This window comes from Paramisgurnus dabryanus, chromosome 15 (assembly GCF_030506205.2).
Source record: "Paramisgurnus dabryanus chromosome 15, PD_genome_1.1, whole genome shotgun sequence".
NCBI lineage: Eukaryota > Metazoa > Chordata > Actinopteri > Cypriniformes > Cobitidae > Paramisgurnus > Paramisgurnus dabryanus.
Window position 1 is genome coordinate 22,016,636 of NC_133351.1, and position 237,338 is coordinate 22,253,973.

Consider the following 237,338-nt stretch of genomic DNA (forward strand, 5'->3'; position numbering starts at 1 on the left):
TTATTTATTTCATGCATTCACATAAACTCCTCCAGATTTAACAGTATAATAATGTACTGTAATATAATAAGTCGTGACAGTTGTGTGGATTTATTAAGTGGTTTCAAACTGGTTTCATCTCAAAAAATGTGTCTGTTCTCTTAAGATCTGGTAGAAACTAAGCATATAAGCACAGTTATGATATAAAAAGAAACTTATCAACTTGTTAAAAAATGCATAAAAATGCATTTTCTTGTCTTTGAAGTCAACTTGTCAACAGTATTTTGGCAAAAAAAGAATCTGTCATATGGCAAGAGATGCCAACATGGACAGGTTGTGTACAAAGAAAAAAAATCCAGTTTACTTTAAAGGGGACATTTCACAAGAGTTTTTAAAGATCTCAAATAATATTTGGTGTCTCCAGAGTACATTTGAGAAGTTTTAGCTCAAAATATCATATATTTAATTTATTATAGCATGTTATAACATGACACTTTGAAGGTTTGAGCAAAAATGTGGCATTTTGGGGGTGTGCTTTTAAATGCAGATGAGCTGATCTCTGCACTAAATGGCAGTGTCGTGGTTGGATAGTGCAGATTAAGGGGCGATATTATCCTCTTCTGACATCACAAGGGGAGACAAATTTCAATGACTTATTTTTCACATGCTTGCAGAGCATGGTTTACCAAAACTAAGTTACTGTTGTTCTTTTTCACATTTTCTAGGTTGATAGGAGCACTGGGGACCCAATAATAGCACTTAAACATGGAAAAAGTCAGATTTTCATGATATGTCTTTAAATACAGGTTCACTTGGACAACATGTCAAGTCACGTTGTGACAAATGTAGAAATGTATTGCTGAAACACGTTACCAAGATTGTGGACTATAGTACTGGATTGTGGAGTTACACCGTTAAACTGATTATTCTCATTTCTGAGTTCAAGATTATTTGGGCGGGGTTAAAAGGGTTCTTATTGATGCACCAAAGCCACCAAGCATGTCCCTACCCCTAACACAATTGCAAGCATCCATTCAGGTTGTAGCAATATTTGAAAGTTGAGAGAGACGGTAGCTGTCCCGTGCAGCCCAGTCACACAAATGATGTACCTATATGTCATTTTTTATTCTTTTTCGTGATACTGTCACACATTTTTCGTGTTTCTTCCCAAATCTAACACTAAACTGAAACGAAAATGGTTTAAAAATAGGAAAAAGCAGTTGAGTTACCAATACTTGACAATGACACATTCGTCACGAAAAAACGCAGAAATTCATGACAGTATCACAAAAAAGAATCAAAAAATCATGTGACTATAGGTAAATAATTTTGTGAGACTGGTTAGTCCTGGGAGTGGGCATGTTTTCAGCCTGACAGCGGATGTTTTTCATCATTGAAATTTGGCTGGGCGGTTAATAACACATTTTTCTGTGGTGTGACAACCTGAAAACACATTTAATATTTGACTTTACAGTATGTGTAAAGCCAGATATTAAACGTGTTTAAACATTATAAAAACATTGTTGTCTTTGTTAATGCAAATTTGGTTAAATATGGTGTTGGTAACCGTTTTGGTTGCCTGTTTACAGGTTGTGGCAAATATACTGAAGCAAAACATTTGTGAAGTGGAAGTGAGTAGGATTACAGTACAAGCTGACTCTACACTGCTAGCATTAGTATAAGAAATCAGTCATGATATAATGAGGTCAAAGCTCTGAGGTTTGTCACCTGCTCACATAATCTACAGTACTGTGTGTGTGTGTGTGGGGGGGGGGGGTGGTATACTGTATGTGGTGAACGGGGACATGAATAGTGTATAATGACATGTTTATAATGCAAAAAACATGGTTTACAGGGACACTTTGAAATAAGCACACACACGTGCACGCACGCATGCACGCCGGCACACACACATATGCACGCACGCACGCGCGCACACACACACACACACACACACACACACACACACACACACACACACACACACACACACATTAAGTAAACAAAGAGCTCATTTCTCAAGGCTCATAAATCTGCTGCTTTGATTTATCACATGGGTCCTTGTACTATGGCAGTGTTGTTGAAATGACAACTATTTTGTCATTTTTTTTCTATCAGAAAACAACAGAAAAAGGGCTCTGTGGCTGATATGCATGTCTGTGATGAAAAATGTATAAAGTGTCATAGAACAGCATGTGCACACTACCTGCATTTGATTTATTTATTGATCTATTTCATCTTCCGCAGCACCTTTGTGTTCAGCCATACGTATGTTCCAGACCTCACGGAAAGTTGTGTTATTGTCACGAAAAATTTGATGATTTTCTTTGTGTCCATGCCACGAAATTCAGCTTTTTTATGCCTTGAGCACAAATGTCTTTTTTGTGTCAGTCGCACAAATTTCTATAAATAGGTTATTGTGTCCGTTGCATGACTTTCTATTTCATTTCATTTTATGTATTGTTTTCTCATAGTTTTTTTCCTATTTTTTTTACCATTGTCGCTTGGGGTTGGGGTTAGAATCACTTTCTGTTACACTTTTAGACATCCTAACCCAAACCCCAACTCCAGGCGAGAAAAGCATGTAAACCAATACATAAAAGTACATCCAAATCCCAAATTTAAGCCCAGCCCTAAGCGACAATGATTTAAAAATAGAAAAAAAGAGAAAACAATACATAAAATGACATGAAAAAGAAATTCGTGCCACGGACACAAAAAACAATTTATAGATATTTGTGTGGGTGACACGAAAAAGACATTCGTGCTCAAAGCTGAAAAAAGCTGAATTTCATGCCATGGACACATTTTTCATAACTATAATACGACTTTCTGTGAGATCATGTCTGTATGTTCATATTGTTTGGCTATTTTCAAAACACTATAGTACCAAACAACCACTGCACTTTCCTAAAAGCCTGTTTGTTGCTATTCACTGCATTAGCTTGTTTATTTGTTGGCTGTGATTAAATTAACCTAAGACCAAATTAAATAAAGCTTTGTAATCACAGTTGTTTTTGACTTGAAAAGGCTATCCAAAATGGAGGCGGTTGCATGTGCTGACAAATTTAGTGGTTTAATTTTTGTCCTTTCTGCACTCACAAGGTTGAGTTTTTGGAATTGGCTCGATTGAGTAAATTGTGTACAGGTTTGCCTGGAGTGACATGATTGTTGACCAGGCCAATGCATTATGGATGAGCTACAGCCACTTATTTCTCCCCGAGCAGCCTCCACCTCCCTCTGTCTGTCTGTTTGTTGCTAAGTGCATTATATGAGCGGTGAGGGAGAACACAAAGAATATGGCACTGTGAGTGAGTGGGAAGGAGCCAGAAGTTTAAGAAGAGACTGTGTCAGTCTTTGTGACAAACACACACAGACACATACACGCGGGCTCTTGGGAGGACACTGGCTCTGTGTGAACTGAAATCTGTACCAAATTAATCTGCCAAGCAACTTTGAAAGTCAATCAAAGTCATTTTAGGCCCACTGGACGGAGCCCAATCTATGTCCAAATTATTGCATCTACCTTTAGAGCTTGTATAGTCAGCTGCACAATAGCCTGCTTTGTTAATTAATGTTAAACATCGATTTAATTGGAATAGACATAGTGCAAACATTTCTGTATCTATATCATTCATCATGTCTTTTCTCTGACGGTAAGCAATGCCAACAAGAACCTCCAAAGTGACACCATGTCTCTCTCATTTCAGGATTTAAGGAAAATCGTCTGATGTTTAACAAATCAGAATGCTGTTTGATTAAATGTCATGTCTATAATTGCTCTAGACTTCAACCCAGTGTTTTAATCTTGAAAGCAAACTGATATAATAATTGTTTTATGAATTGAAAACTATGTTGTATATCTCAATCTTAAAGACATCGGGTGAATGTTGCATTTCCTACTTGGAATGTTTCAGAGATATGCAGTGCAGATGAGCAATCACAAAGACATATGAATAAAAAATTTACTTGACTTTCTCCTCCTACCTTCTACCTGCGTCTCTCTTTCTCATCTCTCTTCAAGTCCCCATTAAATCAAAACCACATTTTTGGACTTTTAGTATGAATATTTTTAGGTTTAAGGAAATCTGTAAACTAACAACACAAACAGAATTTGCATTTAGAAGATATAAGAATGCAAAACTGCTTTTACTTCCACCAATAAGGATCAACTATTTTTATGACCATTCTGCACTTCAGATTTACATCAGACTGTGAGGTAAAATATTTACTATTTTTAAAGGAGAAGTAGCCATTTAATATGTTCCATTTCTTGTAACAGTGCAAAATATGTCAACACATAAAATAAAGCTGTGCAACAAAGTCATGGGGCTCTATCATACATCCGGCACAATGTAGTGCAATTACCATTTCAACCCCGCGCAATTACCATTTTCACGTTAAGCGCCATGTTGTTTAAATAGCAAATGCATTTGCGCCCATTTTTGCGCCCATGGGCGTTCTGATCTGAAAAAAAGGTGTGTTCAGGCGCATTGTTGGCGCGTTGCTATTTTAAGGCAACTAAAATAGACTACGCCATTGATGCCATTCCCACAAAATTACTAAAGGATGTTCTGCCCTCTGTGTTACCAAGTCTATTTTCTATCATCAATAGCTCTCTACAGACGGGCACTGTACCATTCTACCTTAAACAGGCTGTAGTCCATCCTTTACTCAAAAAAGCTAATCTCGATCTTTCTGATTTGCAAAACTATAGGCCCATTTCGAAACTTCCATTTTTGCATAAAGTTCTGGAAAAGTGTGTACTAAATCAAATTTCACCCTATTTAACCTCTAATAACATTTTGGATCCCTTCCAGTCTGGTTTCAGAGCTAAACATAGTACAGAATCTGCACTTCTGAGGGTAGTAAATGATCTCTTACTATCTGCAGATGCTGGAAATTGTACTATTCTTCTATTATTGGACTTAAGCGCAGCTTTTGATACCGTGGATCACCGTATTTTGTTAAAGAGATTGGATCTTGAAATTGGCATTCGTGATTGTGCACTGGATTGGTTTGCATCATATCTTGCAAACAGGAGTTTTCTGGTTGAAATTGGTAAATTTTCTTCAAGTCCAGTTCCCGTCACTTGTGGGGTACCCCAGGGCTCAATTTTAGGTCCCATTTTATTTAGCTTATACTTACTACCTCTTCGTTTCATTTTTGAGACTCATAAAGTGTCATATCACATTTATGCTGATGACACTCAGCTTTATTTACCGTTAAAATCTGGTACTGATTCAGTTTCCTCCCTGCTCGCTTGTTTGGAAGACATAAAGGCTTGGATGGACAAAAATTTCCTTCAATTGAATCAGAAAAAGACTGATGTAATGATGTTTGGTCCTTCACACCTTTTAAATAATATCAGCTCTACCCTAGGCCCCCTCCAAGATAACATTCGTGACAAAGCAAAAAATCTGGGAGTTACTTTTGACCCAGAGTTAAAATTTGACAAACAAATTAACTCTGTAGTTAGAGCCAGTTTTCTGCAGCTTAGGGGACTCCGTAAGCTAAAAAACATTCTGAGTTTCAGTGATTTGGAGACTGTTATTCATGCGTTCATTTCAACCAGGCTGGACTACTGCAATGCTTTATATGCTGGAATAAATCAGTCCTCACTTTCGCGATTGCAACTGGTACAAAATGCTGCGGCTCGATTTTTGACAGAAAAAAAAAAAGAGAACACATTACTCCTATTCTGTCATCACTTCATTGGCTACCTGTTCGGTTTAGAGTTGATTTTAAGGTTTTAATGTTTGTTTTTAAATCACTCCATGGTCTTGCCCCCTCATATATTTCAGACCTTCTCCACTTGCATTCTCCAGTGAGAACGCTCAGATCTTCCACCCAGATGATACTTAACGTTCCAAAATCTAGACTTAAATCCAAAGGTGATAGGGCTTTCTCAGTTCTTGGTCCTAAGCTCTGGAATTCCCTACCTCTGTCTATTAGACTTTCTCCTACTCTTTTTACATTTAAATCTTCTCTTAAAACATATTTTTTCTCTCAGGCTTATGGGTAATTTTGATATTAATTTTGGTCTTAAATATTGTTTTACAGTGTATGACGTCTTTCTGTCTTCATTTTATTACTTGTTTCTAATTAGTGGTATTTTTATGTAAATGTTGTATTTTGCATGTTGTACAGCACTTTGGTCAGCATTTATGCTGTTTTAAAGGGCTATATAAAATAAACTTGACCTTGACCTTGACCTTGACCAACTAAAACCTGGTCTAAAGTCTATGGCGCAATAGTGTTCTTGTTATTTAATGAGCGCGTTAGAAATATGCGCCTATAAACGGGACGCGGGTTTGCTTATCACACAGATGGATGGGCAGCAGCACAAAAACGCTTTTAAATATGAAAAATTTAAAGCATTGAAATGTAAAAGATTATTATTGAGTCTCTTGGACATAAATGAGGACCGATTATGAGACGTTAAAAGGCGTAAAGAGCTGCTTCACCTGCAGCCTGGTAAGTAAATAAATGCTTTGCTTTAAACAAATGCATCTATTTTTAAATGTTTTTAAATGCTATCTTACGGATTTATTGTACGTGATGACACTGTACCTGTGGATATGGTAAGATGAGAAACATTTTTAAGTAATGCTTTAAAAAACTCATGGCGCTGTCCAAGTGCTGAAACATCACTCTGCACGTTTGTAAATTCTTTATCTCCTGTTTGTTACAAATAAAAGTATTTTTAGAGTACAAACCTTTTCTTACATACATGTAAATAATTTTTTGATGACTACCAATTAAAATATTAAGATTATTGAATTCTCATAATTTTATTTCACTATTAGCTCAGAAAAATATCATAATTAACTCTGGTCTGGGGTCAGTGACCCCCTAACCCCCCAAAATCTGCTTATGAACATCAATAGCTGCATTTCCATGGCTGCGCCAAATTGCTCTCATTTAGCAATTCTTTACCATTGAGCCGAAACGTTTTAAGGAAATAAGGAATGGTTACAGTTATTACAGCTTTTCCAGCATTAGGCTGAACTGTTCTATAAACAGTGAGGAACGCTACAGTTATTTTTTCCCTGTGCCTGGATTGTAATGACACGATTACAAACAGTTCTCAGCCAGGATTTCTCAGCATGGTTATCTAAAGCCCAGAGTACAGTCTGTTTTTAATGGGAGCAAAGGCTTGTATGTTTTCAAACTCGTAAGTGTACAAAGACGTTCGACCCATGTCGATTGGGACAAAATGCAATGCATTTCCTTTAGCTGGTAAAGTGTGTTATTTAAGAGAAAAAAACGCAGATCAGGGCAAAGTAGTCCTAAAAACAGAAAAGTAAACGATCATCCATAAGCATATGGAACGGTTGGATCGGCACGGAATGGAACGGTTACACAGTGAGTATGTTTTGGCATGCTCCATCTGAGCCGGTTTGGTTATGGTATCAAATGTAAACAGTGAGCGCATAATGAAGCATGACCATTTATTTTTAGTTATTAATTAAGACTATTTTTTACCTGATCAATGTGCTCAAATAACGCACTTTACCAGCTACGGAGAAAAACTTGTATCCAGGCAACAGACGAGTGACCAATCCTGAGCAGTGATGTCAGTGCATGCATTCTATCAGCATGATTCCAGGCCGAGAACGGTTTTGTAGTTGTGTTGTTCTGAACAATGCAGGCTGAAGTGAAAACATAACTGTAACTGTTCCTCACCGTTTCTAGAAAGATTTGGCCAACAGTGAAAAATGCTAACACCCCTAACAGATGAACGTTTGCAAAGATATGAGATTTTGAGATTTTATGGTGAACTATTACTCCACTGAAGTTCACTCCGTACATTAATCATCAGCACTCAACCATTTGCTTCTCCTGGCACAACTCTTTCCCTTTCATGTTTCTCTTTTGACAATTTTATCGCTCTCTCTCTTCCCCCTCTATTTCTATTCACTATCACTTCACCACCACTGCATGTCCCAAACCAGCCCACTGTTTTCACACCCTCTCAAACTCAAATACAGATTACATAACACACTCCTGCTCAGAGTTTTTGACAATATGCTGAAACTTCCAGCATCGGGCCTGCTGTTGTAGTGATTCAACTTTAGTGTGTTCATCAGCTCGGATGCTGGGATCGTGCCAGTCTGTGTCCGCTCTCACAGCTGCCTGGGATCAGAGGGTGAGGAGTGATTGGTTTTGTGCTCTAAACAGGTGGGCTCGATGTGCAGCTGACTGCCCGTCATCACACCCTACACTTGATGAGCAAAAAGTTAAACATATTGTGACATGCGAACAATGTGACAAGTAAAAATTATTCTTTACCAATTGATTTGATAATGATGATTATGATAGTGATGATAATGTATATGAGTACTTATCATACAGCTGGGATAAGGACAAAAACCTTGACAGTGGTAGAAATAATGATGTTTACTTCAATGAGTGACATTCATTACAAATGAGTCTCAAATGAGTTCCTGTTCTAATGTGTTTTTGATTGCTGAATGATGGTTTAGAAATGTTGAATGAGTTAACTCCTTCACTCCTCGTATCTCTCTGGACCAAAAACATAACTAAGCATTGGAGGTTTAGCCCAGAGACCAAAATAGGAAACTACTGCCAAATTAATAACATAGTTACTAGAGATGTAATAGAAATACCATAGGCATTGACGTTGAATATGCAGCCCAGTTTAAAAGTAAACTGAAATGCAATTATTCAAACACAATACTTTAACCTTATAATATATGATTGGGGCTGAAATGCATTGAAAAAAATTAGGGGAAAATTATGAAAATTCTCTAATAATTTCTAATAATAATGGCATCCCAGATGTATATGCACTGTCAGAAAAAAATGGTTATCACTGGGACAGTACCCTTTAAATGGGTCCTAATTTTTACCATTTGGGTATGTGTATAGGCCTACAATTGGTAGTAAGATGAGCTTTTTGAAAGGGTACTGCCCCAGTGACAACTAGGGACCATTTTTATAAACATTTTCCCAGACAGTGTGACTTCCTTTATTCCAACTTCCAACTATTGAACTATTTTTGGTTGAACTATTCATCATCTTAATCACACTTGACAGCATAGCAGTGGCACTTGTAAAGCATTGCTTGGTATAGTGATGGAGTAAATAAGCTTAAAAAAAAAAAATTCAGATAACACAAACCTTACTTTTACAAAATACATTTCTTTAACAGCAGAGATAAGGTGCTTAGAAGAAAAGTGCCTGCTTAATTCTTAATTATAGTCCATAATCCTGTGTGTGTGGTTCAACAGTTGATGTGAAAAATGAAAACAGTGAATTTATTAAATGGATGTGGAATAAATGTCCACTTTTCATCAGAGAAATTCGCATTCGATGTAATGTTCTGGGGTGCGTTCTCCGATAACGTTATCTCTTAGCGCGATACGAAGACTCAAAAGGTACACCTTAACTACAGGTATACCTTTCCTACGTGTGTTCTCCGAACTATACCTTAGGATGTTGCTTAAGGTAAACCTTCTTAAGTTCGACCTTAGCGGGTGCTGTCCATGGTGGAGGTTCTGAATAGGTTGATATCGATTGCTCGACAATCAATTATTCACGTCATGTAATAGGTTTCGCTGCGTTATGAGATAGCGGTGTTCTTTATTAAAGAAACATTTTAGAAATAGTTCAAGTTAAATTTATTAGGAATATCTGGTAAAAATATTTCAAATTGCAAACAACTAAATTCAACCTTCTAAATTTTATATCAAACCCGTGCAAAACCCGCAACTTTATTTCCAAACGTATCATGCATAAACTGCTCCATTGCATCCGCCATGCCTTCACTTGAAATTAAAATTTATATTAGGGGTTCCCAATAAGTGCGTTGCAAAGGGGAATAAAGTGGGTCGTGCAGGTACTTTGCTGTGCATTACACTTAAAATATCTAAAAACAAACTGTTGTTGTTCATTAGTTGACGCGTTTATTGTGCTTGGACACTGGATGCGCAAGCAGCGTGGTTACAATGCGGATAAAGCTTAATGAACGCATTTCTGGAGCCTGTCTGTCTACTTCAAATATAACATATAAAAATATATATTATATAATAGCCTTTATAAATATATAGTATGATTGCTTTAGATTTTAGCTTGATTAGTTTTAATGTGGAAATTTTGTTGACCTTAGGAGACTATACAAGCCGTAATCAAGTGGAGCAGTTTATTTTGAATGTTTATAAAGAATATGGCATGCAGTTGCCTCAAAGTTATAAAACGTCAAAAAACTTCGATGCAAAGTCGAATTAACATTAATAATCATAATTAATTTTTTTTACCCGATTTATTTATGCAACTAAAATACTAAGATTTAACGGATATGAAATGCACAAATTAAATAGTAGGATTCGCTGTATAGCTGCCATAGTTTCACCAACTCCAACACCCAATATATATTTTTTAAATAGTTTCTTAAGCCTGTAGCATTTAATAGTTCGCAGCTGACGTCCCTTTGGAAAACATAATAAAAAATCTAACAACCATCGTAACACAGTCTCACCCCATTTCGTCAATATTTGACGACACTTGACCATTCGTCAATATGTGACGCGGAGGGTATACCTTTCGCGTCATTTTTTGACGAACTGGGGACTTCAATACTATTACGTCCATTGCATTCTCTTCTCCTATTTTCTTACCAATTTCGTGTCGGTTTAGGGTTAGATTTACATAATGACATCCCTACCCAAACCTAACTCTAACCCCAACGCCAGGTGACAACTGTTTCTAACCCCAACGCCAGGTGACAACTGTTTAATTTCGCGTACACTGTTTAATTTCGCGTACACGGTTTAATTTTGCGTAATCTAACCCTAAACCGACGCGAAATTGGTAAGAAAATAGGAGAAGAGAATGCAACGGACGTAATAGTATTGAAGTCCCCAGTTCGTCAAAAAATGACGCGAAAGGTATACCCTCCGCGTCACATATTGACGAATGGTCAAGTGTCGTCAAATATTGACGAAATGGGGTGATGTCTAATTATGTGAATGTTTTATTCTTTAAATATAAAAATATTTGCCTAATTAAACACGGAGTGTATAAACATTTTTTTTTTTTTTTTTTTTACAAATATTTAGTTATATATGACTGCAATGTAAGCTTTTATGAAAGTGATGGGATGAGTCATGTGGGATAAGGTATAGCTAAGAGTGCTCCAGACCAACCTTATGAACGTATGACTTACAGAAGGTATACGTAACTAAGAACGTTTCGGCAAACACGTATTAGCGATAAGGTACAGCTTAAGGTACAACTTAAGAACGACGTAGCGTTAAGGTAGTTTCGGAGAACGCACCCCTGGGCCCGGTTCCCCAAAACGTTCTTATCGCTAAGTAGTTCTTAACCTATACCTTAACCTCTCTCTTAACTCTATGGCATGATTCCCAAAACGTTCGTACGCGAAGTATATCTTCTGTAAGTCACACTTTCATAAGGTTGGTCTGGACCATTCGTAAGCTCTCTCTTAGCGTTGTTTGAGTGCAAAACGCTATCATCGCAGTCTTTAGAAATCAGCGCAGCGCAGTGCAAGTCAAACTATGGTATGCTGACAATGATTTTATGTTATGGACATTTTTAAGACTTGTAATAAAATATGTTTGCAATGGATACAGGACTATTTATGCAGTTGACTTTATTTGGTATCAGAACTAATGAATCAAAGACGGCGCCGGTGTTTGTTCCTCATTGAAGTCTGTTCCCTCTATGTTTATAGCGTTTTCATCACGTTACATTTATAATTTATTTAGAAAGATTAAAGATTTCAATTGGTTATACTAAAAAGCAATAATATCATGTATTCTATTATACAATTTATTAAATATTTCATATGTGACAGTTTTATGTCTTTTAACATAGCCTGTCTTTTTCTTTTCTTTTCTTTTTTTCTCTACTGTTTGTTTTAAAACTGTTATGTTTCCAAACATAATAAATATATATTATACATATAATATGATTCATACTGTAAAAATAAATGACTTACAATCAAGAACAGTCAAGATACATTACATAAATGCACACATATACATCTCAGTAGCCATTAAAACTTTCAATGTATATAAATAATAAACGTATAATGTGATAAAAATGCTATAAAAATACTACACTAAAGGGAAACATAGGGGAAACAGACTTCCACACAACACCGGCCGCGTAACTGTTAAGTCCATGCCAATTTATTTATTCGTCAACCCTTAAACCTTTTGACATTTTGCCTGACGAGGCTAAATAAAAAAATCGCCTTCCAAGACAACTCATTATGGAGCTGCTAGATCTTCTCAGACCATATTCTCTACCTAGGTTGCTTTTTATTGAAAACATTAATGGTAAGCAATAGCCTACCGCATTAAACAGAAATACTGCAATCAATTCTGATTGTTAAGTACCTTAACAGTCGTATAAAAGTGTATTACATATTTTTTTTAAGTCAAAACCCATGTCAAGAAGCGGCACAAGTGGCACAACGGGATAAGGAGGGTGGATAAAGAGCGAGGGATACCCGGTTCGTCTACCCGTATTTCTGACAATTTGATCATTTAATTAATAGTCTATATTTTACGGATAACTTAAACTATGTTAAAATAAATGTGACTGGAATAATTTGAGTAATGTTCCATTTGTATATAACGTGTTGTCTTTCTTAACGTCGTAATGCACCTTCGCGTGAAGTGGAAAATCGATCCACGTGTGATACGTATCGATTGCAAATAATTCAGCACCTTCACTTGGGACAGCGCCATTGTACGTCGTTCTTAGAGGCAGCGTGTTAAGAAGCTTCTTAAGAGACACTTCGGGGAACACACTTAGGAACATCAACAACTTTGGTAAGATATATCTTTTTGAGTCTTCTTAGCACGCTAAGAGTGAACGTTATCGGGGAACCGGGCCCTGGTGCCTTAAACCAGATGAGTAAAGTCATAGCCCATATTACAGCTTTGTTACCATGACGTTGTTATGCCAGTAAAGTAACATTAAAGGGCTGGTAAACAGGTTGTTTTTGAAAGTTTGATTGTGGTTATGGGGTGCACTGTAACATGTGTTCATGCCTCTTTAAAAAACACATTATCTTTCACATATTTTACCTTCATTCTACACCGCTGTTTCCATTCTTCTAAAAACGGGAAGCTGAGTTCCTGGTTCTAGGAAGCTCCTTCCTCAAAAATTCACAATATGCTGGTAAACCACCTACTGCAAGTCCACGACTTTACTATTATGCAGTTGCATGTGCTCCAGTGTATTGTAAACTGTGACATCAATATTTTCTTATCAATTTGAGCCCAGGGAATATCAGTGAATAGGATTAAGCAGAACCTCTGTGTCACAGTTCTATTATTCATTGTTCATGTCTTTTATTAACAAAACAACAGGAACAAACACAAAACATGGAATGACAAGAAACTCCAGCAGATACAAGTACATTAAACAAAGCTAGACAAAGGACAATGGGAAACAAGGCTTACATACAGACAGGGCACCAATCAGAACATCAGGGAATGGGGAAACATGAGACAACCATGACTATTGACTTTCAAAATAAAAGGGACACATAATTAACGGGATACAAAACTTCATAATAAAAGACATGAAAAATAAACACATAACAGAACTGTGACACTGTGCAAGCATGGATTTTACAGGACATTTCAGGTTTGTAGTTGTCTCATATTTTATAGATGCAAAGTTTTTAGGTAGTAATTTATTTGATTAAAGAATGTGATCTAAAGTAATTATTACTGTAAAGCACTGTTAGTTTTATCTTTATAGAACGAGTGTTGCCAAATATCTGTTGCCAGAACTATGAGCCCATTACGAAAACAAACCATGGTGTTACTACAGGGGCCAAACAACACAGAGCCATGTTTAGCGTGCCTCTAGCTTTAGCGGTGTTTGAGTAAACTACACTACATTAAAGCTCTAATCAAAAAAGAATTTACTAATCACACAAACGCCAGCAAACGCCAACATTATATGTTTGCTGGTGGGATTTAAAAGAAGTTTGCAGGTGTTTGTAGGCATTTTTTCAGATAAGTATCAATTAGCATTTAGCTACTGGCTAGGGAAGACAAACAACGTTGTCCTTTGTTCACATCCTTGCTACAACATAAAAAGCAACCCAACATGGCCTCACCCCATTCACTGCTTGTTCCCAGCGGCAGGGTTTGTCTAAATTTTAGGGTTTGTAATGTCACTAACCCAGGAAGAAGCTCACTTGTAGTCTATCCAAACATTCATTTGTAGTTTATGAGAAGCGATTTCCTTTAAAAAACAACAACTTTCTTTGCATTAAACTTTGTAACTTTGCAGATGTTGTTTATGCTCAAAAACATACTTTTGGCACACTAACTAAAGTTAATAAAGTGAAATCATAATCAAGAACCCCTTTAGTAAGCAATTTTACACTCTGAATTGTGCTGGGTTATTTTTAACCCAATAGGGTAAATATTGGACATAACACATTGTGCATAATTGAAGTGCATAGTGTAAAAGTATGTCACTTGGGACACAGCTTTGGTCTTCTGAACATATGTCTGTGTTTTGACGCTTTCCAATGTTCTATTTTAAAATCTAGGTCAACATACTTTTAAAGTCAGGTCACAGATGCTGTAGTTTGAGCTTAGCTTAAATTGAAACCAACATTTTTATTGACTTACTGCAATGCAGAAAGACAGAAACTTTTCACACCTTCAGCCACCGAACATCTGGCACAAACGATGCACCCAGTACATTGGACAGCGTCAAAACACAGACATATGTTCAGCAGACCAAAGCTGTGTCTCAAATGACATACTATACACTATGCACTTAAATTATGCACAATGTACACACCCATCAAGTGTATGAATTTTACAAGAGTAGTATCGTCCCATGGAACACCCATGGTTTTTACTAACCGAAAGTATAAGCGATTTCCCACACGAAGGTAAAAATGTCAAATTCCTAATACAATGCAAGTCAATAAAAAACAATTGTTACACTGTTCTTTTTAATGTCATTGTTATTTGTTTTGTTTAACATGACTCCAGTAAGCATCACAAGAGATAGAAACCAGCTTGACTTGAACATAATTCTACATCATTTGCAGTTTAAAAGGAGCACAGAAGTTTCAGTCTGGTGATCAGTCAGACAAAGAAGACTTTCCTTATGCTTTGCCCACACATACTTAACCTCTGTCAGGCTTTTCTGTTAAAATAATGATTTTGAGATTGTAGGGCAGCTTATCAAAATAATGATCTTTATTATAGAGTGAGTCACAGATTATCAACAGTGAGGGAAGGTAAGTAGGGGTGATAAATGTAAAGAATAAAGAATGTGTTTGATGATCCTGCTGTGATGAGAAGCAGGTGGGGAAAATTAAAGTGGGAATGAACGCTTATTGAGAAATGAATCATCCAGGATGGCCCTGTGTGCAAAGTTGTGATGCGCTTCCTCAGTGAAAGAACGCAATTGGTAAAAAGCCCTGAAGAGGTTTAGTTGCTTAAATTCTTTTAGAAAACCAAATAGCAGCAAACACCACCCCTGACCTTTCCTATATGCCTGTTTGTTAAGAATGTGCAAAGGGATCCCATGTTGACTGCCCTATAATAATAATCATAATGGAGATTCATTTGCGAGTACTATAAGAATTTATAAAAATACATAGTTGGAGAATATGAAATTAGTGTAACTAATTGATTTATTTTCTTATAGGGGGCCCATATTCTACAGGAATTATTAGAAAGATCAAATCTACTGCATCCATAGCATTATACTCCTAAAAATAAAGGTGTTACTTGATGCCAACTGTTTTAAAAAGATTTTTTATAGGCTATGAAACGGTAACGCCTTTATTTTAAGATTATATGCCGGCGTCAACAGTTCCCATACAATAAGTCTTTACAATATGGTCTCAACTTTAAAAAGCTGCAAACTGGTGATTTGTTGGCACTTAACAGCAAGTGAGGAAATGTACTTTCTTTCTACTTTTAAACAATTTAATTTGTGTCTGCCTAAGAGAGAGAGAAAGAGGAGCAGAAGATGAAAAAAGTAGGCTGAAGAAAGAACATTTTATATTAATACTTCACATTAAAGGTCCCTCTGATGAATAATTGATTTGCTGGAAGATATAGCAATTTGACATCCCTGTGTACTAATGACATCCCAAATCAACTTGCTTTTGTTTTACCCTGCAGTAAGGGTTTTACAACTCTGCAGGGACGACTGCTCCACGTGTGACCATGCAGTGGTAAAAAAATATTGAATTACAAATCCAACTGATTTTTTGTGCATGAGAAGTGTGTACTGTATCTTTAAAAAAAAGTATGCAGGAAACTATGCAATTTTGCATTATGAATTCATCACATTTAAAGAAGTATAGAGGTTATAGTGTAAGTGAAAGAACCAGCCTGATCTCATGAGAATTCGAACATGTTGTACGAGTTGACTAATTCGAACGAATTCATACAAAGTTAATCGTGCAAAAATGTATGATTCTCATGAAAAAAACAACAACGAAACCAAACCCCTACCACTCAAATTCTTATTGGCAAATACGAATTAGCCAACTCATAAAATATATATGAATTCTCTTGCGACAGCGTTGTAAAAACCCACATCTTTATAATCCTACAGCCTCGAAATTATAAGACTTAGAGCATCAAAATTGGTTTCTTAAACATTGATTATAATCTCTGACATTATCTTGCTAAGTCAATATTAAAGATGTCAAAGTTATATTTTGACAAAATGTTCTTTATAATATGTGGGATGATTTTATCAGTTAACAGTAAATCACTTAAAATTACTTTAGTTTGGTTTTCACAGACTTGGTCATTAATGTTCAACACTTAATTCACTCAGACAGAGAGGCTAAACCTGCTAATGCTAGCAGCAATGCATCAAATGTAATTTTTCTTAAAGGTCACATTCTTTCTGATCACATTTTTTAAACCCTAGTTAGTGTGTAATGTTGCTATAATAGCATAAATAATACCTGTAAAATGATAAAGCTCAAAGTTCACTGCCAGGCGATATATTTTCTTTAACAGAATTCTTCTTTCAAAGCCTACAGCGAACGGCTGGTTTGGACCAAAACCCTCTACTTCCTGCTTTAATGACGTCACTAGAACAGTTTTTGACTAAACTCCACCCACAGGAATACGTCAGTCGCCAGCTAAGCTAACGGCAAGCTAAGCTGCTATCAAATCACAACACACTAAACAAGCCACACAATCAGAACTCTTTATGTATTTCTGAAGGAGGGACTTCATAGAACAAGGAAGACATCAGCCTGTTTTTAGGACAGTGAAAACAGCGCTATACAGATAAGTAAATTGTGTGAAAAATACAGTTTTATTACACGTGGAACATGAAAACATGTTATTGCGCACTGTAAACACAATCAAAGCTTCAAAAACACAGAAAGAACGGGACCTTTAATGAGAAATCGCATTTGATTTTTTTAGGAAAAATTAGTTGGTGTTACATTTAAAACAAAACCTTTGGATGACTGCATATCCTACATCATAACACACAAGAAGCCTATAAACTACAGTATTGATTTGTTGTGCGCTAAAACATTAGAGAAATATAACCAACAGCCAGTTTTTCTCATTTAAATCTTATTTGGTCCTAAAAAAATCACTTTAGCCAAATTTTATATTTCTCAAAGATGCTGGTGTTGTCCAAATAAAGTCTAGTTTTGTTGAATGTCCCTGAATCTAAGGCAGTGGGTCTGGTTTAACCTGTCATGCTTTCTTTTGAGAATCTCCCCCTGTTCTCACCAGCTGTCATGAATCATTTTGTTACATCCATTTACACATCAACGCCTTCCAGAGTTGTAATCACGAGTGATATCCTGCTTTCCAGGTTGTATCATCACCAACCTTGGCAGCCTGTGAAACTGAATGAAAGCTGCTGTCCAGGCCAGATATGAGAACGAATTACCTTTCTGTGATCCGATTGTAATTTCAGAATAGACTCATATCCCGTTTCATCGTTGCGCTCTAATTTTAGTAATAAGAGATATGACACTGTCAGGTCCTATTGACCTTGCCATTCTATTGTCAGCATTGCCCTTTTGGAAAAGGGAGGCAGAGATACAAGAATGATACAGAAAAATAATAAAAGCACATTTTTCGCCTTCGTAAAGCTCATTAATAAAAGCTTTTCATCTTTGAAGAGTTATTCCCTCACCAAGCCCTCGAACTGGATGTCATGTTTTATTCAAAAGGCCTCTACACGAGACATGAGTAAAGTTAGCACAAATTAACCAATTTTTTTTTTTGTTTTCCATCTCGCTTGCTCTCTCCTGCAGCCAATAAACCTAATGTGCTTGCTTGTTAACATTTGTCTATGGGTTGGAATTTGCACTTTCCAACCAATCTACATGTTTGTGAAGCCTCATAGAGAGAGTGAAAAGGCCAACAGTGGTTGATGCACAAAAATATGCAAAAAAATATTTTCGCAACATAATTAGCAGCAGCAGCAGGATCCATGGTAGTAAAACAAAAGCATTGAATGACATGAGCCCCAACAGTGAAAATGACATTGTTTCAGATTTAATTATTGTTTTAAATTTGTTTTTGATACAATCTGCTAGAAAAGTGAGCATACAATCATTTAGGCACAAGAAATCTTCCTTCACTTTAATTACTGTGATTATTTTTACTATTTCAGTATAGCTTACAACATTGCTCCCCAAATGTGACCTTCAGTTTTGGTTATATCAAGATCATTACTTAAATGTGCTTAAAAATATACTCTTTTATTTTAAAGAGAACGAAGAAGCTATGAAAGATTGTTGAATATGCAGTGTGAAATGCAGTTACAGTTCATAAAATATAATGTATGCAGTGCTGTAAACCTGGAGAATGGTTCTCAACTGTATGGGTAATGGATCTTTATGACCTAAAAACAGGTTACAGCTCTGATACACTGTTAGAAAATATGGTCAAAATACATACCCCAGCTGTCACAGAGGCAGTAACCTTTATCCTACTATATCATTAGGTACATATACTATACATTTGGTACCAATATGTACCTCTTATGTGCTAAAATGAGCTGCACTTTTTGAAAGGGTCCCCCCCCATTGAGAGCTGCATGCAGTACATATTTATTATAATTTGACAAAAACTGTGAATCTAATAAATGTTTTATTTTAAAACAAAATAATCTGTCACTTGGTCATAGAAAGCTATAGGCGCGTCTCAACACAGAGATATTCAGAAGCAAAACTATCCTATGCAAAAGACTATATGGCTCAGATTACTATAAATAGAATTTCATCAGCAAAAAAGACTTGTTCTTGTGTTGACAACAATGTATTTTTCCTGTAACGTATTGGCTGTCGAGAGCACGAAACCATCAAAATGTAATTACAGAAACAATAAACCAAATACTCAAAAATTTTATTTAAGGCGGAGTAAATATTTATTTATGAATAAAGCCTATGCACTTCGTAACAAAAAAAAGGTAATGTTTGGGGGTATTTTGGTACAGTGTTTCTACTTGTTTACTGTTCATTATTGTCTATATACAGTAAGCCATTTTGTACTCATTTTGTGTTTCTATAATGTTAATGCATTTGCATTTAAGTTTATTTGCATGTGTGCATGTGTGTGTGCGCCGTGCGCACTGAATAAGAGGGGAAAAGAAAAACTCTCACATTTGAGCTCACTATCCCTTATGAGCTCTCAGAAGAGCCCCAGAGACACGGCAAACGGAGGAAATGAATGATTTATTTACATTTTGAATGTGTTGCAAAAATATGCAAACGTCAGATGAAAAGCCTAAGCAAATCTTACTCCCTGAGGCAACAACAGTGTGTTAAGTTGCTGCTTGAAGTCGTCATAAAGCTTTTAAACACTGACCATGAAACCATTTCTCGTTTTCTCATTATGGGACCAAAAACTGTTATGCAGATGCCTCGGTTGTGCATTTAACAAATATGAGTTTTGGGATGCTTTTGTATGGATGGTAATAAAGGTTCCTGGAGGTGCCTTCATATGCCCCAGATAAGTTCATGATTAATTAAGACTGTTGGTGCTGTACATATGTAAACCCATGTATCTGAATTTTTCATACACATGCTGGTACCATGTATCACCACAACTTCAGGTAACTGACGTACAGTATGAATCTTTATAGATCACTTATAATAGATTATTCATGACATTAATCATTACCAGTGAACACACCCAATTTTTGTAACAATAATCATTTTGAGGATTTCTTCCAGTATAATGTCCCTATTTATAAATTAAGATAAGCTATTAATAACGAAACAGACAGATAATTGTACCATGCACTTGATTCAACAATGGCAACTTAAGTACTTTTTTATTTTTTATTATTTATGCTATTGCAAAACGCTTAGCCATCCCTTTTTTTCTATAATGAATGACTGACAGCAATCTTATCTTTGACCTTTATATAAAATTGGATTTAAATTGATTTTGGAAAAAGCCTCATCATTGTGGATGGAGAGGTTAAGTGCTCAGTAGCACATGATAATGAAACAGGACTATCGAAATCTTTTGGAAACTGTATGCTTCATCAGATTCCAGTAAATAAATAAACATATAAATTAAATTACTTCAAGATTTCTGATTTATGCTGCTTCTACAATTTATTGTGACTGCAAAGATAATAATATTTGATAAAAAACATCTATATGCTAGAAAAGGCGGCAACAGAAACAAAATAATATAGACTATATTTAGTATCAAAAGTATCTGATTTTTTTAATGATTTTATGACAAAATAACAGGATTTAAAAAATTACTAGATTTAATAGAAATAGAGATTTTTTACATTATATTATATTAGACAAAATATTATTTAATGCATATTTTTTTATCTTTTGGGGACCATTAGCATTTTCTGAAGAATCCAAATACAGTATCCCTAAAAATCTAAATGAATAAAAACTAAGCTAATATTCATAGAAATAAACCTCAAGCATCTTCAGAGACTTTCTATAGGGGGCAGCTCGTACCTGGTAAAAAGGAGTGGTTTGGTTTGGCGCCCCGCCAAGAGGCGCGTTTATTCACCGGTAGGAGGAGTAATAGTTTGAAAGTGAATCTTAGGACAGCAGGAAATACAATTCAAAATTTCCCAATCGACCTTTACCTGTGGTAGCGTACGTAAACAATAATAACGACAACACAGATTACAGTGATAATTGGTTACAGAGCTCCTTGCGCGCGGATTTCTTTATTAACTTCTTTTATAACCCTCATGACAGCAATATCACAATCACTACTGTACCATTAAATATCTCAATTTCATCTGTGTGCTTTTCAAAGGCGATTTAAGGAAATTGTCAGACATGTATTAAAGGTAACTACGAACTTACGAATTTACATAGGCTATTGTATGGTTATGGAAGGTATATAGGCAGAGTAAAATGAATTTGATCACAAAATAATACGCGCTTCAGAAATTGCACCGTCGCTATTGACCGAATCTAGGCAACGGAGTAATCATAACCAAAGACGTCTTTGATTTGGTAACCATAAGTGAAGCAGTTATTTCACAACTAGTTTAATCATACAGCTAGTTCGGGATCCCTGCCAACAAACATCGACGCGATTGATAGTAGGAATGGGCTGTGCCGCCTAGTGTCGTTCGTGGGAGTCCGTGTCGTGTGACAAAAGAGAAGAGCTGAAGGTGAACGGGGGAGCGGCAGCATCACAGTACCGACTCTTCACGGAACACGAGCACTACAGCTCGCGTAACATTTTGGTCTGAAAAAGATACTGGACGTTGAAGAAGTTTAATTACGACCACGCTTATTTGACACAAACTGGTATCGCTCCTCATCCACGCGTGGGCTCCGCGCAATACAGCGCGCTGCGATCCACTGTGCAACTCTCTCAATATCGGATTGATTCGCCTGCACGGCGGATGTGATTTATCGGAGGACATCAGTCAAAGGCTTTCTTCAACCGCACAAGCGTTTGTAACAAAAGACTTGCTTGAGGCTGGATATTCATCCTTTACCTACTCGAGACACTGGGCAGAGATTCAGCTGTTCTGGGGTCGGTAAATACGCACTTTGACGAGGTCCGAACAGGTGTACGCGCTTACAACTCCTGTCCGGACTGATTATTGAAGATCGAGATCCGCGTGCGGAGTAGGATTTTACCATAAACACATTTGTTATTTTTTTTTCGCAATAACTGGACTTAACCAGGAGAACTATGGATATCAAATGGCTTTATATAGCCTTTGCTGTTTTTGGTAAGTTTCCTTTTACAACATATTACATCATTCTGACATCCCACTGTTTAATTGGAAACCCAGAGCTGATGGTTGTACAGTTTTTGTTGTACATGCACTGTTTAAAATACACTTGCATCTTTTCAGGATCGTTTTAATTAATAGATGCGTATTACTTGTATTGCCTATTAAAGCTTGATTTTATACGTAGTCATCTACGTAGATTCAATGTAAAGTTTGTGTTTGTAATAGCCAGTGAGTTGTAGTAGACGTAGACGTAGTATAGTAATTGGTCTTTGATGTGGTCAAATGACTCAGCTGACAGCACTTAAACAGTGACAATAAATAGACTTTTTATATTGTCAAGTATACTTAAGACCGTTTCAGTATTTTTATTATACTAAGCTATATTGTCACAGGGCTCCCTGAGTTGTATCTTCCTGTGTATATGCATCTTAAAGCTGTCATGTTGGTTGCATGTAATGCTTTACAGATTCGTATTGCAATGGTGCTGAAGTAAGCATGCATTTTAAAGCAATATGTCTCAGTGTACAATATCCAAATCCATTTCCTTAAAATGGCAAAGTTGATTCTGACCCAAGATGCATTCTCTGCCATGTGTATCACAGCCACTTTAAAAAACACACACAAGCTGGGTCTTAAAAGCTCTGGTCAGATGAGTGGGGTTTGGTCTGGGGTTAATGTCGTTTTAGAGAGCCCAGCAGGAGATTGATGTTCCTTTATGGGGGGCATTAAATCAAGTAAACGTTGGACACATTGATTGATGTGAGCACGCTACACACTTCACTCTTCAGCCTGCCTAGATAACTTTCGAAACATGAAAAGACGTTTTAAATGTTCACCTACAGCTTAGGGCTATGTTGTCTAAACATATGACAAAGAAACACACCCTCTTGTACCTACACACCTGTATGATGTCATAGGGTTGAGTCATTTGGAGTGATTGACAGTGCGGTTACTGAAGAGCAGATTATTCACACATGTATCAGATGCATGCACCCTTTTTTTCTCGTAATGTTTGTGTATTTAAGAAGATTATGTAGTCCAGGTTTTTGCGTTTGCAAAAAACATGTTTTGCTCCTGAACTGGGTTAATATGACAATGAGTTTGGATTAAGCCGTCCACTGTTGCCCCCATACATACAGATAAGTATGATTTAGGATAAAACAGGCCATTATTTCATTAATCAACAACATGCTGTTCTGCATGCAAAACACTTTTTTACTGCTGTCAGTAGGAGAGTTCTAGTGTCTCAGGCGACACAATTACGGTCTCCATGTATATTTTATGCACCCCTCCTTTCCTCTCACATTTTCTTTCGTCCCCATTCTTTTCCTCGCCATACAAACAAACACTGTCAAACTCATTTAAACTCTCTATTTTTTGACGACACAACAGATGGCTGTATGCTCCTGGACAGGAGGCATGTTAGTTCTGCTGGGAGGGTACTGGGTAGCACTGGCTAACTGTTTCATAAGATTTCTCATCTTCTCCTGCGTTTATATTTTAGCTGAGAGTGCCTTCTGTGGGCTTGCATGCCAACTACTGCACTGCAAGCTTTTAAGTCTGAGGATTACTTGCAGAAATGGATCATTTGGAGCAGTTTGTGTGGTTGTAATATTGTTGCATGTTAATGCGTTATTGTGGGATTTAATTAGTTAATTGGTGAAAGTTTAATGGAGACTCTTCCTGGACATCATTGTATTAAAATGCAAATGGTTTATATCAGAGGCACATTTACCGGCCTTTCAGCAAAGACTGCTGAGTGAGTGTTACATCATCTAATTAATATTCATGATATGTTAAGGCTTACAAAAGGTTTCCCCCCTAAATTTTAAGATCACTCTTTTTTTTTCACTGGTTCAATCATAGCAAATGATCATATTTCAGTAATGAACATCATGAAACCTCACAGTTGGGTTTAAAAGAAAAGCTCTGTCTTCTACAGACATTTACATGTATTGGTTAATTTCCATATGGATGTAAGCAGGTGTGTAAGTGACAAGACAGAGCTTTTCACAGATGGGGGGACAATGTTTCTGTTTCTCATTTGAGTAAACTGCTCCATAGTTCACCATCCCCCTCACTCATCTGTGTTATCCTGTATCTGCTAAACAAAACAGCAGGAGAGGCCGTAAAGACCTTCCTTATTCACACAAAGTTAATAGGCCCTCAAACTGGTACACGCAACTGTGAAAAGCTTTTTTAATGTAGCTGTTGTGTTTATTATTAGCTTTTCTTACTCGTGGATGGGTAATACAATTTACAGGACCTGTTGTGAATTCTAACGTCAGGGTGATATGCATAGGCCTGCGTTTAGGGTCGCCATGTGTGGTAGATAATGGGCTTTTGCCGCACGTCATATGAACAAACAGGAAAACAGGTCTCCGCTTCCGATTGTCAAGTAAATGTTAACAACAGCATGAACTGCATTTTCATTTGGTTACATAGTCTTGTACTGTCACAGGCACCTGTGTGATTCATTTATGTGCTTTCAGTCAGGTAGTAGAGATGCGTAACAGTTTATAAACTACATTACATCCATATCCTTCTTGAACGTTTATGTTAAAGGGGACATTTAACAAGACTTTTTTAAGATGTAAAATAAATCTTTGCTGTCCCCAAAGTACATATCTGAAGTTCGAGTTTATAATAACACATAGATAATTTATTTTTGCAAGTTAAAATTGCCACCTTGTAGGTGTGAGCAAAAATTTTCTAAAATATCTGAAAATGTGTTTTTCTGAAAAACGATGGACATATGCTACTCGGACAGCTTGGGGGTGAGTAAATCATGGGTTTAATATCATTTTTGGCCGAACTATCCCTTTAAACATTTATGTTAACATTTTTTGACAGAAATAGGGAGCTGCTCCTCATTTGGTAGCTTTTGGCTAAATATTGAGACATGAAGTTTGCTCACATTTAGACACAGAAGTAGACCACTGATGTTGTGTGATAGGGCCTGGACTCACAGTTGGTGTTACAATCCGGATTTGTTTAGTGCGGTGTAGGTATGTGAATTGCGCAGGCTTGTACCTCAACACCAAACATTTCTTTATAAAACTTGCTTTGCAGGAATAGTTTACCAAATAATGAAAATTCATGCCGTCCCAGATGCATATGATTTGAATGAAAAAATATCTGTCACAGTAAACAAATACATCCAAAATTTTAAAGCCACATACATTCATCATAAAAGCCATCAGTGGGTTAATATATTTATAATCATGCATGACAAATCTCAAGAACCAACTTAGTATGTGTTGAAGAAAGCAAGTAGTATATTTTAGGACAACATAAGGGCGAGTAAATGGAGAGACTTTTCATTTTTTGGGTGAACTGTTCCTTTAAGGCATTAGTCTGTGTTATTATTTTGGAAAGATTGGTTTGGTCAGAGGAGGCTGCACAGGCTGGTTGCTAATTCTAAAACATTACCATTTTGGAGCTACACCCCACATTCAGCTTCTGCACAATAGAGTTAAGAAGCCCACCGTTGTCGTGCAAGGCACACACACTGCACACATTGAACAAATGGTATGTTCATAGGTCCTTGATCGTCCCTCTCCTTCAGAAGAACCTACTTAAACTTCCCACTCAATGCTGTGGTATATCTCTCAGTTCTTCTCTACAACTCTTCAGTCATCTGAGTGTTAAGTTAGTGCTACCCAGTAGTTGTAAGAACATTGCTGAAGTGGAGGAACTTTCAGCTGTCTGACTCTTAAGTGACCTCTTAGCCCCAAAAACTGACCCGTGCCTGTTTTGTATGTTTGCCTATAGGAGTGTCTATACCCAATGTCCTATTTGCCATCGGTCTAATAGGACTTGTGCATGTTGAGAACAGTCTACAAGTTGAGAAGGCCACATGTTTATACATCCAAAACTAGGGCTGCACGATTAATCGTTTTTGAACCGAAATCGCGATTCGGATGGATGCGATTTTCGAATCGCAAAAACTGCGATTATTTCGATTCAGAACTATCAAAAATAACAATCATCTAGTACGCAGTTTTTGACAGTTCGCTTCATGCGCATTTTACGTTTGATGCAGTTTAAACCAATAGAGTGCATTAACACTGAGGTGCTGACTGAACGTCAGATAACGCCATTGCGCAAGCAGCAGTTCAACTCCCCAACAAAGTGTACGGCCATATGATTTCCGCGATGCGAAAAACACGGACAGAATCGCGAAATGCATACAAATGGAATTAACTGCACAATGCGGAATGTCATGGAAGTTGGCAGATTTTGGATTCAGTCATTTTTAAAACCCATTATAACTCATTAACCGGCAAATGAAAGGACAGAAATGCGCGAAAACATTTCCCTTTTGTGTAATGTTGGACTTAAAGAAAGGTATATACGTCCGTTTCTCGTCATGCATCGCAAACAATGACAAGCGCCTCATCAGACTATAAGCAGGTTTCATTAAAGCCCGGAACACAGCAGACAAAAGAGGTACAGTATAGTTTCTTGCACGCGCACATCTGCATCGCTTTGAATATTTACAGGCACGAGGGTTCATGAAGCGCGCACACAGAGAGCAGTCAGCACACGCGTGATCACTAAACTTAAGTTTTCTTTCTTGTCTAAGTGAACATAAACAGCTGGATGTTTATCAGTACATTAAAGCAGAGCAGTTTTAAAGCTGTCTTGTGTCTTAAAGTGACAGACGGTAACCTGGTGCTTTCTGTGTCAGAAATGTTTATTACACACCAAAAATTAAAATCACTCCTTACTCTTAACTGAACAAGCTTCTGCAGCTCCACATTTAAAATCGTATAGTGAGGACTGTGCAGTGTTTTATTTGTATTTTTTGCTTATGTTAAATCATAGATTCTAATAACTAATATATTAACATTTATTACAGATGCCTGAAAAGTAAAACAAGATGATTATAGTCTTATGATTAAAAGAAAAAACTAAACATTTGCTTGTCAGAAGCATTGTTGTAGTGACAGCCAAAATACATTGGCCTATATGTTATTTTAAATAAAACTTTCAATAAATTTTTGTTAAACTGTATTTTCTTAATGTTCTTAGATTAAAAAAGGTGTGTCTGCAGAAGAGCAAAGTCCTGCAGACACCTTGGTACAATGTTTAAGAGGTCTTAAATAAACAGTAGCACAGCATCTTTCTTTGGTGCTATTAAAACCACCACAACAATCCTGGATGTAGCTTTTTTATTATATACCAATGAATCGCACTTTAAATCGCGAATCGCAATTTTGTTCAGAAAAATCGCAATTAGATTTTTTCTCCGAATCGTGCAGCCCTATCCAAAACATAATAATCATTTCTTATGGTTCAGAGGGTTTTTAGTTACTATAGAGAGAGGATCTCTCTCTATATTCACAGATAATTAGCCTATGTGTCCTGGTAATTCTGCTTCATTTATTCTAGCAAGACAGTTTAGATGGAGTTAGATGTGTTTACATTTGTTTCACTTTTGACAGCAAGTTGTACTGTAGTTTAGGTTAAGGAAGGGATGTTATCTAAATAGTAATCCATATAGTAATTGCCAAAACAATCTGCTTTCACACTGGTCCACTAAAACAACTATAGACCCTTTTACTGTTTGTACACAATGATGACAATGTTTGTATGCACGCACAGTTTGGCAAACGAAAGTATGGCAAGAATGGCAACGGAAGTATGGCAAGAATCAGCAGTGAAGCAACACAGACAGAGAAAGTTATTTTAAACTATTTAGTATATTATATATTAGTGCAACCAAACGCAATAACCAGATGCTGGGAAACTGTTTTAATAAACTAACATGTTAAAACCAATGGGGAACAACACCACTTCCGTAGCCAAAATGCGCACGCAGGCTATTTGATCATGTGGGCCGTAAAAGGGTCTATAAACAGTTTATTTTGCATTTCAGGCCAGTAGTTTGTGAATGGTGATGTCACTTGGCTAAAGTTTTGTCGTGTGTAAATAATGCGTCTCTGCTGGTGGTTGTAGTATTGGTGGAGTTAATCTACACTTTGCTCTTTTGCTTTGTTGTTGCGTTTTGTTGTCCGTGAGAATGCCTCTAGACTGAACACATAATGCATGCTTTTTGTTTTGTTTTGTTTACTAAAATGATAATGATGTGGTATTCAAAACTTGCACTTTGAAACCGGTTCTCAAAAGGACTGTCATTTATTTTAGCAAGACAGTTTAGATGGCGTTAGGTATGTTTACTTTTGTTTCACTTTTGACGGCAGGTTGTAGTTTAAGGTAAGCAAGGCAAGGCAGGTTATCTAAATAGTAATCCAGGTAGGAAATTTTCAGCAAACGTGCTCATTTAATTTAAGTGTTTGGTGCAGGTTATGTATTCACTGATTCCGGACAAAGATGATCTGTCATTATTTGTATGGAATAGTAATTGAGATTGGGATCAATGACAGATTTCTTTTCAATCGCAAAGAGCCATTTGCCCCACGGCATGCAGGCTAACTGAACACTTGACTGGCAGGCAAGCCCTATGAACACTGTAATTTCTTCTCCTGACATCCTAATGGTAATCAATACCTGACCCAAAGTTTTTACCTGTCATTCTTGTTCAGATGTTTATGTAATTTTCAGATGTAAGCTTTCAGTTTTGCCTACAATTTTTGCTATTTGTGTAGATTAGCCTGGAAAAATTGTAAAAAGATATCGTTGATGGTTTTGATTTACAAGGGGGTAGAAGTTCTTGGACGGAACCCATTGTACTCTCTAACCTCAGTTTATGCTGGCAATTTTATTTATTGACTTTACATTTTACAGTGTTGTTAAAACATGAGGAACATGTTTTTCTTTTTCAAGCTTAAACTGAAAAAAAAAAAACAACCTGAATGCACTTGCGTATCAGCATTTGATGTTCTGCTCAGTGTTCCAGGGAAATATGCAGCAAAACTGATTTTCGAACCACAAATCTGCAGCTCTGCATGTATTATAGTTTACTTTTCATCCCTGAAGGGGGTGTTAATTTTCTTGATCTGCTACTGTGAGATTTTATAGGTTTAAAACTATGTGTGATTGTGCTTTGATGAACCAATGTTGTATATGTTTGTGTGTGCAGGTAATGTAGGTGTGCGCTTGCCTGAGGTGGCTCAGATTAGATCTAAACAAAATGGAAACATGCAGCAGGGGGTTGGGGTTGGTAAACTCATTTCTGCCCCCTTGGCTATTACATAAGAGCTTGGCGCAGGGGCTTCTGATCCACGTCTGGTCCCCGCCTCTGGTAGTTCCTTCCACAAGTAACATGGAAGACCCAGGCCCACTTTAAAGATCTGACCAGAAAACTCATTTTTCTGCTTCCAAGCTTTAAATGGAGCTGTGACTTCTTTGAATTTCCCTTTGAGTAAGACAACTCCTACTGCCCCCACCTCCAAACAGCTGAGCACCATTGTATCTGCCATCACACACACAGTAAACCCACACAACCCAGCAGAAGCACTTTCACCCACTCACACAGTATAAGACATTCAGGTCACGTTTACATGACAACAACGTAGTAAGGAAAAGTTTCATATACACATGACTACATTGTCAAAACCATTTGCATTCACACTGGTACACGAAAACAACTATAAACATACATTGTTTTATGCATGCCAGGCCAGTAGTAGGTGGATGATGATGTCACTTTGGAAGTGGGCTTAGGTTTTTTCATTTGTATATGTGTCTTTGCTGGTGACTGAAGCAAATCTACACTTTGCTCTTTTGTTACAGTATGTCGTTCTGTTTGGTTGTCTTTGCGTATGCCTCTAGACTGAACCAATAACACATGCTTATGTTCACTTTCTTTTATTTACTTTAAAACGATAATGTGTGGTTTTTAAAAGGGATAGGATGATAAATGCCGATATACACTAGGGGTGTAACGGTTCAAATTACTCACTTTTCGGTGCGTATCACGGTTTAAAGGTCATGGTTTTGGTACGTTTCGGTACACTTTGGTCACAACAGGCTTCTTTACAAAAATAAAAACCTAAGCCGTTTTTAACCTCTGTCAAAATCAACATTTTCACTTATGAGCACATCTATTTTTATACTACATGTACCAACTTTACTGTGCACTTCAAAATGAACATAAAATAGCTTAGAACACTAGGGTACTTTTTATTCTATGCCACTATCTTCAAGTTTTTTTCGCAAGAAGATCAGTTTGTTAACATTTAAACACAGAAAACAATGTGTGCTGTTTCTGTCTCACCTGCGATTACATGCTATCAACAACGCCCTGGTGATGAACGCGTAAAGCGACTCGTCATATTAGATGTAACCTTAAGCATACGGCACTCGCGAATTTTACAGTTTTGTCTACGTTTTCTTGAGCATCGCTGCTGCAGTATACTTAAATGAAGCTGGCGGTGCCTCTATTAGCGGCTTTTCTCCTTCGCTTGCCGCTCTAACCGGTTTACGGCTTTGGTCAGAAGTCCTTATTAATTGCATTTGAAATATCAAAACTCGTCAAACATATTCATTATACATATACTTTATTATTATGAAAATACCTGAAAAGGTTTAAAAAAGCAGCAATATAAATATATGCCATTTCCTGGAGCTGCATGTGTAATGGTTCTTTGTCTGCAGAGCGCCCTCTGGCTTTTGGATGTAGCGTAATTTTACCGTAATTCATTGAGAACCATGGCAAGCATCATTGGCCGATTTATTGGTGCACCCCTAGTTTTCAAAACTTGTACTTTGAAACTGGTTTTTCAAAATTTTGCATTTTAAGGACTGTAATACGCTTTTGTTGTGTAAACGAACAGCCAAAACACAATGTTTTCATTTTTTTGGTTAAAATATTGTTTTGTAAACAGTAGGGGTGGGAATCATTTGGACCCAATTTAGTTCAAAATCGATTCTTAGGGTACTGATTGGATTAAGAATCGATTCTAGTCATTATATCGCATTTGCGCTCAAAGTCAGATTTAAGCCTTATTTATAGTCCCGCTTAGGATCTATGCCGTAGGCTGTTTATAGCTCTGCGTAGTCTGCCGCGCATCTCTGCAAAAATTTGACGGGCTTAAGATTAATCCAGGACTAGACCTTAGTTATGTTAGGACATTTAAGGAGTTTTTACGAACAAACCTTACAATATAAAACAATACTTGTGTGCATATTAAAACAAATCCGTGGCACTGATATATGTTAAGAAAATATGTCAGTGCAAGTGGTTTTTAAATGAAGGCAACTCAAACATTCATTTTAGTCTGGGTCTAGGATAAGCCCAGTCCGCGAAACTGTCCCTGGGGTTTTTTCATTTTATTGACAGATTGGGTAGAAAAGGCATAACAACAAAAGTCAGTACAGTCTGCCCTTAAGGATTGTCTTCAGTTTGGTGGATGCAGTTTGAAAGCTCTGGGAGACATTTTCAGTGCAAGCCTATGAAATTTTGTTTGAAGGTGCGCTGCAGGACAGCCGTCCAAGCAGTTAGAAAATGGAGTAAACTGAGACAGAAAAGGCTAAAGGACTGTGCCAAGTTTAGTGCATAATCGTATAAAAAACTGGTAAAACCAGAAGTCTTTACTTCCCTCAGAGGAAGGTCCTGAACAACATGCCAACCCTAATGATTAGTGTCTGTCGAACCTGAAAACTACTTCTGGATGTAGACAAAAAGCTGACTCTCTGAAGAGACTCCTCCATTACTGCTATAGCAGACCCGAGGCATCTGAGTGATCACGCTTAAAACGATAGAATAAAGCAGTCAATCAGGAGCCGCATGCTGGCAGGGATTCATTAAATGTGGTCTGATGGCTGCTGTCTGTTTTCCTCAGAACAAAGAGGCGAGTGGACGGGCCATAATGGCGGGCTCGAAAGGATATATTAGAGAATGAAGGGCTTTGCGATTCTTTCTGGCCACACTGCCATCTAAAAGCTAAGTGTGACTGACAATTACTAAGAAAGCCTGCCAGAAGAGACTAATTAATTGTTAATTAGTTTCCTTTTCAATGTTGAGCTGAATGCACAAACGCACAGATGGAAATTTGGAGTTGAAAACTAAAATCTATCTTTGACAGAAGGTACTCCATTAAGTGCAGTATTTTTGGGAATTCCAGTGTGGCCCATAAATTTAATATTCACAATATATTGAAATAATAATTTGCAATAGAAAAATATGGAACCTAACCAAACAATGGCTGTTTGGTTAATGTTTCTGATTGGAATAAAGAATATATCCCTTAAAAGCCATTAACACATAAATATCAGGCTTATATTTTGTCTTTATTGGGAGGATGAAAGATATTACGCTGTAATGTCAACAACAATGGCCTTGTGTAATGTATTTGCTTTGTGGCGATTGTGTCCACAAGTGTCCACAATCTCTGCTTACCCCTCCATCCTGCTAAACAAACAAAAGGAGCAACGGAGAGGGGGTAGGGAAAGAGAAATGTACCACGTTGGGAGTTTGGGGGTCTCTGTGGGGTCTGGGGGTGGGTAGACAAGACACTTAGCACTGCAGACAGAGTGGATTTGCCATGGATCAGAATGGTGGGGGGGGGGGGGGTGGGTTTAGGCACAGCTGAGAGGACTGGTCACGAACACTTAATTTTTTATCATGTCCACAGTAATGATGGATGAAACAGAGAAATGGGGTGTCTGCAACCAGCTCATACATATTTCATGAGGGGACTCTAGGGATTGTGATAAGGCGGGTCAGTGTTTGGGCGTGGGCTGGCGAGCGAGTAAAGTTTAATATGATTTTAGCCAAGTAGGACATATTCCTGGATCCTTTTTCAGGCCTGAGGCAACATTGTTATCGGATTTTAAGGTTAGGGCTGGATTTTGGGGCTTACATTTATATCAGTCTGTCATTTTTTTTAATTTTAAGGTAATTTTGTGATGAGAGTTGTTCTTGGGTTTGATGTTAAGAATGTTAGACTCAAAAGATTGAACTAGGAATGTTGAACTTTGCTGAACTTGTTTTTTTGGGCAGTTTCCCAGACAGGGTTTAAGTCTAGTCCCAGACTAAACTGTATGTTTGGGCTGTCTTCTTAACTAGAAAGAGCTTGTCCTGGCATATCTTAAATATATTAGTAAGTATTTTTGGAAGGTATGTTTGTAAAAACAACTTAAATGTTTGTATATTACTAAAGCCTATTCCTGGCTTAATTTGAACCCCGTCTGGGAAACTGCCCTAGTATGGGGTGGTTTTCCGGACAGAGATTGGCTTAAGCCAGAACTAGGCCTTAGTTAAATTCGGAAATATATCTAGTTTTAACAAACATGTCTTACTAAAAACATTACTTTTGTGTATTTTAAGGCAAAACAAAGGGCACTGCTGTATTTTAAGATATGTCATTGCAAGTTGTTTTCAGTTTGGATAGCTCGTCTTACATTTATTTTAGTTTAGGACAAGTCTAATCCCTGTCCGGGAAACAGCCCCTATATGTTTTAGCAACAGGACTGATTCTATTCACCACGCAATGAAAAGTGCACCACTCTTTTGCCATGTTCATCGCGCCTGATGAAGATCTGAAGGTCGAAACGTTGCGCTAATAAATTCATTTGGATTTCACGCTGCTTTTTCACCACTGTTATTTTGTTGAGCCCAATTAGGGTATTGGGGATGTGCATAGTATACCACTTTGCATTTTTTTTATTTTACTCCTATGTGCTACAACTATAATGAGCCCCAGGTAAAGTTACATTTAAAGTAGTGCAACAACGGTCATAAATTTAGAGTTGTTAACCTATACAGGGCACACATATAATTTAGGGTTCTTTAGGGAAGACACCTCTATGGGGCCCTATGAGTTCCGCGATGCGGAAAATGCGGACAGAATCACAGAATCCAAGCATAAAAATGGAATTTACTGCATTTATACTCAAATGCTAGTTTTTTTTGTTTCATTATTTACAAAATTACTAAAATCAGATTGTTGACAGACAATATCATAACTAATATATTTACATTTACTACAGATGCCTAAAAAGTATAACAAGATGAGTCTTATTTGGTGGTTGTCAATAGCATTGTTATAGTAAATTGTGGTTACAGTGACAGCAAAATTTCACCGATCTATATGTAATTTTATTTTTAACTTTTAATAATTTATTGTTAAATTGTATTTGTTTAATGTTTTCACTTGATAAGATATGCTTTTTGATTACTGAAATTTAATGTAACTATTAAAACCAGAATACAGAAAAATGAAAAGTCAAACATGGAATTTAAGAATAAATAAAATGGAATTTGGGAAAAATTAATATGGATTTCAAAGGCCCTACATACATACATAGCATTCTGTTGTTTTCTTCCCTCTAATGATACAGGAAAAATAGCAAGTGGAAACTAAGATGATTATTGATCTCAACTGAAATTAACTAGTAAATTAACTAAGTAGATCAATAAGCACTACATCTACATTTAACGCATGCAGTGTCATTGCTGACAGTATAGATTTGTTAAATCTGGCTCTAATGATGTTTACTGCTGTCTCTACTTCAGGATTAAGTAAAAACTGCAAAGATCCCTGTTGTATTGTGAAATATGGCTGCAGTGCTATGGGCTTCCGCAGCCAGTTGTATCTGTTGGTTTTTATGTATTATAATGGAAAAAAATTGACTGTTTGTCTTGTTTTGGTAATATGAACAGCCTCAATAGCAGAAGGGTATCCCGGCAGAATGGTTTTGGCTCGTCTCCCATTATGAGTTTAGCTGTTCAAGCTGGTCTTAGCTGGTCAACTAGCTAACCCACCACTGGGAGGACCAGCTTACCAAAATCACTTTCAGCTTAAATGAGTTAAAACCAGCCAGCCAACATTGAATGTGAAAGATGTCAAACCTGCAGGTTTCTGTGAGAGGTACATATGTTTGTGTCATTGTAATGTCTTTCTTAATCCATTGTAACTGTAATGTATCATAAATATTTTAAATGTGTGTATGAGATGCCTAGATGGTAACTCCCTGTCTGACCTTTTTGTTGCACAGTAAAAGCAAAGTGTTAGATGGGTTGATGGATTATTAATGGAGAGAGAAACACAGCAGTTCGGCAGATGGCTGAATGGGGAGGAAAGGGAATGATCTCTGAGCTCTGTCTGGCGGTGTGCGAATGCATCTTGTTTGTTTGGGTGCAGCTAGTCTCGCATTGCTAGTCTTTTGACCTACAGCGTAAAATCTAAGGGCACGCTCACATTATCCCAACCAAACCGCGCCCAAGGGCACTGGAACCCCAAAGCATGGTTTGTTTGACTAGTGTGAGCTCTCTGTAATGTGCCCAGCTTGCAGAGGTGGATCTGGCGCTATTCACTTGGGCTCAGGCTCGTAACGCGCAGTGGGATCTAGAATCGTGCCAGAACACGACTCAAAAGGAGCGATGTCAACTGCGCTACCACTTACCTTTATCTGCCTTCGTAAAACCTTCTGATGTGAGCAGCAGGGTTACGTGAATGTCTAAGCTGCATGAGGTATGATATGAGTGCGTCCTAATCCAAATAATGGCCAAGAACCACCTACTATCAGTGGCATTGTTTTGTCTCCACCAACCCTGCAAACCATTAAATTGCACCTTTTTCATTGCTAAAAATAATGCTATTTTGTGTATTTGGTATAATACAATGTGTTCACGTGGTTTATGGTTAAAACAATTATTTTCCACCCTACCTTACCAAGAAGTAAACTGTTGCCTTCAATACATGTGTTTGTTGTTGTCCAAGAAAATATATTTATGTTGGAGATGATAACTCGTGTCATTGTTTACTTTGGGGTATGTAGCTTTTGCATATTATTAACATGTACTAATACACACCAAAGGAAATGTAAAAACGTGAATCGGACAATAGGTGCTCTTTAAAGCAATACTCCAGCATAATTTTTTTAATTACCAAATTATTTACTCACCCTTAAGCAATCTTTCAGACGGACACATTTGGAGTTGTTTTTAATAAAGGGAAAACAGGGATCAGGGAACAATCTCTGACATTGAAACAAAAAAGGTCATTAACAGAAGTAATCCACTCGGCTGCTAGGGATTAAAAAGGTTGATTATCGCATATCCATAACTTTATAAACAATAATAACTAGCTTTCGGTAACAACGGCATCTTGATACACGCGATTCATGAGAGTCACTGCGCAACGTATCCATGGCTACAGTACGAATGCTCACTACGCTAAAACTCTCATGTAAATTGCATGAGTCCAAGATGGCGCCACTATCGGAAGCTAGTTATTGCGATAGATTACCAGCAGAATGCTTTTAACCCATTAGAGTAGTGTGGATTACCTCTGTAAATGATGAATGAATTTTTAGGGGTTTAAAGTCAGAAGTTGTTCCCTGAACCCTTGTTTTACCATTATAAAGCTTAAGAGAGCAAGGACATTTGTGACCGATCATGGAAAGTAGGGACACAAGTCGGATCTGGTACATTTGATAACGTTAACGTTGCGTAACGTTACGCAGCTCCGTGTCTCACTCAGAACCTCAAGAATGCGCATTCGCGCAGGAGGATCACATTACACATTGTAGAGATGAGAGATAGAGAGGGAGGTAAGAATGGTGCACATGTCGAAAAAAATTAATAGAAATCTAGAATCAAATTACTAAATTATGTATAGCCATGTCAATCATCTTATTACAATATGTTAACTAGATAACTGGATACAACTTACTGTATAGTTTAATAAAATAATGTATTTTGATTATACAAATCAATTACGACCTAACTATAGTGATTGTTTAACTAACTGCTGACCAGCTTAGGGAATCATGGCTAATTTATAAGACATACCCTATTGCTGAATCAGTATGTTGTTTTTCTTGTTAATTGAGTCTTTTTGGGTAGCCTATCTTATGCCTAAAATTAGTCAAGGAGGTTGAGTCTTACAACTTCCTTCAAAATTTGATCAATTGTGCATACCGGTAATTACATTTGCAACAAATGCATATAGGGTGAAAGACTCTTAAAGACGCATAATTTAAAGTTCAGGTTTTAAAGTTTGGGTCAACCTGTGGCACAGCTTAAAAACTGAAACTTATAAAATCCTGTCAGAGGTCCAAAATGTCTTTGAAACACACCAGTTGCTTTGCTGTCATCAGGATAAAACATGTTACCCCTCGAACCTTCCCTCGTAACAGAGCATCCCCACAAAACAAACCCCAATTTAACCCCTGAACATATATACTATGTTCTCATTATTTTTTTTAACACATCTATAGTTATGCACTGGCACAGAGTTAGACCCTTTTGACTCCACACAGAAACAGCAACGTGTGCGGCATGACATAAGGAACATCCTGGATCTGTTTTTTCGCTCTTCTTTTTTTTTAATGTATTATAGAAGTATCGGATCGGGACTTGGTATCGGCAGATACTCAAAATCAAATGACTCCGACTCGGACTCAAGAGCAAAAAACCCGATTGGGACATCCCTACTTAAAATACATCAGTGCCCTGTGTTTTGCCTCAAAATGGACAAGTAATGTTTTAAGTAAGGCATGTTCGTTAAAACTAGTTATATTTCCTAATTAAACTAAGCTCTAGTCCTAGTTTAAGATAATTCCTGTCCGGGAAACCACCCCTATATATATTTGTAGTAGTAAAGTGCTAGAAATCAATATCCTTTGCTGATAGTTCCTCGTCATTGTGGAGAGTGCAGTTCATGGTTCCATAGCACCCTCACCTGTTTTGACTAATTGATAAATATAGTTTTTTTTAAATGTTACTTTTTTTTAAATTGAGACTTGTAACATTTGGCATCATCATTGTGTCATTTTTATGATGTAAATTGAGTGAGCAAAAGCAGTATCGGCTCCAAATATTGGCTCAAGAAAATCGTCAGCCTGTATCGGTCATTGGCTAAGACTGATGAAACAAAAATTGGTATCTGCTTTGGCACTGAAAATCCATATCGGTCGATCTCTAAAAAAACTTTCTCATTATCTCGAAAGTTGCGCTGCCGACTTGAGTCACTGGTTTCCGTGACGGGTCACATTTACTAATATAACTACAAATGTGTTCGTCTGAAAGATTATGGACATATGTATCTCGGATTGCATGAGGGTGAGTAAATCATAGGGTAATTTTAAAATATGGCTGGAGTATCCCTTTTAATCCATTGATTAGTTCTTCCCTGGACCGTGTAAATGTAATGTTTTCAGGCAGACTGGATCACTCAACTGCTGATTTCTAGCTAATGCTTACACTGGGAATCAGTATGTATCAGACAATGTATAGGCTGTGGACCGTCTGTAGATACTTTATCTAAAGTTCAGGCTTGAGTTGATCCAGTGGACTAGAAAAACATGCAAGACCAGGCCACACATTTATTATTACCAGTTTGCTTTCTCATGGCCTTCAGTACAGAAGCTATATTATAAATAAAGATTCAACATGATCCATGGGATAATAATCGGCAATATGTTTTTTTTTTGGACATCTGACTCCATCTTTTTTTTTAAGTGTGTCATCTGACCCTGTGAAATGTAACAGTTCAGGTCAGCTTGAAAGCCACATGCATGTTCAATTGATGTCCACACATGTTTCACATAAAGGTCTTGTCTGACCTAGATTTTTTATTTGGAAACCATGTAATGTTGAGGCGTGTCATGTGTCCTGACCCCTGGCATGCCTGTGGTTTGTGTTAATGTACACGTGCACTGTGAAGTGGACCGTAGTACCACCTGTTCCCTTGTCCTGAGGTTATTTTTTAATACTGTAGAATCTCATAAAGCCCCAAACACAGAGAAAAACACAAGCACTAAAGTTCATCTAAAACCATGAGCTCCAGAAAAGAATCTGAGCTTGATAGATCTGCAATAAATAGTCAACTGCAATATCCATGAACTGTCTTTATCTTCAGGGTCGATGCTTTTGCTGAAAAGCAGAAAGTACTTTGAATGGATAACTGTAGGTTCACAACAGGCATGTCTCTTAAAAAGAAATGAATCCGCGAGCACGTTACACCTGGTATTAAGATGCGCTTGTTTAGCAACAGGCTTCCTTTGAAGCTAAAGATGAAGTGGCTCTGAAGGGCTAAATGGTTGCCAATTACAAGGACGGTCTACAAAATAGCCTTTACTTTTCTGTTTGTGTGATACGTCCATTAAGAAGCAAGGGGCAAAATGCTCGGTTCTAATGACTGGCTGGTCTGCGTTGGCCTTATAAGTGTTTTTTTGGCCTTTTAATGCATTAACATTTTAAAAGCCAGATCCTAATGTACACTTCAGTGACTAATGCGTGATGCTAGGCTCTCAGCAAGCTGCTTTGTAATCACAGTCATTCACACACACAAAAAAACGAACATTTTGTTTCTGATTTTTCATAGTAAGGCTCTTGTGCACATCATGTTTATTATTTTAAAAGTGCATGTACATGTGTATTTTATCTTAATCTGTTGGGAGTAAATGGTCTATTGCTATTTCACATTGGCCATCTGCTCTATAATGATAAATCCAGAGGCAATATGTAAGGCACATGAAGGTCCGTCCACTTGGTATTTTATTCATCTGGCTTCCCTGCAGCTGTGGCCTGGAGAAAATTGCCTTGTAGGAAATTGAGTGAAAACGAATTCATTTGCCAGGATGTGAGCGTCTCTTTAAGGGAGGGTTGCTGTAAGGAGAGCCCAGCTCAACAGGGCTGACCAGAGCCCCTACTGCCCCATTCACTCAACACCTCACTGGTTGGCCTTATTACCAGCACCTCTATGGCTTGTGTATTCCCTTTCATTTAGATAACTAGGGAAATGTTGCGTACACACAAAATGGCACTGTCATAACACGTATCATTTGAGAGCAATGTTTAGTGCCGTAAAAGCATCAGTATGAATGTAGTCAGATTGTAAATGTCAAACAGGGGCCTTGTAGACAAGGGTACCTGAATACAATATAGCTTACAACAGACAGGGCAATAATTTTCGAGAGAAACCTGAATAGTGCTACTGTATATCAGCATGGGGTTTTAAATGGCTGATTTTTAGGATACTTGGTGAACTATTTCTTTGAAGTTTGTCTGGAAGTAAATCTTCATACATCTCACCTTGGCAAGCACCCGTTCCACGCTACACCTGGGGTCTTTAAAGCATCACTATGTAGTTTTTTTACCTTTAAATAATGTCTCTAAAATTATTTCAGTGATAGAACAACTTTTAACTGGACAAATTGTACTGTTGCTGCAACCTGAGCAGCCTCCTAGCTGCTACAAGCACACTCTGACTGTGCATTCAGACCGCCACCGGCGAGAGCGTCAATAAAAGCTCTGGCTGCCCTGACAACGACGCTAAAGAAAAGTTGTAGTGGACGCTCTGACGCTCAAATGCATTCTCTGAACTCCTCTCAGGCGGAGGTTTCCGCCTTCCGATTGGTTGCCGGTGAACATTTCTGCCTTCCGATTGGTTGCTGCCGAACCGCGTCATATGTCATTACCATAAAGTTGAGCTGATTTCAACTCTCATCGACGCTCACGCTGTACATGACGCGCCGCGCCGCTGCTCGCCGGAGCTCGCCGCCGGCTCTCATTGAAAATGAATAACTTCCGGCCACTTTGACGCTCTCGCCGGTGGCGGTCTGAATGCACAGTTAAAGTGGCGGTGGAGGGGGAGCCCCACCCCTCCCCCTGCCTGCAGAAGAGTGTCTGATACCAGGCACTGTTGCGCTTTTCAACCACATGGGGGAGCTGTAAGTCATTTTTACATGGAAACTACATAGTGTTGCTTTAAGGACCAATTGCAGAAACAAGAAGAACTGAAGCTCATTCATCTGCTGCTTATTAGGTTTGCTGCAGATCATTTAGCAGTTTGGTTATAATGGACAATGGACAGTGTTAATCTGAGGCAATGTAGCTGTGGTTTGAATTTGATCGAACATGTAGATTAAGTATCAGATATGTGCAAACATCACACTCTTCTGCAACCTCCTCCTGGGCCCCTCTAAGTAGACGCTGGTACCAAATTTGAAGCCCTTTCACATGACTCAATGTGCGCTAATGTCAACAGTGTGTTTCTGTGACACCATCTGCAATGCTTTTCACATGTAGGTCAAAAATTACATGACCCTCATGTTTGAAGGTGCAGTAGAGTCTTGATGTCAGGTAAGTCATATGACAGGGCCTTCGCTTTCCCATTTAGTTTGTTTCGTTGTGTCACTTTCACATTATCTGGACCAATGCCAGCTGGATGAGAGATACACCTTTTGTGTTATTATGACCCTCTCTCTCTCTTTCTCTTTCTTCTTTTGTGTACATTCTTGGCTCAGGTTGATTTAAGTGGAGAACGTCCAGTGGATTTTCTGCCCAGTGCTTGTTATCCCCTTTGTCCTATTGTATTTGGCAGCACAGGTGTTTATTCAAGCACAACACTCCACTTTGTGAAAGCTTTGTGTTCAACTTCTGCGTTTGCTGTTTCTTCTGTGTTCTGCGGAGCGTGCTGATAAAACAAAGTTGAAAAAGAGCGAGGGATGCATTCTGAATGTTAGAAGATTTGTTTTGTAGGATCATGATTTGGAGTTCAAAGTTTACATATTTTAAACGTAATGACTTTGGGCACCTAAATGGGTGTTTATGTAATGTTTGACACACAAACTGTGCTTTCTTGGTAACATTTGCGCATATGTTACGACTCTGACACCAAGGTGTGTGTGTGAAGTGGGATTATCCATAGCAGGTTTAAGAAGAGGATGTCACATTATAATAAAGTTGAGATTGTGCCTCTGTGGTGAAAGGCACGGCATGCTTCTTACTGGATTAGCTCTTTATTCCTCTTATCTTTCTTGTGTGCATAATCCTCACAAAACCATCCAGTGTGTACTTTTTCCTGGATCCGGCTCTCTATGGGAAGTCAATGCTAGGAGTCCAGCAGGCACCAGATAGATAGTATGGACTAGCTGGACTCGGTGGGTTAAATAGATTTATATTGGCAGGAGAGATATAGCAAGTAAATTGAGCTCTCTTTTAACCTAACAGGCTGTCCTGCTGCCTGCAAAGGCGGGATCCTAATAGTCATGTGACCTCATAAGCGACTGGGTTGGATCGCTCTATATTGGCAGCTATGCAACACACACATAGCTCTCAAATTGCAGCGTTAGCTTGTTGCTAGCATAACTTAGCAATATTTGTATAAGCATAAACGCTTTATATTAGGGATGTGACGAGATCTCGTGCGACGAGATCTCGCGAGATTAAATGTGTATCGCGAGATTAAGTGTGTCTCGCGAGATTTCTTGTGTAGGTGAAATTCTGGCCGTTTCTCAAAAAAAAAGGCTGCATCCTTCGGAGGTCGCATTTTTAAACTGCATTTACTTCATAAAGACTGTCTTTTGAGAGACTAACAATTATAAAGTTTACTAATAATTTAGTTAATCGCAAATTGTTGTAATATGCTCACGACTTGCGAATGTAATGCTCAGTTAATGATCTGAAATAAACCTTAATGTCGTATGCAGCCTGCATATGCGACCTCCGGAGGAGGCAGTTGCAGGCGCCTTTTTTAAATGATATTCTATGGGCATGGAGCGTTTGCGCGCTGAGCGCCTTGCGGTTTTTGCCGGCGGCCGCAGCACGCGCCTTTGAAGGAACGCTGAGAGCGGAGAAGCGCCCAACGTCATTCGCGTCTTTCCATTGTCCACTCGAATGAGGGGAGATGCGGGCCTTACGTTGTGGTGAGGGAAGTTTACAGTTGCTTTGAAGAACCGGACTCCACTCGCTCACTCTCTCCTGCGTGTTTGTGCACCTCTAACCCTCAAACAAGGTCAGATCAAGCATCCTCTTTTTAAAGTTTCTGCTAATATGACAGTCAACAGCAAAAGAGCGCACGCTTCAATATTTGATTGACAAGACAGCTGACTAGGTGGTTGCCTAGCAATATTAAAAGCCGCGTCGACACGCACTGCTCTTTTTTTTTTTAAAAGGCAGTGCGTCGCGCCTTGCGTTTCCAAGCGTTTAAAGCGTGGTTGGTATAATTAGCCTCTTACTATGCATTATATTCTGTCTTTTACTGCATTTGCTTTTTTGTTTGGGTTTCCAATAATGTTCGTTTGGGAGCTCGTATGAAGTCTGAGACGTGTTGTGTTTTTCTGTAGATCAGTGTCAGATGTGAAGTCTCAGCAGATTAAACCATCACAGAGTTTACATGATTTAATGTCTGCATGTTCATTTCTATTGTAAAGAAATGGACGTATATTAAATATTCAAATGGATTTAAACATTGTTTGGCTAAAAAATAAGCGTTTTTTTTCCGTCTAAAGTGAAAGTGAAAGTGAAGATAGCATCCGAGACGAGTCTACTATCGCCCCCTGCAGGCATTTGTTATAATATATACATAATGCTATTTATTTATAGACCACAAATGTAATGTGTTTGTTAATGTAATGTTGTTTAATGTAACTTGGTTTTAATACTTTATTTGAACCAATTATTATTGCATCTTCGTTATTATGTAATTTTAAAGGCTACTGCTCACTTGGGTCTATTTTTATTACCCAAAAATAACAAATTACTTCATTATCAGTTAGTAAAATAATTGTTAGGGGCAGTCCTTGATTAGTTAAAACATTTAAAAATAACATGATTTCAGTTTCTTATTCATTTATTTTATCATCGAGGGTTTCTTAAAAAGTGTAAAAATATCGTCTCGTCTCGTTCTCGTGAACCCAATCTCGTGTCTCGTCTCGTCTCGTGGATTAAGTGTCTCGTCACACCCCTACTTTATATAAATATCTGATTAAAAAGTTTAAAGTCCCACTGTAGTCAATAATTTTATTAATTAAAACTCATCCATGAACATCATAATAACATATTTAAAAGTTTAAAAGTCATTTTTTCATGCTTCAAAACAGCTGGAATGTAACTGCTCTACATCCTTTCCTCATTTTGTATACACAGATCTATGAATATGCAAACTTGTCTCCGCCTCTACTCAATAGCACAGCTTGGACCATAGAATATGCAAATTTGTCCCCACCTCTACTCTTTCACACCACCTCAGACCATAGATATATATGTAAATAGATGCTACATTTGGCATTTTCAGACACATAGCTAAGTTCAGTTTTACACCATGTATATGTGAACTGCGCGTTTGCAGCACTAATCTTTAAGTGCTGATGTTAACAGGTTACAGGACATAAGCCGAGTTGAATCATTTCAGCGCATTATCTATGCGGTATCTGTACATAATATCTATAACTGGAACCACTAATCCATGCATTCAGTTTAGGGATGCACCGATAGGATTTTTTGGGCCGATACCGATTTAAACAGACAACTTCTGGCCGATACAGATGCCGATATTAAACACTTGTATACAATACTATACAGTTGGTCTATTAGGTAGTTTATTTCTGCATCAAATTATTTTTACTGAACATATATTGGATCTAATTAAAATTCAACCGACCAACATAATAAGAGAGGCACAAATTAAGCTAAAACAAATATAAGAAGATAGCATGATAACCTTCAAAGGTGGTTTTTGCTATTCAGCATTTATTTTATTAACAACATTTACTAATTTTTTTACATATAATGGATTTCTTTATGCAGTTGATTAATACTCAATCGGTATCGGTCTTTCTCGTGCTATTGCTGACATGCCGATGCTTTCAAATTCATCAAAAATTGGCCGATAAATATCGGCGACCGATACATCGGTGCATCAATAATTCAGTTGAGTTGATATGATTGGTTACATGTTTGTGGCGTTGAAAACTTTTGCCGATTTTAAACCGCAGGAATAAGACTGTCTCCTAATGTATGGAGAAAATACTCAGCAATGGTGTTGAATGATGAATTTGCCCATGATTTGTCTTAAAACATATTAAAAACACCACATAGCCATATAAACAACATAAAAACCTGATTTTCCCCACAGTGGACTTTTACTCCTAAAATGCCTAAAACCTATGTTATTCTAGGATAAATACCCTTATCTCCTGAAGGTTTTCAGAAAAAAATACTAAGAATTGTCAACGTCTACCAAAAACTTAATATCTAAGCCTCTGTAGCACTTAGTAACCGGCGGTAGAGGTGATGTTTTGGTGCACAGCATCAGGCACAAATGGGTTAAATGTACATATAACTATGTTTTATTAATGCGTTAATTGAAGTGTATTTGATCTCTTGTTTCATCCACCATGTATGACTTATTTTACCAATCGCAATGCATTCTGGGATCCATGTATCACATGCAGCATGCATTAGAATTGGGCTAAAACAAGGGCAGTGTAATACATTTTGAAACAGCCATCACGTCAGGAACACGACTGTGATGCATTAAAATGCTGCCGTTGTAGACGACGTACTAGGTTTTGAAATGATGAAAAGCTGCTTAGATGTGGATGATGCTTCAACGGTACGGGTTAATGGCGTGTTAGGACGGGCAACTGCGGTCGGAGTGTAGGTAGAACACCTCTGATGAGGGATTTAGGACCTCATTTTCAGCCTACATGAGCCGTCGTTTCACTTTGAAGTCTCTCTGAGCCCGTTAAGCCTTGCTGAAAGGGTTCAAAGATCTGTGAAAGAGACACGAGCAGCAGGAATTCTCTCACATGTGGTCACGGACAAACGCAGCAGAATAGAGAAAAAAGAAAGAGATGATTAGTGAGGAGAGAAACACAAAAGAGAGCCTGTATCTAGTAGAGATGGATTCGAGGTTTTATTGTGTTCATTTCTGGGAGACTTATATAGGTCTGTGTAAGAAGGATAAACTTGTTTGACTTCATTTTAGATTGCATCGGTTTTCTTGAGAATATGTTTAGCAAGTGTTGATGTTTTTGAGTCATTGGGTGCAGACCTCATTTTACTGCAATCCTCTTACTGACTGAAGCGAACCCCTTTGAGCATGAAGAGAACAACTATTACAAGGAGTATAGTATACACGCAGTATGTATTAGGGATGAAAAATGAGTAGGCCATACCTGAATACTCCGATGCGTTAAATACATTTACATTTAAGCATTTGGCAGACACTTTTATCCAAAGCAACTTACAGTACAATACGAGGGATACATTTTTTTCAGTATGTGTGTTCCTGGGTTTGAACCCATGACCCCAAGCATGACTGCCCACTCCGTGATAATGTCATTTATCCGGACATGTCAAATATAAACCAGGTTTCAGAGGCATTGGAGCGCGGTACTTACAAATGAATATACGGTAAATGATAGTTGTAATAGTTCTAATCTGTAATAGTTACAAAGTTGTCGACCATGGTAGTGCTTCATAGAAACAATATTTTGTTATTGTGGTCATTCCTTTTAGCAGCGCTCAGACAGCTAGACGCCATGTTTTTGTCATACAGTGGTACTTAGATGCCCATCCAGAAAGAGACAGTCTGTTTTAACTTGCCTTGGTAGACAGTACTAAAAATGTATTGAATTGTGAAAGCCATCCCACAATGCACCGGGATACGATGAAAATGAGACGGAGGTCTACAACCGCTTGCATCCCTCTAAGGCATCATTTTCAAAATCTTTCTTACATTTAATTCATTTAAATAATATCAACAGGACTGTTTGAGCTTTGAGTTTATGAAGAGATTTCGTCTCATCTTAAGAGCCTTGAGCAGTGATGTTTTTGAAAAGACGTCACATTTAGAATGCAAATCCCATTAAACTGCTTTTTGGCAAAACCCGAGTAAAGAAAACAGGGAAAAATTTCAAGAAATCAAATGGATTCGTGAGCTCAAGCAGAAATGCATCCCGCTACTGAGCGCCTGACAAAACCGCACAATGAAAGTGCCAGGGGGACGTGGGAATAAAGATGGAGCAGCTTTGCATATATTGTAAATATGGCTCCACACACCCAGAAATGAATGTCCTGCATTTCATATAGCTTTTTCGACTGGCTGGGCGCAGCTCAGTCTTTGAGCCAGTTCATTTTTCATCTAAATAGCCTTTCCGGGCATGCACGCTCCTGCTCGGAGGCTGAAGTCCATTGACTGCCGCTGTGATGGAAGTGAATGGTTGGCTGAGTGAAAGAGAACAGTGGCATTAACTTAAAAAATGCTACTTTGGTGATTTATTGATGAAGGGAATTGTGCCTAAAGACACACAGTTTGTCCTAATGACTCACTTGCTCTATCTTGCACTGGGGTTCGGTTTCTTAACGATCCGGTGGCTGCAATAAGGGGTTGCACAAATTACATCCGCAGTCCACTGGCGATGACTTCTTTGCTACTCCAGGGTCCTGCAATCTCCTATTACTGAACCATGGTCAATTTACCCCCTTTGGTGTATTATACAGTACAGCTCTGTGTAACTCTCTTCATTTCCTGCTGCCCTGTTTTGTTCACCCAACAGGAAACCATGTCGCCCATCTTTCCTTTTGGGTTTCCCTACAAGCTACTTTCTCCTAGGAATAGGCAATGATTGATCAACATCTTTAACAACATTTAAGACCCAAAATGTGCACATATCAGGTTATAGTATCCCCACTATCTCAATCTTTGGTACATGATGTGTGCATGTGCATGGCAAAGCCTATGAATAGTGCAACATCTAGATTATGTCCCTGAACACACACATACTCAAGGGTCGTGCACATTGGTGTCGCTGGTCTCGGTGCACGTAGGAGGCTACAAAGTGTGTATGCGAGTGTGAATCGAAGGGTTTTTACACACTGCTAGATCAGTCTCTCAGCTCCTTGAGGCTGTGGCATTTAGTCTCCCCTCCAAAACCTTTGCTGTCTACTGCATGCATAGGCAGCTGCCTGCTAAAGCAGCATGTTTCCTGCAATAAGTGGCCGATTCAAAACGCTTTGCATAGGCAGCAAATCTGCATGCCTTACAAACCTTTCAAAACTTGAACACATTCCTAGGATACCATCTGGCCAACCAACTTAACCAGCTAAGCATCACTGGCCAGACTGGGAGACCAGCTTAAACAAGCAAAAACCAATTAAAGATGCATTTTGACACTGAGCGCATCACAATATATTATGGGATAGCTTTATTGGTGTTTTAGAGTGTCTGAACAAAGTTATCTTCAATAGCCACACTTTTAAGTCTTTGCATCACATGTGTGCCGGTAATGTCCTTAAATGCTGCCTATGAATAGGTTTTGGACCAGAGCCCCAATCTTACCACAACCTATTAAACAGACTGCAACGGGATTCTGCTCTGACATCTCCACAGAGAAAAGATATCATAATGCCTGCTGTGGTCATGTCTCCGCTCATGGAAAGCTTTTATATTGATCTGATGATCACAGACCCAGAGCTTATTGTGTCTTATTCCTCATTTCCTGCCATCCCGTTGAGATGCTCTGTGCTTTTTTCTTTTCTTGCAGTTGAGTAGTTTATACTTAACACAGGCTAATACAGTTAATACTTTTCAGAACGCATACACATTCACGGTCGGCCACACCAGTACAGCTGTGCCTCCAGCTGCTCACACAGACAGGAAGCAGCACGTCACCCCCCGTCTGCCTGCACTAAAAGACCCGTGTTGTTTTGTATGCAGCACAGCTGAGGTACTGACTGGGGTCCCTGTCCTGACCTGGAAGAGAACAGCATACGCACACAAAAAGGACTTATGAGGCTTTCCACTGAGTTTATGGCTTCATACTGAGCTACAGATATTTACACATATCAGGGTTTCCCGCAGAAAATTTGATAGTTAAGGTGGTAGGGTTGGGCGGGTGGGTGTGGGCCGAGGGCGTGGCAATCAAAGGGGCAGGGCGTATACGTCATGATGAAAATTAAAATATTTTTATTTAAAAAACTAAAAAAACTTAGTTTCTTCAAAATTATGACAAAAAATGAACCCATACTAGATTATTAATGAATTAAATGTTTTTACCTCTAAAGGGAATAGCTGCGTGGTGAAGTGAAACTAAAGGGTTAATTAACACAAACTGAAGCAGATGTTGTAGTACGTCTGGCGAACAATGATATAAAGCGCAAAAATTGTAAAAACTGATTTTTTCCCACTATTAATTACATTATCTTAAAGGAGTGTAACTACTGTAGCATGTAAATAACAGCAGGTTGCTCAAACAACAAAATCACCAGCTAACTTACTTTAAAATTGCAAGAACTATAGACTAATACAATAACAGGCTTAAATAACCCCAAAACATAAGTCCACTTACAGTTCTCACGGACACGCGTTTTATCAACTGGCTATCCTCCAGACATGAAGGACCACGTCTTATCTCATTTCGGCCGTGTGGTGCGCGTGCTCGCTCGTGGTGTGAAGCGTGTCCGCGCTATTCTCCGAGATATTTTATCAACTGGCTAGTTATCCTACAGACAGTGACGGTCCGGACCACGTCTTTCTCATTTCGGCCGTGTGGCGCTTGTCCCTCCTCCACCGATATGCCCTTGACGGCCTTTTGTGCAGTGAATGTTTTTTGTTTTTTTTGTTTTTTGGATGACCTAGTTAAGGCGGTAGTGTTTCCAAGCTCAGGCGACCCGCCTTAACTAAAATGTGCTGCGGGAAACCCTGCATATGTACATTTTCATTAAGCTGCTATTTTGTGTACACATTTGAAATAAGAAAATTCTCTCAATTTATTCATAATCATGCCAACCCAGATGCATACGACTTTCTTTCTTTTGTTACATACAAATGTTGTCTTGTTTTCTCATACATTTTGGCCCCTAATAAGCTCTAAATATTAATTGTTTTCATTCACAAACATATTGTTTTACTTCAGTAAACCCATTGGAGTCATTAATGGATGGATGTGCTTTTTGGGACTTTGTCCTGTTGAGCCCCATTTAGACATAAACATAGTTTCAGTGCCAAACCTAACTTCTAGACTTCCGCATGGAATCAATAACAACAGAGTCGCTCTAGAGAAGATTATTTCTGAAATCAGCAGTCAAAGTTCCATGATATGTGAATAATGCAGCTCACTTCAACCTTTTAATGTTGACATAATTACAATCCCAGAGATGCTTCACTGTAAAAAAAGTTTTTTAACTATATTTTATGTTACATCAACTCATCACTTGTTATGATTAAAAATCACACAGTAATGGTACATTCACACAGGGCGTAAGCATTATCGCTTAATGGAAGGCTTGTCTGAAGCGTGACCAACAGCCAATTACAGTGGCCGCCCGCAACACATGCTCCGGTCTTGTATAAACTTAATTGGCTGGCTTGCAATAGGTTATTTGCATAAGATGATCTGATTGGCTGACGCACACATTGACGCTTGAAAAGTTGCGAGCAGAACAGATCCACAATTCGGTTCGGCAATGCATGACGTCACCCATTAAAAGTAAAGGAGAAGCGTAAATGCTTATGCCCCGTGTGAATGTATAAATTGGGTTGCTAATCTTGCACCTCTGCTCAATATGTCCTCCACTGAACATCGTTAGTCCCTCATTGCTCCTTATCTCCAGTTGGGACAGAATTCCTAAATCTGAAGCTCAAAGTTCAGCAAGTTAAACCTTCTATCCGATATACATAATACATCTTAAAATTGTATCAGATTTATCTCAGCTTTAAGATCACAGGGTATCAGATTGAAATCTAGCATCTTTAAAGTTTTACTTTATAGTATTAGAGATAAAGTGGATCCACTCTAAGACTGTATTTACTAGACCGAGCTTTAAGGAATAATATATCTAATCATTAAATATAGGTGATGTACTTACCCTTATATTTATTACCCTCTTCAGTGTAGTCTATTTGAGGCATTTCCTATACGCCAGATCTTCAAAAGTCCCACAATAGCTTAGTTCAGTGTTCTTCACTCCCAGTCCTGGAGAGCCGGTGTCCTGCAGAGTTTAGCTCCAACCTTAATCAAACACACCTGCAAGCTAATCAATGTCTTCATGATCACTAGAAAATGATCTGTTTCAAATGAACAGGTAGGTGTGTTTGATTAAGGTTGGAGCTAAACTCTGCAGGACACCGGCTCTCCAGGATTGGGAGTGAAGAACACTGGCTTAGTTCATAAAAAAGGAGCATTTATTCACTACTGTCTTTTCATGTTGAACACAAAAATTCACATATTTAAAATGATATGAGGGTGAGTAAAAATGACAGACTTTTCATTTATTCCTTTTTTTTACAGATCAATGACAGGTATAAACAGCCTCAACGAAAACCCCAAGTGCACGTTTACAAAACCAGTACAGTCTTGTGCACTGCACATAACAACAATAAAAGTGTTAAAGAAATTGATGATATCCCATCTGATGTGACACTCGGGTCACATGGCTCAGATTGCACGGATGACCACATATGAAAGGGTCCAAATCAGATTAGCAAAGATTGGATTTTAGGTGTTCGCACCACATCGAGAAATGAGATCTGTGCCACACATAGTCAGAAAAAATATTGGATTTGGGGCCGCCAAGTGGCGTTCTTTCTTAAAATGACTTACTCGGGGTCACTGGACCGGCCACAGCCTCCTAATTGGCTAACATTTCCCACCCAAGCTCCTCTGTGCTCTCTACGTGAGTGAGTGCAAGCACTCTGGCTTGCATCAAATGAGCAGAAGATATTTTTGTAATTGCTCCGCTGGGTTTGGAGTTGTGGGGTGTGGTGATGGTGGTAATGGCCTGGGTCAATTTGTTCTGTTTGACTGTGTATTTTTGAGGGGTGTCGAGTTACTCTCCTGATCCTGGAGCTGCAGCATCATGACTTGTGCCTATATACACAGAGGCTCCATTAAAGTGGTTTAGGACTAGACGTGTGAGAGGCAATTAAAGCAAGACAAACGGCAGGCATGGGAGGGAGAATGTGAGAGTCTCTCATGTAGCCCTATTTATCAGAGCCTACAGCCTAGAATTTTGTGCTGACCAAAAACTAGACTGTAGTCTGAGACTAGACTGTTTTGGTTCATGGTTTGACAGTATTAGATTCGGCGTGATCTAGTTTCTTATATGCTGGTATCTTTTATCACTTGTTTTGCTTTGACACATATTGTTGGCATGTTTTTGAAGTGGCTGATGTTACTGTGTTCTCTCGTCGTTCCCGTGAGATTCTCATTGCAGCCATTTGTAGGATAATAATAGGATGGGTATTAGCTCTGTGATTAGTGCATACTGCCCAATTAGCAGGGGTTCAGATTAGTCACATCCGGAGGAAGGTTTAAACCAGAAGCATCATTCCCATTTTAAGATAGGAATTTTGAATGCAAAATAAATAATTCGGTCAGTCCTTTTGAGCCCTGTTGGCACAGCTTGGCATTCATTATCATGTATAATTTTTTCCCCAGACTTTTCATTCTGTATATACATTTTGAATGCATGTTTTTTTTTAATTGACCAAGTGAGCAGGACCTCGCTAATGTTGTGAAATTAAACATTCAGGAAATACCTCACTTCTGTTAGCACCCAGCAGCTGGGAAGGTTCCTGTGGTTTTGTAATAATGTAACACAAACAATACATTTTAATAAACACAGTTTAAAAGTCATTTGTCCCAGCCCATTTCTCAGCATAGAGAGATAACACGTTTTATGTGAAGAGCAGGTTTTATATGTGATTTATATTTAATGCTGCAGAGCTGATGGCAGACCAGCGCTGGTTATTCTGGTAAAGTCTTCTGTGACCCACATGAAAATGCTTTTTTCATCATCAGCTGCTTTAAATTGAGAAACGAGCCTGATGTATACATTTCCAAAATGCTTGTGAATGTAATATCATATGAAATCTTCATTCTGCTTTAATCAGACTTGATGATTTATGGTCACTTTCATCTACTGAATGGCAGGGATTAAACATTGGGCTGTCACTAGGCGTACTTGAACTGCAAAATGGACTTTGATGCTGTTAAAGGTTGTAAACGCTGTTTGATCAAACTCCATAATCATATTTAGAGGCATAATAACTCAACTCAACTTATTTTACAACTATTGGTCATTCTGAGAGTTGTATGAGCAAAAGCTTTAAATACTGTGCATATTGTATGGAACCATAAATCAGTTGTTTTGCGAAAGGCTGTGTTATGTCTCTCATTCCCTGGGGCAAACCCCCCTCTGTGTGTTTTTCCAGTAAATGGCCTTGTTAAACGAGCACTTCCCAGCCCTGTTCCTGGAGGACCCCCAGTGGAGCACATTTTGACTGTTTCTAATCAAACACACCTGAAATCATTTGCAGAAAACGTCTATGATCTGAACTGGGTACATGTTTGTCAGATAAGGAAGACATTAAAAATGTATCTTTGGGGTCCTCCACGGAACAAGCTTGGGAACCTTTGAGTTTAACTACAGGAGATGACACTTTCCCTCTTTCTGCTGTTTTTAGAAAGTTGGTTTTAATCACACATTTTGTCTTTTTTAAATATATACCTATCCTTAAATGGATAGGTTTGGTGATAGGTCAGTTTACACATTGTCGTACGGCCCTACCCCTCTAGCTGGTCAGAATAATATACATGTATGCTGCAGTGTAAACCAGTATGTTTGCCTGGGCCATTCATTTCAGTTTCTGAAAAGCCACATCCCGCAGTGTTTAGCTCTAACTTAACTGAAACGCACCTAAACCAGCTAATCAAGGTCTTCAGGATTATTTGATAACTACAGGCAGGTGTGTTTGGTTAGGGTTGGAACTAAACTGTGTGGAACATAGCCCTCCAGGAACAGAATTAAAAAGCCCTGCTTTATGCCAGTAGTCAATTTAAAAGAGAACAATAAACCATGATATAGTGTGCATGAAAGGTCAGACTAATAAAGAGTAATGTGAATAGTTAGTCACTTATAGCTTGTTATATATTATTAAGAGCGCGAGAGAGGGGCCTAAAAAAGACAAAAATTAGATCACCATTACACGTTGGGAATTTCCAAGAAGAACAGAGTCAAAGTAACCCACCTCTCCATCAGCATCTGAAATCTCTAAAATGCTGCCTTCGAAAGGGAAGGAAGGTAGTAAAGCACAACCAAATCCAATGTTTGGTTTACTTCCTGTCTCCTGAGATACCTTCATTGCCATTCTATGGTGTTGTTGGAAAAATAATATGGCGGCCAAGTAAGCGACTGGAGTACAAATTTTGTAAATAAGGTTATATTTTCACTTTTTACACCCCTTGATTGCATTTCTAGCGAGAAATTAGTATTGTAGTTTTCAAATTTGGGATTAATTATCACAAATGCGCGCTCTGTTTATATTTCAAACAGAATTCCATTATGCTGCATTGCTGCCTATAAAGGCTGTCTGAATGTGTTTCCCGAGATGCCTTCATGCCACCGAAGATTGCCTCATGAGACACAGTCTTAGTTATTTGTATTATGGTTTTCTTTCATTGGTGCCTTGCAGTTTTTGGAGATTCTGGTTGTGGTGGTATGAGGAAATCATAGGCATTTATGTGTGGGAGTGGGACACAAAGAGAGAAGGAAACAGAATGTGAGATAAAGGCCACTTTCAGTCCACCAGTGGAAAATGCACAAACTGTCCCAGAGATGCAGATGCGTACGCATATTTAGGAGTAATTAAATCACTGACGTCTCTTCTGAGCCACAGGGAACGTTCACCCGCACACATTCATTGTCACAGACACGTATCATACGTGACGCGGTAGCAGATGGGCTGCGTCTTTTTCACGTTACAGATTGGACAATGAGATCTGAGGAATGGCTTTCTCGCTGTTCCCTCATTCCAACTGTTCACACTTGTCTTATTCCACATATTATTTAACTCGGACAGACTTGTACTCAGTTTAAATATCAGTCAACACATTTTACTTTGTTCGGCACACTTCTAGTCTGTCTCAATGATGCAGGTGTCGTAAAACTCTTGAAAGCAGAGACAAATGTGCCAGGCACACTTTGAATTAATTTGTTTATTAATTTGTCATAACCATTACTGGGATATAAAAAGGTTTGATTTGTTTATCATTTTTGCATAATAATTTTTTTTTAACTGTATTGTTTTATGTTTTAATGACTGCTACTATTGTTATTTTATTCTGTAGATTTTAGAATATAATAGTAAAGATTCAGTAGGGGTGACCTCATGGTGTTCTTCTACCTCAGTTGGTAGAGCACTGCATTAGCATCGCAAAGGTCATGGGTTTGATCCGCAGGGAATGCACATACTGATAAAGTGTGTAGCTTTAATGTATTGTAAGTAACTTTGATAAAAGCATCTATCAAATGTCAGTGTTGAAATGTCAAATGTATCCAGACTATTGCCTGTACAGTATGGGGCGGTTTCCTAGACAGGGCTTAAATCTACTCCAAAACCAAAATGCGTCTTAACTTGAATCATCATAATGATTATCATTAAAACTGAAAGATTTTTTTTTGTAGTTGACTTTTTTGTCTTTCTTTCCTCTCTCCCTTTCTGCAGTGAGCTCTTGCTTAGCCCAGCGGCAGGTTACTGTGCAGCCCGGGCCCTTGATTCGAACCGAAGGTTCTCACGTCACCATCTGGTGTAACGTAACTGGCCACAAGAATGGAGTGGAGCAGGACTTTGAGTGGTCCTTGTACCTGTACTCCTCTCCTGACCGAGAGATCCGAATTGTGAGCACGTCCCAGCAAAACTATGCCTATGCTTTGTACTCCCAGCGTGTCAACAGCAGGGAGGTCTACATCGAGAGGTTGAGTGGAGACTCAGCGCTGCTGCACATAACCAAGATACAAGCCTCTGATCAGGGCATGTTTGAGTGCTACACCCCCAACACTGACAGCAAATATCTGGGCTCCTATAGCGCTCGTACCAACCTCACTGGTAAGTGTACTCCAATCTTTCAGCTAGGAACGGTTCAACCAAATATTTGTATTCTGCTGTTCACAAACATTTTTTGGCATCTTGAAAAACTTTTTATTTAAGATGAATAAGTGGTGACTGGGAATTAAGATACATTTGTATTATTGCTGCCTTAAAGGGACACTCCACTTTTTAAAAAATATGCTCATTTTCAAGCTCCCCTAGAGTTAAACTCTTGATTTTTACCGTTTTGGAATTCATTCACCTGATCTCCGGGTCTGGCGGTACCACTTTTAGCATAGCTTAGCACAATCCATTGAATCTGATTAGACCATTAGCATCACGCAAAAAAGAGTTTTGATATTTTTCCTATTTTAAATACGTATTTTAATTCCTATTTGACTCTTCTGTAGTTACATCATGTGCTTGGTAACTTTCAATAGCAGGGGGACTATTTTTGGGCACTGCGTAATATCATTGCGCCTCCTGCAGCCATGTTACGGCAGCAATGTCCTTGATTATTACGCCAGAATGAGAGTATAGTTCCTAGCCATATCTGCCTAGAAAATCACAACTTTAGTGTAATTTTCTGTATGTATTAGCACATGATGTAACTACAGAAGAGTCAAGTTTTAAACAGGAAAAATATTGAAACTCTTTGGTTATTTTTTAGCGCGATGCTAATGGTCTAATCAGATTCAATGGATCATGCTAAGCTATGCTAAAAATGGTACCACCAGACCCAGAAATCAGCTGAATGGATTCCAAAATGGTACAAATCAAATGTTTAACTCTAGGGGAGTTAGAAAATGAGCATATTTTCAAAAAATTGTAGTGTCCCTTTAAATTTTAAGTAATTTCAACTTACTATTTTAGATTTTGCCTATTTAATAAAATTTAAATTATAGATCTGCGAAAGACCTATGCTGTATCTTCTACAGTATGCCGTAGGCATACAATGGCACAGTAGTATAAAGCCAACTTAAGTTTAGCATTTTCAAGCAAAACACATATAATTTTGAGAGGAAATGACTTTGCACAGCCAATTCTTTCGAAGCCATGCTGTAGCTTTATTAAGAACAAGACTTAAATTTTGGAGCAAATATTTCTTTTAATTGTGATCTTTATGAACGATTGATTTAGTAAACAACAGTTCTAAATAGTTCTTGATCCACATCCTGGAGTTAAAGTGACTGAGTCAACGATCAATTCAAAGCTTTTGTGGATTTAATTGCTGGCTGCTCATCCAACCGGAAAATTATTAGTGAATAACAAATTTGGCTCTGTTTCATGCCCAAAGCTATTGTATCCGAGTTTCAAAGACACAGAATGTGGCGTATTTGCCATTTGGTTATACAATTTCCATTTTTTTGTCCCTTTTAAAGCTTGAACATTCTGTTTCCTATTCAGTATAATTCCATTGAATGTTGTGACCTGTGCTTTTCTTAATTCCTCAGTTTTTGTTCCAAGTATGAAAGTCACCATCATAGTTTTGATTATAGTACTTTGTACATTATGTCTCGAATGTGTTTGGGAAGTCAAACTTCGGGTGAGATCTGAAACGTAGTTCTATTTTCAGCCAGAAGCCTCTCCAGCTTGTCATCTCTCATGTTAATGGATCTGCGCTAATTGGTGAACTTTTAATGCCTAAGTGGATTTATGTTGCACAAATCAGTCACTGTTCTGGCTGAGTAATGAAGAAGGTACCTGACAGAATGCCAGTCCATCTGTGTGCCAGCACACCCTATTATTAAGTAGGGCACAGGCCTGTAATTCTGCCTTGCCACCTGCCACTATGATATCAGTATCAATAGTCCTCTTAATTATAATTGTAATTAAACTTTATCCTTCCAGCTCCGCTCACGCACACGCTGCTCGCTACCTCATCTATCCACCACGATTTTCTTTTTTGTCATACATGTATATTAGTGATTGTAACTTGAAACGCTCATTATTAACAGTATGACTGTTGATTGTGACTAACTGTGTGGGCTTAGCTGTCACCGGGCAGCGTGATACACGGTGTCACATGCACCTCGTGACGTCTCGTGAAGCTGAATTGTATGCTTGCCTGTGCAAATGGACATGTGGACCAGCAGGAACAGTTTTAATATGGGAGTGGTGAGTCACGAGTCGTGTTGAGTGTGGGCCGTGGACCGTCACACTGAGCGCCACCTGTTTAAGGGCAGGCATGTTGGTCCACACCTCATTCTGAAATCCTTGTTCTCCTTCGAAAACAGCATAAGCCTTTCTTTTGTTATCTCTGCATGCTAACAGATCTCATGGGTTCACACTGGGAGTTATAAATAGGATTTACTGGTTAATTACATGTAAACGCCTTTTTATTTGTTTGAAACATCCTAAAGCTTCCTACAGCCAGTCCATCTCTGTGTGGTGTATTATTATAATTTTTTTTTAAATATTGAAGACATCATCCTTCAAGAAATCTGTAAATCCTATACAGAAATAAGTGATTGATTCAGCAAGATTGGATATTTCTATTAGGGCTGTCAAAAGATGAATTGCTATTAATCGCATACAAAATAAAAGTTTGTGTTTGCATAATATATTTGCGTGTGTATTGTGTATAATATTATGTATATGTATATGTGTATATATATATATATATATATGTGTGTATATGTTATTTATGTATATATTTTTTTATTTATATATAAAATAAAATATATGAAAATTCTAAATGAATATATATAAATGTAAATGTTTTTAAATGCATACATGCATGTGTGCGTATTTATATATACAAAATAATTACACAGATTGCACACGCATATATTATGCAAAAACAAACTTTTATTTTGTACGCCATTAATTGCGATTCATCTTTTGACAGCCCTAATTTCTATGTAATGTAATGTTGATCTAAGTTTAATCCCCTCTTTTGGAACAGGGTAAAGAAGAACTGTGTTTTAAGCGTAGCAGTGGTGATCTTTACAGCTGTTACAGCAGTCCCATCTTTCCTCACATCCTGAAATTCCCACACCAAATCAGAGTCACCTACACAACTGCTCTAAAACCTCTTTCATCCCCTCATATGTTTGCTAGACAGGATTTTGCTCGAACGACAAGCCAAGGTCAAAGGTTAACCCGTGGTAAAGTTCACCAGCTCTGGTACAAACATTAAACAATAACTCTAGCTTTATACCAGAACCTAGTTAGCTGGACTACGGTACTCCTTCAGAAGTGAGTCACTCATGCAGACCAGGCCACACAAATACATTTTAAATAAAAAGTTATTTTTAGTTGCCCAACCTGTCTACTCTTGAACCAACGTCTTGCGTTTAGGGCAGGAATATCTGTTTGGCTTAGCAATGAAAGATGGGTAGAGTTTGATTAGTTCAAACCTTTTTCCAATTTTGGTTGATGATTTGAAATTACCCACCTAAACTTTAATAACATCATGAGTTGTGCACACATCACTGAAATGTATCGATAGGAAACGATTCCTTTCAATAATACCTAGAATCGTCCCTCTGCTCATTTCACTGAGCTCACTGATATGCATTATAGGATGTTTCACCTGCAAATACATTTGATACCCCCTTAGATTGTGGAAAATATTGATATTATGCTTCCTTCATTTTGATAAAGCCTTTGCTTTGAGAGTGCGCCTTTGATGACTAAAAATACAGTCTAGGTAGGCAACTCCGCTAGGGTTTGAACGGGGCCGCTGTCAAGAAGCCACACATGTCAGGAATAACTCGGCTGATCAAAATTGTCAGCTATAAACAAGCTTTGTTAGGTTGTGTGTGTGGATGATGTACCTCATACTGTCATATAGACTGTCAAGGTTGTTTAAGAGTGGGTGTATGTGGGATGCCACAGATTCGGATCCATTAATGTGTGTGCGGGCGTGCGTGTGTGACATTTTAAAGCTAAGCCAACAGCTGAGGCATATTGATGTAATGTTAGTGATTGAAGCTGTAGAAATTTACCGTGGTGAATGTAATGTTGCCCTCTTTAATAATTAGCATATGTATCTGTATGGATTAATGGATGATCTGTGTGCTATATAAGTGGGCTGGGATCGTGTGAGATGAATGTAGGGCATGACTTGGTTTTTCTCAGCTGCACGAAGGAGTAATAGCTGTACTCATTGTAGACTGTATTTTTAGGCAGCGAACGTGAGGTCAGGGAAGAGAGCGCATACACATTGAAGTTTCTGTGTGTCTCTAACCTCTTAACCCACTTCCCCACGGCCTCTCTCGAGTTACGGACTATCCCCCCTGTCCGCTGTTTAATTTTTCACCACTTTAAATTTCTAACTACTGCATGTGTGCTTAGGTCTGCACAATATATTGTCTCAGCATTGACATCGCAATGTGCACAGCATTGACATCGCAATGTGCACAGCTGCAATAGTCACATAGCATAACATGCAGAGCATTTTTCAGATAAACTATTTTGGATGCCTTTTGAATTCAAAGCAGAAGATAATTTCTCTCAAACACAGCTTTTCAAGTCATCCATTTTTTATATCGCAATATGCATTGCAGGAAAACAAAATATTGTGCTGTAACATTTATTATTCATTGTTCTCTATGTGGTCAGGTTCAAACATAGTTTATTTTTATGAATCTCACAAAACCTCTCAGGGACATATTAAGGTCATTCTTCCCATAAAATCATAAAAAAAAAATTTTTTCCAAAGAAATTAAATTGTTTTACTGTATAAGGAATAAAAAGATATGATTATCACGATTGAAAATAATTGGAATAACACATTACATTAATTACAGCTCATTGAAATTACTTAGTTTTAATTGTTATAAAAATATCTTAATGATTTTACCTTAACTTAGATGTATTATTACATACCTATCTTTTTTCAATGTGTGCACTTTTAATCTTTGTACAGCACCTCGTAAATGTGTTAGCATTTAGCCTAGCCCCATTCATTCCAAACACCCGAAAAATCTCGGGCCAGCATCAAATGTCCAAATTTCAATTAAAACCGTTCTATTTCATCATAAACAATCTGAAAACAGGGCTTAAAGTGTAAAATACAGACCTTGTCCTTTAATATCTCCGGGTAAAATACAGATCAGCTTTCTGAAAAATAGCAAGCTCCTCGAGGTGTACTGCGGGCATAGCGAGTCACGAGCATGCAAAACACACAAAAAGTTATCCCACTATCTCCGGTTAACTTATGATTTACTACATGTTTGTGTCGTTTACATTATATGCACTTACGTGCCAATTGCCACCAAAACCCAGATATATGATGCAGTTTTACTTACTGCCTGCGACTCATGACCGGTTGTTTTATCACTGGGACCTCCCCATTTCAAGGAAATCCAACGTTTAACAAATACACTTGCACAACTTCGCTTTACCCCGGATAAAAAAAACTACATTCTTCATTGTTGATATTATTTGTTTTAAACTGAAACGTCCTTGTATCTGTCAGTCTTGGCCAGGACGCTCTTGTAAAAGAGAATTTGAATCTCAATGTGCTTTCTTTCCTGGTAAAATAAAGGTTTAATAATAATAATACATTCCTTGTTCCCATAATGCTGAACTATTGGAAAGCTGAACAAGCTTAAATTTCCCTTACAAACAAAAACACACTTCTTTTGTGACGTTGATTTCGTCTCAGCTCTTGGTTGCATATATAATGCCCATATAAGGACTTCCACTGTACTTTCAGCAATCGTTACGTAACAGAATCGGTAGTCAGAAAAAAACTTTCAGAAACTAATGAAATGCATTCGGGACAGAATTACCCTACCGTCCAAATGTTTTTTATTTTTAAACTTGGCCAATGTATAGCTTTAGAATCCAAGTCTTTAACTGAGTTATTAAGTCAGACATTCCCTTTAAAACTTTTTGCTGTTTATAGTGGTAGTGGATCTGGTCTCTCTGGCTTATGATGAAATATGACAATAGCGTTCAGTTCTCCTCAAAAAACGTCCGTCATTGCATGTTCATTTTGTGGCCGGCTTTTCCTGACACCAGTGGTCTGAGGGGAATCACTTTTCAGAAGTAAAAGGTTCAAGAAACTGGATGAAACATCATCTACTAATCTGTTTCACTCAGCTGCAATGATTTATTAAACAGTTGCTGAGGAAGATTCAGAGTTTTGTAGTTGCATGTTTCAAGTGTTTGTCTTCTCTCTTGTTACATCTTTTTCTCTCTGGTGATGCAATTCTGTTTAAACAAGAGCAATACAATCACTGGGTATTGGGCTTAGTGTTCAGTGTTTGTTTTGCATTTGATTTATTTATGAATTTGTTAGTTAACATTTCATTGCCTTAAGCTTTAAAGCTTAACCGTTAAATCTGGAACTCAGCTGTAATTCTCATCCACATCCACTATAGGAAGAGGAAACCAAACAGTGAATTGGGTCGTGTCTGTTTGCATGTGCTGAACTGACTGTTTTCACCTTTATTTCTTTCTCTCTCTCTCTCTCTCTCTCTCTCTCTCTCTCTCTCTCTCTCTCTCTCTCTTTTCTGGTGTGGTGGTTAATCACAATACACATTTTGCTTAATTCTTCAGTCCAAGTCATCTGTTCTAAACACTTTTTTTATTAAACGAAATTGTAGTTTTGCAATAACTAATATGTGCAGTGATTGTCGGGTATAGTTAGTTACCCATAGTTGAAAACAACCCTTTGCATGAGGGTTGTGAACACAGACATACACACAGAGCAGTGGGTAGCCATTTACTGCGGTGCCCGGGGAGCAATTTGGGATGAATCGCCTTGCTCAAGGGCACTACAATGGATTCCAGCGGGCAGTGAAAATCAAACTGGCGACCTTTGGGTTACAAGTGCGACTGCTAATGATGACACATAGTACAAAATTAATTTCAGTCATTTAAACATACACCTTTAGATAAAAAGGTCAAAAAACATTTCCCTGAAGTGACTCTTAAAGGGAAACTCCACTTTTTTTTTAAATAAAAAGGTTTATTTTCCAGCTCCCCTAGAGTTAAACAATTGAGTTTTACCATTTTGGAATCCGTTCAGCTGATCTCCAGGTCTGGCAATACCACTTTTAGCATAGCTTAGCATAATTCATTGAATATGATTAGATCATTAGCATCGCACTCAAAAATAACCAAAGAGTTTCAATATTTTTCCTATACAAGACATTAATTGTTTATTTCATGAACATTTCTTGCTTAAGAACATACCTGAATGATAACATTGGTTAGATTAAGCTGACTGCTTTTAGCAATTTTATCCTTAAGGTTGGAAAGTCACATATTTCTCTTAAGGATATCTGGACTTTGTCTGTGGAGAGGCTGGAGAACTGAGCTGATATGCTTGTAAGGTGTTTAAAGTTTCCATCACATGTGCACGCCACACATCTCTTCTTATCAGCTCTCTTTAAGATGACCTCAGTCCTGAAGTGTGTTTAAACAGTCTGGATATATAGTCTCTGAATGTTATTTTAAAAACAGTGTCACTGTGGATTTAAAGGAAGTTTTTAGCAATATAAAATAAAGGTGTTGAGGATGACAAAGAGAGAGAGAAAGAAAGGTCAAAAGACATTGAGAAATTAAATGAAAATGGCAATATGGAGACAAACAGACAAGGGTCACATATGTATCCATTGCTGGGTTTCCATCCAAACGTAAGGCGAATCTTTTCAAAATGTGCAAAAACTACAAACAACCAAATTCGAATTAGGTGCGTTTTTCATCAAGTTGTTTGAGCAAATGATGGTGGTATTGGTAACCTAGTAACCAACAGTAAACAAAACAAGGCACGCGTGGAAAATTGCCAAACTGAATGCTGTGCACAGTAGAAGGAATGCAGCATTTTTGATGCAGGCACTAGCAGCAAGGGCATTAAGATGATGTCGAGCCCCATATATGGTATAAACAATGTCATTGGAAATAGCTAAACTTTCGGTCCCGTGGGATTAATGTTTGCTATGTCCAAATTTATTCTGCAAATGCGTTTCCATCTCCCATTATTCACATTTAATCTTTAAAACCACCCAAAGTGAGCATAAAAATGTTTTTGCGAACTTTTGCGAAGGAATTTTTATTCAAAATCTGGCGTTTCCATCACTTGTTTTTAATACTATACTTAAAAATCAGCTTAAAATCAGTGTGATGGAAACATGGCTCATGATGCTATAATATTCAGATTCTTTTGATTATTCAAAAGTATTTCAAAAGTGCAGTTATTCAGTAAATAGCCTGATATATTATGATTTTGTTTCTTGCTTTTTCACCTGCTTTGCCTTTTATTGATTTATGCAGTTATATTTTTTGCCTCATTCAAGTTTAGATTCCATTCACGCCGAAATTATTGAATATGCCTTGACCTTTTACTTTCTCGCAGGCTTGCACTGAATGATAGTTCTGCTGTTTTCCAAAAATATAAATGTGAAAAACTTAACTGAAAATATTGATTTTTGTGGCGTGAGAAAATCTATGCAGTATCGAGGTGAAATAATGCAATGCTTTGAAACATCGACCCCCACCCGCAACTTCATGTGTCGCTTGGGTGCCTTTCAGGGACAAACATGTTAGACTTGTCCTCCACATCATGAGTCAGGGCCCTGAAACAAGGCCACCTTAAACAACCTGAAACATGAGAATAAGGGAGCTAGCAGAGAGTGAAAACAAAAACTGCAGACAGAGGTGAGTCAAGTTGAAGTCAGACTGTTAGCTGGAATCGGTTGGGTTTCGTCAGAGGTGTGTCATCTATGTATAAAGGATTACTGCAGAAGAAGGGGAAACTGTATACCTGTGTAATACAGGAGTCATGTTTTAACAGCACACCTGGACATGCTGCAACCTGATACACACACACATAAAGGTAGAAATGGATCTACACACTGTGATTATTGAGCGTTTCATCATCTGACTAAAGATGAGAGCGGCTGGGAAATCCAGAGTGTTATAATGTAAGAGCAGTATGATCTTAGATGACTTTATCCGTTTTATTTTTTCCATATATGGTTGTGTTTTTCCATTCACATGTCTGTGAACACTGGTCCTTTCACTCTCTAATCAGTGTTTTGATAACCTTGAGAATAGTGTGTCTGAAGTGCTTTTACTGAACTACTGCTGCCAGTTTATTAGTAAGTTGCAAACTGTGTTGGTGGTGGTGCATTAGTGCTGCATACATTTGCTACATATTTAGGTTATTTTGCACTCTGTCAGAGTAAAAAAAAAATGTTTGCTTTATGACATTAACAATTATGCATTTGGGAGATGCTTTCATCCAAAGCGGCTTGCAGTGCATTTACACCAGTTTTTGTGTTCCTTAAGATCGAACCTTAGCTGCTAACTAATTAAGCTACATGAACATATACTGTACATTTAGACAATGTTAATTTTTTTAATTATGTAATATTACTTTTCAGTTTATTTAAAGGTGCAATGTGTAACTTTTAGAAGGATTTGCAACATAAATTTAGTATAATATACATAACTATATTATCATTGGTGTATAAAGACTCTACATAATAAACTATATTGTTTTTATTACCTTAAAATGAGACGTTTTTATCTACATACACCGCGGGTCTTCCTACATGGAAGTCGGCGTCATGTTTCTACAGTAGCCCTAAACGGACAAACTGATCTACAGAACGCGTTTTGTTCCAAAGTTGTCTCAGATGATGATTTGTTTGTCCTGTGGCTGCTATTAGTGATGTGGTCAGGTTTTTTTTTCAACCTGTGGGTCCCGCTTTTATAGGCTTTATTTCAGCCTAAAAGTGCTTGAAAACAGCCATTAGATTACATCGCCATGTAAACTGGCAACAACATATGCTTATGAACCATAAAAACCAGCATGGTCATATTAATATAGAGATAGGATAATGATAAACTTTTTGAACATTTACAAAACAGCGTTTGTATTATGTATTCACAAATTCGCGACCTTAATTTCTCTTGCACCTCGTCTTTCATCTTCACTTTTATTTCTCCATTTGTGGACGTAACATACATGTACAACATACATGTAAAGACCATTTAAAGCAAACAACAACAATGGTTGGGGCTGTCAAGATTATGAAATTTGGCTGAAAGATTATTACGATTAATTTTCTTTTTATTACTTTGACATTTAATTCTCATACATTTTTGTTTGTTTGGTTATTAAATAATTATTACACATTGTTGTGATTAAAATTAAATATTTACATGGCAGGAAATATTAATACACATAACACATTTTTTTTTTAAATCTTCATAAGAAAGTGCTGGGCAAAGATTAATCGCGATTAATCGCATACAAAATAAAAGTGATTTTTGGCATAATATATGAGTGTGTGCTGAGTGTAATTATTATATAAATAAAGACACACATTCATGTATGTATTTAAGAAACATTTACATGTTTATATATATTTATTTATATTTTTATATATTCTATATTAAATATAAATGTAAAAAATCGATATATAAATAAAACAATTCTGAAATGAATATATGAATGTGTGTGTGGTTAAATATACATAATAATTAGACACCGTACACGCACATATATTATGCAAAAATAACTTTTATTTTGTATGCGATTAATCGCGATTAATCTTTGCCCAGCACTAGAAATAACACAATAATATGTCTGAAAAATAACTGAAAATAAAAATGCAATCAAAACAAACTGACTATACCAGAACAGGCCTTAAATAGTAGCCAATCCTACTAAGTTCATATTAGTATTAGACCACATGTCGGTAGTGGCTGCAAAAAAAATCAATTCCTTACAGATACTTAAGAAAAGCATAATTCACTTCCCTAAATTTGGAATTGTTGTTTTGTAGGGATGCACCGATACTGATACTGGTATCGGCCTCGATACCAAATTTTCTAAAGTACTCGTTAAAAGTCCCCCGATACCTGGAATCGATACCACGGTTTGAGAAATGTCTATGTTTGCACGGCGTGTAAGGGGTTAATGCCTCTTGTGTTGTCCAAAGAGGCAGAGTTTACAACAAACTGGAAAACTAGTCCTTTGTTTTTTTGTTAAATTATATGACTAAAGCTGTTACCTGTAAATTTAAATCATGTTTTTTTATTAAGTACTCGGTATCGGCATTCGGCAAGTACTGAAATGCAAGTACTCGTACTCGTATTCCAAAAAAGTGGTATCGGTGCATTCCTATTGTTTTGGAATTGTATGTTTTACCTGGCATTTCATACTGCTTATTAACATTTTGCAGCATTTCTTTAAATACTGTTTTTTTTCCACTGTACTGAATGGCGTTGCAATGTATGGCGTTACACTGTCAGTTAAGGAGCGCCATCTCATACAGTCTCGTTTATACAGGCTCTGCAGCTCCCCTTGTGTTTTTAAAGAGATGTGCAATCATTGCGGTGATCTGAAATCATCGTGATGAGGTCAAACAATTGCGAAGAGACGATTATTTAATCATTGTGACAGCCCTAACAACGGTGTAGCTTGATGATGCTATGAAAGAGCATGAAACAATGGGAGCTACTGTATAGTCTTATAGTTTTATAACTATGGCTTGTTTGAAGCAAGAACAGAGCGGCATGCTAGGAATAAGAAGTACTTGATTGGTGTATGACATCAGAGTATCATGAGAGTGATGCAACAGTTCTGAATTTAAATTGCTCTAGCAATATTTTGATATCACATACCAAATGCCAAATAAAGTCAAACACTGCTATAGTTTCTATGGCAGCAGAAGCGAAAATCCAAGGATAACCCAGGCATGGCGCCATTGACAAGCGACTGGGGTGGAACATTCGTCAAAAACTGTGAATTCTCTAAATTCAAACATTGTTGAAAACATTTGGGAGACTGTAAGTGCCCATGTGAACAAAATACGGTATGTAACAATGTGCTAGTATTTTTTTATGCAAATATATTACATGGTGTGCCTTTAAAGGTAACCACACTTTTTAACCTAAATTACTTTTTTTAAGACTTTTTTTTTACTATCAAGTTTATAAGTGACTAAAATGTGACTAAAACTAAAAAGCATTTTGGTCCATAAGACTATAACTAAAAGGGCTGCCAAAAACAACACTGGTCAACATGTGTATATGTTAGCCCTAGATGTATCTGAGAGTAGGTGTTAGTGCTTTACTCGTTTTAATAGACTCTCCCAGCATTGATAAAGAAGAGTGGGAGAAGATCTGGAGCTTTTCATTCTACGTTCCAGCCTTCAGTAAAAAAATACTAACAATACATCCTGGACTTTACAGCATGTGGTTGTAAGCCCTTCACCCTTAATAAACACAGACTCACTGCCCAACATTACACTGAGAGTGATGTTGAACCCTGCACTCCGATGAGAGACCTCTTCTCTCTTAATCATGGCACGGCACATGAAATCCGGCAGCAGAGTGTGATTCATAAAGAGCTATAGTGCAAGTCCTTTTTCAAAGCTGTCAACAAAGTGTGTACTGACAGAGGGGAGTCCAACAGTGCCTCAGTAAAGCCAAACTCTTGCTCAGAGATGTGTTAATGTGAGTCAGAGGTTGCAGGTTGGTGTTTGCCTCGCTACCTCATTAAAAAGTGAAGAGCGGCACGGTTTGGCACAGCTTTCAAGGAACTTTGGATAGGAGCCTAAACCTTCGTGTGATGCTGTCACATAATGTTGGGAAGTTCTTCGAAATTAAAAACAAAATTGTACTTTAACCTATGCTGGGTAGTTTCTTTGTTAATTTAACCCAACGACTGACCCAACATTGGGCTGAAAATAATCCAGCATTTTTTGAGTGTAGATGTTGTATGTTTAATGTATCACACTTCGTCTGTTTTCTCATGCCAAGCTTGAATTTGTTACAGATTAACTAATAAAATATTTTAAATTAAAATGTCCAATTGTTTGCTCATGTGGCAAGTAACTGTGTTAAAACTGGTACATCCAGCCACTTTGCATAAAGGCCCTGATCACCCTGTTGGGGTTTATTTTACGATAATAACCATCTGAATGGTCATAATCTCCTTGCATAAAACCTAAATATTCAAGTTGGTTGTGCCATTTAAAGTGATACTGATGGTTGTCACTTACTGTAGTATGCTTTGGTTTAGTACTTTAATTGTTCAACAGTACATTGGTGCTTTACATGGCTTTGGTACTTCACTTCATGCTGGGTTCAAATGGGATTGTCCAGATCTGCAAGTACTCTTACTCATGTCACGTGTACCTTTTTAAATCGAGAAGAGGGAAACCCAAATATATTTCTGAATATTTAGACAATACTTACAGCCTCCAGAGACATATTTACTGCAAAACTAGATTAATCCATATAAAACAGTGAGGTTTTTCAAGTTATGAACCTGCAGTGAAGGAAATTTGTTTTTATCAAAAAAAAAGTGGAATATATGAATATTTAATACCGTAAGTGCACGGCTTGTGCCATCGACATTTGCCTCCCTGAAATAAATACATTTTCTGGGGGCGTAGTTGTTTTGTTGTTACTTAAAAACCTATTCTAATTTGAATAGGAAAGTACCTGAAATTAGTCTTTAATGACTTCAAAGACTCAACAGTTTTTCTGTCTTTAATTACTACTTCTATTTAAAGTCTATTTACAAACTCACAACACATGGTAATGAACAAGAATTGTAATTTATTAAAAACCATTTAAAAAAATAAAGTAATAACATGCTAGCACATTGTGTTAAAATTTGATAGCCAAACTAAAAATGTGTGAAAACGAGCTATTTTTGCTTCAGGTTCTAAAGGGTTAAGAGCTGTTTTCAACAATAATTGCGATATAGTAAAATACATTAGTAGTAGCTGTGTTCCTCCTCATTAGAGGTATATGGGAGGTTAAGAGAGAGTTTTGCGTGGAGGATGGAGGTTAAAGTAGCTTAGCGAAAGCATGTTTTAAGCACAGATCAGATGAGATCAGCAGTAGAACTACTGTAATTTCTCTTCCACTTTCATCAGATTTAATATAGAAGTAATCTATTTCTCTCTTTTATTTTTCTTTAAAGCTCTTTTGAGACAACTGAAATGTCATTTTCTTATTATTCTGTGACTTTACTACTTTCACCTCTGCAAGCTGAAATGGATTTAAGGAGTTGTGAGGTGCTACATTTTCTTGCATGCTACAGAGAGAGAGAGAGAGAGAGAGAGAGAGAGAGAGAGAGAGAGAGAGAGAGAGAGAGAGAGAGAGAGAGAGAGAGAGAGAGAGCATAACATTGTCAGCATTTCTCTTACTGTATCTGGTGTGCGAGTTCAGTTCATCTGTGGTCATCTTTGGTCTAATAGTGACAGACTGCAGATTAAACTTGGAGAACTACAACTGCACATCCTGGCTTTAAAAAGAAATAGTCTGTTTATGAGTTCTGTACACTGTTAAAATTTCCACATGTGAAACTTACATTTTGTACCTGTTTTTAGTTTGTAAAATCAAAATGTTTGTCTTCAAAAAATAAAAATGTCTGGGTTATTTTCAACCCAGTGTTGGGTCAAAAAGCGATGAACCTAACCTGTGGGTATTGTAACCTGTGCTGGGTTGTATTAATGCAAAATGCATTGTTTGCTGGGTCATATATAAAATTCTTTAGTTAATTTAAGTTAATTTGAGTTGTGTTCATTTCTTTTATTTAACTAAATGGCTGGATTTGTCCCTTTTGTGTGTGAAGTGATTTCATCTTACTTGAATTTGAATATTTCACTGACTCAAAAATAAGGTAAATCAAGTAGCATATGACAAAATTTTTTGACTTTAATAACTATTATCTTGATAAGCTAATGTAAAAACATATATAGAGTTTGGTTCCAAAACGCGATAAACTCCATTTAAAAAAGAAGTGTGGAATACAGACAGAATCCTAGTTTTCCTCATCTACTTTGTACTTCGTGATCAACAAACAAACAAAAACAAAATAATACTTTGATGGCATTGATAAACCTGTGGTGGTTTCTGTGATCTCACGACTGCATCAAGTTTCTGTCATGCTAACACATTGACCCCAGGGGATCTTATGAGAAACTTTCCATTATTTTACGCGAAGCCAACGAAAATCGAGCAGAACCAAAACATTTAACACCTGATCGCTGTGAAAAAAGTTCAGCGACGACGTCCCAAGTATTACCGCAGCAATGACAATGTTCTTAATATGACAAAGTGTTTTGATTAATGCCATTAATGTTTTGATTTTTAAAAAAGTGTATACCACTAGTTAACTAAATGAATATAACATAGCAGAGATGAATGCACATTTATATATTGATTCAATGGATTTATAGCATTCTAAATAAAAAATGAGGGATTTATTGCATTTTGTGGAAAAAAGAATCAATTTTATATATTGAATTTTTAAAAATCATATTATGGATTTTAATTTTTGATGTCATTATAACCTTAAGCTGCTAAAAATGAAAGTTTGTAACAGAAAATAGTGGTTTTCACCTTATCACTTTCTTGATATAGAAAACACATTTTTACCGAAATTAGTCAAAATGGATTTATTACGTTTTGGAACCAAACTCTTTGCCATAATTTGTTAAGCACATTGTGTTTTACAGTGGATAAATCATGTCATAGAAAAGATCCCTAAATCACCAGACAAGTGTGTTTCAGGGAGAGAATTAAACTAAAAGAGAAATATGGAGACTAAAGGCTGGGCAGGAAAGAGACCTTCTAGACAGCCAAGGAGAATTGTGGGAAGAAGAACATTGAGACGAAGAGATTTATAACAAGGGAGTGAGAGAGAGAAAGAGACAAGCTGCTGTGCAAAATGAAGAAAGACAGTGGAGGAGTGTTGGAGGTTATTTTCCTGCAGTTATCATGCTGGTCAGTTTCTAAGCACGTCTGCAACTCTCTGTCTCTCTCTTTCAAACTTCCTCTGTTAACCATGAACATTACATTCTTCACATTAATTATTGAAACTGTACCCATGTCACAAAATGATGCTATCTAAAGACATTTCAGCAAACCTGAGGTCAGCATACCCAGTTGTGGAGCATGATTGACAGATAGAGCATTTCTCACTGTCATAAAATCACCATTTCAGGATACCCATTTCAGTAATATCTGTCAGATGGTACACTGCAAAAAATGATGTGTTAATTTTTTACACATTGTGTGTGTCATGCCATTTAAGGCGTTATTTTAGAAATGTCTTGTCTGCAAGTGTTCAATTTTCACAAAATAGAGTAACTCGAGTAACCAACTCATCAGTAATTGTAACTGCGTTACTTGATTAAAAAAATACTTTGTTACATGTTTATTACCGCTAAAAGCAGTGTAATTACAGTAACGGAATTACTTTGTAACCCGTAACTCCTATCATTGTTTTTAACACAACTTGTGTTGGCCCTTTCATTTATTTTAACATGAAATAATGCCTAAATGGCATGACACACACAATGTGTAAAAAATGAACACATCATTTTTTGCAGTGTAGGAAATGCACCTAAGATGCAGTTAAAGGCCTTATTTAAAGACTGTCCACTGTACATGTCTAGACCGATTTACTGTTCACACAAATAAGGAGAGATTCACTCTTGCTGCCGTAAGGCACAAAATATACCTTTATTTCAGAGTACAACTCAATTTTATGATTAAGTTAACAGACCAGGAAAAGATTTGGTCAGAAAATTTGTACTGATAAATACACCTACCTCATTTCAATTTTCCCTGCCCCTAATTTATTTGGCATGTACGAAGTTTGACCTCAGATTCATTTGTACTTTAAGCGAAGCTTTTTGTTTCACGTGTCTTTCCATTTTTCTCTTAGCCTCAGCCATTGGAAGGGTTTCGGTAGTAATGACATAATGGTATTAAGTGTACCGAGATGCCTCCTCAGGCATGATCAAACTGGCCTTAGCAGTAATTGAAAGATATTAGAGCTGTAATTTGCTCTGAACAATCTCCACCGTTACCAGCCAGCGGCTGCCAGAAGGCCATCGGTAGATCGAAGTGAACTCAACAATAAACGGCCGAGACCTATTAGAGAAAAAATGCATTAGGGAAAAAGAAAGTTTAACAACTTGATGGAGCCAGAATATGGTAAATCACACGTCCAGCAAAGCGTTGCTGAGAGACACTCCTGCACTATGTTTGGTTGATGACACTCCATTCGGCAACATGGAGCAAGTCATTCTGGTTCTAATCTTGATAATGGGCACATCAGGGAGAACGACCGTGCTTTGCTATTTGCTTGTTGATGGAATTAATGTAGCTTGGAACAACCGTAGGCCAGATACCATGAACAATAACAAGCTCTCGACTAACAAGATCGGCTTAATAGGTTTATATTTTCAGAGTGTCAGTTGGGTTAGTCTTTACATTGAAATATGTGCAGATCACACTGCTTAAAGCTCGAAATCTCAGTCGTTTACGTGTCCTTAGCATTGCTTAATGAATGCGACAAATCCTCTAGTGAATGCGAATATTGTTTGTAAATTAATCCTGTGGCTTTTCCCAAACCATACACTAAATAGACATTTATGTATTTGGAAGATGCTTTTACTGTATCCAAAGCAACGTATAGACGGTTTTTAGCAGCAACAACACAAACAATCGGAATTTATGGACTAAATGCAACTTCCATATAGAATCACTAACAACCATTTACAGTAGTTTATTTCTTATAACAAGGGAAATAAATGACAAGTACCTTTACCTTTGTTCATATATCGCATCCTACGTGTAACTGTTACACTGAGCTATCATTACTGTGTAAAACTAATGTATACATTGTTAGCTACACGTCCTTTAGTTCTTGCCTGGCTGCCAAAACTCTCCACACAGTTGTGATCCATGCTCATTGTCTATCTTCGTCTTAAAGGGGACATGTCATGAAAAACTGACTTTTTCCATGTTTAAGTGCTATAATTGGGTCCCCTGTGCTTCTATTAACCTAGAAAATGTATAAAAGAACAACCCAGTAATTTAGTTTTGGTAAACCATTCTCTGCAATCATGTGAAAAAATAGGTCATTGAAATCTGGCTCCCCTTGTGATGTCAGAAGGGGATAATCCCGCCCCTAAATCTGCACTCTCCAACCACGGCACTGCCATTTAGTGCAGAGATCAGCTCATTTGCATTTCACACCCATTTTTGCCCACACCTACAAAGTGTCAATGTTAACATTCTATATTAAATTATCTTTATGGTATTTAGAGCTAAAACTTCACATATGTACTTCAGACGGTTAACCATGTGCGACCGATGAAATGGTCTATACATTTTAAACAGAATGTGTGTTCTGTAGAAAACAAACCGGTGATCTTTGCGCCGTTAATGCAATGCTCTACCAACTGAGCTACCGAATGCTATCAATAGGATTACATTCAATCCCATTGGCAATGCTTCTGCCAGCAAAGAGCTGAATTCCTGCAGAGTTTAGTTTTAGCTCCAATCAAACACTCCTAAAACAGCTAATCAAGTGTTGAAATTTGACTCCGCAGGAAGGTAGATCTTTATGTGCTGTGTTGAGAAACCCCGGTATAATGTAATTTAAGTTATTTGTGTTTTCGTCTTTCGGTGTGTGCGTGTATGTAAAGTAGACCATCAAGGTGCCCTTGGAGTTGGCTTCTCACTGTGAACTTATTAGCATACAACCCATCAGCATGTCTTTAACTTATCTGTTCATCACGGTACAAGCTTTTATGGTGCTCACCAAGGCTTATAATTATTCCCAGGCGCTTCACCTTTCTGACTGCTGCTCCTTCAGGTCACAGCAAAGTTATGAAGCAATAAATGGAGGGAGGAACGGATGAATAAGATGCCTGTATATCAAATAAATCAGAACAGGCACATCTGACTCCCCCGTCTGCATCGGCCCATTACAGCCGGTCATACCTTGATCATGTCTCTTAAATATGCAAAGCTTCTACCGTCGGGGTGACCTTGTCATCACATGTTTTTGTTCGTTAGGTTATTTTCGACATTGAAAATGAAATTCTTTTACAAATTCACATCCTATTATTACAAATGCTTATCCATGTATTGTCTGGTACACAATGGCAAGCTCACCTTTGCTTCATTTTGTGTGTGTGTGTGTGTGTGTGTGTGAGAGCATACTAGGGCTGCACGATTCGGAGAAAAAATCTAATTGCAATTTTTCTGATAAAAATTGCGATTCGCGATTTAAAGTGCGATTCATTAGTATATAATAAAAGAGCTACATCCAGGCTTGTTGTGGTGGTTTTAATAGCACCAAAGAAAGATGCTGTGCTACTGTTTATTTAAAACCTCTTAAACATTGTACCAAGTTGTCTGCAGGACTTTGCTCTTCTGCAGACAAACTTTTTTTTTATCTAAGAACATTAAAATACAATTTAACAAAAATTTATTGAAAGTTTTATTTAAAATAACATATAGGCCAATGTATTTTGGCTGTCACTACAACAATGCTTCTGACAAGCAAATGTTTAGTTTTTTCTTTTAATCATAAGACTATACTCATCTTGTTTTACTTTTCAGGCATCTGTAATAAATGTAAATTATTAGTTATTAGAATCTATGATTTAACATAAGCAAAAAATACAAATAAAACACTGCACAGTCCTCACTGTAGGATTTTAAATGTGGAGCTGCAGAAGCTTGTACAGTTAAGATTAAGGAGTGATTTTAATTTTTGGTGTGTAATAAACATTTCTGACACAGAAAGCACCAGGTTACTGTCTGTCACTTTAAGACACAAGACAGCTTTAAAACTGCTCTGCTTCAATATACTGATAAACATCCAGCTGTTTATGTTCACTTAGACAAGAAAGAAAACTTAAGTTTAGTGATCACGCGTGTGCTGACTGCTCTCTGTGTGCGCGCTTCATGAACCCTCATGCCTGTAAATATTCAAAGTGGTGCAGATGTGCGGGTGCAAGAAAGTATAATGTACCTCTTTCGTCTGCTGTGTTCCGGGCTATAAACCTGCTTATAGTCTGATGAGGCGCTTGTCATTGTTTGCGATGCATGACGAGAAACGGACGTATATACACACACCTTTCTTTAAGTCCAACATTACACAAAAGGGAAATGTTTTCGCGCATTTCTGTCCTTTCATTTGCCGGTTAATGAGTTATAATGGGTTTTTAAAATGACTGAATCCAAAACCTGCCAACTTCATGACATTCCGCGTTGTGCAGTTAATTCCATTAGTATGCATTTCGCGATTCTGTTGGTGTTTTCCGCATCGCGGAAATCATATGGCCGTACACTTTGTTGAGGAGTTGAACTGCTGCTCTCTCATGTTTTCCTAATGGTGTTATCTGACGTGTAGTCAGCACCTCAGTGTTAATGCACTCTATTGGTTTAAACTGCATCAAACGTAAAATGCGCATGAAGCGAACTGTCAAAAACTGCGTACTAGATGATTGTTATATTTGATAGTTTTGAATCGAAAAAATCGCAGCTCTTGCGATTCGAAAATCGCATCCATTCACATCGCGATTTCGGTTCAAAAACGATTAATCGTGCAGCCCTAGAGCATACACAACAAAAAATGAGGCAGACGAAGTGCACCGATGCGTGGATAACTACACTGTAGCCCTGAATCAATAATCATCTATCCCTGGAGTAAGTAAAAGATATTACCATTTCACCCGGCTCATTAAAATGTTAATGACTTTTCTTGTTATTTGGAATTGAAATTTTTGATTTAGTTTAAAGAACTGACATAATTACAGCTAAAGAACTGAAATTTTTTATACAGTCTGTCTTCTAAGAAATTACTCCTATGTACAGTATGGCTCCAGCAACCATGTTGCCAGAGTGGTCAACTAGTTAAACTAGTTTCTAGTCTCACTTTTAAAAACATTTCACTGCTCCGTGACATGCTTTTAAATCCTGTGCAAGGTTGTTTAATGTCATAAACAGATCGCTTTGCACAGCACCGCATGAAGTCAGGCAACCTTTCCTGGTTGTTATCCACAGAAACGTCCTTGGGTGTCGATTCACAATCCAGCTGTAGCAAGGTCTGTGGGCAGGGCTTAGCCTGAACTATCTCAATGAACATTGGTTGTTGTGGCTGTAGAGTTTTATCCTTGTCATCTGAATGTCCATTCTTGTGCTGATGTGAAATCCTCAGGTTATTTAGGCTGTTCATGAGCATCATTTAATGCAGATATGCTTCCACATAGCATTTACACACACCGCAAATCCCCAATCTGTCTCATTTTCTTGAGGTGATGGGTATGCATTTAAAATCCAAATTAAGCATGACTATATCAAACCCATCTAGATGTTCTTTGAAAAACCATCATCCTATTTCAGTTCCACACCTGATGCACATATTAACCCACTCAACTCAAGCCCAAAATGTATAAATGGCTTAGTTTACGTTAATCCTATTTAAAATGGGCGTGAGAATGAAATGAATTTATTAACTGAAGGTCTACTCATCAAGCACATTTAGCCTTAAAGGAATAGTTCACCCAAAAATGAAAATTCTGCTATGATTTACTCACTCTCATGTTGTTACAAATCTGCATACATTTCTTTGTTTTGATGAACACACAGATATTTTGAGGAATGTTTGTAACCAAACCGTTCTGGGACCCCATTTACTTCCATATTATTCTTGTTTCCAACCATGGAAGTGAATGGGGTCCACAAACAGTGTTTATACAGGAAAGTTATACAGGTTTGTAAAAACATGTGTGAGTAAATGATGACAGAATTTTCATTTTTAGGTGAACTATCACATTAAGGGTTAACGTATTTAAAGGCGGGGTTTATGATTTTTGAAAAACACTTTGAAAAAGGGAGTCAGGCCTAGTACCAAAACACTTTTGGAGCCAATCAGCAGTAAGGGGCGTGTCTACTAACCGACATTGTTGCCTGGGTTGCGTATGTGTGGGGCGGGTCTATCATAAGAAGGTCCAGATTCTATTGGGGTAGGGGTGTGTTTGTTTATGTGATTTCAAATGTCAACATTGGCTTTCAGAGATCATGCACCCCGCCTTTAACAGTTTTTCTAAAGCAATAGTTCACCCCAAAATGATTTTTTTTATCGGTTACTCACCTTCATGTTGTTTTAAATCTGTATGGGTTTCTTTCTTCTGTTGAACAAAAAGAGAAATTTTGATGATAAATGGCAAGCGCACAGTTGACGGTACCCACTGACTTCCATAGTGGAAAAAACAAATACTATGAAAGTCAATTGTGTGCTTACCATCCTTTATTAAAATATTTTCTTTTGTTTTTAACCGAATAAAGAAACTCCAGTTCAGAACAACATGAGGGTGAGTAAGTAATGATATAATTTTAATTTTGGGGTAAAATATCCATTTAATGTGACCTTCATGTAATTAAAAAAGATTAAAGCTATTAGTTTTAATGAAAATCCTCCCTTGGGACATCAAGCTGCTCGAAGTTGAAGAAAACCCCAAATTCACCATCTAGACATAGACCTAGTCTTAATTGATTTTTTTAAATTAGCCTTGTTTTTTCCTTTCCACTGCCTTTAACATCACAGTTCAGGATTATAGGTGACTGGAGACTCCGTATTATCACCCAATTAACGCTGTCTTGAGTCATGGCTGCAACTGCCTTTGATGTGAATGCTAACAGATAGCCTGCTGAAGATTTTATATAGATCTCCTTGAAGCCCAAAAAAACAGGCCCTGTGTCCAAAATTACCTATTAAATTATATATATATATATATATATATATATATATATATATATATATATATATATATATATATATATATATATATACAGAATGCGAAAATCTTAAATCTTAATATGCTTAAAGGGATAGTTCACCCAAAAATGATATTAAGCCAATGATTTACTCACCCCCAAGCCGTCCGAGATGCATATGTCCATCATTTTTCAGACAAACACATTTTTAGTTATTTTAGAAAATGTTTTAGATCTTTCAGTTAATCAAATGTTAAATTACGGTGCTTTTATGAGTCCAAAAAATTATTTATCCTTCCCCAAAGAAAGGGCCACAAGAGCTGAGAAGCACAAAATGTAGAAATGAGGAATGCTGGAAAACCATGAGCTGGGTTTATATACTAAGAAATTATTAATTTATACCTGTTTAACAACACATGAATCAATATTTTTGTGGTTGTTCTTCTTAATACACGATAGGTGAACAGAAATATAATTCACATGACAGTGAAAATATGTAGGATGTAGTATGTATAGCATGCTGCGCACACGCATATACTGTAACGTAATGTGCTGTATAGCCAAGAAGTGGTACTTAATTTACTTTGAGGTATTTCTGTTGTCCTTAAAGTCCAGCTCATTGAGGTGATGTCACGATCGTGATTTACTCTAAACAGCTGCAGGCACTGCTTTGCAATTTCAGCCGTTCATCAGCCTGAACCTCAGCGGATTAGCGCAGTAGCTTTCTGAAATCAATCAGCCGCAGATTTATTTTTCTCTTCAAGTGATCCTAATGGCTTTGTCAAATTCATGAACGAATGCCTGCAATTTCAGTGTCACCTTCCCTCACAAATACCAGGCAACTTTGAAATCTGTCATAACAAGCTATCTACATTAAACTAGTTGATAATCTTACTGTATATGTATGAAGAAGGAGTTTTTAAGGCAATTACTGAATAGATCAATGCATCATGCAAATACTGTATCTCTCTTGTTACTGGAAGTTGTGGATAATATCATCTCCTCAAGCTTATGTCAGCCACATTCAATAGAGCAGGACAGTGAACATATGCTGCCACCTGTGCCCGCACACAAACACCTCCGCCCATCATGTTATTCTGTAGAGAATATTCATTCATTGCTCCCTTGCATTCTGCCTTCTCTTTGTCAAACTGGAACGGGTATTCATTGGCGGCATCTGCTGCCCACCTGGCTGCACCAACTCTAACCTCCCAACCCGTCTTCCAGCCGAGCTCCTGGACGTCCTTACATGTGGGAGCTCTGCCATTCATATCCGATGCTGCTGCCCTCAGCACCACCTGTGATCCCGCAGTCTGGCTGATCATTAATGGAGCAGTGCCCTGCTTATTTTGCCCCCACAGTCCAGCTGAAGGCTTGCCCCGCTTGGATGACTCCCTTCTGTTTCTTTTCACACTCTGTGGCCAGTCATGATATTAGCTTGTGCGGCTGATTTCTCACCATGAGTCCACAGTGGTTGCTCAGTCTAGCACGTAAATGGCTTTGACCTCTCGCGACGACTCTTTTGTACCTCTAATTTCCAGACTGGAGAAGTCTCCGTAGTGTATGTGATTGTTTAATCAAAGCAATTCCAGTGGGATTTTTTTCATTGGCAGATCATAAAAGAAAAGTATCCCGCCATGCCATTGTGCTTTATAACCATTTTGTGAGCTTTTGTAGTCTTAATCCTTCAGCAAAGTCTTTGTTTCATCCACGTTTGGTTTATGATAGTAAAGCCTCACCAACATGTAGTGTTGTCAGAATCAGAATGACACGCTGGCAAAATTAAGTTACACATCATGGCATTCTTAACAAAGAACTGCCCATGGTCAGATAAATGTGTAAGGAATTTTATTACTTATTATTTAGTTACATATTTTACATCTTTTATGTAGTAAACTGGACTGATCTTTTTATAGTTTTTATCTATATAAATTAATGTATTTATTGTGGATAATGTTGTCTGTGATGCGTGTGTGTTGCTTGTATGTTTTTATGCCATTGTCAAAGACAATTTTCCATTTTACTGTATGTAAGTTTAATGGACATTAAAGAAGTCTAACAAGGTGTTTTCCTTTTCCAAAATCCACACTTTGTTTAGATATTAGTCCGTGGAAGTAGTTGTGTACTGTGGACACAAGCATGGCACATATTTGGCACTTTTTTTTACAATTTCTTGCACTCATTCATGTTCAATTACATTTTCATTCAATTCATTTTTCATACACTTAGTCATTCATGGTACACATTTTATCCGAATGTTTGTTCACTGGGATTCAAACCCGTGACTTTCCCGTTGCTAGCGATATGCTCTGCCAATTTAGCTACAAGAAAGAACAGAGCTAAGTTTAATTTCATGGTCAGATGGTAAAGCCTGTAACTGTAGCCATCCTGAGGAGATGCATAATTGGTCAGCAGCGTTGCCCATCTGTGGCAGGCGGCGCTTTTGAAAAGACAGTTGTAAAAGTGTAGAGAGACATGAGGAGAGGCGGGCGTCGCTAAGGGGGCAACTGAGAGATGGGACGAAAAAAGGGACAGAAGAGGATGGAGAGCAAGTGACAGAAGGACTGAATAGCGGGCAGAGTGATAGGGAAGGTTATGGGTGCCAAAGCCCCTGAAGCACATGGGGCAGATTTTTATCCTCGCCCAATTTGTTGTGTCATCTGTGCTAACACAGTCTGCATTTTGAATGCAAATAACATGAATTAATTTATTTTAGTCATTATACATTTTTGAGCATTTAGTGTCTTTTAAAGGGATAGGTCACCCAAAAATGTTGTAATAATTGGCTTAACTTTTTGAAAGTCATTATTTTTACAGTTCTCTTTGGTGACACAGCTGGCACAGTCCCCTGATGCAAACATGAAGCTACATGAATAGTGCATCAAAGAATATACTTATGCAAGATCAGATGTTGGTCACTATAAAGGCATATCTGAGGGGTGCTTGCTACAGTAGATGCAGGGCTGCATGCTGATTGTCTGTCTGCTGCAGAAGGCTGGGTGAACGTGAGGGCCATGCAATGAAAAACAGTGCTAATCACTTAAAGTGTGTCTCTATACATTGTGTATTTCTGCTGATTCAAGCACTCATCTGGCAGGGCAGTCAGCTCAACTCACTGATAAACTCTGAGTCCGTAAGCTGAGTTACGGATTCCCAGAAGAGGTTTCGGAGTTATCGAGAAAGATAGAGATAGCAAAGGGAAACTATTTACTTCTGTCAATGCTGTTTTTTCCCTTGGTTTAATTTTATCTCGTACTTCCTCGTTGATCAATTGTCCTGTTGTGGCTGTCTGCAGTTCATCAATTTAGGTGTCCACCACTCATCCTTCCTCATATCCATGTTCCTGCTGTTGTTGTTGCGCTCGTGTGCGTGCTAGCCTCCTTCCTCCATCCTCTCTATATTTAAATTTTTCATATTAAAGTAGATAAGTATTTGTTTTGCTTTGACATGTGCATTTTAACTTAAATTGCAGCATCAGTGAGTTCGAAAGGGCTTTGAAACACACAATGTGATAATGAGACAGTTGCTAAATGTCATAGATGTATTATCTGTAATCATTTTTCTCTTGCATTTCTCCAGTGCGTTCATTTACAACACTAAAGATTCTTCATTCATTTAAGGAGATTTACAGATTAACAGTATTGATTTGTTTACGGTCCTACTTATTGTTTCTCTGCTCTGGAAATCAAATGGCAAAACTTGAAATGATGTTTTAGGGAATAGGGGTATGGCTAATGAGCTCATCGCTGTAATCGGATTACAGGGCCCTAATATCCCATTAGATTTCCTCTTTTTAATGATGAGCTGATTATTCCAACGATAAAGATCTGGTAATGCTGAACTAATCCCAGCTCTGAGACCGAACCAGGTCCAGACATGCTGGAACAATCTCCTGACAGGCCTCTCTGAGCTTTATTCAAATTTTGGAATAGTTATTTTTTCGAATTAATCATAAAAGAGCCTCCATTAAGTAGCGCTCCTGTGAATTTCCTTGGCATCTTGGCACGCTCCAGCAGCTACCCAGTTGGTTTCTCCTCTCCAGCTGGGAGTTTGAAACCGTGCTGAACTACTTGTGAACTGTTCTTTGAAACTTTTAGATGTCTTAGTTGGTATGTTACGATCTGACTGCTCGTCGATTTGCCGTAAAAGCGTCACACTGTTTACATTTTGAAACTATGGTGGCTTCAGCTCCAAGTGATACTGACAATCAGGCGTTATACTAAACAGCCAGAACGCGATCAAAAGTGTGGGAATACTTTCACACTGCGTAAAACTGAAATGGCATACCACAGTTCCTAACTAACTTATTTTTTTGCGAATATGTGTGCAGATATTACAGAAGCTCGTCTTGTTGGGTATTCCTGGCATGCATTTATTTAAAGTAACAGCAGCGTAAATGCTGTTTATAAAATATTAGAAAATCATTTTAGCTCAACAATTTTTTTTACCTCTGATCTTTAGAAAAGTTCAATGTTAAAGTTGATGCTTATTCAGTTTGATGTATTTTTATTTTACTTATTTAATTTAAATTATTAATATATGCCTATTTTATTGTTTAAAGTTAATAATGCCCTTTTACAATGTTTATGGCTGAATTTATGTTGGACTTGTTTTATGTGATTTGTTATATTTTCCTTGGCACTGATTTTTTTTGTTGAAAATTTTTGTTTGTGTATTTGTTTAATTAAATATATATACACCATAATTTTCATATATATATATATATATATATATATATATATATATATATATATATATATATATATATATATATATATATATATATATATATATATATATATATATATATATATATATATATATATATATATATATATATATATATATATATATATATATATATATATACATATATATATATATATATGATGGCATGTATTAAGAAGATGCATCTTTAAGACATTTTATGGTTTATTGTATAAGCATACAGGGGAGTGCAGAACTATCATTAGACTATTCGACTAATCGTAAAAATAATTGATCGATTAAACGGTTGAAAAAGAATCGATAGATTAATTGGTTGAAAAAAAAATCGATAGATTAATCGTTTGGGAAAAAATAGATAGATTAATCGGTTGAAAAAAAAATCGATAGTTGCAGCTCTAGTAAGTGCTCTATAGGGCTGCATAATATTGAAGGAATATTTGATATATGGAATAACTTGCTAAGTAATGGTACGATATGCAATACAATAATACTGCAAGGTTGTCAAATCTCTAAATGTTATTAAAATATATTTAAAAACTGCTAATTATATTATAAATATACATTCTGAGAAAAGAAATCATCACTATTTTGGTCTCGGCAGTCTCTCTGCTATCTGCGTTGATCTTAAACTATTAAAATATTAAAATCATTTAGTTATTGCAAAGCATCGCAATATGCATGTTTGTGATATTTGCAATATTTCGATATATATGTTGCATGATCCCCTAACTTCTGAAATCCATTATACTAGTCAAAACCCAGTCATTAACCCCAAACAATAAAACAGTGCTTTCTGTACTATTGGCTTGTTTTCCTACTAGCTAACTTTCTCGAGTTTACATGGGAATATGGTTACATTTTCCGCTTCATAAAATACAGCATGTAATCGATTTTTTACGATGTTTTGGTTTGAGGTGATTATCAATGCAAAACATCTGCTGCCATACTTAACTGTGATGGGAAGCGTGCGCCTGTTATTCCAAAACCCCAGACTTCCTTCTCTGACTCAGCACCGTGGTTTACGATGATGCAGCTCCAGTTGTCTCTCTGGCTTTAGCATTTTACCATTGAGGAAGACCAGTTGTCCTGTCTCACTTCTTCAAGGGTAGGTCTTCCATGGGAGGTTTTGGCATAACAGAATACAACACAGTTGTTACGGAGTTGCGGCTGGGGGGAAAGTCCCACTGACTTGATTCACTGTGACCTCTTTGATCTTCCTCTCTGTATGTGGAAACAAAGACAGCAGGCAGAGCTGACCGCATGGCTGTGTCAGGTTGCCCTTTGAGCCCATGCTGCAGACACACACAAATAAAAGCTGTGTGCCCAGGGCTAAGACTGACTTGAGACTGTATGGTCCGGTTTATAATAAGTGATCTCTGTTGTCTCTGTCATTTCTTATTCACCGGTGTAGTATTAAAATCTGAGCAGCTGTACCCCCTGGGGTCAAGGAGGGGCATATCAGGGTGTGGCGTATGACACTTCTTTTGTTAATACAGAAAGAAAATATCCAGAGAAATGCATCATCCCTGTATAAACCGGGTATTAGCATCCATCTCCTGTGACCACTTGTGGTAAGATTGTAAGGGAAGAGTCTTTGATTGAGGTTATGTTTTTCACGACAACGATGTAATGGGCAACGAGAAAAGTTTGTTTGTGCCGACACGTAGTGCAGACATGCTATTGGCAACCCAAGTTCGAGTCCCGGCTCGCATCAGGTCCCATTCCTTCCTATGCATCCTGTTCGTTCCAGTCCTCTTCTTACTGTCTGTCAATTAAAAGCGAAAATGAAAAATTTCATGAACACACAATAACGCTGTGCGAAAGAACTGCATTTAGACGGATCTACAAAAGTGGTATTAGTTAGGCCAGGCCAGTAGATGACGATGTCACTGCGCGCACATATTCATTCACCATACAGGATAATGAGGAAGGTTTATTACTACAAGTGACCCTGGATTATAAAACATTTTGTCAACTTTGTTGGAGAAGCGTTAACAAACACAAGTCCTGTTTGGTTGTACTCTCGCATGCCTATAGACTAAATTTACGCATGCGTATGATGCCATCATTATCACAGATTCACATTTACAGAGTTTACTCAGAGACAAGACATTGTTATCAAAAACTTGTTGAAACCCTTCTTCAAAAGGTGGTGTTGATCCCAAAACGCTGCTGTCATGTAAACAAAAACAGCCAAACGGCATAAAATCATGTCGTTTAAGCGTCCCCTTATAGCGACATTGATCATATACTACATCAGTATCCTAATAAAACACAAATAAAGAGACGGCTCAAACATTCCAGACAGCAGGCGACTCCGGGTCAGTTCCGTACCAGATCCGCACCATAGCTGCCAACTTGCAGAGTCATGGTTTTAAGTATGGGACTAGTCTTGAATCCTGTTAAATTTCATCTAGTTTTAGTTAACTAGCCTGTAAAGATATATGGTTTCATTTAATTATCTAAGAGGCGGTTTCCCAAACAGGGTTTAGATTAATCCACGACTAGGCCTTTGTTATATTAGGACATTTAAATACAAAAATTACAAACATACCATGCTCAAAAAAACATCTTAGTCTAGACTTAAGCTCTGTCTGGGAAATATGTCACTCCAATATGTCGTTTTACTTATATGTTAGACTTAAGTCTATTGACTTAAGCAATCAATTACAGCAATAGTTCAATAGCCATACTCTCTAACGGGACATATAATAGCCACATCAGTTGTTTAGTTAAAAAATTAACATTTAGAAAATATGAATCCTTATGTTTACTTAAATGTTCACTTAAAGAAACATTTTACAATGCATGGGGAGATGTAATGTGTCCGAATTGCCTATGGCCTCTGCTCTCTTTTAAATATAAAGTGTGACTGATTCCTGTCAAGCACAGTACAAGAGGGCATTCAATTTCATTGTGAAGCAGATATGTGAATATCTTATTATCAATAATACTAAAAGCAATAGAGTTGCTATGGACACCCTTCCTTTGCAGAATTTTTGTCGTAGGTGATATCTGCATGCTATAATTAGCGTACTTTTAGCTGGGAGAAGCATGCTTCGTGAAAACAGGTTGTGTAGGATTAATCTAAAATCACCTTCCAAAATCTTTCACCTCTCACAGCAGAGGTTATCTCACCCTACAACCCCCACACAAGCATCTGTTTTCATGAGACACACTTGCACTAGTCAAACCCCTGGAGGGATGGATGTTACTACAGTAACCTCTGCACCTACACCCACAAGGCAGTTCCATCACAGTGATCCACTGTCTTAAGTCAACTGACTTTAAAGGCTTTCCACTGGCAACAGTTTTCAGCATCCGAGCAACTGGAAGTCAGTCATTTTTAATGAGAGTTGTTCATCTGAGACGTCAGGCTTTTGGCGACGTGACAACATTGAGCTGGTGATTTGCCTCTCTATACTGTATACTTAGATACTGCAGTCGAGTTGAAACAGCAACTGGAAACAAACAGTTCAGTGGTTTGCTGATTGCTTAATTGTGTCAGTCCTTGGGTGACCAGTTGGCTGGCAATTCCTGGGGAACATTTCACTGTTTAATTTGTTGATCTTGTTGTACACCTCCACATAGACTCCACACATCAAAGCAAGGTTAGGTGGAGTCTAGCCTCCCGTTTTCAACGCTCTAACCATCAGCACTCTCATTCTGCATGCTGATGGTTTTAGCTTAGTTATATATGTATATAATAATCATCTGTGTCTCTTCAAAGGATGCTTTTTGCATAAAAGATGTTTTCGTAAAGATGGCAAGATGCTCTGCGGTCATATTTTCCTGCTGGTTTCATCAGTTGATTAGTCTAAGTGGAGAAATCAAAGTGATTCTGCACTTGACACTTTTTTCAAATCTCTTCCATTGTCTTTGATTCGTCCCACACACGCATCTCATCTGCAAGTATGTGCGTTTCAGTTTGTTGCCTGTGTCTAAATCAGAAATTGATGTTATGTGCTTTGCAAATTTACACCCTGTGCATTTATTTTAGGAAAGAGTCTCAGGTTGATGCATAAAAGTGTGAAAGGCTCTGTAAGAAGTGAGTTTTTCTCTTAAAAAAGAGAGAATTCTGAGAAAACGTTCATCTAAAAATGAAAATTGACTGATAATTTACTCACCCTCATGCCATCCCAGGTGTGTGACTTTCTTTCTTTAGCTTAACACATATAAACTTCTTTAAAGCAACACTAAAGAGTTTTTTTTACCTTAAAATAACGTTTCCAAAAAAGTTTCAGTCGTTCATCCACTCGAAACAGGGTGAACGGCACTTTCACATTCGCTTTGAAGCCCTCTATCGGCCAAAACCGCACTAAAGAAGTTTCCAACCATCGGGTCGCGGTCCTGTAGTTCGAGTGAAACTACAAAACTTGCTTTACGGCAGACCTACAATCCAATCAGAGCCAGCTTTGCTGCAGTAGGCTAAATTATTTACGACAATTCCAAAAGAGCAAAAAATCTTTAGTGTTGCTTTAATAAAATATGCTCTTCTTGTCTTTGTAATGCCAATTGATCTTAAATTGCCACTGGTCTTAAATAGTTTATATACAGTAGGGTGACTATACGTGCCATTTTTCCCAGATGCGTCCTGACCAGGATTTCGGGTGCGTCTTCTGAAAGTCATATTTGTCGACCACAGTCATTGAGGTTCATTATTTCAGGTTCTATTTCAGAAAAGCATCCATTACATTTTAAGGTATGAATGAAACTACGATTGTATGTCTTACCTTTTTAACTCAATTGTGAGATCCTTGATGACGTATGCGGTCAACAAATATAACTTCCAGAAGAAAGTTAGCTTAAAGCTCCAAAAAGCATGCATCCATACACTCCAGTGGTTTGATAAATGTCTTATTAAATGATACAGTTTCTGCAAGAAAAATATTCATTGACTTGAAAACAATAAGTTCTGGGTAATGATTGTACATGTGTTTGGTTAGTTGCTTCTGAGGTTTATTTACACAGAATTTATGATAAATTAAAGGTGGTGTGGGTAAATTTTAGAGTCATCTAGTGGTGAGATTGCGAATTACAAACAACAGCTCACCCCTCAATTTCAAAACGCATATGGTAGCCGCCATAGGACAAACATGTCGTCATTTGAGACATTTGAGGCAACGCTACTATTGGAAAATAACGGCGACTTCTATGTTACGCCGGTTTCACACCGCATGCATGAGCAGAGCGTAAGCGGCACGTGTTTTTTTTCGCCGCCCATGTTAACAAGTTAAAGCAAGTACACCGCACCTGTGAGCAGCGCATGCTCGCGTAGCAGGAGCTTTGCTGAAGCAGCAGTTCTGCTATCGTTTTGGCGTCGGCTCTATTTTTGCTGCGCTGCTCACGCTCAATTAAAGTGACAGTGCATTGTTTATGGTTTAAATGGTCGTGGATTGACACAAACAAGTGTAATTTTACAATAAAATCACGAATGTGACGCCAAGTGTGTTTGAAACAGTCATGACTTTGATCAATTAAAAAAAAAGCAATGAAATATTAACACACTGTTGCCAGAAGACTGCGTTCATTCACTTTCTGCCCAGCAAATGAGTCCTCATCTATCTTAATAATCTTCAGAGAAATAGATTCATCTATAAATCTAAATCTTATGCTTCAACTGTTGAAGGGAAACACGATCATGCTGTCAATCACTGAGTGAATTCTTTATTTTATTGTAAAACTTCAGAGAAACTGATTTTATAATGTGCCATGGGCTTTTTATGTCTATAATTGTGTTTTGTGTCTATATCTGTCGGACCAGAACAGCACGAAAACAATGTGTATTAAACAAATCACTTTTATAATGGATGGATGTGCTTTCTGGGGCTTTTGCAAAATTAAGATCATCTAATGGCTTTATAAAAACAAGAAGGCAGCATGTGTTTTTTTTTAATAAGCCTGTTTGTGTTCATCTTAAGAAAGTTCTACACACATGGGATGGGATGAGGGTGTCTATTTATTTTAATTTCAGCTTCAGTTATAGTAAGCGCCTTTTAATCCCATGTCTGTACACAAGGTGTTTAGTCCCATCTGATTTTAAACAATTTCTGCTGATCTTATCCCTCACTTCACGCAGGTGAGTTTGCATAGCAAACATTGATCTGTTATGAGTTGACAAAAACTTCCAGAGGAACACAGACAACTTCAGCAGTGCAGCTGTTTTGGCACACTGTGTAGTCTACTTGTCTGTAATTCTATAACGCGTCGCTACACAGATCAGCATATAGAGATGTGCTCTGTCTCAGAACAGACACGCTGTTATGCAGTAGCTGGGGACAGATGGACCCATCCTACAACATCTGATGGCAGAAACCAGATGTCGGTTGAGAGTACAGTGTATGCGGGCTGAGCCGTAGCTGTTTTGGCCTCCTGCAGGGCTGCCCCGTCTCCAGAGACACACAGGCCCATCTCAGCCTACTGGCTACAGACTTTCTCCATCTGCACACAGGTATAATGAGCACATATATCCATGGGGGCCCATGCATTTAAATGTGCCGGTGATGTGCGTATACACTTAAAATGAGAACAGTCACAAATTGAGAATTTGGGTAACGGCAAATTGGCAATTGTGGGAACAGCAGCCATGAATTGTATGAGAAAGAGTGTCCAAATGACGATCGACTTGTAAATCTTGAAGCTGATCTGATGGATCTGCAGATAAATGGTAATGGAAATGAGAGTACCATGACTTTGCAACCGCTCTGTTCTTCTTTAAAGACAAAAAGGGCCATCTCTCTTCCTCTGACAGATCAGCCTGGCCCGTCCCTGTTGAGATGTGCGCAGATATACAGTCGCTGCAGGTGTACGTGATATGACATTCTGGAGGCTAAGCTGAGCCTGGTTCTAAAATATAATTCATATAAATTTTAAGTTGTTCTTCAATAAGCTGCTTTATTTTTGCCAAGTACTAAGGTTGAATGTATGTCTAGAAGTATATAAGAAAGCTCACCTAAAGTCATTTTTGTGATTTTACAAAATCATCCTACATAATGTAAAGAACATTCTGTCAAAATACAACTTTATATCTTTAATATTGATTGGGTTATGTCAAACATTGAAATCAAACTTTTATGCTCCTAATCTGAAAATGTTTGACTTTATTCTGGATTTCAAAGATAAAGTATTGGTCACACATTTATACTGAGAAAAATGTATTGTTCCAGTGGAAAAATAAGTCCAAGATAAATATCTTGTTTAATATTTGCTAGTGCTGGGAAAAGATTAATCGCGTGCAAAATAAAAGTTATTTTTTTGCATAATATATGAGTGTGTGCTGTGTGTAATTATAATGTATATATAAATACACACACATTCATGTATGTATTTAAGAAACATTTACATGTGTATATATATTTATGTATATTTTTATATATTCTATATTATATATATATAAATTAAAGCGGCATTTATTACACAGACCCGTAGTTCACCGAGAAGCTAGGCAAAATCGCATAGAAAATCGGAATCGATTTTCCTCGATTATGAACCCGATTTTGCCTAGCTTCTCGGTGAACTACGGGTCTGTGTAATAAATGCCGCTCCATCTGAAAGCAGCTGATGGCGATTTAATACTAATCACCGAACCGGCTTTACTGATGACACGCGCATGATAATCGCAGTCGATTTTTTGCACAGCCCTACATGTAATAAATCTGCTGCTGTTCACTATGGGGTTATACAGTAAGTAATGGGCCGAGCAATTCTCCTCTCCTCCTCCTGCACAATGTCTTGATCTGTTCAGAAACCATAGTGAGCTACTTTACTGTGTCTACATAGTCATGAACTTTCTAAGGCAGCATCTTTATAGCTTTTTCTGATACTTTTTGTACTGTTTTGTGGATCAGACCGTACTGTATTCACTTTAGTCAAAAGTCAGGCTACACTGAGCTCTTTGTTAGCCTTGGTTTACTGTCATTATAACTTTAGAGACTAAGGTTTCTGTTTTAGAAGCGGAGCCAGACCCATCATCTTATGATGGGATGCCTGACTGGATCACAGTTATACAAACTTGAGAGCCAGCCAGTTTTTGCTGTAGCTATTGATTGGTTTAGAAATCTGCTGACATGGCTAAATATGATGAATGTAGGTATGTGTCCAGTCACTTTTAATGACTGTTCGATACAGAATTTAGTTTTCGGGAACACTTTACAATAAGGTTGTATTTGTTAATAATTAGTTAATACATTAGCTAACATAAAAATAATCATTGTTTATAATTTTGCCTTTTACTGATAAAATAACTGTTAACATTAATAAATGCACCATTAACTAACACAAATAACAAAATAATGTCTTGACATTAACTAACATTAACAAAAATTAATACAAAAAAACTGAGAACTATTTTGTTTATTTTTTGTTCATGTTAGTTAATGCATTAACCTTATTGTAAAGTGTTATAGATTTTTTTGTTTACATATGAAATAACAAAATAAATCTATTTAAGAAAAATACAATATAAAAATTGCAGCATTTTTGTAAAATCAACATATATTTCTGAGTTACACAAACTTGATTTTTGTAAATTATGTCAACTTTTTTTAGGCCAAAACTTAAAATAGTAGGTTGAACTGACGTGCAAAACCAAGTTGTTTAAACTTCATGCTGCATATTTACAGAAAATTGATAATTAGATATTACGAATGAAAAAGGGACAAAGCGCTGTAAAAAAATGGATGACACGACGTTGCCGAAAATATCCGACTATGGTCGCCCCCATGTTGCGTAAAAATGTCAGTTTGGAGCCAAAGCATGCGCAAAAGGAATTGCCCGTGGAGCCAGAGGCAGACCTGCGGTATCAAACTTCGCCCAAACGCTTGCGCGACCAATTCAACCACGCCAAATTTCTATAGCATCAAATTACTAGCTAAAATGAAACTCATCACAAAAATGAACACTTGAATATATATTAACGGGTTAACAACTACTTGAAAGGACCAAAACAATCTTTCGGAAACTTTTATTGGAAGTGTAAATAATTTTTTATTTAGAGCAGAGTCCCATTCGTTTGAATGGAGAGGGCGGGGTTTATGACTTGTACTGCAGCCAGCCACCAGGGGGCGATCAAAGAGCCAGCGGCTTCACTTTTCTAGACTTATGAGGCACAGCCGGGACAAAGTAAAGGAAAGAGTAACGTTTGGAAGGAAATTTAGCTTCAGTACTAATATAATGACAAAAAGAGAGATGAATCTGACAGATGCAAAGGGAAAGGGTAACAGGAGAACAAGAGAGAGAGAGAGAGATTTTCTGCCAATATTGCAATTTCACTTTGATGAGCACAGAAAGAAGAAATGAAGTAGTTTTAAGCTTGACTGATGGGTTAAAAAAAACAATGTTTGGTTGTTGTTTCCCAACCTACCAAGCATGAATTAAAGACAACCCAGCATATTTAATTTGTGTAATTTGTTATGCATCCAATGGCAAGTTTTACCCCCAAACTGAAACTACAATCAACCTTTCCTTAACCCCCCACTGCCCTTTCCCTTTCGTCACCTCACACCAAAACATTCTCAGGCTCTTACCCTCTGACCTTGAGCGCCGCCCCATCACGCTCGCTGAATTCTCAGGCTGTCAGACTCCAGTGAATGGACAGCTGAGACTGCAAAATACGCTCTGGCATATTGCGCAGTGGGAGTTGTATGTCTGATGGGGGTTACAGGTGGAGGCAGTGGCTACTTGAAGGGCTGTCTCCATATCCCAACCTCACAGTGTCTAGTACTCTAAGCATCTCACAGTTTGAGTTTCTAAAGACAGCAGGGCACACTCCTGTCTCGCTCCCTGTCATTATGAGTCTCTTGGCGGTGAAAAGCCTTTTAACCTGTGCCATGTCTCTGTTTGTCAGGCTGAGAAGGTTTTTTTCCTAGTTCCCCATCCATCACGTTTGCAGTATATGAGCTAAAGATTTATTATTGTAGTTTATAAGTCTATATTTATAGAGTGGTGGGTAGGAATGAAAGGCAAAAATAATATCATCAAGTAGGCTAAAATATTCTTTACATTAAAATAAAAAAAATAAAAAATTACATTAAAAAAGAAACTGAGCCTATACGTAGCGACAAAAATGTTATAGACTTTGTTTAATATTTACTTTTGCTATCAAATAATGCACTGAAGACAACTCAGAAAGCCTTAGAAATGTGGTAAAGACCTTTGTACAAACACCACCTACATATTTAGAAATAATTAGTAACTTAAGTAATAGTCTATGTTGGTAATTGAAATATTTATTAATAGTTTTCTGGTGTGGGCGAACAGCAAATTTTTTATCCATACGTGCACACACTCAAAAAAAATATTTTTGCACCTTGTTTAATTTACTTAAATGAAACAAGTTAATACAACACAATTTTTTATTTTTTTGTCTCAACCTATTTTTATAATGTTCAATCTGCTTAAATTTAAAAAAATTACATGAACTCAATAATTTTATATTGGGACCACATTAATGATTTTTGTTGCTATTACTTACTGGGCCGTGAATCTGTATTTCCCAGCATGCTTTGCATGCAACTGCCTTTGGAGAGTATTTTTTTAAATTAAGTGTTATTTTATGCATTTTTAGGTAAAGAGAAAGACTTTATAGTGTTTAATGTTGGTTTATCTTATTGATTTAGAAGATTTTGTGTTATATTTTTACGTATTGTTTGGTTACCATCGTACAGAAGAGTGGTGCTTGTGGTTAAGTTGTGGATGTGACATACGTACTTATTTTAAAAAGCACTAACTGTGTTAATGACTGTTTGAAGATCAGTCTCTTTTCACATGTTCATCCAATGTGTCATTAGCATGCTAACGTGTGCTTATGCTAATTAGTATTATATAGAAACTGACAATTGGTTTAACTAGACTTTTTTGCTTGAATGAACTTGTTTTGTTTTTGTTGAACAGACCAGAAATAATTACGTGGAAAAGTTTTCCTTAACTGAATTTAGTTTATTGAACAAGATATTTTTATGACCAATATAAATATATTTATTAAGTTGGTGCAACAAAAGATTATTTGTTTAAATTAACTTATTGTATTCTTGTTGTACAAGCCTAATCTAATTTCGTGGAAAAGTTTTCCTTAATTCAATTATGTTGATTGAACAAACAATTTTTTTGAGTGCACATTTCCTTGTTACAAAGAGGCATTACCAAAGATGTTTTTGCTATTTTTCTTCTCTGTTTTTTTTTCTGTGAAAGCTGAGCAGACCCCATGCTGTTGAGATTAGAGGCGATTCACTGGACACAGTGTATTTTTAGAATAAGTGTTTCTTGGGCTTTGAATGTATGTGTATGTATGTGTGTGTGAAAAAAAAAGCTAAAGTGTAAACGCTACAGGCCACAGTAACCTTCTTATGGTAGATTTAATGAAGTGTGAACGGCAATGTGTGATTTAGAGAGTTGTTGGTTTTTTGCATAGAAACATTCACACCTACATACATAATCTGAAGACGTGGCATTGTTTTTACGATCAAAGTTTTTTTCTTTCATTTTGCTCTCTAATGACTGCATGCTTCGTTTAAAAGATTTTCTTGTAGTACTTCATGTTAAAAGGGAAATATTTAAAAAAGATGGGCCGATAAGCCTGTAGATGGGAATGAGGATTGACAGCTGCTCTGACAGCTCAGCTGGCATGGGGATGCTTGCTTTACAAGGATGGCTAATAGTCTCTCATTATGAAGGCTCGTTTGAATTATAGATGAAGCCGGCGATGCCTGCCGCCCCTTAACTACGCAAGTATCGATCCCCTTTGCAGTGCCAAGCGCCAGTGCAATTAAGATACTGCCACATTAATGTGCTGTGGAACCTGTGTCAAATATTCCATTTTCAATCTAGATGGGCTTTATCCTTTCAGTTTCAGAAGGACTAAATTACCTCAGGCCTCAGCTGTGACCAATTTGTTAAAAAGAGGTCTAGTGTGATTAGTAGAGGCTATTAGAAATATCTGCACTGTGGAAATATAAACTACAGTAACAGATATTATATTGAAAAGGATTCAAAAGCTATACACCCTTAGACACAGAAGTACTGACTGAAAAGAGTCATTATCTAAATTCAAAAGTAGACCCATATTTTACTTTTTCCAGAAAATCTAGGAAATTCTAGGAAATTCTCCAGTTTTAATTTAAAAATGGTTAAATTGGCATTTAATGCACATATTAATTCAATTCAATTTTACAAGGTGGACATAAGTGTTCATGGCAGGATGTGAACACATCAACCCTACAATTTAAAAAAATCCCTATTTTTTAATACTTATTAAACCATAAGCAGTCTCATTTGACATGCTGTTTTCATTCTGTTGTTAATGTGACATCACACTGATAAAGCCCCACCCACGGCCACTGACTGACTGTTTAACTTTACACAAATCTTGTTTATGTATGTTTATTTTTATGAGCTCAAATATTCAAATGTTATTATACTAAAAAAAGCCCATGCCTATTGGAAACAGTTTTTTTTATCCCATCCAAATAGGGACATTTTGGACATGCTATAACAAACGATCTGTGGGGTATTTTGAGCTCAAAACTTAACAGAAACATTCTTGGCACACCTGAGACTTATATTACTTCTTGTAAAAATGTAAAGATGCTAGATGTATTTTTTCAGTGTTAACTACACTAGTTAACATTTGAAGTGGATCAAAACATTTCATAAAAGTTTTCTTAAAGGTATAGGATATTTTCCCGAATTTTTGAAAAGAACCGCCCCTCCACTTTAAAAAAATGCACATGCGCAACACTCTTCCTGCTCCAGAGAGGGAATGCTTATTAAACATGTGCACGAGAGAGAGAGAGCATGCACGAGCCTAGTTCTTCTCTTTATTCTGTTTACAAGTTGCTGTCGGCATGTTTACCGTGTCTGCACGGTTCGTGACTTGTGCCAGGGCTAGCATCACTAATTATAGCTTACATCAACTTTTACCAGCAGTGATTTTAAATGGATTTCTCCAAATAGCATGCCAAACTTTACCTGTCGAGTAGAAACTTTGAGTGGGAAGCCCAACCTGTGCTTTTAGCGCACGCCAGCGTGTGAAATATTCTGGTCTTGAATCTTTCTTCAGAGGCCTGTCTCTTTTTGTCATACAATTCGTAGACACTTTTTCTCTTGCGACCCTCTGACATTTTGAATAAACACAATGAGAAAGCGAGCTTCAATGAATGGCCGAAACCGTAGACCACCACACATATACACTTGAAAGTGCGCATGTGCAGAAAGCGAACCTAGGGACGAGCATGTAAGACAGCTTTAAGTCAACATATCACCAGAATGATTGACAACTGGGATGACCAATAGTCTTGATGATCCACCCAGAAATAAGAAAATCTTCTACTGTACCTTTAAAACTAATACACATTCTTGTCTTAGGACAAGTTCGATTAACTTTTTTGATCCACTTCAAATGTTGACTAGTATATTTCTTACATAGTATGATATGAAACATATTCATATAACATTTCTAGGTTGATTTAGCAAACACTGGTTCTGTAGAGCTCTCATAGCATTTCTCAGTTTGTTTCAGTAGATTGACAACCAATGACATGACTGTTGGGAAAACTGTTTGTAACGGGTAATTTGTTTTCAGTTTACATTTATATCATGCAGTGCAGCTTTGAAAAATCATACTATTTAGAATTTAAAATGATGGAAACTCAAATGTAAGTTTTTACAGAATTCTGCGGGTGCAGATCGTTTCTGGGCAGGCCTACTCATGAGTCCAGCTGCTGAGTGTTATATTATGTATTGCTCCCCCGCTGTGAGCGCCGCTCTCATCCCAACAATCCAGGCCAAGAGCTAAGCCGACTCACTTCTCCAAACAACATCAGAGCATTCTGTCTTCCATTATCTCTATTCCTCTTCTTCATGCTTCTTTATCTAGGCTGCTGAATTACACGGCACAACTTTAAATATTTTCAATAAGTCTTATTACAGGGCGCTCTGGAATGCTTGATTCAGATTGGCCAGTGGCGACATTCTGAGATGTGTTATTTGCGGATAACATCTGCATGAAACTGATAACAAAGACTCATCCGGGTACTGCGAGTCATCTTGACAGGTGCAGTTTAATACAAATAAATTCAATATAAATGTGTATAATTAAGGCCATATATGGTATGTTATTTACAAATTATTAAACCAATGTCACGGTCCCACGGGTGGGCCCAAATTATTTACCTAACTCTTAAAGCGATAACAGCATATTCTAAAACAACAACAAAAAACTTGACGACTTGTATATCTTTCGAAAGCTCTAAGAGTATGTTTCTATATTTCATCACTTTTTTGAGTCACTAAAGGATGAGATAGTGAAATAATTTTTTTTTAAATGTGATAAGCCCTCAGGTGGGCCCATTTGTTATAACACTATCATATTATAAATCTCCAAAAATCTTGACAACCTGTGTATCATTGGAAAGCTTTGAGAATATAGTTTTCATATTCCAAAATCGCTTTTTGAGTAATAGTAATGCAGTGACAGTAATTTATTAATTTGTAACAAAGGTATGCAGCAAACCAATGACACCTAGTGGCCTATGTTGGTAAAGCCAGTGTGTCTAAAACCTCTTTTGTTTGTGATTTTAACTGGCAATTTAAACTAGTTGCACATTGCGTTTATCACTACCTCTCTTTCACATGACAGTTTCTGCACAAACACCCGTGCCGTTACTTGACGCGCTCCCCTAAGCGAAGCCTCATATAAGTTGCAAAAATGCCTTGCATTCGTGTTGATGTGCGTGTCATGGATGTGCCGCCACAAACTATAAGTCTGGAAAACACTGGTGTGGTGTTCCTGGTTCTCAGTCTGTGGGTGTTTTTCACCATTTAAAGGGAGTTTGAAAACTTTTTGGGAACAGATTTTCTGGAACCAGCACTCGCACAAAGGTAAAGCTAATCTTGCATTTATCAATGACGCTTGGAGCCTTAACTAAGGTGGTACTATAAAAAATTATCTGGTACTACGTACTGTACCCAGTGAATAAGCTTCCAAAAGTAAGCTGACCCGATCCAACCCGTGGGGTACTATGCAAAAAACTACTATGCATGAAAAAGCGCCATTAGAGGCCTCACAAGAACAATCACAGTAACATTAGATTCATAAAAGAAAATGTAAAAAACATCAGTGTAGAAACTAACAAAAATCCTAGAGAAAGGGAGAACATCTGGTACCAGTCCACTGAGAGGCACTTCATGTGGAGCCTTCAGTTTATATAAACTCCTGACTAAAGGTACACACATTTATTTACAACTTTTCGACAGGTTTTACCTGCCTGTGAGACTATTCCCAGAGTCCCTTTTGATGAAAAGAGAAAATGAACACATTAAATGCAGCAGCAGTTCTGTCTAAAAGTTTTACACGAATAAACAGATGCAGACAGAGCTCTCGGCAAGAAATTGAGTGACAAGATCAAAGTTATAGATACTTTCATATTATGTAGCGTAATCTTGATAGATTGAACGACAGTGTGAGTTTGCCAGCTTTTTATCAAGACTTGTGGTTATGTCCTGAAATGTGACAGGAAACGCATCATCAGTCAGGCAATACAAAGGGTGGTTCATCATTTAATTTCAGTGTTCAGTATTTGATTTGAGCAAGACTGAAGAGCTGTATACAGTTTTTTGCTGAGCACACAGTAGCGCCCCCCTGATCCGCAGTCCCTGAAGATCTAAAGACTGCAAGCTGCTAGAAGTTTACTGCAGATGTGGTGTTCATGTCAGACACAAATGTACCATTGCCTGCTTTTGTCCTAATCTCATTCTCCTTTCTACTTAATAGCTTATTCTAGGTCCCTTTAAGGCAGTTTAACTCGGTTCACTCCGTGGTCATCTTGATAATAACCTTGGGCAGCTGTTTAACAAGCATCCAAGTACAGCTCCTATCTGCTTACGTGCGGAAAGACTTTCAGTAATGTATTTTTTAAATCAGCAATTCTTTTTGTGACCACAAATTATTGCATTTTTTAACATAAAATGAAAAGAACCAGGTTAGATATACAGAAAATGTGAAGCAACAGACATTCCAGATCCAAAGTTGGATCAATGGAAGAATTAATTCTCATGCATTTTCTTTTACCAGTCCACTATATTAAGAGAAAAGGCTTTTCTTTTTTATTAAAATTCCTGAAACTGTAAGCTAGGTCGGATAAAGTGCATGCACATCCATTTGTTTTTGAAAAGTTTACTAATGGAAGAAGTATGTGTTTGCTGTGGTATGGTGGAGTACAGTAAAGTGAATTTAGCCACATGCATCTGGGCGGTTCGTGATTGTGACCCATTGAATGCTGCGGTCATTGTATTTCCTTTCTGATCTGCACTTCCTTTTACATTAGTCCACTGACCTCCACCCCCCACCACATACAACATGCATTATCTATTCTTTCTATTCTCTTCTATCATCATTTTCGCTTGGCCTCCTGTATCCACTCACCAGCTCTGACTCATCATCCTTTATGTGTCTATAGCCTTTATTTCATGTTGTTTATGTGAGAATTGAATGATTTTTGTCAGAGATCTCAGGCTTGATGGTTGACACTACTACTACTAATAATGATAACAGTGTTTACATAATTAAATATCTATAACAATTTCATTTAACCCTATAATTTATTTATTGTAGTTTATTCCTGTTCATTAATAGGATGCTTCTGTAAAGATCTACTAGTCATCCAACCAATTAATCAATTACTAGAGGTTAATTTATTTGTTTTTATGCATATTAACAATAGTATTCTTCAGTTTGTTCAAATGCCTCGTTTGCCATTAAAACAATAGGAGAGAATGGGATAAGTTGTCACATGGTTAAGTTATCACACTGTTCATAACTCCCAACACTAGAGGCTTTATCTCAAAAATGTAATAGCCACTTTGTGTGACAACATCTTCTATAGTCAACTACGTGTTCACATGTTGTCAAGATCGCTCTAATCTGACATTAACAAAATGTTTTTTTTAACATTTATTTGCTCTGCTCTTGGTAGGTTGCGTTGTTCATTGTATAAATTTGGTTTTTGTGCCTGTGTTCTTTAACAGGCACCTTTAAAACAATTTCACTCCCATTGGCTCTTTATTGCCCTGTTTAGTAAATCTGGCCCATCTGTGTTTTGATTCGGATGTTTTTTCTTTTAACATTACCAGCCTGATCTCATGAGAAATCATACGTTGTTTATGAGTTGGCTAATTGTTCAAAAGCATATGATTGTGATAAAATAAAATAAAAACATCCCTAAACCTAATGTCACAGAGGCAACAGCAAATCATTAGGGGAGAGCGGGGCACAACCTAATGCTTTGGTTTTGGCTCAATCATTCAAAAAATATTCAAGATTGATTAATAATACTTTTACACAAGCAACACACACATCTCTGATACAAATAAACATTTGAAGTTTGTTTCTAGTACTTACCATTCTGGACAATTACACCAAACGTGACAGAAGTGCAAACGTTACAACTTACCCCATTGGTGGGGTTAATTGTAACAGGCAGGGGGTTAGTTGTAACACTTGCTAAAAAATTAAGTTTGCAGGAAAATATTTCAATACTTTTTTGTCTATATACTTGAAGTGGATATTGTTTATCTGTCTATAATAGACCGCTATCCACACTGTATTCATTCATCCAGCCCCCCTTTCTAACAATAGTTCAATTATAAATGGATACACATGTCTAAATATGTGAGAAAAAGCAGCACAATTATGACCCAGTCTGTAATAACCATACTACAGTTTCAAAAATCAAATTCTGAGATAATGTGCATCAAAGTCTGATTTAGCCATTCATTTCATTATGATTTCAATCTTTGACATGCCTTTATTCAATCAATATTAAAGATATGAACAAAAATCAATTTGACACACAATTTTTGATAAGACAGGCACATTCATTTTGTTGGCGGCCAGCAATCATTCGTGTGTAGCCTATTTAAAACAACGGCAAGAATTACGTTAACGTTAGCGGTTTTCATATCGTAAGTGCTGAGGGGTTAGTTGTAACACAGCGTTACAATTAACCCCGATGGGTCAAAATATTTTCAAGCCCACCAAAAAAGTTGCTAAGAGCTGCAGACATATTTCAAAACGATGCTATGTTTTAGTCAACAAGACACTGATTAATATGACATAGCATTGGATTTGGTATCTTACACACCCAGCTTAGAAACTGAAAAAAAAACATATGATGAAAAAATTTAATTACATGCCACCAAAACACTCGTTCATCAATAACTCTCTGGAAAACCATTATACTTTTCCAATAATTTGCGGGAGATTGTCTTTTGGCAGCATGAAAAAAATACAGGAAAAATAAAACGCTCAACCTTGTGCAATAATGTAAACAGTCTGTGTTACAACTAACCCCACATTAGTTTTTGCCCCGCGCACCCCTACTAACGTGATCGTATAAATTAATACAAAATAGCCCTCATAAAAAAATTATGAAATTGCTATGAGAAAGTGTTGACATTACACAAGCGTTATGCAGATTTGCTTAACCAGCAACATGTAATGTTTTGAATGTGTTTTGAAATCGGCATTTAAATTTTCATTTTAATCAACCTCAGTTACATTTATGTCAAATGGCCCTTGATCCATCGCGCACAAACATCAAAGACGTCACGTTTGCTTGTGTATCTGTGATTGCCTCTTGTCTTGTATCCATGTGTAATTGGCCCCTGACAGCACACATAAAAAGCCTGTTTCTAGGGGCCAGATACGAAAACCAGTCACTGAGGTGGCTTGTTTACCCAGTTTCCTCTCAACAAAACCCAATTACTGCACCCTCATTGAGTTCACATTGTTTGACCTTTATCAAAGAGAGAAAACGAGAGCGAATCAGAGAGCTGAGAAGACGGTGAGTTCCTGGAGGACAAACTGGCGGTATTCCTTTTTCATATTACTATATTCAATATTTGAGAATGCAATTATAGGAGCTAATTATCGTAGCAGACTTTACAATGACTCTGATGGTCCCTAATTAGATTTGGAGTGGTAAGAAACCCCCAAAGAGTTTGCACGTACTCCAAAAACAGCAGAGAAACTTGTAGTTTTTCCATTGCATTTACAAAGTGCTTTTGCTGAGGCATATTTTAACATTCCTCCAAAGTCTTCTTTCTTGGTATTTGGTTCTTTGCAGACCCTTATTGTAACGTCTGCCTCATTTGCTCTCTTGTCCCGTCTCTCATCAGCATCAGTGTACACAAGCACAGTGTGCTGATGGGTTACTGTGTCAGTTCTTGCCGGGATCAAAGATGGAGTCAGCCTCAACAAACACAACAGCTGTAAACAAACCTAACTTAAAAGCACTGCCCCGGCAAATGCAGAGCTCAAAGTTTTGACACTTCTTTTGTTATATGTCTCCCTGTGTTGGAATTGTGTCAGAGCTCTTGGGGCACAAACACCTGCGAGTGTATTATAAATTCAACCCTTGGTTCTCACTCTGATGTCTTCTTGTCTCTCATATCGCTCATGTTTTTTTTTCCTCTGTTACTGACTGCTTTTATTTTGTCTTTCTCTGAGGCTGAATGTCTGTCTCTAAGCAAACACAGCATTTGTTTGGAGGGGTGCACTGGATGGATCAAATCAATAAGAACAATATACTGGCCAAGCTAGGCTAAAGCATTAGACAATATTTATCTCTTTGGTTGACACCATGAGTCAATAACAAAGCTTGAATAAAAGTGGTAGTTTTATTGTGTGTAGGTTTCATGAATGCCGATGGTTAAATTGCATTGACAAGTTAATTAGTAAGAGTGTAACGCATTACCAGTAACGTGCATTACTGAAGTAACGAGTAAAGTTACTATCTTCGTTGGGATCTGCCCACTTTTCTTGCATTTTTCAAATATTGCCAGTGGGTGGAGTCACGCTCTCACCAGGGGTTTAGTTACTCTTTGAAGTTCTTAAATGTACCTTCAAGGTATGCACTGTTTGGTACCAATATGCACCTCTGAGGTACTAATATGAACTCTGCAAAGGTGTATTTTTTGAAGTGTACCGCAGTAACAGCTTTTTTTTACCATTCGCATATTTCAATATTTCAAGCGCGTATGTAATCATCAGTATATATTGTGTTAAGAATTGGCCGTATTGATCTGTGGTATACAGCCACTCTCTGCATATTTGAATTGACTTTTAAAAAACACGGCAGTGAGACTTTAACAGTGCAAATGGAGAGGGGGCAGTTAACCTGAAAGTCTCTTACAATGAATATAGAGCTTTATTTCTGTACTAAGCCAATATAAATGACATTTACCCTCTTTACTGTCTAAATAGAGTGGAGTATATTTATATCTCTGCGAGGCGGAGAGGGAGTCAAGCTTGGCTAGAGTCTAAAAATGTAAAGCGAGTTATTCTGCACTTTTCATAGCTCTGTGGAGAATCATTAGATATATTTAAAATGGTTCATGATTGAGTGTTTGAACCTGTGAATAAGCGCTTAGTGTTTGTGCGTATTTTACCACGGCACTCAGGCTGGTATATATCAATCTTATTGTCCTTCGCCATAGAGGGTGGGCTGTCAAAATGATCTTCACAGGAGCCCAACAGAGCACTCCCTTAATGTCTGAGTTTAAGACTGAAATTTCAGCTCTCCTGTCTCTGGAGCACCGAACTGAATGTTTAGCTCTTTTAAGATCGTGTATGCATTTTTGAGAAGAAGAGAAGAAAACGAGGGCTGGTTGAGAGCAGATCTCATTTGAGTCTGGCATACTGATGTCTTCCCCTGGGCAGGGTGGGTTTAATGACAGCATGGAAGCACTTCCAAACACTCCCAGTGCTCTGTACTTGAAGCAGGCTTCCGGAAAGCCCTGTGCGAATGCATGTAGATCAGTGGATAGTGGCTAATGACTCCAGTGGATTGGGCCGGTTATGAATTGAGAGCTCTTGAGTCTGATTCATGTGACTCTTTTCTTTCTTAAGGCAGATTCTCCATAGCTTTCATTTCAAGATCATGTGCTGCTGTTTGATCTCGATCACAATCTTATCGGTGTGTGTGTGTGTGTGTGTGTGTGTTCTGTAATGATGGTGTGCTTCTTTGATCAGTATCTGGCAAACAACCTGAAGCTGTTGTTTGTTGTTGAAACAAATCAGGTACCACATTATCTCTCTCACACTCGTTTTCTCTCCAATACTTCTCAGTTTCAATTTTAGTATGCTTTATTGGTGTGACAAGAACATTTACATTGGTAGCAGGATTACATATGAAACCCCTCATGGCAAATTAAGTCGAAAAAATGTGTTTATCCTCATCTGCTACTAAAAAAATCTTTAAAGAGACACTCCACTTTAAAAAAGAATATGCTCATATTCCAGCTCATCTAGAGTTAAACACTTGATTTTAACCATTTTGGAATCCATTCAGCTGATCTCCAGGTCTGGCGCTAGCACTTTTAGCATAGCTTAGCATAATTCATTAAATCTGATTAGACCATTAGCATCGTGCTAAAAAATAACCAAAGAGTTTCGATATTTTTCCTGTTTAAACTTGACTCTTCTGTAGTTACATCGTGTACTAAGACCGATGGAAAATTAAAAGTTTAGATTTTCTAGGCAGATATGGCTAGGAACTATACTCTCATGCTGGCGTAATAATCAAGGACTTTGCTGCTGTAACATGGCTGCGAGAGCCGCAATGATATTACGCAGCAGCCGAAAATAGTCCCCTTGGTTACTTATTTTTAATAACAGGGGACTATTTTCAGGCACTGCATAATATCATTGTGCCTCCTGCAGCCATGTTACAGGAGCAAAGTATTATCCTATCTTAATTTCTTCTCTTTAATCACCTCTCAAATATGGGTAGGTTTCTTAAAAAATACCTAATTTTGAAGCAAAAAGTTGAGATAATTGCATTTTTGTGAAGGACTTTTGATCGAGATCAGATTCAGAGCGATGGTCAAAACCTACATGGAGTTCTTACTGTTTGACCCAAAGGGTTGGGTAAGCGTGCCAACTGGTGGATAATAGCGGAAATATGGATTGCTGGAAGTGCTCGTCATTGGCAGGAAAGCATTTTCTCTTAATTGACGAGTTAACTCGTCAGTGGTGGGGAAAGAGTTAAAGAAATCATGCTAGATGCACTTTTGCATCTAAACTCCTCCTACGGTATATATTTTGTAAGGAAAAGATTAATAATAAAGACTGTGTTCCTCATTTAGTTGCAGACAGACACTTAGCTGTATTATGCTGCTGTCACCCAGCAGTTCTTGAGTCCTCCTAATAGGACAGGAAGTGTTGTATTGTTTGGTACATTATCAGTGTGTTCTGCATCGGCTTAATTGTGTCATAAACTTCTTTCGGATATTTGTATTTTGAGGATTCTGTCAGAAAAGTGTAGCTCTGTCTGTGATTATTACCGTGTGGACTGCAACTTTCCATCCTCTGGCAGCCATGTTTTTCAGTGTCTGCCTGTTGCTGAGTCTTTAGGTGGTTCACAGTTTATATCTGTCACTGTGTACAGATAATCAGATAGCATTGCATTTTACTCCGAGTTGGGTTTCCCAGCGAGTAATATAAATATGTTTTGTAAATTGATTTAATCACATTAGTTTGACATTACTGTACTGGCCCAAAGCAACAGTGTGATGGGTGTTGATAGGTTTTAGGGAAACTATCAGGATTGTAGAAGCAGTCACAGTACACCTCCATTTATCTACAGTAATGAAATGTTTTGAAAAAATAATCCTGAAACAGATTTTGGGGGAGGTTACTCCATCCCTAGATCCAAACCAATTTGCATATCGTGCAGAGAGAGGGGTTGAAGATGCACTGCTGACTTTGACAAACAACATATATGAGCACCTTGAACAGGCAGAGAGTCTTGTTAAAATCGTGTTCATAGACTTCAGCAGTGCCTTTAATACAATCCAACCCCACCTGATGGTAAAAAAATTGGTACACCTGGAGGTTAACCCAAGATTAGTTCTGTGGATTTTTGACTTCCTGACGAACCGCAGTCAACAGGTTAAATTCAATTCATGTGTCTCATCGTTAAAAGCCATTAATACAGGAGCACCACACACTGTAAAAAAAAAATTTTTTTTTACGAACAATTACTTTACATTTTTTACAGTGGTTTACCATTATTGAAAATTATCATTAAAACACTGTAAAATTACAAACATTATCTGTCAATTAACAGCTCGACTGTTATTTTAAGTATTTTGTAATTAAAGACAAAATACAAAAAATCTACGTTTTTAAACGGGAAAATACTATATTATTTATACAGTATATTTCTGTTTTCTTAAATTACATGCAAATTCATGTAAATTTACAATAAAAATCTGTAATTAAATGTGTGGTTTGTTATATTTAAAGTACATGACCATACTAACAATTTAACATTTTTATTTGTAATTTTAAGGAAAATGTTCTTAGTTTTATATTAATTTGTATTTTTACAATTAAACTGTAATTCCAGATACATAAGTTTTTACATCAAACAATGCTTGGACTTTTAAAGCTTGTTTTCCAGGATCAGATTTTGAGTCTTGTTGTGCCACTGGACACATACCTAATTCAGTAATGTAACAGAAAGACCTGTCAATAAATCTGACAAAAGTCAGGAGTACAGTGAAAAGTCCAGGCAAGTATTTTGTAAAGAACCAAAAGTTTTAAATCCCTTACAATATTAGCAACACACTTGAAACTTAAGTTTTCATTTACCGTATGTACATTGAGAATAATTTGCAATAATACTAATATATATAATTAAGTATTTTCCTACCATATAATGTCTATTTTATTTTATCAATTTCTATCACCATTATTTTTAATTGTATGTATAGCTGCTTTACAACAATAAAAACTGTTAAAAGTGCTATATAAATCAAAATAAACTAAATCTGTGTGGGCTGACTACAAAAGTGTAAATGTCAGAATAAAGAATAACACAAAAAACAGTGAAGTACACTTTATTTTCTTTACAAACACATGAAAATGCGTATTAAAAGATTATTTTGGTGTCTTGATATCAGGGGGAAAGTCAAAAACAGAACACACAAAAAGCTATAAAAATAAATATTTGTTCCATGGCACGCACACACATTCTGGTTTCCATCTTTTGTGGGGACATTCCATAGACGTAATGCATTTTATACTGTACAAACTGTATATTCTATTCCCTTCCCCAAACCCTAATCCCAACCATCACAGAAAACTTTCTGCGACCTTAGATTTTCAAGAAACATCATTCCGTTTGATTTATAAGCTTGGTTCCTCATGGGGACCTCACAAATGTCCCCACGAGGTCAAAATTTACTGGTATTCCTATCTTTGGGCACCGCACAATTTGTTAATCACCACAAAACAGGTGAAGTCAAGCTCCAGATCACGTACTGTAGTATCTGTAAGGAAAGGAAAAAAAATTGTGAGATTGATTAAAATGTGGTAGAATTATCATCTATTCTCTAAAATGTCCAGTAAAGTGTATCACGTCCTGAATGTACAAGTACCGTGACCACCTTTCACGTATTTCTCAACAGGGGTTTTGAATTATTTAAATTACATAAAAAGGAGTGTAAGTATTTTTACCATTTTAGGCTGGTTGTTTACACACTGAGGACACATTGTTGTTCTAACACCTAAGAAAAGTATTCTAATAATATGTGCCCTTTATAATTAAGACCAGTGGAGTTAACGATTTCATTGGTTTTTCAATAGTTCATTTAAATGGCAGCCATGCACACACTTCTACACTTATAAATTGATGCATGCATGTACACTCTAAAAATGGTTGTGTTAAAACAACACATATTGTGTTCAGTTAAGGATAACACATAAAACTAACTATGATGGAATTAATCAGTTCATCAGCAAGTCCCAAATTATATCCCTGTTGATTGTGTTTTTATGCATGATGGAGTGATCATACCATTTATCCGGTCCATTCAAATCCTAAAGAATGAACGGGCTGGATTAAATGCCAACACATTCACAACGGACTGTGCAAAGATTAGTTGCACACATTGAAAAAAGATAGTTATGTAAAATATTAATTATTCTAAGTTGAGGTAAGAAAATAATAAAATATTGAAAATCTATGTCGTTTTTCTTTAAGATATTTGACAGGTTAGGTGTGCGGTTTACAGAAAAATAACCAATCAAACATTTCTCAGCCAATCAGAATAAAATATTCAACAGGCGAGTGGTATAAAAAACATTAATTTATAAATCTGCATGATTAATTGGTAACCCCAGGTAAATTGTGAAGTGTCATGCAAGATAACCCAGGATTAAACTGACCTAGGGTTTTGAGTGACTGAATGTTTCATATTACTTTCATATTTCACATGAGTGGCATGTAAAATTTGCCATAATATATGCCACTGTAGCACTCACACACACAGACCAAGTTTGCACAAGTGAGAAATTCATTACATACGTTTCGTTTCGTTTCGAGTTGTCCGTTGATGGCAAGAAGTATTTGAGTCATCGAACTGATTAATATCCACCTGTCGGTCAAAAAACACGTGTAACTTATATGCAAGCTGAAATGCAGCAAACAAGTATTTCGTAAACAAACTAACAGTTAGGCTAATACGCTAAATATAAACTAATACGTGATGCACATGGCTAAAATGTGGTTAATATTTAGCGAGCCAACCTTATATTTTTAATATAACGTCAATAAATTGGTTTTATTATTAGAGTATCTTTATCTGTTCTTACCTGTATTTACTCAGTCTCGCGTGGTAACCTCTGGATGCATGCACATGCGCACAAGCTGCTCTTCTTCTTCTTCTTCTTTGAGCTTATTGGCGGCTCGCATTCTTAAAAGAGCATTACCGCCATCTACTGTGGGTATTGGATCTCAAGCTGCTCTTCCTCCTTCTTCTTCTTCTTCTTTCAATTTTATGGCGGGTTACACCTACTGGTGCATACCGCCACCGCGGCTCTTCCTGCAGACACATGCGTCCTACGTTGTATTGACCCAGTGGCGCAAAAAAATAAAAAACAATACCGCGTAGATTCTTGCACTTAATACCACTGTATTTCACAGAAGAATCAAACATTAAAATAAATTAAATAAACTTTAATAAGTTGTGCTATGTTTTTCTGGGTGGGGTTTGGGGGTTCATGTAAAACTGCACTGGGTGGAAGACAAACTAGTAATTTCAACTAACTTATATTAGTGAGAACACTAAAGAGATGCTGACTTTCTTTTGGTTTTACTACTTCAGGTTAACCCTTCAATGTCACCTCGGGTCTTTGACTTGGGGCTTCATTCACTAGGCAACAATGTGATCTCTCAGTGAACCCTTAAGAAAATTAGCCATGGTTTTATTGTGGTAAAAGTGTAGTAACCATAGTTTTTTGGTGTATTGATTACTATCAGCAAAACCATGGTTTTACTACACTAAACGGCTACACTAACCATGGTTTAACTGTGGTTTTAGAAAAACATGGTTGTTAAAACCATGGTTATTTTGTGGTTACCGTGGTTTTACTACAGTAACCATGCTTTTTTGGTTTTAACTGTAGTAAAACCATGGTTAATTTTCGTAAGGAAAGTCACCATGAGCTCACAAGATACACACTGTGTGGGTCATAGTGATCTTAATGTGTAAGCACGCTGCTCAATGTGTGCTCATATGAAGGTCACAATATGAGATCACTTCACACTCACTGTACTACCCCATAAAGCCCACCATATGCAAGTACCAGATGTTGTCATGCTAAAAAACAGCATACCAGCAAGACCAGCATATGTTGTGTTTTGGTGCTGGTTTGCTGGTGAACACCAGCTAAACCAGCATTAGCACCAGCTAAACCAGCACCAAACCAGCATTAGCACCAGCATTCCATGCTGGCCATACCAGCATGACCAGCATATGTTGTGTTTTGGTGACCACCAGCTAAACCGGCACCAAAACCGGTCCATGTTGGTTTGATGCTGTTTTTTTTTCAGCAGGGTGCTCAGAGAGCTAATATGCTAGCTTTTGCTATTGGAAACATGTCACTATTTAATTGCAACTGATATCGGGCAAAATTAAATAAAAAGTAAAAAAGACATGAATTTCTCTGCATTTAACCCATCCACTGCAAGTCATGAACACACAAAAACCACACACACACACATATGCACACCCCACACACAGGGCAACTATCACTGCAGCACCCCAACACTTCAATAACTTGCTAGCTGTGGGATTGAATTGAACAAATAATCTCTGGGTTACAAACAAGTCTGACTCGCTAACCAGTAGGCCACAAAGTTAGTTTACATTGTAACAATAGTATGAGTGACCTCACATTTGTCACGATGTGAGTTCATGGTACAACTGTGCTCTCATTCCATGGTCATAATAATGTAAGGTCACAGCACATACTTTGTCATAGCAGGACAACACATATGTCTGGAAAACGTAGGCCCAAGAGTAGAACGTCACCCTTCTTACCTATAATTTTAAGAAATATAGGAATGATGATAGGCTCAAAATTTAGGACACTTTCTACACAGCATTTTATACAGCCCTGTGCATGGTGTGTATATACCATATAAAATGTCAACAACAAGGTTATGGCATCAAGAAGCCTACAAATAAAGATTCTAGAAAGCACAGATTTTAAGTAAAAGTGACCGGGATTGACAGATATGTGTTTAAGCATTGTGGCCTAGTGGTTAGAGAATCAGACTTGTTTTTTGTTTTTGTGGCAGACTGAGAAATAAATGAATGTATGGGAATGTACAACAACGCTCTCACGTGTATGATGTCACAGCAGTAGGCAGCGTAAATATAACGACACGCCTATAATCCCTCCCACTACGAAGTGATACTAAACTCGATGGAAAAGCTAACCACGCCAAAGTGAGGTGAGCTGACCCGACCCAAACTAAACTAAACCGTGGGGTACTATGCAATGGAAAAGCGCCTCTGTAACCCAGAGGATGTTGGTTTGATTTCCACAGCTGGAAGGAAGTGATTGCAGTGTTTGGGTGATGCAGTGATACTTGCTCTGTGCATGTGTGTGTTCATGACTTGTTATGGGTTCACTGTATGATTTGCAAATAAATGTTGACATCTCAGTGACCTGTTTTTCAAATAGCAAATGCTAGCATATTAGCTCTCCGAGCAACATCTTGATTGTACTTTGTAAATTGTGCCTGCTCACAGTGAGTGTGTCATGATCTCACATTGTGAACATAACATAGTAGTTGTGGCCAGTGACTTCTTTTATTTGAGGGCGCACGATGCAAAGTTTGTCACATGTATGCAGCCGTCATGTGTGTGGCTCGTCATTTCAAAATATGTGTTTGGCGCGTCATGTAAACTTGTGTGCATCACGCGGGATGTCAAAATACAAGCCTGCTGCAGATGCTTCGAATTAAGGGGTTTATAATAAAAGACACTCGCGTTTGTCAGATACTCACTTAATCTCATGTGTAATCAGAGTTTACTGTTAAGTTAGTGTCTTGTGAGTATTTTGTGAACATGAGCGTCTCTTTTATCATAAAAACTTTCGATGCATGTGCAGCAGGCATGTATTTTGGCAAGACACGTGATGCACATGGTTCACATGATGCAATGTACACATATTTTGAAATGACAAGCAACACACATGACACTCCGAATACATATTTTGAATTTATGCACCTCGGAAGAGAGGTCAGTGGACTGTGAGTGCACCAATGTGAGGTCACTCAGGCTATTGTCACGGGCACATTCATTTTTGTTCAACTTTCATTTATGGACAGTAGACAGCAGTGATTTGTCCGTTAGCAATTCTTTCAGTTACTGATGTAAGCAGAGTGTGTATGTATTGGCCATATGTGTACTTAGACATGTCATTTGTAACTTCAACATCTCCCACCTCTTGCATACAAAAAAGAAATTTAGGACTTTTAAAATATACCATGGGTGCATTGCCTTCTTAACAATATAGACCAGTTCAAATGATGTAAACAACACTGGTCCAGAAACACTTCCTGTTACAGTTTGTGACAGTTATTTTTTATTTCACATATATTATTATCTTTAAGATGTTTGTTTAACTTCAGTTAATTCAGGTTTATATGTTCTGTTGGTTTATTTTATCCCAACGTTTATCTAGTGTTAAAAACGGAAACAGGAAGTGCTTTTGGACCAGTGTTGTTTACATCTTTTGAAATGGTCTATATACACACGCACGCACGTTTTTTTGTAGTCAATACTTTAATAATAACTATAAAAAAAATTAAAAAAAAAAATATATAACTATTGCGATGGTTGCACTATGATTACGCTATTGGGTGTCTCGCCTTGTTGTTATTAGCGCTAATTGGTTGTTTTGACCGTCATCCAAATCTCTGCCCTATGACAATTCAGCGCGCACTTTTCAACATTTCAAACTCCTGCAGCCGGTAGTATTTGCTGATGCTGCTGGAGGAGGAGTTCACTCTGCAGAACTGCTGCAGTACATCGGTTGGTCCACTACGGACATTTACTATAATTGTTTACCTCTATCCGGTATTTTTTTAATTCGGTTGAATTTAAGTTAGAAAACATAACATGGACAAAGACTTTAACCATCGGGTACCGGACATATGGAAAACTGCAGCAGGTAAATACCTTTTACTTTACCAGTTTTATATTGACGCATAAAGAAAGTGTTCAAGTAAGATGCTAAACGCGATTAGCCCGTGAACGACATTTGCAAATATCACTGTAAGAACCGCTAATGTTAATGTGTGTTGTTAGTTAGTTAACGTTATTAGGTCAAGCTCATATAACGTGATGTCTGAATTGATGAGATGTTTATAGTAACGTTAAGGCGTCGTGTCGTGTTTTGTTTTCTTGTAACTACGCTAATAAAGCCGTTGGTTAACAAGCTAAATGTTTCGCAGTTACACATGTTCTTCCAAGGTAGTTATGATGCCGTTATATGAAGCATTTGACACGCTCTGTAGCTGATGTTGATAATATAAAAGGAGAAGTTTCGTCGAAGTTTTTTAGTAAACTGTAAAATCAATCTGCGACAGTAAAATCCTGACGTACTTTCCGTATTATGATTATCAGTGATACTGATGCGTTTATATTGTAGCATAAATAGTAATGTATATTTGTAATGTGTAAATTGATCACTGTCATGTAACTTACACTTGTTAGACCGAGAGGAACTTGAACCTGCTCTGTAGAAGATTATACAATCCTGTTTTGTCTTGGATCTACTGTGGATCGCTGGGACTTAAGTCCAAAATGATACAGAGGTGTGTTGTATATGGAGCTGGTGAGTAACGTTTCAATTTTGAAAGTCCACATCCCATTAAATAAAATTACTAATATTGTTTTTGTGTGCGTTTCCCCCTCAAGCTCCAGAGAAGTCTCCTACCACGTCATTTTCAAAAGGTATTAATTTTATCCTAATATATAAAGACTGTGTTTGCATATTAGTTGCCATATTTTTGGAAATGATTGACAAATACTACAACAACCAACCAACTAAGACCCTGTACGACTGATAAACGGAACAAAATAGCAACAAAAGCGCTTAGCTGAAGAAACGTTGGCAAGCGCTCACAATTGGTGTCTGCCTAGCGTTTTTAACAGCATTTACGTGCTTCTTCACAATTGTGACTTCATGAGCAATGTCACTCTAGAATTGTTATGACACAATCCTAAACTTCATCTTCTCATCAAATGTCCTGTTCAGTCAAATGCTCTTTATATGCTGAAGCGTCCTGCCCCCTAAATTGCACAGAACATGATATCACATGCACCCGAGATAAGACATACATTTACTAGTTCTTAGCACAAAGTAGGGAATAGGAATGATTCAGACAGTGTAAATATGCTTTCCATTGGGGTGGATGAAGTCTGCCACTACAATGCACAAACATACAGGGTGCTCCGGTCCAGCGTGACAGCACAGAGTGGATCATATGTAGGAATCTCTGCCAAAAACAGTTTGGAGGAGATCAAACATCACGATCAGTTAGACGGCCTTAACATTATAAACAGCAGTAATGACTAAAAGAGAAAAGAAACACTGCTGCATACACACCAACAAAAATTACATATCACTGTTATCATTGTTTTTATTCTGTAATAACACTATATCTTAATTGTGATTTTATTTTAACACAACTGTGGCGCTCACAAGCTGTGAAATGCGACTTTGCTGGACTGTGCCATAAACACTATTGATCATTTAAAAAATAGAGAAGGTCTTCTCGACAGTTCGGTTGTGATTTCCTGTTTCAGTTAAAATGACGTCCACATAAAATAATGCTACATGTTCCAAGGGGGCAGGGTGATAAAAAAAGAGCATTTGATCAGAAAAAAAAATTTGATGAAGAAGCTAAAGTGTAAGCTGACCCTTTTATTCATGTGTTCCTTATACCACATACATGTGGGGAACATGGGACATTTGATGATGGTAGATAAAAATATATTTTGTATGTTCTACCATTTTTAATAATAATAATAGTAACTTCTCAGAAATGTATTATACAGCATGTGCTCGTCTTGAAAACGTGATAAATTTTGGCTTAAACATGTTTTTAAATTCCATTTTCCAACAGTGATAACTGCTAAAGATGAAACGCATTCATTCTTTCTTTTTTCTTTTAGATCAGCATTGAAGCATTGTTTACAGTAAGAATAGGCACCAACAGAAAGACAAATCCAACACTAGTAAGTATTAACTGGCAAATATAAAACCAGCTTTATCAATTTTAAGGCATGGTGCATACAGAAATAAAAATTATCTAGTTTTTTTCTCTCCCTCGTGCCATCCAAATGTATCTGACTTTCTTTTGTTAGGGAAGCACATTTTATTTTACAAAAAAATACTCATTTGTGGGTCTATATAATGTTATAAAAATGTTTATCATTATCCTATCTCTATATTAAAGGAAAACACCACAGTTTGTCAATATTTTACTATGTTCTTACCTCAACTTAGACTAATTAATACATCCCTATATTTTTCAATGCGGGCATCACTAGTTCACACTGCCAGAATGTTTCAGTGTCAAATTTGGTTAAAAATGTTAATAAAAAATAATTTTGTTTAAAGGAAAGTTACAATACTTTTCAGTGAATCATATTGTGTTCTTTTTTTTCCCCTAGATGCACCAAGGATCAAGGTGATTTTTGGCAGCTTGGAGAATTTTTCTTCATCTGGTACAGAATCTCTGACATTTTGGTATTTGTAATGTTTATTTTATTATATTTGTATACTTATGCTAGATATTAATATACTTGTATAGTTACTGTATGTTTCTGAATTAAAAGATAGCCCCAGGTAAAAATGTAAAACTGATATAATACTGATATTGAAAATACAAGCTAAAATGGCACAATTTGTTGCTTTCTCCACCTGTTTCACAAATGAAAACATTTTATATGCACAGATTCACTTGCCGGATCTGTACAGATTTTTTTTGTTTAATTTCAGGCCAATCTTTATTGTAGACACAACGTTTGTTATAGGAATGCCCCATCTGAAGGGAGCTGCCTTGAAAAAAATATAAATGGCATTTTCTTTTCGTCTTATCTCCGTATAGACCATGGTTCCTCCCATCTTACCCTGGAGAGCCGGTGCCCTGCAGAGTTAGCTCCAACCTTAAAAGGAAAACACCACACTTTTTCAATATTTTTTATGTTATCACCTCAACTTAGACAAATTAATACAAACCCTTTTTTTCAATGTGTGCACTATTAATCTTTGTACAGCGCATCGTGAATGTGTTAGCATTTACCCAAGCCCAATTTATTCCTTAGGAACAAAACAAAAGTTTAATTTTGTGCCACCATACTTACTCGTGTAACTACTCATGTAACAGTCTTTAAATAGGAAAAAAACATGGAAGTGTTTGGTGGCTTTTAAATTAATCCCTGTTTGGATCCTAAGCAATGAATGGGGCTAGGCTAAATGCTAACACATTCACGACACGCTGTACAAAGATTAGAAGTGCATGCATTGAAAAAAGATAAGTATGTATTAATTAATCTAAGTTGAGATAAGAACATAGTAAAATATTGAAAAACTGTGTTTCCTCTTTAATCAAACATACCTGAGGTAGGTGGGTTTGATCAGGGTTGATGCTAAACTCTGCAGGGCAGCGGTTCTCCAGTGTAGGATGTGAGGAACCCTGTTATAGACGGTTTCAGCGACAGTAACATACATAAACGCTTTTATGGCCCAAACTTAACTTCCGGGAGATTTCCGTGTAGAACCAATATAGGAAAAAACTGAAATTCTGTCATAATTTACTCACTCTCATTTTGTTACAAACCTGTATACATTTCTTTGTTCTGATGAACACAAAAGGAAGTTATTTTGAGGAATGTTTTTAACCAAACAGTTCATAAGCCCCATTCACTTCCATAATATTCTTTTTTCCTACTATGGAAGTGAATGGGGCTCATGATTAGGGCTGTGACGGTTGTCATAACCACACACAACCGTGGTGGTGAAGTGCAACCCACGATGGTGTGCACGTCACAAAAAAATGTATTACAATCTTGCACAGCAAAACTTCCTTTTTTCCAAAGCATGTAGGTGCTCCAGAGTATCTGTCATTGCTAAGTAACCTAAGCATTGCTTGACGTTATGACGAGCACCCACCGGTGGAAAAAGAAACTGGCGCCTGTGAACAAGCACGTTTGTTAAGAAATGTATATCTGATCCTCGTTTAAATTTTTATTTTTTAAAATACAGCGGGGAAAATAAGTATTTGACACATCAGTATTTTTATCAGTAAGGGGATTTCTAAGTGATGTAGCCAGATGTTGCCATCAAGCCAAATATTGAATTCATACAAAGAAATCAGAACATTTAAGTATAAACGTTGAGTCATAATAAATAAAGTGAAATGACACAAGGAATAAGTATTGAACACACATTATTTAATACTTTGTAGAAAAGCCTTTGTTGGTGATTACAGCTTCTAGTTCTTGTATGGAGAGACTAGTCATCTGCATTGCTCAGGAGTGATTCTGGCTCATTCTTCCATACAAATGGTCTTTAAATCTTGAAGGTTCATTGGGCCTCTTTTATGAACTTTGATCTTCAGTTCTCTCCATAGATTTTCTATGGGATTTGGGTCAGGTGATTGACTGACCACTTTATTGTTTCCTTGGCCTTGTGTATAGTTTAGACCTTGATGCAAGGTCTTCCTGAAGTTCTGCCCGAGTGTCTCTTGGAGAACTCTCCTGATTATTCTTTGCACTCCTCGGACAGGGATCTTACGTGGAGGACCTGATCGTAGCCGGTTTATGGTGAAGTGATGCTCTAACCATTTCCGGATAATGGCCCCCACAGTGCTGACTGCTCACAGGAACATTCAGCATTCTGGAAATGCGCCTATAACCATTCCCATCAAAATGCTTTTCAACTATAAGATTACGAAGATCTTGAGAGAGTTCTTTGCTTTTACCCATCATGAAGTCTTTCCTGTGTGCCTCCTGGGTAATGAGAAGCATTTATAGGCCATCAGTTGTGTTCAATACTTATTCCCCGTGTCATTTCACTTTATTTATTATGAATCAACTTGTATACTTAAATGTTCCTTTGTATGAATTCAATATTTGGTTTGATGGCTACATCTGGTAGAAATTTTGTGTCAATAGCCCACTTAGAAATCCCCTTACTGATAAAAATGCTGATGTGTCAAATACTTAATTTCCCTGCTGTATATGTATGCATTATATATATATAAGACAATATGCATCAATGTTTATCATGCATCAATATAACGCACCCCCCCCCCCCCCACACACACATTCTATTACCACCACGGTGATCATGAGAGAGAGAGAGAGTAAATGATGACAGAACTTTCCTTTTTGGGTGAACTATTTCTTTAACTTACTGTAATTTCACAAACCTGAAGTCAGACCACTCGTTTTTTTCTTTAAATTTTGAAATTATAGAACAATTGTAATTATGATATTTACATTATAGAACAAACAAACAAACAAACCCAATTTAAAACAAAAACTTCACCTGATGCTACAAGTATGTTGCATCTTTGATCATTGTGTTTAAAATACACTTGTTGCCTCTAATTTCAAATAGCTTCAAATTGTTTTAAGGCCATTTAAGTCGGTTAACAAGTAAATAAACATCTTATTTATGTACGTTTTCTGTTGCCTAAAGAAAAAGAATCTGCCAATTTGCTTTACTAATTTATCACAAATTATATACATCATCATTACACAATAGTAACCCTGCAGTCACAAAATATCCTGGCTAATGTTCAACCCAGCATTGGGTCAAAAATTGGACAAAACAACCTAGCATTTTGGTTTGAACCCGCCAGGCATAGGTTAAATTCCAAGTTTCCAACCCAACGGTCCCTTTTTGATCCAACACTTGGTTGACAGAAACCCAACATTTTTTTATATTATATAGAATAGATAAATTATTTCGTCCTTTACTTATGGGGGCTGTTTATAAAGAATTGGTTAATAATGCAAATTTACATCTGTGATAGAATCTGTAGTTGTGTGAAACAGTGAAAGTGTTATCTTGTTAATGTGTCTGTTTTGTACTACTTCAGTATGTTTAGAATATTTAACATTAGCCATAAAGCTTTCATTTAAGGAGAATTTGATGTATGATTTTAGAAATATGATTTTAACAGTAAAATGTTTCATCTATTTCATGTAAGATTTGTAATTCTTTTACTGAATCATTCATTACATTTTATACATTTGCCGATGTTTGAGATGATACACTGTATATTCACTGTTTTTTTACACACTAAAAATCCTGAATAAATCTTTTTAATTTACTATCTTGAGCATGTCTTGACAATTTATTCAATGTGTTTGTGCAAAAGAATCTAGGGAAAAATCAGTAAATTAACATTATTTCTCTGCAGAACTTTTAGTGCTGTCACTTTTTTAAAGGTATTTGATCATAATAATCTGGGGAAAATCCGTAAAACTACAGTATTTCTCTGCATAACTCTCAGTGCTGTCAGTTTATTAAAGGTGTTTGATCATAATAATCTGGGAAAACTCTGTAAAATAACAGTATTTCTCTGCAAAACTCTCAGCGCTGTCAGTTTATTAAAGGTGTTTGACCATAATAATCTGGGAAATATCCGTAAAATAACAGTATTTCTCTGCAAAACTCTCAGTGATGTCAGTTTATTAAAGGTGTTTGACCATAATAATCTGGGAAATATCCGTAAAATAACAGTATTTCTCTGCAAAACTCTCGGCACTGTCAGTTTATTAAAGGTGTTTGACCATAATAATCTGTGGAAAATCCGTAAAATAACAGTATTTCTCTGCAAAATTCTTGGCGCTGTCAGTTTATTAAAGGTGTTTGACCATAATAATCTGGGAAATATCCGTAAAATAACAGTATTTCTCTGCAAAACTCTCAGCGCTGTCAGTTTATTAAAGGTGTTTGACCATAATAATCTGGGAAATATCCATAAAATAACAGTATTTCTCTGCAAAACTCTCAGTGCTGTCAGTTTATTAAAGGTGTTTGACCATAATAATCTGGGGAAAATCCGTAAAATAACAGTATTTCTCTGCAGAACTTTTAAAGAAAAAATCTGTAAATTAATTGTTTTTGAGCTTTATTGGAATTAAGAAATTTTACTTTAATTTTACGGTTTTTGTTTGGCAGCCGTAGCTGCCAGTCATTTGACCGTTTTTTTACGAAATTTTTTTTTACAGTGCAAGGGTGCGTTTTGTCCCCCATTCTGTACACCTTATATACTAATAGTTGCCAAGCAACCTCCTCAAATCACACCTTTTTGAAATACGCTGATGATACAGCATTAGTGGGTTTTGTAAAACCTAATGCTGCATCCCTAGAAGGTTTTGAGAGAGAGGTGCAGGGTTTTATTGATTGGTGTACAGATAATTTCCTTGTGGTTAACCCAAAGAAAACAAAGGAGATGATTATAGATTTTACTAAAAAGGGAACTATAGTTCCACTATCAAATATAAATGGGGTAGCAGTAGAGCGGGTCACAACATATACATATTTGGGGGTTGAGATAGACAATAAACTGACTTTTAATGAATGTGCACAAAATAAGTCTAAAATGTTGCAGAAGAGGATGTTTTTCCTAAGAAAACTTAATCATTTTAGAATAGACAGCTGTATTCTACAGATGTTTTATAAAGCTCTCTTGCAGAGTGTTTTATCATTTGGCCTTATCTGTGCATTTGGTAATATGTACATTAAGGACCAGAATAAACTGCAACGAATAATCAAAACAGCTAGTAAGATCATTGGAGTTGATCAAACATCTGTGGCTCAACTATACAATGACCTTAGTTTAAAAAAGACAGAACAAATTTTAAAGGATCCAACCCACCCTCTTCATCAGAGTTTTTTAAAAAGCTATAGGTCAAGTGGCAGACTTCTGCAAAAGAAAATTAGGACCACAAGGTACAGTAAGTCTTTCGTGCCTACAGCAATTAGACTGTACAACAATAGAATTAAAAATTCTTAGGCATTTTAAAATATGAGCATACTGTGTATGTTAGCACTAAGCTAGTTTTCAATGCTTATTTATTTTTCTGTTTGGATTGTGTTTTTGTGTGTTTTGTTCTCAATGTTTAAATGTTTTTAATGTCTACTGTATTTATATTTTTATGTTTTTATTGTTTGGAGCGTGTAAGGTGACCATATGAATTTCCTACCTGTGGATAATAAAGTTTACCTTGACCTTGACCTTGACCTTGACCTCCATTTATTTCCATTCACATGCAAAATGAAAGAGTAGAAATGCACGCACGTGAAAATGTTTTCCTCTGAAATTGCTTAAAGGGATAGTTTACCCAAAAATGAAAATTCTTTCATCATTTACTCACCCTCACGTTGCGTTAAGCCTGGATGAGTTTCTTTATTCCATTGAACGAAAAAGAAGATATTTTGATTGAATAAAAAATATAGTTTAATAAAGTTTCTTTATTAAGAATAAAGAAACTCATATAGGCTTAGAAAAACATGAGGGTGAGTAAATAATGACAGAATGTTCATTTTTGGGTGAGCAATCCCTTTGAAGTCACAAGTTTAAATATGAATATGTTGTAGCAGATCGAAATTATTTTTGCATGCTGAGTCCAGGGTGAAACTCATCGAGCTGAGGATAGTTACTGATCTCTTTTCTCTCTCCAAAGGTTGTTTAGTCATTGCATTGTGTGATTTGAAAACCAATATTGACATCACAAGAGCAGAGGAAAATCAAATGACAAACGCTGATTGCAATAGATTTATCACTCACTGTTTTCCATCTCTTCCAATCATTTTTTTTTTTAAGGTTCCTTTTCATATTTGTGCAAGAGAGAAAGGGTGTCAATAATAATAAGACTTTTTATTTATAATGCACTGCTTTTGAACCCAACGTGCCCAGTGTCTAGCAAACACCATAGTGCTTTTTCTGACCTTGTGAAGTTTTCTCCTTTCTCGCGTCCTTCACATCTCAGTCAGCACTCGGTGTGATGTCATCCATAACCATTTTAATTGAACGGTGCAATAAACAAAAAAGAGCCTGAGTGTCTGTGTGAATAGAGAGAGAAAGGGAGATGAAGGGACAAGTAGACAAGGTTGAATTGATAGAGACTGTATAAATGAAAGTCTAGTGCTGATGTCTGGGCGTCTGTCACAGCGAGCGCATGAATAGATGCGCCATTTTCCTGCTTTCTCTTTTCAGCATGCTTTTGATGTGACAGTGAATCGCAGCTCACCCACCGAGTGCAGGGTGTAAAGTTGTTGCTCTGACGACCTCTTTAAATCTCCGCTGTCACTGTCTGCCTGCTCACCTCTCTCTTTTTTCACTGTGTCTCTCTTTCCTCTGGTCACGCATTGCCAATTATTTTGCTCTCAGCCGCTGTGTGATTGCACTTAAATCGCTGGTCAGAGAGGAAGGCTCAGCCTTTGAAAGATGGTGGAACGAAGAGTAAGAACGATGAAGAGGAATTTTGAAGATAATGGGATGGAGTGATGCTGGGCAGGTGAAGAAATGGAGGGAGGAGAGGCGTTTTGTTGACACAATCTCCAAAACATAGCGAGTGCTTCTTGTTTGCACTTGTGACACATGATTGACTGTTGATTTTAAATATTGATTAAGGCATTTTTCTGTTCTTTCTGTGTTTTTGAAGCTTTGATTGTGTTTACAGTGCGCAATATAACATGTGTTCATGTTTCACTTGTAAAAAACGCAATATTTTTCACACAATTTACTTATCTGTATACTGCTGTTTTCACTGTCCTCAAAACGGGCTGAAGTCTTCCTTGTTCTATGAAGTCCCTCTTTCAGAAAAACGTAACGAGTTCTGATGGTGTAGTTTGTTTAGTGTGTTGTGATTCGATAGTAGCTTAGCTTAGCAGAACCGTTTGAGCCAAAGCTGGCGACTGACGTATTCCTGTGGGCGGAGCTTAGTCAAAACTGTTCTACTGACGTCATTAAAGCAGGAAGTTAGAGGGCTGTAGTTTAAACCGGCCGTTCGCTGTAGGCTTTGAAAGGGGAATTCTGTTAAAGAAAGTATATCGCTTGACAGTGAACTTGCTAAGCTAAGCTGCTATCGAATCACAACACACTAAATAAACTACCCAATCAGAACTCTTTATGTATTTCTGAAGGAGGGACTTCATAGAACAAGGAAGACATCAGCCTATTTTGAGAACAGTGAAAACAGCGGTATACAAATAAGTAAATTGTGTGAAAAATACCATGTTTTTTACACGTGAAACATGAACACATGTTATATTGCGCACTGAAAACACAATCAAAGCTTAAAAAACACAGTAAGAACGGGAACTTGCACTTTGAAAAGGTTTAATTTTCAGTACCCCAAAATGGTGTTGTCATGTAAATTAAAAGCCAAATCTCTTGAAGCATGACGTTCACGCACAGTCTAACGCACAGCCTGGCAAAGCATCGTTTATTAGACTCATACGTGTACACAGACGTACAAAGTATGCGTAATTACAAAAATACGGTGGTGCACGTACTATTCTGATGACGAGATTTTCATCAAGCACAATGAGACGGACCCTCGCGTATGCATAAAAATTGAACTGTGCTTCTAGCCTTAGAAGGCAGCTTCCTAGCATCTAATGGCACTTTGAAACAGAACAATAGTCTCTATTTTATGGATTTTAAAAGTGTCTCACAGAATCCCCTGCAATATAACACAGTAAAATACTAGCTTCAGAGTTTCTCTCATGTCACTAAGTTTAAACGGCTTTCGCACTATAAAGTGTCGCCTGGCTGCTGTGATATTTAAAGAAAGAACGGTTTTGAGAAGGTGTTTCCTCCTCATCTCCTCTAATTGTTAAATGAATCTTTAACTTGTTTGCATTTGCATTAACTGCTGGATTATGTTAATTGTCAGGCTGCTCTTGGCAGAGCGTCTGTTTGATATTGTAATGGAGACGAGGTTAGCGGGAGAGTAGCTCATTTACTGTAGCACCAGGAGGGATCAGCGCTCTTTCCTTAGCCTTTGTCTTAACTGACGTGCATGGCAAATTCAATAGCGATTCTTGATAAGAGGACGCAACGTACCTCTGGCAAATGCTCTCATGTTAACCTTTGGTACCCACGCAGGTTGCTTGCTTTCCCAGCGCCAGGAAGGTGCAGCGGTTTAGCACCTCACATAAGAGCTTCCTTATTTCTGCCACCTTATATTCACACATAGCACAGCCAGGTGTATAAGCTCTATAAAGTACTACGCTTGTTTAAAAAGCTGTTTTAGTTGGTAAAAGACACTGAGAATTGAAAACGCATGTTTGGAGTTTGTTAATGCGGTACCTAAATGTAGCAACCCACTAACTGACTTTATCACCTATGAGGGAGTCAGAATGTGGTACCTCATCTCTTGTAGTGAAGGTCATTAGGATGGGCTTTATGGTTTTGGCAGTGACCACAAAAAAAAGTTCTTTATGGCCTCCAGTTTGCATTAATGAACTGACAACCTCAAGGTTCATTGCGGATCTGGATACACTTCATGTGGGTCATTCTGTTCACTGATGAAAGGATAAATTTTGGCAAACTTCACATTGATTTGCAGCTTACTGTAAATGAGATGTTGCTCATGTGACTGAATCTGTGAAAAGTGTTAAAGCAGTCATTTATGGTTCTCCCTGTTTCATTTCAGAGCAGTGAGGTTGTCAGATTCAGTGGCTGGTGGAATCACAGCACTCCTGACCTTTTTCAAGTTGTTTTAGATTGATAAGTGGGCAGCTGGCTAAAGAGGAAATCTATGGGGCATCAGAGTTATGCCATCTGCTTAGGTTCTGAACCCACATTAAACAAGCTTCAGCTGCACACTTTAGTGAATTCTGCTCTTCAGAATCGGTTTTAGTGAATAGATGGCACAGACCGGTGGTCTGAGATTAGTCTGCATGGAGACTTCAGATTGTCTTCTCGCTCTGCAGGTTGCATCTCATCTCTGAGATTGAGCTCCTGGTATCATACCAGCATGAGTCTCCAGACCCTAATTCAGCCAAGATAGAAGCGCCGACTGCTGAATCTGTTTTACATTAGGGCTGGCCAGTATTACTGTATATAACACATGACAGTAGAAATGTGTCCATGGAGATTGTGCTATATTGCGGCCAAATATAAAACCCAACACGGAGCAGAAGACTGTAGACTAGAGTTCTCAACTATAACAAATAACTTGTCGGTTTCCTAGGTAATCTACGTGTTGTTTATAAAGCTTGTTATACACTCACCAAAAGGATTATTAGGAACTCCATACTAATACTGTGTATGACCCACTTTCGCCTTCAGAACTGCCTTAATTCTACGTGGCATTGATTCAACAAGGTGCTGAAAGCATTCTTTAGAAATGTTGGCCCATATTGATAGGATAGCATTTTGCAGTTGATTGAGATTTGTGGGATGCACATCCAGGGCACGAAGCTCCCGTTCCACCACATCCCGAAGATGCTCTATTGGGTTGAGATCTGGTGACTCTGGGGGACATTTACAGTAAACTCATTGTCATGTTCAAGAAACCAATTTGAAATGATTCGAGCTTTGTGAAATGGTGCATTATCCTGTTGGAAGGTAGCCATCAGAGGATGGGTACATGTTTGTCATAAAGGGATGGACATGGTCAGAAACAATGCTCAGGTAGGACATGGCATTTAAACGATGCCCAATTGGCACTAAGGGGCCTAAAGTGTGCCAAGAAAACATCCCCCACACCATTACACCACCACCACCATCCTGCACAGTGGTAACAAGGCATGATGGATCCATGTTCTCATTCTTTTTGCGCCAAATTCTGACTCTACCATCTGAATGTCTCAACAGAAATTGAGACTCATCAGACCAGGCAACATTTTTCCAGTCTTCAACTGTCCAATGTTGGTGAGCTTGTGCAAATTGTAGCCTCTTTTTCCTATTTGCAGTGGAGATGAGTGGTACCCAGTGGGGTCTTCTGCTGTTGTAGCCCATCCGCCTCAAGGTTGTGCGTGTTGTGGCTTCACAAATGCTTTGCTGCATACCTTGGTTGTAACGAGTGGTTATTTCAGTCAAAGTCGCTCTTCTATCAGCTTGAATCAGTCGGCCCATTCTCCTCTGACCTCTAGCATCACCAAGGCATTTTCGCCCACAGGACTGCCGTATACTGGATGTTTTTCCCTTTTCACACCATTCTTTGTAAACCCTAGAAATGGTTGTGCGTGAAAATCCCAGTAACTGAGCAGATTGTGAAATACTCAGACCGGCCCGTCTGGCAAAAACAACTATGCCAAGCTAAAAATTGCTTTCCCATTCTGACTTTCAGTTTGGATTTCATGAGATTGTCTTGACCAGGACCACACCCATAAATGCATTGAAGAAACTGCCATGTGATTGATTGGTTGATTAGATAATTGCACTAATGAGAAATTGAACAGGTGTTCCTAATAATTCTTTAGGTGAGTGTATAAGTAAACAACTTTGAAAGCACTTTGTTGTTATTTATTCTTAGCGGAGTTTACCGGAAGTTACGTGTCTTTGTTTATGTTGCTACTACTGAAACCGTCTATAAAGTCGGAATACACTGCAGAATTTTGGCACTCCTATAAGATCTTTTACCTTATCACACTGTGCGACATGGGTTGTTTAAACTTGCGTATGACAAGCATATAGACTGTACAATGATGACACAGAAGCTTCAACGGCTCTGCCACATGTTATCGCAATGTCACCAGCGTGCGCTAGTGGTAAACAAATACCAGTACGCAGGTCGTAGCAGCAAACACACCGTGCGCTACTCAAGCTGAATTTCTGACACTGTCAGAAAACTATCATAGGCTATCTTTGGATGCAAGACCGGGAAAACGGCTGTCTTTGAACCTCTCTCACTGTGCGACATACAGTAGGACCACCGATAAAAAGCCATGATCACAGAAATAGCGACGATTGTTTCACGATAGCAATCTGGGACAGCCAAATATCGTGCAGTGTATCCCAGGCTTTAGTGAGATGAACATGAGAGTGAGATGTCCCACTATACCTCATGTGGCTGAGAGTGAGATGTCTCAATCCATCAGTCTCTTTCTCTGTCTTAGTTTGCGAAATGCTAATAGTTTAAGATGCCTCAGCCCTGATTTGGAGACTTAACTTGGAAAACTTATATGAAGTAGTTGTTTGATGCCATCAATAGCTTTATGCCTTACAAGTTAAGGATTTAATGTTGGCATGGAAACAGCTATCCGTTTCCATGGGACCTTGTTGAGTAGTTGTTATGGTAACGAGCTCATTTCTGTAGAATATGACATCTAATATTTAGGTGTCGATTCGATTTCCTCTGGGGAGTGTGGGTTTCTTGTTTGTTTAGTATGCGTTTATGCTAAGATGAAGGAGGATTATTGAATTTCCCCCATTACTGGGACCATAATGTATAATGGTTATATTGAGTCAGAGATGATTGTGGGGGTGTGAGTGGTGTTACAGTACTAGTGACGATTGTCCCTCAGGTCCTCGCCTACGTACAAACACACACTCACCCGCACTCCTCCACAAAAATATCTGTATGTGAGCGAGCTCCCTTTCACACTCCCACATTATCATCATCTCTTTTAGACACACACAACGTATAAAACAACAATCAGAGACGCCCAAGTAAAAAAATCACTGTCTTTTTATCCTTGTCATCCCTTCCTCACGTTTTCCCGCCTTTTCTCGCTCTCTTCTGTGATTCATGAGGTGGTAGGTCCTTCTTGTTCATTGGGGTGTGAGAGACACAGTGGGCCCTTATTAAAAAACCCAGCAGAGGGCCACCACCTCGGTCCCAGGCTCATTTGACTATCTCATATCATTATTTTGTCTCTGTGTCTAACATCTGTGATTCTTCAAAGCGCGGCAGGAGTAACCTGCTGTTAAACAGTGCCGTGTTTCCTTTCTTTCTTTTCGTTGTTTCATTTGCATCGTTGCCTATCGCCGTTCCTGTGACTCATTTTTTTTCTCACGCTGTCTCCTCTTTTGTTCATTTTATATAAACCACGTGCCCATTCCATCCTGCTCACTGCTGCTTTATTAGCATTGCGTAGCTTATATAGGGCTCCTGCTCTGCGACTGGGCAGAGATAATGTTTGAGTAAACAGGAAGTAGAATAATTGAGCTCTCATCATGAGAGCGAGTGCAGTCGCATGACATGCGCGCAGGTAAACCTTCTTGCTGAATCCCTGAGGGTCAATTTTCAGATGTATAGCAATGCTACAGTAGTGCATGTGTGCATTACATTTACTTAAAGCTTGCACTTCTGGTTTTTATTTGTTCATGGCCATTCGCTTTGAAATTGAGAGACACTTATGTACCTGAAAGCTTTTTATGTTGCTGTGTGAGTTAAAGCTTTACTTTCAGAGAGGACTTTATACTTTGGTACTCATATGAGCCAAACACTTCACATTTTGTAACATATGGGTAGGCCCAAGGTTGCCATAAACAGGATCCCAATTACAATTCTTTTAAAGTTTTCTGTACATTGGACCTAATCTAATAAATTTACCAATGACTTTCTGCATTGATTTTGAAGAAAATTTCTACAAAATGGATTAACTATTTACATTCATTTGACCTTGTAATATGTTTAATAGAACTGAAAGTACATGTAGCAGGCTGAAATTTTTAATATTCTTCTGTACTTTGCAGATCTGCGGGTGCGGACTTTTTATGCGCCTGTTTATGGTTTACAGATTGGTAATGTCGCTTTCATAATTCGGGCTTAATTAGATATTTTCAAATTGACTGTGTGACACCAATCCAAAAGCGATGCATGCACTTCTGTGTACTTCAGAAGTGTGTGCACCTCCTGCCGGCACTTTGAAAACCATTTTCCGAGTGATGAGAAGGTGCAATGTGCAACAGAAGCATTTGATTAGCTGCTACCGGTGCTTTTCCATTTTGGTGCACTTCCGATGGCTGTCTGTAAGTGCTTACACGGAGACCCTGTTCAATGTTAGAAATAAGCAATGATGGAGTCTTTGAGGGGGTGACAAATTCCAGGAAGCACCAGATGCCCCTCATCATCCACTGCTAACAGTATTAGATTTCCATGACACTAAAATCAGCTTGCAACTTGTCCAGTGATTTGAGTGAGGTGTATGAGATTGGACAGATTTTCCATCGGCCTCAGATAGAAAGATATATTTTCATGTTTTAAAATCTATAGTAACATCAACTATGAAACGACATACCTGGAAATTATGTAGTTATTAAACCGTGTTAAAGGCGGGGTGCATGATCTCTAGGGTTGGGTACCTTTCACATTTTTACCGGTTCCGATGCCGGTACCTGGAATTCGATACCGGTACCCAGCGGTACCTTTTTCGGTACTTTACTCTGACTTAAGTGACTTTCAGTGGACATAATAAGCCCAAACCTCTCATTTTCAACATTTTGTTATTTATTTCGACATGTTTAATAATACACAAAATCTTTAAAAAAAAAAAACATCCTTATAACATCCAGGGCATATGTCTTACATATAAATAAAATAAATAAATAAAATATATAAGTAAGACAAATGATCAATGAACATAAACGTCCTAAAAGCAACATAAAACTAAACTTTTATGTAGAAAACAATACTAGCAGTTGATTTTTAGAAAAATCAGCATGTCAACGTTCTCAGGTAAAAGCCATGACAGAGCGGTAGAGAACACTCGCTCTGAGGATGTAGAAGAGGACTGGACACAGAGATACTTTTTTGCCAATCTGGCCAGCATTGGCATTTGGTCCGCATGTGGTTGAATGAGTTCAAACAGCCACACGGACCGCCTTCTCTCCTCCTATTTATCTAATCTGAGGTACTGAGGACAAAGTTTTACGTCATTTCTGACTTTTAGCGTGAACACACAGTCTTTAGGCTTTCATTGATAAAACTAAAAGCGGCTGATCTCCGCAGTTTCATTTCGCGAGCGCGTGAAAGTTGTGTGATCTTATTTCATTAATTGTGCTGAAAAATCTGAGAAAGCTCCAACATATTCATGTACAAAACACTGTGCAGCATGTTTACTTAAAACACAAGCATAGTATTAGTTCGCGTCCATTTAAACCCGTCATTACTCCAGCTTGCGTTAAAACGAAAGCAAAGGGACTTCCCCGCGATCTCCACGGACCACCACTCAAAGAAATCAGGACAGAAGCGATCGAAAGTGGACAAAAGAGACGGACTGGTGTTGCTAAATACCAGGTGTAAAAAGAATTTGTCTCTCTCGTCCACTAGTGATCCGATCGACGAAAACGCATCTTAATAAGCTTTTATATAAGCTTAATAAGCTGTGCTTTTAAATACACACTGTGTTTAAATGAGTGCTTCCTCAGGTTGGATGTATTACCACTGCTTGCCTTGCACTTACGGTTACAAATATTACAGGTAGCATTGTCTGCATCATCCTTTGTGAAATTTAACCACGTTAGATCGCTTTCTGTTAGCCATTAAGCAAGTTGCAAAGGGGTGTCACTTACCACACGATCTCTCTCTCTCTCACGCGCGCACACGCTTTCGCTACGTACCAGACTCACACGGCGTGCTGACATGTTCTCTCAGGTACCGAAATTGAGCACCGATTGATTTTATGTGAATCGATACTGGGTAGTACCGACGCAATTCGGTCGGTGCCTATAAAAGTACCGAGGTCGGTACCCATCCCTAATGATCTCTGAAAGGCAATGTTGTATTTGAAATCACCCAAACAAACACGCCCCTACCCCAATAGAATCTGGACCTTCTTTTGATAGACCCGCCACACACATACGCTACCCAGGCAACAATGTCGGTTAGTAAACATGCCCCTTACTGCTGATTGGCTACAAGTGTGTTTTGGTAGTCTGCCCGTCAAAGTGGTTTTCAAAAATCATGCACCCTGCCTTTAAACAAATCAAAACTATCTTACTTATATATATTTTGTTTCCTCAAAGTCCCCTCTGCTGAGATTACAGCTTTGCAGATTCTGGGCTCCCAACCAACTTCATGATATGCCACCTGGGATGTTTTTTAAATAGTATTCAAAGAATTTCCAAGTATGCTGGGCCCTTGTTGGCTGCATTTCCCATCCAACTCATCCATTTAAATAAGTAAATGAAAGTTTAGCGTTGTAATAAAATTCATACGTAGGCACAATATTTGTGTACAAAACCAATTGTGGGCACTTTAGAGGTCATGACAAAAACATAAATTCAGTCTAAACAATTAAATGCCCTCATTTAAATTTTTACAGTAGGCAAAAGGATTTGTTGACAACTACAAAGCATACATATCTATAACTAGTTCATTCTGTTGTAGTTAAGATTGTAAGGACATGCTACTTATTCATTTTTAATAAGTGCCCTTGGAAAAGAAATGTGAACAATTTGAACCCTTTTTACCTGCCTACTCCTATTGAGAGAAATATTTTGGTTGTTTATGTTGTTGTTGTTTTTGTGAAAGCCCATTTCTCACCCAGTGATGAGATGCATTGCATTTCTAGTATAGCTTACAGATTTCTGTCTGTTGTTTGAAACCATTCTAATATTGTGTAAAACTGACAAGGGTATCCAAATATGCTCTGAATTTTATGCAACGTGACTACTGCAGATGCTGCTGTCGTGATGCATGCAAATATTGATGATGAAACTAAATATTGCGCAGCCCTAGTCACAAATCGTTATCTACTATATTGTGCCAGTATGACTATGCAAGGGGGAAAGGGGGGCACAACCTAATGCTTTTTGGCTTTGGCTCTATCATTCAAAAAAATATTTAAGTTAGATTAATATTTTTTTACACAACCAACAAACACCTATATGCTACAAATGAACACTTAAAGTTTGTTTGTGGGACCTACTGTCATCATACAATTACACTGAAAGTGACAGGAGTGCAAAAGGTTACAACTTACGCCATAGGTGGGGTTAATTTTGTAACCTGCTAGAAAATTTGGTTTAAACACAAATAATTCAATAAAATTTTGTCTATATACTTAAGGTGGATATTGTTTATATATCTGCGTATAATAGATAGATATCCACACATTCATCCATCCATGATCCTTCATCTAACCATCCTTGTATTATGCATCAATGCATATGAATAGATTTTTTAAAGGGCTGCACAATTAGGAGACAAAAAATTATAATTGTTAGTAATTTCCCCTGATATTGTATTAACAGTTATCATTTTGATTAATAATATTTACATTGTTTTTATTATCATTGTATACTGGAGGCTTAGTTACAACCAACCCCGCTGTGTAAAAATTATTTCTCAGCTATCAGTTACTATGAGTTGTTGACAAATTTCAAAATGGTGTTATGTTTTAGGTAACAAGACAGTGATTAAAATAATATAATGTATGATTTTGTGACTTACACACCCAACTCAGAAATCAAAAATAACATAAGATGAAGAACTTTACTTTTATGCCTCCAAAACACTCTTAGTTCAATATCTTAACCAAAATCTTCTTATAGTAAGACCAAAAGACCAAAAGCACAGGCCTTGTATAAAAATGTAAAGAAGCTGCATATTTGTAGTTAAACATGGTTATTTTTTAAAGGAAACTGGCCTGAAATTGATTAAACTAGTGGAAATAGATGGACTCATTAAAGTATAACTAATTTGCCCATTCACATTTCACGCACAACTGTGCAATGCATTCAGGCACTTCAGCGTGTGCACACAGCAAGCTGTTTTTAACAAAAGATGTGTTTGTATATTTGGTTTATCTGTAATTACAGGCCTGCTTGTGTAGCTCCATGCAAGCATGTATGTGCACACACAGTCGCAGCAGGCTGTACACTGGAGAGTTTGTGCCTTTTTGTCTCTATTTTTTCAGCCATGTTTTATTGGAAAAGGTGCTAGAGGCTGTAGGAGGTAGAAGAAGGGAGAGAAGTGGGCATATCAGAGGTTGCAGAGGACATAAATGGGTTGTTTTTTCTTGAGGCAATACGTCGTATAATAAGAAGGTTCGCTGTTGAAAAGCCCTGCAGAAAGGAATCCTGTTTAAATGTTAATGGGACATAGAGCGAATGGCTTTAGGAATGTGTTTTATTTTTTTGTGAACTGTACTCTCAAACTAACCTTAACTCTCACCCTTTATCCCCGCAGTGATTCCAGACACCCTGGAGGTGACCGCGACCGCTCAGACGCTCTCAAAAGTGGAGGGGGACACGCTACAGCTGAGCTGCGAGGTCACCAGGCAAACCTCCCAACACACGCACGTGTCCGTCAGCTGGTTCCTGCACCCCTCAGACGATCCCGGTTCTGGTCCGCGTGACCTCGTCACCCTGTCACGAGACTTCGTTTTGAGACCGGGCGGACAGTACCGCCAGCGTCTGTCCTCGGGAGACCTGCGATTGGACAAGACCAACGCCACCTCTTACCGCCTCACCATCTACAAGCTGCAGCCCGCAGACCAGGGCGAGTTTTACTGTGAGGCCTCCGAGTGGATCCAGGACCCAGATCGCTCTTGGTACTCCCTGACCCGCAAAGAGTCTGAGAAGACGTCAGTCACAGTTCAGCCCACAGGTGAGTGGTTGTTGATCACTGCATCTTTCTGGGGGTAATTGGTTTTTTGTAGTTTCTAATTGCCAATTCTAAACTAACAGTGACTTTATTAGCACGATGGATAGAAAAGCAGAGCATTATTTCCCAAAGAACTTCCCAAAGAGAGAGAAAGTCCTTAGTCAGGGTTGATGCTGTATTTAATTTACCGTGAACCAAAATGAACTAATTTTCTATTCCTAAATATATCATTGCATTTGATTTAACGGTTGTACATTTTGTGTTACGGATGGTGGGAAAATAAGGACATGTAGCTCAATGGTACAGCATTGCATTAGCTGTGCAAAAGATTGAGGGTTCGATTGCTGTTAATGCGCCGTAAGCTGCTTTGGATAAAAGCATCTGCCAGATGCATACATGTAAATGTCACCGTTTTGTCTCCACCATTAGCTGGCCCACAGCAGGACATACACAGGAAGCTTCTTCAGTTGTTGAGCATGTCATTTCATTGTATTTGTGTGCTTTGTAATGACGCACATCACCCAAGGCCCAGATAGATAGTGTTTGATCCCCTTAACATCAAACCGGCTATCACAGACAGGTGTCTGCTCTCAGGACTCCACTCATTGATATCGCCGGTGTCATTGAGGTGGCGTATTGAACTCTCAGTGGTCTCTCCATATCAGGTAATGAGCCAGTCAGTCGACTCATCTGACTCCAACACATCTGTGGAATAACACAGATAGAGCCAGCGACTGGTGATAACTATCTGACATCTGTTTGATGACCAATGCTATTAAAAAAAGAGCCCCCCCCCAAAAAGCATCATTATTTATTTTCTGTCATGTTGTTCCAAACGTATTGAACTTTTTGAAATGTTTTGGACACTTATTTCCATATAGTAAAGGTGTATAGGATTTGGTACTGTCAAGGATTTTTGCCAAATAGCATAAAGCACTGGTTAAGTAAGTAGTCTACTACTTCAGACACGTTGCTTTAGGTTTGATCTCAATGGTATCTGTTTGAGAAATTATTTTAAATATGCCAAATTTAACTTGAAAGCTGATTTTCAATGAATAACGAATTTCAGTCTGTTTTGGTGAAATATTCCTTTATCGTAATGCACAGGATGTCGTAGATCAAAACTTTCCTTTCTCTGGGATACCCATATTTCACAGGACAGAGGCTGAGACAGAATAATGTCTCCCTCATCTCTGGCGTCAATCCATTACTTCCCAATTTATTACCAAAGCCTCGCTCCATCCCGAGTGTGAGACAGCATGTACAGCAGACACAAAACCTGCCGCTGTCTGACTGACTGATTACATGGCTGTAACTCAATCTCAAAGCACACTTGCCCAAAGTAATTTGATGGAAATGGGAGGCGACAGGGCAGCACCTTATCAAACACACGGCACGGCAAGAGCTGTGGGTGTTTTTTTTATTCTGTCTCTTATTGGTCAAGGGTTCCAAGATGTGGGTGTATGGGTGTATTTTATTGAATGTGTTGTAGGGAGGGTGGCTATTAAAGGAAATCACCACTGTTTTTCAATATTTTACTATGTTCTTACCTCAAGTTAGACAAATTAATACATCCCTATCTTTTTCAATGCATGCGCTTAATCTGTAAATGTACAATGTACAGCATGTCGTGAATGTGTTAGCATTTAGCCTAGCTCAATTCATTCATTAGGATCCAAACAGGGATGAATTTAAAAGCCACCAAGCACTTCCATGTTTTCCCTATTTAAAGACTGTCACATGAGTAGTTAGACGAGTAAGTATGGTGGCACAAAATAAAACATATTTATTTTTAAGCTGATACAAATTGAGACCAATATTGTATGGCAGAAGAGCGCTTAGTTTGCAGCACTTCAACCTCTGGCGCAGTAATATTGATGGAAGTTTGAGTAAGAGGGGGGGTAGTCAGGAGTGATGATATTACTGCACGCCGAGTTTGAAGTGCAGCAAACTAAGTGCTCTTCCGCCATACAATAAAGTTTTCATTTTTTATACGCTTTAAAAATTGCCACGTTTTATTCTGTGCCACCATACTTACTTGTGTAACTACTCATGTAACAGTCTTTAAATAGGGAAGACATGAAAGTGTTTGGTGGCTTCTAAATTCATCCCTGTTTGGATCCTAAGGAATGAATAAGTCTAGGCTAAATGCTAACACATTCACGAAGCACTGTGCAAAGATTAAGTACACGCATTGAAAAAAGATAGGTATGTATTAATTTGTCTAAGTTAAGGTAAGAACATAGTAAAATATGGAAAAACTGTGGTGTCTTCATTTAAGGACACAGTTACAAAATCAGGCAGATGATAAGGAAAGAACCTAATGTGATCTTAATTAGGGTTGAAAATTAGGATAAAATAAATGCAATCCTGCCTTGATCCCAATAAAGCATGGCAGGAGAATAATAAATACCTGTCTATTGAGATACACAGGTAGTAATTTACATTTTTAAGTCTTAAAGGTAGAGTAGCAAAAACAACTTATTTACTGTAGTTTAAAGGCATAGAGCAGTGGTCTCCAACATGGTTGCCCGCACGAAAAGTGTGTGAGGTGCCCACCAAAGCACATTCTACTAAAAGCTTCAATTGTGATATTTATTTATTACGTATTTTTAAATTAGCGTAGCTTCTTGTATGTATATTAACATTTTAAACTATGATGAAACATATTTACAAGTAAAATAAAATAAAATCTATTGTAAAACTAATTAAGAAGACTCTAGATTGTTTTATCCATTGTGGTAGCCCTTGCTCCCAAAAGTTTGGAGACCCCTGGCTTAGAAAAGTTGAAAATGGTCCTGTAATACTAAAATGCCACAAAGTGTAGAAGTTTGAAGCTTTAAAAGCTTGCATTGTTCAGTAATTCAATTGCATATCATCAACTCATTAATCCTGTTTATTGATAAGTGCCTTAAAAGTCAGTGTACCGAACCATTTACAGTAAAAGGTTTTTGAAAGCTTTTAGAGAAAGTCATCTGTTTTACAGTAAACACTAGTGTCCTCGGTTTTCAAATACAGTACACTATCAGAAGACTCCCATTGATTGTTACAGCCCACTAGTATCCAACAGATTCACAGTGATGGGGCCACAGAGACTCCATTTTTATTATCAGTTCATTTAAAAGATGCTGGCACTTGCATGTAGGACATGCAGGTTTATGAAGTGCTTTTAAGACTTTATCATGCTGTACTTTAAATAAAAATACATTTTTAATCTGGGTGTGAGTCGAGGTGATGTTTTTTTGGCCTGATCCTTCTAAATGCAGGCTAGGCTTCACCTGAGTGAGATTCTCATAAAAAATTCCAGAGAGCATTTCAAGAGCAACACTGAGACGAAGGAAGACAGATTTGTCTCCGTAATCCCCTTTTCTAGCTGGCCGCGTCCAAGTGCCCTTCCGGCTAGACAAGACGGTCACAATGTTCTCTGTGTACTAACCAGTGGCCTTTTAGGCAAGGTAGATATGATTGTAATCACACATCTGTGCAGGATTGTTTTTTTTTTTGTAAGATCTGGAATTACATAGTTTACATATGTAATTTTTGGATTACATATCGTCTGGGATTTTGGAATCTGGTCCAAGATGGTCAAACTAGCTATCACATATGGCAAAATGTTTCACACTGGTTTCAGGAACATGGTAGATGGTTAACAATCCAATGGCCGGCTTGAGCCAGCTAATAACCAGTCTGGACCCTGATATGTTTCAAGATGCCGGCTTAAGCAGGATTTTTCCATCAGGTATCTCAGAGCTTTTATAGACTCTGGCACAAGTTCACACACATTGTCACGTGTCATTACTCTGTTTTGCATATTTATATTGACACTAGCTCAATGCACACCATATGTCATTCTCATAACACGTGTTTGTGAGTTTCAACTCTGTGTTAATGTGTTTATTGCTCTGGTGAACTGTGGTGGGAAACAGAAGTTGTGCAGTAAGCATTAATAGGACATCACATAGCTCATTGAAGCATATACAACAGCTGATCGATGGATTCATTTCTGTGGCAAAGCTTTTGGCAACCAATCCCACACAGCAGTTTGCGTTCACACAGCCCCCTTCCATACCATAGTTGTGACTGCACCCACCCACAACACAATTGACTCTTTCTCTCTCTTTCTCTCTATGGTAATCTGTCACAAAAATCTATTACATGTACGCCTGCAAAGTCAAACCTAATGCCGTCATTCAATTCTGACATTTCTTCCCCATTGTATATTCTTTATTCATGTTACTTTTAAATGATCCCTATCATTATGAATGTCAGCAGTTTGTCCACAGTCATTGTATTGTACTGTACTCAACAGACTGCAGTAGCACAAAAGAATGTAAGTTATGAGAGACATTACTAGCAGATGACTTCATAATTAGTTTCTAACAAGTTGTAAACCCCTGAAGGAAGATTCTGATTTAATAAGACGGCTTTGTATAACTTGTGTACAAAGCACTATCTCTTTTAGGATATGAGAAACTATAAAGTTCAGTTAACATACTCTGGAAATTAATGAAAATTAATCATGTTTTTTTATAGTAAAAGTGTGGTAGCCATGTTTGTGTTGTATTGATTGCTATTTGTAAAAACATGGTTTTACTACAAACACCATGGGTAAATTATGGTTATTTTATATATGGGTAAAATTTCTAGTAAAACTATGGTTCTTTTTTGTATATCACATATAGTGCAGCACCACAAATTGTAAAAATAGTTGTAGAAGTGCTTGCTGAATAATTCACATTCTCTAAAAATTTTAAGGTAAAATTAGGGGCGCACCGATAAATGCCGATATACACTAATAATGTCTGGCCGATAACTATTCTGAATCGCACAGACAATATTATTCACAGCTATTTCATGTACTACAGCTTTTGATCAGTAAGTCCTTATCGATCTGAAATCACTGTTAGTTTGAGTCGTTTATAACATGCATTTGAAAAAGCAACACTCGTCAAACTTAATCATTTTACATTTTCTTTATTATCATGAAAATACCTGAAAAGGTTTGAAGAACAGCAAAATATATATATATATTCTTAAGCAGTTTCCTGGAGTTGCGTGTCATAGCTGCGTGTGTATGGTTTTTCATCTACATCGCATATTGAGTTTCTGCACAAGAGCGCCCCCTGGGTTTTGGATGTATCAGCATTTTACTGTAATTCATTAAAAAGCATAGCAAGCATCATCGGCCGATATATCCGTGCACCCCTTTAAAAATTAACTGAACTTGGGTTGTTTTGTAACCCAACTTTGGGTCAAAGATGGACAAACCTAACCTTGGGTTATTTTAACCCAACATACATCTTAACTCTCCTGAATGCTAAGATGGCGGCGCTACCGGCAGCTACCGGAAGTATTTTTATCAAACCTGTGTGTTTTCTTGATTCAAATCCATGACATTTTGCGTTGCTAACATGCTCTACCACTGAGCTACAGTACACATGAGCACATTTAATGAATTCCGTCAACAAAGCAGTGTTTCTGAATGACCTGTCGGTGGGATTAAGCAAGTTTGAAGAGAAAATATTTATAGGTGCTGAGAGCTTTTGGTTAATGTCATCATCTCATTTTTGAAGGAGGTGGCGTTTAGCACCATTGCATTTGAGCTCTTCATACAGTATATTATTTTAGGAATCAAAAATGAATTTTTATTTTGAATGACAATGTTACAAATATGATGGGACACTTGATATCAGTAATGTAGTTATTTTTAAAATGTTCTGTACACATTATAATCGACTGTGTTTGCCAAAGTGATGATACTGTAATTAGACTCTTATTAGTGGTTCATCGTGAACCATCTTTAGTCTTTACATATGAAACATTTTAATTGGCTGTTGATAGTTGCCATGAAAAACACATCTAGGCCTGTTTTTGCTGACCCCTCTGTTCAGACACGGTTTGGCTTTAGTCTTATGAATTTTTAATTCATTTAAGATTCCGCTTTGTAAAACATCAAACGTCGCCCCTCCCATATCCTCTGTGGTGATCTCCGATTTTTCCTTACTTGTTCCCACATGCAGCTCTTTATCTTCAGTGCTAATTAATCTGTCTCAAGCATGCGTATTTGAGCCTAATGCGCAGAGCGGCTCCAGTCAGGCGGGCAATAATGTCCTAATAGAGCATCATGCTGCTTCTCTACAGAAGGAGAGGAAAAACAGCCACTGGCCTTTTTCCTGTGATCTGTGAATGCCGTTTTTAGCACGGGCCTGTTCAGCGTGCCGTTATTTTGGAGCGCGACGCGCAGCTTGAGACGCAAATAATGACTGCATGTAAAAACACACATCATCACCCCCTGTACATTTCCTGAGTTTCTCGCTCCGTGAGAACGATACGTTGTTACGCAGCAAGAAGTGTGTTGTAATAATTAGAGCCCAGGGCAATCACCTCTGAAGAAGTTAAATGAAGTGAAGAAATGCCGAGCACAAACTGCGTGTATCATTTTGAAATGACTCTTCTGATGATTCTTGAGTACTGGGACAAAACTGGTACGCAGCTACAGTAAATGCAAAAACCTTTTCCGCATTCTTCTGACTAAACCCTATAAGTTTGTGTAGTTTTAGTTTAAATGTGGACAGAAGTTCACTGACTATATGCTTTGGTGCACTGTCAATTTTTTAAAATATATTTCTCTCTCTCTTCCTCTCACAGATCGGGACTTCAGTATCCAGGTAACTACAGAGCGCCGGGCCTACACGGCTGGTGAGCCGCTGGAGCTCCGCTGCACCATTGACGCTCAGAATGTTCCAGAGCGCTTCTTTTCGGTGTCGTGGGTCTTCAGCAGCTCATCCATAGCCTTGATAGGACCCAGTGCCGTGCCTTTACTGGGACCCAACTACGTGAAGCGGGAGGCGGACGGGCTCCTGACCGTACGAAAAGAAAGCCCCTCCGTCCACCTTCTCAAACTGCAGCGTCTACTGCCTGAGGATTCTGGGAAATACATCTGCAGAGTGACAGAGCGGGAAAAGACTCTTACTGGGGAATTCATCGACCGTAGCAAACGGTCCCGTAATGTTCAGATCACTGTCACCCCTCTGAGTGAGTATCACAGTTCCTGATTGGCCCCGGAGGCAATATCACTGTTTCTGACTGGGCCCTGGAGCCCTCAGCTGATACCCCCTTAATGGTTTCTGTTATTAAATGAATTAAAGTAACTCTGTTCCAGTAGTGATGTTCATCACCTAAAGTGGATTATTCTGATCTTGTTTACCTTATTACATGAAGTTTATTTAACTAGGTTCAGGAGGACATAGTTATGTGATCCAACCAATCAGCACAAAGAGATGCCTATAAATAGCCGTCCCTCACCTCTGTCCCATGACAGTTTTTTGCAGCATCCCCATCTTCTTACTTCTCAGCTAGTTTCATCTATACCAGTTAATGTAATATGCTTTATCTCATTCCCTATCGATTACATGTTAATGCAAACTCGTAAAGAAACATGAAATTGTAAAGTTCAAAAATTGATTTAGTAATTGTGGGGGTAGACAACTGCTGGCTGTGAATGGGGAGTACTATATACAGTAAATCTCCTGTATAAAATATTATGGTGCAAATCATTTTCTCTGAATGTAGAGGCCTGAAAATCCCTTGAAATAGCTTTGCATTTCAAGTGAGAGCTACTCGAAAAGCCAGGACTAACAGGCATAAAATGAAAGTGCGTCGAGTGGGAGAATGCCGCCCCTTGCAACTCCGCCCAATGAGATCCCAAAGGTGGATGTGCTGTGCTTATGCAAGACGCCACAACAGGGCTGAAGGGTTTGATGAGAGTTAGATGAGAAATAGGAGGTTAATCAAAGGGTTAGTGAGCATCCATCTGTTCCACTTAGATCTCTTTCCCTAAATCTAGACTCTATAACATCCCCACTCTATCTCTGTCCCAATGAGACCTCTCCAATTCAGCCATCCTTCCCTTCAGATTGTCCAGAAAGCACTGGAGCTGAACTGACAACCTGAACAGTCCTATCAGATTCTGTACTTTGAGGGAAATCCGCATTTAGGGTTTCTCTCGGGGATCTTCTTTTAAGAGGGTCTGGAAGATTCTCTAGCCATTAGCAATATTAATACTTAAAGAGAGTCGTAAACTTAATAACCTCAGTTCCATCGTTCATCGTGGTGTAGTGCTAATGTCCCTCTTGCTTTGATAGAAAGAAGAAAAAAAGACGCTTTGAATGAAGCACTTTATTAAAGCATACTTTGCTTTTTTGATTTGATCCCGCAGGAGGCTGTCTGCCGTATTTGCAGGGTTATTAGGGCATTAGATTGATAACTGCAGCATGGTTTTGAGACAGCGTAAAGCTCAGCCTCCTCTGCACTCACATACTCATACTCTCTCTCTCTCTTTCTCTCTTATTTTGCTGTAAACCCCGCAAAAACAACTGAGTAAGTCTTTTAGACAGTATATGGCAGGAGTGTCTACATATAGGGATCCATAAACCTGACAAATTACACCTGATGCAAGACTTGGCTTTCCCTTGCCTGCACAAATTCTGTGTGACAGTGATAGTGTTACAAACAAAATCAATACAACTGAGAGAAAATATTGAGAGAAATAGAAAACATGGACAGGTGAGACTACATCCATACCTCATTGATATTGTATAATCTTATCTCCTCTCCTCTGAGAAATGACTCCTTGGTTTCATTTCTAGTTTTGCTTTTCTTATAAAGTCAAAGCGTCTTTGGTTCATTGGACCTTTAGTTATGGTAAAGTTCTGCCATATTAAGCTGCCGCTGCATTTTAAATATAACCTTGCATTCCCATGGGAAGAGCACAGACTTGGTCTCTTTAAAGTCCCGTTTTTATTTTATCACATGCTGTTTTGGTAGGAATAGGGTTTTTCTGATCAGAACTCTGGAGATGTCTGTGAAGGCTTTGATCTTCGTTCATACTTTCAAGATCTCTTAAGGCTCGAGACCTCTTGATCAGGAAGCTCTCCCCAAAGACATGCTGGCCTGAGGCTTACAGAGTATTCTGCTACAGAATACAGAGCAACAGTGGGTTACAGAAGTTAGAATCTCATTTATTTTCTCTATTTTCTCTAAGTTGTTTAGCAACATTAGAGGTTTATACATTTTTGGAAAGACCCATCTTAAATTCACATAGCACACACTGTTTCTGCTAATCTCATGTTACTCTTGAGTACATTTAGAGTACACTGTAAAAAAACTTTGCTGCCTTAAAATTTTTTGTTAAATCAACTCAAATTTACAAGTCATGTCAACAGAAATTAGCTGTCACAACTTATAAAATATAGTTGAGAAAAGTCAACTTAAATTTATAAGTTATAACAACTCACCTGTAGTTATAACAACTGATCTCTAGTCAAGATAAATAATAGTAAGTTGAAATGACTTGTAAATCCGAGTTGATTCAACAAAAAATTTTAAGGCAGCAAAGTATTTTTTACAGTGTAGTATTGAATTCTTCATATCTCTGAAGAGTATTTTGTTTTATCAGATTTATAAAAGACAGATGAGCTGTACCCCTACTTTTAAAAAAAAAATCGGAGCTCTTGGAGGCGGATTGAGTCTCAAGCACGTAACAACACAAAACATTATCCCGCTATCTCTGGATAACTTTTGATTCACTATATGTTTGTGTCGTTTACATTATATGCACTTATGCGCCTATTGCCAACAAAACACAGACATTTGATGCAGTTTTACTTACCGCCTGCGACTCATAACCCAGGTGCTTTATCACTAGGACCGCCCCGTTTCAATAAAATCCAGCACTAAACAAACACACTTGCATGCTTGTACCCTAGAAAAAAAATCTACATCCATTCATTCCAAAGTGTTTTTATCCGAACACGGGTAGAAAAACACTAATATTTATTAAACAAAACAGGAAACAAAAACCCACGATGGGGCAAACCACATAAAACAAGATATACGGACTTATTCGGACGGGATTAGTTTTCCAAACAACGATTGAGTTTCAACGTGTCCCCCAGGACGTCTGTGATTTTATGTACCGATTCGGACGGGATTAAAATGATGCAGGCTATTCCAGAGATGGGAGTGTCTGTTTCATGCATTTGGGCGTTGCAGAAGAGCACGTGCTCTGGATACGCGTGTTTGTAATGTTTAATATTTTGCTTTAAATGTAAAATTATGACAGAACATGTAATTTATTAATTTAATTTTAACAAATTAAAATTAAAATATACAAATCCTACTAAAGTAACGTTAGTCTACGTGTTTTATATAACTGTCTGCTTATGATAAACTGAAAGAAATGAAGAAATAATGATTAATAACAATTTATTATCTTTTCTTAATTAACATTACCATTCCGGAGTTGAACAACTTTGAACGGAGTTTCTTATAACATTAATGATATTACAGTGTTTAGTCTTAACAGTGTTTGATATTCAGCTCGTCTTGATTTAATTATTTTATTTTGCCGAATGCGTAAAAACATCCATATCTGAATGAATGGGACTCAGGAAATACAATATACGCGCATTAGTAAGACCTTACAGCAGATCATGTTGGCCAAAACACGAAATGAACCCCAAAAACAGTAGGTAAATTGCTCTGGAATTCTTACCGAGGTCGTCAGAGAAAAACACAGACATGGCCGATTCGGACGGGATTAAAAACAAAGAGGACCTCTGAGAAGCACGATTTTCTCAGAGGTCCCCCTGTAAAACTAATCCAGTCCGAATAGGGCTTAAAACACTAAACTAGACTAGACTGAACAATAGACTTAACAGAACTGGACTAAACACTAAATATACAAAAACTTAGTTTGACTACTTAGACAGGAAACTCACAGGCAAGGAACAAGGCAAAATGAACGTAGACAGAACAATGAGTACAAGGACTTTAAATAGAGAGAACTAATGAGGGGCACAGGTGATAATAATAACAGGTAAGGGAGCGGCTAAAAAGTGACGAGACACACAAAATACATGGTTTAGTATACACAATACAGACCACGCGTTCCCCACACAAAACATTGTACTGTCAGAACCCTGCCATACTGGACTAAATATTAAAACAAGACAAGGTTCCGGCAGGATCCTGACAATGTCACTGTAAAATGTAATCATTTTTTATGTATATTCCTTTCCCCATTAACTTCTTGGAAAAATGCTGCTTGGGGACATTTAAAAGATGACTGCAAAGTAAACTGATCCTTTCATTTTGACCTAACAAGGACGTTTTATTTTACAATAATACAATAAAATGTTTAATAGCACTTGTATCGAATAACCTTTCATGTAAATTTTCTCTCTTTCATAGGAAGTAACATCTCTGTATGGTTATCCAGTAACTCTTCAGAGATTATGGAAGGAGAGACCATCCAGCTGAGCTGCATTGTTAACAACACCCTGGGTCCTGTGTCTGTGAGTTGGCTGCGGATGAATAAGGATGGGGTGGGTCCTGCGGTGGACGTGGCTTCTGTGGACCGTGATGGCACAGTCACACACGGGCCCACCTTTAGGGAGCGCAGCACCTACGGGGAGGTCCGGGTGGAGCGCACTCGGCCTGACACGTTCACCCTTTCCTTGTTCAATACCCTTCCCACAGATGATGGCCAGTACCGCTGCAGCGCCACTGAATGGTCTCAGACCGGTACTGCACCTGACTGGATCTGGCAGCAGATAGGGGATGAATCGGCCGCTAAGACCATCACTGTAAAATCAATTGGTAAGACCACCAATGTTTCCTCTACTATTAATCCTTCTGTTTAGGATATATGTGTAAGATAAAGCTTTGAGAAATATGGTGTGGAAATATGTGATTAATTTGCATGAGTAAAACTGGACCATTTTTTTTTCTAGAGAAAAATAAAAATGACAAATGTAGGCCTTTAGCATTATTCCTGATTAATTACATAGTATTAATATTTATTTAATATATATATAGAGAGAGTACATGGTTTATAATTGGTTAATGGTTTATATTATTGATAATATTTTTATAGTAAATTACATTATAAAAGTATAGTAAATGTTAAAATTATTATTATAATAGTATAATTATGCTAAAGTTATTTTATACTTTGAATACATTGGGGGCTTCTTTGGTGGCAGTAGAAGTTCATTTTTGCTTGGAAAGAAATACAAAAAAAACTTGTAATTAAAGGCAGTGATCGGAAATCAAGCGTAGTGTATTTTTACTGTCAACAACACATCATATTTATGAGATTGTAAATGTGTTCACTTAGCTCACACAGACACATAAACACACTTGAGCTCACACAGTGACGGGAACATGGATTCACTGAAGCACAGAGCGGAGTGAGATGGGAAGTGCCATGTTTAAAAGCCGGCTGGCTTCTGTCCACACGCAGTCAATTGCCGACTCGTGCTTGTGCTTACAAAGCATCATCATATATGTGTATCCCAGTGGACCTTTGCTGCTGTCAGCTCTCCATCACGATCAATAGCCGTAACTTCCCAGTCTGTTTTCTAACTGCGTGTGTAATGAGCACTATAGAGAGGACGATTTTGAGCGGTTTGCACGTTGGCAGGAATAGGGATTGTCAAATGCTCTAAAAGATATGAGACAGTGAGTGTTTATTAAACGTACTTCAACAGTTCTGAATAACATACAATATGTCGCATGTATTTTCTTTCTGCTGTCAATCATGTAAGCTTTTAAATACTTCAAAATGTCTACTTGTCCCAAGCCATTCGTAGCTTCACTTTAAAAAGAGTCTATACTTTGCCTTTCTTAAATATTTTAATGTTTTTTTTTAAACAGCCTCAAGCAATGAAATGAATTTATGAGAGGGAGTATCTGTTGGACAAAACTGTGAACTTCAGCTGTAAGATTGTGCAAATTAGAATTCTTGTTTTCATGCATCCTATATATTTATCTTTGATGAGATGACAAAGACATGCTCTTTTTATTTATTCCTCTTAATAATTTTTTAATTTGGACTTTTTTCTGCAATGACATTGATCATAAATTCTTTTGCTTTCAAGTTCAGCTTTATTGAAGTGTTTCATCAGTTTAAAACTCAAGAGAATGACAGTATAAAGCTTTAAATCAATACCACTTCTGACATATTACTGAATTAGACACGCCCGTCATGTATAAACCCCGCCCTCTAAATGCATACATGCAGACAAGTGATGATGAAACACAAGAGCAGCAACACATCACTGTCACATGAAAGAAACATCAAATAGATAAACCGTGAATGTTACACTAATAGGTAGTCATTTTCACATGTGTAAAATATCTGTCAAAATAACTGAGACATTTTTTTTATCCTATATAAAACACCAACAGCCTATTTAAAGGTGCAATGTGGGACTTTTAGAAGGATCTCTTGACAGAAACGCAGTATAATATACATAACTATATTATCAGTGGTGTATGGCCTTAAATAATGGACTGTATTGTTTTTATTACTTTAGAGTGAGACGTTTTTATCTTCATATACCGCAGGTCTTCCTTTACGGTACATGGATGTTGTACAATTCAGAAAGTGTTTTATCCCTAAATTGTATCAGATAATGACATGTTTGTCTTGTGGCGGCTACCATAGCGTTCCTTTGCATTTCGAAATTGAGGTTGGTTGTAATTCGCAATCTCATTACTAGATGCCGCTAAAATCGCACATTGCAACTTTAAATACAAACTTGACACAGGCAGGGCCGGCGTCAAGGGGGGTCATTCGCGGGCCGTGCCCCCCAAAGAGGTTGTTGTGCCCCCTACACAGTTTTTTATTAATTATATACATCAAGAATAATTAAAATAAATTAAACATTGAATGTTTCATGACTTTTAATGTAATCAAATGAGGAAAATATAGTTGATATATGTTTTTTTTTAATTAAAATAGACCACTTTCTCTGATTGTTTGTATAATTGCTGTGTATTGGTTGTATGCGTCTTTAGCATTTAAATGTGACTTGATACTAGCAGCGTGTTTTTTCGCAGCATTTTATATATTGTGTAAAATATAGATATTACAAAAATTTGAAGCAACCAGCACTGCCTGCTCCATCTGACTTCATGCAAACACCAATTGGCTCAAACTCTGAGATTAACAACAAGGTCAAGGCGGAATTTTCAAATCTACAGGACACTGTTTTAAGTTTTATGTTCGCACATGCCACCTTTAGCTTTTTTTAAATCCAAGTTATATCCCCCCATTAGTTATGTTCTGGTGCCGGCTCTGGACACAGGTGTATTGAAGTAAAGTCTTTAAATCGCTATTAAGATGTAAATAATATGTGTTCATAGCCCTTTTCACACAGATATTAAGAAAAATGCATGGAAAATGCATCTGGGATCTGTCTAGGATAGTTTGATTTTTGGTTCTTTCACACTGCCAATGATTTTCTGGAATCTGTGCTGTACACACATGCCGTAAAGATCCCATAAAGACACGTGACGTGTTTAAAGCATATGTTTTTCCTGTGTTTTGAAACTTTGATTGTGTTTACAGTGTGCGTTATAACGTGTTTATGTTTTGTGTGTTAAAAAACGCAGTATTTTTCACACAGTGTACTTATCTTTATAGCGCTGTTTTCACTGTCCTAAAAACGGGCTGATGTCTCCCTTGTCTATGAAGTCTCTCCTTCAGAAATACGTAATGAGTTCTGATTATGTAGTTTGTTTAGTGTGTTGTGATTCGACAGCAGCTTAGCTTAGCCTGAGCCTTTTGAGCTTAGCTGGCGACTGACGTATTCCTGTGGGCGGAGTTTAGTCAAAAACTCTAATATTGATGTCATTCAACTGGGAAGTAGAGAGCTGTAGTCCAAACCGGCCGTTCTCTGGAGTCCTTGAAAAGCGAATTCTGTAAATTGAACTTTGAGCTTTATAATTTTGCAGCTATTATTTATCCTCTAACAGCAGCCTTACACACCAACTAATGTTTGAAAAATGGGATCACGAAAAGCAGATGCTTTAAAGTCCTGCCCTATTTTCCACAGTGCCTGAATTTTGCTTATTTTCTGTGATTTCTCTCTCGATAAACCATGCACGTACATTTTTCTCTATGATAAGATCATAAGGGAGCGTGTGATGCGCTGTTCTTGTATGATGGTGAATGATCTTAGCTTCAGAATGTATATTTGACGAGCTCCCTGATCTCTGCTTCAGTCCAGTTTGCAGACATTTCTCATCATAAATATTAATGTGGATTTAAAACCCCTGTTTTAAAGAGCTGAATGATCTTTCTTGTTGCGATGACTTGCGTGCATTTTTGTTTATTATAAGCTCATATAGCGTGAATGTTAATTTGCAACCATAACTTCTTGTTGCGACGCACGTCCTCACTACAGCACGCCCCTTACGGCATTGTTTCTGTCTTTGTTCACACACTACGTTTTCCGTAAATGTTACAGAACATGTACAGGACATGTTTGCGTTCACACAGAAGGCTCTGACAATTTAACAGAAATTTTCTGGGATCAAAGTGCTGTATAAAATGGGGTTCATGTGGGCTTAGGATCTCTTGATTTGCCCTTGGTTTGTCATGTTAAGATTTTACAGGTGTGATGGTTGTACTGAATAAAAATAGCAGTGTTGTGTGTTCTACAGTAGCATTGATTACAGGTGAGTCTCGTAGGACCCGGTTTCTTGTGTTAGACAGAAGAGAGAGAGAGTCCTAAAATGCTCATTAGTGTCTGACAGTGGTGTTGGTGCTGAATGGCTGGAGGCCACCCTGTAGCAGTGAAATCATTTGGCCAGGTAACATGTGACACCCAGAGGTGAGCCTAGTAAAATGGACAGGAATTCTGACACAATTTACTCTATTTATTATTATTTTTGCTCGGTTGGAACTTCTTGTACATTAATTGGATGGCAGGTGTAAGCTGATATATGAAAAATAATTTTGGTGTTGCTCTAGTTTAAGTGCTGGATCATGTTGCTAGGAATACATGTACACATTGGTTGTTTATCTTAACCCTCTTAAATATTTGCGATTTTATCTCTGTTTATGTTTGCTGAACCCAAGACATTTAAAGCAGTGGTTCTCAAACTGGGGGGGCCGTTTTATGAAATTTTATAAAATACATAAAGGTATCATAAATTCGATGTAATTAAACCTCAGAAAAATAAGGCTACTAAGCAACGCTCAAACAGATGCCAAGTTGTTGATGTCCTCAGGGCAACATATTGTGTTGACCCAAGGACAACATTTTTCTCAATAAAACCTTAACCCACTCTAACCATAACCAAACCCTAAAATCAAAGGGACATGATTAGTGAAAAACAATTTTCTAGAAACAGCTAATCCTGGTTGTAAACTTAAACTTAAAACAAACTGTAAACTTATTTCTGAAATCGGATTGGTTGATTGAAATGTTGCCCCAGGGTCAACATAATGTTGCCTTGAGGACATTAACCACTTGGGAAAATCAGTAGAGCCAATAAGTAACAGCACTACATTGTATAATTTAAAGAGCACCTATTGTCCGATTCACATTTTTATATTTTCATTGGTGTGTAAGTGCGTATTAGTACATGTTAACGATATGCAAAAGATACAAACCCCAAAGTAAACGATGACGCGAGATATCGTCTCCAGCGTATATCTCTTTTCTTGGACTAAACAAACACACAGATTGTAGGCAACAGTTTACTTCCTGGGATTGGTGATGTAGACAAGGCCGACATTATCATCATTCCTCCCGCTTCGGACTCAGCCTGTTAGTTAACTCCTGTTAGCAACCGAATGTTTCAAACATGGTAAGGAGCATCACATTTCCGGCTGACTTCAGAGGTATTCAGGCCAATCACAACGTACAGATTAGCTGGCCAATCAGCGAAACAAAGCTTTTCAAATCCGTGCGTTTCAGAAAGAGAGTGAATTCTGGAGCTACAAAAATGTATGTGGAAAATAAATGTTTTTTAAACATAAACCATGCAAACACATTGTATTATACCAAATACACACAATAAAGTTGTTTTTAGCAATGAAATAGGTGCTCTTTAATATGTTTTGTTTATTCAAATTCTAAGTTTGAGATTTTATTTTATGTCATGAATTGTCTTTTGGGTGGAGCAAAGGGATGCAGCCTACACAAAATAGGATGGCAGTTTGAAAACCACTGATTTAACTAGAAATCAAAATGAACTTAATGTCCCTGTTACAAGTCCAAAGGTCTTGGGTGGAATAATTTTATAGCATTTTATGTTTACATGATAAACCAGTTACTTTTTAGCATTTAAATATTTTAAGCTTTTGAAATTACACACAGAATTTTCTAGTTCACGGGGCTAAGAGCAATCAAAGTAAACCTAACTAACTGTGATAGGATGGGACTTAAAAAAAAGTTTTTCTTACTCTCTAACAGTGGCGGCTCGTGACTGCTCTTCTGAGGATGCGCTAATTCAAAGTATGTGTTCGGATTGTCACGTGTGTGGTTCCCTTTTCCAAAATATGTGTCATAGGTGTGGAGAGATCCTGTGTGCATCACGTGTCTTGTCAAAATAAGTGCCTGCTAGAGACCCATCAAAACCGTTTATGATAAAAAAGAGACGCTCACGTTTCCTAAATACACGCAAGACACTCCCTTCAAGTTCAAGGCAGCAGGCACTTATTTTGGCATGACACGTGATGCACACACGATCTCTCAAAGCACAGAACACATATTTTGAAATGACGAACCACACACGACAAGCTACATACATGTTGTGACGAACTTCGAATCGTGCGCTTCAAAAAAAGAAGTCACCAGCCGCCACTGCTCTCTAACGTATATTTACCTTTCATCAGTTGTATTTAGGCCATGTCTTGTAATATGACAAGCAAAGTCACATTATTTCCTAAAACCAGCAAGATTTAGAACAGAACAGACTTTACACAGAAAGAAAACTGGTAACTTGGTCCATAAATAATAAAGCCCCTTGATATGTTGGAGTAGGAACGTTTGTTTGCCCAAAAGCTCTCATGTTATGTGTTTATATAAAGACTCTTTCTCAGTTTGTATCCTGTAGTTTTTCCCTAAAGAGAATATGCCATTGATTATGAATCCCTGTTGTCTTCAGAGAAAGGCAGTATGGAATGAAATATAGTTCCTGATCATGTTTACAAGGAAGTGAAGCACGTAGATCCATCAGAGCATGAAAGATATATGTTTAACATCAGTGATCTGTCTCTCTCCCCTGCAGTATTTATTTCTATCTCGTATCACTCCCTGTAAGCACCCTATCATTCTTTAAAGATCTATGAACCACATGCCTTGCTAGTATTTTTCAGTTGTCCTCTGTTCATTTGACCTTTGCATTACTTCCAGGTCTGATAATAATGAAAGTAACTATCAATAAATGTTCAAGTACTCAGTATTAATGTGCTGTTAAATCGCTTGTCTGTATTATACAGTGGTTAATTCTACTTTGGTTTCATTTTGGCTTATGAATAACATCGAGATTGTGTCTCATTTGTCCTGATATTCAGTATACATGTAACTGTACTTTTGCAATAATCTGATTATTGCTTAAATAACATCCAGCAGAGTGGATTTCCTTTTTACTCCAAGCAGGATTGCGTGTGCTCCATAACTGTGGGATATGTGTGTAATCTGCTTTTGGCTGCATTCCGATGTTGCTGCCTGCAGGATTGTGTTGGCGTACAGGTCACCTTGTCCAAATTTCGTCAAAATAAAACACTAGGCTAGCTCCACCATTCTTAAGCTTTGCTTTTCAAGCCAAACAAGCTTCCGCTTGGATTTCTCAGCCCAGCGAATTTCTAAACTCTGGGGTTTTTCTAAGCTTAGGGACACATTAACGAGATACTCCAGCCAAATATCAACACTACCCAATGATTTACTCAGATACATATGTATCTTTCAGATGAGCACATTTTGAGTTATTTTAGTAAATGTCCTTGCTTTAAAGCTTTTTAATGGTAGAAAACGAGAATCAGGAAACAACTTTTGACTTTAAACCCCCCAAAATGCATCCATCCATCCATCATAGAAGTAATCCACACAGCTCCAAGCAATTTTGTAAGAAAAATATCCATATTTCAAACTTTAAAACTGTAATAACTAGACGCCATCTTGGACTTTCATCTTGGAATTTTAGCATAGTGAACGTCCGCATTTTTCCGTGGCCCTGTTATGGACTGTCTTTTTCCGTGGCATTCTCACGGATTGGTTACTCAACTGCTTTTTCCTATTTTTAAACCATTTTCGCTTCGATTTAGGGTTAGATTTGGTGTTTGCGTTAGTATGTCACTTTAACTACTGTATTAGTTTATACTATTTTTTCTGATTTATTCTTTTATATTTTCTAAACTTTAAACAATTGTTGCCTGGCGTTGGGGTTAAAGTTGGGTTTGGGTAGGGGTGTCATTTCATGTAAATCTAACTCTAAACCGAAGTGAAAATGGTAAGAAAATAGGACAAAACAGTTGAGTAATCAATCCGTGAGAATGCCACGGAAAAAGACAGTCTGTAGCAGGGTCACGGAAAAATGCGGAGATCCGTGAGAATGCTACGGAAAAATTAGCAAAAAATTCTGTGACTATCCCACGGGAATTTGTGAGATCAGGCTGACCTGCAAAAGACCCCTTGGAGTTGTGCGGATTCCTGGATCCCTGTTTTCTACTGTTATAAGCTTGGAAAAGCAAGGAACTTACTAAAATAACTCCAAATGTGTTCATCTGAAAGATGATGGACATCTGTATCTCGGATTGCTCGAGGGTGAGTACATCATGTGGTAATTTTGATATTTGGCTTGAGTATCGCTTAAACTGATTAACATGAACAAATAGTTGCTTTATAGTGTTGGCAACATCTTATTTTACTACGCTCCTCCTTTAAAAGATTATTTGCATCAAACTGGAGTTTCTTCAAACATAATTCAAACCCCTCAACTGATGCCGGACCCTTTGGTCCTACTGAGATCTGAGGGAAGCCCGGTGGGTGTTAACTTGATCCCTGCTTCAGTACAGCAGCATGGCACCATTAGGTCACTAGCAGGCAGGCTGGGAATCGATTTCACCATCTTCAGGGCACCAGCTGCTATCAACTGTATTACGTACAAACCCTCAGTAGTAGCCAAATGGCGATTTTCCCTTTCATCCGGAAAACCTTTCCATTTCCAGAAATCTGATCCAGAAATCTGCCTCATATTTAAGGTCGGATGGGAAAAGACAGCTGGGCATTCCCTCGTAATGAGATTTCTTCCCATGACCTTGTACAGTGTGAGCAATGCAGATGTAAATTGTCATTGAAGGGTTTGCCCGTAGGAAATCGCCTGGGAAATGGGCTTGTTGTCTATATGCCCATTAGCGAATTCACAGACGCTTCAGTATCAGCTGTGAATTAACAAATTAAGCCATCCCGAGTTTTATTTACTCACTGCATGACAGGCTCGGGCACAGGGGCAGTTGCCTCCAGCAAATCAGACCATTCTGTCTTTCTGCCGTTAAGAAAATTAAGAGCTGGTTCCACAGCAGGAGAGACGCAAGCTTTGAACAGCAATGCAATTATAAAGACTTGTGCGACAGCATAAGCATAAAAAAACTAGATTGGCATTTTGTCAATGAAATACTGGTGCTTGAAAGGCAGTATAAAAGAGTGTTAAATGAATAGTATACCCTTATATAACACAAACTAGTAATTTTATATTAATATGTCATGCTTATATGGGAGCCATGATGACATGTATGCAACGAAGACAAGACTTATCACAATTCAGTATGCAAAATGTCCAATTGCAATTGTATATGCAAATAGGATGATGATGTCACCATATTGTGGGATACATTATGAAATGGGATGTTAGATGCAATTATGTTGCTGCATTTATGTGCTATTAGAAATTTCCTACTTTCCATTTCTGAAACTGTAATTACGAGTTTGTCGTGTTCAGGTGTTTGTTTTTGTAAAAAATTGGGAGTCATGGAGATGATAAGGTTGCCTTTGGATTCAGACTAGGTTTTAACAATAAGACAAGGAAATAAAGCTGCTAGTCACCACAGCAATCAGTCTTCCCTCTGCAAAGTTTATGACCCGCTTAACTTGGAAACCCGGGAATCAAAATGATCTCCGAGTTTCCCAGTCATAAATACTCCTTGAAAGGCCAGTCATGGCCAGTTTACGACTTGAAAACCTGTATTTACGATGACACACGAAGGCAGCATTACACTCAAGAAATTACACATCTCACCGCTCTCTTCTTTTTTTGTTCCCCCAACAGAATCTGTCTTCTTCGTCTCTGCATCCTCCCGTACGCCCAGCGTGACATTTGGAGACTCGTTTGATCTACAGTGCATCGTGAAGCCGCGGCACAATCCCAATGTCCCTGCTTCAGTCACATGGCGCTTCCAGCCAGCAGAGGGCGACGGAGAGTTTCGGGATTTGGTGACTTTTACTCGTGATGGCACTCTGCAATGGGGCGAGCAGCTGCTGGGCCTTGGCACACGAACCACGGTGGATCGTACGGCCACCAACACCAACTTTCGCCTCAGCGTCACCCGAGCCGGACGCAAGGAGGCCGGAACGTATCAATGCGCTGCCCTGCTCTATCGGAGGAGTTACGATGGCAACTGGAGCACGGTGGCCAACCGCACCTCCAACCTGCTGGGCATCAGTGTACTGCAGCCTGGTGAGTCTAAAAATGGCAACAAACGCAGGAAAGGTGCTTGTAAGCTACCTCACTGCTTGAAAAAAGGCAAGAGAAAACCATGACTGTACTGATGACACTGATTTAGAGTTTCTCAATCAGGGTTTGTATAACCAAACTCATGGCTTATTTTCCAATTTTAAAATATAGCATAAATGCTACAAGGAACCACTAATGATGATTTTAACTTTGTCAGTGCACAAATAAAGATTTCACAACTAATGCACCATGTTGTAGTCTGGCCTAGTTTCACAACTTGCACCTTTCCTCCATTCACAATCTCTGCTTCTTTTGTTTTGTGTTTCGTGATATTGGTCTCTCTGTGCTCGTAAGAGTAATTGGAATGGATATGATGTGTGTGTGTGTGTGTGTGTGTGTGTGTGTGCGCGCACACGTGCGTGTGTGTGTGGAGCTGGGGGAGCCCCTTCTAATTGCCTTGAGTGCAAGAGAAAGAGGTTGTTAATATCCTCCACACCAGAGAAAAGGATTACAGAAAAATATGAAGAGGGGAATGATGTGGGGTGGGGGATGTCTGAGGTAGAGAGAGAGTCATTAGAGCAAAAATTTGAGCTCATTACATAAACTCTCTCTGGACTTCAGTCCCAAGAGCGGACAATGTCATTCCCAAAAGACAGACCCTCTCACAGACCTGACACACATATATATTTACTTCAATTTTAAATATGCACTATAACAACCTATAATGAACCAACAATATTTTTATTAATATCACACACTTGAATAAACCATCTGGTTTAAACACTTTTGCTCTTTGTTTATACCTCCCAAAGTCAAATTACTTTTTCTATTAATAATAGCATATGGGTGATTCTCACGAAATTTAGATTTAGAAGTTGTCCAGCATCAGAATTTTTTTTTAAAAGCCCTTGAAGACAATTTTTTTGCACATATAAGATTAAGGTCTAAACTTACTATAACCATTATTTTTAGAGGATTTAAAAATTATTTCCTATCGAATTATTTAAAAAAATTTTAGATTATCATTATCAAAAATTCATTACTGCAACATGATATTACATTAAATATATGCATTTACAAACTCATGTTTCAGTAATGAGAACTAAAACGTCGTCTAGGTACTATGACAAACAAAATTTCAACTTTTATCTGGAGAGAAAAAATAAGAACTGCTAACCTGGTAGCCATCTTGAGTGTCACAGTCAATTATGTCCCTTCCAATGATTTTTATTGAAACTGAGGTCTTAAACAATGATTGAAAATTGTTGCGGAGGATGAGAAAATTGGTCTTGGACACATTTTTATTCCTTATTATTGCCTCTACATTTACCAATGATCACCAAATAGCACATGTTTCTTTACTGATTTTTTAATTATAAATATTTCCATGTCAAAGAACCCAAATCCAGTCATGGACACGTTGCGGTAATGAGAAATTTCCCCTTAAATGTGGAAAAACAACAAAATTGGTTTGTATGATGTCATTTGAAATCATGTGCAAAATAGTACATAAAGAGATGTTTGTACTGTATGCTTCTTCTTATTTTGAAACTCTTACTTTGCATTTACTTTTACATGACACCTCATAAGTCTAATTCCGCGAGAATCACCCATATGTATACAGTATGTGTCTGTTTGAATCTCTTATGAAAATGAATTGAAGGGAAAATTAGGGATGTTAAAATAGGAATGTGTACCATGTGTGTGGAATTAAAACTGAAACGCACAGCTTTTCTTCACTCGATAAGTCCTAGCTTTCTTATTAACCTGAGCTGTAGTGCACCTGATGCCAAACACCACATTGTTGCGGAGGCAGGCCATCTCCATAGAGCCCATTGGCATGGAAACACACTTGACATGTGCTGAGCAGTGGTCTCTGTACGACATATAGTACAGCAGGACCTAGTTTATCCTCTGTGTACTTTTGAGCTGACCTCATTTGTCACCCTAGACTGTACACTCAATGAAGTTGATTTTCGGAATTAAACCCCTTCGTTTAAATCAGCGGAGGGACAGCAGGAGCGCATGGCTCAGAGACAGCACCGGAGGGGTAACATGCTCTGCTTTGGCCTCTGGCAAAACACAATTCAGTGCATCCCACTGGAGTGTTCCTTAGAGATACAGTAGCTCACTCCAGCCTGGGGTTCCCTTGTTGCAAAGCATAGCTAAGCAGGATGTGATTTTTTTTTTTTTGCTTTTTGTTTGCTTTTCCAAGACATTAGAAAATCGATCATGTTAACATTACACTGTTGCTTGCATCACATCCATTTAGTCATTATTATACAGTTTGCTCACTTCCTTATATCAAAAGCTGGAATAGGTTTGCTTGGCCACATTTCTCTTTTTTTAGAAGTTCTGTTCAAAGTGAAGTAAAAGATGTTGAGGATGCAGTGGCAGGGTGAGAGCTCACGATTCTGTGAGCTCCTTTGCCTTTCATCACCATGTCTAACTTCCTACCGAGCTGTCTTAACACATTGAAGTCTGTAGACAGGAAGTTCTACCTGACACTGAGAAATCAGAGCTGCATTGCCTTAAGGCTTTGTTCCAACTAGGATTATACAGGAAGTATCAAGCTTAAATAGGAAGGTTTTTGTAGGAAGTTGACACATAATGCATTGTGTCATGTCATCTCAAATATAAATACTATGCATACTAGAAATGTCAAAAGTATTGTATTTCAGTACCAAGTTGTAACTTAAATTTTTGCTTAATTTGTATTTTTGTTTTGTTTCTTTTTTTAGCGTTTTATTACTGTATACAGTGTTTACTATTTACAAAGTGTAGTATGGTATGCAGTGTAAAACACAGTTTGTATGTTTATGAGCATATACAAAACAATTATGTGTTTATTTGGAATCAGGTAGCAAAGATGGAATTCAATGTTTAAATCTGCATCAGCAGCAGACATAACATGTCAGTGGGCAGTCGTAGGCTGCAGTTTTTTCAATAGTACAGTATGTGACCAGAGTGACACCAATGACTACTCATGTGTACACAAGTTTCACCTTCCTCCCCTTTAACACGGTCTTCACAGTCATTTCTGTCTAGCACAAATCATTAAATTCCTTCTTTCATGTTATTGAGGGAAGAAGATGCAGTATCTCCTATAATCTCCTATAATCTGTGTTATTTCCTAACATATCATTTTACATGTTATTGCGTTTAAGTGTAGTTGTGTAATAGTTTAGTATAGCAGATTTCCTGATTATCCACATTTCTGCACTTTCTCAAAAGTCAGAGATAGACAGAAGGCACTTTGTGGCAATATGGTCTGACCTTTCCCTTTGGAAATCTCAGGCTGCCAGCATTAGCAAACATTGTTTTTCAGAGTTTTTCAAAGTAAGACTTTTAAGACTTTTAATGGAACCAAAGTTATAAAAATCAATCCGTTTCAATTTTTTACATCTTCATGCATTTCACACGCAGGCACTTTTAGCCAAAGTGACTTGAAATGAATTCCTTAAATGCATTATAAGTATCGTAATATAATTTTGTGACAAGAAGCAACAAAGCTTGATTTCATTTATTGATTTCACACCGATTTCAATCTTTCACATGACCTTACTCCGTCAATATATAAAGATATCAAGATTATATTTTCACAGAACGTTCTTTACATTATGTAGTATGATTACATTAAATCACAAAGAAATGACTTTAGCTGGGTTTTCACATGCAGGATCACATATGTTGAATCGAACCCACAACGTTTGCGCTACTAACACAGCTGAGCTGTGGGAACAGATTATACAGTGATGCTTTTTAAACTGAGCCTATTTTGAATATAAACAAGGGACTGTATTACATAAAAATCCTAACCCAGAATCATATATCTAATTAATTTACAGGGTCCCCACGGGTCATGGAATTTCTGGAATATTGTGGAATTTTAAAAGGTCTATTTCAGACATTAAGTGGCGGTTTCCCGGACAGGGATTAGACTATATAATAGACTATTATATTTATTTTACTATTATGAAATAAATATAAGAGCTGTCCAAACTGAAAACAACTTGCACTGACATATCTTAAAGGTGACATAGAATGATTGAACGGGGTATTTATCACCTATTTTGCACCTATTTGGCTCCCCCTACTGTCTTAACTTGCAATCTCATTACTGATTGGCTGACTTTGCTGCCACTCAAAAAATGTAGCCAATTATTTTAAAGTGGAGGGGCAGTGAGATGCCTGTGATGTCATAAGCATCAGTTTTTCAGATTGGGCCGTTTTCTGGCTGACATTTCTAAAAGAAGAATTTCTATGAGACTGAGATGTTTAGCATGACTAGCACTTTTTGTATGTTCGTGAATGCGGGTAGACTACCATTATTCAACAAAGACAAGGTAAAAATGTTTTTTTTATTCTCTGTCCCCTTTAAAATACATCAGTGCCCTTTGTTTTGCCTCAATATTCACACACGTAATGTTTTTAGTAAAGCATGTTTGTTTAAACTAGTTAAATAACATAATTAAACTAAGGCCTAGTCCTTGTTTAAGCTAATCCCGGTCTGGGAAACCACCCCTAAAAGTCAGTAAATTTTTGTTTTATTTTGCGTTTATCAAGTAAATAATGCCAATTTCCAGGTCTAAGCATTCACTGATTTAAAGTGACTATAATCTTAACAGCCGTTTATTGACATTGTTTATTCATTTCACGCATTTATGCTAAAACTCACCGTGTAGATTACATTATCAGGCACACAGCATCTCAGACATAGGTCATGAAAATTCAGCTTTTTAGTGACATTTAGCTTAGAGTTGTATTTAGTAACCATGCTGATTTTATTTTGAAACCCTTGGATTTGTAAGATCTTTGGACCTTAAAATAGGAGGTTTCTGTAATATGGCCACAGACTCCCGAACCGACATGCCTTGTATTCAAAAAACAGACTTGATGACACAAACATCATGCATTTTAAAGTATTGTGCTGTTTAAGATGCAAAGCAGAGCTCTTTGCTCCCCTGACTTTGTAACCTCGCCCACACAGGGAAAAAAGCCAGCTCCCCGACCAACCTTCAGCATATATTTGTGAATCAGCTTATCATCCTAAGCATTTGTTTAGTTTCTCCCATGTGTCCTTTACATTTTTTAAATCATTTAAAGTGTAATTATTCAAAATTTGTAGCTAGGTACCCTAAAGCCTCACAGGGGTCTTGCAAATTGAGGTATATTGCACAGGTATGTCATCTCCGTTACGGCGTTTGCATTTTTGGTCGATGTTTGACAATCCCACATTGTAGAGCTTTACCAACAAACATTTCATCACCAAACAAATACAGCCCAGCTGTTGATGTTTATTTCATTGTTGACATTTCAGATGGAGTCTCAAAGTCTTTCTGCCTATTTCTCTGTCTGAATGCAGCCTCACTGCCGCGCCAATGTGATCAGTCACTGTCAGCCAGGATGTGTCTGAGCTTTTGATTGGCTGTGAATTTTTCACACAGAGAATAATGAGACCTCGTATTCTCCCACATACAGTACGAGCTCCCAGCGTGAAAGCTCATTTTAGAGGAATGTTTTACAAACTGAATGCGGGCCGTTCAACTTCTCCATTTATCTATTTTGCACTGGTTTTCTAAATGTTAAATACTTTTGGCTAAATGTTGCAAGCTGACATTTGGGGGAACAAGTTGCGTGTAGAAAATTCTCTCTGAGAAATGGCAACGGGAGTGGAGATAATGATGTGTGAAAGCTTCATGGATCTGACTGAATGCATTATTGAGAGACATTAAATCATGTCTCCAGAAGTGCCTGTTTAATATGTATAAGGCAAAGCTCCTCGCCGCCTGAAAGTGTGAGACGGGACGGCTCAGTGTAAATGCAATAAATGAATAACTGTTGCAAGAATGGTTCGATTTGAAAACAAACACCTACTTGTGTGGAGAAGGTAGAGGCGTGGTTTGTGTCCTTAGAGACCTTGATAAAGTCCAGTGACTGTGATAATCTGGTTTCATAAGCTGGTCACATCTGCGTTCCTTTAAAGTTTTTTGTTTATATTTAATATATGGTCCACCGCCCACATCTGGGGTTCCTCTCTGACACATTGTGCCGCAACTGTCCTTGATTTCTTGTGTTGAGAAGATGCATGGAGCCATTTCTCTCTCTTCCTACCACCCCTTTATTCTTTCCTCTGCAATTTTCTTCCACAGAGAAAACAGCAGGGAGAAACCAAATGAAAAAAAATAAACATTAACAGTGATGAAAAGCTCGTACGAGTCACACTTGCTGTTGTGCATAGTGCAAGTGTAGTATCTCTCTTGCTATGTTTTTGTCCATATGCGACTCCCAAATCCCAAATGCTGTTTGGCTTGTGGGGGTTTGAAAATAGTTTTCTTACTGTACAGTATATTGTTTTCTTTACACACCACCCTCATATATAGCAGATGAGATGAGTGACTCAAACACATACTGTGGTGGTCAAATATTTATCCACTGTAGACAGTATTAACAGTTAATTAAAGTAAAAGAGAATTGGTGGAGTTAATAATTTGCAAGAGATTAATTATATTAGAGATTAGTTATTAATAACAGCCCTTGAATACCAATCACACAACACATACTCCCATGATTCATAGTTGCTGTTAAGCATAGTAACTAATGCTTGTGGCTGTGTACAAAATTGTGTACTGTGATAATATGTACGTATAGTACTGAATTAGATGAAGTACCTACAGCTTTATCACTACGATAGTGTGGTCTATACAGTATAGTATGTATGGATGCATTATGAATACATTTTGGACATACTGTATTGCATCTGGCAAGTTTTTATTATCATATGACCCGTTTGTTCTTTGACCTATGATGTAATCAGAACAATAATTTACTTATGCTTTTCTTTATACCTAAATCACCTAAAGAGCTAGATGTCTGGGTATTTCTAAGAAGTTTGAATGACTTTTTTGAATGTGGCTGCTCCTCAGCTAATGTCCATCAAATGCACACTTAAAAATCTAGCTGTAAGTAGTAGATTATCTGGGTACTTTTCGAATGTTTTTGGATTTTTTTAGACATACATGTAATACTGGGCTGATTTTCACCTACTATATATTATGAAAATAAGTGATTTCGGACACAGCTCGAGTGTTTTCTTCCTGCTGTTGCACGTATTTTTTTTTTATGTTATATTTTCATATAAATATTCTTATATTATTTAATATGAAAAAATAATGTACCTAATTCTATAAATGCTTTCGCAGATTAATTAAACTGTGTTTCATTAAAGGGTACCTATTATGCAAAATCCACTTTTACAAGGTGTTTGTACATAAATGTGTGTTGGAAGTGTGTGAACACAAATATCCTACAGTGAAAAAAATCAGTACGGGCAGTCTAATTAGACATGCTGTTTTGATTCTCTTGTTAATGTGACATCGCAGTGATAAAGCCCCGCCCACTAACTGACAGTCCTACCATAAGCTGTGTCCCAATTCGAAGGCTAATACCTTCTAAGGACATATTCTAAGACGTATTCTTGCATCACAGCAGCGTGACTTAAGGCTAGTAAGGCTGTCCCAATTCGAAGGATGCTTAAAACGAAGCCTCAAAATTCGTCATTATTTATCTGCGCTGTTAAGGATAGAACGAATGGATCCTTCACAGCCGAGGCTATCCCAAGATTCACTGCGTGCCTGTAATGACTGCATATAACAGCTGGATATTCTAAAATAAACAGTTAAAACCTTTATTAAATAGAAATAGCAAAAAAATTATCGTCAATGTTTTAGTATTATAAGTTATGTTTTGTGTTAATATTATTCTTTTTATGTTGCGTTTATTTCTAAGGTTGATTAAATTTGATATACTTTGAATAGTTTATTCTACATCAACATGTTATATTTTCTCAAATGAATTAATATTTTTTTGGTTTCATATTTATTTTAATAAGTCAGAAACGTCTCTGCTGTCCTGCTGACCGGCGCAGTAGGAACGTACAGCAGGTGTCTAGACCTTCTCATTTCTGTTCTCTTCACGGACTTCTGAGGATGCCACCTTCAAAGACCAAGTGCAATGAAAAAAATCATTCAATTTACTAAAAAAATTTTAAGGTAAGTGGTCGCACTCGATTTATTTAAGCAACATTTAAACAAAAACATTTGAAAAACAAAACAAAACAAAAAACTTTTGTTTAAATGTAGTTTAAATAAATTAATTGCAACCACTTACCTTAAAAAATTGAGTAAATTGAATGAATCCATTTTTCAGTGTGCTCTCCTTTTGAAGTTGCGTCCTTAGAAGGTCACAGCCCTTGAATTGGGACACAGCTATTGTTTGACGCTGTCCTCCATATCTCAATAGTGAGATACTGTTGTCTCAAACTGTATTTACAGGAATCAGATTTATTTTAACCGAAAATATTTACTGTGTAAGGGATGAGGAGCAGTAGCTCATTTGCATTTAAAGGTACAGACATGATAAAAGCACGTTGTTGGTTATACCCAAATAGGGGCATTTTAGACATGCTATAACAAAATCTGTGGGGTATTTTGGAATTTCACACATTCTGAGGCTAACATTACATTTTGTTAAAATTGGCATAGGTGCAAATTAAAATGGTCTTTAATTTTAAGATGAACATAAAAATGCTGCTTTTTTGCAATGTAGGTTTTTTATCTCCTAAAGACAATGAAGATCTCAATATGTACAGTAGGGATTCAGTTTGTATAGGCCGTAGGGTATTTCTGAAGGCAGGAATAGGCAATGCTATGGTGGTCTACTAAGCACGGCTGTGCCCTGAGGATAGATGCTAGGCACTCCTGTCAAACACCATCACCGTTCAAATCTGATGCCTGCCATACATCAATGGTTCCTTCCTGAGAGAGTTTATCATTTCAAAACATAAATCTGATCTGTGCCTATCTCCAGATTGGAATAAGACGCCTATCTCGTGTTTTTCTCTCCAGAGCAGTTTACACTTTATTTGGAATGATGAAACAATCACACACGCATATATTTTAAATATTTATGTAGGCTAGGTTCACACACGCACACCCACACCTTCCTCCTGATGGATTTCTGTTGTAGATCCGTATGCATCAGCTGTGTGGGTTGAGAAAGAGAGAGAGTGTGGTTTATGTGATTCACTTTCTCAGGAGGAATCCAGCGCTAATGTCAAGGTGGACGTATGAAATTTCCTCCCTCTTATTAAGAGTGGGTCGTTTCAGGCGTTGCTCACGTTCATTAAGTTGTCCCAATCGTGCCACTTATTGAAACCGAGCTGGCAGGTTGATGCTAAGCCTTGTGGCGTTGATATTCATCTTCCTTTTTTCTAAGTGCTAAAAGTTTTGCTTAAATTAGAGTCTTTGTGTCTTTAAGTGCAATAGAGGGAAACTCCTCTAGCTGTGATTTCATCAGAAATCCAGTGTGACTTCTCATCCACACGAAAAGACTCGGTGCTGCATCTCGGCAGGGGTTGCAATATGATGTTCCCCTTGGTGATGCCCAACTTTATAACAGTTTTTACATTTAAAACTGAATTTCTCTATTTAAATGTGAATATTAGGGCTCTCGTGATTGCGTTTGTGCTTTTATGGCGTGTGCGAAATGCAATAAGATTAAACACGTGTTCGTTTATGCCGATCTCGGGGGAAGCCGGCTAACCTTCCAACATTGTGACACAATCTAATCTGTGTATGGTAATACCAGTGGATCCGTCTTAATGGGGCCATTCCCAGCTCAGATTAATGAAGCAGTCAGAAGTACAATATGAAGATTTTATAGTTTCTTGGTACGAACAGGATGAGTAATGAAACAGAAACAAGATTGGTGTTGCCCTACATAGATTGCAAGACCAAAAGAAAACCACACAACTAACTTGCATATGCTTTCTTAATAAAAAAAAAAACACAAATCTTTACTGTCAAAGCTGTGGGTTAGTGATTATTGTGCATGGCTGCATGCTGTGGTATGTTAGTTTTTTTAGCAACCTTGGTTGCCATAGTTGTAGTGTATTATGGGAATGCCAGCTGTTCCAGAAGCAGGTCGACATAATTAGCGAAGAAAATGATAAACTCTAAAAAAAAAAACTTTTACTGTAGTGATCAAGGCGCCCAGAAATCCGTTAATGTGCTTTTTAACTGCATGCAATAATTACACAACAAATGCTACCATATGTTTATATATTACTGTTTCACTAACATGCCATTCATCATTAATGTGCTTTATTATCACCTGTAGCTTGTTTCACATTATGTTAATCCCATGATGGCATACAGCCAGGATGTCTTGCTGTATGTGTTATGTGTTATCAGACCTGAGGCTGTAGTTAACTCAAGCATCCATACAGAGTACCTTCAGAATTGTGTGTGTGTAAGACAGTAAGAAAACATTGCAGTCTGCATTAAAGAGCATGCATTAGTTTTTAAATAGCTTTGTTATGTTTTGGTTTATGGTTTGCCCCATCAAGCATTTAATGTGGGTACACTGCAATATCTCATTGTTTGATGTTAAGATGTTTTATGAGCTAAAGACTAACCAAGTTACAATTAAAGAACAATCAGTGTTGGTTTCCTCCATATGTTGTCTCTCTCTTTTTCTCCCTCTAGCTCTACCTCTCTCTACCCCCACTCTCTCTCTCTCTCTCTCTCTCTCTCTCTCTCTCTCTCTCTCTCTCTCTCTCTCTCTCTCTCTCTCTCTCTCTCTCTCTCTCTCTCTCTCTCTCTCTCTCTCTCTCACAAGTGGATTACAAGTGGTGTAAAACATTATGAGCTGTCCACTTTGGTCAACATTCAGAGGCAGCCGAAAACACATTTGTGCATATTGCATTTCTGGTGTAGACGTTAGGGATGTGCATCTCCATTACTGAGTGTGATGCGATACGCATCTCGATGCATAGCCTATGATGCAATACATTTAAGATACATATGAAACAGTTACCGATGCAATTCACCTCATTACGATGCACTGTGGTCCGATTTCGATCTGGTTCAATGTGCTGTCATTCAATGTATGTAGTATGATGCAATAAAAAAATGATGCTATGTAATTTAATAGGGTACAGATAGTTTCCACACATGGATTTGTGCATGAGTGTCGGAACCATTATAAGACCACTTTAAGACTATATTGTAAATAATTATTTGCTGCTTTAATTATTATTATTGTTTGTTTATTAATTCAGATTTACAAATCATTTCAACTTTTATTCACCTTGACTCTAGATTTTGTTGTTACGACTTATAAAATATAGTTGAAATATGTCAACTTCATTTTATAAGTTGTAGCAACTAAACTCTTGTCAAGATAAATGATAGTAAGTTAAAATGACTTGTAATTTTGAGTTGATTAAACAAAAAACATAGGCAGCAAATAATTTTTTACAGTGTAATGATATTGGACCCACTCACTTTTTCTCTAATTTAGCGCATTTATTTGTTCACTTGGCAGAGCGCCGTCAGTCAAATCCATTCCACAGGAATGCCCTAATAAATTAAACTCATGTTTTAGCTACAGCCTTGACTTTCCTGCTGCTTCCTCAAATCCATTCCATTTGATTAATTTACAGACCATATAAATTAAACTCCATTTCATGTTTTCACTACTTTTGCCAACTGTGCTCCTGAAACACAACAAGCTCCATGTTATGCCATGTTATGCTCTTTGTGACTTTCATGACACACCTTGGTTTCCATAGTGTTGCTTCGATACGCCGGCAGGTGATAAGTATGCAGGACGTAGCAACGTTAGAGAGAAGAAAGCATCTTAAAATATTGGTCACTTTCTAAATAATAAAAGTATAGTGCATCTACTAATAATTATACATAAATAAATAGTTTTTGTACCTATGCAAAATATGTTAAAAACGATGCATTCCAATGCAAATGCTTATTTGAATCTGATCCAAATTTTTAAACCGATGCATCAAGCAAATCGGGGAATCTTCCCATGCCTAGTAGATGCGCATGTGGTTGAATCTGTTCAAGCAGCCACAAAAGACGCCTACTCTTCGCTTATTATTTTATGTGTTATATGCCAAGCACATTGTTTTACATCGGACATGACTTCTCGCACGAACCCACAGTGTTCAACGCAATCTTTTATTTATAAAACTGAAGCGGCTGTCGGAGCCGATGGTGTAGTGGATGGTGCTCTGACACATGGTGCAGACCCACTTCTTGCGACCCGAGTTCGAATCCCGGCTCGAGGTCCTTTGCCAATCCCATGCCCCTCTCATCACCCTATACTTTCCTATCATCTGTCTATCTAATAAAGGCAAAAATGGCCCAAAAAAATAACTTAAAATAAAAAAAACTGAAGCGGCTGCTCTCCTTTTACATTTTGACAGTGTGCGAAAGTTGCGCAAGCTTACTTCATAAATTGCTCTAAAATATCATAGAAAGCTCTTACATATACATGACCAAAAGTCGAAAGTGGACAAATGATACATCTTGAAATACCAGGTGTAAATCGAGGGGCAACCTTCCGATCTCTCTGATGAAGCCAATACGAAAGTGACTTAAACTGCAATTCATCGACTGGCCGCTTGAGGCTGGCTCCAAAAGAGACTCAATTCCCATATACCCCCATGATAAAAATGGCAGAAAAATAATAAAAGTAGAAAATAATATGTTTACAGCCTGGTATTTTGGTCTGTATAACTAAGTTTCTCCTTCATGACAACTGTGAGGGGGGGTGAATTTTTTTGTAACTCCTCCGTTTAAATTTTATTAAGTTTTAACTTCTGCATAATTAAGGGCGTGGCCACTTGAGTGAGGGGTGAACAGCCACTGCAGTCACTAGAATCGAGCTAGGCGGGCGTGGTTTCAGCAACCAGTCGCTTCACCCACGTCCCACCTCTTTACCCATTTTCGGATATCTGCGAGTGATGTGCGATGCACGCGGCCAAGATGGCAACGGCAGGCAACGCCTACTTAAAGCTTCAAAAACGATCTTCAGAAACCAATGGGTGACAGACACTACGTCCATCTTTTTTACAGTCTATGGTGTAAACGTTAATTGTCTTTCTCGTCCACCTGTGATACGAATTCAAAACCAGGTCTAAACAGCCTCTCTTTCTTTCCCTCTCTCTCCATCCTTTCTTACCTTTCTCTTCTACCTTCTTGTTTGCATTCTGCTAGACTCTTTCTCATTAATTGTCTCTGTGTTGTCCCAACGGCCCCTGTTATAGTGTTAAGTGTCTTTAACATACAGCAAATGGGTCTTGGCAGTGACGGATCAGTGCACCCCCACACCTGTCGTGGCCTGTTGGGCACCAGCCCGCCTGCCAACTGAAGGTTCTCACTGTGCCCTAAATTGATACCGTCTAAATTGTCATAGAAACTGGATCACTGTCTCCCATGGATGGATCGCTGCTGTCCGTCTTCATTATGAGCAGAGTCTTCAGCTGTGCACCACAATCTTCCTTTAGGGCAAAGAGAATTCATCAACTTCTCCAACTCCATCTCTCCCACAGATTCTGTTTTTCCTTTCTCAAAACCTTAGCTCCACATTCCTCTACTTCCTTACACCCACAGTCATTTGCTTCCTTTTCAGGTGAATGTCCACAATGAACATTTTTGGCAGTTTCAAAGCAGCATTATGTTACCTTCAACTTTACAGGTTGCAAATTAGTGTTAAAGGGAACAAGCAAATCTGCGTTTGAAACATTTTCGAAACATTTTTTACTTCGTAGGCATCCATTCACTTTACTTTAAACTGACACTGCTCTTTCTAAAACAAATCTTACGCGTTCCTCTACGTCAAACACTCCGTCAGAGCTTTCTGCGCTGTCTCTTGAATGAACAGTGAGTCACTTCAGATTAAAAGTATTTGCCAAATGTGTAAATGCCTAGTGTGCAAGACCCCTAAGACTTCAGTGCCCAGCCTACATTCTTTCATCTACAATGCAAGATGGGATGCTGATCAAAGTCCACACACCACAATTTCTGAGCTGTAAAAAGCTTTAAAAGTGGCCTACTTGTATTCAGTCTGACAGATATGTTGAGAGATGTTTTAAGATTAAATTCAAAAATCTATTTAATGAATGCATTTGAGCTCCACAGATCTGCAAAAGGGCCAGTCAAATGAATTCATGAGCGTCTAGCATGATTTTCTTAGTGTCGTATTTTGATTAAAGGAATAAATTCTTAAAAGAAAAATCCAGATAATTTACTCACCACCATGTCATCCAAAATGTTGATGTCTTTCTTTGTTCAGTCAAGAAGAAATAATGTTTTTTGAGGAAAACATTGCAGGATTTTTCTCATTTTAATGGACTTTAATGGACATCAACACTTAACACTTAACTCAACACGTAACAGTTTTTTTCAACGGAGTTTCAAAGGACTCTAAACAATCCCAAACGAGGCATAAGGGTCATATCTAGCGAAACTATTTTCATTTTTACAAGAAAAATAACAAATATACACTTTTAAACAACAACTTCTTGTCTAGATCCAGTCCTGAAAGCGTCAGTGTGACCTCACGCAATACGTCATGACGTTAAGAGGTCACAGAGGACGAACGCGAAACTCCGCCCCAATGTTTACAAGTGTGTTGGAAGAGGACCGTTCCTACGTTGTTGTATGTGGAATGATACTAATTAATGTCTTTGTGTCAGTTTATTGTTTACAATGGTCCGCAAATGTGTGTTTTATATATGTAACACGTGACCTCCCTACGTCACTACGCATTTACGTTAGGTCGTGCTGGACCGGATCTAGACAAGAAATTATGGTTTAAAAGTGTATTTGTTATTTTTCTTGTCAAAAATTAAAATCGTTTCGCAAGATAAGACCCTAATGCCTCGTTTGGGATCGTTTAGAGTCCTTTGAAACTGTTACGTGTTGAGTTAAGTGTTAAGTGTCCATTAAAGTCCATTAAAACGATAAAAATCCTGCAATGTTTTCCTCAAAAAACATAATTTCTTCTCGACTGAACAAAGAAAGACATCAACATTTTGGATGACATGGTGGTGTGTAAATTATCTGGATTTTTCTTTTAAGAAAATGGACTATTCCTTTAATATCAATATGCCTCTGTTGTTCACAGTCTTAAATCTTGAGCTCCAAGCAACTTTGTGGTAGCTAAATGTTAGGGTTTAATCAATGTTTGAAAGTCTGAGGACGACTGACCTACTACTGTATATATTCTCCAGGTTTTTCCCCAAGAGGCTTTGTGTAGGGCACCTTATCTTTCTTCCAGGGCTCACAGGCTTTGAGCTCCTAATTCAATCACTAGAGCTTTGACTACTCACTTAATTTCCATCCCAGTGCCCAAGCATCAGACCTTGCTCTATGACATTCACAGACACAATGGTAGATGGATAACCAACCTTTGTTTCTGGAGCATTCATATCCTAAACGATTTTGGCAGGGTTTCGGTAATTAATTAGCCCAGATGAGATGCTCAAGGTCAGGATATAACACTGTTTGCCACTATATTCACAGAAAGACCCTTTAATACACACACACAGTGGCTTCGTTCAAGACTATAGTTAGCTGTCTGTGTAGCCAGTATTTTAACACATTATAGGCTGTAACAAAATTTTTTACTTTCCATTGACCAAATGTGACCCTGTCTGTGAAATTCAGGCTAAAGTCATATAAACTAATTATGAGATTAGGAGCATCAAAGTTTGATTTCAACCTTTGACATGACCTTACTTAATCCATATTAAAGATATCAAAGTTATGTTTTCTCAGAATGTTCTTTACAAGCATTTGGTTTTCACAAGCAAATTGTAAGGTGGTATTGCATGACCAATTTTAAACTGAAATGATCATCCCTATACCATATGGTCGATTAAAATATAAAGCAGAAAAGGACATCCTGAACCTGTTTTAATAAACCAACAAATTAATTGTGCTCACCCCCCTTTTTTGACCACTTATATAAACCCTTTCAATCCTCAAATGCATGTTGTTATCCATCACCAGTTTTCTAAAATTAATGATGTGTCTCCCGTGCACACATACATCAGCATCTGGGACGTGACATAAACTCTCTTCTGATTTAAAATTTAATCAAAACATCAGATGTCAACTATTGTAGACGGCATTCAGACATAAGCATTATTTACATAGCTGTTAGAGAATCTGAGGTGGTTTTAAAAAGAGAAGCAGAACAGTTTGTTTATTAAATGTCAATCTTCATTGAAGCTGTGCGTGAACGTATAACAGCCATGATAGGACGAAGACACAATCGCACACATTGGCAGGGTACTCCATCAGTGACAGGAAATTAGAGAGAGAGAGTTTTAGAAAGCATTCACACGACACCGTTTTCAAGTTTTTAATGGTGTTTTGGCCATTCAATTGTTTGTCAGTAGCATATTGGGGGCTTGAAAATGAAAACTTTTGAAATGTGAGTAGGGGTGCACCGATAAATGCCGATATATACACTAATAATACGTGGTCAAAAACTATTCTGAATTGCACAACCGTTATTATTTACAACTATTTCATGTACTACGGATTTTGATCAGTAAGTCCTTATCGATCTGAAATCACGGTTCGTTTGAGTCGTTTATAACATGCATTTGAAAAAGCAACACTCGTCAAACATAATCATTATACATATATTTTTATTATCATGAAAATACCTGAATAGGTTTGAAGAACAGCAATATAAATATATATCATTGAGCCATTTCCTGGTGCTGCATGTGTATGGTTCTTTGTCTACAGCGCATATTGAATTTCTGCACTAGAGCGCCCTCTGGCTTTTGGATGTAGCGTCATTTCATCGTAATTCATTGAGAAGCAAAGCAAGCATCATCGACCAATATATCGGTGCACCCCTAAATGTGAGGTTTTTTATGTTACCACTACTGTCTGTGTCTGAAAAGCCCCATATAACTTCATTCACTATTCCTAACATTAGTTCACTGATATAGTCCACCTGAATAAATGAAATTGAATGAATGAATTTAAATACTGAGTGCCCCGGAAGCACTACATTTTGTGTCAAGACCATAAACTGTAAAAATAAGGACATGGTAGTGTCCATGACGTCATCGATAGGTTTGTGAAAAGCTTTTTTGAAGCCAATAGTGGGCAGGGCATATTGTCACCACCACTGATCTATAGACGGTTTCATCGGACGCACGTCTGGATCCGAACCTTACTTCCGGTTTCGTTTTTTAATGGTCTGACTAGTTGCTAAACTGATCTCTTGAACAAATGCCTCGTCGAAAATAACAAATGTTTTGGTTTCCTAGGTAATCTTTGTGTTGTTTTTTTGCTTGTTATATAAATACGTACTTTGTTGTTATTTATTCTTAGCGGAGTTTACCGGAAGTTACGTGCGGACCGCGACAGCCGCTTGTTTATGTTGTTACTGCTGAAACCGTCTATATAAATAACTGGATTGCGCCCGTGCCGCCATGTTGGTATACCCAAACATTCTATTAAATCAATGGACGTTATCAGATTTTAATGATAAAACATCACTGTACTAGTCTTTGTTTTTATATCTGAAGTCTCCCTGTACATTATTATAACGCAAACGTCTTTAGCATGTACATCATTTACTGAAAGTTGTACATTTTGCTTTTTAAACAGTTATTATACATTCATCTCTAGTATCAGATCAGCAGACAGACCGCAACATATTTAGTATAAATGAAAAGCGTGCTGATTCTGAAATCTAAATGTACCAGTTGTTTTGCTGATTATTATGTTTATAAGTTTCTAACTATAAAGTGAAGATGAGGCCTGTAAGTAAATTGACACGAACATTAAGCAGATTCTGTTAGCCAGTCACAGTCTGTTCTGACTGTTTGGCATACTGGCTAAGCTAAAACAAAGACATTGAGCTAAATGTTTTCCCTTGTGCATATAAACACCTCACTGTGGCCACTCATACCGACCTTGATGTACTTTATGCCCGTGCACAGCTTTCTAATGACAGACACTGTTCACATTGACCTCTCAGTGCTACTCTTGCCGTGTCACAGACGAGGACCAACACCCACTAAGTGACTCCCTGGTTGAGGATACATGTCAATGTGAGGTAGAGGTGGAGGCGTGCTGTAGCACACATCAAGGCCTCATCTGTGGTTTATCAAGCACAGATCTACATAATTACCATAGACTTAATTATATTGTAGTAGACGGCTGGAAATCTTTCTTCATCACAAAAGAATGAGCGATGCATCAGTCTCATTAGCATAGATATTAGGCTGCCATTATGTTTTCGTAACAGACGAAGGGCAGCGGTGTTAAAGCTCCATTCTTCTCTGTGCACGGTGGATGTGCTTAAACTGCTCCCACCTCTCTGAAATAAAAACGCAATCTTTTTTTACTTAGATTAAACACAATTCGTGACATTTCAACTTTAATATGACACATTGCAGGGTCTGCTGCTTGGATTAGCATGGTAGGTTTGCAAGAGAGCAGGCAAGTTTAGAGGAGTAAGCTGGCTTTTGATGTGTTTGCTTACTGTTGTGTAAAATCCAGGACTTACTTTTTAATGCAGTTTCTTAAAAACTTCACTTCACAGTCTATACTTTCACTTCATGTCATTTTTGGCATACATGGCCCAGTTTATACCCTGCATATGGTTTTGTTCACAGAAGTGGTTAGGCATTAAAAATAAGCATTTACAGTACACGTGACAAGTCACGCTTCAGGATGGATTAGGGTTTCTGCTTTATATGTGATGTGGATATATGCGTTACAAGTTTCTATGTGGTTTAAGTCAGTGGTTCTTAAACTGGGGACCCCAGTTTTATGTCATTTTATAAAATAAATGAATTTATCATAAAGTCTGTGTAATTAAATCTCAGAAAAATAAAGCTAATAACCAACAGCACTAAATTAAATAATTTAATATGTTTTTTTTAATTCAAATATTACTTTTTGGAAGGGGGGAGGAATGTGCCTAAAAAGTTTGAGAACCATTGGTTTAAGTGATCCAGTCACAAAAAGTTTTCAAACTCATTTGGACCTGGATTTATTTTACGGCCACTTAAGTAATACATCTTAATATTACTGTAGATGTAAATTGGGTCTCTGTTACATTTGTCTGGAAACCACAACTGCAAATTCGAGTGAACCTCTCAGCATCACTATTTGCTCGCTTTTAAGTGCACTTTTCCAATTTTAATTGTCCATCCTAGTATGTTGTACTTTTATCTGTTTAACTCCTTTAGGCAATCTTCTCTCAGGCTCTCTTCTGCCTGCACTTTCTATCTATAATAATTATACACATGTGACTGCTTCATTCAGAGCCACTTCACATCTGCAAGGCAGCAAATGAACGCTCTCTCTATTTTTTTTTTTTTTTAAAGAAAGCAGACCAAAAAGTCTTTCATGTATACATCTCAGTCATCTGGCTAATAGGTGTACTTCTGAAGCTCATGAATATGCATGGCCTGGGATATGATTATGTGAATGATTGACAGTCAGAAGAACCCTTCTTCTGTCAGTGGGGGTTGAAATTTAGCTACCTATTAACTGTTCACCCTAATGGCTGCCTGGGATTTTGTATCATCAACAGAACTCCTGAAAGATTAAAATTATAAAGATTTTAATAACATGCCATTTATAAAATGGCATAAAACACTTTGTAGATTCCAGTTTTCATCGTAAGTTATAAATATGCTTGATTATAGTGTTTCTCATACTTGGACTACGTTCACACTGCCATCAAAATCCAATTTTTTGCTCATATGTGCCCGATGTCTGTCTCTTTGTATTACAGTGGCAAAATTTTGTCAATCCGACTGAATTCCATACAATTGAAGGTTATGACGATACAGTTTACATGCACCCTTATCATTGCAATCTGATTTAAATGTTCGTTTACATGTACATTCTACAGAATCCGAACCAACGTCTGCGCAAGCGCACAGTCAGGGTTGCCAGATTCATTTATCAAACCTTCCGAATGGATATTCAAAACTAGCCCAAAAGCATCCCTATGACTGTCCATAGCCCAAATATCAATAAATAATCAATGAAATCATTTAATCTTTAACCCGCAGAAAAAACAACAACTGGTGGAAAAGTTTAAACAGTAGCCCAAATCTAAACATAAACCAAGCAGAAGACTTGGCGAAGCTACGCTGCTGACAGCATCTCTCGTTGAGTTCAGGCTTTATCTCTGGATTAAAGTCAAAACTGAGTTGGAGAAAGTTGTGCTTAAAAAGTTTTCAGATATAGGTAATGAAAACATGCTTCTCAAAAGGCAAAATGCTATTTTATTGCTTTAAGTAAACTAAGGTTTTAAAAGTTCACATAAACACTGCAGAATGTACGTTGCGTGTACAGCGCATGACTCCATTAACGTTACCTTAATTATGCGTGATGCCATTGCATTGTTGTTGCGTGTTTCTGTGACGAGAATCATGTTATATAAGAGCATGTGCACAATGCATTTTTGCATCCGACTGAGAAAATACTACGATTCACGCATTTACATTTAGTCATTTAGCAATCGGTTTTGTCAAAAGCGACTTACAAATGAGGTAAACAATAGAAGCAATTATAGCAACACAAGAACAGCAATACATAAGTGTTCTGGAAATAGTCTAATCAAGTCTAACACAGTATACATAGCCAAGGGTTGGTTAGTAAAAATTGTATTTTATTTTTTTTAAAGAAATGTACACGTTTACATGCGTGCTTTTCTCCTGCTGATTGGATCACAGATCGGAGTACACCACCCCCTTCAATACGATCCAAACTGGCATCCAATCGTCCTCAATCGTATTAATTAAGATGTTTAAATGATGGCTTTTCAATACGATTGAGCCATCAATACAATTACAAACAGATTATTTGGTTGCATGTAAACCTACCTAGTGTGAACAGCACAAACCACATGATTCTGGTTTGAGCTACTTCCAAATGTGGTTCTAAATCAGATACAGATCAGATGTTTTGCAATGCGACCCCAGTCTGATTATTCATATCAGAATTCATGCAACTTTTACGCCATTCTAGATCGATATGCGTCACAATTGCAGAAATATACATCAACGGCATGTTTGCAAAATCCCCTTAAAAACATTCAAGACAATAAATTTAAGCTTCTATTGCACATCGCCTTATACACAAAAGCCCCTAACATGCAAATAAGTGTTTTTGACTTTCCTGAAGCATTGTCCAGATGACCGACCCACACGTGACCCAGGAGCGGACTGCCTGATAAAATGCGACGACTGGCCGGTCTGCGCAGCTTTATATGAAGTCCACGACACCCGCTCAGTAGTCTGCACATTCATTTCCATATTACCGTGTGCTGTGCGTGACATATTATTGTTCTTCTGAGCACGCGATGCAGTTCAGGACCACGACCAGTTCACACAGCTGTCGGATTTTATCCACGTAATGTCAAACAAAAAGTCGGATATAAGCAAAGAATCAGAATTAAGCATTAATGTTTGCAGTCTGAACTTGGTCTTAGATTAACACAGGAAAAAGTCGTAGGCCCTGTTTACACCTGGTATTAAGATGCATTTTGGTTGATCGGAAAATACACCTCTATTTAACGTTTACATCAGTGCTAAATAGAGATGTATTTTTACTCATCTGCATGTGAGCAGTGTTTTTTTTTAAATGCGCTATTTTTCAGTGGCAGCTTTTTTGCACAGCCCTCATGACCTTGTGATCCCCAAAACCATTCGTGCTGAAACCATTAGATCTAGAATACAGCAATATACCTCAAAGTCGTTCTTTATGCTATTTAGGATTGTGCATTTTATGCTTTCATGCGGGTTTCTAATGTGCTTCATAACTAGTCCTATTTGTAGCTTTAATGTGAATAAATGCTCTTTTAAAACTTTTTATGAAAGTTTGAGTTCTATGAGTGACAGAATGTTGTCATAGTATAAAAAGCTTTTTAATCTCAAAACATCAAGGAATCGATTTCTCATAAGGCCCATTTAAAATCTCTGTTCTATACAAAAGGAGAATTGCCAGCAATGAATGTTTGTTATGTTGCCAGTGCTTTTTTATTGTTCTTTATGGGAAGTCTGCATTATCTATTGAGATTGTGGGTCTTGTAAATAATAAATAAATCCTTTATCAATAAATAAACCAAATGAAAGCATCTTTATCTCGGCAGCGCAGTGTGTCGACAATTAACTGGGGCTAACAAATTGGACACACGCAGGAGGAGGGAATACAGCGCAGCGTTTTCTTACAAAATCACGGATGCACTCAAAACATTTTCCCAGTTTGCTTTTTCCGCTGCCAGCCTCCCCCTCTGATGCCGCCTCCCTGTTACTGAAAGCCGTCACAAACGGACTCTAATCAGCCTTTGAGCTTTTTAACCACGCTGCTTGATTTGCTTCATTTATTGCTTTTCCTCGTCTTCTCTTTTTACCCTCTCTCGCTTTTCCGCGCAATTATTGATTTTCCCTATTCGATTTACAACAGAAAAGAAATGGTTTGCAGTTTTATCAAGAACAAATGCCTTGTTTAATTAGATTGTTTAATCATGCCTGGTGAAGTTAAAGATTCTGTCTGAATTTAATTGGGTGCTTTTCTTCACTATGAGACATGCAGGAGACCTCACAAGACTTCAGACCTCATCCTCTGTCTATCATCTATAGAGCGGGGAACCGTAACTGTAAAAGAATGATGTGAAACTTGCACAACGAGTGCTTATTGCTAATATGCAGTGGTCATTTCCACTTGCGATTCTTTTTTCTTTATTAGAAACTAAAAGGCTTTTCTGGTGCCTAGCAGACGAAACAAATCCTCAACTCTAAACTGCCATGTGTTTCCCTCCTGTGATTTCCTCTACATAAATAATCTCATGTTAATCTGTGAAATAATGTATGATTGCTGTAGTCAAACAACAGTATTATGTGCTTTAAAAATGCCATTGTGTTTTGAGCAATGCTGAATGCATCTGTGATCAGCCACAAATGAATAAATATTGTAGACAGTTTATCTTGCTACACAAAACCTATGCAACAACAACATTTTGTATTTTAGCTTTTGAGACTAGAGACATTTAAAGAAGTGTGTGACATGACAGTCTTATCTATTGGTTTTGCTGTAGTGTATTGTAAATGAGCTGCTGGTGTTCTGGAGTTTTCTGAAGAGATTCATGAAGAAGTGACTGCCAGGATTTTAAGAGACTCTTCAGTGTGCACTAAGTCAATAATGCTTCATTATTGAGGGCATGCACAAAAGATGTCATTTTGCATTTACAAGAGAAATGCCTGTTAGCCTGATAATAGCTGAACGTTTAAAGGAAAACACCACTGTTTTTTTATATTTTACTATGTTCTTACCTCAACTTAGATGAATTAATACATACCTATCTTTTTTCAATGTGTGCACTTTTAATCTTTGTACAGTGCTTTGTGAATGTGTTAGCATTTAGCTAGCCCCATTCATTTCTATGGCCCCAAACAAAAGTTGTATTTTGCGCCACCATACTTTAAATAGGGAAAACATGGAAGTGTTTGGTGGCTTCTAAATTCATCCCTGTTTGAAGCCATATGAATGAATGGGGCTATAGGCTAAATCCTAACACATTCATGCTGTACAAAGATTAAAAGTGCACGCATTGAAACAAAAATAGGTATATATTTATTTGTGTAAGTTGAGGTAAGAACATAATAAAATATTGAAATAATAACATTGTTTTATTTATTGAAATAAAACCCCTGTTATGTTTTTTGGTAGCACTTTATTTTAATGTCTTTGTTACATGTTGCATACGGAAATAATAACAGTAAATTGTGCATAATTGCATGTCACTATCCCTAAACCAAAGCATAATCCAAACCCTGTAGGTTGTAGATGTTGGTAATCATTATTATGACTTAATTTTTATAAATTAAAGGTATTATTGGTGATAAAGTGTAACCTGTTTTTTTACATTACATGTATTATTATTGTTATTATGCGAAGAACAACTTTGTGGTATAAAAACAGTACATTTTGTAATTAATGTTTTAAATTTACCATTACTGTTTTATTTGTACTACATGCATTGATAACAAAACTAGCAGAGATTCACACCGTTTATTCCCTTTATTTATAAAAATAAATTTTTTGATCTTTGACAGGCATTACATGGATTGATCTCATAGATTTTTTCTTTAAAAGTGCTCTAAAAATGTATCAGTTGGTTCTTTTTTAACCCATAATTTGGTAAAAAAAAAAAGGGACAAGCCCAGCCGTTGGGTTAAATTAACCCAGAAATTATATTTGACCCAACAATGGAGACTGTCCAACAAAAAATAACGGCTTCATAAGTAATTTGTGCAAGCACCTTATTACGATGTTAAGTGACGTATTAAGGGATTAGTGCCCTCTAGCGGCAGTAGCTTATAAATACAACCTGTTACGTTTTAAGGTTTTGCCTTATACATCAGATTAGACATTTAATTTTAAGAATTTGTAAATGTAGAAAGAGTTTCATAAACATTTATGGTTTTAAAGATATTTTGGAGCATCAAACCCCACCCTCACCCTAACATTAAACCCAACCACTTCTCAACCATATAAAACACAGCACGCAAATAAAAGTACAGTCAGGTATTTATTGCATAAAAAAGTATAAAAGTATTACAAACCATTTGCGAACTGAAGCCATACGATTACTTTATATAAAGAACTCATTCAAACATAAACCAGCTTGACGTAGACGGTCACAAGAGCCAATAGCGCTTAACATTCTTAGCTGAAGTAATGATCTGATTGGTCACGAGACACACGAAAGCCAATGCCTTTTCACAATCATAGATGATGTAGCATTGCGGCAGTTTTTGAATCAGTGTACGTTCGGATCTGATATTTACAGCTGATTGTCTTCACTTTTGCATCTTGTCTTCAAATAAATCGATCGTTTGACCTCGGTACACTTGTTAAATTTTAAGTACATTTTTTAAAAGTTGTGACTGTTTTGTATGCTGTGTTTATATCTATAATAAATAAATGGGTATGTTACGTGCCCTAAATGCCTCAATAGTGTAATGTGTAATAAAATATAATTAATCCTGGCTGTTTAAGATGTAAATGTTATCCCTGTACATGTCATCATAGCAAAATTATACCCCAAAATATAATTTTATACCCTAATATATTACGTTTTACCTGCTGTCGCCGGTAGAGGCGCTAATTTAGTAAATCCATCTATTGGTCGTATTTGGTGAAGTGGACAAACAACCAAAGCAATCATAGGGTTGCAGGATATGTTGCAACAATGGGTTAAAACAAACCAGCACTGGGTTGAAACAAAGTTAAATTACAACCCATGGTGCTGGGCTTGTTCCTTTTTGAACCAACGCTGGGTTGAAAATAATGAGTGTAGTCCCATAAAGATATCTGAACAGTACACATACTGTTTTTTATGTTCATGTTATTTATTCTATCTGTCTTGTTTAGTACTTTGTTTTGCTTGTACTGGCTCAGGGGTACTGTTTTGGTCTCTATTGTTGGAGTCTTTCGATTTGAAGGGATATTCTGTGTAACTCATAATGATCTCAGCAAGGTCTAACACAACTCTATAACACATTTTAGGTACACTATATTTTATACAGTACTGTGCAAAAGTCTTAGACCACCATGCTACCATAAGATTTGTTGTTTTTGCAATTGTATAGTGATCATATATAATAATTTATCAGTCTCTTTATTAGAATACAACCAGAAAATACAGGAAATGTGTATGTAGGATTAAAAACTGTATAAATGTCTGAAGTGTCAAGTATTTAAGGTAAACTCCCCTTCCACTTGAGCAATAGCAGCTGCAGGATCTCTTAAACCTAAATGAAATTAAATCCTAATTTCTAATTCTAATCGAATGACTTCAGGACTTCATTCTCCTAAAAAAAGCTCAAGATGTGTTTCGTGTCAAGAGAGGTCACACTAAATACTGACTGATGCCTGAAGAAGACATTTAGCTCTGAAAATTATTTTGTTTCAATTTTGTGTACATATTTTCTGTTTATCTTAAAAAGAGTGAAAAATAAATATGGATGGACATTAAAACTTTGCTGAACAACAAAGCTGGTTATGGTGGCCTAAGACTTGCACAGTACTGTACATCATTTATAATATCTCAGTTTGATAACCGAAATGTTAAGTAGTATGTCAGCAGGCAGTGGTTTTATACTGCAGACTTCTCAAACACACAGCTGTCACATAAAACAGAATTCTGAATTTTTTTAAAAATATATATATATATATATATATATATATAATTATATGCTTATATGCTTAGTGTATATAACACAGGATGTCCAAAGCCCAATCAGAGGTTAAAAAAGCAAAATCATACTGTGGTTTGTTAAATCAGCTTCGCTGCAGGGATTGTGTTTTCGGACCAGAGGTATAAGTGTGTTCACGTCGCTGTTATTCTGGAGATGGTCCAGGCTTAAAGACGAATTATGAGAATTTGCTAGAAGTGCAGAAATGCATAGTGGGGATTACTGGAGCCAAAGCATTAGTTGAAAATTGGATTTTTAGCAAAGAGCCATTAAAGCAGAAAAAAAATCAAGTATGAAGTTTAACAGATGCTTATTTACTTGTGGGTATAAAAATTTTTCATATTTTGTTCTATTGCAAGAAAGTCTGTGTGTGTTCACGGACAAATGAAGTAGTGATGCAGTAGCATATGTTTACTGTGTTTGAAAGTGTGCCTGAACCATATGCATGTTCCCAAGAACACACATGAGTAACATCACTTTTACTTTTAAAAGGATAGTTCACCCAAAAATGAAAATGATGTCATCCTTTACTCACTCTTATGTTGTTTCAAACCTGTATACATTGCTTTATTCTGATCAACACGAAGGAAGATATTTTGAGGAACGTTTGTGACCAAACCATTTGTGAGTCCCATTCACTTCCACATGGGAAAAAGATTACTGTGGAAGTAAACAGGGCTTCGTTTTTGGAAGAACTATTCCTTTAAAGGATTAGTCAATTTTCTTAAAAAATCCAGTTAATTTACTCACCACCATGTCATCCAAAATGTTGATGTTTTTCTTTGTTCAGTCGAGAAGAAATTATGTTTTTTGAGGAAAACATTCCAGGATTTTTCTCATTTTAATGGACTTTAATGGACCCCAACACTTAACCCTGTACACTTAACTGTACAGCGTATTTTGAATGTGTTAGCATTTAGCCTAGCCCCATTCATTCCTATGGTAGCAAAAAAAAGTTTTATTTTGTGGCACAATACTTACTGGTATAACTCCTCATGTAACAGTCTTTAAATAGGGAAAACACGGAAGTGTTTTGGTGGCTTCCCTGTTTGGTAGGAATGAATGGGTCTAGGCTAAATGCTAACACATTCACAACACGCTGTACAGTGCACGCATTGAAAAAAGATAGGTATGTATTAATTTGTCTAGGTTGAGGTAATAACATAGTTTATTATGGCAAAAGGGTAGACTATTCCTTTAACTCAACACTCAACAGTTTTTTTTCAACAAAGTTTCAAAGGACTCTAAACGATCCCAAACGAGGCATAAGGGTCTTATCTAGCAAAACAATTGTCTTTTTTTGACCAGAAAAATTAAAAATATGCACTTTTAAACCACAACTTCTGGTCTATCTCCAGTCCTGTGATGCACCAGCGCCACCTCACGTAATTACGTAATGCCGTGGAAAGGTCGTGTGTTACATATATGAAACGCACGTTTGGGGACCATTTTTAAAAATAAACTGACACAAAGATATTATTTAGTATCGTTCCACTTACAACAACGGAACGGTCCTCTTTCTCCACACTTGTAAACACTGGGGCGTAGTTTCACATACTTCATCCGTGACCTCTTGACGTGATGACGTATTACATGAGGTTGCGCTGGCGCCTCACAGGACCGGAGGAAGACGAGAAGTTGTGGTTTAAAAGTGCATCTTTTTTATTTTTCTTGTCAAAAATGACAATCGTTTCGCTAGATAAGACCCTTATGCCTTGTTTGGGATCGTTTAGAGTCCTTTGAACCTCTGTTGAAAAAAACTGTTAAGTGTTGAGTTAAGTGTTAAGTGTTGGGGTCCATTTAAGTACATTAAAATGAGAAAAATCCTGGAATGTTTTCCTAAAAAAAAACATAATTCCTTCTTCCCTGAACACAGAAAGACATCAACATTTTGGATGACATGGTGATGTGCAAATTATCTGGATTTCTTTCTTTAAAAAAATTACTTATCCTTTAAGTGCTGATTTGCATCTGTCTTCTACACATATTCATTGATCTGCATTTCTAAAACCTAGTACTGCATGTGCAGACGTGACCCTATGTTTGCCTTGTCCCTCTTCTTCATTGTGTTTTCTTAAGCTCCTCTGGTGCTCGTAAATCCACTCATAGTGTGAAATAGCATCCTGTGCCCATGACGGTCACACCTGACGCACCTGTAGGTAATTCAATAAGAATGAGCCACATGCCAGCAGCCCTGTGCTCCTTAAAGTGTTATTCTGACATCTTATTTCTGTCTGCCATAACCCATACCAGCATAACCTCAGCAACAAAACACATTCATACTGATTACAGGCCTGTTCACACCACAGCCAAATGTGACCCTGTCTTTGAGATGACACTACTCAGTCCCTATTAAAGATATCAAGGTTATATTTTTACAAAATGTTCTTTACATTATGTAGGATGATTGGGTCACAAATGTTTGGAATCATGAAAACTTTTGAGTCATTCACATTTTGTATTTGGTGTATATCAGCCTAAACTAATATAATCCTCCAGAAGTCATTGTTCTAACAAATGCTCTTCTTGCTTTCTCTCTCTTTTAGTGAGTAAACTACAGGTGCACAAAATCAACCAGAGCCTGCAGTTTCTTGAGGACAGTCGGGTGCGTGTCAACTGTTCCATCACCTCTCAAACCAGCCCTGAATCCCAGCATGCCGTGCTGTGGTACGCCCACAAAACCGAGCCAGGAGTACCTGACGAGCTGCTGTTAAAGATCGAGCACTCTGGAGCGTTCGAGTACGGAGCGTATGCGGAAGAAGAGCGTCTGCGCAGCCGCGTGCAGTCAGAAAGGCTTTCTCCTCGGCTGTACAGCCTGACCTTGCACCGCTCCGAGACCAGCGATTCTGGAACGTACTACTGCCGCGTGGAGGAGTGGCTCATGGACCCTGAAGGAGCCTGGTACCGCTTGGCACAAGACGATTCGGGCTTCACACATGTGGTGGTGAGACAGCCAGGTAAGAAGGTGGTTGCAATATGTACAATGGCACCCTACTGACAAAGTTGGCCTCAGTTTCTGTAGCCGAGCCATTCAATTTTAGATTCAGTTGTAGGGGCGCGTTACAGTCCCATGGGCTTATCGGGCCATCTGGCACGGAAAGAACAGCATGAAAACATTCTCCCCCTGTGACCATCGTGGACCCCAGCCATCCTGAGCCCAAGCCGAATCATTCATCAGCATGTGTGTCTTTATAAGAGAGATAAAACAGAACAGAGCCTTTGTACCCTCCCCACACCGAATGAGCCGTACCACATGGGACCTTAGCACTCACACGCTACCCACTTGCATGTGGTGAGGGGGAGTCCGAATCACAGTCACAATCACAGCTGATAGCACCCACAGGCCTTATTCATAAAGCCCATCTGAGCACCACACAGATGCTGTTTTGCTGTTCTCCCCACAGAGACCCCTTCTGTAAACTCCCATAACTATTAATGTGCTTTTTGTGCCCCATGCCACACCCATGACTTTGCCCCTGGCCCTTTGTACAGTATGTACATCTAATATGGCTCAGGTGACTATGCAATACTTTTGTGATGTCACCCGGGCTCGTTGAAAGCATGTGGCTTGATTATTATTTCTGAATCTTATTCAACTATAACAGATGAAAAAGATCCTGGTAAAACTAATGAGTAGGTCTAGTCTTGCATCCTTTTAATGGCAACAGCAATAATAAAGAATGCCTTGGCATGCATAGCTTTCTATTCGTAGCTTTCTTATATGAGAAGTGAGTTTTGTTTTATAGTCTCCTGACTGCAGCTGCCTAATCTTATCTATATTAAAAGGTGTTTGGCATTGCAAACATGTCTAATCCGTCCTTCACATCCTACCTGACAAACTCATCAGTATTACTGCCCTACACACGGGTCATCGACTTACCGCTTGTGCACAGACACGTTTTGTTGTGCAGTTTGTCATCTGGTTTATTAAGCGAAATAGTTTTAGATGCACAGGTGGCCAAGACATCTGCTCCGCTGAGCTCAACAAGGTCACCAAAGTGAGTTTTGGCAGATCAAATAGAGTTTGTTGGTCAAGTAACTTTGTAAAAAACAATAACGCAATCGGGGCCAATGGTGTAGCCGTCAGTCGTCTGACATATGGTGCAGACGCGCTTTCGGCGACCCAGGATCGATCTCCGTCCCCTTTGCCAATCCTGTCTGTCAGGGGTGTCCACTCCTGCTCCTGGAGGGTCGGTGTCTCTGCAGAGTTTTATTCCAACCCTAATCAAACACACCTGATCCATCTAATCAAGGTCTTACTAGGCAGACTAGATACTTTGAGGCAGGTGTGTTGAGGGAAGTTTTAGCTAAACTCTGCAGGACACCGGCCCTCCAGGACCGACTTTGGACACCCCTGCTGTACGTCATCTGTCAAATAAAGGCAAAAAGGGCCCCAAAAATAACTTTGTCTCTATAAAGTCAATCTTGAAAAGTGTTTCTACACACATTAAAAATGTATTGCTGAATCCAAAAAAAAGAGTTGCAGAATTGCAGAGTACACCGTTAACTCTTCCCCCGCCATTGATGAGTTAACTCATCAATTAAAAGAAAATGCATCCCTGCTAATGACGAGTTTTTCCGGCAATTCGTAATACTGCTATTATCCTTACGCAACTTCTAAAACCCGGAAGTATAGCCATGGGCAAACAGCTGTATGTCCTTGTAAGTTTTGAGGATCACTCTGAATTAGATCTCGATCAAAAAGTCTTTAAAAAAAAATCATTATCAAAGCTTTTTGCGCAAAATTGTTTCTTTTTTAAGAAACTTACCCATATTTGAGAGGTGATAAAAGAGGATAAAATTTTTATTTTTTTTTAAAGCAGAGGGTCTGTTCTTTCATTTCATATATTGTATGTTTATATATTTGAAAATAATGAATAATGTTGGCGCTGGCTGGCAACTTAAAAAAAAGGGTGCGCAAAGAGTTAAACAGTTTTTTCCATGTCTGTGTTGGGGATTATTTGTGCAGGGTTAAAACGGTGGCTCGATGAGGCATTTGAGCCACTGCACATGGCCCCGCCCCTAACACGATTGTGAGCATCCAATTAGGTTGCAGCTGTATTTGAAGTTTGAGAGGTGACTGGAGCTTCCTCCGAGTGGGTGTGGTTTCATTCAAATTTGGTTGGGTGGTTAATAACACATTTTTCTGTGGTTTAACAAACTCAAAGATTTTATATCTGACTTTACAGGGACTTTAAAGGCGGGGTGAATGATCTCTGAAAACCAGTGTTGATATTTGAAAACACCTAAACAAACACGCCCCTACCCCAATAGAATCTGGACCTTCTTTTGATAGACCCACCCCACACATACGCAACCCAGGTAATAGAGACAGAGCGCAGCGCGTCATAACCTGAAAACCACGCCCACCGGGGGGAAAACAATCCAACCGTCTCCATTGACTTTGTATTGCGAGAGGCTGCCTCCTTGTCATTTCTGGCTTATAACAAAAAACAGAATAATGCCTAAAAGCTGCTGTGTGACAATATGTACAGCTAACAAGCCAAAGAACCCAGAAATAAGTTTTCATAAGATGTCGACCTCAAAAAACGAGCGTTTAAAGACACAAAAGTGGAAAACAGGCAACTTTTCATAGTACTCCTATTAGTAGAACTGCGTCCACTAGGGGGAAATGTAGTCGGCGATCCACTTTTTTCTCCTTAAAGGTTGGGTTTTACTGCTCGACAGCTTATAAAAACTTATTTCTGGGTTCTTTGGCTTGTTAGCTGTACATATTGTCACACAGCAGCTTTTAGGCATTATTCTGTTTTTTGTTATAAGCCAGAAATGACAAGGAGGCAGCCTCTCGCAATACAAAGTCAATGGAGACGGTTGGATTGTTTCCCCCCCCGGTGGGCGTGTTTTTCAAATTTGCATAACTGCGCTCTGTCTCTATGATGTTGGTTAGTAGACACTCCCCTTAATGCTGATTGGCTACAAGTGTGTTTTGGTACTCTGCCCAACTCCCTTTTCCAAAGTGTTTTTCAAAAATCATGCACCCCGCCTTTAAAACAAAACAATAATGCAAATCGGACACATTGACATGGATCTAATGTATTCTTTCCAAATGCATTTTTCCTAGTTTGCAGCATTTAATCATCATTTCAGCAATCTGTAACTTGAGCTGTCTTTTGTGAATCCCATCTAGATGTGCTTGAAAACTCTTCAATTTTATTTCCCTGGGGATAAATAAGCATCATATCACCTTCCCGGTGCATCGTTGCCTGAAATAGCATCCGTATTTGTAAAAAGATTGTAAATGAAAAGTTCACCACCACCTAATCTGCCATCTTTACAGTCGAACTGCACCGATTGCACATGAGCAGAAGATAAGAGCAGGCCCTTAAAGTTTCCAAGAGAAATTCAGTATTTTTAGCCCAAATTCAGCTCAGGCCCCTCTGAAGAATCTTGCGATTTCTCACGCTAAATGTGTGCTGATCTCCACCTTCATCTGAGAGTGACACACAGCACAGCTTGTGTGAGACCCTGCAGAAATTGGTTTAAGAATAGAGAGGTTGTGTTAGAATATGCAAATCCATTTCATACCCGTGCAAACCTTCAAGTAACACAAGATATTCTGCTTAGCTCTGAATTTATTTACTGTAGTTTAAGACCGCATTAAATGACTCAACAGGTGCAGTTTGTCTTTATATTTATTACTAAAACAGGGAGCTTAGATGGGACAAATCGAACGACTCATCCTTTTTTGTATATAGCCAGTTGGCTTCTAGTGGCTCATGAAGCATGATTTGTTTCTTTCTAGTGGCAGTCTTTAAGTATATGATCTTAAATCTTGCATATATAGACTACATTTCTTCAAATAAATTGACTCAAAAGAATCAAAAGAATACTAAAACAGGAACTTTTTCATAAACATCATCATACTTTAAATGAATCTAATTATCGGTTTTGTTTACAGTGGCGAAATTACAAGTGGAGGAGGCAGAATCCAATATCACAGTGCCTGAAGACGGGTCAATCCGGCTTGGCTGTAGCATCCCATCTCAGTCATCGAAAGATTCCCGCTTTTCTGTATCCTGGTATGTGAATCGTCAGGGACAGGAGGAGGATGATTATCAATGTGTCTTTTCCATCGGTCACGATGCAGTGTTTGGTAACGGCAACTGCAGCCCAACGGAGGAGCCCGGTCCGAACTCTCGCCTGCAGTTTGAGCGCACCACCTCCGATCTGTACAGTCTGACCATCCAGAAAGCTCGGTCAAGAGATGCAGGCAATTACTATTGCCACGTGGAGGAGTGGCTGCTGAATCCACGCAACGCCTGGTACCGCCTGGCCACCAACAACTCTGGGGTCACCATTGTTAATGTTCTGTGGCAGGGTAAGGGTTTGCATTTTATAAATCACATAAAGTACGTATGGTGTATTATTTTCCAAGCGTTGCATTTCCTGCTGAGGAGTAATTCAGTAAGAAATTGTTATGTCTATACTGACAGCAATGATGCGTGAAGCAACAGAATCACTTCCATTAGAACGTGCCATGTTTAATATATAACTGTGTGGAGCAGGACCAATGAGATTTGACCCGAATAAAATGGCAACTGAGGGAGCAACAGAATGACGCTTGTAGCATCTCAGGCTTATTGTTTATATGCTTAAATTGAAGTACTACCGGTAGTTGTGCAATGTGATACTGTATATATGTATAGACGGTATTTGCAAATCACATTGGGCAGAACATAGGACAGAAATGAAACTATTACTAATACTGATAAACATGTATCATTATAAAATGCTTAGAGTGTAACATACTATTGTGCATAAAATTGCACAGTGTACTCTGTGGAGTATTTTTTAACTCTTAATGGGGTCGCACACCGGACGAGAAGCACAGCGCCGTGCCATGAATCTAAAAACAGAACACATTATTTTCTATGAATGTATGCACACTGTCGGCAGTTGTCCGCTGTGACTCTGGACACTGCTCAAATCCCTGCGTGCCACTCACATAGTTTAACATTTAAATAACATATTTGTTTCAAATCATTAGCGATTAACAATGGCTGCTAACATATAATTTGTGTTTTGAAGTAGATGCTATCTGACTATTTAATGTGCACTTTGGTTTTGGTTTGGTTTCCGCTGAACATTTCTGCCTTCCGATTAGTTGCCACCGAACAGCGTCATAGCTCATTATCATAAAGTTGAGCTGATTTTAACTCTCCTTGACGCTCACAACATCCAAGACGTGCTGGGCCGCTGCTTGCCGCCGGCTCTCATCGAAAATGAATTGCTGAGTCCCAATTCGCATACTATCCGTCCTAAATAGTATTCGAAACTAGAATTAGTACGTCCCAAATCGTAGTATGTTGAAATGAGTATCCCAAAGTAACAGGATGGTCTACTATTTCCGGTTAGAATTCGAAGTGCAGATCAATGCACACTCTAACGGCTAATATTGCCCACAACCCATTGCGTGCGGGAGGGAGGAGCTTAACCACACTGACCCTCTTGCTTATTTGTAGTAATACTGTGGCTGTAGAAATGTTAACTTTTTTAGTCCAACGAAAGAAACATGGTTACTACACTTTTACTATAGTAAAAGCATGGTTCATTTTCATCTGGGTATTTTTGAGTTATATGTAAGTATAAAATACGTTAAACAATAGTTATACTATAAACTTTTTAATATTTGGACTTTAAAATAGTAGCTTGTGTTACACACATTGTACATGAACGTCAGAACCAGCCGCCTCACAAACGACCTGCGTTTGGTTCTAATGACGCTCGGCTTTACTCCTCAACTTGGTAGAACACATTGTAATATGTATTGTGAAAAAATCGATGAGAAATAAAGATGGGAATAGTAAATAAAATTATATTTGACATAAGTTACAAGAATGAATGAAATATTGTTAACAGTCTTGGAGTGCGTAACTAGGCAACCACGTTTTCGTTCACGTTGCATGACGTCATCGAAGTATGTCCCAGAACGTGCATACTCTTTTGCTGCACTCTCAAAAGTATGTACATTTTCCTCACAAAAACAGTACATACTTTTAGGTCGTAGTATAAGTAGGCAAAGCATAGTTCATTTGACTCGTACGTGTACACAAACGTTTGCCACATGTGCTTTGCGACAAAATGCAATAGCTTTCCTGTCCTACATACTTCATGCACCTGTCCTAACATGCGAGACCGGTTACAAAAATCTGATGGTGCGCCTACAATGCACACATACTATTCTGATGATGAAATGTGTGTCGCATACACTGTACACGAACCCACACGTAAAAACTGAACTATATTTCAGGCTAGTTTAAACTAAATAGGCTCAAATTAACATGATTTTATTTTTTGGTTACAACAGCACAAATTTATCAAATGATTGAAATAGCACAAATGTGCATATCACAATGGTTTGCAATAGCTGAATATTTTTATTACTTTAAACTTATGTGTACTAAAGGTTTTAGGTTGATACAGATAGCAGGAAGATGGGCACATAAATATTAGGGCCGGAAATCTGACAATTTTAACTCTTTCCCCGCCATTGACGAGATAACTCGTCAATTAAGAGAAAACGCTTCCCTGCCAATAACGAGAATCTCCGGCTTTCCGTAATATCGCTATTACCACTTCTGCAACTTATATAACCGAGAAGTAATGACTCATGTGAAAGAAAAAGAACTCTGTGTATGTTTTAAAGATCGCTCTGCGTCTGATCGCTATGAAAAGTCCTTCACAAAAATGAAATTATCTCTGCTTTTTGCTCAAAATTGGGTGTTTGAAGAAACCTACTCATATTTGAGAGGTGATAAAAAGAGAACAAATGAAAGTAGGATGAAACTTTTTTTTTAAAGCAGAAGGTATTTTCTTTCATTTGATATATTATTTGGTTATATATTTAAAGAAGAACATTTTCTGGAAGGCATTAAACTTTTCTGATGCTGGCGGGGAAAGAGTTAATAGAGGCCAAAGGGATTTTAAAAACTTCAAGCATTATTGTGCATTGAATATTGAATAAAATTGAAAATACACAGTGTACACTGTGAAGTATTTAGTAACAAAATATTTTGAAGATAGCCTCACATTAACTAGACTTTGTTGCATTGTTTAGGACAAGGCACAAACATGCATTATTAACTGAATAATTATAGTACTTCAAAATGATGTATACTCAAAAGTGTTTTAGGTTAATGCAGATAGAAGATAGACTGGTACATAAATTTTAGGGCCTGAGTCTTGATGTTTTTTAATATATTTCAAATGTATTTCACAAACTTTCAAAATCAAATTATTATTAAAGGAACAGTATGTAGGATTGTGGCCAAAACTGGTACTGCAATCACAAAACTTGTGCCTAAAACTGGTACTGCAATCACACGACTGGTGGCCAATACACAACATGACAACATAAACATCAGTTGAGGGCTGCAACTCAACTTTTTAAATGACAATAACCTGGCCGGACCACTAGTGCGAGTAATTTAAGTATTTGAAATGAAAATGATTTCTTAATGTCTAGTGACATGTCAGGGCCATTTTATGATTAATTTATATAAATGTACATACTTACATACTGTTCCTTTAAAGGAGCATTTCACCCGTAGAAACATTAATTTTTATTGAAAGTGTGTCATATTTGTAGTCGAAATTTAACATACATTTAGAATTTTGTGCCTATTTGACAGAGAAAAGGGGTGTTTGTAGTCTCACCCCCTCAACAAAGATATTGGACTTCCTTCTTTCAATGATGCAAAATGATGATTTTTACATCATTGTAAGAAGGAAGTGCAACACTGAAATCTGTATTTCTCCTGTCTCAGTGGCAACTGAGAAAATTAAGCATGACCATTCAAAAACATGACTGGGGTTCTAACTATACAAAGCTTAATGCAAATCGGTGAAGTGTCCCTTTAAGTTAATGCATATTACTACTTACTGTAGGACAAAATATATAATATAAATATTTATATATATTTGCTTCCCTCCTCTAGAGTCTACCCTACAATCTGTGGTTTGTTCCAACGACTCCCTCTTCTACTTCGTCTTCTTCTACCCTTTCCCGATCTTCGGCATCCTCCTCATCGCTGTCCTGCTGGTGCGTTACAAGAGCCGCAGCTCCAGTAAGAATCAGGAGGGCAAGAACGGAGCTCCCCTCCTGTGGATCAAAGAACCCCACCTGAGTTATTCCCCCACCTGTCTGGACCCTCCAGCTCTCAGCCTTCACCCCGGCTCTGTGGAGTAACGGCGACGTGGACGTGACCCTGTCTCAATAAGAGACTCGCTCATCTACACTTTTTCTCTCTATTTTTCTTCTTCTCCTCGTCCAGGATGAGGCCACCAGGATGTAATCTGGGCTTCTAGCCTGGCCCGTCAATCCGTCCATATGACTGACTAAGATCTTCTTCTGTTGAAGTTGCCATGGCTACGGTGGCTGCTGGTGGTGATGCCTAGACATTTCCATCACTTTCTTTATTTAATGCGGCTTTTACTTAACATTCTCGCTCTTGTGATGACATTTTTCTTTGAGGTTGCAGCGTCTGTGGGCTTTGATGTATTTTAGCACTGCGTGCCAGGATGAAAAGACACAGGTTTATATTTTTTGCTTTTTCTCCCGTTTATGAAGTCTGGTGCAAACCACTGCGTTTTATTTGTTATTTTATTATTATGTCAGTGCTGAGTTTTGCTTCCAACGTTTCGGGAAGGTCAGTGGTGGACCGTGAACATCTCGTAACAATGGTATATGGATGAAGGACGAAAAGGACAATCTTTCCTCGGAAAGCTGACGATGGATGTACATTATAAGATTTTGTGAGCGCGCGTGTGTGTGTGTTTGTGTGAGTGTGCCACTGAACTGATCTGAGAACTGCCTCTGTTTCGACAGATACATACAGAGTATAGAGAGCCCACATCACCCACCGACTCCTGGATATAAATGTATCTCCAGCTCATTCTCACTGCCAAAACCAATTAAATTTTTAAAGCGACACATTGGAAAAAAATCTGATTTAAAGCCACAACGTAGGATTAGAAAAATGTAAATAAATCTTGTAACACAGACCGTCTGATATCATCCAGTCGGAAAAAGACACGTTTCCAAGTCATCCAAGATGTTTTAACACCTTTGCAAATTAGTCTTGTTTTGAGGTCCCATCACAACGTTAAAGAAAAGTAATTTACCATCAAAACACCCTTTCGTATACGAGTATATGTGTGTGTGATAGTTTGTGTATATAAATACACAACATGACCCCAAATGTACTGTAGTGCCTGTTCTCTTCAGTGTTAAATATTTCCATAGTGCTAAATAGATACAAATGGAGGCTGACGTGGAGCGATCTGTCGGGCATGAAGGGCTTTTCTCTCCACCTCTCTGGATTTTTTTGAATATCAACCAGGACAATACTGACTCCAGGGACGTCTTTAGTGCCAAGACCTTTCATCATTATTCATGCCCTGCAAATGATCTGGAGTAAAGCAAATGTTGTCAGTTTAGAGACATTCTGTGTATATGAATTTTCAGCTTATTAAACAAAGACTTACAAAGGTAATCGATGCTGATGATTAGACATTTTGTTATACAGTATATACAGTAAGTCATATGTTGTTGCTGTTTTCTTTATGGGTTTGTGTATGAAACATGGTGCCCAAACCATCTGAAAAAACGTGAAACAAACTAATGCACCATTTCATAACCTGTGACCTGTAAGCGCACAATAGAGTGATAAATATGTGATTTATATCTCTAAACGTTAATCTAAAGATCGAAATTATTATTGTTTGCTTTCATGAAAACATCAAAAGACACTGCCAACCCATTTTCCATTGAAGAGTACTCAACATTCAACTTACTCGACAACATTCTAAAGGGACGTCGCAAACATCTGTACTATTTGTTTTTAGCGCTAGTGTGAATAAATCTTAAATTTCATTTTTTATTTCAAGCAAGTCACGGACTACAAAACAAAATGTGTTGTCTAATAGCAGTGACGGGCATCTCACTTATAGGCCACATGCTTAACAAGACTTTGTTGTTCACTCAATATCAACAACGTGACATCATGCTTAGTGTTTTGTGGCCCAGCGTGCCATCACTCGCGTAATCTTGACAGTCAACTGATATCTGTATTTGAAACATCGCAGCTTTTCTGTAAATGAAATTTAGATCCACTTGAAGCTTGTGATTGTCTTATTTATTGGACCATAAAACACCTAGATAGAATCTGTGAACTTCATAAATCTGCATAGACATTTTGCAGAAACTTTGAAGATTTACTGTGCAGAGGATGGTGGGAAATGATTGGACTGTTAAGCAGAATGATTGGAGAATACGGTGATGATCTAGCTCTCTTTATCGCTACTCAATTTTGTCAATCTGTACAGTGCATGATGAGTAAGGGGGGACATTTTAATGTCTGAAATTGAGAGTTGTGCCATTTGTGACATCACGTCAGATCAATCCCACCCTCTCCATCTTCCACTTGTGGAAGGCCTCGCTGATCCTTATTTGGTAATTTTAATCTTTCTTCAGTTATAATCACCACAAATCTGACCTACACAACAAAAAATGTGCTTGATGATGCTGTAGAAGAACCATATCTGGCTGAATGGTTCCATAAAGAACCTTTGACTGAAATGGTTCTTCTATGGCACTGCTGTGAAGAACCTTTTAAGCACCTTTATTTTTTAGGGTGTAGTTGTTTATCATATGCACTATTTTACAAAATACAACGAACACTCCCCGAAATAAGGTTCAAGAAGGTACAAAAGTTGTCACTGGGGTGGTATATATTTTTTCAAAAAGTATACCTTTGTATACTGGTACCTTATATTTGTACCTACATATTAAAAGGTACCGTCCCAGTGACAACAACAAACAACAAAACAAGCAAGAACAACAAAACAAGCAAGAACACCTATTATTAAATGTACCTGTTAAAGCTGTGTTCCCTTCATTCAGATTTTGTGAATTGGTTTTATGCTTCAGCTTTCCTTAAGCAGGAGATGGACAGTGTCGTATTGATTGTGACAGTGTAATTTGCGATTCAATCTGTACAGAATCATTCAGAACTTTAAATAGTGTTTTGTAGTTCAACATGCCCAGCTGAATCATAATGTTCTCACAATGTTGTAAATGCATTTCGAGGGCTGCATGTTATGGCTGTGTACTGACAGTGTAGCTGCAGGAAAAAAACGACAAAACAAAGAGAAAAAAATACTTTGTGTTGATGTGTTCAGTTCAGCCAGTGCTGCTTTTTCAAGTGGTGATTTTTATGTTTCTTTTTTTTAAATAACCAAAATAGTGCACTGAATCTTGAAAAATATTGCCATAGTTTTTTTATGCTTGTGTTTTTGTTGTACTCTGTTTAAATTTTGTGTTTTTTTATATCTATTCATATATTTTATTCAATCGTAGCAATTGCTGTTATGAAAAGCACTTTGCTATTGTTAGTTGATTGCAATAAAACATTCAGTGCACAGTGATTTGGATTGTGTTTTTATAATGTGTCAGTTTTTACCTTCCTGTTTTACAAATACAAAAAATAGCTGTCACTGGGACGGTACCACTTTACAAAATGCATATTTGCACCCGAAAATATGTACCTTTAAGGTCTTAGCCCACCATGCCAGAATTAGATTTGTTGTTTTTGCAATGTTATAGTGAACATATATAATTGTTTCTCAGTCTCTTTAATAGAATACATCCAGAAAAAAACAGGAAATGTGTATGTAATATTAAAAACTGTATAAAAGTATAAGCTGAAGTGTCAAATTTTTAGGGTAAACTCCCCTTCCACTTGAGCAATAGCACGAAACTGCAGGATCTCTTAAAGGTCACGTTCTTCCTGATCTTGTTTTTTTAAACCCTAGTTAGTGTGTAATGTTGCTATAATAGCATAAATAATACCTGTACACAGTGTTCGAATTGAAAGGGCTCTGGGGGGTCCCGGACCTGCTATAAGCCTCGAGGGACCCCCCATAAACCACAAAAATATAACTTAGGGGGGTCCCCTGGTTTTTATTAAAATTAAAATACAACATGAATTTAAAATTCTCATGTTGCGCTGTCACAAAGCGATAGGCTACTGTCCGTTATTCGTCCCAATTTCGCAATAAACTAATTCAAATGATTTCAGTCTGAAATAAATATAAACTCGCAAGTGCGCCTTCCGCTGTTTTCTGGAGGAAAAGACAGACGAGTTAATGTCTCTGTCTGGTGTCGTGTGGATTATATTCACCTCAGAGACGGTAAGAATGTTTAGTAATCTTTAGGGTTAGGTTTTTTTATTCTTCTCAAACTATTATTCCATAACAGTGGCGAGGCTACTCATTAAAATTGATAGCTGGTCCACCAAGTCAAGTAACACAAAATATTTTATTGGGAAAGCAGAAGAAATCACGCATAAATGATAATAAATTAGCGTATAGTCTTTTTAAAACGACTCGCTCAAATACGCATCATTCAGAAATAAATAACTATTTATAGAAAGCTTATCTTTTGCATGTGTGGTTTTAAACCTTGCAAATGTTAACATGCAAGCGATTTTAAACAATTTAAGCGCAAGATGTTAAAGTAGGCTGTTTTGTTTGTGCGCGCTTGGATGCACACTCATAAGCGGACGCACAGAGACGCGCGATTCAAAAGCATGTAATCACAATTTTTTTTTGAAATTCCACAGTCTTGGCACCTATGCTCATAAAAACATTCAGTTATGTCTTAAAGTGAGTAAACAGTTCAGAAAGAAATCAAATCTTTGTGTTGGTCTGAAAGTAGCAGTTCTTATCTGCTTGTGTTTCTGTCATTTATATTAATTAAATCACAGAAAACAAACGAAATCACTTCTGTATCTTTAAAAATATTAATTATATTTAATTTATATAATAAAGAAGACTGTGTTTATGTGTATTTGATTCTATTTATATAAATACTACTTTAGATCTTACTTTATTTGTAACTTTGTTCTTTTCTATTTTTATATGCTCATCATTTCTTAATTTGTTCTTATTTTATTTTCCTAGCCCCAGTTTTGCTGATCCGAAAATTATTCGATCTATGATTTAAAAAACGCAATGTAATCCATTTAACCACTACTAGTAAAAATATGTAATTTGAGAGTAGGCATTGAGGTCCACCGTATTTCACCCCTATTCTGTTTAAAATTTCTGGCCTTCACACTAATTTGAGGGGTAAAAAACGTTTATGGTTTGAGTTAAGGGTAATTTGGGGTTTATTTGATTAAAACCAGGATCAGATGATTGTTGATCCAGGATCACATCTTACTTTGTCAAATCACACCCTATAATGAGGGGGGTGGGGCTTAGGTAGGGGACCCCCATAAACTTTGACATAATTCGAACACTGCCTGTACAATGATAAAGCTCAAAGTTCACTGCCAGGGCGATATATTTTCTTTAATATAATTCCTCTTTCAAAGCCTACAACGAAACGGTCGGTTTGGACTACAGCCCTCTACTTCCTGCTTTAATGACATCAGTAAAACGGTTTTTGGACTAAACTCTGCCCACAGGAATACGTCAGTCACCAGCTTTGGCTCAAACGGCTCTGCTAAGCTAAGCTGCTATCGAATCACAACACACTAAATAAACTACCCATTTAGAACTCTTTATGTATTTCTGAAGGAGGGACTTCATAGAAAAAGGAAGACATCAGCCTGTTTTGAGGACAGTGAAAACAGCGCTATACAGATAAGTAAATTTTGTGAAAAATACAGCGTTTTTTACACTTGAAACATGAACACATGTTATATTGCCCACTATAAACACAATCAAAGCTTCAAAAACACAGAAAGAACGGGAGCTTTAAACCTAAATGAAATTAAATCCTAATTTAAAAAAAAAGTCTTTTTACTTCATTCTGCTCAGAAACACTCAAGATGTGTTTAGTGCCAAGAGAGGTCACACTAAAAACAGACGATGCCTTAAGAAGACATTTAGTCCTGAATATTTTATATATATATATATTTCCTGTATGTTCTGTTTGTATTTTAATAAAATAAATAGAAAAATAAATATGGATGGACATTAAAACCTTTAAAACAACAAGTCTGGCAATGGTGGCCTAAGACTTTTGCATAGTACTGTACGTATTGGTAATCAATACTGTATCAATTGGTACATTGTAAAAAAAATTCCTTGTTGCACTTGCAACTTAAATTTGCAATTAATTACAACTTTTGACTAGCCGACTAGTAAGGAGTTGTTGTAAATTATAATAATTAAGTTGAATTAGCTTAAGGTATTTTAACTTAAGGTCAACTTTTAAAAAAATGTATAGCAACTCCTCACTGGTCTATAAAGTTTAAATTAATTGAGATTTTAAATTGATTCAATTTCAAAATGATTTCTAGTTGATTAAACTTAAAAATGTAAGTGCAAAAGGGAATTTTTACAGTGTACATTTTGGTATCAAATGTAGCGTGTCTGTTCCTTAATGGTACATTGAGGCCAACCCATTCAGACCTGGTTGATCAGGATTTTTATTGGTTTAAACCACAAAAAATGTGACGTCCATTTCAGTGGCACAGGATCTGAGGGGTTAAAGGATAGTGGCCAGCGACCACTAAGGGCCTTTTGTTTTTAAGGACCATTTTTTCAGACAGTGAAAGGGTTTCAGTAGGATAGTTCACCCTACGGAAAATGAAAATTCTGTCATCATTTACTCACCCTCATGTTGTTACAAACTTGTATAAATGTCTTTATTTTGATGAATTTGGAGAAAGGTATTTTGAGGAATGTTTGTACCCAAACCAATTATAAACCCCATTCACTTTCATCATATTCTTTTTTCCACTTATGGTAGTGAATGGGGCTCATTCCTTAAAACATCTTCTTTTGTTTTTATTTTTTATTTTTTAAATAAAAAATGTATGCAGGTTTGTAACAACATGAGAGTGAGAAAATGATGACATAATTTAAATTTTTGGGTAAACTATCCCTTTTAGATACAATTTTGAATGTGTGCATTTACATAACATAAGTCGTCATAGCATATACAGGAATGTCATGTAAGTTACGAGCAGATGAAGAATACTTGTGAATGAATACATTTACAGTTTTATGACTCTTTCTCAAGTCTGAACTAATACCAAAAGATTTTAGTGAATCTCTTTCATCTGTGACCTCTAGGAATCTGTAAAGAGAGTGCAAAAGATTGCATTTCTAAAGACACTTTCTTAAAGGTAAGAATGGGGTCTGACATATTCATTTTGCAGTGTCTTATCTGGCCTGGTTGAGTCAGATGGTTTGGATTGTGAAGAGATGAGATGGGAGACTGCAGATTGTGTGTTATTATAGTGGGCCAGTTCTTGTTAACCTTCATAGCAGTGGAGAAGCCTCATTTGGTGCTGAAGTCCCCTCCAGCTGCTCAAAGATTAAATAGTGGACAGTGGCCAGTCTCTGCATCTGGCTGTGTGAAGTATGATGGCTGGTTGCCTTTATGTGGTCTGTATGTTATTTTCAATTCAAACATTTCCTTTGTTGTAGTTGTACAGTAGTTGTTTATATTGTATTTTGGCACTTTTCTGTGGACATCTATGTGTGTGCCAAATTCAAAATGAGCTTTATAATATTGTAATGTGAAATTAAGAATTTATCAGCCATAGGCTTTATATTTACATGTATCAATTTTGTACTTGCAACTTTGATTTGCTAAAAATTGCGAAAAAATGAAGCTTCAAATCTGACCTAGTTGTTCACAATAAGCACTATTTTACATATGTCATCAAATTATCATTTTTAAACTTTTTATATTTGCTAGGTTTTTTTTATCCAAAAAGATTTAAAGTGCATAAGTTTAAAGTGCCTTTATGTTGCTAAAGCAAAGCTCTACCAACTAAGCTACATGACACTTTTATTATACTTCAAGTTTTATTTATACGTTTTTTTTTTTGTATTTGTATTTATCACACATTAATTTGCACTTGTGTGTTTCTGGTGACCTGACATGAGTTTCTGTCCTAATGGGTTGTCGAATGGGATAAACGGTGCTGTCTGCTGTGGCTCTCCTTACCTGCTAACCGAGCATGGCGTGACCACCAGGGGCCAAGACCTAATCACATCACCGATATCATAACTCATCCTGACTCTGCCTGCTAAAAATCCTCATTCTCATGAATAGTAATACTCCTCTCACTCTGTGATATATGTGGGATTGTGTTTCTCATTTCTTGGCCTGGCGGGAGAATCTCCTTGCAGAATTTGTAAATACAGTCTCCCTGCTACCCTTCATTACTTTACCTGTCTGCATGGTGTTGAATCAATTTGCTGACACAACTCCTTGAGCTTTGTGTCACAGGGACATGAAAGCACTGAATGGAAAATAAATTACAATGTGATGAAAACAAACCTGTGCCACAGGTGTGTGCCTTTATGTTGTTTGTAAAATGGCATAAAAGGGTTTGAGAGGAGAAACCAATGCTGTGCCTCCGTAGGGTTTTGAATAAAACACGGTTCTGTGGTAAGGATTGGCACTCAATAACATATGCAGCAGTGATCACAATTTCGAGGTACATTGTGGATAACAGAAGACAGAAACAGACAAAAGAACACCTTGTGAGAATAAAGTTGTGAGCTTACATGGACAACAATAATTTGATATTAATTAGATACTCTGATTAAGAAACTACCATAATATTACCAAAATTTGACCATAATCTGACCTACCATAAACTTGACTGTTTGGACGTCAGCCCAATGCTACAGCTTGACGATAGTCCAGCGTTGGTTTTTGACGTCAAGCCGACTTTAAATCTGGACATCAGGCCGATGTTGTTTTTTGACGTCCCCCCAACGTAACATCTGCACGTCAAGCCGAAGTTGGTTTTTGACATCAAACCGACATGAGATCTAGATGTCAGGTTAACTGACGTTAGCCCAATGCTACAGCCTGACGTTAGTCCAGCGTTGGTTTTTGACGTCAACCCGACATTTAATCTGGACATCAGTCCAACGTTGTTTTTTGACATCAGTCCGGTGTTGGTATCTGACGTCCACCCGACGTTACATCTGCACGTCAATCCGAAGTTGATTTTTGACATCAAACCGACGTTACATCTGAATGTAGACTAACATTGGGTTTTGATGTCAGCCCAATGCTACAGCTTGACGTTAGTGCAATGTTGGCTTTTGACGTCAACCCGACATTAAATCTGGACATCAGGCCGACGTTGACGTCCAGCTTCAGTTTGTTTTTGACATCAAACTGACGTTACATCTGGATGTCAGGATGTCACGTTGAGTTTTGACGTTCGCTCAATGCTACAGCTTAATGTTAGTCGATGGTTTTCAACATTAACCCAACATTAAATCTGGACATCAGACTGACGTTGCTTTTTGATGTCAGTCCGACAATGGTATCTGACGTCAACCCAACGTTACATCTGGACATCAAGCCGAAGTTGGTTTTTGATATCAAACCGACGTAACATCTGGATGTCAGGCCGACGTAGCCTAGCTCCGCCCTCCTACGTGCTTCCGCTTAATTTTCATTTCACTTCAGTACAACGTCTGTAACTGCTGTGTAGAGTTTTGTTTTCTCCGGCAAAAACGGCAGGTCCAATCAGCGAACAGAGGGGGGTGGCTAAGAACGATGACGTTGAGGTCGTGCGCCAGACTGAGTGACATATGTCACGACCAAATGTTAGCGATTGGTTATGGCAGATTCAGAGTGACTCTGGGCAGATCCAATAGTTTTAAACTTCAACAGAGGACCTTCCTTAATGGAATTAACACTTTGTAATGGAGCGTGGCCAGACTCTCTGTACAAATGAAATGAATGTACGAGAGTCTGGTTGAACCAGGCTAAGGCCGACGTTGGATTTTGGCATCAACTTAACGTAACTGGGGCGAAAGTAACACGGAGACAAAAGTAACAAAGCAATTTTCTGAGAGCCCTGACTAAATTTGCATTCCAAACTATGACAGCATCTTTATCATGCAACCATCGACAGAGCTGACAAACATCGCGTTATTTCAACATAGTTTTCCGCATAGGTCCAGAAAGCTGTTTTCGACCATAAGTCGTCAATAACTAAAGTGGTCATTTTTTTCTTATAACACGTTGTTTTCTAGATGGATGGATGGATAGATCTGCATGAGGAAATTGGTTTGCATGAGCAGCCAGGCATAACAAACTAAACAACAATACACAAATGGTACGAAAAAGTACAGATAGGCTGCACAAAAAAATTTAACTGTACAGAAATAGACAAAATATACACATAATGTACTCTGAATTTGATTCACAAAAAACTATTCTCAACAACTCAAGTTTGTACTGTCGGGTTGCTTTTGATACATTTGATGAAACTGAAATTTAAAATGAAAATGTAATGTAAACAACAAAATATGACTGCAGTTAACAAGATCATAGTTGTGTATATTTAATAAAAAAACAACACAGAAACCTATCTTCTTCTGTTGTGTTACTTTTGCGCTACTTATGTTCAAAGTGAAATAATACTGAAGTTGTTTTACATTTGTTTAAATTTCCACCTGGTCTTGATAGACCACACTTGTAAGTTATTGACCACTGCAAAAATGTATATCTGTCTAAAACATTATCTTTTAAAATTACGTTTTAAATGGTACTTTAGCCCCTGCTCTCCCTTACAACTAGATGTAACACCCACATTGAATTTTGAGGTAAACCTGACATTACATCTGGACATCAGTCCGACATTGGGTTTTGTACCTTTGAACACAGCTCTAGTAAATTTCATGCAGAATCTGAAATACAGGTTAAGCCAAAGTGTTCACATATTTTATCCAGTAACTCTGTGATTATTTATGTCTCTAGCTTGGTGATGTAGGGAGTTATTTTGTTCGCTTTCAGCAGCATTCCAGACCCTTAGCAAGGCCGAGCTGTCAGACAGTCCTACATCAGAAAAACCCCACAGAAATTCACTCTGTATAGCTCATATAGAGAGCAGGAAAACTGTAATTTGTCTTATAAAGTCTCAATCGATTGTAACCCATGGCTCATTTCAGCAGAGGTTTGTAACAAAAAATCATTAATAAACATTGCTTTTGAAAACTCCCAGACATCTGTAATTATAATGTTGCCTCTGTGTTTTATAAGGCGAGATTCAATTATCTATTGATTATACTGCATACTTTCTTCTGTCTGTGATAATTCACCCACCTTTGTGGTGATAATTCACATTCAGCGATAGATCTCACATGTGTTCAGCTAGCCTCACATGAACCTCTCTGCTGTCTTAGTTTTTTGTTTGGCTGGTTTGTTAAATACCCAGCTCCCACCACAATCTACAGCCATCCATAATAGATGAGCCCTAAATGTGTAGTTTTCTATGGGGGGTTCGAACAGTTTTAATGAGCTCTGTTCTACAGTATACTGTAGGCTATGTGAAATCTAAAGCATTGCAGGTGAGTATTATTGTCTTTGCATTTGCCTCGAGGCAAGCGTTTTATTTTCCTCGATATTGCTTATAGGGGAAATGTACCTACAGTACTGACTCATTTTGCTGCTTGACGTGTTTTAGATCGTGCTGAAGGGTTTCATTATTAACCTTCCCATTAAACCTAGTCTCCAGTTAGCTATTACTGCGTTAAGTGCTATGTAAAATTAAGGGCTTCATTAGTGGGAAAATTAGGTCGTTTTGATTTGTTGCCATTTTATTGATTTCTGTGTATTAAAGTGGAGTCTCCACTAACATAAGCTTCGAATTAAAACACGAGGCAAATTCTTATAATCTCGTCTGAGAGTTTACAAATGATTCAGATGGGCTGGATTTCAATTGATTCGGATGCCAATTGAAGGAGTTGCAAAAACTGACATATTTCTGTTATTAAGCAAAAGGTACTTCAGTATAGTTGGTTTATCCAGATAAACCACTAACCTGTGATTTTCACCACAGGAGCAACAAAAAAAAGGTAGCAGGCAGAGGAAAACATGATCAGGGACCAAAAACAGAAAACACCTTTGTTATTGCCTCTGCCTGCATGCTGAATGAACCAAATAAGCTGAAGCCTGCCTAAGGGCACCAATACTTGTTTAAGCTACTGCTTTCATGGTTTTAACAGGGCTTTGAAGCTTTTCTCAGCTGGTCAGGTTTAAAGTCCTGCATGTGTAACGGGTCTTACTCACACTCACCCCAAGTGGGACTCGAACCAGTGATCGGTCCGCGATGGGAGGTGGGCACTCCTCCCAACAAGTCACCAGAGCACCTCTTGAGGTCGGAGAATGAGGTTTACAGTATTTACTGCACAGGTCTCACTCACTAGATGACCCCCATTGCATATTCCAAGGTTGAAGATGGCTTTTTCTACATTGCCATATGTTTTTGTACATAATTCAATCTATGATTTTCCTTTCAGATGCTTTCTTCTGAGTGCTTTTACTGCAAATACAATATTCATTCACTGACTGGCTCAAACTGCCCACACTGGGTACATCAAAAGAAATTCATTTCATGTAATACCTGTAAAGTGAGGCTTTGAAGCTTGTGGTAAGGTCTGCATTTGGTTTCATCCACAAATGCCCTCTTATTGCACATAGACACCCAAAAGCTTATTAAATTTAAACAAGCGTTACGCTGCTGGTTTTAAAGTTGCTGCTTACCTGTAAAAATTAGTTGAAGAGCTCAGATGCAAAAGCAGCTAAACGTCACCTCTGTCTGAAGTCATTAGAAACGTTTTTTTTAGAAGTGGAGATTTTTGGATTTAACCTAAACATAAAAGCTTGATACAAATACTCATTTACACACCTCGAGGATTTTGCATCTGAACTGTTTGACTGTTCTCATATGTTTACAAGTTGAAAACTGTTCCCCTATGTATATTGATTATCAACTTGGTTGTTTTTTTAATGTGCACTGCTGGTACTGATGTATACATACTGTTAAAGGAATAGTAAACATCTAAACGCTCAGACAAACGGTACAAAAGTTCACAAGTAGCCTACCTTTAAAAAGGTCCTAATATGTACCATTTTAGTACAGATATGTACCTTTGAGGTACTAGTATGCACCCACTCTAAGAAAGGGTGTGTTAATGTTAAACACATTGTTTTTTGTAATCCTATTTAACACATAAGGGCGGTTTCCCGAACAGGGATTAGACTAAGCCTAGACTAAAATAAATGTAAGAGCTGTCCAAACTGAATCTTACACTGACATATCTTAAAATACAACAGTGCCCTTTATTTGCATCAAAATACACACAAGTAATGTTTTTAGGCATGTTTGTTAAAACTAGTTAAATTTCATAAGGTCTAATCCTGGTTTAAGCTAATCCCTGTCCCGGAAACCGGGTCATTTCGTGTTGATTTTATGTTTAAATAAATTAAAGGGACAACACAAAATGTGTTGTAAAAATAACACAGAGATGTGTTAAAGTAAAGGCGGGGTGCATGATTTTTGAAAAACACTTGTGTCCAACTATCAAAACACACTTGTAGCCAATCAGCATTAAGGGGCGTGTCTACTAACCATCAGCGTTGCCTGGGTTGCGTATGTGTAGGGCAGGTCTATCAAAAGAAGGTCCAGATTCTATTGGAGTAGGGGCGTGTTTGTTTAGGTGATTTCAAATATGAACACTGGCTTTCAGAGATCATGCACCCCGCCTTTAAGGACAACACATTAAATGCGTTGTCCTTAACTAGACACAAGATGTGTTAATTTGCAGGTACAAAAGTGTATTTTTGAAAAAGTACTGACCCAGTAACTATGGTGGCCCTGAAGTGCAAACCACAACAACAAATTACTAAACAACAACAACAAATTAAAAAACAGCACAACAAATTAAAAAACACTGCAACAATTTAAAAAACGACAACAAATTAAAAAACACTACAGCAAATTAAAAACCGCTACAGCAAATTAAAAAACACTACAACAAAATAAAAAACAAATAAAAAACACAACAGCAAGTTAAAAAAAACACTACAGCAAATTAAAAAACACAACTAAAATTTAAAAAACACTACAACAAATTAAAAACACAACTACAAATTAAAAAACACTACAACAAAATAAAAAACCATAACAAAAAAAAGCACAACAGCAAGTTAAAAAAACACTACAACAAATTAAAAAACACTACAACAAAATAAAAAACAACTACAAAATTAAAAAACACAACTACAAATTAAAAAACACAACTACAAATTAAAAAGCACAACAAAAAAATTAAAAACACAACAATAAACCATTAAAAAAAACATTAACCTACCGGAAGAGGTAGGTACCAGTGGGCAACATGAGACATCGCTGATTGGACGACACTGCAGTTCGGCTTTTGAACCGGAAGTTATTCTTCCTGTAGCGCGTGGTTTGGAGAGGAGGAAGGACAGCAAAATGTTTTGCCCAAACTGCGGAAAAGAACTGGTTGAGCCGTCCCCGAACTTTTGCAGCGGCTGTGGCAAAAGGCTTAAAACATTATCTACCATCGGAGACACCCAACAACCTTCGAGTAAGTTAATAAGAATAGTGTAATGCTTACGTTGCTTGTGGATGTAACGTTAGCTTACTACTATCGTTTGCGGTTTCCAGACCATACCCTTAGCCGGCCCCAGCAGCTGCTACGTTTGGGTCATCTGTAACATTCATGTTTGAAAAAATGCGCCATAGGAAGAATATCTTCCGGTTCAAAAGCCGAACTGTAGTGTCGTCCAATCAGCGATGTCTCATGTTGCCCACTGGTACCTACCTCTTCCGGTAGGTTAATGTAGTTGTGTTTTTTAATTTCTAGTTGTGTTTTTAATTTGTTGTTGTGTTTTTTAATTTGTAGTTGTGTTTTTTAATTTGTTGTAGTGTTTTTTATTTTGTAGTTGTTTTTTATTTTGTTGTAGTGTTTTTTATTTTGTTGTAATGTTTTTTAACTTGCTGTTGTGTTTTTTATTTTGTATTTGTTTTTTATTTTGTTGTTATTTTTTAATTTGTTGCAGTGTTTTTTATTTGTTGTGGTGTTTTTTAATTTGTTTGATTTTTTTTTTTAAATTTGCTGTAGTGTTTTTTAAATTTGCTGTAGTATTTTTTAATTTGTTGTGGTGTTTTTTAATTTGTTGTTGTTGTTTAGTAATTTGTTGTTGTGGTTTGCACTTCAGGGCCACTGTAAAGTAACACATTTTGTACCTTATTGTATTTTTTCTGAAAGTCTACCCTTTATATTAAAGATTTTCCATTTAAAAATGGGAACCTTTTTTTAAAAGACCAAAAAAAAAAAACTGAGGTCCAGATCCACTCTGATTCCAGTTTAATACATTTTCAAACCCAATGTGTGATTAAGAAACTGAGTATACAATCTAATAAAATAAAACCAAATAAGTTAGTAGTGATTATATTGTTCTATATTGTAGTGGCAGTTAATACCCTTGCAATGAACACATCAATAAAACTCTGTAGGCTAACGTTGATCAAGGGTATTTGGAAAAAAAATATTTTACACAAAGTTCTTGGTACAAAGCTTAGTTAAAATATCAAAATTTGACCTTTAGTTTTGTTTAATAACAATTTTCATTAACTTATTTTTTTCCTAAGGCATGCATAAAGATGACAATAACAATGAATGATCACTGTTATCAAATGTATATAATAATGATGACAAAAAACTGAAGGCATGCAATTCTTAGACACAAAGCATTTCTATGTCCTTTCTATAACACGTTTCCCAGAGTCAAAGACAACATCTCAGTTTTCTTTTCCTCCAGGAGATGTATTAGTACCTCAGGGTATCAATAAGAAAAAAGCTGAGTGTGCGCACTTGCCACTTTCCCTAACAAGATTATTGCTTACTGAAATTTCAGTCTCAGCTCACAAGCGTTTCACATTCTTAATAAAAGTGTTACCTCACACACTGATAGCCCTCAGGTTATGTATATGGTGATTTGACAACGGGGGGCTTCACTTTCACAGTAAGAAATGAAAGCTTGAATTGGTTTTACTTGTTTTTGGCTCCTGTTGCATTATGGCTAGTATGGTGGATGTCATCCAACTTAATATATAATGCATTAAACATCAGTTCAAGTCATTTGTTTTGTTTCCAAACTCAAAACTTTAGGGGGCTTTGGATTTGGATTTAAGCAGCAACACAACTTGTGGATACTCAATAAAGTAGCTGTGACCTAAACTCTTTATTCATACTCTCTGACTCTCTAGGCACAAATAGCTTCTCTGGTTAAATGCAACAATTTCATCACTGTGTCATCACCACCACTTTTGGTACACAGTAGAGTTGTTTTGGGTAAATATGTGTTTTTGTTCCCTGTGAGTATTATAGCAGGCTCTCAATAGTACTGAGCATAAGATATGCTGACAGTAAGCTATTCTTCCTATTATACCAAGGTAAAAAAAATGCACGTGTGTCATGTTTACAAATGTCACAATGTTTTTTTTTCTTTTTTGTATTTCAGATCCTTGTGTGTCCCTTTAATTGCTACATGAAATATTGCAGCTCCATATGGCATTTCACATAACTGTCACACAATTTTTTCATCACAGAGCATGCAAATGTAATACAAGTCTTAGATGTACACTTAGCAGATGCTTTAATTTGTATCATCAGCATGTTTGTCTTAAAATTTGCTGTGTTTAGAAACAGCTGGTACGTCATTCTTTATCCATAATACAATTTTTCTAGGAAATTACACAATTTTTGTTAAAATACGACACACAAATAATAACGACTGTCTTAAAAAAATTACATAAATGAATCTGTGATTGGATAGTTATGTTACTGGGAAACATATGCTATAGAATAACCTATAATCCCTTAAGTTGCTCACAGTAATGATGAGTAAATCAAGCTTCATTATGAATGTATTGTATTATGTTTTTAAAGAGAATAGAGGCAGAGAACTCTACAATGCAGATGGTTCATTTATTTACCCATGGCGCCATCTGCTGGATTAAATAAAGAATTTAAGTTTTAGACTTAACTGGCTACGTGTAGGTAAACACGATTTTTGGCAAAGATCAATGGTTAACCATTGCCAACAACGTCGTCTTGTAATTTTAATTAAAAGCTTAATACATGAATAACAAAGACATCCATTTAGAAAAGCTCGCCACAAAACAGGTTTACGAAAATAAAATGTAAGAATAACTGAGTAAAAAAATTAAGGAAGTTTCTAAAATTGACTTTAATTAGCTTTACTATTTGACAAACTTAATAGTATAATATGATTTTTGTTATTAATACATATAAGAGAACCAATAAACATCTTAAAATAGTTTCGAGTTTTACTTTAAGGTATATTTAAATTTAAAGAACAAAGGAAACTTTACAACAAGATGCCATTCAATTTACATTCAAATGCAACAAAACAGTTTGGCATTGACCCAAAAAGACAAGTTAACAAAACAAACTACACAAATTATTTTTGTATTTTTTTATTTTTAATGGACAAATAAACAAAAAACACAGCTTAAACTTGAAAAAAATATATCAATAAAGCTATTTGTTTATTCCAGAGAACTGTAAGAATTACAACAAACTATATTTATCAAATATAATTTGATAAATATTTTCCATTTATTCTTACTGACATGGTTTTAAGATATCGTCACAAATAATTCTTATACTGTTTTGTAGTTTTTTCATCTTTGTTTATTTGGCCACCATTTTGTTTATAAATTTAAATGGAATGGAACGCTTTGAGTCTCAAACACCTTTATTCTTTCGGTCATCCTTGTTATTTTAAAACCCTAACAAAGTCCAAATTCACAAAACTTCTCCATCTTTTAACATTATCCCTGAAATTCACCCCTCCCTGAAAAAAAAAAATCATTAAAGGGGGGAAAAAACAAGGCTCATTCCAAACACATATACACCATATTTTACAGAACTCCAATACATCAAACGGTGACACCACCAATTGGAAAAGATCTTTCAAATAGTCATATACAGAAGAAGGATATGAGATATCATTAACTGATATGGAATCTGCAAAAAAGTTTTAATGCCATCATTCTACCAGGTAATGAGAAAACTAAGAGGGCCAATATGGAGGGCCAAAATGCAACACATATGTTTATGCTTACCTAGGGCAGACTGCAAAAACATACAAAAATAAAAACAACAAAAACTAAAAATATAAAATTATGTAAAACAAGCTTTTCATTTTCACATTTTTTAATAATTTAGTAGCAGGCGATTTTGAGCAAAAAAAAAAAAAGAATGTGGTTTAGCAAAACTGTAAAGAAAAGGTGGCTTCTAACCTTGTAATTTTTTTGTTATGATAATATCAGTTTCTCTGCTTTGAAAGGATTCTCCAGTGTTTTAACAGTAATACATGGCATAAACACTGACCCCCTGAATCAAGGTAGTCCATAGCATGTAAAAGTTTAAGCTTTATAGAATGTCAAAGATTCCTTTTAGAAAATGATGTCAACATCAGGGAGAGATTAAACCGCATAGATAATGGGGTGGAGACCCTTTAAAGTTCTTTTAGTGGGCAGAGAGACGTCTCTGGACTGCATATGACTGATGGAGTTGGTAAGGACAATGGTTTCAAATGGTTTGTCTCGCCTCTTCACTGTGACTCTTATAACTCATCATGTTCCTCCACATCTGAATCAACGTCTTCTGCATCCTCAAGATCATCTGATTCATCATCATCATCTTCTCCTGCTGGTGCCCCACCTTCCTTTCCTCCGCTCTCCAAAAATTTAGTAAATCCATCTAGTGTTCTCTCACCATTGTAGTCGATTACTTTATGATCATCACCAGCGGGGAAGAACTTCAGAGTAGGGAAACTATGCACTTTGACCGCTTCAATCTCATTGGCTGTGGAGTCCATCTTAGCTACAATGACATCAGGGTTGTCTTTGAATTTTTCACCCAACTGATCCCAAATGGGGGTCAGCTGCTTACAGTGACCACACCATGGGGCATAAAACTCCACAAAAACATTCTTGGCAGGGTTGAAAGCAATCTCTTCAAAATTCTTGCCTACCAAGACTTTGACGGGGTTTTTATCCCAGTCTTCAGGAATGTCCTGACTCATCAGATGTGCCTTTAGTTTGCCCTCGGTAAAGTCTTTGCAAAAGGCAATAATGTTCTCTGCGGTGATGTCAGAGGTTTTTGGTTTGTATTTGGTCATTTCTTCTTCCAGGGTAATAAGTCGGATTGCTGGGCACTCTTCCTTCTTCAGACCGAAAAACTCTAAGATTCTCTGGTTATCATCCACGTCACTATCAATAAAGATGAAGAGAATTTTGCCTTTGAAACCTTCTGAGGCCTTCTTAAATTGGTCCATCTTGTCCTGGAAGTCTTTGGCTGTTTTGGGCACAAACATCAGGATATGGGACTTTATTTCCCCTCCAAAGATTTTAGGAGCGGTCTGCTCTGTAAACTCAATGACCAAAGGAAGCTGATTTTCCTTGATGAAGGTCAAGAGGTTTTCTGTGCTGAGCTCTCCATCAAATGTGTTGCGACCCTCATCAAACTTCTTAAAAAGTACAACACCATCCTTGGCCATTTCAAACTTTGTAAAAACAGAATCATCTGAGGTGATGCCGAAGGGGATGTCGTCCACAGCCTCTGCGGCTTTAATGAAGGCCTTGGCACTTTCTGACTCAACATCTTTAAAAAAGCCAACGACTACAACCTCGTTATCAGCAATAAGAGACTCTGCTTGTGTGATATCACTTAATGTAGCAGCTGCAGGACCGGTTCGCTTTTTCAGCCAGTTCACGATGTCATCAGCTTGTCGGCCAGCAGAATACTCTTTGGGGTTACTTTTCTCTCCTCCCTTGAAGAACTTGATGGTAGGATATCCTCGCACACCAAACTCTTGAGCAAGTTCAGATTCCTCTGTGGCATCTACTTTACCTAGTCTGACGTCGGAACTTTCAGATTTCAGTATGCCTGCCGCTTTTGCATATTCTGGGGCCAGAGCTTTGCAGTGGCCACACCAAGGTGCATAAAACTCAACGAGGATATTTGGATAAGTTTTGAGCGCCTCCTCGAAGTTACTTTTCTTTAGTACGAGTACATCCTCCTCCACCGATATTTCAGCCGTGCAAACAGCGGCCAGTGCGCACAAAATCCACAACTTGGACATCTTAGCTAACCTCCGAGCCAAAAAATGCAGTCGAACCGTAATAATACAAACAAAAACTGCTAACGTAGTTGATTTGCTTACGATTCTAGTAGTTCTTACTAACGCTAAGATTCTGCTGTTTGCCACTAATGACGTGGCAGCATATGTATGAAAGGAAAAGTGTTTCCGCGCATGCGCATTTAAGAGGACCAAAGCTGTTCGTGTTGACTTGTGAGTGGACGGCGGCTTCTTCCTCTTTTGTGGGTTTACTGCCGGGTTGCAAACCAACTGTAAAGGTGCATACCGCCACCTGCTGTGCTTAAGTGTGACAATGACAACCTGGTTAAATTCTATTAAATACACGGTGTTTTTAAGAACCTCATTATTGTTATTATTAACGAGTGGACGGCTCATCTCCTCATACTTTTTTTTGTAGGTAACCATATTTACGCTGTATGCCACGTCATCAAAACGCGACACAGGCGGGGTGTTTCTGTTCAAATGAAATAGAAGCCGGTGAAGTGCAGGGGGGCGGCAAAGCGGCTCTGAAAATATGGAGAAAGTTTTGTGTGATGTTCACGGTAAGTACTGCGTGCTGCGTGTCACGTACGCAAAAATTGAAATGTGTTATTTTAAACTCAAGACGTGGTCTCTGTGTTATCCAGGCACTACGTGTTTGCTCAAGACTGGTGTAAAGGAAGGGCCGAGTAAAGGCAAAAGCTTTTATGTTTGTACTGCGCGTGACCCAGCACCCTGCGATTTTGCTCTGGCTGCAGAGTGAGTGTGCACGTGCTTAAACATTTACACCTTCACGAATCACACGCACACACAGTCATGTTGATGTCTGTCTGGTGGTTATATCTGATGATGACACATTTAAAGTAGTTGCTGGTTTCTTTTTATTGCCCAGCATTCCCCCATCTCACTGCCTTCAGCATGAGGACTCTATGGTTGAACTCCAAACACTAATATACAGTGAAAATCAAGACAAATGCAGGTATGAAACATAGTGTTTACCAGGTGATATATATTTTAATATTGGTAATGATCACTTAAGACAGTGATGATTTTAAAATGTAACATTCATCAGGTTGTTTTATCGCTGCACACTCGGAAAAACAAGGGGACAGAAGTGGTGTGGTGGTGTTCCCTGGAAAGAGGTACACACACGTAACATAAAATAAGAGTACTTACACCTATAATGTACTATATTATAGTTTAAAATGTTTTATATATCAATAACGTGTGTTCTTGCAGAAAGACCCCGAGAAAAGGACTGACTTATCAGAAGAAAATCAAACCTCCATCCTCCCTCCAGTTAGAAATCCTTTCAAAACAACACAATGCAGGAAAGATCAAGAAAGTAAATTGCATAAAGATGTTAAAACGGACAATAAACACCTTAACACTGAAGATCATGCAAATACTGAAAATGAGGGAGGAAATGCCAACAAAACAGAGGTTAAAAAGGATAGCAAGAATGGACCTGAAGGTCAATGTGATTTGAATGGAGAGAGGGAACACTCTCCCATAGTTTCAGATTCCTGGAGGGACAAAAAGCTCCCTGCAGGGATGAAGATAAAGAAGAGAGTGTCTGATGATGAGAGACGAGGGCAGAGAGCGGAAGACAAAAAGTGCCCTGAAAGTCCAGACAGTGTGGACGATAGTGCGAGGGTTCAAAACCTAGCAGAGAAATTGAGTGAATCCTGTAGCGTCAAAGACAAGCAGAAGCATAAGTCTACAGAAACGGTCGTCTCTCCTCAAAGCCCTTCAAAGAGCTCCTCTGGCCGTGATAAGAAAACTGCAGTAGAGAATAAACCAAAAGACAGCGTCGTTCCAAACAAGCAAAGCTCTTCTAAATCCAAATCAGATATGAGTCACACTACCTTGAGCTCCACATCCCAAGAAATCCCAGTTACTGAAAAGCCAACCGCAGTTAGTGTTCAAAAAACAGAAACAAACCAGAAGGACCAGAAAAAGATTGTGAGCTCTCCATTTGGTCAGTGGAGTGATGGTGATGACGATGATGTTCAGCTGGTGTCGGTACAGCCTGGTCCTCAAAAGAGTGCGCAGACTCCACTTGCACCTGTTCAAAAATCACTTACCTCTTACCCCGGGTTCCAGCCTGCTACTAAAGTCCAGGCTCAATCTGAGGACCCCATGACCCTCCACAGCCATCTCACATCCCAGCTCAAGCAGAAGAAGGTCTCTACCTTTATTGCTTTTTTATTAAATAAAACCTATAATAGAGCTGCAGAATATTGCAGTAACTTACTGGATGCCACAATATGCAATACAATAATGTTTGTAAAACCATCCAGTTATTGTAGACCATTGCAGTATGTGAATTGCAATATACGATAGCTAGATGAAAATCTAATATGTCAAGATTATCATGAAATAACTAACAGTTTTTTTACCCCTCTATATTTTTTGTATCCATTACATATTTGTGTCCTAGGCTACTCTATCAGTGGTGAATGTATCTGCTCTGCCAGATAAAGGGGAGCGTTTAAAGAGTCAGGTGAAGGAGCTGGAAGAGGCTCTGGAGTCTCTGAGTCTGACCCCAGCTTCTCTGTCTGGTAAATTTGATTATTTCTACAAGGCAGGTGTCACGTGGCATGTTTAGGCAAAACTTGCAATAACAAGTGAGTGAGATTTCATCCAGGGATTTTGCTGTGTGGCATGATTTTTATTTTTTAGTCTAATAATAGCCATAAATTATTAAATTATTGGGAGTAAGAACTAATATAAACTTTGTCATCATAAATTGTTTTATACATGAGGAGGAGGGAACCACATTAACTTCCAGATTTATCTATTCGCAACCCAAACCCTAAAGTTTATTTTACAACCAATATCCAGTATCTTTATTGACAGCATTTAGTCAAGTTTACTGAACCGAAAGTGCTGTTGGAGTGCTAATCACTTTGTGTGTAACCATGACAGATGAAATTCATGTCAAACAGTGCTTCATAAAAAACATTATTACAAAAGATTGTGCCTTTATACTAACAGAGATTGACAGTGCATTCACTTTATATATTAAAGGAATAGTCTACCCTTTTGCCATATTAAACTATGTTATTACCTCAACCTAGACGAATTAATACATACCTATCTTTTTTCAATGCGTGCATTGTACAGCGCGTTGTGAATGTGTTAGCATTTAGCCTAGACCCATTCATTCCTATGGAACCAAAAAAGTTTTATTTTGTGGCACCATACTTACTAGTATAACTCCTCATGTAACAGTCTTTAAATAGGGAAAACACGGAAGTGTTTGGTGGCTTCCCTGTTTGGTACCATAGGAATGAATGGGTCTAGGCTAAATGCTAACACATTCACGACGCGCGTTTAATATGGCAAAAGGGTAGGCTATTCCTTTAACTACAGTTTTGCAGCACAGTGCCACTGTGTAGCTGTAACAGGTTAATACAGGCATCAATAATGCTTGCACAAGCCGTGTGTGCTTTATAATCTCAACATAAAGAAATCCTTATCATTTTATTATAGAGTCTCAGGATAAAGACAGAAAAGAGGCAGAACAGAAACCCACACCCAGCCAGTACAATCCCTTCAGCCGACCTGGAGGCACCATCTTCTTGCCCACAGCTTCAGCCCCTGTGTTACAGGGATCCTCTGGTGGCTCACTGGGGATGAACCTGAGCCAGGGCTACTCGCAAATGTTTAGCGGTATGGATCTTAATTTCATTCTGCAAATTGATTTGTGTCCATTTTATTTGCAAATGTAAGAAAGGATGGTTTGACTGGCTGTGTATGCAGCAAATGCTCAGGGCCAGGGCTTTTATGGAGGCAGGATGACTGAGAACAGAATGCTGGCTGTACGCAATGCCACCACTGAGGCTATTGATCATCTGCACAACTCGCTGGAGTCGTGCCCATCAGAGGACACAGAGGCACAGGATCCCAAGGGAATCAAGGCAAGTCGGTCTACTTATCTCACAATGAAAATAGGAATTGAAGAGCTCAGATGCAAAATCCTTGTACTTTTGACATGTTTTTTTGTAAATAATTTTTTTTATCAGGCTCTTAATGGATTGGGCCAACAGACTATTTTCTGTATGGCTTGAGGACAGGATTAAGTGGATTTGAAGTGAAAGTATTTAATGAGCTTTCGGTTAACATCTCAATTTTGAATGAGGCGCTGTTTAGCATTTGCATCTGAGCTCCTCAATTGTTAAAATGATGCCATTACAGGGTATACCTGATGTGCAGGTGTAGTGACTGTACATGGTGGTCTCATCTCTTAAGGTGAACCTGTTGCCACATCAGAGGAAAGCTCTGGCCTGGCTGCTGTGGAGAGAGACACAGAAGCCTTGTGGAGGAATTCTGGGTAATACTCATATGACACTATTTATTACCAGAGATTGTAAACTTTAAAATCTGAGATTCGGCCAGTTTAGTACACTTAAGTTTCTATTAAACTTTTATTTTTCTTAAGCTGATGACATGGGTCTGGGAAAGACCCTCACTATGATCGCTCTCATTTTGGCTCAGAAGAAGAAAGATGAAAAAATGGAGGAATGGATCTCTAAAAATGGTACTTATTTATTGCCCACATTCTCTTATGTTATGCTTTTTAGCGTTATGCTTTTTTGCCTGCGTGTTTTTATGATTCTCTCTTAGATGCACCCTGGGTTAGTTCACCCAGACCAGTAATGAAAATTCTGTCATTATTTACCCTCATATCGTTCCAAAGCCGTAATACTTTAGTTTAGTTCATCTTCGGAACATAATTAAGTCCCTTTTCGAGCCCCGGCTAGGGCAGGTGGCCTTCCTGTGTGGAGTTTCTGCATGTTCTCCCTGTGTCAGCGTGGGTTTACTCCGAGTACTCCGGTTTCCTCCCACAGGCCAAAAACACACATTGGAGATACCAAATTGTCCCTATCCCAACTTGTGTATGAATCAACATGTCTGAATAAAACTTGTGTATGGATTACCTGGTTCTCGCTATGAATATAGCCATAGATGCTGGAATGGGGTTAAGAAAAAAAGGAAGAAGAACAAGAACATAATTAAGATACTTGTGAAGAAATTTGTGAGGTTTCTGACCCCAATTAGACGACAGCAAATCTGAAACCGTCAAAGCCCAGATATGTAGTAAAGACCATAGATATAGTATATATACATAGATAGATCATTCGACCGCTCTATGTATAAGATTCCTTTGCCATTTTTCAAGGAGTTGACATCACTCACAGTTTTCCATGATACCACAACACTAGGCAACCTCTGGTTCGTAAACCTTGCAGATTCCCGAATATATTATATTCCCGAGAGAAATAGGCATACCTTTCATAGCATAATAGTACAGGTTTTTAAACTAAAGAAATTTTTAATGTTGTGTTAGCAAACACTTTCATCTTGTGTGTATCGTGTTGGTTTAACAATTGAGATGTTCGGATCAACAACATTTAATCAAACATGGGTATAACTATGGTTGCGAGGACACAGTCAGCTTGCTCTCGTGTGTTCATGGACCGTCACACGACAGGGTTGCCAGATTTAATTTAAATAGCAACACTTTATTTTCATATATTCAATAATCTTGCCTTAATATTGACAGCTGATAAACAAAACCCTGGCTTCAACTTTTAATCCAAATTAAATGACACATAAATATATATGTATATATCTATGTTAAAGACATCGCTTCATGAAATGAAGGTGGGCATGGACTATTTTAATGATGTCTTTACTACCTTATGGACTTTAACAATTTTAAGTTGCATTGCTGTCTATGGGTGGCTTCAGAAAGATTATTATCAGGTTAACTAACCATTAGAGCCAACGTGTGTATAATGATTTACCATCCTCAGATTCGTCCCTAGTGGCTTCACAGGGGACTTTGATCATCTGTCCTGCTTCTCTGGTGCATCACTGGAAGAAAGAGATTGACAGGCGTGTGAAGAGCAGTCGCCTCAGTGTGTGCTTGTACCATGGCCCCAACCGACAGAGGAGTGCGAGCGTGTAGGGTGCACTTGTATACACCCACACACCAAATATATAAGTGTTATATCAGTAACACTTTGCAGTTGGGTTGTATTTATTATCATTAGTTAATGAGTTGGCTAACATTAATAATGAACAACACTTCAACATCATTTATTAATTTCAGTTCATGTTAAGTTCAGCTTTGACTAATACATTTTAATTCAGATTGCTCCAAGCCAGTATCTCTTACTCTTTATTTATTGATGATAAATATGATTTACATTAAGGCATTTATCTAAAGCATCTCATAAAAGTGAGGAAAAACCATAGTGATTTGTCTTAGGACATCAGTTACTGTTTGGATAGCTAACATGAATCTTTAAACATTGTCAAGTAGTTCAAATGCTTGCATGTGCATGCTTTCATGTCATAGTTTATTACATACTTTTATAACCGATACCTTGTATTCTTCATTAATCTCTTCTTTTTTTCTCACCGACCTCTTCACCAGCCTTGCCGAGCATGATGTGGTGATCACCACATACAGTCTGGTTTCTAAGGAGATCCCTGTTCAGAAGGAGGATGCAGAGAAACCCTCTCAGGATTCTGATCGTGTGGTATGAACTGACCTTGACTTTTGATCATTTAATTGACAGATTTGACTAGATTTAGATTTATTTTTGTTTGTTTTTGTAGACCTCAGACCTGCCTCCCCTCATGCGTGTCGCCTGGGCACGCGTGATTCTCGATGAGGCCCACAACATTAAAAACCCAAAAGTCCAGACTTCCATGGCGGTGTGTAAGCTGCGGGCCCTGGCCCGATGGGCTGTCACTGGAACTCCCATTCAAAACAACCTGCTGGATATGTATTCACTGTTAAAGTATGATCACACTGCTAACTCAAGACACATCATACGTATAATATAAAATGCCACTGTCCTTTTCACTTCCTGTCAGAGGTGGAGCTTCCTTTTGTAATGTAGCGTATGAGTAAATTGGTAAATTACTAAAAGGTAAATTAATAATAGCAAATGTTTTTATCCCATGCAGGTTCCTGAGATGTTCTCCATTTGATGAGTATAAGCTTTGGAAAGCTCAGGTAGATAATGGCTCAAAGAGAGGAGGAGAGAGATTGAACATTCTCACCAGAACACTGCTGCTTCGTAGGACCAAAGACCAGCAGGACTCTTCTGGCAAACCACTGGTATACACACCGTCCCCCTCGTGTCTGCATACTTTAAAATAGACCTCATTAACACATGCCTAGGCTAAAAGTAAATTAAAACCTTTGTGCTGATGTTGTAGGTGTCTCTGCCTGATCGCACATGTGAGGTCCACAGATTGAAGTTGTCTGAAGATGAGCAGGCTGTATATGATGTTGTGTTTGCACAATCCAGGTATACTGTGATCCAATTTCTTATATTTATTAGATTTTTTAAATCTTGTACGCATGATGTCACATGGAAATCCTTCTTGTCTTGCACCTGTAAAGGTCAACACTTCAGAACTATCTTAAGAGACATGAAGGAGGGGACACTAAAAAAGGGGACAATTGTAACCCTTTTGACAAAGGTAAGTGTGTTCGGTAATACCACCAAGTTAGTTTGGACACAAAAATCAGATTACAGATTATGATTTTCTTAAAATAAGACTTTAAAGACCCCTGATGTTGACAATTTCTATTGAAACAGGAAGTTATGGTGGGACATATTAAGTGGCTCCTCACCCTTTTTAAATAGCTACTAGCATTTAGTTTTGATTTGACTTTAAAGGTAGGATCTTCCTGTAAGGATTTTGTAGGAATGTTAATTTATGATTTAGGGATGTATCTAATGAACAGCTGTTTTGTGTCTGTGTCTCAGTTGCTCGGGAGTTTGGGATGTCTCAGCAGAGCTCGCTGTCTTCATCCCAGCAGCCTCAGGCCTCCAGCACCATCCACATCCTCTCACTTCTGCTGAGACTTCGACAGTGTTGCTGTCATCCGTCTCTGCTCAAAAAGGTGATGCTCCCCCTGTCACATGTACATTCACTAACAGACACCAAGGGGTATGGGTTCGGCTGCTTGACATTAGGCACTGCTATTAGTTGCAGTGATGTCATCTGGAGGCAATATATCTGCAGTGATGTTTATATGGACTAAATGGCTCTAATGCAAGTTTTTGGTAGTTTTTTTAGTTGAAGATCTGAAGCCATGTTGATTCTTATAGAGCAAATAGGTGATCTAACAGATACAATATGTGTGTTTGACAGACCCTGGATCAGTCGGAGCTGCAGGGGGATGGTGTCACTCTGTCTCTTGAAGAGCAGCTGTGTGCTTTATCTCTGTCTGAGACCTCAGATTCAGACCAGAAAGACATGGTCTCACTGAATGGTACCCGCTTTAGATCAGAGCTCTTCCAGGAGAGTCTTGAAAGCACAAAGGTGACGGATCACACACGCACTGTTGTGTTTAAAGCCTCTGTAGTATAAATGCATGGCATGTACAATCTGAGTATACCTGAGCTATTTGAGATTTCGGTGATGATGTTTTTTTAATTATTGTAGATATCGGCCATTTTGACTGAGTTGAGAGTTATTAGAAAGAAAGATCAGAAAAGGTATGTTAACCTAATGTGTAGTTTATATAAATTATTAATACACTTTAGGAAAAACTTTTAAAGCATCAAATTACATCATATACTCACTCACCCTCATGTTTTTCTTATGACAATCTTCTGTGGAATATAAATGTACTTTTTCCAATATTTTAAGTTTTCTGACGCTAAATGATAGCTTTATTAATTTGCTATTGGTAATCTTTCCTTCTGCTAAAGTTCTGTAATGCACTGCAATAATTGTTTGGGCAATGGCAACCCAACCCAAAACTCATTGTTTTCTCATTTGACCTTGGTTTGCAGTGTGATAGTGTCTCAGTGGACCAGTATGCTGCACATTGTTGCTGTTCACTTGAAGAAGATGGGCATAAGCTTTGCAGTAATCGATGGCACAGTTAATCCTAAACGTAGAATAGACCTGGTCGAGGAGTTCAACACTAACCCCAAAGGGCCGCAGGTATGTGCTCACGTTGAGGTCACAGTGTGTTATGTAAGGGATACAGTCTTGTTCAAAATAATAGCAGTACAATGTGACTAACCAGAAAAATCAAGGTTTTTAGTATATTTTTATTGCTACGTGGCAAACAAGCTACCAGTAGGTTCAGTAGATTCTCAGAAAACAAACAAGACCCAGCATTCATGATATGCACGCTCTTAAGGCTGTGCAATTGGGCAATTAGTTGAATTAGTTGAAAGGGGTGTGTTCAAAAAAATAGCAGTGTGGCATTCAATAACTAAGGTCATCAATTTTGTGAAGAAACAGGTGTGAATCAGGTGGCCCCTATTTAAGGATGAAGCCAACACTTGTTGAACATGCATTTGAAAGCTGAGGAAAATGGGTCGTTCAAGACATTGTTCAGAAGAACAGCGTACTTTGATTAAAAAGTTGAATATAGGGGAAAACCTATAAAGAGGTGCAAAAAATGATAGGCTGTTCAGCTAAAATGATCTCCAATGCCTTAAAATGGAGAGCAAAACCAGAGAGACGTGGAAGAAAACGGAAGACAACCATCAAAATGGATAGAAGAATAACCAGAATGGCAAAGGCTCAGCCAATGATCACCTCCAGGATGATCAAAGACAGTCTGGAGTTACCTGTAAGTACTGTGACAGTTAGAAGACGTCTGTGTGAAGCTAATCTATTTTCAAGAATCCCCCGCAAAGTCCCTCTGTTAAAAAAAAGAACACATCAACTGGCTTAAAGAGAAATGGAGGAACATTTTGTGGACTGATGAGAGTAAAATTGTTCTTTTTGGGTCCAAGGGCCACAGGCAGTTTGTGAGACGACCCCCAAACTCTGAATTCAAGCCACAGTACACAGTGAAGACAGTGAAGCATGGAGCATGATATGGGCATGTTTCTCCTACTATGGTGTTGGGCCTATTTATCGCATACCAGGGATCATGGATCAGTTTGCATATGTTAAAATACTTGAAGAGGTCATGTTGCCCTATGCTGAAGAGGACATGCCCTTGAAATGGTTGTTTCAACAAGACAATGACCCAAAACACACTAGTAAACGGGCAAAGTCTTGGTTCCAAACCAACAAAATTAATGTTATGGAGTGGCTAGCCCAATCTCCAGACCTTAATCCAATTGAGAACTTGTGGGGTGATATCAAAAATGCTGTTTCTGAAGCAAAACCAAGAAATGTGAATGAATTGTTAAAGAATCATGGAGTGGAATAACAGCTGAGAGGTGCCACAAGTTGGTTGACTCCATGCCACACAGATGTCAAGCAGTTTTAAAAAACTGTGGTCATACAACTAAATATTAGTTTAGTGATTCACAGGATTGCTAAATCCCAGAAAAAAAATGTTTGTACAAAATAGTTTTGAGTTTGTACAGTCAAAGGTAGACACTGCTATTTTTTTGAACACACCCCTTTCAACTAATTGCCCAAATGCACAGCCTTAAGAGCGTGCATATCATGAATGCTGGGTCTTGTTTGTTTTCTGAGAATCTACTGAACCTACTGGTAACTTGTTTGCCATGTAGCAATAAAAAATATACTAAAAACCTTGATTATTCTGGTTAGTCACATTGTACTGCTATTATTTTGAACAAGACTGTATGTATAGGCAGGCGGTTGTTATCGCAGAAATAAGCCCTGACAGTGTGATCAGGACTGAAAGGGCTTATTTAAAGGAATAGTCCATTTTCTTAAAAGAAAAATCCAGATAGTTTACTCACCGTTCAGTCGAGAAGAAATTTTTTGTTTTTGTTTGTTTTTTGAGGAAAACATTGCAGGATTTTTCTCATTTTAATGGACTTTAATGGACACCAACACTTAACACTTAACTCAACACGTAACAGTTTTTTTTCAATGGAGTTTCAAAGGACTATAAATGAACCCAAACGAGGCATAAGGGTCTTATCTAGCGAAGCGATTTTCATTTTTGACAAGAAAAATAACAAATATACACTTTTAAACCACACCTTCTCGTCTAGATCCGGTCCAGCGCGACCTAACATAAATGCGTAGTGACGTAGGGAGGTCACGTGTTACATATATAAAACGCACATTTGCAGACCATTTGTAAACAATAAATTGACACAAAGACATTAATTAGTATCATTCCACATACAACAACGTAGGAACGGTCCTCTTTCTCAACACTTGTAAACACTGGGGCGGAGTTTCGCGTTCGTCCTCTGTGACCTCTTGACGTATTGTGTGAGGTCACGCTGACACTTTCAGGACTGGATCTAGACGATAAATTGTGGTTTAAAAGTGTATATTTGTTATTTTTATGGTCAAAAATGAAAATCGTTTCACCAGATAAGACCCTTATGACTCGTTTGGGAATGTTTATAGTCCTTTGAAACTCCGTTGATAAAAAACTGTTACGTGTTGAGTTAAGTGTTGGTGTCTATTAAAGTCCATTAAAATGAGAAAAATCCTGCAATGTTTTCCTCAAAAAACATAATTTCTTCTCGACTGAACAAAGAAAGACATCAACATTTTGGATGACATGGTGGTGAGTAAATTATCTGGATTTTTCTTTTAAGAAAATTGACTATTCCTTTAAGCAATATCGCTTGAGTAGGAGTATGTATGATATAGCTCTTTATTACACGGCTCTCTGGAATGCTTGATTCTGATTGGTCAGTTGAGACATTTGCAGGTTCGTTCTTTTCAAATAATAACCGCTCCAAAGTAATAACGCATAGCCGGTACTACTTGTACGAGTGAAATCGCTCCGCGCCAATAAAGATCAATAAAGATTACTGTTTGGCGCCATCTTGTGACAAACACTGGACAACCACGACAAGACACAGACAGCTTACTGAGACTGAACTTGACAAAATAGAGCATGACAGCTACGAAGCCAACACACAAAAAATACAGAATGGGCATTAAAACTTCTCAAAGACTGGTTAAAAGAGAAAAAATGGAGACAGACAAGTATGAAGCAGAGGATCTTAATAAGGTATTACGATCATTTTATGCATCTGTGCAAAGTTTCGCGGAAGGATAAAAATGTAAATTTAAAACAAATATGCATATTCATGTCCGGTTTTTTTCTTATGTGACAATTTTTGCTTCGCGTCGGGTCCTGATCACACTGTCGGGACTTATTTCCCGATAACTACCGGCTGCCTCTACATTATCCCTTACATATCATCACAGCTGTGACGGCCAAGTGCCTGAGGCAGGTACGCGTGTGCATGTGTACCTGGTAATTATCACGGTAATTATCAATTGTCCCCACAAAGACAGGAATACCAGTAAATTTGTGACCTCATGGGGACATTTTGAGGTTCCCATGAGGAAACAAGCTTATAAATCAAACAGAATGATGTTTATTGAAAATAAACTGGCTGCCTGTATCCTACTTATTACTTGACTATTATTTACCTCATAAGTAAGGTAAGGAACATGCATGAAAACCGGTTTATTTTTGGTTTTAAGACGTTTAAATGTCACAAACACATTGTGTGTCTGAACAGAAATCGTCGGGTTAGGAAAACTTTACAGAAATGAACACGGCACAGAAACTTTTAAAACAGCAGAAAGGTACCTTTTATTCTTTATTTTAACTGCAGCTCAAAAACGTGCTCCTGCACCGCAGCCCAACTTCCACACACCCATCAGCAGGGGGCGGCAATCACACAACATTGGTCCAATCACAAAAATTTTCTCTCACATGAACCAATTAACATTCTTATGTCTCTATGGCAACAAAGTAAGATATTGCTTAAAGTTATTTTAATAGTAAGAACATTACCATATACTTAATAATAATAATAATAATAATAACATTGTTTTGGTGTATAACACCACACACACTATTATGTTGAATCATTTGTAAATATAATATATGTCTTTTAATAACATACATGACATTCAATTTTTGTGTAATATTAAGCTGTACCTGTGAAAATAATATACAGCATTCTAATATTTATAACTTGATTCATGTTGAATATTTGCAATCTTAAAAAAATAATTACATGCTTTTCCTATTAAAATGTATAAACACTGGACTCTGAATAGACTGATAAATTTGTGTTGCAGGTGATGCTGGTGTCTTTGTGTGCTGGAGGTGTAGGCCTCAATCTCATTGGAGGAAATCATCTTTTTCTTATCGACATGCATTGGTGAGCTACTTTGCAGGTCTTTAGAAGATCTTAATAAACTCTGTGAATCAATAAAAGTGTTACCATACCAGTGTTTTGAGTCAAAGGTTTAATAACCAGGAAACACTGTGGATAAATATGTCTGCTTGCGTGAATGTTAACTAAAGACAGCTTAAATTTGAGAGCTCACTTTTGGGTGATTATATACACAACTTGTGCTTCATTCACAGGAACCCAGCACTTGAGGATCAGGCATGTGATCGTATTTACAGGGTGGGACAACACAGGGATGTTACAATACATAGGTACGGAGTTGCTCTTGCTTGTAGTCAGTGATAGACATTTGATTACACACACACACACATAAGCAAATTAATTCATACTGTTAAGAAAGATTAGTGGTTCGACTAATGTACAAGATACAGGCAAAATATTGTCCATGAAGATTAAGAGTCAAAAAAGCAGCTAATGCAAATCACAATCTAAATGATTAGTTGGCCAAATATTAGCTTCACATATGCAGAAGTCTAGTTTAAATCAGGTTATTTCAGCACATTTAAGTTACATTATTTGTCGTTTAGTTTTTTTAATAGACTAACATGCATAAGAGCTCAGGTGCAAAACCAGTAAGTGCCACTTTAATCAGAAATGAGATGATGAGATTGACCAAATGCTCTCTGCACTTATACGACAATTTGAGCTAGCTTACTCAGTCTGTTACTCAAAATGTTAACTTTGTATCTGCAAATAACTGAGATGAATGAGAAAACCACAGGCAGGAGAGATGAAGTGATGTTATAATTAAAGATGTTTATTAAATAATATGTTAAGTCAATGCTAACTTCAGCTTTGTCGATGGTCTGACTAACTTTGTCGACTAGAAGCAGATTTAGCAGGTGGTATTATACCAAACACAGACAGTGGAAATGTACTGTTCACAACATTCTCCTGATGTTAACTCCTTCCCTGCCATTGACAAGTTTGTTAAGCAAACAAATTTGTCAATTTAACTTTATTGAAATTTTTAAGTGACATTTGTGAAAATAAGGAGTTTCATTTACTGATTAATAATCTTTTCAAGTCAAATTACCGTACCTAAAAACAAGAGCCTGAAAAAAGCTAATTCACAAAAAATCATTTCAGATACACTCAGAGGGTTTTGCATCTGAACTTTTCATATATAGACCAGTGTAAAAACACATGTCAGTGCTTTATGGACTATATAGGGGAATACTGTAAATTAACATAAATGGTTTTAATTTATATTTGACTCTTAACAAATAATGCATCCTGATTTTATCTTTTCACATTTAAATTTAATACACGGTATATGTTTTACATCTGTCTTGTGATAATGATAATGTGGTTGAATCTCCCACAGGTTTGTGTGTGAAGGATCAGTGGAGGATAAGATCTCCTCTCTACAGGAGAAGAAGAAAGAGCTGGCAAGGACGGTCCTGTCTGGAACTGGATCATCATTCACTAAGCTGTCTCTAGCAGATCTCAGGGTCATCTTTGGTGTGTGATGTGTATATTTTAGAAAACGAAATATTAGTCCGCACTCTCAGCATGATTGTATTTGTTGTCATTTGTTTTTTTATCAGTGTACTGTATGAAAAATGAAATGTTTTCAAATGTTGCATATTTATTCTAAATAAATATAATGTTACGAGATCTGTCTGTTATTTACAAATTGCATCAATAACTCAGCAACACGTTTAAGTAAGCAATGAATGTATTTATTATACCCATTCAGCAATTAAAGCAACTGTCGTGTGTTGATAAGCACTATATATATTTTTTTGTATATCTTGTAAACACATTGTATAGCTTTGTTAAAGTGTTTATAGATGTTCAAGGTAATATTTCATGTCTGAGCAACAGACTTTTATTTTGATAGCCGGGCAGAATCAAAGCCAACGCGTATGCAAGAAAATAATTCCACTATTACATTTTGAGTTGTTACGATCAAGCTTCGTATTATTTTTACATGAATGCAAAAATACTCGGAGTTGTCTTGCAATGCGCGATTGTACATTGTGTATAATATATTCAGATGATGATTTATTGTCTCATATACCCGTAACGACACTTCAAAAGGACCCTTGGTAAACATACTGTACTCTTACTGATATTAACGTCTGGCAGATTTACTGGACGTATATGATCATGATATGGGTAAGTCCTGTTTTCGCTCTGCTTTTAAATGACGCTTTAATTATTGACAGTAAAAGTCAACATCAAGAGAGCGCGGTCAGATTCAGTAAATCAAATGTATTGTTATCATTGTATGACCACGCCCAGTGTTTAAATAAATTACTGCTTATGTATGAAATTAGAGTCGCATTTGTTATATCTTTGGATAGCATACATGATGTGATGGAGGCTGATGTGTAATGTATAACCTGCTCTCATTGCAGATAAAACGTGGACCGTTACGTAGTTACTGCGCCAATAAATATTTTCATTAATATTGACGCGTTAATCTTCGATAACTAACCCAGCATTCGTCAAATATAAGAAATGGTCACAAATATTAATCCAAAAAAACTTTTTTTTATGATTTACAGCTCTTTACGCAATTATTGATATGTTTAATATATTTACCGTGCATGTGAAACATATCAGGGGTTGAAATCAAACTTAACGTTATGTGTTAAAAATCTTTTAATATGAAGGTGGGTCATAAAAAATATAGTGGCAATATAAAGTTTAATTATTCAAATTGTATTATAATTTTATAAATGCAGTTATTTAAAGTTAAGGCTTTTGATTTGATCAAACTTTTTTAACATCAGTTAATTGAAAAACAACAAGGTCGCATTGTATACATTGCATAAAATTTAATAACAGCATATCAAACTGTGACATAGATACATAAAATAGATTTTTTTTATAAATGAAATGTTATTTTACTAAATCCGGTATCCGAGTAGCATGGTCATGTAATCCAACCAATCAGCGCTAAGAGCTATAGCGTCCTTCACCTCTGTCCTATGACCGTTTTTGGAGCATCCCTCCTCCACCCATCACCTCACTCTCCCCTGTCATCTCTCCCAGGGGGAGTACTTGGGTTCGGGTTAAATTTCCGAGCTTCGCAGCTGCCCTCTTGGAAAGCATGCCAAATATGCTTCATTACCATATTTAATTAAATGTTAAAGCGAAATCGCGAATTATAATAACACATAAAAAATCTAATATTGTAATTAAATTATGCAAATCAGTTAATTTTGTCTTTATAATAAATTTAAAGGACCCTTTTTCATTGGGTGATGATGACCATAAATGGCTTTTGTATCATTTTTTGTATAACCAACCTAAACACAAGTAATGCTATCTAAAGCAATATCTTTCACTTTAGGGTTGTTAAAAAGATGATCTTATGGTTCATTCCGTGATGTCCCACTCTTCCAAGCCTCGATCCCACCCTTGTGGTCTTTGTGACAAGTCTACTGCCCAGGAATCAACAGTCAACAGGCACCAGCGAGGGCATGGTGAAGAGAAACCCTACAAATGCCCATACTGCAACAAAAGTTTTAGCCATTCTTCTGGTTTGGTTCTGCATAAACGGACCCATGCTGCGGAGAAGCCTCATACCTGCCGTATTTGCAGCAAGACATTCATTTCCTCTTCTCATCTGACGCTCCACATGCGCTCACACACCGGAGAGAGGAAGTACAAATGTGGCGTATGCTCAAAAATGTTCATGCAGTCGTCCCAACTTATGTGTCACAAGGCCATCCACTCAGGCGAGAAACCATTCAAATGTCCAGACTGCAACAAGTGCTTTGGCCGAGCCTCACACTTGAAAACCCATCAGAGGCTGCACACGGGTGAAAAGCCTTTTAAGTGTACACAGTGTGATAAAGCTTTTATACAAAAAGCCGGACTTGTAGTTCACATGCGTCTGCACACAGGCGAGAGGCCTTTTAAATGCGAAAAGTGTGGGAAGGGCTTCCGCACATCAACTCACCTGCTGAACCATCAGGCTCTGGAGTTAAGTGAGAGCAGGTACGTCTGTGCCACGTGCGAAAAAGGCTTCAGGTCAATGTCAATGTTAAAACAACATGAAAAAAGCCACCAGACGCTCTGCTGTAGCGTGTGCTCGGGAGCCTTCGCACAATCCTCATATCTGCAGCTGAAACTGCACATACGCAACGGAGAGCATCTCTACCATTGCAAGGTGTGCAACAAGACATTTATAAAGATGTCCACCTTCGAGAAACACTGCGTAAAGCACCAGATGCAGACAGATGAAGGAGAGGCCGAGTGCGAAGAAGAGAAAGCTGGGGATGATCCCCTATTTCAGCCTTTTGTCACAGATTCCTCAACATCCTCAAAATCAGAAGTCAACACACGTTCCAAAACAAGAGCAAAAATTAGGAGTAAAATGGAAAACTGACTGTAATACATTTTATCATTTAAACAAAAAAATGCTGTTTATATGCTTAAACACATAAGTGTCGATCTGTTTATAATTGCATTAAATAATGAAAAGCTGTTTGCACACAAAAGACTTATAAGTCATACAGCATAGGGTTGGGTAAAAAAATAATGCTTCTGTTGATTTGGATCAACCTTCAATTTAACAATATTGATTTGGGAAATCTTGAATAATTTTTTAAAGGGGGTCGCACACTGGGTGTGCACATTAAACGGCGAGAGATTAAAGGAATATTCCATTTTCATAAAAGAAAAATCCTGATAATTTACTCACCACCATGTCATCCAAAATGTTGATGTCTTTCTTTGTTCAGTCGAGAAGAAATTATTTTTTTTGAGGAAAACATTGCAAGATTTTTCTCATTTTAATGGACTTTAATAGAGCCCAACATTTAATACTTAACTCAACATAAGGGTCTTATCTAGCAAAACGATTGTAATTTTTGACAATAAAAATAACAAATATACACTTTTAAAGCACAACTTCTCGTCTAAATCCGGTCCAGCGCGACCTAACGTAAATGCGTAGTGACGTAGGGAGGTCACGTGTTACATATATAAAACGCACATTTGCGGACCATTGTAAACAATAAACTGACACAAAGACATTAATTAGTATCAGTTGACATACAACAACGTAGGAACAGTCCTTGTTCTCAACACTTGTAAACACTGGGGCGGAGTTTCGCGTTCGTCCTCTGTGACCTCTTGACGTCATGACGTATTGTGTGGGCTCACGTTGGCGCATCACGACCGGTTTTAAACGAGAAGTTGTGCTTTAAAAGTGTATATTTGTTATTTTTATTGTCAAAAATGACAATCGTTTTGCTAGATAAGACCCTTATGCCTCATTTGGGATCATTTAGAGTCCTTTGAAACTCCGTTGAAAAAAACTGTTAAGTGTTGAGTTAAGTATTAAATGTTGGTGTCCATTAAAATGAGAAAAATCCTGCAATGTTTTCCTCAAAAAACATAATTTCTTCTCGACTGAACAAAGAAAGACATCAACATTTTGGATGACATGGTGGTGAGTAAATTATCTGGATTTTTCTTTTAAGAAAATGGAATATTCCTTTAAGCAGACAGAGTCTACTTCAAGATGAAAAATATGCATGTTTATCTTTAGCCATTTGGGACCAATATGATGTTATTTAATGTAAAACGATGTAAGTGGCACTCTGTGGTGCGGCAGGGAGTTAATTTGCCCCATCAGTGTGAGTACATTCATAGAAAATAATATGTTTGATTTTTAGATACGCTGCGCTTCTCGCCCAGTGTGCGACCCCCTTTACTACAGAGGATGTGAATATTATCTGTACTTTGCATCTTATCCTGAAGATGTCGCCATATTTCAAATTGCTACACTTTAAACAAAACAAGATTCAAGTTTGATGTGGGCAAGCCTTTTATGTTCAGTTGCAATGATGTAAAGATGAGGCAAAATAAACAGATATTGAATCAAATCAAAAACATTGATATTGAATCGAATCACCAAATTGGTCGCAATATTTCAGCTTCATCATATTCAGATATAATAGTTGGAAAATTCAAATACCATGGATGTCAGTGTTTACCATAATTTATTAAAATATCATCTTTTGTGTTAAACAGGATATAAATCTTCATGTGGGTTTAAAACAACATGAGGATGAGTAAATAATGACAGATTTTTATTTTTGGGTGAAGTATCCCTTTAAGTGTGCACATCTCGGTTTAAAAGAGTAAAACCTTGCAATGTTTGTACACACTAGCTAAAAATGTTATGTTTGTGTTCCCTTGTGATTAATTTATATGCATCTTTTAGTGGTAAAAACTTTTATTGTTGTGCTTGTAGGATTGTTTGGGTGTCTGCGACATAAATAAACACAACATGCTTAAAAAGAGAAGCTGTATTTGTACTGAAACTGTGGTAGTAGCAGCCTACTGTAGCAGCAGCATGTAGGCTGTCAATCATAGAAGTGGGCATGACACCAAGCCAGGCCGACTGCTCTTAAAGGGGAAGCACAGACCAATTAAATCAGAGGATGAAAAACAGGTTGGAAAATGGTCATAAATGACTTACATTTCTATATTTTTTGACAAACAAAACATCAGGGAACATAAAATAATAATAACAACAACAAAAATAAAACGCATGTCATGACCCCTTTGAAAATGTGAGATTTGTGGTAAATTAAGTTTTGTGTATTCATGTTTATATAAATGCAACGAGAGTTCAAGGCTGTGTTTATTATAAACAAAGTTCCTGCCAAGGTCACCTCCACATTGGAAATGTCTTTGTCTGAACCTGTAAAAATATTTAAATGACAATTAAAATGTAAAGAAAAAGCCCTTTAATAAATGAAAGGATGAAGCCCTCCTTCCAAAGAAAGGTTACTCACCCTAGAATCTTCTGTGCCATTTATGGTCCATGAAAATGTAATCGACAAGTGACGTCTCCAGATGGGATTTCTCTGCAGACGTATGGAGCCCACGATCACATCTTCTTCCCCAACTGTCACTGGTGTATCCAACATAAAGAGAGTCTGTTTCCAGTGTGTGATCCTGTAAAAACATTAATAAAGGCTCTGTTTAATGTAACATGTTAACATTAAAGCATTATATGTTATATATAGAACTTGCAATTACATCTGTCATTGATTTTTTAACGGTGCCAAAGAATGCATTGAAACAATATGTTAAATTCTTCTCTGATATCTACATGTAAAGAATGTGACTTTGTTACATAACAAAGTTGAGCTCAAAGCAGTTCAGTTCAGTAGCTCACATTAAGTAAACAGACCTTATATGTTTGAGCCTGTATCGAATAAAAGATACAGATTTGGAGGAACAACCAATTGTTCGGAGATTGGAAATTGATGTTTCTGAGTGGTAAGTTTATTTGTGTTTTTTTTTTTCGGTATGCACCTTTAAAGCATAACTGTAACATCAATTGTAGAACTTCAGCCTAAATGCTAGCATATAGCATTAACTAGCATCTAGCACTAACTCAACAGTCAAACTTTTTTTAGCATTGTAAAAACATTGTAATTAATTGAATGTGTCATTTTATTTTGGGGCGTACCCCAACGTCTGTCAGGCTGTAATGTAACAGTCAGTGTTATGTTTATAAGGAGGAACAATAGTGTTTGAGGCTCACGATATGTCTTTTAAATTCTATGGCACCTTTAAATATGCTACGCTGTCTGTTTCCAAAATGCCATACTCTGAATATGGGCCTGTGTTTAACTCCAGTGACGGTCCATCCTCTTCTAAACTCTGGAAATGTGCACTGAACCAGACTGTGAAGCCATGCAACGTGCCTGACTTCTCGATAATAAAACTAAACTCTCCTTTGAGCCTCTAAACAGAAGTGGGAAAAAAAAATCAATGTAATCTTTTAAGAGTTTTTTGTGCATTCATATTACTGATTTCATTTAATCTAGATTCTAGCTTTACCTCCAAGTCTGAGACCTGCATCGTGCCCATATCAAGAGTGATAACATCAGATGGAGTGGACAAGCAGTCTTCGGGTAAAAGATGATGTCCAAACTTAGGCTTGGAGAGAAACTCTTTTTGTGCAAGTGGGCTGCAATACATTAATGCAGAGTTAGTTTAACATAAAGTACAGTTTAAGAGCAAGTACAAGTTTTGGTGATTAATGTTATGGTTAAAATATGCAAATGAAATGACATTTAAAACAATAAAAAAACACATGGCATATTTTCAAAGTTTTGACAGGAGAGTCAGATTTTTTTAACAAACATTATACACTGCATCATTAATTGGAACGTATAATTGCAAATAGGTCCACACAGGTTTCTGGAAACATGTTCTTACACAAAAACAGTAAAAAAGGCCGAAAGACTTAAATACTAAAATATTTAAGAAAATATGTTAAATATTCAATATGAAAGTCCTCACTGTAGACAACTGAAGTCTAATCCATATGGCTGCTCCCAGAACTCCATTTTTTGCCTGTAGTCAGAGAAGGCCTGGCATGGGATGACCGTCAGGCAGGCGGAGGACGGCCACATCATTCCACCTTCCTTCAGCCACCGATCACGTGCCAGCAACACCGACTCCACCATGAACTCAAACTGACATCCAAAAAAATATATGATTTTTTTGTGCTCCTAATATGTGCTCCTGTTTAAGTTCAGTGGTAGAGCAAAAGGTCATGGGTTAAAATCCACGGAACACACACTAATAAAATGTATAGCTTGTGATGCACTGTAAATCTCTGTGGATAAAAGCGTCTGCCAAATATATAAAAGTAATGTAAATGTAATAGGATAAAGTATGGGCAGTTAAGTTATAAGTCGCCTCTGGGCAGTTATTTTAGTCATGCAACAGTAAAGTCCTATGTACTTTGATATGGGGGGCAGTTATCTCTAAAATCATGTGCTAAAATCAGAATTAAACAACATATTTCTGACCAACAATTAAACCTGAGATCAACTTTTGTATCTTATGCTCAAATTGTGCTAAAAACACCTGTATTCGAGGTCATTTCATCTACTGCGCACAGGTTGGCAAGCGCCTCGTGCGACTTTGTATAGAGCCCCTCCCTCAGAGAATCGTCAGTCTTTATCGATTGCAGGACTTCTGTCACCAGAGAGGCCATATTGAGCGTTGCATTGTCCCCTATTCATAGTAATAGGAGTGCTCAATCTTGTTATATCCAATATTTTTGGTAAGGATAACCACTCTGTGATACAAAGGTGACATTAATTATCATTCATTTAATGTATGTTCTGTTATGTCTTGATACCAGAAGACAGTTGCCCATCCACTCTGACACAAGAACATCAACTTTCCCAGGGAGGGTGAGATTTTCAGCTCGGTCCTGAAATACTTTTATAACCCCCTCACACCCGTTCTTTTTCACAAGTTCTTCTGTGTGTTCTGCTATCGAGCTGGCCTCCACAGCGTATACCTGCAGAAGAACACCAGTCACCATCTCATTCTAATAATACTAAAAATATATGTTATTCACAGACCGTCTGTTCCTCTTACCGCTGCAGGATGCGCTAAACGGGCACAAAAAAGGCTGATAACCCCTGTCCCACAGCCCAAATCCATGACCACCTTTCCTTTCAGGGCAGCACTATTGTTCAGGATCACCTGCCTGTACGTTTCTGTGCGGGGTTTATCTGACAGCATCTCCAAGTGTAGCCTCTGTGGACAGCAGATATATGGCACATTAATGTAAACAAATGAAGAATCCTAATCCTTTGAATTTCTCATAATGCACTCAACCACTTAATGATTTTAGATCCTTTCTTAACAATTTAGTACTTACTAATGTCCCATAATTGCTGAAGTATTCGTCATCTTGCCAAGCATCTTCCACTTCTTCATCCTCAGTTTTTTGGCGTAAATAGCTAGATGGCACATAACCAAAGTGACCATGCAGTTCAGCCCACCACCAGTCTTCTGAATTCTTGTCATGGACCATTAATATGTTGCCCGCTAAGAAACTGAGCTGTATGTTAAAAAACAAAATCGAACATAAAAACATAACTCTTTAACCAACCAACAACTGTCTTGCATTAGCAAAAGCATTAAAGAGTATACAAGTTACTTTTTGCATTCTACAGAAAATATACTTTTATTGATTTTTAGATTTTTATCTGTGTCTGCCCATATGAACAGCATTATAAGTAGGTTAAAAAAATATTTACATTTTTACATGTTAATTTTTTTTATTAATATCAAAATGTTTTTTAAAAAAGTGCTATAAAAGTTTAACAATATATTTACTTGATTATAAACTATATCCAAAGTTTTGTAAACGTATTAAGTAGGCAGTCGCAGTTAAATCGCTGTTTATTTTGAAAGTCGATCATCATGCGCACGCATAAACAAAGACTTTTGACAGCACGTACCTGCTCATCACCATCAGCCTCAAAATCCGCGAGTGCGATAAACTCTTCTGCTTCGTTCCCCTCACTGCTTTCATCCTCAAGCATTTCAACTGCTCGAATGAATCTTGATATTCGTGTTTTTAAACAAATAACTTAAGATTCTGTAATATAACTGTGTAAAACAAATCTCTTCGGACTGACAGGAACCAAACTTTTTTCCCTTTTCCACGGCTCCCGTCTAGAAAGTAGTTTTCAAAATAAAAGTCTTTGGCAAAGGCTGTTTTAAATATGACATAATTCTGTAAACATACTAACCCTTATTTGTGTTGTTTTATTATTTTTAAACCTTAGTGACATCTGAATATCTTGAGAGAGTTCCAAGTCTATTAATATTATATCAATAAAATTATAGTAATATTATAATGTAGCCTAAGTAAAATGTATGTATGTGACTTTGTTAAATCAATGATAACGTTTTATAATCTAATTATGAGATTTTTCAAGTTTACTCATTGATTTCACTTTAATTTCAATATTTGGCATTACCTTATTCAATGAATATCAAGGTTATATTTTCATAGAATGTTCTTTACATCATGAAGAATGATTTTATAAAACTTTTTTATGATTTTATAAAACTAATAAATCACTAAAAAAGTAAATTTTCTTTAGCTGGGTTTTTTCACACGAAACACGCACGCACGCACGCACGCACACACACACACACACGCACACATTCTGGTTTCCATGTAATGCATTTTATACAGTACAATATACATACTGTATATTTTATTCCCTTTCCCTTACCCAAACCCTAACCCATCACAGAAAACTTTATTGTACCTTAGATTTAAAAAAAAAAAACACATCATTCTGTTTGATTTATAAGCTTGTTTCCTCATGGGGACCTCAAGATATCCCCACAAGTTCGCAAAAATACTGGTATTCCTATCTTTGTATCTACATTTATCAAAATGGTTAAAACGTGATACCTCGTAATGTTGTAATAGCTAATTACCTATACAATATTTAAATATGGTATAATATAATGTGGGCTTCTCTTCAAAATGTAATACATTTATAGCAATAACCTTGATTATTTTTTATTATACCACAGGCCTGTTGAATGCTTTATTTTGATTGACTGAGAAATGTTCCATGTGTGCCGATTTTTTTCCTGTAAACCATACCTAACTTTTTAAATGTCTTGAAAATAAGCACCGGGGCAATGTTTGTGGTAACAGTGGTATAAAAGGAATAATTCGTTGTCAAATATTGCTTACGTAAAGTCTATTATCTACATATAAGCTCAAAGTGTGTCTGATCCTGGAAGTATTATTTTTTATTTTTTTATTTGATATAAGTTAATATGTTTGAATGTGACCTGGGCTATTAGAGGAATGATTAAAGGGAACATATCATGAAAATCTGACTTTTTCCATGTTTAAGTGCTATTATTGAGTCCCCAGTGGTTCTATCTACCTAGAGAATGTGAAAAAGATCAACCCAGTAACTTAGTTTTGGTAACCATTCTCTGCAAGCATGTGAAAACAAACAGGTCATTGAAATGTATCTCCCCTTGTGATGTCAGAAAGGGATAACACCACCAGATAATCTGCACTATCAAACACATCACTTCAATTTAGTGCAGAGATAAAGTCATTTGCATTTTAAAGGACCCACCCAAAAACTGCACATTTTTGCTCACTCCTACAACGTGGCATTTTTTACATGCAAAAATAAATTATCTGTGGGGTATTTTAAGCTAAAACTTTACATACGTACTCTGGGGACACCAAATATTTATTTAACATCTTAAAAAAGTATTGTGAAACATCCCCTTTAAAGGGCACATATTATGCCTATTTTTAAAAGATGTCATATAAGTCTCAGGTGTGCCTAGAACAGTGGTGTCCAACATGGTACCCCCGTGCACCAGGTTGCACACACTGATTTTGTGAGTTGCCTGCCAAAGCACATTCTATTAATAGCCTTAATTTTAATATTTATATATATTTTATATTGGCTTCTTTTATGTATGTTCATATTTTAAACAATGATAAAACATATCAACAGATTCAATAAGTAAAACAAAAAAGTTTTGAGTAGACTATATCAAAAAGTAGCCCTCCAGATTGTTTTATCCATTGTGGTAGCCCTTGCTCACAAGAAGGTTGGAGACCCCTGGCCTAGAATGTGTCTGTCAAGTTTCATCTTAAAATACCTCACAGATCATTTGGTATAGCAAGTCAAAAATCCCCCTATTTGGGTGGAAGCAAAAATGTGCTTTCATGTGTGTACTTTAAAATGCAAATGAGCTACAGTTCCTCAATCTCTCACAAACATACAATTAGTGTTTTGGGTAAATAATTGATCTAATTCAATGCTAAC

At 37.6% G+C, this 237,338-nt stretch overlaps 5 protein-coding genes and 2 long non-coding RNA genes across 11 annotated transcripts; 4 read left to right on the forward strand and 3 right to left on the reverse strand.

The window, feature by feature from the left end:
* Window positions 1-21,124: 21,124 nt before the first annotated feature.
* igsf3 (immunoglobulin superfamily, member 3) lies at window positions 21,125-194,979 on the forward strand. The gene is made up of 9 exons (XM_065249009.2): window positions 21,125-22,206; window positions 55,368-55,748; window positions 132,459-132,878; window positions 139,524-139,910; window positions 144,129-144,536; window positions 154,005-154,412; window positions 183,078-183,488; window positions 187,451-187,870; window positions 191,490-194,979. Exons 1-9 carry the CDS (start codon window positions 22,167-22,169, stop codon window positions 191,738-191,740), a joined length of 3,126 nt encoding a protein of 1,041 aa, XP_065105081.1. The 5' UTR covers window positions 21,125-22,166; the 3' UTR covers window positions 191,741-194,979.
* On the reverse strand, window positions 106,862-108,683 carry LOC135730987 (uncharacterized). Its single transcript, XR_010526155.2, has 3 exons — window positions 108,634-108,683; window positions 108,347-108,416; window positions 106,862-107,309 (listed from the first exon to the last, which is right to left on the reverse strand). It is a non-coding gene; the product is annotated as an uncharacterized lncRNA (long non-coding RNA).
* On the forward strand, window positions 112,386-115,587 carry LOC135730988 (uncharacterized). 2 transcript variants are annotated; one of them, XR_010526156.1, is made up of 5 exons: window positions 112,386-112,506; window positions 113,052-113,172; window positions 113,256-113,291; window positions 114,516-114,578; window positions 115,017-115,587. It is a non-coding gene; the product is annotated as an uncharacterized lncRNA (long non-coding RNA). The 2 variants fall into 2 exon arrangements; XR_010526157.1 differs by having other exon boundaries at window positions 113,052-113,152.
* A 13,870-nt stretch (window positions 194,980-208,849) lies between the features above and the next one.
* On the reverse strand, window positions 208,850-211,687 carry p4hb (prolyl 4-hydroxylase, beta polypeptide). Its single transcript, XM_065249016.1, has one exon. The coding sequence runs from the start codon at window positions 211,538-211,540 to the stop codon at window positions 210,020-210,022; it is 1,521 nt and encodes a 506-aa protein (XP_065105088.1). The 5' UTR covers window positions 211,541-211,687; the 3' UTR covers window positions 208,850-210,019.
* A 7-nt stretch (window positions 211,688-211,694) lies between these two features.
* Window positions 211,695-226,327, forward strand: ttf2 (transcription termination factor, RNA polymerase II). Of its 2 annotated transcripts, XM_065249008.1 has the most exons (24): window positions 211,695-211,815; window positions 211,956-212,100; window positions 212,185-212,296; window positions 212,430-212,516; window positions 212,610-212,679; window positions 212,777-213,724; window positions 213,981-214,101; window positions 215,036-215,215; window positions 215,306-215,463; window positions 215,795-215,876; window positions 215,985-216,083; window positions 217,363-217,513; window positions 217,989-218,094; window positions 218,174-218,358; window positions 218,528-218,681; window positions 218,783-218,874; window positions 218,970-219,049; window positions 219,340-219,476; window positions 219,728-219,898; window positions 220,022-220,074; window positions 220,375-220,528; window positions 224,594-224,676; window positions 224,886-224,960; window positions 226,037-226,327. In XM_065249008.1, exons 2-24 carry the CDS (start codon window positions 212,073-212,075, stop codon window positions 226,179-226,181), a joined length of 3,471 nt encoding a protein of 1,156 aa, XP_065105080.1. In that variant the 5' UTR covers window positions 211,695-211,815; window positions 211,956-212,072; the 3' UTR covers window positions 226,182-226,327. The 2 variants fall into 2 exon arrangements, with proteins under 2 accessions (XP_065105080.1, XP_073668125.1); XM_073812024.1 differs by lacking the exon at window positions 211,695-211,815 and having other exon boundaries at window positions 211,874-212,100.
* A 134-nt stretch (window positions 226,328-226,461) lies between these two features.
* Window positions 226,462-229,393, forward strand: LOC135782897 (uncharacterized). Its single transcript, XM_073812025.1, has 2 exons — window positions 226,462-226,833; window positions 228,017-229,393. Exon 2 carries the CDS (start codon window positions 228,038-228,040, stop codon window positions 229,055-229,057), a length of 1,020 nt encoding a protein of 339 aa, XP_073668126.1. The 5' UTR covers window positions 226,462-226,833; window positions 228,017-228,037; the 3' UTR covers window positions 229,058-229,393.
* Window positions 229,394-230,972: 1,579 nt separating this feature from the next.
* prmt2 (protein arginine methyltransferase 2) lies at window positions 230,973-235,173 on the reverse strand. 3 transcript variants are annotated; one of them, XM_065249017.2, is made up of 9 exons: window positions 234,969-235,173; window positions 234,383-234,565; window positions 234,097-234,258; window positions 233,852-234,016; window positions 233,002-233,177; window positions 232,537-232,666; window positions 232,304-232,440; window positions 231,480-231,642; window positions 230,973-231,385 (listed from the first exon to the last, which is right to left on the reverse strand). In XM_065249017.2, exons 1-9 carry the CDS (start codon window positions 235,050-235,052, stop codon window positions 231,353-231,355), a joined length of 1,233 nt encoding a protein of 410 aa, XP_065105089.1. In that variant the 5' UTR covers window positions 235,053-235,173; the 3' UTR covers window positions 230,973-231,352. The 3 variants fall into 3 exon arrangements, with proteins under 3 accessions (XP_065105089.1, XP_065105090.1, XP_073668077.1); XM_065249018.2 differs by lacking the exon at window positions 232,304-232,440; XM_073811976.1 differs by lacking the exon at window positions 230,973-231,385 and having other exon boundaries at window positions 231,396-231,642.
* Between the last annotated feature and the right edge of the window lie 2,165 nt (window positions 235,174-237,338).

Excerpts from the sequence above, each read along its gene's own strand:
- igsf3 (XM_065249009.2), top strand. The coding sequence starts at position 22,167 with ATGGATATCAAATGGCTTTATATAGCCTTTGCTGTTTTTG. Across the intron at positions 22,207-55,367 it reads TATAGCCTTTGCTGTTTTTG|TGAGCTCTTGCTTAGCCCAG; the intron begins GTAAGTTTCCTT and ends CCCTTTCTGCAG. Across the intron at positions 154,413-183,077 it reads CATCAGTGTACTGCAGCCTG|TGAGTAAACTACAGGTGCAC; the intron begins GTGAGTCTAAAA and ends TCTCTCTTTTAG.
- ttf2 (XM_065249008.1), top strand. The coding sequence starts at position 212,073 with ATGGAGAAAGTTTTGTGTGATGTTCACG. Across the intron at positions 212,517-212,609 it reads GAAAATCAAGACAAATGCAG|GTTGTTTTATCGCTGCACAC; the intron begins GTATGAAACATA and ends AACATTCATCAG. Across the intron at positions 213,725-213,980 it reads CCCAGCTCAAGCAGAAGAAG|GCTACTCTATCAGTGGTGAA; the intron begins GTCTCTACCTTT and ends TTTGTGTCCTAG.
- LOC135782897 (XM_073812025.1), top strand. The coding sequence starts at position 228,038 with ATGGTTCATTCCGTGATGTCCCACTCTTCCAAGCCTCGATCCCACCCT.
- prmt2 (XM_073811976.1), bottom strand. The coding sequence starts at position 235,052 with ATGCTTGAGGATGAAAGCAGTGAGGGGAACGAAGCAGAAGAGTTTATC. Across the intron at positions 232,667-233,001 it reads TTAGACTTCAGTTGTCTACA|CCCACTTGCACAAAAAGAGT; the intron begins GTGAGGACTTTC and ends AATGTATTGCAG. Across the intron at positions 231,643-232,303 it reads AACACAGGCCCATATTCAGA|GATCACACACTGGAAACAGA; the intron begins GTATGGCATTTT and ends ATGTTTTTACAG.
- p4hb (XM_065249016.1), bottom strand. The coding sequence starts at position 211,540 with ATGTCCAAGTTGTGGATTTTGTGCGCACTGGCCGCTGTTTGCACGGCT.